We start from the raw sequence: 246,098 nt of genomic DNA on the forward strand, positions 1-246,098 counted from the left end.
ATAACCTTTTCACAAACATATAAATAAAATAATATTGTCTAAGAAATTACATTAGGAATGGCAAAAGGTCATAACTATAAAAAATCAAAATGTATTCGAGAACCTCATTGAAATGTTTATACAAATACATAAGCAAATCTAGAGGAAAAGAGTAATTTTTAAGAAAATATACATGTCAAAAATAAAAACTGGGATATTTTTTCATAAAAATCAGACTGGAATAAGATTCATGTAACAACTGTAAGAAAGGATTAACAGGGTAGTTATGTGCTTAATTCCTATAAATCAGTAACAATGATGATTTCTTTTTAATTATTTTATTTATTTTATTTATTTATTTTTGGCTGTGTTGGGTCTTCGTTGCTGTGCGTGGGTTTTCTCTAGCTGCAGCGAGCGGGGGCTACTCTTCGTTTTGGTGCGTGGGCTTCTCATTGAGGTGGCTTCTCTTGCTGCGGAGCACAGGCTCTAGGCACATGGGCTTAAGTAGTTGTCACTCGCAGGCTCTAGAGCGCAGGCTCAGTAGTTGTGGCGCACAAGCTTAGCTGCTCCATGGCATGTGGGATCTTCCCGGAGCAGGGCTCGAACCCGTGTACCCCTGCATTAGCAGGCGGATTCTTAACCACTGCGCCACCAGGGAAGTCCCAATGATGATATTTATAACTAACATTTATCAAGCACTGAGCACGTACCAGGCTCTTTTTATACTTTTTTTTTTCCACAGAAGAAAAAGACAATGGAATAAAAAGCAAAGGATAAGAGTAGGCAAGGATAGATATCCAAAGAGACTCACCTTCCATAATAATGAGGGAAGTAAAACTTCAAACAAAAATGGGATGCCATGTTTACCCATAAGATTGGCAAAACTTAAAAAACCAATAATAGTGAGTAAGACTATGGGGAAATATTTTTGTTCTCCACTAGAGGGAATGTTAAATTGGTGTGATCTTTGAGGGAACAATTTGAAAATACTTACTAAAAATGTAAATGCTGGGGCTTCTCTGGTGGCACAGTGGTTGAGAATCCGCCTGCCAATGCAGGGGCCACGGGTTCGAGCCCTGGTCCGGGAAGATCCCACATGCCATGGAGCAACTAAGCCCGTGTGCCACAACTACTGAACCTGCGCTCTAGAGCCCACGAGCCACAACTACTGAGCCCACACGCCTAGAGTCCATGCTCCGCAACAAGAGAAGCCACTGCAATGAGAAGCCCGCTCACCACAACGAAGAGTAAGTAGCCCCCACTCGCTGCAACTAGAGAAAGCCCATGCGCAGCAACGAAAACCCAATGCAGCCAAAAGTAAATAAAATAAATAAAAATTTTTTTTTTTAATGTAAATGTTCATACCTTTGAACTCCAGAAACTCCATCTGTCTCTGTCCTGGAGAGAATGTATTCAGTCACAATACTAGTCTTCTATGGCTGCATAACAAATTATCACAAACTTAGCCCCTTAAAACAACACAAAATTGTTATCTCACAGTTTCTGAGGGTCAAGAGTCAAGCACATTTTAGTTGGGTCCTCTATCCAGCATCTCCCAAGACTGAAGGCAAGATGGGGACACCCGTGCATTTTCACCTGGAGGCCCAAGTTCCCTGGGGTAGTTGGCAAAATGCACTTCCTTGCAGTTGTAGGAGGGAAGGTCCTGTTCTGCTGGCTGTCACTCTCAGCAACTAGAGGTCACCCTCAGCCCCTCCAGCCCCTCACTCTTCAAATCTCTCCTTTAAGGGATCCCTGTTTACACAGGCGCACCCAGCATAATCCAAGTCCATTAAGCCAATCGCAGGAGTTCCATCTCATTTTATGCATGGGTTTTGCCCACACTCAAGAGGAGGGGATTACACAGGCGAGAGAAACAGGAGTGGGTATCTTAGGGCAATCTCGGAATGCCACCTGCCACACCCATGGTCAAGGGTGTTTCTGCCAATAGAGTTTGTAAAAATAAAAAATTAGAAGCAACTGAGAAATAAGTAAACTACGAATGGTTACAAAGGCTGTACATCAACACTACAGAAAATTGGGCAGCATTGTTCAGTTGAATGAGATAGATCAATGTGACAAAATAACTTTAAAAAAGGCTAGTTACAGAACAATACATACAATAGGATCCCATTATGTATAAATAAATACTGACTTCCTGCCTCTACTCTTGTTTTCTGTAATTCTCTATTCTGCTGCCAGAAGCCTTTTCAAAATTCAAATCTGATCCTGTCACCAGCCCTGCACCCACTCTGCCCCCCAGCCAAAAACCCAACCTTGGATTCCCATTATTCTCAGGAAAAAGCCTAAACACATCCTTAGACTGCTCCAGTCACAGCTCCCTGGGTGTAGGGCTCTCCCTCCACCACTGAGCCCTCACCAGCACCATCCCTCTGTCTGAAAGGCTCCCAGTGGCCCTCTTCACCTGGCTAACTTCAGGTTCATTCTTCAAATCTCAATTCAAATGACACTCTGCTTTCCCTAATCCCTCCCCGTCCCCCAGACCAGCCAGGGCCCCTCTCACAAACTCTCCCCACTTTCCCTCACCCTTCCCACCACTTGTAAGTATCCATTTATCTTTGTGCTTCTTGATCGATATTTGTCTCTCCCAATAGACACTAAGTTCCACAAAGGCAGGACCTAATCCAGTTTTGCTTATCATTGCATCCTCTGGTGCCAGCTACACTGCCTGGCACAAAGTAGGGGCCAAATCAACACTTGCTTCATGAAATAACAAACAAATTCCCTTCCGCAAGTCCTCCAGATTCCCCTTCTCATGGAAGCTTCGCCTTTCTGTATCTGTCCATCAGGCATCCCCTCAACCATGTGTACCTGTCTCCCAGCTCTCAGCGTCCTGTACCAGAGCCTTTGCCCACAGACCAAGCTTCCCTCCCAGACCGTGAGGCTTCCCCATGGCAACCGGTCTGCACTGAGCCCAGAGAAGAGCTCAGGGACTGGGCGATGGGTGAACTAATGGACTACAGATCTGCCTCTCCTCTATCTCCATTACCTCCGCAGGTGTCCTGTTTGGGGGTGGCCTTGGGCCCATGAGGCTCACTGCAGCGGGCGGGCACTCTTCCCACGGGGCTCTGCGAGAGCCAGACCCCTGAGAGGCAGGGAGGGAGGGAGTCCCTCTCTAGAGGAAGAAGATGGTCAGTGGCAAGTGTGGCAACAGGCAATGGGAAGTCCAGCATTGAGGAGGCCCAATGCCAAGGGCAGGGCATCTCACCGAGAGGAGACCCTGTTCTGAGTAAGAGATCAGGGAGGGGTCCCATGGGACTTGTCCCAAGACAGGACCCTGCACTGCTGCCCGCCTGGATCACAGGCCATATTCCAATCCCCTCCCCACCTTGGCAAATATTGTCTCTGCAGCTAAAATGGCACTCCACATACCCAAATGGGTGACTTGAGGAAGGCGTTCTGAGGCCAAGTCCAACCGAGGAGTCTTAGTTTCCCAAGACGGTCCAGAGAGAAGAGGAGCCTGAGCCAGCTGGAGAGAGGACCAAGGTCAGTGCCCACATCTGAGTGACCCGTCCCAAAGGCCAGGCTGGGATGCTGAGAGCTGAGAGCAAGAAATCAGCTGGAGCAGGCAGCTCCGAAGGAAGCGTGTGGACACGGCCATGATGCTGGAGTTCTCCTATTACGTGACCCTGATGCTCAGAGGGGTGGCCGCTTGAGGGCCTGGTGGCACGTTGGGCTCAGTTAAGCCTTCCCCAGTCCTCAGCTGGAAACATCCCCCTGCTCTTTCCAACCATCAGGTCGAACCTTATGAAACCGCTCACATTCCGCTATGTTTGTGCTACAAGATTTCATATGGTTCAGTCAAATAAACCAAGAGCTTTTGACGGCAAAGACATCTGTTATTGTCATCTGTTTCTCTGCAAGCCTTACAATGTAGTAGATGAAATACATACAAACCAAAGAAGTTGTTGGTTTTATGAATTTAATTTTACCTTGCCAAGTAATTCAGTAAGTCATTTCCTAGAGAGTAATTCAAAAGCCCCAAAATAAAGCTCATGGTGCATTGTTGGGGGTGGTGGCGCAGGGAGGGTTAGAGGGGACACCTGCCATCCAGGTGCAATAAATACAAAGAGAAAGGGAACTGAGGTCAGCTAAGAATTATTGGGGCCACTGACGACTTTTAGTCACTCTTTCGTTGACTCACAGTGACAATCTGGAAAGGAAGATATTGTTGGTCCCTTTTCAAAAACTAGGGAAGGTGCCTTATAGGACAATCTTAAATATAATAAACCACACTTTCCAGTTTTAAAACAATTAGGGAACTGAAGTTCCCAGATGTCAAGAAATATATTACGCATCACACAGCTAGCAAAAATGCCAATTCTAATTCAGGTCTATATGGTTCTAAGGCCAGTGATCTTTCAATCCCGCCAGTAAGGAGATTCTCTTATAAAGCATTTCATTCATACCTAGTGAATGAACACACCCTGCAAAAGATGTTTGCCCAGAGGAAAATAAACACACAAACACAAAGCTTTCAAAGAAGAAATCACTGAAAAGTAACAAAATGCCTCTTTAAAGATTCTGATAGTGTTATGTAGTTTTTTTTGCTCTTGTGAGAATGGTCCATTCCAGTATAAAATGTGCATGACTCCTGTGACCCTATGTTGGGGTGTCATTGCTCCGTATCTGTTCTGTGTGTTCCAATTCCATTTTGTGTGGTTTTCCTCCTCATTTTCTGGTACTTGGGAATTACAGGCTCGGCCTGTGTTTCTGGAAAGGAGGCATCAGGAGATATACTCTAAGCTGCCATGTACATGGAGGTGCTTTGAACAATATCGATGAGTTTATACACCAGGGCCTCGCTTCTGAGGCAGTCCACATTTTGGAACATATTAATGTTGAAAAAATATCCCCCTTGCAGCAAGCAGCTCTCTTGAGCTCAGTATCGCCTGTCTGTGAAAGACAAGAAGTGAAACCTTGACCCTGAATTCGAAGCCCTCTCGGCCAATGTTTTCTGAGCAGTTTCCCCTGCCCCCTCCTGGCTCTGTATCCTCTTCCTCCTTGGCTGCCGGAATCTGAGAAATGAAGAGCTGCAGGATGGGGCAGGATGTAAAAGGAAATGATCAAGTTCAGAGAGGAAAACCAAGAAATGAAAAGGTGCCCTGAGAACTGGAGAGATTGGCCCCCTCCAGTAAGGAGAGGCGGTCAGAGGCACACAGGCAGGAGTTCAGGGTCATCACTACACCCACACGATTATTGGGTGCCACGCATGCGCGTGTGAGGGCCCCCAGCCCAAATCGTGGGCCCTGGATTGCGCTGTTCCTCTCCACTGTGATGTGATGTGACGAACTCAGGTCCATCTGACTTCTGGAATCTAGACCCAGAACTTACAAAACGAAAGGAAGGCAAAAACTAGGAAAACACAACAAAAGTTATACAGCAGAAATCTCAACATAAAATCTCCTCCCGAACAAGTGCGTTAGAGTTTTCAGGAACATCAGCCCTTGCCTTTACTGCCTTTGTGGCTCAGAAGGGAGTGTGCAGCACCCACCCGGAGGCATCGCAAGCAGCAAAAGAAAAGTCACTGCCCAGCGATAAAGAGGAAGGAGAGGGGAAAAGAGCCTTTCAGCACTTTAAAAGCAGACAAATAAATCACTATCCCCACCCTCCTTGCCACCATCTCTAAATTTCCTTAGTAAAATAAAGTTGGAATTAGGGTTAAGTAAAGCCATCCGAGTTCCTTCCCTTGGTCGGTCTATGGCACAAATAACCCATTTGTTGCCTGGGACCGTATCTGAAGTTTCTGTCTTAAGTTTTCTGCATGGGGATAAGAGAATCGAAGGAAATTTAAGGTCTATGTGGAAGTTACTGGAGTTACGTAGGAAGCTGGACTTCATTCCTGCAAAATGAAGTAGCTATTTTATTTTCTAATGAAAAGACAAATTCCTTTTGGAAGAATTAAAAGAAAAAAAAAAAACACCAATGCTTGGGAAAATAATGAAGCATGAGAAAGAGCTTCAGGAGGGCAATGTAGCAGGTGAGCTGGTATGGGAGCGAACTTCAGTCACACCTGGTACAACACCTGGGGGAGAAGGTACCCAAGATTCCTAGGCCTCATCTGAATAAATCTCATGATTTCCATCATCATCTTTGGGACCTGTAATGTAGTTCTATCCTCGAATAAAATTTTCCTTAATTGGCTTCAATTATAGAAAAATATTGGCAGAGGTGGAGTCATTAATAAAACAGAAAGCAACGTGACCACAAACTTCCCCCAAATTGGGAATTGTTGCCTTATTTTGTGACTTCTTCCTCAGGTGCTGATACCCACCGAAGAAAATTCCCTTCTGTCTTTCCTTATCCAAATAGTTCAGGAGAACATGCCCCATCCTTTCACCTTTCACTCTCCATGACTCATGCAACAAATATCCAATCTCGGTCCAAGCCTAAGTTTTTGCCAGGGTCAGGCAAAATCTTAAAGACTCTCTCTCTCTCTCCCAGAGAGACTCCAATCACTTGATCTAACGGAAGTAGTTCCACCAACACAATGGCATAACCAAAAGCTGAACGTAAGAACCTTTCTGCAAAATATCAAGAAAATAGAGCGCGAGCACGCACATGCAAACACACACACACACACACACACACACCCCACCTTAATCAAACTGTCAGACTGCTCCTATCAAGCTTTCTACTTCAGAGAAACAAATATATATGTATATATATGTTTTTATATCTTATTATATTTATATATTATATTATTATATATTATTATTAAATATATATACACATATATATGTATTTAATCATTTGGGGCTGCTGATTTAGGATATACAGATGAGGAAATGTAGATCTTCAGCCAACGTGAGTAATAAGGAATCTTTTCAATTTGCCTAAAGTAAAATATAGGCCAGGATGGTATAATAACAGCTAATATTTACTGAGCACTTGTCATATGCCAAGTTCCCGATGGATTATCTCATTTAGGCCTCACGACAATCCCATGAGGTAGGTGCCATTATTATTCCCATTTTACAGATGACCAACTGAGACCTAAAACATCTGGGAGGGGGGAAGCCACCAGCGCTTCCCTGGTGGCTCAGTGGTTAAGAATCCACCTGCCAATGCAGGGGACACGGGTTCAAGCCCTGGTCCGGGAAGATCCCACATGCCGCGGAGCAACTAAGCCCATGCACCACAACTACTGAGCCTGCGCTCTAGAGCCCGTGAGCCACAACTGCTGAAGCCCGAGTGCCTGGAGCCCGTGCTCCGCAACAAGAGAAGCCACTGCAATGAGAAGCCCGCACACCGCAAGGAAGAGTAGCCCCCGCTCACCGCAACTAGAGAAAGCCTACGCGCAGCAGCAACGAAGACCCAACACAGCCGTAAATAAATAAGTAAATAAATAATTTAAAATAAAATAAAATAAAACATCTAGGCAGTAGCAGCACAGAGCTGTGCACCCAGACGGTCCTCCTGCGGAGCCCATGTCCCTAAGCTCCCAGCCTCCCTGTTGAGTAGAGGGACAGAGCCCAGGGTAGAAGTCAGGAGCCTGCCCTGGCCCCAAGTCCTGTTCTGTTACTCGTCACCACCTTGCTCTAAGACACTGAGTAAAATGGAGGACGATCTGAAGATGTTTGACCAAACAATGTTCTTCCACCATTTTGTAGCTCTTCCATTCTGATTTTCCAGAAACCTCTGACTTCCCTGAGTCTTAGGGATTGCTGGCGAAGCAAACAAGGCAATCTGTGCAAAGGGACATTGCAAAGTAGAAAGGGCTGTGCCAGAGGCTGGCAACCTATCAAAAGTGAAGTCAAGGTTGTGACATTTGACTCGGGGCCTGAGGGACAGGACCAGGGGCAGGAAGAGGGCCACGGTGGTTCTCCAACTCCCCCAGCCGTGACAGCAGCACCAGTTCCTGTGCTGTGTAAACTGAAGCGACTATTAAGTGCATAGGCTCATACATGGCACATTGACCTACACAGTCTGTTAACATTTATTCAGCGCCCAATGTGTAAGAGGCTCTGCGCTAAACGTGATCCATCTCAGCTCTGTCTTCCAGGAGCCAATGATCTGAGGAGATACGAGACAGATCATCGTGAAAAGGACTCCAAAATACACATCAGAAAATAAAAACAAGAATGGACTGTTATTAAAAGCTCAGGGGGTTTGGGAGAGAAAGAAATAATGGAGCTGGGTGGAGTTAGATCAGGGCAGCAATGACAGGGCTCCCAGGGTAGCATGGCCCCTTGGTCTTTGTCGCACACATATTTGAGAGATGAAGCTTCAGTGCCACTTCTGCTGTGCGTTTCCCACTCTCCCAGGGGGATGTTCAACCTTCTTCTCCAGAGGAAGTAATGCAGTAGGGGATGCTCAGTGAATATCTGGCTCAATCAATGAATGGGGGAGTCTGGTATTGGTGCATTTATTCAAAATCTTTTCATTTATTCAACAAGTCCCAGTAAAAATAGGTCCACAAATTCTTTGATAGTCTTCGCTTCAAAGAGTGGAGGCTAATTTTCCTCCCGTCACATGTGACTGTATTTAGTCACTTTTAATGTATACAATGTGGCCAGCATGGCTGAAATCGTGGTCCATCTGAGATTAGGACACACAGGGCATCCGGTTTCCTTGCTCTTTCTCTCAAAACACTCCCTCTGGGGGAAATCACTGCCACGTCATGAGGGCCTTCAGACAGGCATTTGGAGAAGCTCATGTGGGGGGGTGAGCACTGGAGGCCCCCTGCCAGCAGCCACGGGATGGAGCCCTCCTGGAGGAAGAGCTCCAGCCTTGTCAAGTCTTCAGATGACTGGTGACATCATGACTGCAGCCTCCAGAGGGAACCAGCCAGCAAAGCTGCTCCCGAATTCTCAACCCGCAAAAACTGTAACATAATAAATGTTCGTTGTCTTAAGGCAGTAAGTTGTGGGGTCATTTGTTATGCAGCAGTAAATACCTGATACAGGCCTCTCTCCTATCATTTGCAAAGATCTGGAGATACAATGGTATGTAAGATAATTCTCTGCTGGCCCTCGCAGGGCTCAGGCTAATTAGCAGCACAGACAAAAAAAAAAAAAAAAAAACAACTAATTGAGAGCGGCCTGTGCTCTAATAGAAAGAATGAGGCACCAATGAGGGGGAGGTGCAGGGGAGCACAGAAGAGGCTGACCTGGCCATTCTAGGAGGTCAAAGCCAAGTGATAACTAGGTTCACATCTAAAAGATAAGCAGGAATTAATTATCCAGGTGTGTTAGTGTGCTGGGGCTTCTGTAACAAAGGACTATAGACTGGGGGGCTTAAAAAACAGAAATTTACTATTTCTCAGTTCTGGAGGCTGGAAGTCTAAGATCAAGGTGTCCACAGGGCTGGTTCCATCTGAGCTGGTGATGGAAGGATCTGGTCCAGACTTCTCTCCTTGGCTTATAGACAGCCATCTTCTCCCTGTGTGTCTTCACATCGTCTTCTCTCTATGCGTTATCTCTGTATCCAAATTTCCCCCTTTTATAAGGACACAAGTCATATTGGATTAGGGCCCACCCAACTGACCTCACTTTAATTTGATTACCTCTGTAAAGATCCTATCTCCAAATAAGGTCACACTCTGAGTTACTGAGGATTAGGACTTCAACATACGAATTGGAGGTGGGGGGGGAGATGGAGGACACAATTCAGCCCATAAGACCAGGTGAAGCCATATGAGGAGAGGGGAGAATAGTCCAGGCGGATGGATTAGCACATACGAAAGACTATACAGGCAAGATGGAGCTTGTTAAATTGGAGAATTATGAGTGTGAAGTGAGGGAATATAGCAAAAGCTGGGGCCAGCTCACATAGGGTCTTATCAGCCCTGTTAAAGCATTTACATTTGATCCTCAGAGCAGCAGCAACCATTGGAGAGCTTTAAGTAGGGGAGTCACATCATGAGATTTGCATTTTGGAAATTTCACTTTAGCTGCCCGGCTGAGAGTAGATTAGCAGGAGGAGGAATTCACGCAGGCAAGACCATTAGAAGGTGAGCCGCCAAATGATGACGGTGCATGAGCTAAGGTGGTTGCGATGGGACGGTGGAAAGCACAAGATTGGAGTGATTACAGAGTAAGAAGCAACAGAACTTGTTGCAGGAAGAGCTCTTGTGGAGAGAGGGAAAGGGAAGACTCAAAGATGGCGCCGAGTTCCTTAGCTCAGACAAACGGGTGACCAGTGGTACCCGTTCCAGAGGGAGGATGCAAGAAGACCATTTGGGGTAAAGAGGACAAGCTTGGTGTTGGGCCTTCTGAGCTGGAAGTTACTGTGAGCCACATAAACTTGATGGGTATATGTTCCACACCTTAGAAAAAAGATCCAATCTGGAGATAAGAGGCCTGGAAGCCATTCCCATCAAGCTGGTTGCCAAGGCCCTGTTAATAAATGAGCTCTGAAAACCACAGTGCCCTGGACCAGAGAGCGTGTCTTCGGACAGCACCAACACTGAAGAGGCAAACAAACTGCCCTGAGAGAGAGGAAGAGGACCAGGAAATCAAGAGAATAGACTCATTCAGAGGATGGCAGTCAGGGGGCTTCCCTGGTGGCGCAGTGGTTGAGAATCTGCCTGCCAATGCAGGGAACACGGGTTCGAGCCCTGGTCTGGGAAGATCCCACATGCCACGGAGCAACTAGGCCCGTGAGCCATAATTGCTGAGCCTGCACATCTGGAGCCTGTGCTCCGCAACAAGAGAGGCCGCGATATGTGAGAGGCCCGCGCACCGCGATGAAGAGTGGCCCCCGCTTGCCGCAGCTAGAGAAAGCCCTCGCACAGAAACGAAGACCCAACACAGCCATAAATAAATAAATAGATAAATAAAATTAAAAAAAAAAAAAAAGATGGCAGTCAGCAGCAAATTATGCTGCAGGTCAAATAAGAACCGTGATATGCCCTTGAATATAGTGACAAGGACAGGGTTGATGACCTTGGCAAGCACATCAGCGTCAGGGATGCTCATCTGGGGTGTAGGTACACAGTAATCTTAATACTCCTAAGTATATTAGAAAGACTTTTTTTTTAATAAATAGATAAAGGGGGAGTACTCAGCCGCTGGTATCACCCCAAAAGTCCCTTTGTAAGCAGGTACCCCTTATTGGATTGACAGAACTGCCCAAAGTTTTCCCTAAGTCCAACAAGAGCTCTCTGAGGCGTTCCTGAGTTAGCAGGGTCTCAGAGGGGCCTAGTACCGAAGGCATCGATGTGCTTCAAAACACAGCATCTCCACCCAACATCCTCCCAGAACACGAGAAACAGGTTCTTTCCAGGGAGACTCAGGGGAGAGGACTTCATCTCTAGTGCTGTCCCAGGTACAAGCAGGGCCCGGACCAAAAGGGCCCCTAGCAAGCTTTACTTTCTCTGCACAGCCCAGCCTCACTGCCTAAATTTGAAATTAGCTAGCAACCCTGCACTCCGGACTTAGCCTCCCAGGTCTCTACTCCCTCATCTGGAAAATTAGGATGAGGATACAACTTAGCACGAAGGGTTGAGTGAGGATTAAATGAGATGACCTAGCACAGAGCTCGGCACATGGTAAGCACCCAGGGAAATATTTTTGTTATAATAAATAATGCTATCATGCTATCGATATGACAAATATTATAAGTACTAATTCCCAGGCCCCTTCAGAAATCTTTCTCCTCGCCCTGTCACTTATGAGTCTGTGGGTTCTTCTCAACCCTCCCCATCACCACCTGCACCTCCACCCCCCTGCCATGCCCCCAACCCTGCTCCCAGAGAGCCGAACTCAGTCTTAATTCCTATCACACACCCAGCGTCTAGGGTGCCTGGCACATGGTGGTAAGTAAATAAAGCTTGGGGAATGAGTTAATAAATTCCAAGTGTATCTACCAACATGTACTTATGAGAGCAGAGAAACTACGACAAACCACAGAAAGGTTGGTACATCTGAAGAGGAAAAAAACCTGAGGTTTGCACCCTGTTCTTGATGGGAGGCTTGGAGAGCGGCTCGTCAATGAAGTTTGGAAAATGAGCAAAGCAGCAGAGCAGCCTGACCTCACAGCAAGAAGAAAAGATAACAGCTGTGTGGGGTTTTGTTGGTCTTTTGCCCTTGCAGGGGGACTCCCTTTATAGGCACCAGATCCAGGGGAGCAGTAACGACAAAGGCATATCTCTTGGTAAATGCTGAAGGCTGCGAATTTCTCTCACATCATTCGTCAGGAGGGAGAATTGGCGAGGGTGCTGGGGACCAGTGACAATTTGGGAACACCAGCCAACAAACAAACCCCCAACCTAATCCAGCAAAACCCAACAAATTACATGACATTTCAGACCCAGCAGGAGACAAAACACAGACCCCCCAAAGAGGAAGTGATGTATTCACCCTAGCCAAACAATGAAGTCAACGCTTTGAAAGGGGAAAAGAAAATCAAGTACGAAGGGACAACCAAAACTCCTTAAAAGAACATGGAGGGTTGTGTCTGAATGAGGTGCCCTTAGCAGCAACCCAGCCCTTTCCTCCAAAGCCTCTCTCTCTGTCTCTCATCTGCACTTACGGGCTACGAGGTTCTGGAACAAGCAAAGAAAAATTAAAGTCTCCTTCCTTTTAGAAACAACTCTTCCTGCAAATGACATAACTCGAGGTCAATGTGGAAAAGGAGGGGGAGGGGATGTCATGAAGTAGATAGGTGGAGAGTCAGGAAGGTGACCCCTAAGACTGAATGCCATTTATTCGGTGTATGCCTAGAGTTGACCATAAAGATGTAATCTTCCAAGTAACTGCAGTCCTAGGACCTCTTAATCCCAGTTATCTCGAAGAAACATAAACATGAATTAGGTGTTCCCAATGCCTCTAGGGGAATTCCATTTCCATCCTTCATTTAACTGAGAAACTGAGGTACAGAGAAATGAAGGAAATGGCCTCAAAGGTGACAGTGTGAGTCAGCAGCCGGACCAGGAAGCCAGGGCTGTGACTCCCCACTTCCTGGTTTCCTCTATAAATATTAGAGTACATTCTCACCAAGAGGCCGCTTTCCAGGAGAGCAGGCGTGGAGATTCAGGTCTTTCTGGGAAGGGGCGAGATACCTGACATCGGGCCCCCGGGGTCAGCAGATACTGAAGTTTCTTTTGAGATGGAGCTTTCCCCTTCCTTCACCAGCGTCACTCAGCCTGGAAAATCAATGTACTGAGATGCCCTGACTTCCTGCTCCTTAAATGAGTGTCCTCCCCCATCACTATTCTAAAGCAGCGTCTGCACAAATTAGCCACATTCTTCGTCCCTCGAGCTCGGGAACCCGATGGTGCCCCAGTGCGTGCCAACGGCTTCCTCTGTGTGCCGCGCATCGTAAAACGCTGGCACGTGCTTCGGCAAAGAATTGTGTCCTTCTTAACGGCCACCAGAAAGTTTGTTTGGCGATCTGTCCCTCTAAAGCAAAAAAGGAAAAGAAAGAAAAGCACAGGCTGCAAACTGCTTATTATCAGCTTCCAAGGCTGAGTGGAAGTTTAACCAACTTCAAGGAAAGTACACACACACTAAGCCCCAAACTGTTTTGAGGACTTTCCACTTTTTAAGGTGCTGGAGCTGGATTCTGGAGCAAAGGGCAGCAGTGGTTATTCTAGAAGTTATGTCATAGATGGTGTAACATTACCTCTGCCCACTGGGATCTTATCAGCCATGTGTGTCTGCTCTATTTTGAGACCCATCAGAGCCTGCTACCTCGGACACTGGTAGTATTAACAAGTCAACATACAGCCTACAAGGGTTTAACCTGCTTCCTCTGGGCAAGAGCCACAGCCAGAGCAAACTGTCTCTCAGCAGCTGAATTCGTGGTTCGAAATACTGCTTTTTCTTCAACATGAAATGTGCAGGCACAGTGTAAAATGCAACTGTAAACCAACCGACAAGCGGGAAACACACACACACACAGACACACCTTTTGACTTGGATCCATCTCTTTGTTATTCGGGCAACAGGACAAACAGTATTAAAAAGTTGCACTCGTTCCACAAGGCAGGGCTGAGAGCTGGAATCCCGGGCAGGCAGGCAGGCATGTTAGGCCCCAGGCGTGCAGAAACCCAGTTTGCTGTCTTGGTGTCCTGTATGGGAGACCCTGGCTTCTCTCTCTGCCACTGGCAGGCGGCCAGTTCTCAGGGCCTAACCTCACGCTGTATTTTCAGCTGTTTCCATAAAGCAGGCAGCCCTTCAGCTCACTGAGGGATGGTAGCTGCTTTGAGAGGCGGGGTTCTGCTCTTGCCATTGTTCAGCCTGCCCCACCACACACCGCCCCCCCAGGACCAGAGCAGGGCTTGCTATCTGACACCTAGCACTTGCTCTCCGCAGGGCTGCTCCCTCAGACCCAGAAACCGCTGTTTCTGGCCTTGCTGAGACACGCCCCTTCCTCCCAACTCCCAAACGTAAGTGGCTTCCTCTTATTTCTGTACCAGGGGAGTGCCGAAGATGTATGCCGTGCATGGGAAGCATTATAAGATGCCAGCCCGTCCTCCTGCCTACATTTGGTCTTTGTCTTCCTAGTAAGAGAAGGGGAAGAGTTTATTTCTGGTAGACAATCCTATTGGATTTAAAGTAGGGGTGGTGGGACTTCCCTGGCGGTCCAGTGGCTAAGACTCTGCACTCCCAATGCAGGGGGCCCGGGTTCGATCCCTGGTCAGGGAACTAGATCCCTCATGCCACGACTAAAGTTCCCACATGCCGCAACGAAGATCCCAAGAGCTGCAACTAAGGCCCGGCACAGCCAAATAAATAAATAAATATTAAAAGAAAAACAATAAAGTAGGGGTGTTTAGAAAGGCTTCGCCTCCATCTATCTCAAAATAAGAGGTACACTGAAAAAGACGATCAGATACAGTCCTCAGCCAATGGTAAAACGACCTGAAACTCCTGAGAAGAGTTTAGAAGGCGAGAGAGTGAGTTCCATGTCCAGACACACAAGAGAGGCTAGGGATGAATTACGACCAAGAAGATGGCCCATTTTTTTTTAGCCACCATATGTGTCGAAAAGTGGGACCATTCAGCTTCCACAGGCCATTACTGACTTAATAGCTTTTGTGTGCAAATCCTCTTAATTAACTTCTACTTAGACAAATAATAAATAATCTCCCCTTCTGCAGGAAATCGAGGACTCATTTGCCTCGAAAATAATTTCCCTCTCCTTTAAGGTAGTAAGACCTAAATAAGTCTTTCAAAATCTCCCCCCTTTTTAATGACTATTTCTAGAAGTGAAAAGTTAGAAAGGCCAGAATAATTAGGTTAAGTCATAACTAGCCCAGTGCCATCTGTGCATAGAATGTGCAGATGATCTTGGTAACAGTTAAGCCACTTACTAACCTACTATTAGGGAAGGGATGAAGGAAGAAGTGACTAATGATGGATGGTCCAAGGGAAACAGCTGTCGTTATTTTGGTTCAGTTTACAGCAATTCTTGCCTTTCTAAAGATAAGAAGAGGCAGGTGCTTAAGGGTTTAGACCCAAGAGCTGGTGAGGAGGCCCCACAAGAGTTTAAACTCCTCTCTGAGGAGGAAAGTGAGTCGTCTGTGCTGGTTAAGGGTTTGGAGTCATAGACCTAGGTTCAAATCTTAATTCCGTCACTTAAATAAAGTAACCTCTGTAAGTGTCAAATTCCTCATCTTCAAAATGAAAGAATAAGAGTATTCGCTGGGTAGGGTTGTTGTGAAGATTAGCCTAACAGGCCAGGTGCAGAGTAAGGGCTTAGTAAGTGGCAAATAATTATGGGAGAGTAAATGAAATGAGGAGGATTTGTTAATAAATAAGACTCTTCCAACTAATCCCACCTCCAATTATGATTTGGGAGCTCAGTGCATCATCCTTCACCCTGGAACCCCACTCAGCAATGATGCCACCTGCTTGCTTGCTATAATAATCCAAGACTAAAGTCCAAGAAAGAAAGAAAGGGAGGGAAAGTGATAAAGAGCAAGTACAGAAACGTAGAACATAAAAATTTACTCTGTATTAAGAGCCTTCCAAGACATTCTGAGCAACATTTGTGTTTCTGACAAGAACCACCCAATTTGCAGTTTCCATTACTGTAAAAAGTTCCTGCAGAGAGCTATATCCTGGGTAATTCAGGTCCCGTGGTGTGCACAGATTGTGAAAACTTTTCTTGGCTTTGGACACAAAAGTGAGTTTATTAGGTAAGTATACAAACGTGGCAAAGAAGGTATGCCTAGAACTTCCAGTTCTGATACCAAATGATAAAACAAATCGGATGAGTGCATTGAATCATCCTGGGTGCCATTTCCTCTCTTGTGTCATATACTATATAATTAAACAACAACAAAAAAAGTATTATGTGTTACACAGAGAAAGGCTAGAGGGAGAATTTGCTTTACCAAACTGACAAAGAGCCTCTCACCTAGAGAGCTGGTTCTCCTTTTTAGCCCCCTTCCAAATATAAGATAGTAGTTGTACTTCTATTACTCGTTAATTTAAAAGATACATAAGAACGAGGTGATACTGTAAATTTAGAAAAGCTTTTAAAATAAATTTGTAGTTTATTAATGACAAGCACGTACATTTGGACAGAGTACTTTTCTATGCCAATCATTTTCTTATTCAGTCTATGGAAAACATCTAACGCATATAAAGCATCCCTTGCAATAATTCAGTATCCCCGAGGGCATATTCAGCCACCAACTGGTAACCACTGACTTAGAGCCGAGAGCAGGACGGGATGCTCAGTACCTCCTTAGAGTGTTTTTGGAATTTAAGCAAGATGAGATGAAACTACTTTCCCCTAAACATCTGAGCACATGAAGTTTGTCTCATCCTGAGATTAGTTTCATTTCGATGTGCTTGGAAATCCCACCCATGTTACAGTTTTTCAGCTCTCTACAAAACAAGAAGTATTGCCAATAAATATTTATTGAATGACAGTGATCTTGCTTATAACCTCCATGGTGTCCACCCCCTTTAATTAACCACATTTGTTGTATTGTCTTCGTGATATTTTGATAGTTTCCAGATACAGATATTCCTTATTGAATAGAACGGGGACAGAACCCAAAGCCACTCAAAATAGAACCAAAACTGCAGTTACCACACATGTTTTAAGTATATTACCCATACAATTAAGAATCGAGTATTATAAACCAGCTCTATAAATCTTATAGTAACACGCTCCTAGCCACAGAGAGGCCCTTCATAATACTATAGATTCCATGGTGATGTGGCTTTGGGATTGACTTAATATTCCCTAGGAAGAACGTTAACTGACTGAAATACATCGGAGCACATCCCCTTCTGTGTACCTAAAATGAAAAGGAGAAGAGTCTTCTTGCCAGGCAGAAGCAGCTCAGCATGTGCCTGGCTTCAGTGTTCCTGGAAATCCTTCGAATTTTTACTACCATTTACAAATGTTAAGAAAATTTCATTTTCAGACAGGGCTTCAGGCATTGTTCTGAGGAGAACAGAGTTGAGATCCTCTGCCTTTCAACTTCAGGCCTAAACTAATCATGAATGTGAGGGAAGATCTGTGTAGATGTAAATCATTTGTAAACTATAAGGTGCTAGCCTATGCAAATGTCAGCAATTAAAACTACTGATCATGTTTCTCCCTAACCTTGACTCAATTGTTAGGAAAAATAACTGTGAAACTTACAACAGGAAGGTATTTCAACATTAGGAGGAGATTTTTTTCTTGGGGGTGGAGGTTGGGGGAGGAGGACTAACAAATTTTTCTTTTGTAGAGACCAAAATATCTTTTTATTTTGGAAAATTTTGAAGATACACAAAAGTGGAGATAATAGTAATATAAACTCTCACATATATACTTCCTAGTTTCAGCATATGGATTTAGAGTTTTCATTTACTCTCCGCCCCTACCCCCAAAACACTGGATTATTTTAATCCCAGACATCATATAATTTCAGTGCAAATATTTCACAATATACAACTAAGACACGAGAACTCCTTTTTTGAAATAGCACAATCACAAATCCACTCATGGTTAAACCAGTGACAATAATCCCTTGAGATTCTCTAATACGTAGTCAGCCAGTGTTCAAATTTCCCCAAATGTCCCATATTTACTTTTTATCAAATACATCTTCAACTTTTAAGGATCGTGGCTGTTTTTAAGGAACTCACATAGCTGAAATCCCCTTGCAGTTCCTCCGAGAAGTATTTCTTTAAATAAGTGCTTAGCCATGGGGTATTTTATCACAGATTCAACAATCAATCACCCTGGGACTTTATTGAGATGGGCCCACACACTGTTCAACAGTGTAGACAGGCTCTACTAAGACTTGTCTTGCCACCTCTTACTGGAGAGCAACACCTTATAGTGCAAAGACCTGGGAGTCAGAAAACCTTGATTGTAGTCTTAATTCGGTCATTACATAACTATACAACCTTGAGCAAATCCATTGTCTTCTCTGTCTCAGTTTCCAAGTCTGTGGAATGAGTGGGTTAGCCTACGTAATCCCTACATTTCTTTCTGGCTCTTAAGGTTGAACATATTTGATTTGATGTTTAATTCATTTCAAATACTCTAACTTCATGATGTTGTTTGCAAGGATGAGAGCACGTCTATTACAGGAGAGAGCATGAAATCATAAGACCACTCAAGTCCTGACCTTAGTTTCCTTGGGTAAGTCATTAACCTAGTTTCTAAGCCTCAATGCTATACTGTATTACAATTATTTATTTTACTTATTCATCTCTTCTACCAGACGTAAACTTCCACAGAGTGGAAATTTCTCATATTCATCTTTCTATCATCAAAGCCTAGTGTCTAGAACCTGGTAGGAACTTGATAGACACTTGTCACATAAATGAATGTTTGGGTTTGCAATCTGAGGGTAAGTGATTGCTCCATCTACCTTGCAGGATTATTGTATGGCGAATGCGTTAGAATATGAAAATGTTCCTTTTATATTACATACTGAAAAATATTCAGTGTTATTATTTGTATTTGAAACATTCCAAGTAGAATATTTTATTCACTTATGAAAGTCCAACCTTGCCTCTAACCTTTGTTAAGGGATGAACGATAGGCATGTTTTTTCTTTCCTATGCTAAATTTCCTCTCTTTGGAAATTTTTATATGCCTTTCTTTCCTTCTTCTTCTTTTTTTTTTTTAATTAAAATTACACTTCTAGGTACCCATCACCATTTTTAATTTTTTCAGTAATGATATTTTAGGGGAATTTTTTGGAGTAGTTGGTTAGTAGCTTAGTGCCAGTCTAATTTAAATAAGCCATCTTTATTAACTTCCAAAAATCAAAATATTGCAGGAGGTAGTGTAACAGCAACTGTATGTATCAGATACATAAATTTTCTGATGAACTAAATGTCCCCTGAATTAGATGAAAAGATGCTCCTGATTCAGTTTCTACTACAGCTGAATGGGAACAGTTCTGCCTATGATTTCCTTAAATGGGCTCTTTCTTTTTTGTTATGTCACTAAGTTTAGTTTATCATTTAAAGATTCCAGATTATCCTCAGGCACAGTTTTGAAATGTGAACATTTCCCTTCACTGTGTTCCAATCTGGGACAACCCCTAGAGCAGCATTTCCTGAAAGGAATATGAGTCCTCAGCAATGATGCTCACAAAACCAGTGACTGGACAGATACATTTAGGAAAGTCTGCATAACCTCTTCTTGGTGATTCACAAACACCTTAGCACACAGAAGACTCTGAAAGGCCTTGCTATAAAGCTATTTGTTGCATTTCTTGGTTGTACAACAAATATAGTTGTTTAACTCAGCATTTCTCAAACTTCCTAATTTCACGTCCCACTAAAAAAACAGTTCCAGTTAAACTAGGACTCAGTGATGCTACCAAATAGGACATTAGAGATGTCAAAATTTGAAAATATGTGCATCTTGGAATAGATGAAATGCGAACCTTTTTTCAAACATCACCTATGGACATACTGAGGATCTAGTGTTCTATGGAACACTCTGGAAGCTATGCTTTAGCCTAGAGCTTTTACAATTATTCCAGAGGAAGACAGTAAAAGATTTTTTTCCCATTAAGAAGTAAAAGAACTAAAAATTTTAAAGTTAAAAAAAAGATAATTGGCCCTCCCTGTAACCTTTGGAGTCAACCAACCTCGAATAGAAAATACTTGAAAAAAAAAATTCCAGAAAGTTCCAAAAAGCAAAATTTGAATTTGCTGAAGGCCAACAACTATCTACAGAACATTTATTTTATTTATAATTATATTACATTAGGTATTATAAGTAATCCGGAGGTGATCTGAAGTATAGGGGAGGATGTGCATCCGTTATATGCAAATATCACACCATTTTACATGAGTCTTGAGGATCCCTGGATTTTGGTATTGGCGGGGGTTCCTGGAACCAATACCCCTGATACCAAGGGACCACTGTACTGCTCACTCGTTTTTGGTGCAAAAGAGACCTTGTTCAGTTAAAAAGTAACTTCCAGGTTCACATCAGAATCTAACTGTCCAGCTGTCCTCAATGAGCTTGTAAAGTTCTTTAAATTAAGAAGTCATGTAATTAAATCATCCCGCGGGGTGACAGGTAGCTGACTTTCACCCGAAGCCACCCCTTTGCCTCTCAAGAGCCCCACACCCTGGGGCTTCCCCGGCGGTCCAGGGGCTAAGACTCCGCGCTCCCAATGCAGGGGACCCCCGGGTTCCATCCCTGGTCAGGGAACAAATCCCACATGCAGCAACTAAGACTCGGCACAGCCAAAAAAAAAAAAAAAAAAAAGAAGAGCCCCACACCCTGAAGTGACTCAATTTCCTAACCCACGATTAAAATCCCTAGCACTTCCCAAGCAATAGGTTTGGGCGTAAAGCATCAGTAACTCCACAGTGAGTCAGATGAAGTTTGTGAGTGCTGGGGGGAGGCTGGAAGATTCGTAAATCGGCTTCCAGAGAAAGGGGGAGGCGCCGGGCCGGGCTCTGCAGGCTCCCAGTGCAGGAGTGCAAGGGCCCGACACAAGTCAGCCCGTTTCCACCCTTCCCCATCTTGCCAATCCGCCTCCGGAGGGGGTGCGGGCAGGGCTTCGGGGCCGGGGTGTCCCACCCCAGGCTGGCCCAGGCGCTCCATCTTCCCCTGATGCCCAAGTTCAGCCCCTCCGAATGCCTGAACCGGACGAGTCCATCTTTCTGGACACGAAGTTGGGGCTTTCCCCAGGCCTCCGGGCTGGCAGGACCGGCAGGGGCCTCGCGCCGTCCTTCGGGACCGGAACAAACAGCCGCTGACCCCGGGAGGCCCGGGTCACCTTCACCCTCGCCTTGCCCTCCACCTCGCAGCCCTCTCCCCTCCGGGGGCCGGTCTCCACCGCTGTCCTCCCTCCGGGCGGGAGGGACACTTGTGCGAGCTCGGCCGCGCTTCCCGGGGCGCCGCATCCGCCGCCGAGATGCTGGCAGCCCGGGACGGCCCCGCGCGGCCCTCTCCTTATTTATCCACCCGGCAGTTTCCATGGCTCCGCCGCCATCCTCCGCCCCCTTCCCGGCGCACAGTCCGGCGGCGGGCGCGACGGGCCCGGTGGGGGCGGCGGGGGGCGTGCGCGGCGCCGGGACCGGGCGGCGCTCCCCAGTCTTACCCCCGCGGCGGCCGGGCCACTTCTGCAGCCCGGGCCCGGCCCCCGGCCCGCTCGCCTGCACCCCGATCTGCTCCCCGCCGGGCCCGTCGCCGGGGCCCCAGGCGCGGCGCAGCCCCCGGCCCGGCCGGCGGCGCGGGGGAGGGGCGCGGCGCAGGCAAAGTTGCTGAGTTGCTTTGCACGCTCAGAAGTTGCAGCTGAGACGGCAGCTTCCCGCCCCCTTCCTGGACTCGGCGACTCGAAACACACACCCCACCCGTCACCACCCGCTACCTGCCCTCGCCCCCGCCGCCCCGGCCCGGACTCGGCAGCATCCCCGCCCGGCGCCCGCCAGGAGCCCAGGTTTCCAGCGGAGTCGGGCTGGGGGCGGGCGCACCCCACCTCCCCGCTCCGTCCGAGGGAGGGGGAAGCGGGGGGGGTGGTGGGCGGGTAGGAGCCCCTCCAGCCGATCGCCGCGCGGCGAGGGCGCTTTCGCACTTTGCAAAGCTGAGCAGCTGGGTAGAGGTCGCCCACCGACCCCCGCGCCCTCCCCGGGCGAAGCGGGGTTTGCAGAGCGAGAACTGGGCAGTGTTCCCATCGCCTCCCGCGGGGGTTTTCGCCAGGCAGGCGGGAGGGGCTCCGCTAGGGGCTGAGGTCGCCAACAGGTGCTCGCGAGCCCATGTGACGGGGGAGGGGCCGCGCAGGGGAAGCCGGGGTGGGGGTGGGGGTGGGGGTGGGGGTGGGGGTGGGGGTGGGGGTGGGGGTGGGGGTGGGGGCGGGTTCCCGGGGGGCGGGTTCCCTCGGGCGGGCTCCCTCCCTCCCTTCTCCCCCTCCCTCCCTCCCTTCTCCCCCTCCCTCCCTCCCTTCTCCCCCTCCCTCCCGGTCCCCCGCGGAGCCCGACGCCGCGTGCACCCCGCCCGCGGCGGCCTAGGGAGAGCTCCCGGGTGGCTCTCCGGGGCGCTGGTGCCCTCACGGCCTGCCCGGGAGGAGGAGGAAGAGGAGGGGGAGGGAGGGGATGCGAAAGTGGGTCAGGAATGTAACTGGACGCTGCGCACCCGCACGCACCTCCTCCCCCGCCCCCATGCCGGCAGCGGCGGCCCGCGCAAGCCTTGGAAAGCGAGTCTTGCCGTTGTGGTTCCCCAGCATTATCGGTGGACGGTTACCAGGGGATCCCGAGGGGTGTGTTTCCCTGTGACCCTTTGGGAAGAAAAACTTAGTTGCCTCAGTAACCGAGCTTGGCTTGGATGCGAGGATGCAGTGAATGTTCTAGGTGAGCCTGGCGGTGCGGAGGCTGCAGTTGCACTAGGGAGTGGATTAACTTTTCTTATTACTGAACCAAGACGTGAAAGGAAAGCTGGAGAGGAGGTGGGATTTTGCCCGGCTTCGTGTTTGTTTGTTTGTTTTTCTACCGTCTCAGAGAACATAAATTCAACGTTTTTGCGTTAGAGTTTGGGTCTCCCAAATGCAGGCCCGGGCTGCCATAAGTTTACCGAAGTTCTTAACAAACGCTCACTTTGAAGTTGGTATCTTCGAGTCGGAAGAAGCAGGGGACAGGGGCAGTGACAGTTTTGTATTTGAGGAAGGCCTGAGAAACAAACATGGAAAGGCCTTTATTAAAAGGAGAAGAAAATCAGCGCAGAGCCCCCCAAACTCAGCCCTCCTCAAAGCAGGAGAAGTGAGAGCAGTCCAGTTTTCCCTCCGGAGCCCAGTGGCACCTCACACCCCAAGCATGTGATTAGGAGAGGGAGGATCCAGATTTTAAAGCGATGGGCTTTGGGTTTGGATGCTGGTGACAGGAGCAGAGTCAAGGAAAAAATAACAGTAAACAATGAGACTGCGAAACATTGCAGCCCAAACCCTTCTTGAGCACCCTTCCAGAGAGTTGTCGCATTTTTCCTTCTGCTGGTTTTGTCCAGGAGACCTCAGTTACAGAGTGCAGGGTAGGGCTGCGGAACCAAGGCCCAGAAAGCCATGAAGCTTCAGGCTCCGAAGAAACTGCTGGAGTTTTACTCAAGAAGCCAGAAGGGGTGTGTTATCCTCTAGAGAGATCCTAAGAGTTAGCCGAAAAGCTAGCTGACTTAGCAGTTCATGTCAATTTCTGTTTCCAAAGCAACCCTAGATAAAGAAAACTAAATTGAGATGCATTTTGCATTAAGGAGTCTATATTCATAGGAAGCAAAAACTGGTGCGTTGAATTTCGGTAAATTGAATCATAGTCTACATTTATATATAAAAGAGGGGGTTATTTTGTGATGAAAACTTTTGTGGAGATCTCACCATCCCTAGTCTATTTTTATTTTATTTTTTAACTTTGCTGTGTTTTCTCAGTAACGTGGGAATAAGAATAATAATGCTTGATCTGCTTTGGGGTAGTAGACTGGACTTTTTCTATTACTTTCTAGATAGAGGATCTTCAGTTCAACTGGCAAAAGTCTTTATTTTCGCTTATGGTGTTTTCCTGAACTGTACAACAGCTGAAGCTGGAAACGGACCAATTCCATACGCTGGATAGTCTTGCATTTGAATGAAAATGGCAGAGTTATGCAGAACTTTTCTGGAAACTTGAAAAAAAATGAAGACGTTCATGATCTTAGATTTGGTCACCCTGTTAGGGAGCATGATTTCCTTCTGTGTGAGATAATGAGACTTTCAAATCTTGGTTCAAACCAGCATTGTTGCTATAGAAATGAATTGAAAATTTAAGTAGAGAATGAAGTGGCAGACTTCCTTTTTCCTCCCATCCCTTCTCCCCACGCCTCAATTTCTTCTGCGTTCATGAAACATTTCTGTATAGGGTGATCTTCATTTTAGTTATAAATCAGATTTATAAAGCAAGTTAAATTAAGGAATAAATATCTGTTAAGAAAGGATTAACAGTAGAGTCCTTAATATTGTGTTCTTGTATATTTAAAACATGTGTTACATAATTTGGGGGGCACTTTTCAAGAAATCGCCTATGTGTAGCAGGTTTTCACATAGATTATTTTGGACCATGCATTTGTAACCGTTTACTCACTGCTACCCCCAAAATATTTTTTTCAGTGAACATGTGCTTTAAACATTTTAGCCACCTATTTTGTCTAGAACCGTGCTAAGCACTGTGGAGATTACACAGTGGAGAGAGGCATGTTCATGTTCCTAAAAAGACTGAGTCTAATATGTTTTAGTTGGGGGTGGTTACAGCTAGATGATAAATATAAGAAGTTTAACAGTTTAAGAGTTAAATTAAGACACCAGGAAAAAATATGTGCCTATATGCATAAGAAGAGATGATGGATTCATAGATGAAAGTTAAAATGAGTTGAGAAGTAGAATGAGAGATTAAAAACATTCTTTTCCTTCTATTTATTCTCTAAAATATTAGCAGTGAACCTGTATTGCTTCTGTGTAAGAATGAGGGTTTGCTCTTTTTTAGGGAGATGTTGCCAGACAGCTAGTGTACAATTGACTATCAATGAAAAGTCAGTTGCTAAGTGCTCAGGAACTTCCAGGGAGGGGCAGAGGGCAGAGGGTGAAAGGGAAGGTAAAAGCAAACCCTTACTTAGCAAAGGCTCAGATGTGGCAGTGCTGGGCGTGTCCTGGGAGGGTAGCTGTGAGGTGGCAGCCATCAGGAAGTGCTCCCGAGGGAGTTGGTAGAACTTGAACTTAGGCGGTACAGGGTGTACACGATTTTAATAGCTAGAGAAAGAAAGACATTCCTAGTGGTAGAAGGAAGATAAGCCACGAGGCAGGAAGTTGCAGGGTACATTTGGGGAATTTGAATGGATCAGCTTTGCTACTGGAGATGGATCAAGTATGAAATTTGTCATTTGAATGATAGGTTTAGGGACAGACCAGTTAGGGACCTTGAATGCCTGGGCCTGGACAAGGGTTGTATCAGTGGGACTTGGTTGGAAGGCGATGCTTGGAGAGTTATTTATTTTCTTTTAAACATTTATTTATCTTATTTATTTATTTTTGGCTGCATGGGGTCTTCGTTGCTGTGCGCGGGCTTTCTCTAGTTGCGGCGAGCGGGGTCTACTCTTTATTGCGGTGCCTGGGCTTCTCATGGCAGTGGCTTCTCTTGTTGTGGAGCACGGGCTCTAGGCGCGTGGGCTTCAGTAGTTGTGACATGCGGGCTCAGTAGTTGTGGCTCACGGGCTCTAGAGCACAGGCTCGGTAGTTGTGGTGCCCGGGCTTAGTTGCTCTGAGGCATGTGGGATCTTCCCAGACCAGGGCTCGAACCCGTGTCCCCTGCATTGGCAGGCGCATTCTTAACCACTGCGCCACCAGGGAAGTCCCGTGAGTTGTTATAAACGGAAAATTGACAGTACTTTATAGTGTTTGGATGTGGACCTGAAGCATCCAAGATGACTGAGGATTTAAATCTAGATGCCTTGGCAGGTGCTACTATCAACAGAAATTGGAGCAGGAAGCCAGTGTTTAAGGTAAATTGAAGGGCTGATTTCAGAAGTGGAATTGGAAGCCGTGATTGGCAGCTGGGTTTAGGTGATTTAGGGAAGATGGATGGGTCTTGGCTGAAAGTAGAGATGTGAGTCATCTACATAGAAGTAAGTGATTATTGGTCCTAAATTTGAACTTGGTGGCAAAGGACAAATTTTAGGGTACATTCATGATTAGAATTTATATATATACCTATATACATATGTATACATTTCAAAATTCTCCTGGGAATTCCCTGGTGGTCCAGTGGTCAGGACTCTGTGCTTCCACTACAGGGGGTACAAGTTCAATCCCTGGTGGGGGAACTAAGATCCCTCAAGCCGTGCAGCAAAAAAAAAAAAAAAAAAAAAAAAAGATTCTCCTCCTTCTTTGTAAAGCACAAGAAGGTAGTCATTCCTGAGGCTTTAGTTAGAGCCAATCTACTGAATCAGCATTGTGGTAACCCAAGTACTTTACCCAGTAGCTCCCAAACCCGGCTCAACAGATTAAGGGGTCCCTCCCCATAGGCACTGAATCAGAATCTCCTGGGCTGGCAGGCTGTGTGTTATATAAGCGTTACAGGCCACTCTGATACAGATTCCTCTTGGGGAACCAGTGCCTCCGTCAGTTTGTTCTACAATCTGAGACCTCCCCGGAGCCTCCCCTCTCTGAGACCTCCCCAGAGCCTCCCGTCTCTCCCCAGGAGAGCAAGAGTTCTTCCTTTTCACGTGTTGGTTTCAACCTGTTCTTGTGCTTTTGTATCTGATGGACAGCCATTGATAGGCAATGCTGGAAGTTGTTTTTATATCCAGAGGACCTGCTGCTTTCCAAATTTAGCACGGGTTTGGAAGCCTGGATGGATGTGTCAGAAGAACTCTGCCCTGCTAGGTAGGAAGGAGGTTTGGGGTTGAAGCGCTGTGTTCGGGGCTGACTCACACTCCGTCCATCGGAGTGTGTCGAGATGATGCAATAAACCGGGCCCTGGGCAGACCCCTTCCTGTACCTTTGGATATGCAGACCCCGGGCATGGTATTTGGCAGTATTCTCGGGAGGAGACTATTTGGCTGATCTTCTTCAAGGGAGCTGAGTAGTCAGAGGTAAGGCAGGGCAAGCTGTAAGCTCTAAACAGCAGTCTAGAGTTTAGAGAGAACCAGTCCAGTTTAGAGAGAATGGATAGTCAGAAATACAGGGTTGGATTTCTAAAAGATGATGACCGTTCACACCTATTTCAAGGAATACTTGTCTATCTGTGTATCTCATTGCTTTATTGTCACAAAAAACAAATGTCTGTCCTTTGCAGCAGCAGCAAACATTTTGTCACTTTCAGTTAACCAGATGCTGATTATCCGGCTGCAAGTTGTCATTTGCTCTTTTTTTTCCTTTCCTGTTGATAAGCTATAAAGAGACAAATTCTCATGTCCGTATTATTACATGTCTGGTGGGCTAGCAGGCAGACACTAATGATTAAAATTGATGGTGGAGGTTGGAGGGGCAGCATCCTCTCCCTGCAGAAGGCAATGGTGGGGTTTTTTTCTCGTTGACCTTTTACTTTACCCCTACCAAACAACAGTAGAAAATGATGGTATCAGGGTTGTTTTTTTTTTTAAATTGTGGTAAAGTACATATCACATAAAATGGACCATCTTCAGCAATTTTAAGTGTGCAGTTCAGTACTGTTAAGTACATTCACGTTGTTATGCAATGGAATCTAGGCCTTGAACTTCATTTAGAATATAAGGGAGTATTCTAAAAATATCAGAAAATGAAACCCAAGGTACCCAAGAAACTGTGAGTGAGAGAGGATGGTCTAAAATGCAGACCCTTAGAGCACTCATGTGAGAGGTGAGAGATGGCAGGTAGATGGATGGCCGGTCTGCGGGATGGGCTTGCCCGAGAACATCCTTTTCAGCAGCTATTTGTGAAGTTAGAGTACAGGGGGAAAAAGGCAATTTTGTGCTTGAGTTTCTTTAAGAAGCCAGAAATTGGGCTAGCATCTTTTTTTTTTTTTAATTTTTAAAAATTTTATTGAAATATAGTTGATGTACAATGTTGTATTAATTTCTTCTGTATAGCAAAGTGACTCAGATATACATATATGTATATATTTTTTTCATGTTCTTTTCCATTATGGCTAGCATCTTGATACACAGATTTTAAAGTCTTCTTGAAGCTCTGAGTGTAAAATGAAAGAGCTCAAATGAGAATTTACAGAATCTAATTTACACAATTTCCTAGGGTCTCCAGAGTTTGTTTTGTGTACTCTGTGGCACGTATAGAGTTTTGTACACGTTTTGCATTCTCTTGATGCACACTGAGGGGTAGGTAATATTTACTGCTGTTGTCCTAGTTTTCCTAGTGACATGTGTCTTATTATTATTTATGAAAATATGGGTATTAACAGCCAAAAAACTTCTACATGAGCAAGAACCTCTAAATTTATCAGCATGTCAATGATCACGTGGTTAAATAGAACGATTTTAAGGTTAAATAGGTAAGAGAAGCTGTGGGTTCGTATTTTACCAAAGGAGAGATGCTTTCATTTCTCTCTCACAGCTTTGGGAATTTATGGCTTGTTTAACAACCCTCCATTTAAAAAGTGCTGCTGAATTTGAGAAAACTTACAGAATGGCTCTGAGTTTATCTTATTCCAAACTGCTTTAGTAAACTTTTGCTTATCAGTCCTGTGAAGATGTGTTAAAAACCAGCTTGGCAACTTTTTTTTCATATAGCATGCTAGAGGGCCTTGAGAAAAGAGTTTTGAAACAATACCAGCATTGGAACTAAAACGGAACGCTTTTAAACAAGAATCCTCATATGTTTCTCTGCGTTTGGAGGACTCATCTTTTAAAAGCCAAGATTTCATAGTAGGACTGAATTACCAGTGGAAGGTTTTCCTACGGTAGCAATAACAGGCAAAGGCAATTAGAATTTCACGAAGAACTTGGAAGATGGTTTCTTTTGTATGGATACCTACATATTCACAATCCTGCACCCACGCATGACACCAGTATAATTTACTGAATTCTGTTTAGAAGCAGTTTTGTTTTTTTTTTTAAATATTTATTTATTTTTGGCTGCATTGGGTTTTCGTTGCTGCGCGCAGGCTTTTCTCTAGCTGCGGCGAGGGGGGTTTACTCTTTGTTGCGGTGCGCGGGCTTCTCATTGCGGTGGCTTCTCTTGTTGCGGAGCACGGGCTCCAGGCGTGTGGGCTTCAGTAGTTGTGGCTCGCGGGCTCTAGAGCGCAGGCTCAGTAGTTGTGGCGCACGGGCTGAGTTGCTCCGCGGCATGTGGGATCTTCCCGGACCAGAGATCGAACCTGTGTTCCCTGACAATGCAGGCGGATTCTTAACCACTGCGCCACCAGGGAAGTCCTAGAAGCAGTCTTTATGTAGCTTTTTGAATACTTTGCACTCTGATGGTATTGAAATACAGATTTCAGACGAGAGCTCTTTCTAAAGGATTACTTTGAGAGTCACGGAGCTATTTTTTATAAGGTACAGTCACTCGAGAGATTTGAAGGATATGAATCAACAGTTTTGTATTGCAGTTTTAGAGCATGTTTGTCCTTGAAGCCATGAGCTTCAGCTGATTTGCCAAAGGAAAGCAGCAGTTAATTCATGTTGCTCCGTCATTAATCTACAGAAAATGAAAGTTCAGATGGTCCTGGGAGTCTAACATATCTCAATTTTGAGTTTTCTTTTAAAGCTGAGTTCTTACATTTTACTAGAAAAATAGTCCAGCTTTTAAAGTAAACAATCCAACAATCGACAGGTGCCTATCTTACGGTGAAACCCTGTGATGCTGAATGTAGGACATTTCTGTGCTGTGTGTTAGCGCAGAACCATATTGCTCCATCACCGTGCCCTTCACGTTGTCATTTCTGTGTTGAACAGGGCCTTCAGCCTCCTGAAATGTCAGCCGAGGCCTCAAACTCGTGTGTGTTTTCCTTTTGATTACCTTGGTTCTGGGCCAGCCTCGTATTTTGACACATCAGGCATAGGCAGTAGAGTTGCTTCTTGATGTTGAGCTGTTCATCTTTTTATTATTTCCTGTCACTTTTCCCCATAGTTGATCCTTTTGAGCCCAAGGGGGGGGGGAAGTGATGAAAATGACTTTGAAAACAGCTTTAAAAAGGAGTATTTTATATTGGACTTGGGTCTTACCTGAGACGGTAAAACAATGGAAAAAGCACAGTCTGCTTTGTAAGGCAGAACCTCAGCCCTCACACCGAGTGAGCTAGATTCGAATGGATGCTTTGCAGGAGAAGTGAAGAGGGTTTTCCTGGTGTTTTTGCAGTGACTCGGACGTGCAAGTGTGTGGAGTGAGGGAAGGCGAGAACTCACAGGTGGTCTGCATTTAGTTCTATGCAAAGGCTACAGAATGAGGTCCTCTTTCCTTTGGAATTAAAAATACAATTCTTTTTGAGCTGTAGGCTTTCTCGTATATTTTCTCCCCAATATTCCCTCTATCCCACATTCAATTCACTAATTCTTGCTTTGGCTTTGGAAGCTCTGCCTCTACCCAGCCCTGGAGCATGCCAGGTCACCCACTGGAATTTGAGAAGAAAATATTAGAACCTCAATTGTATTTTTAGCTTGTCCTTTTTTTTTTTAGTTTGCTAAAATTGTGGTAAAAAAGATATAACATAAGATTTGCTATCATGATCATTTTTAAGTGTACAGTTCAGTGGTATTAATTATATTCACAGTGTTGTGCAACCATCACCACTGTCTATTTCCAAAATTTGTCATCACCCCAAACAGAAACCTGCACCCATTAAGCAACAGCTCCCCACATCCATCTTGACTCTCTAATCTACTTTGTCTCGTATGCCTGTTCTAGATATTTCTTATGAGTGGAATCATACAATGTATGTCTTTTGGGGTCCGGCTTATTTTTTTGCAAAATATTTTCAGAGCTCATCTATGCTATATCATGTGTTAGTACTTCATTTCTTTTTATGGCTGAATACTATCCTGTTATATTGTCTGTGTATAGTACATTTTGTTTATCTGTTCATCAGTTGATGGACATTTGGGTTGTTTCCACACTGGCTATTTTGAATAATGCTGCTGTGAACATGGGTATAAAAGTGTCAGTGGAAATCCCTGTGTTCAGTTCTTTGGGGTATATGTTGAATATTTACCTAACACTGGAATTGCTGGGTCATGTGGTAGCTCCATGTTTAACGTTTTGAAGAACTGCCAAACTGTTCTCCCCAGTGGCTGTACCAATTTATATTCCCAATAGCAATATACGAGGGTTCCAATTTCTCCACATCTTTCCCAGCCCTTGTTATTTTCCATTTTTTTATTATAGCCACCCCATTGGATCTGAAGTGGTATCTTGTGGCTTTGATTTCCATTTCCCCAATGACTAATGATACTGAGCATCTTTTCATGTGCTTATTGGTCAGTAGTATGTTTTCTTTAGAGAAATGTCTATTAAGTCCTTTGCATTGTGCATTCTTGTATGTTTCATAATGCCTAAGAGTAGTATACAGTTTATAAATTAAAATATACATATGCTAGGATATATGCAAAGTGTTTTTTAAAAATGGGGGATGTACTTTTTGAAAGTCCATTATTATGGACTATAAAAATGATCTGTTTTATTTCTTAGTGCCTAACCTTAGCAGGAAAATACTGATGAAAATTCCTAAGCTTTCTGGGGGGGGGGCGGAATCTTATTTGGTCAAATGTAATGTGTTTACTGGAGCCTCCATATGAAACTAACCACAGGGTCCCAAGAATATCTTTTGGGATGTTTTCTTTCCGTACTTAAGAAAGTAAATCTCCTTGGATGGTTTTCAAGTTAGACTTGGCTATGCTGAATCCTATTTTGTGGTTAATAATGGCATTTCAGGGTTCTAGCGTATCTTATTAAGAGATGGAAATGGTTTTTCATGCCATGTCACATAGGGGAGCCAGAAGGCATAGAATGAATCTAAAGGAAGAGGCTTAGCTCTAAAATAATAATGATGATGATGATGATACGTATTATGTCATTTATAAAACTAATTTGATTGTATAAAGAGATTAGCTTTGGGGGGATTGAACTGGCCTATTTAATGACCCAGTAAAAGCATTTTAGGCCTTGGATTTTTTTAAAAAAACAGATTGGTTTTCCCATTGTTGTTCTATTCTCTGAAAGTAAACTTTGTGCAGTTACCCTAAAATGCCAACTTCTATCAAGGGCGTGACATCACCATCCTAGCACATCTTGGTGTATTTCTTGGAAAGTGTCCACACTGGCAGGCGTTTTCCAAATAAAACATTTGTTTCAGTAAACAAGTGTTTTACCCAGCAGCCCAAGTGGAGAATTTTAAAACCAGTGTTTGTTTTGCAAGCAAACATTTTGTTTCAATCCTTGCAGCTAAACAAGTGGGTAAGATTTAAGTGGGCTCCTGGTAAAAACAAATGCAGACCATTTTCAGAAAACTTCAGCTGAGCAGAAATCTATTTGCTGTTAGAGTGTGAGTTTAGACATTCAGGGAAATAATTGGTACTTTCTGTAGAGTTCTGTACTTAGTTTCAGTCAGAGTGGAAAGTCTTAGGTCTGGGTAAAGGCTCTGAATTTTTTTTTTTAAGGCGAAAGATGAAGAAATATAAAAGAATCATTAAAAGTATTAGTTTTGCATATTTAAATTTTATAGCTTGCCTTTGAAATGTGACTAAACCATCATCAGGTATTTGCTCTGAATTTGTTACCTCTTTTCTAATTATTTTGATGGTAATTCCTCCAATGTGTCATAGAATCCAACATCCACGTTAATTATCAGCCTTCATCTTTTGACTTTTATAAAAATGGTAGTATAATCAGACTTTGGTGAGATGTTATTACTTTTACTTAGGGTTCCTTGTAATTGAACATTCTTTCTGTCTTTGATGGACTATCTTTTGGAATACGTCTTTGAATTTTTTACATTTGAAAGTTTGCTTGTGATGTGCTTTTCTTTTTAAAAAGCAGGCGTCTTTCCTAATCAGGACATAGGCAGTGTTACACCTTCTTAAGCGGATAATCAGAAATTATGATATATAGCATATATGCAGAAGAGTATTAAAAATATATATATATACGTTTTAATTAGCAAGTGGACATGCATGTAACCCCCATCCAGAGTCAGCAATAGGACATGGCCTTAGAATGTTCTCCGCTTTAAAACCACCTCCCTCTTCCGTCCATAGGAAGTTTACAGCTATGTACGTATCCTTAAATGACATCATTTAGTTTTGCAAGTGTTTGGTGTATATTACATTTTACTTGTTTGTTTTCATCAATGATATAATCACAAGACTTAGCCACGCTGATGCCTGGACCTGTGGTTCAGTCGTTGTCATTGTTTGGGGTTCCTGTCCTGTTGATGGCCATTTGAACTTGTTTCCAGCTTTTGGCTCCTACGACAAAGGCTGTCAAGAACATTTATATATATATATATATATATATATATATATATATATATATATGGCTTCTAGTACAGTTGTGCAGAAGTTTTTCTAGGGTGCATGTGGTGTGGCGTGAGCGGTGGATTGTTGGGTCGCAGGGGATTTGCATTTTTAACTTTACTGTAACTCCAGCCTATTTTCCAAAGTGCTTGGTTCAGTTGTGCTCCTTCTAACAACGATCGGGAGTTCTTACTGCCGCACATCTTCACCAGAAGTTGGTATCGTTAGATTTTGTCATTTCTGCCGGTCTGATGAATATGAAATGATGTCGTATTGTGGTTTCAATTTTCTTTTCCCCGATTAATAATAAGGCTTATTGGCCATTTTGATACTCTTTTTTCTTAAGTGCTTTCCCATTTTTCTATGGATTGTCTTTTTCTTACTAACTTGTAGGCTTCCTTTATATATTTTGGAATGAGTCTCTAGTTGATTATACGTGTTGCAAATAACGTCTTCCACTTTGACTTGTCTTATTATTCCATTTACGATGCCTTTGGATGCTCACAAACTCTTAATTTTAATATTATTAGATTTATCAATTTTTTCCTTTATGGTCAGTACTTTTCTTTCTCTCTTTCTTCCTTCCTTCCTTCCTGCCTGCCTGCCTTCCTTTCTCTCTTTCTTTTTGGCTGCATTGGGTCTTCGTTGCTACACGCGGGCTTTCTCTAGTTGCGGTGAGCGGGGGCTACTCTTCGTTGCGGTGCGCGGGCTTCTCATTGCGGTGGCTTCTCTTGTTGCGGAGCACGGGCTCTAGGCGCGTGGGCTTCTGTAGTTGTGGCACACGGGCTCAGTAGTTGTGGCTCATGGGCTCTAGAGCGCAGGCTCAGTAGTTGTGGCGCACGGGTTTAGTTGCTCCGCGGCATGTGGGATCCTCCCGGACCAGGGCTCAAACCCGTGTCCCCTGTGTTGGCAGGCAGACTCCTGACCACTGTGCCACCAGGGAAGCCCCTTCTATCTTGTTTAAGAAATTCTTCCCTCTCCCAGGTTCATGAAGCTATTCTCCTGTATTCTTTAGAGTTGTGCCTTTCACATGTGATTTTATTGTATTTTATTTATCTGAAACTGATTTTTGTGAATGTTCTAAGGTAGGAGACTATTTTCATTTTTTGTCTATTTAGGCACCGTTTGTCTATTTATTTATGTGTCCACATAACCTGGAATACTTACCACCTGTGTCATCAACCACGTGGCCATTTGTGCTATGTCTCTTTCCGTGCTCTCTACTCAATTCCACTGGTCTCTTTGTCGATCCCTTAATTATCACAGCCTCACAGTGAGTCCTGATGCCTTGGAGGGCATGTGCTTCCATTAAGCATGTCTTGGTGTTCTTGGCTTTTTGCCCTTCTATATAAATTTTAGAAACAGAACAAATTCCCTAACAGAACCTGTTGGAGTTATTATTAGGACTGCACTGAATTTGTAGGCCTGACGTGTTCACCACATCGAAAGGCGGGGTGTAGTCTTTAAAGAATGGTGCCCAAAATAACAAACCATTAAAAAAAAAAAATGGCGCCCAACTTCCTGTGTTCAGATCCCCACCCCACTCTCCACTGGCCACGTGGCCCTGCAGAAGCTCCGTGAACCTCAGTTTCCTTATTTGTAAAACAGGGATCGTAATAGTACCTACCTTACAGGATAATTGAGAGGATTAAATGACTAAATGTGTTGCATATAGTATGTGGAGGGAGCTTAAAATACTGTCTGGCACATAGTCAGTACATGTTATGTAAGTGTTATACATGAACACTGATTTCTTCATGCTTATTTATATCATTTTCACTGTCCCAAGAAAGTTTTATAATTTTCTGTATAAAACCATATATAATATATAAAAAATACATTGCTACATATACATATAACATACAGAGATATGTGTAATAATATTCCTGGGAACCTTAACCATTTTGATGCTATTGTAAATGGTATTTTAAAAGTTTTTTGGGGGGTGTACCGTACTATTGTGTTTTTCTTTAGTATGTTTTGTGAGCTGATTATGGTTATCTTTGATGAAGGATTATTAAGTGCTCGTGTTGCATAAGATACTTCTTGGAGCAGACAAGAAATGTGGACGCTTCCATCTGGGTGATTGCCCATCACACTTGGTTTCATGGGATTGAACATTTTCCCATTTTGCGTAATTTTAAACGGTTGTATCCTATTGACATCTGTTGTGGAAACCCATGTGAGAGTTTTGGCAGCCTGGTTCATTTTATCTTGCATATCAGGCTGCTTTCAGTTCGTTATTTCTTTTCAATTTATGAACTCATTCTAGTTCCATACTTGATCGCGCGCTTGAGATCGCGCGCTTGAGATCGCGCGTTTTATTTCCAATGCTCTTCCTTTCCCCGAAATTCTGTCCTAAAGATGCCACACCCTTTGAGAGTGGAGTCACAGCTTCACACCTCGACTTGCATCCACTATAAGTGACAGTCCTCTGGGTGAAAGCTCACATTGTTCCTTTGCCGTTCGTTTGTCACACGTGTCACACACGTCTCTGAGGAGTTATTTTTTAAAGAAGAAAGGAAAGGGAAAAGAATATGCATATGTATATGTATCTCTCTCTGTGTTTAGGTTCCCCTCAACTTGTCTGCCTCTGGTTTCAGTTCTCACCCCTCTGGTCACGTGGCAGTTCTGCCCCACGTGGGAGGTGAAGCCCCAAGCTCTGTATGATTTCATTTTGTGTCGCAGAAGGCAGAAACTCAAAGTGAAACCAACGAGAAAACCAATGTGTTCTTAATGGTTTTTACCCAAACCATAAATCCGTTTCTTGGAGGGAGAGGGGAATCACCCAACGTCTGATCCAGTTTCTCTAGCGTGTTCCAGGCAGTGTCTGTCGCTTCAGTGATTATCTGCTGGGACTCAGGGGGTTCATTGAAAATGCAGGTTCCTGGGCCTGATCTAGACCAAGGGAAGAAGACAAGCGGGGGAAAAGAGGAGGCAGGGATTTGCATATTTTTAACGATTCCCTGGTGGTACTGACAGGCAGACGGGACCTAGTAACAATGCTGATGGTGTGGTAGGCTCAGATTTTCATCGATCATCTACCATTTAATGGACAATTTCAGAGAGGTTTAATATAGGATCGCTGACACCTCTTAGGTGCCATGCGTCAGGCCCTTTATGTTTAAACCTATGAGTAGACCACTATTATTAGCTCCATTTTACAGAAGAGGAAACGGAGACACAGAGAGGTTAAATAACTTGCCCAGAGTCAAATATCTGATGCGGAACTGTCATTTTCTTTGTGGATCCTCAAAGCAAAATCCTGCCCTTTGTTAATTACAAAATAAGCTGGACACTAGCAGAAATGGACCTAAAGGGTCTATTTGGATCTGAATTGTGCCTTGGTATTGTGTCCTGTGCCTTATAAATTATTCATTCCTCTAGCAAGGCCTTAGGAGCATTTAGAATCCCTGTGGCTTAGGTAGGGATTCCACAAAAGGAAGGCTTATACAGGAAATGAGAGTGTATCAGACAAACTCGTAACTTCTTAGCAGGTGCCCGAGGATAGATGAGAGGATGGTGGGGTGGAATAGAGGGGCTTCTGTCCATTGTTAACCTGTGCCAGGCTCTGTGCTGAGTGTTTACAGGTAATTTTTCATTTATCCCTCACAAGAACCCTGTTCATTGGCTTCTGTTGATCATTGACTGAACACACTTAGAGACACAAAGAAGCTCGCCCGTGGTCATACAGCGTCCAGGTTGTGATAGGAAGACGATGCCTGCCTCTCTCCAGAACCCGGCTTTGAGCCACTGTATGTTCTGCTTTTGACTATGCAATCAAATAGGATTTTCTGTTTTCTGGAGGAGAATTGCTATCCACCTGATAGTGACCCAGACAGTCTAGTCACTAAGATCACTCTGAGGTTTAAAGAGATCTTCTCAATGGCTTATGATGTCATTCATCATTTACTTGGCATCCCCACTTTGCCCCCTGGTTCTGTTGCCCCTGCCTGGCCCGCCAGGTAAGAATCCTTCAGAGCTCATATGACAATGGCCAGGTTCATGGCCAATAACAAGATTGACGGATGTCTAGGGACTGGAGGAGGCCCAGAACTGTTTTGTTTGTTTGTTTGTTTGTTTAATTAATTAATTTATTTATGGCTGCGTTGGGTCTTCGTTGCTGTACGCGGGCTTTCTCTAGTTGAGGCGAGCGGGGGCTACTCTTTGTTGCGGTGCGCGGGCTTCTCATTGTGGTGGCTTCTCTTGTTGCCGAGCACGGGCTCTAGGCGCGTGGGCTCAGTAGTTGTGGCGCATGGCCTTAGTTCCTCTGTGGCAGGTGGGATCTTCCCGGACCAGGGATCGAACCCGTGTCCCCTGCATTGGCAAGCAGATTCTTAACCACTGTGCCACGAGGGAAGTCCCCCAGAACTGGTTTTTGAAGGAACATACTAGCTTTGCCCATAAGTACACCATTTGCTTACCACTGTGCAGAGGCGGGTTGGCCTTCTGTGCTCTAAGCAGGCTCCTTAATTTTCATGAGCGGATGTTCAGTGTCTGGTATTGTGCCATATGCAGGTGAACCTATTTGTAGGGCAGGAATAGAGATGTAGTTGTAGAGAACGGACATGTGGACACAGGGGGAAAGGGAGGGTGAGACGAATTGGGAGATTAGGTTTGACATAAATACACTACCATGTGTAAAATAGAGAGCTAGTGGGAACCTGCTGTATAGCACGGGGAGCTCAGCTTGGTGCTCTGTGACGACCTAGATGGGTGGGATGGGGGAGGTGTGAGGGAGGTCCAAGAGGGTATACATATAGCTGATTCACTTCATTGTACAGCAGAAACTAACACCACATTGTAAAGCAATTTTATCCAATTAAAAAAAAAAGAGAGAGAGAGGGAATTCAATATGATTATTTTTGAGCCACTTCAGAATTGTAGATTGTTTGGTCATGAAGAAACCTTAGAAATCATCCAGCTCAGTTTCTCCGTCTTACTGAAAAGGGAAGGAAAAACCTGCACGTTAAGAGATTTGTTCCAGATATCTGGTTAGTGGCAAGTCTAGAACACAGTTACCGGCACCCAGCACAGTACCTTCCTTCCACCTCTTTGATCTGATTTTATGGCGGCGCTGCCCTCATCAAGCCGAATCATGTCGTGAATAAGCCCTAAGAATTTCAGAATTTCAACTTCAAAATGTTTCATGTGGTAGGGCTTTCTGAGCACACGGGCTCAGTATTTGTGGCACGCGGGCTCAGTAGTTGCGGCGCGCGGGCTCAGTAGTTGAGCATGTGGCCACAGTAGTTGCAGCACACGGGACCCTAGAGCGTGCGGGCTTCAGTAGTTGCGGCGCGCGGGCTCAGTAGTTGTGGCTTGCAGGCTTAGTTGCTCCACAGCCTGTGGGATCTTCCCAGACCAGGGGTCAAACCCGCGTTGGCAGGCGGATTCTTAACCATTGCGCCACCAGGGAAGTCCCAGTAGGGCTTTCTTTTTAAAGGCAGATTTACCTTCCTTATTATGTGTTATTTAGGCTAGTGATAAAATTATTTTATGTTTCTAAATGTACAATGGTGGATGATGAGAGAGACTCTTCTGAACTATTACCAGGCCTGCTGGAGAGCTTCACATCCAGCAAAGTGGAAAATCTCCTTATGGATGTTCCATTTGCTTATACAGGTTTTCAATGGCGAGGAAGAAAACCTAACAAAAAGATAATAAAAGGAAGAGGTACATATCGTTGTGAACGTCTTTATCACTTTTTAATGTTCCAGGCCCCCGACCTTATTATCGAGGCCTCAGACACACAGATGTGGGTTGTACCCTCTGACCCAGTGTCCTTGGAGAATGGGCATGTGAGTGGAGGAGACCTAAGAAAGAATCTGTTCATTAAGTTTACTGTTTCATTCATTAAAAATAATCCCACGAGTGTGGACCAGTTAAGGCAGTAACATCAGGGCCCATGCTGTGACTCCTTGCTTTGTCTTCTGCTCTACTCCATACGAATTTTGTCACATTGTCATTGTCACATTGACTTCACACTGAGATACAGAAGAGCCCATGGCCTTTTTCTTTTCTTTTAAACATTTTGTTGAAGTGTAACGTGCTCACAGAAAAGTACACATAGTATAAAGGGACAGCTCCCTGAATTTTCACCGGATGAACCCACCCCCGAGAGCTTTTGAGTACCACAGGGCTGGTTTCATAATCTGGTGTCACCATTTACCATCTGTGTCACCTTGGGCAAATTATGGGACCTTTGTGCATCTTAGTTTTCTCACCTGGCGATTGCTTTTCATAGGTATTTGTGGAGAGTAAAGATAATACAGGTAACTTACCCAGGGTTGTTCTTCCTTCCCTCTAATCCGAGGAGAGCCTCTGCAAACTAACACCCTCAAAGTGGGTTACGTGTGTGGTAGTTGGAAGTGTGTAATGTTAAGTAACCACTCACATGTATCCAGAAATGTAGTTGACAATATGGATCATAGAAAACAAATGGCTGTGACTGATTTTGGCCCAATCTCTTCGAGGGCTCATTGGAGAAGCTTGGTTTGAAGTAGGTTAAAGTTTTACCCAGTTTACTTATTCATATATACCCCGCTTCATTCCAAAAAGGGATCATAGAAATATGCATAGTACAACAGTATTTAAAATAAATGAGGGAAAAATTAAAAAGAGGGGAAAAATAATTTAAAAACAAAAAGAAAATATAAATGAATGAATGAATGAGTGAGTGAATAAACAAGGAAATGAATCAAGGCTAAAGTAGAAATGTAAGCTAAAGCCTGGGGTGAGGTTGATACACAAAATAATGTCACGAAATCCAGATCATTTGCTAGACGTGGGCCTCAGAGCTGGCTTTGGTCTGCTTAGCACAAAGCAAATAGGGGAAATGATTAATAATAAGACTCATAGGGCCCTTGTGATATGAAAACAAACCAGTTGTGCAGGAGAAACACGATTTTTTCCTTGGCACCAAGACCTTCCTTCTATGGGTCTTCACAAAGAGAATTTGATGCAAAGTGGAGAGATGCCCTGTAATTGATCAAATCATCTGCTTTGTAATGCTGTGTCTTAGCCTCTGCCTCTCTGTATACAGGTGGCACAAAGCCAACGCCTAATTTAATAGAAACAGTTTTATAAATGACCATAAACTGATGAAATTCTATTCTCCAATTTATTTCAATGATACAATGAAAAATCATACAGGCTGGTTACACGTAACAGAGAAATCCACTTGTGAAGTTTCTAAACCTACCAAGCAGCAGTGTGGTTTAAGCTGGATGAGACAAGAAGAAGTTTCGACTATTCTTCTAAAGAAGACTCTGAGGAGGAAGCATGATTTTTAGGATGTGCCTGGGAAAAAGGGACTAAGAGAAACTGAAGTGAAGGGGGCTTTCTCGGTGTGAGCTGCGGTCTGAGAGCCAGTACAGGCCTGGGCCTGCAGGACTTGACTTTGGGGAGAGGAAAAATATGCTTCATTGAAAAAATTATAGTTCCTCACCACTGAGGAGCAGGTCTGGGGGAAGGATAAAGAGGTCAGTTTGGGGTAGGTCGGGTTTGCAGCACCCCTCCTTGGGAAGTTATATTTTACAGACACACACGCACACTCAGATATATATCCTTGTCATTATGTTAAGTAGAGTATCTGGCAGATTCCAGCCGAATGAGGGCATATACACAGAGGCAAATGATGAAAAATTGGGTTTAGTTTTGAAATTTGAAATTCAGATGTTTGTCAAATAAAACCACCCTTAATAGTAGCAGCAAGTAGGGTGTTTTCTTGCCATCACTGGTAAAACAGTGGGTCTCAAAGTCTAGTTTGGAACCTTAGGAATCCCTGATGTCCTCTCCATGGGTCCATGAGGTCAAAACTATTTTTATAACAATAATAAGTTTGACTTTTTTCACTCTTTTTCTCTCTGGACTTAGCCAGAGGACACGTGATGTGTGATATCACAACAGACCGCAGAGGAACTTCCCTGGTGGCACAGTGGTTAAGATTCCACACTCCCAATGCAGGGGGCCTGGGTTCGATCCCTGGTCAGGAAGCTAGATCCCACATGCATGCCGCAACTAAGAGTTCACATGCTGCAACCAAGGAGCCCGCCTGCCGCGACTAAGACCCAGTGCAACCAAATAAATAAATAAATAAATAAATAAATAAATATTTTAAAAACCAAAAAAACAAAAAACAGACTGCAGAGAACCCCAGCACCTTCTAAATCCAGGCATTAAAAGAGATTTGCAAAAATGTAAAGCTATGTATTCTTCTCATTAAATTTTTTTTTGGAACACAGTTATTTTTCATAAAAATATGGTATTTATACTGATGTGATGGGTTTATCATTATTTTAGATAATAAATTTATGCTCGGTTTTAATTTCTAACATGGAAAATACTGACAGCTGTAAACCTACATAAACAAAAGCTCTTTGGTTAAAATTTAAAATCAATAATTTTAAGACCAAAAAGTTTGAGAACCCCTGTATTAGGAGTATTTTTACCATAGACATTTTTTTTTTTTTTTTACCGTGCCGTGCAGCATGCGGGATCTTAGTTTCCCAACCAGGGATCAAACCCATGCCTCCTGCATTGGGAGCGCAGAGTGTTAACCGCTGGACGGCCAGGGAAGTCCCTACCATAGACTTTTGATAGCAGGCACTAATAATGGTACACAAAGACGTGTATACCTCACTGCCTGGACACAAACCTGCAAGTAAATACACAGAATTGTTCCAAATAGTGTTGGCATCTCCGCTTTATCAGCGTGTTCCTACCACAGAAATTTAGTTAGCACTGGGATTATGGCAATTAATAAAATAAACAAGGTCTCTACCTTCATGGAACTGATTTTTAATAAAAGTGTGTCGAGAAATCAGAATCGTTAAGGATTTGCAGCATACCAGAGGTCAGTGTATACTGCCACTCTGGAATTGGTAGAAAATGAACCTCTGAGGGAAGGAATATCACCGCTGTGGGCAAGGCCCTGTGCTGTGTGCTTGTGTGTTACTTAACTTTACCGCAGTCTTATATGGTACATATCATCATATGTCTTTATGAGTGCAGACACTGAAACTCAGAGAGGTTAGATCATTTGTCTACGTTGTCAGTTGATAAGAGATAGAACCAGGGTTTGTGCATTTTTGTAGCACCTTTGCTTTAGGTAGTCTTTCTCTTTTAAGGAAACAGTAGATTTGCCCTTTCTCTCTCCCCACATCCACGTTGGAGGAAGGGCCTGGCCTTGCCATACTCTTGCAGTGCGTCTCGTGTACCACGTTCTCGCACAGATGCGGAGAGTAGTGGTGAGGAAACCTTCACATCCAGGTTGGGAATCTTCCACTGCGGTAGCATCCAGGTGCATCGGGCTGACATTATCTACGAAGGGGTTTCAGACAGTGTGGAACCTGTTTAACTGGCCAAGCCCACCCAGAGGGTACTAGACACCAATACAGTAACCACGGCAAGACCTGTTTCCTAGTACCCTCTTTCTGCACAGCCAGTTAAGATTTCAAATCACTTCTTTCTTTGCCAGGACAGATTATTGCTTAAGTGTCTCCTAGAGGTGGCCTTTCTGGGCCAGTAAATGGTTTAATTTGGACCCTGGTAGGTGTGCTGGGCCAAATCTAGGGGGCACCTTTGGATTCAAAGCCAGTTTCGGCCACTTGGGTTTTCGTGGCAGCCGCCATGGTAGGTATTTCTGGTCCCAGAGGAGCTTCCTCTGACCTATGTGATGTACCACCCCACTCCCCCTTCTACCCTCCCAGAGAACCTTCTCCATCAACTGCCAGAAAGGCCTGTGACCTGTGGTCAGAGCCCAGCATAGTGACTGCTTGGTGTATCAGCCTCTCTGGAAAGCAGTCTAAAAACCTGCGCACGATTCTGGAATCTTTCAGATGCCTCAGGGACTGGAAATAAGTCTCTTCTAAATGGAGAGCACACTTGCATACACACCCACAAATACTCTTCAATCAGGATGGAATCAGGGCCTCTGCTGGCCAGATTTTTGAGCTGCATTTTAACTCCGCTCATGTCGCGCTATAATTTGAAACACCCATTGTCCATGCGGCCGACGAAGCCTGCAGAGGTAGCGGGTCGCGGCAGGCTGTGCGTGGGAAACAACGTTGATCATCTATCTGAATTCAAAACATGCATTTTGACCAGTTTCCTCTGGGTGGTTTCTTCTCTTGAAAAACGACTTGCTTTAGTTAGCTGGCCGGCGAAGCCCTCTCACTGTGCAAGGACTTCTCACATTCCTCTCTTTCCCGGGGCTGCTTCTCTCAGCGTTGCAGAGCCTCAGCCATCTCGGCCTCCACCTCTTGCCCAGCTTATCAGCCGTCCTTAACCTTTGTCCTGTTATCTTGGTGGAGCTGTGGTGCACTCGTGGTGCAGCAGGAAAACAGTACCTCTGTGCTCAGAACAGTGGTCCTCCAACCCGCTGGTAACTCTTTGCACCGTGGTTTAAATCAGGGCCCATGGGACTTCCCTGGAGGTCCAGTGGTTAAAGACTCCGCGCTTCCAGCGCAGGGGGTGCGGGTTCGATCCCTGATCGGGGAACTAGGATCCCACATGCTGCACAGTGCGGCCAAAAAATAAAAAATCTAAAAAAAGAAAAAGAAAGGAAGGAAGGAAGGGGAGAAAGAAAAAAGAAAGAAAGGAAGGAAGGAAGGAAAGAGAAAGAAATCAGGGCCCTTCCCCAGCTTTCTCAATGTCTTGGTTTGCCTTTGGGGAAAGAAGGAAGGGCCATTCCAGTTGGGTCTTTACAGCTGAGGGTGTTTTCAGCTGGCATCTTGGAAGATGGTTTGCCAGCTTCTCCCTGGCAACACCTGGCATTTCTTAGTACTGTTACTTCCCATCCTCAAGGCAAGGCACGCAGGCAGGGCGAGTGGCCTTCAGCAGATCGGGACAGTTCAGAGTTGTCTGAACACAGCGACTTTGATTTGTTGGTCTGTTTTAACTTCAGCCCCTTTAAGGAGAGTCCGAATCCTTATTTCAAGTAGAGCCAAGCCAGTCAGAGGGACCCCACCGGTGTGATTTCGGGACCAGCAGTGATAAAGCGGGGACTTTGGGGTGAGACAGGCTCACTGAGACCTTGGGAGAGTCAAGCCCTGCTAACCCTCCCTTCTGCAAAATGGGGGCAGGTGTCTGCCTCCGGGGTGGTGGCAAACGTTAGATGCGATCCTGTAGGCAAACCACGTGGCTCAAGATGGAGTGAAGGCTCTCGGGACACATTAACTTTGGTTTGTTTCCAGCTTCATGATCCAGACCTGTTTCCAGTGCAAGCTTTTGTAGCTGTGAAGCTCACTACAAACAGCATTAAAGCAGTAAAGCTAAGCAGAGCCTGTCTGGGGGGGTATCCTCAGCTGCTGGGGAAATGGAAGGGAAGAGAACAGAGGCAAGGACAAGCCATGCTTCCAGCAACTTGAGTCACGAGGAGAACTTTGAGAGGCTGGAGCCAGAGGGGAAGCAGGGGGAGGCTGGGGAGTGTCTGCATGTGTCTGCACTCCTGCCTGTGACCGCTGAGGTGCTTTCTCCTCTTTCCCCGCTGTCTTCTACCACTGGACAGGCTGCCGTCAGGCCGCTGGGCAATCTGCATCCGGGCCCTACCTCCCGATGATGCAGCAGCTTCTGGTGGTGCCTGCACGGCCACGTGGCCTTGTCAAGTGCCTTCTGGCTGCTGTGAGCACCCGGGAGGGCTTTCAGATTTCAAGAAGTGAGAATACTCAGCTCTGGGAGCCGGTGGGGGGATGGGGCCTGAATGCCAGTCCCGGTTTCATGTAGCTTTGGACCTTCAGCCAGTCACTCTCTGACCCCAGTCTCCTCACATGCACGAGGATTGTGAGTTATGTGTGCACATGCATAGACCAGACCCTCCAGGCCCTGAGATCCTCCCCACGGGGACTGAATGCACTTGAAACCAGCTCTCCAGGCCTCCTCCTCGGAGGTAGTACCACCTGCCAGGATTAGCACCTGGGGCGCGGTCCCTAACTACCAGCACCTCTCCAGCCCCCATGCAGCTTTGAGAAATCATCATTTGGGGACCGTGTTCCGCATACCCGTGACCAAGTTTGCTGGAACAACTAAGCAGTTCCCAGCACAGCCCAGTGACCCCACTGCTTCCCACGCAGCCCAGCCTTTCTCAGCCTCCACCTTGAACCTGCTTCTCTTCTGCGACACTGTCTGAGAGCTAGAAACTCATCAATGAATCTTTCATTTTCAGTGTGCTCTTCCTGAATGAGTCGTCACTTGGGTTTTTTTCTAACTTTGCTCTCTGATCTCAAGGGCCACATCTGACAGAATGCTTGTGTTTAAAAAAAGGAGGGGGGGTGTTTTTTTTTTTCAACATCTTTCTCTATTAATCAAACGACTCTGGTTTACCCTAAATGCCTTACACAGGACTCATTTAGAAGGCAAGATGCTGTTCGTGAGAAAGTGAAAGTATCTGATAATCCTTTTTTTATATGTGAAAAAACTGACAAGCCATTTAAACCTTTTTCCTCCTGGTAACTTAGAACAAAATCAGCCAAGGGACTTGAATTTTTGTCACTTTCGATTTTTCCCTCCTTGTGCCCAGGATAACGATGTCATAGGAGCTTTTAGGTACCACACTCCTGCTCAACTCTTTAGGTAAGAGGAATAATTGGCTTTCTCCTTGAAAGGAGGGCAGTACGGGCTGTGTCTGAGCTATTCTCTTGCAAATCCCCCTGGGTACTTAACGGTAAAGTCTGACTAGCTTCTAGTCTTCGACTCTTCTCGCTTTCCTTTGAACAAGGGCAGTGAGTTGCTCTTTTTCTGCCCAGCCCTCACGCTGAAAAAATCCAGTAGGTGGCCAAAGAGTCTTTAGAAGACTGAAGACAGAGCCATTGGACCAGGTTTTAAAAAGAAAAGTGTGCTTGGAGCTTTGTCCAGAGAACAATGCAGGAGGAGCTGAATGCGACCCCGGCCTGGGGACAGGTGACTTAAATTAGGCAAGTTACAAATTGACATGTCTGACTATGGCTAAATGAAGTTCTCAAAATAATCCCCAAACCTGGCACTCGGATGGTTGAAGCAGGTCCTCAGACCAGAGCTCTCGGCCAGCCTTGTTTCAGCCTCTAATTTATGATGTGGTGGCATCCCCTGCAGCCCCACCCGGGAGCCCCTCCGGAAGGCTTGCTCTGCGGGACATGGACGGACTCTGCCAGCACCCAGGGAGCCCAACCCCGGGAGCCCCGTGGGTTGAGAACTTTGCCCTTTGTAAACGCCTTTTGTAAAAAATTCTGAGTTGCGGAGATGGCGATAAGGAAATTGCTCTGCAGTTTTATGGTGCCAGCACTCGGTTTCCTGTGGTTTCCCATGTGCCGCTTTGATTCGAGTCCTGCAAGGCCTGAGAAGCGAGTGTGACCCCACCCTCTGTCACCTGTCCTGGGTCTGGCTCGTGTACGTCCCGTTTCCCCAGCCACAGGTGTGTGCTGTGTCCCGGGGGACGTTCCCAGGAGCAATCTGCATCTTCGAATAAAAGATTCACTGAAAGTGACTGGTGCCTTTAGCATTTGTGTGGCGATCGTCTTTATAGATATAGTGGTAAAACAGACGTTACATATAATTTACCATTTTAACTGTTTTTGAGTGTACAGTTCAGCGGCATTACGTACATTCACACTGTTGTGCAAACATCACCTCCATCCTCTCCAGAACTTTTTCAGCTTCCCAAACAGGAACTCTGTACCCATTAAACACCAACCCCCCCTCCCCCTCCCTGGTAACCCCTGTTCTACTTTCTGCCTCTATGGATTTGTCTCTGTAGGGACATCACGTAAGTAGAGTCATCCAGTATTTGTCCTTGTGTGACTGGCTTATCTCACTCAGCATAATGTTTTCAAGGTTCACCTATGCTGTAGCCTGTGTCAGTACTTCATTCCTTTTTAAGACTGAATGACATTGTACATACGGACCACATTTTGTTTATCCATTCATCATCTGTGAACACTTGGGTTGCTTCCACTTGTTGGCTATTGTGAATAACGGGTGTCCAAATATGTTTGAGATTCTGCTTTCAACTCTTTAGGGTATAGATGCAGAAGTGGAATTGCTGGATCATAGGGGTAATTCTATTTTTAATTTTTTGAGGAACTGCCATACTGTTTTTCCATAGAGGCTCTTCTATTTTGCATTCCCACCAGCAGCGCACAAGGGTTCCATTTTCTCCACACCCTTGCTGACTGTTGTTGTTTTCTGGCTTTTTGGTACTAGGCCTCCTAATGGGTGTGGGGTGGTGTCCCATGGTGGTTTGGGACAGTGGTGGTTTTAGTATTGGTGTTTGGTGGCGTGCAGAGCTGAACACCCCCCCCTGCTGTGTTTCTGTGCAATGGAACAGACTCGAGGAGAAGGCCCCTTCCCCTTCCCGGTTGCCTGGGGTCTAGATCTGAGCCCTTGCTCTGGTCTGCTCTAGCTAAGCCCTGCGGCTCTTCGGGCAACTGCAGATAAGAGACACGTGATCTGGGCCGCTCTTAGCTCCATCCTGGAGAAAGGAGTTGTAGCAGCTTGGGGTGGGTTGGGATTCCTTGAAGATCTTTCTTCCAAGCACCTGGGCAGGAGCAGAGGCACTTACTTTGATCAGTTTGCTGGGGGCGGGTGTGCTTTCACTGGAAGGCAAACTCACCACTGACACATCTTTTAGTTTTACAGAGATATCCTGCTCCTCCCACAGCTTTTGAAAAAGACGCTCACCTACCACAAAAGCATTAGTTTTCCAGGGTAAATGCAAAAAAGGCAAGACCTGTTTATTGCAGGTTTATGTTTCCAGTGGAATGATTGCTTTTTAGATGATTTTGAAAATTGTGGCTCCGATCCCAGATTTCTGGTTTTATAAAATGCTTTGAGATTCTGTAATATGAGGAGATAACACATAAAGTTCATATGGGTAAGAATAAGTCTAATTAAATTAGTACAATAATAAAGTAAGGCAATTACATAAAATTTGGGAAATAGAAAAAATATAACCCATTCCCATCACTCTAACATTATTTCTTTATCATTTTGGTACATTTCTTTCCAGTCTTTTTTACTTACTTAAAAGAAAAACATGATTGTAATAATATGTACATAAAGTGTGTAAATAAAGCTTTCCACAAGGTTTTGCCCAGTTTGCTGATGCCATTAGCAATTCAGCATGTGAAACATCTACTCATTTCATTATATCCTGGTGGACTTTGGGCATTTTTTTCCCCCTAATTTAATAGAAAAAAAAAAATGTTTAACTACTTGGCTTAATTTATATTTCTTTTGTAAAAGACGAATGATGTTTTTCCTGGTTTGTTTTTTGCTTTTTTAATTTGTCATAGAGAAGGTTCATATTTCTATGTGGTCAGGTTATCTATGGTCTTTTTTTTAATGTCCCTTTTATTTCTAATTTTATATTTGTCTATTCCTTATTTGCATTCGAGTTTTAAAACTTCTTCCCCCTCCAGTGGTATGATACATTTTTTTCTCTCTGGGAATATGACCAATTTTGTTTTTATTTTATTTTTCAGTTTTAAAACTACATCCCTATTTAACTAGTTAATCCACAAGGAATTTATTTGGGTGTATGGTTTGAGGTAAGAATTTACCTTGATATTTTCCCCCATATTGCTAACCAAGTATTCCAACAATTATTAGTTACTGAATAATTCTGTCCTTCTCTGATGATTACTGGTGCCTCCTGTATCATAAACTGACTTTTAATAAGTGTATCAGACAGATCTATTCCTAGTTTATCTACTCTGTTCTGTTAATTAGTTTTTTCTTGCACAGTCCCCATGCTTTAATTATAGACTGATAATTGTTTAAATATCTAATACGCCTTCTTCCTGTAGTTGTGTAGCAAAATTTTCTTTACTATTCTCATCTGTTTGTTTCTTTTAGGCTCACATGGGAACTGTTTTGTTATGTTTCTTTGTATAAAATGTTTTATCCAGTTGGGGTTTTGATCAGAATTGCAGTTAACATATAAGTTAATTTAGAATATACATTTTAAAAATAAAATTTTAGCCTTCCTATCTAAATCTTGCTTATCTCTCTTTATTTTTTGTTATATCTATGTCTAGGTTATGTCTAGGTGGGTTTTTGTTGTTTTTTTTTTTGCTTTTATTGATTACACACAAACTGTTGAATTTGTTGATTTGTGAATGGGGTTTTTTTAATTGTACTTTTTCTTTTAATTGTACTTTTTGATGGTTATTGCTTTCATATAGGAAGTGTGTGTGTGTGTGTGTGTGTGTGTGTGTGTGTGTACTTGCATATGTTATAGCTATTCACTTACAGAGCAAAGCAATAACATATTGAAGAGAACACAGTTGTTGGAGCGTTTGGAATGGATCAGACTTGATCCATTGGATCAGCTCTACTACTTACTAGATGCCGGACTCTGCGAATATAGCACTGCAGTGTTGATCATATAGGATTTCAATAAATGATAGCTACTTTGATTAGATTTCTCTTGAATATAGTTTTCTATTTATTTCTTTGGGTTTTCTATTTACACAATGATATCTACAATTAATGATAATGTGAACTTTTTCTTTCCAGTATTTAAATCTCTTTATCTGTTTCATGTCTTGTTGCATTGGCCAGAAAAACTTGCTGAACAATACTAAATAATTTTTTTCTGTCCTGGAGATTTTTGTTCTTACTTTTAAAGAAGTTCCTCTAGCTTCTCATTGTGAAGTATAATTTCCCTATGAAGTATATTAGTTGGCTGTGGTTTGAAATGGATACTCTTTATATGTTGGAGAAGTATATTTCAGTTCTTGCTGTTTAAGTGTTTTTAAATTAAAAATCAATTATCTTGGGGACCACCATGGTGTCCAGTGGTTAAGGCTCCACGCTTCCAATGCAAGGGGCACAGTTTCGATCCCTGGTCGGGGAACGAAGATCCCACATGTTGCATGGCGCGGCCAAGAAAATATTTAATATATATATATATATATATATATATACTGGTTATCTTGGAAGATTCATACAATTTGAACAACTTTATTTACAAATTACAATATTAATATTACCTAAGAGGAAAGATAGAAATTAAGGATCACTCCTATCTTGAACATACACGTTATTATTTCCTGTAAAAATACCTGTCTCTGTATGAGGTATTTATGAGTCCTCTTATGGATTTGAATACTGAAGAGCAGTTAACCTCCTTGGGGATGGGGTGGGGTCGGGGAGGGCATCTTCCCTTTAGTGGCCTAACCACCAGTTTCTTCATATATAGAAATCTGTACCTTGCTTTTATATCTGGTTGGGGTTCCACAGGAACCTTTTTATCTTTGATTCTTACTTTGAATTCCCATGTATACCAAAACTTGGAACATACAAGTTTTAAGTAGAAATCATATTTAAACTTTGTAATCTTAAACTAGGTATTCTTCTGGTTCAGGTTTATTGGTGTTTTAATAATAATTGTTTTCCTGATGTAAAAGTAATATATATTCATTCTGGAAAATTTGAAAAATGTGGACAACCACAAAAACAAAAATTAAAAATAACACATACCGCTTTATAATTTTTTCATTTACTGTATTTTGAACATTTTCCAACCTTAAGTAAACTTACACTTCATGATTGCTAATGGTAGCCTGTTATTCTATCATATGATCTTTTACCATTTATGTACTAAAGCCCTATTAGTGGACATTTAGCTTGTTTCCAGTTTTTCATGATGGCAAGTGATCTAATAACAACCATCTTTATACGAATATCTTTGTATATATCTCTTTAGAAAAGCTTCTAGAATTCTTTTTTTTTTTTTTTTTTTGGAAGTGGAGTGGCTGGCTGAAAGAAGTACACATTTTCAAGGATGTAAATTTTCAAATTTCTGTTCAAGATAATTGAAACAATATCATTGCCACAACGGTGTATATCTATTTTCCTCAGCTTTGCCCAAATTAGATGTTGAAATTTTAAAATATTTTTTGCCAGTATGATAGGGGAAAAAAATTTTAACGGCAAGCTTTGATTTGCATTTCTTTCATTACTACAGATGCTGGACATTAAAAATGTGTTTATTAAGTATTTATATGTTTGCTTTTGTGAATTGCTTTTTCATATCCTTTGTCCATTTTGCAGTTGAGGTGCTCTTTTTATATTGACTTGTAAGAGTCGGTAGAGCATAAAAATTAAGAGGAAAAGCATGAAACTCAGAAAGAGGTCTACATTCATGTCTCTGTTCTGATGCTTATTAGCTCTGAGACCGGGGCTGTGTTACTTCTTAGCTACTCACTGTCTCCACTTCTCTATTTTAAAAGTGGAACTAACTGTATCTCCCTTATAAGATTATGATGAGATATTGTGTGCAAAGCTAACACATCTTATACACCTACTAAAGTGTAGCTTTTGTTATACTGAGGCTCGTTACCAACTCTGCCTGTAAATATGCTTTTTTCCTAGTTTGTCATTTCCCTTTCAATTTAGCCTGTAGATTTTTTTTTAATGTATTTAAATCTAAAATTGTTATGCAAATGGAAATGTGCATCTTTTCCTTTATGGTTTCTTCCTTTGGCCTAAAAACCCTTCAAACCTGCCCCCCCACCCCCACCCCCACCCCGCCCCCTGCCCGGCCAGAGACCAGGTAAATATTTACATATTTTTCTTCTGATTCTTCTATCCTTTTACATTTTACATTCAATTCTTTAATCTGTTTGGAATAGGTTTTAGCCTTTGGTGTAAAGTTAGTGTGAAGTTGGTATTTGGTGTGAAATTTTTTCCCTTTCAATTGTTCCAGTTCTGTTGACTCATCTATCCTTTTCCCCTTGCTGATTTGAAGTGCCACCTTTATCATATAGCAAATACTTCTAGGTTTCCTGTTTGATTCCATTGACCAGTCTAGCATTGCATTGGCACTATGGCATAGGATGGAACATATGTACATTATGTATATTCTAGCTGTATTGCATGCTTAATATCTACATGTACTTATCTCATCTCCCTCCTATTTTTTTTCTTCCCCAGAACTGAAAGTTTGTTTCTCTGTACAACTCTAGACTTACAGCCTGATCAGAACGTAAATTTTCCTGTCATCCTATAGAGTGCAATAGAAAGAACTTGGGCTATAGACTCAGAGGACTTGGATTCCAAACTTTGCTCCACTCACTAGCTGTTTAAGTCGCGCATATTATGTACTCTCTGTGTGCCTTGGGTTCTCTACTGAAGGAATCATGGGAAAATCAGCCCTTATCCCCAGTTCTTCTGAAATAACAGGACCAACTTGACCAATCAGAGAGTCACATCACTCAGGTCTATCTATTTCTATAAAATAAGCCATTGTTTTACTGACTGCAGAAAGTTTCTAACTCAGTATTTCGGTTATAACAATTTTGTCTTATCTGTTGTCATCATAATATAATTTCAGTAACATTAAACAGCTTTATAAGTACTTTTATGTATATACATGCTCACATATGTAAATCCAGCTATATAAACATACTCATATTGATAAATGGATGTTATCATGTAGCAGTCAAGAAATAATGAACTTGATGTGGACTCTTCTTTTTTTTTTTTTTTTAATAAAAGATTACATAGGGAACTTGATGTAACCTTAACAGTTTTATTGGATTGAGACGTACGTGTTTGCTGCAGCATGTAAATATTAAGCATCAAATTTTAAAATATACAATAAGAGCCACAGTTTACTGCATACATAACATGGGCCAGATGCCTTTTTTGAATGCTTCATGCATATCATCTCTTTTGATCCTCATTATTACATCCGTTTTTTTAAAATTTATTTGTTTATTTACTTGTCGGCGTTGGGTCTTCGTTGCAGTGCGCAGGCTTCTCGTCGCGGTGGCTTCTCTTGTTGTGGAGCGCAGGCTCTAGGCACACGGGCTTTAGTAGTTGTGGCACGCGGGCTTCAGTAGTTGTGGCACGCGGGCTCAGTAGCTGTGGCTCGCGGGCTCTAGAGCGCAGGCTCAGTAGTTGTGGCGCACGGGCTTAGTTGCTCCGCGGCATGTGGGATCTTCCCAGACCAGGGCTCGAACCCATGTCCCCTGCATTGGCAGGCGGATTCTTAACCACTGCGCCACCAAGGAAGTCCCTACATCCGTTTTATAGTTGAAGGAACTGAAGTTCTCCAGAGTTGGACACCTGTACTAGTGACAGCTGGTAAGTGATGGTGCCGGGATTGTACCCAGGGCTGTCTCACAGCCCAGGCCATGCTCCTTACACTGTAATGGGCCACTTCCAAGTATATTTGCAGTCCTTGTTTTGCTTTGTAAAGTCCAATTTCTGAGAAATTGGAGAAGAAAGAAAGTAGTTGAAGCCTGAAACTTCGGTTTCAATTTAGGAATAAAACATGATCTGATACACAATGGAAATGGCTGTAAGGCACAGGAAACATGAAGAACTCATACAACTATAGTGTAAAGATAAATCGTGGGGAAGAGGAACGGATCTGATGTGGAGAGAGCTCACATTTTAAAATTTGAATTACCTATATTGTCTGTCACATTCTGTAGATGATTGCTTCAGATCCTTGACTCTGATAGAGACGTTAAAGATAGGGACATTAAAACCTAACAACCCTTTAGGCTGTAAGACCCACTGGGACAGGGAACTTGTGCGCTTTATTGTACTCAGAGCCTGGAACATCATCAGTGCAACCAATCGCTGGTTGAATGAATGAGTAATGAATGTCAGGTTTCTTTAGTAACGTGAAGAAGTAACGTAGTCAGCCCACACGCTCTAAAATATCTCATTTTTTGAGCATGGACTCCATTACTTAGCTGAGGTGAGCATATGAAAAAGTGCCTGAAATTGCTAAGTCCATTGCCTTGTAGGAGTTAGAGGCAGTGGGTAGAATCATCCCCACGCCCTAGTCACTGGGGAATGACACCCAAGCACTAGATATGACTTTATTTCTTCCTGAGGGAAAGAAAGAGAGTCTTCTGTCTATTAGGATAGACACACTGTTTTCAGTGTTTGCAGTTGTCAGCATCTTTCATGGCTATCTAGTTGTGTAATTTACTGCAGCTTCTTGAACACTCTTTACAGTTGAAAACTCTGTTCTGATCCTTTGGCCTGGGAACATGTGGACTTAGTCTGTGAGCAGGAGGGCCAGTGGCCAGAGTTATTGGAAATACTACCGCACTGTCAGTAAGCTCGACTGACAAGTACCGTTTGGGGGTCGACTTAACTGAAACTGCAGAAATTTTACTTTGCTTCTGTCCACCCTCAGTTGAACCCACAAAGGTACAGATACTTACTACTTATTGAAGAAGTATTTATTTCATTTATTTGTACTCTGGTACGTGACAAAAGAGCGCTATCCGACAAAGAAACAAATGTTGAACTCTGAGTACATCTTTTAGGGAAAGAAAGAATCTGCATCCTGTGAGAATAGAGCAGTTTTTTTTTCTAATACCTGCCACGTTGTCTGAAGGCAGGAGGGATGACCGGCCCTTTCTGTGGAGGGGTGAAGTTAAATCATTTAAAAATTCCATAAGCAATAAACTTACATCATGGAGGAAAGGTTGACTTAGAAGAGTTATTTAACCTTCCCTGATATTCTGATATCTTTGAAACAACTTTAATAGTTTAGAAGTATGCTAACCATGCATCAACCTAAAACCCAACTGAGAATCAGGACATCAGCAACTTTTGGCTTCTGGGCAGCAAAAGGAGATGCTGGTCCTTACACTTACTTTTGACACATTTCTCACAATCTTGGTTATCCAGTTTCCTAACCACGTAGATGAGAAGCCATCAATTAGAAAGGGAAGAGGAGGTTGCTACTGGCAGGCACACTGAGTTCAGAAACAAGTGACAAGACACAGCCAGATAGTGAGGGAGGAAAAATAACTAAAAGCAGACAAAAAACTCCAGCTGGGATCTACTGCGGAGGCCTAGGGGATGCTAGCAAATAGCTAGTACCTACCTATTCAGATGAATAGTTTCTTGAAGAATGCGACCATCTTGTGGCCTAGTATAAATCTTGCTTGTAAAAAGTTATCTTTATTTGACAATCCAATAAAATATTTGAAGTTTATAATATCATTTTGTGCAGATATTAACTTTCTGACTTTTCAGAAAAGGGAGAAAATAGTGAGGCAGTGCGTAATACATTTTAGAAAACGATTCTGCTCCAAATGTTTAATCTTTAAAGGGAAAAACCGTCAAACACCAGAAATAATGCATTCCCCAAGGTATCTGGGTAGCTAAAGTAATAATGTATTGAGGGTAACAGAAGTTGTATGAAGGTAGCCTATGATGCTGCACGGCTTGTCTGAGAGGCAGCATCTAATTGGCTACGTTACGAAGGGGATTTGGACGTTTGAAATGACGTCTCACCACCGCCTCTCAAGCCTTCTGCTAGCCTTGCCCGTCCTAGGCAGACCTTCCTCCCACAATTGGAATTTCCCCTACGTTCCCCACTGTTTCCAGCCCATTTCCACCCCTCCTTCATGTCTATTCCACCTCTGCATACGGTGCAAACGTGTTCATCGAGAACCTGCGCTGTGCCAGCCCCTGGGCTGAGGGCTGGGATAGAGGAGTCATTAGCCAAGACAGGCCCCGACTTTCAAGCCGCCCCGTCCATTGAGACTGTGCACCCCTTGTCCTAAGAGACTCGAATTCCCGGGCTTCTCCACATTCCCTACTTCTGCACCCCGATGGAAACTTCATTTGTCCTTAGGGACACTTCCTCCCAAAGCCTTTCCTCAAGAAGACGGGTTCTCCCGGTTCACGGGGAGGCCGTGGGGTCTCTGGAGTGTTTTCTACTCGCCTTCCACGCCAGGCCCCCCCCCCCCCCCGTCGTCTTTTCTTGTATCAGTCAGCTCGGGCTGCTGTAACTAAGCCCCACAGGCTGGGGCGCTGGAACAGCAGCAACGTATTCTCTCACAGTTGAGGAGGCGGGAAGGCCGAGATCGAGGTGCTGGTGCGGTTGGTGCCTTCTGAGATCTCTCTCCTGGGCTGGGAGATGCCACCTTCTCCCTGTGTCCTCACCTGGTCGTCCCTCTGTGTGCGTCTGTGTCCTGATCTCCTCTTCTGAGAAGGACACCCGTCCTACTGGATTAGGGACCATCCCAATTACTTCATTTCACCTAATGACCTCTGTAAAGGCCATACCTCCGCATGCAGTTACACTCTGAGGGACTGGGGGCCAGGACTTCCGCGTACGAATTCGGCGGGACACGGCTTAGCCCGTGCTACCTCCTCTGACGCGGGTGTCACCTGTCAACGCCCGCCTCTTCTCATCTGCATCCCCGCCATCTACAGATCCTCCTGCACGAGAGCCTAAGTGACCAACTTCACATTCTTCCTCTCAGGCTCCTCCCTGTCCTCGTTCTCGGTCCCTCCGTGAATGGAGGACCCTCCGTGTCAAGCACTCGTGTCCTGTCCTTCCTGCATCGTTTCCTCAGCCCCACGAGTAGGGTTTCTCTCCAGCTCGCAAAAGTCATCTGCTCCGAGGTCTCCATCCCCGTTTCCCACCCTCAGACCCCCTTCTTCCCTCATCCCCCCTTCTTCCCCTCATCCCTTGCCTCACCCTCCTGGTCACTGAAACTGCCTTTCTTCCTCAGGGCCCTGGGCCACTCCCCATTCTCACAGCCTCTGGCCCTTTCTGGTGTCATCCCCCTTGTGATGGATTTTACTCATTTCAGCTTCCCACTGTCAGTAATCCCTACCATATGTTTTGTCCCCTCCAGTGGCTCTGTGGCATTGAAGCTAACACAGAGCTGAACTTTTCTACCACCAGTTCCTGACTTCTCGCTTCAAGCCTTAGCCCCCCTGCCGCTCTCCTTGCTCTGCGGCCCTGCTGCTGTCCGTAGTCAAAGCCATCGGATGGTAACTCCCACAACCTGATGTAGTAGTTAAGTTTCTACTATCTTTTCCCCTTCCCTCCTGTCACAGAATATTAATTATCCCTCTTTTTCCCCAAGGCTGATCTCCCTACCATTTCTCCTCTGCCATAGACAGGCAGGCAGGCAGACACACACATGCATACACACCTTCCTTCAAAAGCTGTGTTCTGTTTCATAGATCTGTATTCTCTCTCTCTCTCTGGATCTACATTCCTTTCCTGTTGACATAAATGTCTATGGAGAACAGAAAGGGGTTTGTACCCGAGGTTTATGTGCGGGAGGGATGGTTATGAAGCAAATTAGCAATACTGAAAGCTGGCCATTTGCTTATCTTTCCAATTAAATCCTTGTTAAGACGGCACAGACAATACTGGCCCTTCTGCCAAACTCTAGTCGAGAGTATTTTATTCAGATTAGTCAAGACAATCAAGTAGGCATTTTTTTGTTAGCAAACTATTTAATTCTCGATTGACTAACAGCAGCAGGGGTGATGACAACAAGGAAAGAGTGGGTCCCAGGGTGCAGCTCAGCTCTGCCAGGTCCCAGCCATCCCGGCCTGGGGACCTTGGGACTCCTCGGTTCCATCAGTTGTAGGATGGGGGTGATAAGGCACCTGCCAGGCTGGAGGACGGAGGGGATTAAGCAAGATGATTCACAGGGGGCCCTCAGAGCAGCGCCTGGCACATAGTAGGTGTTCAGTACATATTAGCTGCTATTATGTTGCCGTTGTTACTTTCCTTTCTCACCCCTCCTTTTATCACCTAACTTCTCAGCCTTCAGGCCTTCACTTCCTCTTCTGCCAGTCACTCCTTAACCCTTGCTTTCTGGCCTTTGCCTTTCTCTCTCAAATCAATTTACTTTCTCAGATCTCACCCCCTTTTCAGCTACTTGCTTTGACGTCTCTGTGACTTAACACCATTGACAACCTTTTTTTTTTTTTTTTTTAATGGCAGCACTCCCCGCCCCAGCTGTTCTGCTTCTTTAGAGGAAAGAGACCGAGAGCACTTGTCACCCCTCCTCTGCATCCAACTCATGGCAGGCATTTCCCTGGGGTTAGCCTCTAGCCTTTTCCTTCCCATTCTCTCTGGCCCTCAGATGTCTCTCCAGGCCTTTTTCCTGGGTCCAGCCTCCTCTCGTCTTTCACACACCACCCCCCACTCCTCCCCACCCCGCCATGATGCATGGACCCACCCCCCAACCCGGGTCCCAAACCAAGACCGGGGAAGCTGTCTTCTTCAAGTCCCTTCTTCTCCCTCCAAAGCAGTTGGGACCAAGCCCAGGGGATTCCATCTTCTTTACCACCTCCCACCTCTGGTCCCTCTGTCTGTCCCCCTTTTTAATTTAACCCCTGCTCTGTCATGTGTCACTCTACCGATGCTGGAGTGGTTTCCCTTCTTTTGATGCCACGCCCCATGGTCAGTGCTCCAGAGGGATTTTTTTTTCTTCTCTCCCATATCAAATTGGTCAAATCCTATTGCATCTGTGTCCTAATTATGTCTCAAACCAATCCATTCTTCTCCACCTTTATAGCCAGCAGCTGACAGGGTCCTTATTATTTCTTAGGTGGGCTCTTCTATTAACTCCTAACTAGCCTTCCAACCCCAAGTCTCCCAGACCCTTCTCCATGGTCCCACGAGGAAGGCTCTGTCTACCTCTTCCTTAAGCCCTTTCAGGGGCTCGGCATCAGATAAAGCATAGGTCAGCTCCACGGTGTGCCTGGAGCTCTCGGCCGTCTGGCCCACGGGCGATTTCTCCAGCTCCATCTCTGGCTGCGTCCCTTCCTCCCTCTGGTCCAGCCACAGAGTCAGGTATTTGCAGTTCCGTTAACTGACTTTGTTTTACGCCTCTGTGTCCTTGTGCTTGCTACTTACCGCTCCCTCTGTCTGGAGTGCCCTGCCCCCTCCTTTGGGTGGGGTTGGGACACCTACACGTCTCATGAGATTCAGCGGATTGTGTCACCTCATCCTAGGGGCCTTCTCCACCATCCACATCCTTTTTCTCCTCGATTCTCTTCCACGGCATAGCTCTATGGTTTCCGTTATTTCTACTTCCAGCTCAATGTCACCTGCTCTGTCACCTTCCACCTCCAATGGGCTCCTACCTCTGACTTTCTCATTAGTCATTCGTTCTCTCCATCACCAGGCTGGGACCCAGGCATCGTCTCGGCCCTCACTTCTTCACCCCCCATTCCCGGCTCACCAGCTGCTTTTCTATCAGTTCTTCCTCTGAAGTGGCTCCCGATCAGCTATTCTCTATCCCTTCCCTGCTCCACCCTAGTTCAGGCCCTCGTCCCTGAGGTTTTCCATGGATGGTGTTCAGGGTTTTCTGTGGGATAGCCTCAGCCTGTTGACTTTCGCTCTCATCGCCTGCTATTGCTGTATGGGTTATCATCCAGACACACTGGAATCCTTACTGGTCTCTGAACAGGGCTCATAACTTGCTGCCACTGTGCCTTTGCATCTGCTATTTCTAATCCCCATCTCCATATATGAAATTTCTAGCCACTCTCCATGGCTCAGCCCCATCGGTTTCTCTTCTGTGAAGCTTTCCCCAATGACTCTTATTTGAAGTGCTCTCTTTTCTTGGAACCTCTGAATTTTGTACCTATTTAATGGTTCTTATTAAATGTTGGCTTGCATTTCATGATTACTTCTTATGGATGCAGAGATTAGCCTATAAACTCTTTTAAGGCATGGATTATAAATTATCCATTTTTGTATCACTTCTCCACTACAGAGCCTAGCACAATTCTATATATATATAGATATATAGATATAGATATAGATAGATATATAGATATATATATACTCACAATTCCATATATATATATGGAATACATATATATCAGCTTTGTTGAGATATAACTTACAAAGAATGCAATTCACCCATTTAAAGCATACAGTTCAATGGTTTTAGTATATTCAGAGTTGTTCAACCATCACCACAATCAATTTTAAAACATTTTTATCACCCCCAAAAGAAATGTCGCACACATTAGCAGTCAATCCCTATTTCCCTCCAAACCCTCAGCCCTAGGTAACTGTTAATCTACTTTCTGTCTCCGAAGATTTGCCTATTCTGGACATTTCATATAAACAGAATCAGAACAATATTTGTCCTTTTGGGTCTGGCTTATTTCATTTAGTGTGTTTTCAAAATTGATCCGTGTTGTAGTATGTACTTCTTTCCTTTTTTATGGCTGAATAATATTCCATGTATGGATGTACCACATTTTGTTTATCCACTCATCAGTTGCTGGCTATTTGGGTTGTTTCTACTTTTTAGCTGTCGTGGATAATGCTGCTATGAACATTCTTGTACAAGTTCTTGTGTGGATGTATGTTTTCATTTGTTGTGTTATATACCTAGGAGTGGAGTGGCTAGGTCAGATGGTAACTCTATGCTTAACATTTTGAGGAACTGTCAAGCTGTTTTTTGAAGTGGCTGTAGCATTTTACATTTTCACCAGCAGTGTGCGAGAGTTCCATCTCTCCACTTCCCTGACAACACTTGTTATTATCTGTCTTTTTTATTACAGCCATCCTAGTGGGTGTGAAGTGGCAACGCATCATGGTTTTAATAGCATGACTCTTTTTACCTATTAGATGTTCAATAACTATTTGTTGGGTCAATGATATTTATATGTAGTATGAACAAACAGACCTTTGGACGGCTCGTTTGACTGCCAAGTTTATGAATTAGCTAGAAAAGATGAACACTAGAAAAGAGCTAGAAAAGAGCTCAGTATCATTAGAATTCAACTTTCAAAAGTTACTTTTAGACTGTTTTTTCAACTTAAAAGGTTGCCAGTATTACCTAGGTGATATTATCAAGGTCAGGAAAAATCATGTAGCTTTGCAGGTTTGCACGTATTTTACAGAATAAGCTAACTTACAAGCAAAATTCCAACTTTGATATGGCTCCTACTCAAAACCTACCCCTCAGTGGGGAGACCAGGAAAGGTAACTCCTGAATGGGGACATGGGGTTGGGGTGGAAGGGAGGCTTAGAAAAATGCAACTGCTAACGTTTCCCTGGGTTGAGTTTTCCTCAGTAAATAGTAGACCCTGGGAAACATAACAGGTTCTGAAAACTTAATTTTGATGACTCTGGACGTCAGAGAAACAGCCAGCTGAATCAGTTCCCTCTTGGGTGGCTGATTATCTCAAGTCATAGGTAATGGTCCAGCTGCTTCTGCTTGGTTCTAGAGAGTTCTGTGTTGGCCAGGACCCATCCATTTAGTCCATCCCTAGGTAGACACTTCTATCTGCAGCCCTGAACACCAGAGTTCCACTAAAGGCCTCAAATTAAAGGCCCGTGATTGGGCTTACAACTTTGTATGGTGTGCAAGGGTATTCAGAGGAGTTGGCATGTAAGAGGGTCAAAGGTCACAGCCAGTAGATAGTGGCCAGCTTTCTGTATGTATAACATCATCTTGCTTAACAAGCCTCAAACGCATGATTCTGCGGTAGCATTCTCTGCAACTAGACAAGAGGCCCCCCATCTTTAGAATTTGGGGAGCGGGTGGTGTTTGTTTTCTGCAACCACAATCACCCTTATCTGTCTGAAGATGTTTCCAAAGGCTGACAACAGGCCGCTTTCAGAAGCTCGGTAGGAAGAGTATTAACAGTTGGAAACATGTCAGCTGCCTTATGGAGGAAGCAAAGCCCAGGCCTGGTTTCTCTGGGCTCGGTGATAACTTGGGCCGCCGCAGCCTGGGCGAAGCTGGTGTTTGGAGCCGTGGAGACGGAGCGCGGCTCGGAGGAGGGCCCTTGCTTTTCAGAGTTGAAACAGGAGCCCTCTGAGAGAAAGAGATATTGCATGTGGCTTCCCTGATGCCTCGGAGGGCGACGTGGATGACACAGCATCAGCCGTGCCATCGCGGGGTGGGGACACAGTGGCGGCCCGTTGGGGGCAAGGCAGCCCCCGCTACAGCATCAGCTGTGGAGTGTGGGGAAGGGAAGGTGACAAAAGCCAAGTCAGCGTTGAATTTGTTGGATGGAGAATACGCTCCCGGGGCGGCAGCCCCAGAGCGAGAAGGACCGGCCCTGGGAGAGAAACAGCCCGAAGTTGGGGGCGGGGTGAAGCGCCAGTTCCTTAATCTCCCGCCCCATCGTCGGCTTGTCCCACCTGGATGCTGAGCGAGGACCGCGTGGAGAGGGAACCGCGCGGGTGGGGTTCACCCTCCCGTCTGCCTCTGAGAGCAAGAGGGGCGGCGCCGGGCCAGGCACCCCCGCCCCCCATGGCACCCCCTCCCGGCCTCCGAGGCGCCCCTCTCGCGCTTCCCAGGCATCGCTGCCTTTCCCCGTCCTCCGTTAAAATAGTGAAACAAACCACTGAGCGAAGTGATGGAAAGCCAGGGCCGGGGAGTCGCCCGCAGTGAGGGGCCGGAGGGGAGGGGGCGCGGTGGTCCAAGAGGGTGGCCGGCCGGCGATCGCTGTGCTGGTCGGACGGCGCTCAGCTGCGGCCGCCAAGACCCTTCCCCCGGGGCTGCCCGGCCCTCCCCTGGCCCGGGGCGCCTGCGGAGGGCGTGGGGCAAACCTGGGGCTGCGGTGGGGGTGGGGTGGGGGACTGCACCTCCATCCATCCCGGGATGGAAACTGCGGTCACCCCGCTAAAATAGGGCCCGGGGCTGCGGTGGGGACCGGCGGGTACCGCGGTCCCCCCCCACCCCCCAGCCCGAGCGCCGCCGCCGCCGCCGCTCAGTAACACGTCCCCAGGAGACTCGCAGGAACAACACGTGATGTGTCTACTTATCAGGGTGAGAGGGGGAGAGCGAGTCTCCGAGCGTGCGGGCGAGGAAGCGGGGCGGGGGGCCGAGGCGGGGGCCGGGACGACGGCTGGGGCGCCGGGGTCGCCTGCTCCTCGCCCACCTCCCTCCCTGTGGGAGAAGAGGAGGAGGGGAAGTGACTGCGGAGTTGATGAACTTTGCACATCCAGAAACGCCATTTTGATTCCTTTTCCGGAACAAGTTTGCATCTCTCCTCGTTCTCTCCCCGAAGCCCACCGGTCCCCACTGCATCATGCCTGGGAGCCAAGCGCCCTGCCCGGCCGTAAGTACGCGCCCGAGGTTCCGGCTCGCGGTCCTTGGGTGGCAGCGAGATGTCTGGGGCTGAGCGGGAGCGACCTTTTAAAGAACTTTTGGGGATGGGGAGGGTGAAGTCTGCAGAGCGCGTTGTACTTTTTAAACTCAGCGTTTCCCGGAGCCGAGGACCCGAGCGCCCCACGCCGCGCTACGTGCGCTCGGGGCGGTGGGGCCGGCCTGGGATGAGCTGGGCAGCCCTCTCCCCTCCGGCTGCGCGCCGGGCCGCTCCTCCTCCTCCTTCCCCCCCCCTCCTCCTCCTCCTCCTCCTCCTCCTCCTCCCCTTCCTCCGCTCCTTTTCCCCTTCCCGAGCTGCCGGCTCTGCCAACCAGCTCCCAGCGCGAGCCGCCGCGGCCGCTGCAGCGCCCCGCCGCCAGGACCTGATGCGCATCCATATTAGCCGTCCGAGCGCAGGAATCCGGCCCGACCCGCGCCGCCGCACCCGCCGCGGAATTTATTTTTAACCAGCACCGCCGGGACTCGGATGGTGCGCGCACCGCCGGCCAGAAACATCTTCCCAGCGCTGCTCTCCATCTTCCGCCCTCTCTCCCCCGACATCCTCCCCCCCATGTGGGAGGAGAAACTTTTCTCCTACATACTTTCGAGTCCCTCTTGGGCCGAGGAGCGCGGAGATGACGGCGCCCGCCCGCCGCCGCAAGGTATCCGGGGGTGCCCGCTCGGGGTGCCCGCCTGGGGTGCTGGCTCGGGGGTGCCCGCCGGGGCCGCGCGGTGGGAGCATCCGCCGCGCCCTGCTCTGCGGACTTTGATCCTCCCGGGCGGACGGCGCCGGCCGGGAGGGGGCCGCGGGCAGCCCAGCGCCCTCGCCGTTCCCGGCTCGTGGCTGGTGGTCACGCCGACCACCGCCCCCGGGTGACCGGGCAGGGGGGGCTCGCGTCCGCGCGTATTGTTCCCTTGCCCTTCCGTTGGCGGTGTACGTGTTTTCGTGGGAGCCATCGGTGTGGAGCGGAGCCTGCATCGCGGGGGCGGGGGGGGGGGAACCTCGGCGCCCGGCGCCGTCACGAGCACAGGAAGGAGGCCGGGAGCATCCGAGGCGGGGCTGGCCGCCGGGGCCCGCTTCGCCGCCCAGCTGTGGAGCGCGCTCGGAAACTTTTGTCCGCTGCCCGCTGGACCAATTTTTTTGCGAGTTGTGGGTCTTCCCTGTCTCCTCCCGTCCCGGCCCGCAGAGCCGAGCAGGGGCGGGGGGGGGGGCGGTGTCGAGGGGCTGAAGACCCAGTGAGCCCCCAGCCCCCCGCCTCGGCCCGGTCCCCCGCGCCCCCTCCCCGCTCGCGGTCTCTTAGGAAACTGCGACCTTAATGGTTGCTAAGGAGCAGGGGAGGTCCTTCCAGTCGCCAGCCCCCTCCCTGGAAGCGGCGTGTTTTCTGGACGGGGCCGAGGGTCGCGTCGAGGATGTGGGGACTCGCTCCCCGCCGCCCGCGGGGCCCGGGAGGCGCGTGAGTGAGGGGCGCGGCGGCCGAGCCCACTTCTCGGTGGGGTCACTTTTCTTTTCCGGCGGGGTTGGGGGGGGGCGGGCAGAGGAGGGGCACGGGGACCGGCCGGCGGGCGGGCGGGTTGACAGGCGCCGCGTGCAGCTCGCGTCCAGCGTCCGCGGTGCATCCGCGATGGGTTATAAAAGAGCAGGAAAGTATTTCTCCTTGCTCAGCAGATTTGCCCTCCCTCGCTCCTTACTGGTTAGAAGATAGAACGTGAGCCCAGATCCGGACGAGCAGTTCACATTCCATTACGAAATTCTACACGGCTTCAGAGCCAGCAGCAGGACACATTCGGGGCACTTTGGAGTTTTTTCGGCTTCTTTTTTGGGGATGGTGGTGGTGGAGAGAGATAGGAAGGTGAATAAAAAATATCACTTTGGGATACGCTGAAAAACCTGTCCGATGGTTTTCACCAGAAGAAAAATTCACCCCGTGCTTGTTTTAGCGTTTAGGTTTAAAAGCCAGTGGAAATAAAGTTTGCCCGTTGGATAGGGATGCTGGAAATAGCGAGGTATTTCTGTCTTGAAGAGGAGACTTGAGGTGATTTGTGCAAAGGCCGAGTTGTTCGCGTGCATCCCATATTTTTGAGGTCGTTTTCTTTTAGATAGGCGGTGGTGTGTGCGTGCGCGTGAGTGTATTCTGAAATAAATTTAATTGATGTGGAAAGTGGAGAAAAGGGAACTGCAAAGAAAAGAATGGTTTTTGTTTTGTTTTGGGTTTTTTTTTTTCTTCTCCCCATGGCCCTTAAAAGCATCCTCTAGGTCTGGTGCCTTTTCGAGTAGGCAGGTATGGGTCTAAGACATAATGTAACCCGGAAGTCTTAAGTTAGAGGCTGAAGTCTTGGCTGAAACTTCTTTTTTTCTCTCGCTTTCTTTTTTAAAACGTTTAGTTCTCCCTTCAAGAGTCACACAGAACTTTTGAAGGAATGGGTTCAAATTATTCTTCAAGCAATTTATGCAAAGGTGAGCCACTACCCTTGGGAGGGAGCTTCTGGGTACCGCTGATGGATCTTGCTTTGATGTGTTTTGAGCTTTGGTTACACTGATGAATTAAACATTTGAATGGCTTTTATCAAGTTTTAAATGTGTGAAAAAACACCTTCCTTCCCACTCCCCCCCACTTTTACAAAAGAAAGGGAGAGCCCTTTGATTTGGTTATTTGTTTACCTTGTGGTCCATTTTAGGTTGTTAATGAACTTGCACTGTTTTATAATTCTTAAAAATACTGCTAAACAGGTTGCATTTTAGGAGGTTTTGTTTTTAAAGAGGATTTGCTCGTTATGTGATACTCTTAAGAAATGCTGCTGACGTGTACTGTTCTATGGCATATCATTCTCTGCGTTTTTCTAGATACCACTTTATTTCTCATCAGAAATTCAGAGCCTCAGCCCTTATGGCAGACAAGTGTTTGTTGTGTGATGGGGAAGATGGGTCTGACTCAGCTGGCACAGGTGGGGCATCCATTCCTAACTATCTGCATCATCTAACAAATGACCTTTTGATGGAAGGGTCTTTTATTTTAGAAGGAGAAAAATAAACCTACCTAGTTTAGTCGGCATGCCATCAACAGTTATTGATTGGTTCCCTGCTGTGTGCCGGGCCCTACGTAGTTGCCATTATGTGGCTTGCATTTTTACTCAATTTTGAACTGCTGTGCTGGTCCACTTGCTAAGATCAGTTTGGAAGTTTTTGCTAGCTGTGTTATGCTCAGTTGTTAACATCATTTATTATCTTCAGTGAAGGAAATTTCCTGGTTAATGAAACTAAGAAAAAATTCTACCCTTCTAGGGTTTTGTATGGCATAATTAATATAAATTTTAACTCCTACAGAAATTGATTAAACGTGCTCACTGGAAGTAGTCAGAAGTGAATCCTTTTGATGTTTCTATTCATTATCCTTTTGAAAAGTAGGTGGTGCTTAAAAGGTCATAGGATAAGGGTTGCTAAGCAGCTAAACAGAAGGATGCTAAAATTAACCAAAGCATTTTTGAAAGGGAGTCCTTCCCTGTTTTACATTATTTAACTAGATTTAATTAATTTCTGAATTCTCCATGTCCTTTGACCTAGGAAAGTAGGATGTTAATTTTGTTTTGTTTTTGTTATCACATTTAAATAATCTCTCTTTTGTAAGTGTCTTAATTGAAGTTCATGCTCTCTGACCAACTCTGGTGTCAGATGGCAGCTTGTTTGGGTGGACTTCTTCCCTGCTACCTGTGTGTTCGGGTTAAATCCTCCCAAGGAAATGCATGTGTAACGTCACCTTATTTCATTTATTAATAACAGATTGTTTAGTTCGTTTTGGAAAACCTACCTAATCCATGAAGTGATGTCTTATTTTACTCTTTATTAAACAGGTTTGTATTCAAAAGATAGAAATGCAATAGAGTATCCATAGAACGAAGGCAATATAGTCTCCTGATCACAGGACAATGGTCTTCTTCCCCCTTTACTGAGATTAGATTAAGTTTTGATAGGGCTCCTCCTTTTCACTCCACCTCCCCATCTCAGTTTATTTCAGAACACTTCATAATACCTTTTTGAAAATAATTACATTAGGTGTAGAGTATCTTTGGAACCAAGTGTTCGAAAGCAACACTTGAAGGATCTTGGGGTATTTCAGTGAGATAAAAGGGTTGCAATCTAACCGAAGCCATGGTTAGTAATCATCCTCTCTTGGTTGAAAGGCAAGCTCACTCTAACTCAGAAGTTTCCCTTCCTCAAGATTACTTGTGTACATCTGACCTACTGAACAGGCAAAGTTGAGTAATGTTTTTTATAGCCAAATATAATTAAGAAATTAGATGGGTTTTTTTGGGGTGTGGGGGAAGGAGGCAGGGTAAGTGAGTTTTCTTTCTCTCTTTTAGACTTAGAAAGTGGTTTTTGAGTAGGAATAGCTATGGCTGTCTTCAAAAAGCAGGGGTCAGGCTGTGATTTCCACGCCCTTGGGGGCCTCCCCATAAATCAGCGGTAAAAGGTGTACCATCTGAAACGCAGAGGCAGGCATACGATGTGCTTTCTGAAATGCATCACTTATTTTTAATTTCCCCTGCTCCCATGGAAGGCAGAATACAGAGAGGAAAACCATCTGCGTTGTTTTCATGATGACCGAGGTGGGAGAGTGAGGAAGATGGGGCGCGAGGGTGACGGACTTTTTCCTTTTCTGTTAGTTGTCCTCTGGGACAGGGTCACCACTGTGCTGGTCTCTGCTTCCCTCGTCACCTTCCCTGGGTGTCCCTGTCCGAGTGTAGCTGGTGTTGGTTGGTGGAGATGGGGGGGGTGGTGGTGGGGGGAGCCTGGGAGGAGGGCGCAGGGAGCTCTCCCTTCCAGCTACTGGTGCATCTTGTTTCTGATGGTACTTCGGGCACAGGTGAGCCAGTCTGCCCATCAATAAAGGTGGCTGCCAGTGAATAGGTGCTTTAGACAAAAGAAGTGGGAGAGGGTGGAGACTGTTTGTTCAGTGTGATTCAAGCAAGCCGTGCTAATAGGACTTGAAAGCCTCTGTAAAGTCCCCGCGTCTGGGTACGGGCTACTCCTGCGGGCCTTTCAGACTCGGGGGAGGGCGGGTGGTCCCGATAGGGTGGAGAAAGCCCAGTCAAAAGCCCCACCACATTCTTTGTCAGCCAGCCAGACTGCAGAGAAAAAGTCTCAGTGGGGGTAATTAGATAAAGCTTTTAAATGGCTCTATTTGTTTTTCCCCTGGCTAGCTTGGTATCTCATCTCTTCTACCCCCTCTTTCAGAGACTGCGGGGTAAGATGGCTTTAAGAATGTTGGAGGCTTTTAGTGGTTTCACTACTTGTGAAATTTCATTTTTCATTAGGGCAGACTCTGGACAAAGTTAACTGCACCCTGCTTTTGTGAAGGCCTTGAACAAAGATTTGAGTTTGATCCTCAGAGCAGCATGGTGAGGGCTGGGTGGGTGTATTAACCCATTTTCCAGCTGTGCCAACTTCCACCCGGTGGCTGGTAATAAATCAGGCCCAGGACCCAGAACACCCAGCCCCAGCCTCAGTCCAAACAACACCTGCTTTTTCAAGTCAGCTTGGCCTCAGAAGACAGAGCATTAAATATACAGGGCCTGTTTATCTGTGTGTGTGCTTTTTAAATGAGACCAGATCCTTTCACAATAATGCTGTGGTTGAATTTGAAGATGTAAGGCAATTAGAAAAGAAACTTTTTAGCTTTTGCCAGCATTTCTCTTGATGAACGTGATTATAGGCACTCTTTTCAGTAGGTTTTATAGGCATTTTTTTTCAGTAGGTTTTCTACCTCGTGGGATCATCGTAAGGATAAAATAAATGTTCCAGAAAGTCAAAATCTATATATGGAAGAAAGCGGTGTATTTTAAGCTCAGGAAACTTTGTGGGTATCCACTCTGGATTTCCTTTCCAGAATTGTGCACAACTCCAGTACTCAGGCAGAGTTTATGTTTGCTTCGAGCGCCTAGAGACAAACAGGCTAGCAAATTCTTCTTCGTGGAGTTCACTTAGGGATGGATTTTAAGGGAAAGGCAGGTGGTAAGCTTTGGATGCCCCCTTTAAAGCAGTAGTTCTCAGCTTGGTGGTTCCCTGCCCCGGGGGCATCTGGCAAAGTCTGGAGACACGTTTGATTGCCTTGCTCGGGGGGAGGGGTGCGACTGGCCTTTAGTGGGTCGAGGCCAGGGGTGCTGCTGCCCATCCCACAATGCACCTGAAGGCCCCACAGCTAAAGGATTATCCGGTCCCAAATGTCAGTAGGTGGAGGGTAAGAAAGGCTGCTTTAAAGGTACAGGAGTCGAGGCCTGTGTCACGTGTGCAAGCAGCCTGGCGTTCTGACTCTACTGCACGTGGCACATTCGGGGATCTGGAATTTCGTAGAGCGAGTAAGCTCTCCTTACAGGCCTGTAAGGTGCTGTGGTTGGCGAGTTCAAGGTTTCACAGAAGACTGGGGGTTGGGGAAAACATTTAAGTGGAGTTACATATATTTAAAAACCCTGTAGTAAATAAAAGTTCCAGAACTTGTCTGCTTCTAAAACAAACCAGATACACTGGCGCTGGGGAGCTGCCCTGGTAGGTGGCACTGCTTCACTTATTTAGGTAACTAGCGCTGGCGCTGTCATCTGCCACTTCTCCCTCGTGTTTGAAGTTACATGGAGGGTACCCCCATACCCCCCTATTTTTTTGCTCAGTGTTTGAATTAGCCCTTACTTGCTTGACAGTTAATGTTTTTTGCCCTTGTAGTCTCCCTTATTTTGTTTTCTTAAGTTTTTGCAAAATTCTTACATAACTCTCCACCCTTTTTTAAAAAAATTATTTATTTATTTATTTTTGGCTGTGTTGGGTCTTTGTCGTACGCGCGGGCTTTCTCTAGTTGCGGCGAGCGGGGGCTCCTCTTCGTTGCGGTGCACGGGCTTCTCGCTGCAGTGGCTTCTCTTGTTGTGGAGCACGGGCTCTAGGTGTGTGGGCTCAGTAGTTGCGGCACGCGGGCTCAGTAGTTGTGGCTCGTGGGCTCTAGAGCGCAGGCTCAGTAGTTGCGGCGCATGGGCTTCGTTGCTCCGGGGCACGTGGGATCTTCCTGGCCCAGGGCTCGAACCCGTGTCCCCTGCATTGGCAGGCAGATTCTTAACCACAGCGCCACCAGGGAAGCCCTCTCCACCCTTTTTATAGGGCAGTGTTGGGAGCCCTGTCTTCTGTCCGTACATCTCCTCTTGAGCAGGTGGCTGGCAGGCTGCTGCTTTACCAGGGAACGTTGGAGAGGGATCAAGGGAAGAGACGGTGGTGATTTTATGTTTTGGGGACTTGCGGACCTCAGACGCACGGAAAGGTGGTTGATTGAAAGAAAAAAAAATGTGGTATACAAACATTAAACTGCATTTCCTCGGACCAGACATGCCTAGGACAGTGGCAGGAGCCATCTTTTAGCCACAGGTGCCACTTGCCTGACCCTTGTCCTGGTCCACCCCACCCCCCATCTTACAGGCAGGAGGCGAGGAGGAAGCTTTGGAGCAAGAAGAAAAGGCAGAGAGGGGGATGATTCCAGAATGGTCTGGGCTCCCACTTACCTAAGAGAAATGTTTAACGCTTACAGGCAGCTTTCTTTACATCCTAACCCGAGGACAGACTGTCAGGGTCCCGTTCACGTCCCTCCGGGCTGATGGTGTCAGTGACCTGCTTGGAAGCTGGCTTCGCCAGCCCACGCCTGGTGTAGTAAGAGCTGTGCTTCTGGTGCTTTGCTGCCCTCTCCTCCAACCTGTAAACTGGGCGGTCCCCAATCCCCCTCTCCATTTACGGCTTTTGCCAGGCTGGGGATCACCTGCAGGTGCGTTGGAGGGAAGTTGCAGGGAAAAAAGTCTCTCCCCCACTTCTAGAAGGTGAGCTGAAACTCACCATCCACCCAGCCTCCCAGGCCAGTCCCTGACTCTGGTCTCTCTCTCAGCTGCCAGCAGTCACCAGACCCTCCTCAAAACCCCGGTCCAGTCTGACTCTGGTGTTGCCTGCCCCACTGTCCTGACCTAGGCCCTCATCATGTCACAAGCGCCTCCCAAGTCAATTTCCTGCTCCCTTTGTCTCCCTCCTCCAGTCTGCCCTCCACTCGGCTTGGACACTATAGCTGCACATGGGGTTTGCCTGCTGCTGAAAAACATCTCATGGCCCCCTGTTGTCTGCAGGAAGAAATCCAAACTCCTCAACTTGGCACACGAGGACCTCCATCGGCAGCTCCCAGACTGTCTTCCTAGTTTTAGCCCTTCTCACTCTCCCTCCAGGCCACTGCCACACTGAAGGAGTTCGTCCTGCTTCTGCTTTTCTGTGGAGTGTTCGTTCTGTTTTGTCCCCATCCCCTTCTCCTTGCACACAACATTTCTCAACTCTTCTTTCAAGACCCATCTCAGATACCACCTCTTGCAGGGAGAATCAAGTCCTCCATCCAGAATAACCCTTACCCCATCTGGCCTGTCTGTCTGTTGTAATTTACCTGTTGGCATGTTTTCCCCACCTGGAGAATAGCCAGCAACTTCAAATCATATTTTTCCACCTTCTGTACCTAGCTCAAGGGTTGCACAGTTGATGCTTATTCAATAATTATTGTTGGATCCATTTTCGAATATAAAAAACCCAGAGTTTTTCTGAAGAGGTGCAGGTTATTTTTGGAGAAGAGCACGTATAATTTGGAAGCTAAGTCCTAAATATCAGTACAAATTAAGAGAAGGAAACAGAAGTAAACTATCGTTTTCCAGCAGACCCATCCTGCAGAAATTGGGTGCTAAGTGCACACTGGTGGGAAAGCATTTTGAATTACAGAAATTTTAAAATAAAAGTTTGCTCAGCTTAATTTACTCAAAATTAAAGAGGGAAAAAAAAAAGTTGTTAATACCTGATTGCACTAAAAGCTGTCACACTGGGGCCCTTACTAATTATAACCACTTTTCATGGCTCTTGGTTTGAAGTTTATATTAAATAGGAGAGATGGGCACACAGATCAAAGACCAAAATCATTTCTGAGCTCCAATGTGTGGACCCACTTTCTCTGCTTAGTTAGATTTTTGTTTCATTAGTGGTATGAGTTAATAGGAGTGTTGGTCCGTGTATAATTTAACTTTTCTTTTTTTCTGTAACTCCTTGGATTTAAAATAAAGTGCAAACCAGAAACCTACAGGGTACAGATCTTGCCTTATTTGTGTGTGTGCGCGCAATATATGTATGTACATGATGGAAGTTGATTATAGATCGTATTTACAGAAAGAATCATTTTCACTGTTTTAGGGGAGGTTCCTTTATGCTGAGACTTTATAGTTAAAAAAAACCCCGAATACACAAAATCATCTCAAAATCCTTTCTTAACTTTCTTCTAAAAGAGGTACCTATGTCTTCAGAAATAGGGGAGATACCATAAGGATGGGGTGAGAGAGAGGCGTTTTGCTTATGGATCCTTTTATACCTTTATGTTTGTAACTATGTGGATAGGTTTCCTTTTCGAATAAGGAATTACCATTTTTTTTCTTTTTAAATTGGAAGGTCTTGGTATCCTTTATATGAGATAAAATCCTAGTTGATTAAAAGTACATTATTGCTACCTTTAAATATTCCTTGATGTGCTTACCTGATAACTAGAGTTTAGGCTCAGATCTGGCAGATACATTCAAATATAATATTCCAACTTCATCTTATTTCTAAGGAGGCTTGTGTATGTTCCTCTCTGATGTGAAAAACCGATTTTTTTAAAAAGCCATTTTCTCTTCCACTTTAGGGCTTTTAATTGTTTTGAGGGATAATTATATAAAATTGGTTAGTAAGCATCTCAAACAGGTTTTCACGACTTGGTAAGTTAAACTTATATTGGATCAAACTGTCCTACTTAAAAATTTAAACCAAGTATAATTTAAAGGAGGCTCAACTTGCACGTCTCTAAATTAAGTTTGTTTTTAAATCATGAAAATAATGTTTCTGAAAACCATTTGTTGTTTGAGAGCTTAGTAAAGCTTTACAACCCCCTTCTTCTAAAATACTGTATCAAGTTGGATTCAGTATCAGATTCAGTCTCCTTTTGGAAAACAGGCACTTTTCCACCCCCAAATTTGAAAACCTCATAGTGCGTTTTTTTTTTTTTTTAAACCACTTATAGATCTTTATTTATAGATTTTTATTTATTCAACAAATTTGAATTTCAACGATGGGATGGCAGTCATAAACACCAAGGGTACTAGTATGAGAAAGAGAGACAGTTGCTAGCTTCCCAGACATGGAAAGAGACACAGGACCACTAAGTCGTTTCCATCTGGGCTGGGTGTTAAGTATGACAAGAGCATGTGACATGCACTGTGGGGGAGGGGAGGAGGATGCTGGGAGGCAGGTGGAGGGGGCATCCCCCCAGAGTGGCCCCTGAGCTACACCGTGAAGAGAAGGAGAGTTGCAGCAAAAGCAGCTGGTGCTGAGGCCCTGAGGTTGGAGAGGAGCAGCGCGGAGGAAGAACAGACCCAGGCGGGTGACACGCGTGGCAAGGTGGATGGGCTGCTTGTAGCTCACAGGTATTTGGAGTTTTCCCTTGAGAACTCTGGGAAGCCTTGCAGGGTGTTAGGCCAAGGACTGGCATGATGAGATTTGCATCTTTAAAGATTGCTCCTGCCCAGAGTGGAGAATAAACTAGAGTAGAAGGAAGTGACTGTTTTACCTTCTGTTTGCAAGATTCGTCGAGAAGGTTGGTTTTGCACAACTTTTGAAAAGCAGTGGTGGCTCAGAGTGGGTGGCAGTGGAGGTGGGGAGCCTGGGTGGGTTTGACAGAGATGGAGGCCGGAGGAAGGATTTGAGGCTGGCTGGGGGATGGGATGGAGGATGGGCCCGATGATTTCCAGGTCTCAGGCTTCCGAGGCTGGTGGCTGGCGGTGCCTTTCTCTGAGATCAGATCACGGGATAAAGCAAGGTTTATGAACCAGGTACGTTCCCTACCCTTCAAAGAAGTTATGTTTGTGAATTTTATCAGCATTTTCTCTACTTGTACTGCTTTCATTGGTCAAAACATACTATTCCTGGCATGGATAATGCATGGAAAGGACTTCTATAAAAGTGAGAAACAGAAGTTAGGTTCTTACTTATGGCTTCCTTCTCCCCTCCCCGCCCCTCCTCTTCCTTTCTTTCTCTCCTTTAAATTTCCTGAGGCCAAAAGGAACATGGAAGAGTTCTCCTCGATGGCCTGAGCTTCTGAATGGTTTTCAGATGAGGCATACAACTAAAACCTTAAGCGTATTTAAGTTTCTGTTTGTTTTAGTGATGCTTTATCTCTTTGACTTGTGAGCCTGGGGCTCAGGGGCAGAGGCTCCGGGGTAAGAACCAAGGTAGGACTCTCAAAATTGCCCCCGCCTTCTGCTTAAGAGGGTCAGAACTCCTCTCCTGACCTGATTTTCCAACTTATTTCTTAGTTTCTCAGTGTTCACTGATGCTCTGAATGTCTTAGAACGACAACAGTGTTTTGCTTGACCAGTAATCTGTGTGAAAACAAAGTTCCTTCAGTAAACAAAATGTGCTGTGTATCTCCTTTGGGTGCCAAAGGAAGAGATTTCATCCTTCCACGGGGATGGTCTCCACCGAGCCACGGTCCAGCCTGTGTTTGAACATCTCTGGTGATGGCCGACCTGCTCCCCATCGCCCCAAGGCAGTCCTTGGGTTTTTACTGCGTTAATTAACTTTTTTTTTTCTCAAGGCAAACAAAATCTTTGTGGAATGAGCTAGAAAGTGGCGTGTTTTCCGCTGAGTTGGTAAAAACTTGGAGCTGGAGCACAGGCCGGCTGCCTTGTGCAATCTGATCCCCAGAGAGTCCATTGGGGAGTGCCACCCTCCTTACTTCCTCCTGTACTGGAATTCCTGCTTCATGGAGGGGGTTGGAGAGGTCCTGCCTCGCTCGTCCTTGTGAGCTGGGACACCTTCCTTAAATCATCTTGCGAGAAGGCATTAGCGGTGCTCCCGGATTTAGGTAAAGCTTTTCTCTGACGTCATACAAATGACTCATCAAAACTTCAGGTGAGTCCCAGCCTGCTCCCCAGATGCTTCTCTTTTATATGGGATCAATCCAGACCCAGGTAAACCGACCACTGGCCCCCAGAGAGCGCTGCCCACCTTGGGGAGAGTATGATTTAACATCTTTTGTTGAAAAAGCACGGGTGTTCCCGCATCACCGCAGCCTCACATCCCATTTGTAACAGATGGCACGCTTTATTCCAGCCCTACATTTGATAAGGTGAGCTAATGGGGGGAGAAAAGCTCAGCAGGGGCCTTGCCCCTCTGCTTCTTTCTAGCTGAAACAGCTTGGTGAGGGGATGGTGGGAAGGGAACTTGAGAAACTGGGTTAACGCATCTTTTTGGAAAATTTAAACCTTAAGGTACAATGCACACAACGCAGTCCCTCACCTCACCGTGACCCAAGCAGAAGCGTGGACTTGGAGATCTAATACGTTTGTTGCAAAAATAGCTTACTAGGGATGGCCTTGTAGTGAGTGTCCGGAATTGGTGTGGGTAGTATGTTCAGTAGCCAGTTTCTGGTGACAAAGGTGTATATTATATAAGCTCACTTTAAGATAACCCACCCCTAACTGCTAGATAGTGGTGACAACTCACGCTATCTGTCGGGTAATTTTTTTCTTTAAACGGTTGTGTATTCAATCCCTGGTGTTGGTTCTTGAAGGGCTCGGGGGTGGTCAAATGATTACACTTAGAGAACGCAGCCAAAATGGCCTGGCAGCTTTATTTCACTGTTTTATCTCTATGGCAGATGGAATTCGGGGAGGGCTCCTTTGGTCGGCTTGTCTCTGGGAAGTCAGGTTGCTCCTGCTGCCACCTGTATCTGCAGAAAAGGGAAGACACAGAAATCCAGCCGCAAACAGCAGAAACTATGACCTGGTTATTCATATGATAAACGACTCTACCGAGAGTGCAATTAAATACGGTCAGCAGACCTTTGAATTACAGACTGCCCTTGATGAAAAGCATCACTAGTCAAAGCCCACCTGTATTCGCTTTATATCAGATAAACCAGATGTTGGCTTTTCAGTTTCTTTTCTGCCCGTGTTAGACTTCATCCATATATGACTCTAAGTCAAAAAATCTCAAGATATTGCCCCGTTTCACCCTCTTATGGTTGTTAGGCTTTTCATCTGGAAGAACTGTCTGCACGAGAGTGGTGGAGGAAGCAGTAATGTGAACTAAGGTTATCGAGCACGTACCAGTTATGTCCTTGTCCTGAATTCTGGACGTGGGTCATCTCATTCATTCCTCACAACAGCTCTCTGCCCCTGTGATGTAGGTTCAGTGATTATCCCCGTTATTCAGAGGAGGAAACTGAGACCCCGTGAGGCAGCCAGCTAGTAGGCATCAAGCAGTGCAGCCTGACCCCAGAGCCTGTGCTGGTGACCACTGCTCCACTTCCTTTCACAATGACATGACATAGTCACCAAATAAACATCCCCTGAAAACCTGCTGTGTGCAGAGCCCTGCGGTACACAGCAAGGGGAAAGACAGGGACACGCGTGCGACGGGGCCGCTGGCTTCTGGACGTAGATTAAAACTTAACCCGTGAAACAGGTCCTTCTATCTGGTATTTGATAAAGTGAGTTAGACCGTCATTTCTGTGGAAGATCAAGCGGGAGGGGAGGTACAGTTGGCTGACAAATCAGCCAGAGGGAGTGGCTGCCCCAGAGCACCCGGGGCCCGGGAGACCCTGCAGAGCGTCGGGGGAGGCCCTGAACATCCTGCTGGGGGACAGTTTTCCCTAAGTTCCCATGAGAGTCTCCAGGGAGCGGAGATGTTGGGCCGGCACTCGGGGCTTCTGCTCGTCTTCTGTGTGGTGGGTAGTGGGGCGCATGCCTGCCCCTTAACTTCTTTCTTGCGGACACCCACTGTTAACCTCACTAAAAGTGCTTGAGCTCCGTTTCAAAGTAAGGACGGTGTGTTGGCCACTTTGGAAAAGCCAGGACGCTGTAAGCTCTGAGCATCTGGGGGTGAGGGTTGCCTTGGGTTTCTGGAGGGCCAATGCCTTGAAAACAGGTCACTTGTTTGCTGTTATAATAGGCTATTATCATTTTATTTAATATATAAAATCAAGGTGTTGCCTCGGAGTTAGTACTGGGGGTCAGGATCAGCCATCTAAGAGGCCCAGTGGTCTGTGTTCCCAGGGCGGTAGGGGCAACAATTGAATTGATCTAATTACTAACCGAATGTTTGAAGTTGTCCATATTCAGGGGAGAGAGCCTCTAGGAAGTGTTTTGTTTGTTTGCTTTGCTTTTTAAGCAGTAGGAGCCACACGGACTGGAGGACAGTCCCTGTCTCCCATGGAACGTTTCTGGGGTGAGGGTGTCCAGTTGTGCACTCTTCCTACCCTTTTGTGGGAGCCCCCGAGCAAGTTGTGGAACCAGCAGGTCTTGAATTGCGTCGAGCGCCTGATGGTCTGTTTCCTGTTTCCGGTGGGTCTGTGGAGGAGGATTGTTTTGAAATTTAGTTACAAATAGAAAATTTCAGCCTTGTGTGCTACCAGCTCCTACCACCGTTATTAGTACCGTTGTTATTTTGCTTGTGGCAGTTTGATGGGTCCAGCAGAAGAGTAGTGAAAGAAGTCTGGGTTGGAGACCAGCATCCCGGGCTCTTTCTTTCTCGTGGCTGGAATCCCATCAGCTTTCCTGCATTGGAATGCTTCTTGATACCTCCCCCAGGCACTAGGCTCCAGGGAGGCAAGGATGCGTAAGACGTGGTCCAGCCCTGAAACTCACCAGTGCGTCACAACCGGCAGAGACACCAGGACACACTGAGGACCTGGCAGTGGGAAGCCGTCGGGAAAAGAGGTAGTGATGTTGTTCTCAGATGTGAAGGGCTGGCCACGTGGAGAAGCGTGTAGGAAAGGGAAAATGAACTTCTAGGTGCAGAGCAGTATAAGTACAGGCCCTGGGGGATGATAACACGAGGCTTCTTTGGAGACAGGATGGGTAAGCCGTGGGGTGAGACCAGAGAGTACGGTTGGGATGCTGTGCCGAGTTAGGGTGGAAGGGGTGTTGAGATGTGTCTCTGGCAGTGTAGATGGCCAGTTGTGGAGGCAGTTGTGGGCCAGGAAGTGCTTTGAAGCCGGGCTGTGATGTGAGCAGCTCTGCCCCGGAGAGAACGCTGCTAAACCTTTAGAAAAATCAGGCTACAGAGGAGACTTGTCCAGCAGAATGAACTTGGACGTTGATGCCACATGGAACCGAATATTTCTTCCCGTTTTTCCCAAGAGATTTTTTCAGCCCAGGACATGTGGGCTGCCGTCTGAAGTGGTGTTCAATGATCATTGAGAGGTGGGACCTTTATTTTCAGCAGATAGAATTCAGTTCAACAATGTTTAAACTTCCTTGGTTGTGTTTTACTCCTTGGTACTTAAGTTCATCAGCTAGGGAATTAGAGACAGACTCATTTCTGTACCCTCGAAAATATTGAGGATGGATGCTGGGAGTCGGGGGGAGCTACTTATTCAGTTTGTCAGCCGGGAGCGAATGCGGGCTGGGAGGGTGAGCTAGTGTGCAGTCTTGACGAGCCTGTGGATGAAGGTTTCTGGAAGCCGCGGGTGGGAGAAGAATCTGCTCACAAAGACGAAGTTGCCTTGAGTGGAGTGGATTTGTGCCTGTTCTGCTCACCCGGGTAGCATCTGCCCTCGCCCAGGTAATGCTCTATCTGCCCTCCCGTGTTCCCAGTCCTCTGCTGGGATTCCACCTCCTCCTACGGGTGAGGTCGGCCAGGAAAGGCGCGCTGTGCCCACAGAGATGCGGGGTGTGAAGGCAGATAGCGGGCCCCAGAGACGCTCGTGGTTTATTAATTATGGTGGAGGCACACACTGCCTTTTCCTCTGGGGAGGACAGATCCATTTTTAATATGTGTGACTTTATACATTTCAAGGCCTGTACTCAGGGACCGAGGGACCTGGCTGAGAGGGCTGTGAAAAACGTGGGAAGGCCCCTGCAGAGTGGGCAGGTTGGACGAAACACATACCTTAAAGTTAATAATTTCATCACCTAAAACTGATATTTATATGTTACGATTTTATGAACTGTTGGCAACCTCTCGTTTCGTTTTGTTTCTTACCGAGTTCTCTCACTGGAGCGGGAATCGTGCGGGAGGAGGTGGGATGCTATGAGCTGGGGTGGGGTTTTGAGGGGTGGGGTTGGGGGGGAGGGGAGGTGTCTCAAAGCGCTGAGTGGGTTCCTTCTGTCTGTGACCAGCCAGGGTGGACTCACTGGGGAAGGAAAGCCCCACTCGGGCCCAGGGCCTTGTGCGGAGTGCTTGCATGTGTTACCCCATGGATGGGGCATAAGTATCATCCTCCTCTTTTTAAAGACAGGAAACTGAGGCTTAGAGAAATTCACTTTTTCTGAGATCACACAGCCAGTGTCAGACTACCAGGAAGCTTTAGGCCATATCCACAGTCTGAAGGACGTTCTTTGGTTACGTGGGACCTCATGGGACCTCATGACACCGTGGTACCTGGAGAGTTCCCAGCCCAGCAGCTCTGAAGCTTGATTTCATTCGTCTTGATTCTTTAATAGTTGGCGCGGATTTGAGTATAACACATTACTTGAGTGCCTCTACGTTTAGGATACTAGGTTTAGTCATGGGGGAGCATGGTGGTTCTTGCCTTTGGGAGTTTACATCGTGAAAGGACACAGTGCAGTGTGGCCCCTGAGCCGTGCACCCATGGGAAGGCTGCGGTCCCAGCGGGAAGGGGCAGGCTGGGTTTGCAGGTGTAGTTTGGGGTTGAGGATCGCATACTGGAAGGTGCTGGCATTGCAGGGCTCCCTGGGGTGGGGTGGGGGTGGGGCACAATTGGAGCTGTCCTCCGTCCGTGAGAGGGAGTCCTAAGGTTTTGAGCAGAGAAGTGACAGGTGGCCTGATGAGGCTTTGGAAATGTCCTCGGGAGGGGCATCGAGGCCACGGTTGTACCTCGCGGGGCTGCTAGGGCTCCTTCACTGCTGATTTCTGGCCCGAGGCAGAGGGCGCACCCCCGTCAGCTGGTACAGGGTGAACCAAGCAGCACTCAGATCGCTGAATCGCCCAGAGCGCACTGAGTGATGTACACACACAGGAGGGGGGCTTTCTTTCTTTACAGCTATAGACTTCTTTGGGTTCAGACCTCTATGTTCTGGCTTATCTCTTTTGGGGACGTGTCCACTGGAATCCTGGATCATGTTTATAATGTCGGCATATTGGTTTATATGTTAACGCTGGTTTACTGAAACCAGGGTGGAAAGGCTTTCCTGGCGCGTGTGTGTCCTGAGATGGGAGTGAGCACGTGCCCTGGTCCAGGTGTTACAGCCGAGGGTGGGGCCTGAGCCCAGACTGCTGACCCTTCCCTCGCATCCACTTTTCCAAGTCTTTGGCTTTCCGTTGTGGTAACTGCCACAGCCCAAAAGGTGCCCTCGCCTGCCCTAATTTGGGGCAAGGGGAGGTCTGGGACATACTCAGCACCTGTGTTAGAAGCAAAACGCCCTTCTGAGGCTCCTAACCACCACCCCCCCCTCCCCCCGGTGTGCCCTCCCCCCAGCTCTTTTCTCTTGAGCTCTAGCCTGGCGATGCCATTGTGGCCACCTCCCCATTCATTGGTGTCACTGGCATTTTAAAGAAGCAAATACATACCATCACATGCGGTCTTTGTAAATGCTTTCCGTGCATTATTTTCATAGTCCTCACAACAAGCCCACCAAGCTAGTGTCGTCCACATTTTGCAGGTTTGGAAGATGCTCCTAATCATACCTGGTACCCTTAAAGTACAGGAGGCACTGTGCCCTCCACTTTTTGTACTTTGTCTCATTTCACCTTTGCATCGACCTTCTGAGGTCGCTGTTATCTCCATCTTACAGACGGGGAAGCTGAGGTTTAGAGAGTTTAAATAACTTGCCCGAGGCCACTCCAGTATAAGGACTTTGAGCCCAAGCTGGTATATTTGTTGATTAAGTAAAACTTTCTGGCTTGGGGCTGGCTGGCTTAGAGCTGATGGCTTCTGTTGGATTTGTTTTCTAATGCTTTTCCCATTTCTAAAGATGGGAGGGGGGAGCTAATGTTTATCAAGCACCCACTCTGATCTAGGCATTATGATCTGTTTTCCTCGTACCGGAGTGTAAGCTCCATGAGGGCTCTTTGCTCCTTTTCCCCTCTGTTCACGCAGGATCCCAGGCACCTAGCCCAGTGCCTGGCCCAGCCTGGGTGCTCAGTCAGTACTGAATAAAGGAATGACTGGAGTGAGAGGGTCATTTTGCCCCATCCTAGTGAAGGCAACTCCAACAGAGCAGTTGGGTGACTTGGCACACAGGCACAATACCTCACACCTCAGATCTCTGGTTTTTGCAGCAGACCTTTTTTTTTTTTTAATTTTAATTTTATTTTATTTTTGGCTGCGTTGGGTCTTCGTTGCGGTGCGCGGGCTTCTCATTGCGGTGGCTTCTCTTGTTGCAGACCACGGGCTCTAGGGTGCGCAGGCTTCAGTAGTTGTGGCTCGCGGGCTCAGTAGTTGTGGCTCGCGGGCTCTAGAACTCAGGTTCAGTAGTTGTGGCGCACGGGCTTAGTTGCTCCGCGGCATGTGGGATCTTCCCGGACCAGGGCTCGAACCCGTGTCCCCTGCATTGGCAGGCGGATTCTTATCCACTGCGCCACCAAGGAAGCCCTCAGCAGACTTTTTTCACACACGTAAAATTTCAGGAGTAATCAGATCTATGTCATGGGATTGGAGGACATGATATAAAACACTATAAATACTTACCAGTGTCTGGCACCGCGCCGGCATTCGATGAGTGGCATTGCCTTGGTGGTTTCAAGCCTCTTGTCTATGTTTGCCTTCCTTTGGGGCAGGGTTGCCATACCAATTAGCCCCGCCGAAAATGTGCTGGCCACTGAAACTTTTTAAAAGTGTTTTTTTATTCATCCAACATTGCTCTCTTGCCTGTGCTGTCTATGAAGCGTTTGAGGTTGGTAAAGTTGGTGAAATCAGTTTAAAGCTACCCTGGGCAAGTGGTGTCACGACTAGCAAGATTTTGATGAAGCTGTATGTGCATCTTCTTGGTTTCCAGTGAGAACATTGTACTGGAAGGGGCCTCGGAGTCCTCGTCCAGATTGTCTTTTTCCACCCCTTAGTTTACAGGTGAGGAACATCAGGCCTGGAGAGATGCAGGGGCAGGGCTGCGGGAACCTCCGTCTTACGTGGTCATTTCTCTTCAGTGTCAGCAACCCTGCCAAGCCCAGATGCCTGGAGTTTTGTATTGGGTGGGGTGGGGGGTTTCTGAACGTTTGTATTGTGGAGCCACCATTATTCTTTTGCCAAGGATGTTAGTAAGCGGATTATGTCAACAACCCTAAGTATTAAGAAAGGTTTTTCCCATTAGATTTTTTTTTTTTTTGCACATTTAACTCATATTCACTATAGAAAAATTCTAAAGGAAGAGAAAGCTAGTAAAGCACATAAGAAAGTAAAATTACTTACTTTCATGAGTCATAAATCACCTTGTTGTATATCTGCTTCCTCTGGATACATACGCTTATTACAAAAGATGAGATTTGTTACATTTGTAGACAATAAAAAGCCCATTTTTGTACATGCCTTTAAATTATACCGTATCTATTAAAAATTTAATGGGATAAGTATTTTCTGTTGTATTCAAATGTTCTTTGCCATGAAAATCACTTTATTTTGATGTGGCATAATTTGAGGAGGGGGGGTCAGAGGTTAATGTTTTAATTATTTTGCGTTCCCTGGGCACTTACTGGTCCTATGTTAAATGAAGCCAATCTAAGGTTAAAATTTTTACTGTAAATTATGAATAGGTAATCGGAAATTGACTTGTTCAAAAGAGGAAAATGCTGAACTGACAAAACGTATTTATTTTTTGATTAGCCTGTGATCTGCCATCCTATTGCTCCAAACAAACAAGAATCACTGGTGAAAAGCAAGCTGAGCAGTTCAAAGAGTCCTTCTAAAAGGTCAAGTTCTCTTGAGAAGGAGGTGTTTTCCATCTTGTATAGGACACCGGGGTGAATGTTAACGGCTGATGGGATATGTTACGTACCTGTAGTTTTATTTTTAATTGGATATTTTGCTTCAATCAGTGTCATGTAATTTGGGCGTTTTAGTGCAGTTATTCCCAGTCTTTTCTAATATAAGGACCTCTTTTTTTTTTTTTTTAACATCTTTATTGGAGTATAATTGCTTTACAATGGTGTGTTAATTTCTGCTTTATAACAAAGTGAATCAGTTATACATATACATATGTTTCTGGGGCAAACATAATTTTAGGTATACTTTTAGACTCTGTTGGGAAGCTCTAACAAAAAGTTCTTAAAAATAACACTTTTAGTGGAATTTTTCTGTATTCATTACAACAGCATCTTCATACACTTGCCCAATAATAGTACATATATGTGTATGATTTACGAGACTTGTCGATGCTTGATGGGCCTATGAATAAGCGGAGCCTCTGAAATAGCCCCTAGGAGGCCCCTGCCCTCAGGAAGATAGAGCCTGCCTGTGAATCACTCTAAGGTCTAACGTGAGGAAGACAACAATCAGACCCCTTCTGAAGGGCGAGTGGGATCCTCTAACTCCAGGGACAGCTGTGTAGGCGGAGGGTCCGAGGGCTATTAAATGACAAGTTAGGAAGGTACAGTTTGTTCCCAACTGCTCACTGCTGACGTTTCCAGAGGGGCCCACCCCACCTCACTTTCCTCATCATTTCAGAGGAAGGAATGTTGTTGGAGAAGCGAATTGAGTCAGGAACATTTCAACACACCTGATGAACCATCTCCCTTGGTCCTTTTCAAGAATTTCATATGATCTGCTACAGAGAGGGCTGGATTTGTCAGCTAGGAGGATTTGTCAGCTAGGAGACTAAGGTCCCAAACCCAAGCCCAACCCTGATTATGGTTCATGGAAAGACGTTACACCTTGTGCCTCGGGTTTTTCCATCTGTAAAATGGGAAGTATCTTTTTTATAATATTCTTGGGAGGTGACATAATGATACCCCCAGGCTGCATTTTCTTTCTTTTTAATCAGTGAAAGCAAACAGAAAAATCTTTGTGAGGCTAGAAGCTATTGTCTTTTTATATAAAGGAAAAGTACCATAAAACTAGAGAAATTCTAAGCATCCTAAAAGCTTCTTTATGGCAAGGCAGCAGCCAAAAGACCTGCCAGTGGAGTGTGACCTTACTCAAAAACCTTATCTTCATTCTCCTATAGTCCTGGTTTTTTCTCATAGTAATTGTTATTCAACAGTGATGCCTCATATAACACTAGTCTTGGGCTGTGAGAAAAAAGTTCTTGCACTGCTTAGTCCCCCAAGATATGGGTGGCAGAAGAAGCCGCCTCATTTCTGATGTCTCTGTATTATCTGATGAAGGACAGTCATCCCAGTGTTCACCTTTTTTAAGGAGTCAGGGCTGGGAGCAGGTATTCTGCTTAAGTTTTATGTGGTGTCTGCGTATTTTCAAAAAATGTTGAATGTTACCTTTATTTCAAGCTTCTATAGCCTTTCCAAGTTGCTTTAGAAAATCTTCAACAGTTTCTTAGCAAAACAGGGTGCACAGTAAGCCCATATCAGCTGGGCCTGATGTGGAAGAATTACTTCCATGAAGTGGACCTGGTGAGAGTGTGATTACAGTCAGCTGACCTCAGTTCCAGGGCTGTGGCCATCCGTACAGTGGGACCAGCACTCAACCACGATGAGTCTCCCAAGTATCCACGGAGGGCGATGGTCACTTTTGATGGATGATGACCTCACAAAGGTTTCCAGGGGCAAAAACCCTCCAAACATCATTTCAAGAATTCCAAAGCAGTTTCACAATTCTGATTCTAAGAGAGGTTTGATTTGAAAGGGGAGTCCATCAGCGCCTTCTCTTGCCTTTGTTTTATAGAAGTTAGTAATTATCTTTCTGAAATCTTGCCTTTGTTTTATAGAAGTTAGTAATTATCTTTTTGAAAAAAAAAGAAGTGAGTTATAAATTCTTTCTTAAGGATTTTAGTTTAGTTTATCTTGAAGAATTTTTTAATCAGCTGGGGTTTTCCCCCTTCAGTGGCTGGTCCCAGTGACTAGGCAACATGGAGATAATAGTAAATAACCAAGTTTTTTGTAAGAGATGTTATTTGAGGAGGGGGTTATGAGTACATACTAAACTTAGGAATACGTAAGTAAAGTTTTCTCTGAACTTACCTTCCTTTTTGAACAGGAGAAAAGATGATTTTTAGGCATAATGGTGCACAAAGTAATGACTAACACTCTCTAAGGGTATTTAAATCTATTAAAGCGTAAATATCTTAGTTCAAAATGGATTGAGTTCTGAACCTTGATGCTTTCAAGAGTGCTTTATTATCAGGTGGCTTGTAAAAAGCACATTGTTAATCAGATCTGTTGTGTTTCCCACAGAATTTCATTAAAAGGTGTGCATCACTTCACCTACTCTTTAGGAGAGGGGACAGTGAAACAGAAACTTAATAGAAATACTGAGGAGGGGAGAAGGTAAAGCCACCCTGGCACCTGGGCCTCCTTCTTTTTCTTCCTAACTCCGCCTCTTTGAGATGTTCTTTGAGAACGTGGAGGAAGCTGCGTGTGGCCAGGGTCATCGCCCTGGGTCTCCCTGCGCCTCTGGATCTGGGGACAGGAGTGGCTTGGCACTGGGAGTCCTTCCCCAAAGCTCTGGGCTGACTCGTCCTGTCCCTGGCTTTCCAGAGAAGGCCTGGGAGGCGGCCGGAACAGGGGGGTGCTGAGAGACTGCCTCCCCTGTCCCCTGGGCCCCAGGGGAAGGAGCCGCCTTCTGGAATGGGGTGCAGGGAGGGGGAATCCAGAGCAGAGGGTGGAAAGGTGGACGGCAGTCACTGCCATTGTTTCGGTTCAGACCAGGCTGTGGTTCGGAAGTTGTTGTCTGGCTGTTGGCTTTTCCTCTTCAGAGGCTGGCATTCATGCGATACATTTATGGTTTGCTAACATGAGTATGACACGCATGCACATTTTTAGAGTATTGAATAGGCAGTAAAACGAAGGCAGCTAAAGCTGAGCAGCCAAATGCTAAGTTAGTTGTTTTCCTGATAAATTGAAACTAGCCTGAACTGGCCAAAGTGTAGGACTGGTTTACCCAAGCTACTCTAGGTAGTACTTTTTGTTTGGTCTACTAAAAAACGACCAATGATTTGGAAAGGTGCAGTATCAGAGAAGGGAGTGCAAGGCTCCAGTTCTGCTCTCTGTGGTCCTGGAAGGAAAGGATGGGCGAAGACTCCTCCTCTTCCTCTCCCAGCCCTGGAGCCGCAGCTCCAGTTTTCAGAGGATGGCCTGGTGCTACGCCCAGTGGTGGTATTTTAAAGTATTTCTCAGTCGTTTTTTAGGATTATCAGTCATCCCTCGCAGGGTTCCTTTTCATTTTCAAGGGCATCCAGTCTAACCGTTCAGCTCCCTTTCAAAAGGCTCCCTCCCTCCCTCAGGCCCAGTCAGAAAGATTAATAATGTTAACTGATTTACTGTCGCTGCAAAAAAAGCATTATTAGTTAATTAGACTTTTACACCTCAGTCAGATGGCATTGTGCACTTTAACTCAAGGATGTTAAAGACCTAAATCTGAGAAAAAAGAAAAGAAAGAAAAAGGACAGGCACTTTTCCAGTATAAGCTGCATGTTGGTCCATGTTAATTAGGCATTTGTCCCTCAGTCTGGAGGTGACAGAAAATGCCAGTTACTGTGGTATTTAACTGACATCAAACTCCTGTCCAAATAATTCAGTTGGGCCCAGCCTTCTCTTTTAATTGGTGGGAAGGAAAACTTCGGCACACACCCAGAATAAGGAGGAAATTGTTAAATTACATTTAACATTTAAAATTTTCATTCTGAAGGATCTGAAGAACACTTGTGTGTGTTCTTTTAAATTAACCATCCAGTTGAGCTTTTTAAAAACGATAACAACAGAATCTCCTCTCACACTTGAGCTACCCCAAGTGATTAGCCCTTGTAAGTCTTTAATAAATGACAGTTTAGTAATTGTTGTTATCCAAGGTCAAAAAGTGGTGTGTTATTATCTAGGGCCCTTATAGATTCATGTATGTTTGGCACTGTTTAAAAAATTGATAATTAATTTTCTAGCTTAAAGTCAGATTTCTTTATCAGTACTAGAAATTCATGAGGGTTTAGGTGCCAAGCAATATACATGTTTTAGGAACCAGTATTTAGTGGCATATTTTTAAAAATGACATGATGGTTTTGTAAGAGTAATTAGATAAAACATGCTTTTTTTTTTTTTTTTTTTAAGATTTTAAGCAACTTCTTCCTAGTTGCCAGAGAAGGTAATTCTCAGTGACAAGAGTGTAATTTACCTTATTCATGAGGTATGTAAAAACAATTCCAAAAATAATGAAAAGATTTTCTTCTGACTATGGGTAGCCTTATTGGACTTTTCAACCTCCCTGGCTTTGACTGTGGTTTCTAGCCAAAGGTTCACACGTTTGAGAGGTTCAAACGCTTCATTTTCAGTACTGAACTACTTTTTCGTGCACTGAATGAATGCAATATGTTAACACTCCTGTATGGCCCAGAATTGCTAGGCTGCCCCTTGGCCTGCCTGCCTGGTACTGGCTGAAAAGGTACCATTGTTTGTTCTGCAAACACTGGGTGATGTTTGTTTCCAAGGTGACTGGTTCTATTGCTGCCCTTTAAGCAAGGGGGGATGGGGAGAGAGAAAGTTGGCTTTAAACACCTGAGAGCATCCTGTTCAGGATACAGTCTGTGTGTGTGTATGTGTGTAAGCTGAAATATTATTTTAACTGAGGTAATGGGAGAAAAAGGGATAGTGTGGAAACGGGAGGAAAAGATAGATTATCAGTAAGTTAAAAATATCAGTAAGTTCCGATCCACAACGATATACTTAGAGTGAAGGTAATGGTATAAGAAATGTTAGACTTAAAGATCTGATCAGACTGAAATTAACTGTTTTTACATTTGAAAAAGTAAAAAGTCAAGGGAAGAAAAAATATTTTAGATGATATCCATTGAAATGTTAAACTTATTTTTGCATGAACTCCAGTTCTTTAGCTGTAACTTGTAAGCAGCTATTCAAATGAATAAAGTTTGAGAGTAGTATCATTAAAACTGGTTACTGATCATGTACCTGGGCCTTCCAAAAAAGACAGAGAACAAGAGATATAAAGATTGGTTTCAGTCTTAAGGTCTATAAAGAAAAATTAAGAAAAATCTTAAATGATCGAACTATATTTGTGTTGAAAATTTTCCAGAAAGATAACAACAAAGATAAAAAGCCTCTTTGGGGGATGTATAATTGATGTATTCATCAGTGAGAGATTTTTAAGTTCAAATTAGAAAGAAAAAAAAGATTCCTCTTTTCCTGGTCCTCCACCCCCTCTTTTTTAATTAAAAAAAAATTTTTTTTATTGTGCATGGATGCTGTTAACAGAACTTTGCCTTTTCACTCCTATCAGGTTTAGTACAGTTCATGCCCAGGTTTCAGTAAACATTAACTACTTTTATCAGGGCTTGCAGTGTGCTGAATGGCTAGCAAAGAGAGTGTACTGCAAGAGACAGATGAAAATGAGAGAGTCCAAGGTCACATGGATGTTGAATTTTTTTAAATTATTGAGAATTTAGGGTCAAGTTTCACACTTTCAATATCCTCTCTTCGGTTTTGTGGGCCTAAGACAAGGCCACTTGGTCTGGCCTTTCTCTGTCCTGGGGTTAAAAGAGATTTCTTCAGATGCTCCGAATGGCAAGACAAGTGATTTTAAAACACTTTTTTCTTGCCTTTCCTTAAGAAAAATTTTTTTCAGGACTGCCTTCTAGGATGAAAGGTTCTCAAGGTCCCAGCAAAGAAGTACTATAACATATATCGTGATAATTCTGACGACCTGATATTATAGGGATTTCCTTTTATTTTCGTTTCTCAGAGATTGTTTGGGATTGCCCTCTGAGCACTAATTTCATTTCCGGAGTTAGCACAGTGAAGTCTGCTAGATGAAATATCGCCAAATATAGAGTAAACGTGCTCGTCTCGGAAATCATGTAATATTCTAAAACTTTCGCCTGTGTCTTCTTTCCGAAAATAGGAATGTGACTTGTGCTTCTTTTCAGTGAAAAGGATCTGCACGTTTTAAAAACTACAGAGACAGTAAGAACTACCCTCTTCCTGCCCTTCATTGCAGGCTGCCCCCTAGGCATCCGTGGCAGACACGGAGGGTGGGGCTGCGGAGCGCGCCCGAGGGTCGTGTCTCCTTCCCGGAGGGAGGCACCGACCGAATCGAGGCTGTCTGGATGGATTTCGGTTCTGGGCTCCAGGCGGCCGGGCCGGGGAGGGGCCTGGGAGGACGCGGCGGAAGGCGGCCGGGCCGCCGGGCAGCCGGCCCTCCTCGGGCCGCGGAGCCTTCGTGCACTGGGACCGTCTAAGCTGAAGTGCGTTCGCACAGCAGAGCGCGCGGCGGCCGTCGTCCCGGGACTCGCCCGTGCCCGTCCCGCCGCGGCGGCCAGTGGGGAGCGGGCGGTCGACGGCCGGACGGCGGGGTCGCGGGGCGCTGGTCCAGCCCGGGCCTCCGCGCCGTCCGCCCACCTCGGCGCCCGCGCGGGGCCGCCCCGTGAGCGGGCGGCGGGGCCGTCAGTCAGGGCGGTGGGCGCCGATTGGCCGGCCGGCCGGCGGGGGCGGGACGGGGGGGCGGGGCTCGGCCGCCTTCCCGTGGGCCGCGCCGGCGTCGCTTCCACGAAGACCTTGACGCGCTTTCCTCGGGCCGCGGCGGCCGGGCGGCAACCTCGAGGGCGGCCGGAGGCCGTCGAAGAGCCCGTCTAGTAATTGAGTTCGTTTTTTAGAAATGGGTTCCTCTCAGGTAGAGATTTGAACACATGTGCGCCCCGAAGGAAGTGCTCCCTCTTTTTTTTCCCCCTGGTGTTCGCTTGAGGCCATTTAGCCGTGACCACTTAAGTTTCCCGAAGTTTTGCATGGGCGTGAGCGTGCCCACTCGCGTCTGGTAGTTGTTGCCCAGAAGGAGTCCACGTTAAAAGGTTTGGCTTACCTGATGGCCGTTTTAATGAGAACAGCATGTGGCTGAAAAAATGTCCGCAGAGCCTGTTGGAGGAGGAGGCCGAGGAGGAGGATGGAGGCCGAGGGGGAGGCGGCCGGGGAAGAAGAGGAGGAGGAGGAGGGGACGCAGCCCGGTTGGGGGAAGGCATGAGTGGAGGAGGAAGGACAGGGGCAGCTTCTGTGTGACGGGGCGCCCGGGGCAGCGCGGCGCCTGGTCCTTTCTGTCCTCTTCCGCAGTGTTGGGCGGCTGTTGCCTCTTTCCCATGTGAGCCGCGTTCTGCGGATGGAGGCCGAGGGGCACCACGGAACCAAACAAGCCACCGTGGCCTCAGGTTTTAAATCCGCCCCCCAACTCCCAGCAGTGGCGGCGGCGGCAGACCGCGGGCCTCTGTCCCCGGGCCCCTCCGTGGTCCACGTGGTCGTAGTAGCGATGAGCCCATTGCGCCGGGCTCCGGCTCCACGTGCTGCGCTTCAGGCCCCCCCCCCGCCCCCGACCCGGTGGGGGGACGGCAGGGCCTGTGGGAGCGCTGGGCCTCGCTCCTGGGGCCTGAAGGCCGCCTGCCACCAGGGCCCTGCCGAGTGTGCCCTGTGTCCCCGCAGGCCTGCCCCGAGCTAGCACCGGGGCGTGCGGGTGGTCCCTGCCTGCACCCCTGTGCCATCATGAGGCTGGTTCACCCACCCGGGGCCCTCGTCCGTCCCCATGAGCAGCTCAGTACCCAGAGCACTTCCGGTGAGCCCTGCGCCCTGTGACTTGTCTCTTTTTTGGTGTGCCTTCTTGGGTGATCACTCTTCGCTGGGCTGCAGCATCCAGTGATTCTTAAGACCAGGGGATTCAGGTTCAGTAGGTCCGTTGTGAGGCTGGGGCTTGTCCGTTCGAAAAAGCTTCCAGGGTGATTTTAATGAACACCCCATATAATCAGCTTTCAAAATTGTATTTATAAACAGGTTACTTGTACATTTATGTCTGATGAGACAAATGAATACGTTTGAGCCACTGGGATTTTTTTTTTTTCTTAGAGTTAGGAAATGGCACATAAACCTTGAAATTCTCCTATCCGATGCTTGTCTGTTGCAACCCTGAGTTTCCTGTTAAGCGAGATAGTGTGGTACCTGTGCTAGACCCCTGATAGGCCGTCTGCTCTGGCAGGTGTAAATGCCACTAATTAATTTTTTAAGAAATTGGCGCTTTGACAGAATTATCAGGGATGCCGAATAATTGGGACCAGATGTTTCTTTTGTTAAGGCTGCGGAGAGGTAATGTCACACACAGGTAATAAAGCTACTGACGTTTAATCCCTTGGTCGGAGGCTGTGGATTTAGGGATGCTGAATAATTTCTTTAGAAAGGGCGGGAGAAGATGTCCGTTCTGGTTTCTGCCGGGCCTCCGCCACCCCCCACCGCTCTTGCCGTGTTATCTTCTGTAGAGGTGTTTACTCAGTTATCATCGGGCCCAGCTCTTGTTAGAAGAGGGTAAATGGTACTTGGGCCTCTTTATCTAGACCCTCTTGCTCACCATTTTGCCGCAGCTGAGGGGACAGCCTGTGCCTCTAACTGAATCCATCTTTTTTTGCACTCCTTGACTGTGAAACAACAGGAGAGGCGGCCGCTCATCGTTTCGAGCGCAGACTTTACAGCCTCTGAACAGCCTCTGCTGTCGCAGCTTATGAATGCACCATTTGTCGTCCCGTGCACAACTGTTAGATACAACTGGCCTTGCAGCCCACTCTGCCTGCGACCAGAGTGCATCACTGCGGCCTTTTTTTTCCCTTTTCCTTTTTTTTTTTTCTTCTTCTTTGCTTCTGCATAGGCCAGATTTTTGCTTTAAATACCACCATTTTGTCCACACTAGTTTCTTTGACCCAGCTTACATTTTTCAAATATAAGTTTCAGAAATAAGGCTTAATTTGCTTCAACTGTTAGTATAGAGGTTCTGAATAAGTGCAAGTATTTTACTTTATTAAAGGAGGAGATTAGTTTTGTGGCTTGGTTTTTGCATATGTGCTTTCTCTCTCTCTCTCTTTTTTTTTTACAATATTGTAGAACCATGTGCCTTTGAAATTTTATTTTAAACTGGGTCGAAGTTAGAAAGTTGGGTTTTTTCCTAGATCATTACATCTCCTCAGCTTTACACAAAATCTCTTTGTCATCCAGTATCTTCTTCAGTTTAGATTTTAAGGGAAGCCGTTAAAAGTACAATGTGGTTTTCTAGAATATTTGAATATTATCATTAGAAATGACTGTTTATCATTGTTTCTTGAAACAGGGTTCCATCCCCAAATGATACCAGTAGTGTTCAGAATTTCACTTCTGTTTTGTTTCTCTCATTCTTTGGTCTTGTAATTATTTATGTGTTATGTATGCATGCATTGGCATTATTCCTCCTTTACGTTTTATTTAATTGCATTTTAGGTGAAAGAATGTATTAACATATTTTTCTACTGTGCTTTACATATTCAACAACTGGACCAAATTGTTAGTTCCAATTGCTTTTAGGCCTTGCTCTGGCTAAGGAGACACATTTCTGTTAAAACAGCAGTAAACATCCTACAGCAACCAACTCTACAAACCCTGGCATCCTGGAGCTTCCAAAAATGAAACAGCCATTTGCTGAAACTGAAGAAGCTCTCTGTAGTTGAATTTTAAAGTAGATATTTAGGTTTCAAGGATTGTATTCGCTCGTCTTTCAAAGAAGATAGGGAGGCCCCGGGTTGCACTTGCATTTTGAGACATACAGGTATGTTTAAGGAAGAAAGTGTAATCGTTTGTGAGATTCATGCTTTCCTTTTCATCTCACCATTCAGAGGGGGAAAATCTGTCTTTTTGTGAGGATTGTGTCCCACTACCTGAAGAGTCCTTGAGTTCGACGTAAAGACTAAGCAGCAGCTGCAAACAAGTTAGGGGGCAAGTGAGCCCCGGTTTCAGGGTTTCCAAGAGCAGTTTTCTACCGTGGAGTCTGCTGTTAACTTGTAGAGCATGTTTTCCTTACTAGGTCCAGCGTTTTCATGCTTGGTTTTGATCTGCCCCTTTAAGCTGGGTAAACTCTCTTTGGAGTTTTTCTCCCTTTAACCATGGTTTCTTTACTGCCCTTCTCATGTGATTAATATGTGTGTTGCTTAAAATGGCAACTGAAACATCACCAGGTATTTTCACCAGGTAGAAACTGCTTTTCCTGTGTCAAAACAACCAGTGTGGCTTAGTTGATGCTTCTGTTGCTAAGCAGGTAAATTTCTGGTCTGCAGGCTGTCTGTTAACCCCGTAAATGCCTAATATCAAGCAAAAAACAGCAAGAAGAAAAACCACCTTTTGCTTCCTTCTCCCGTAGTGCTTTGTTCCGGAGGGTAAAAACTGGGCCTCCCTCACCCTCACCTCCACTTAGCTGTGTTCAGGACCCAACCTCGATTTCCATATTTCCGAGGGGAGGAGGAGAGTTAGGAGATGGAGAGGGCTGGGAAGTTGGTGGAGAAGACGCCCTGGGAGCTGGCAGCGAAGGTCTCCTGCTGCAGGATACAAATTATGGGTTTGAGTCCAGTCAGGAATGGGTTTAGCCTTTTTCTTTGGGACTTTTCTCTGCAAGTCTGCCTTCAGTTGCAGCCTGGCTGTGGGGGAAAGACGAAGAAAGAAAGGGCTGCTGTGCGCATCCATTTGCCAGAAAGGAGTTAACAGAGCGCACCGCAGAACAGGTTGGGCAAGACTGTTAAACCAGTGATGAAGCCTCCCCCTTCTCCTCCTCTCCTTCTCTCTCTCTCTCCCTCTCCCTCTCTCTCTCTCTCCCTCTCTCTCTCCCTCTCTCCCTCTCTCTGTCCCTCTCCTCTCTCCCTCTCCCTCTCCCTCTGTCCCTCTCCTCTGTCCCTCTCCCTCTCTCTGTCCCTCCCGCTCTCTCCCTCTGACCTCCTCTGTTCCCCCGCTCCTCTCCCAGGACTTTCAAACATCTTCACATTATCCCCTGCTCCCCCGCCCCCTCCCCACTTCAGTGTCTGGCTTTCCCTCTCTCTGGCAGGACATTTGATGTGATGAAAATACTTTGTGGCAATGAGGAGCCTGTGCAAGAGGCCTCAGCCTCGCCAGCTGTTTCTGGAGAAATCCATGTCTGTGCCCTTAGTCATGTAACATAGGCCCCATTCAACAGAGACATTCTTGAGTGTGCATTGATGCCTCTGCGGGACTGCAGGGTGGACGGCCTGCATGGGGGGGGCGGGGGGGAGGTGGACGGTGGGGAGAGGAGGAGGCGAGGTCGGGATGGGGATGTGGAGGGCAGCGAGGGGGAGTCCCTGCGCTCCGAGTGCCCGTAAGTCATGAGATGTTGCTTTGTAAAGCATCTGCAGTTTGCTCGGACGTAGGGATGTCTTGTGGCCCTCAACTCGGAGAAACTGAGCTCTTTAAAAGCCAGCTCTGGTCTGACGTAAGTTCTGCGTGGTGTTTGTGTCTAATCCCTCCGTAAACATACCATATATAGTCATGCTGGAGCTCACTGTAACACACACTGCAGGGGAGCCTCTCCTGATGCACAGAGCCCCGTGCTTAGAAGCAGGCTCAGGCTATTTCTGGTGTGTCGCTGCTTGCTTTTTTCTTTTTTGGAGGGAGGAGGCAGGAGGCTTTTTTTCTTTCCATCTTTACACTGTTTGAAGCATGTTTCTGATCCTAGTGTGTCTGGCACTGTGAAAACTCAAGAAACTGTATCCTCACGTGAGGAGAGACCGAATTCTCTTTGTACATCTGTTTTAGAATAGAACCCTTGTTTTTCTTAGTATCTCTCACACCACACGCCTTTCGCATTTTATGGTCCCCGGGGTTCTCAACTGCTTGTTTGGGAGCATCTTTTAACCCTGTGAGGGTGAGCGCTCCCCCGTAGCCTGTGCTGTCGGTGGCTGGTGGAGAAGTTGCTTTCGCGTTTCCTCCGCTGCATCCTCCCTGAGCTGTCCTCGTGCGTTTACAACACTTCACCTTCGCCTTGCCAAGGCAGAGCATCAGCTCGGAGTCCGCGGGGCTGAGCGCAGCCGCTTTCCCCTGGGCAGGGCTGGGTCTGTGGAGCGGAGACGAGACTGTACTGAGAAAGAAATGCAGTTGTTTTTTGTTTTTTTTTCTTTTTCCCCTGGAATACCTAGGATACAGCACCTCAGCTTGGAGTGAGTGAGCAGCGGGGGGCATTTGTGGTGCAGATAAGCGACTTCTTCCTTTTCCTTCTCTTATTTTCTTGTCCTTCCTTCCCCCCCTCCCTCCAAAGGCTATTGCTTTTCTTCTCAGGCCACATGTATGGATAACCCTTAAAGAAAAGGTGGTTTGCCACGCTGGGGTGTTTGGGTATTATGTAAAGAGACAAGATGGGGACCTTCACTGCCTTGTTGTCTCTCATTGGCCTCGTCAGAGTGAATTATATCTGACCGTGTGACAGTTAATTGTACCATCCTTCCCGTTTCTTAAGCTGATAAGCCCCTTTCTGTCTGCCTCCATCAAGCCTCTTTGTTTGAGAAGTTCCTAATGCAGTAGAAGAACAAAGTGACAGTTTTCTTATTTACTGAAGTCTCTGAAACACATTCATTATGCTCTGTATCGTATCTTTTTTAGAACTTTATTCCTTTAACTTATATAATTGAATTGTTCCAAGTAGTACAAAGTTAAAACTTCTTTAAAAATATCAGTGAGGCCAGCAAAAAAAGATTGAAATTTTTTTTAGGCTCTGTGTTTTCATTTCAGGCTATTAACAGTGCTTGGTAGATAATGTTCAGGGTAAGACACTGGGTACTGCCAGAGTACCAATTACCAGTTATGGAAGCAGCAGTTGCTTAGCTAGTATTCAGTTGACTCAAAAGTAATATATCACTTCTGTGGAGGTCACTTATTTGGCATTCTGAGGTCCAGAATCTTTAGCCTGGGAGTGAGGGAGAATCACCGGGGTGGCAGAGGGGGAATGCAAAAAAATAAAGCTTTTGGAAGCCGGGCAGGTGGAGGAAGTCGCGGTGCTAACAGTCTTACCCTTGATTCATGATGGTCCTTGGGCCCACACTTTAGCACTATTTATTCTCACTGTAGATACGGCCCTGACCACCTCGTCTCCCATTTTCCAGTCCACAAGAAATTAGAGGCCAACGCTGGTGGTTGAGGGTGGAGAAAAGCCATCAGAAGGAGATGCTCTGAGAGCAGCAAGAAGGGATGTCCGGGGATGAGACAGGAGAACGCAAACAGCCTGAACAGAGGGGCCGTCTGTGTTGTTTCTTACAACTGCATGTATATCCACATGCTCTCAGTGCGTCTCTGGAATAAAAATTTAAGCTAAAAAAAAAGCATGGCTGACTGAGGCCCGTGTGGCATAGGAGCAAAACTGAAGGGGGAGGGTTATGACACTAGTTTCCGAAGGCACCTTGTGTAATAGTTGTTCACTGTAGTGATCCTGAGTCATCGCCCAAAAAGGTTAGATTAATCATATGTTGATTCACGATGCTCTGCTTAAGGAGATGGGCAAGTTAGAAAGATACTTCATAGTGATTTACGCCCAGGAGTTTTATAACGTCTCGATACGCCCCCCTCAGCTCTCCTCAGGGATGTGCAGCTGCTTTATGAGCTGACGTGAAGCATTAGAATCAAACTTCCAGTGGATCCAGATACATACCAAAATATTATGTATTTTGACCAGATTTGCAGGAAAAGAAAGTGATGCATTAACAGGTTCAAATGGTGTCCAAATACCATCACGAGGGTACGAGGGTCGTTTTTCTGTATTCCTAATGTGAATTGTTCTTTCAGATTTTTAATTGAAATAACACACACAATGTCATGGAGGTTTTTTTGGCTGCGTTGGGTCTTCGTTGCTGCGCGCGGGCTTTCTCTAGTTGCGGCAAGCGGGGGCTACTCTTTGCTGCGGCGCGCGGGCTTCTCATTGCGGTGGCTTCCCTTGTTGCGGAGCACGGGCTCTAGGCGCGTGGGCTTCAGTAGTTGTGGCTCGCAGGCTCAGTAGTTGCCACACACAGGCTCTAGAGCGCAGGCTCAGTAGTTGGGGCGCACGGGCTTAGTTGCTCCGCGGCATGTGGGATCTTCCCGGACGAGGGATCGAACCCGTGTCCCCTGCATTAGCAGGCGGATTCTTAACCACGGTGCCACCAGGGAAGTCCTGTCATGGAGTTTTTAAAGCAGGGGCTAGAGAAGACCCTTTATCTGGTGGGTACCATAGAAGTCATAGATACCCTGGTAGACGGAGTCTCTGTAGAAAAGGAGTTCTGAGTGTAAGGGAGGCCTCAGAAAACTTAATATTAAAAAAATTTAATCGTAGGCCATCAAATGACAAATGGAAGGAAGGAGTGGTTTTTTCCCCCCCCTCATCCCAACTATAGGCTCATTCTAAGAACCATAGGATTTAGAGTTGGAAGGGACTTCAGAGGTCACTTGGCCTGTTTTTATGAGTTTGCCTTTGTTTTAGTCTGTATTCTTCCACAGTTCATGTCTGTGCACAGAATTGAACATGTCACCTGGAGGAGCGTCTGTGTGGCTTCTTTGGCAGGAGGGCTCATCCTAACTTGAAAAATTAAATGTGCTCACTTGGCAGAGATGATTATATATTTTTAGGTTTCTTGTTAATTGTATTCTCAGTAGCTCCATTTTACAGATGGAGACCCCTGCGGCACTCTGTGGTGGTACACCAAAAATCTCCCTTGGCATCAGTAACTACTTTCGGACATTTTCATGGAAATCCCAGAGTTGCAGACTTCCCAGGGTAGCTAACACATACTAGTAGTTCTCAAGCTGCTAAAACTCGCAAGCTGTAAAATTTTAATTTCATCTGCTTAAGCATATAGAGCATTGCTAGGCCTAAGTTTTAATAATCATACTCATACACGTATTTTAAATACATACTAGCTTCTGATAGTATTAAATTTAAGGTTTTTGTGCGCTTAGATTTGCTGTAATGCATAGTTAACAAATAAAATGGTTGGTATAGATTTTCCTGCTCCTGAATCGAATAGGTTTTGTGTTTTGGTTTTGTTTGTTTGTTTGTTTGTTTTTTACTAAGAGAAATTGTTCCTTTTGAAAATGTAATTAGTTTTGAAATTTGGTCTTCTGGGTATCCATGGAAACCATATACCTCCTGATTGCCATGCTGAAGGTGGAAAGCATTCTCTTATGGTTAGATGTTTGTGACTCTGTCAGGGAAGGGAAATCTATATGAATTGCATGTGAGAAATAAGAATTAGTTCTCTGGATGTTAGACGCTCACAGCAGATGGAAAAGTAATAAAACCTACTACTTCCCAGGAAGCAAGGAGCGGGTCTCGTGCTGGCTTTTTGGAGTGTGGACAGCGCAGAGAGGGCTTGCTGGAGGGAAGGGGCATGGTGGAGGGTGGAAGGGCTTGGTCTCCTTCTGTGTCATGGCCTGTGAGGACCTGCAGCTCCTTGCTCGGCTCGGTCGAGATGATGTGCTTATGGCATCCACCAGTGGGCTGGCCTCAGGGACACCTGTTGAGAGGTTGGGATGTTGGGGCTGGAGGAGTAGGGAGGGAAGCATCCAGGCCTGGGTTTGAGCAGCTGCTGGCTGCCCGGAGCTCAGCCTCCATGAGTCATCTGTGGGTCTGGAGGCCAGCCGTGAAGAAGGAAGGGAGCGTTCAGTTAATGCTCTGACACCCCCAGAGCACTCTAAAGGCACCACAGAAATTGTGGGGCAGTTATTAGCAGCTCCGTCCATAACGTTCATTGTTTGTTTAAATGCTTTCCCCCAATCACGTAATCCTAACCTTTTATTTAAAGTAAGTGCTGTGGGTCTGCTTTAAAAGCTGACGAAAATGGCTTTTATTGGACGTCGTCGCTTTATTTGTAAAGGGGGGAGTTGAGACCCAAAGAGAAGAATTTGGTCAGTTGATTTAAGGTTGTTGGAGGATTGAAGTGTTACTTGATTGCTGGTCTTATCCAGGATTTTGAGATTTCAAGGAAAAGTGGACAATGCCTGCTTGTGTCCGAGCGATTCCGGCTGTCGTGTGGTCTGCAGGCCAGCCCCCGAGCAGCAGCGCGGGCAGAGTCTCTGTGCTGAGGACTCCACGGGGGGAGCTAGCTGCTGAGTGCGTGGGATGTGCCGGCTCGGGAGTCATGTAGCCAAGAGCTGGTTTTGGTTGTAGCCTGAGGTCTGCGTAAAAGTTGCACGCCACGGGGACGTGACATTTGCATGGCCTGAGATTTAATACTTGGCGCAAGTTGGAGGAGGTGGCAGGAGTGAGTGCGCTGCAGTCTTGTGCCTACACGGTGGCCGTGGGGCTGCCGGGTGGAGAGAACCATCCTGTGACGCTCTCCCGTGAGTCCAGGACACGTGGACAGTGGGTAGAAAGAAGTCACCACCACTGTGGTGGTCTGTTTCACCACAGACCTCTTTGGGTATAAGCAATGGAAAGGGCCTTTTGGCTGTATAAAAAGCATCATGATTATAAACTCCTAGGACTTTACTTATAGCTTGATTCTCTCATTAGGAACATGATTATGGAAGAAATAAACTGAGCAAGTTAGACTGCAAAAATCACATGAGATTGCTTTTTCTATGGCTTTCATCTTCTAAATGTGGACGTTCCTATTATGTCTCTCTTGCAGATGTACACACAGCGACTCCGGTGTGCAGATACATTGTGAGCCAGCTCTAATGTGTGCATTCCCTAACTGGCTGAACAGTAGGGAGTTTTCAGGGGCCTTGCAGGAGGGTACTAGCGGGGTGCCCTGCCAGCTTTCTTTAGCTCTGTGATTAGTAATGGATCCACCTATTGTCTGATTGCACATTATTCCTGTTACCCTACGAGAAGGTTCCCCAGGGTTAGCTCCTTAATGAACAGTAGAGAAGTAACCCTGTCTTAGGGTATGCATGGAGACTTTATTGTTCTCCCCAGTGTCTTCAAAGTAGTATGGCATGAGATTTTTTTAAAAAATAGAGATGTTTAAATTTTCAGGTTTTCTTTTTTTTTTATAATGACTTTTTCATGTCTCCTGAAAGAAATGAAAAAAGAAAAAAAAAAGCTACTCACCAATAAAACCCAGCAGTTGCCAAATAGCTATAAAACATATTAGAGAAATTAGTGTTGGGGCCTTTTTAATTAGTTTAACTCTGGTTTTACAGCTGAATTATAATATGTGACCAAATGCATTACCTGAGTGTTTACCTTTTTTTTTTTATCTTTTTGGCCACGTGGAAGTACCTCAAGGGGTGGAATGTGACACACCCAGAGAATGAGGCGCTCAAGGGCCTAGGAACTTGAGAAGGCCAGGGCAGCAGGGCCCTTCATCTCCAGCTTAGCTCTGCCGGTGCTAATTGGGGAGCAAAGAGCCACTGAGCTTCTTCGGAGATGAGTTTTAAAATGTGTGTGTGTGTGTGTGTGTGTGTTCACAAGGGGTTTGTTCTCCTGCCCTCTGTAGAAAGGGCTAGGGAGAATTCTAGCAAGAAATTCCCCCACCTTTGAGAGACGTTGTAGATCCCACTCAATTGAAGTCCTTCTCACAAAGAGGGCCCTCCTGAGAAGTGCTGTTTGCTCCATAGACCAAAAGGACCTATGTGATTCTATTACATATTTTTAAATACTCTCTCCCCAATTCTTTTTTTAATTAATTAATTTATTTATTTATTTATTTTTGGCGGCATTGGGTCTTTGTTGCAGCGCACAGGCTTTCTCTAGTTGCGGCGAGCGGGGGCTACTCATCGTTGCGGTGTGCAGGCTTCTCACTGCGGTGGCTTCTCTTGTTGCGGAGCACGGGCTTTAGGCGCGTGGGCTTCAGTAGTTGTGGCTCGCGGGCTCTAGCGCGCAGGCTCAGTAGTTGTGGCTCGCGGGCTCTAGTGCGCAGGCTTCAGTAGTTGTGGCACACGGGCTTCAGTAGTTGTGTCTTGCGGGCTCTAGCGCGCAGGCTCAGTAATTGTGGCGTGCAGGCTCAGTAGTTGTGGCGCACGGGCTCAGTTGCTCTGCGGCATGTGGGATCTTCCCGGACCAGGGCTTGAACCCGTGTCCCCTGCATTGTCAGGTGGATTCTTAACCACTGCACCACCAGGGAAGCCCTCCCAATTCTTTTCATTTTGTTTATTTCATGAATTTTCTAGTTCAAGTTGAGGAGTTGTTCTAGGTTACGTTTTATTTGGGCCGTGTGTGTGGGGTTAGTGGTAATTTTTATAACAGAAGAATCTTTATCATGTTTTATTCCACATAATCTGGAACGTAATATACTGTGAACAGTTCATTACCTGCATGTCAAGTTGCAAATGTTCCTAGGTTAACTAGAAATTACGATTTTTTTCTTTTAAGAGCAGTTTTGTGGTTAAATGGTGATGCTTTTACCTTAAAGAGATCACCTTCTCCTATTTGGGCAAAGTACGATATCAGTTTGCACATGATTTAGTAAATAAAACGGAAACCCTTTCCTTCTGGCCTGTCTTTTAGAGTCAAGGGATTCTGGGTGGGGGTGTGTGTGTGTGCGCGTGTGCACGCGCGTGCACAGTTTTTTTCACGGGACTTTTGACCCGAGTCCTTCAGTGTATTTATTTTTCACATTTTCAATACTTCTTAGCATATTCAGCTTTCTAAATTATTGGCAACTGTTACACAATCATGTTGCAGTGAAGAATTTTTATATCTGGTGAAAAACAGACCCAAAATGGGAGGATTAAAAAAAAAACAAACTCATCTATTTGATGAACTGAAGTGAACGAGAATAGGGTAGAAACCCTCGCTAACTGATTGTGTTATAAAATACGTCACACCTGTGTCCGTAGGTTGGACTTAAGACTGATGCGAAGGCCCTTTTTATAGCGGTGACAGGAAGTGTTTTAGTGGGCTTAAGCTAAGCTGTCAAACAAACTTTAAAATCTGAGTGGCTCAACGCACAAAATGTCATTGCTTTTCATGTGAAATCTGCTGCAGGCCAGCAGCTCTCTACAGTAGCTCCCTTCCCAGCAGTGACCCAGGGTCCAGGCTGCTGTCGTCCTGTAGCCCCCTGCCCGCCACTGCGCATGCTTCCAGGTTGCCACAGTAAGGAGAGAGCCAGCAGGCCACACATCAGCTTTTAAAACCTTCAGCCTGGAAGTGATGTGTGTCATCTTTGCCCACAGCCCATTGGCCGGAACTTGTCGAGCGATCCGCCGCATGCAGAGGTGCAGGGGTGCTCGGCAGTGTGGAAGAACACTTGGATATTCTCTGAGCAGTGAACTGCTTTGCCGCTCTCCTCACTTTCTCTCATTCAGGCTCACCGTGCCGATAAATAAACCAGGTAAGGCTTAGGCCCGAAGCATAGAACACAGGAGCTAACCGGTGCGTAGAGCGGTGGTTCTCAGAGTGTGAGCCTCAGACCAGCAGCCCTCAGCATCACCTGGGAACTTGCTAGAAACACACATTCTTAGGCCCCGCCCTAGACCTTCTGAGTCAGAAATCTGTTACAGTACGCTCTCGGGATGCTTGCTGAAGTCTGGGCACCACGGCCCTGGGTGAAGAGAATATCTGTAGCGCCCGCTGGACCGATAATTAGCGAATCAGCGCTGAAGTGCTGGTACGCGTGCGGGCAGTTTGTGCTCTCCGCCCCAGACCGTGTTTAAGCACTTTGCACACATCACTCCCGTGTCCCACAGCAGCTGCGTGAAGTAGTGTTACCGTTGTCTCCCCCTTGCGGCTGAGGAAACTGAGGCAGAGAAAGGTTCTGTAACTAAGGGTGTGCCGCCACAGCTGGCAAGTGGAAGAGGCAGGATTTGAACCCCGGCGACGTGGCTCCCGAGTCCACTCCTCAGCTGCTGTGCCGTCCTGCTCGCTGGCCCTGCGGTGGCCACCCTGCGGTCGTTTTCGCTTTTTCTTGAATGGAGATGGTCTGGCGGAACGAGCAGGAAGTGTGGTGTGTCGGTGGCATTCACGTTGCGAGCTGAGCCCCTCACCACAGCTCCGTTCGTTGGTGGTTTACGTGTGTGGCGGGCTGCCGGCGGCCGTCATCTGAGCCGGAGCGGCTCGCAGCCTGGGGCTCGTAGGGGCAGCAGGAGTTGCTAGTGGGACGCGTTTGCTCAGAGTGAGGCGGCGCAGTCACGCCGGAGAGCGTTTTCCTCGGCCTGTGTGTCAGCTTCGAGCTGTGAGCGAAGCCCCGTTCTCGTCCCCTTGCCTCCCGATTCTTCTGGAGTCGGTCATTTTCCATCACCTGCCCTCTCTGAGATGCGCGTCTGGGGCCTGATTCCATGAGGTGGTCTAAAGACGCTTTCTGAGTTTGAGTAGAGAAATGTGTTTTCTCTTCCAAGAAAATTGATTAAAGGGTTCTCCTTCCACTTGGGAGATTCAGGTCAAGTTAGATGTGATCTAACCTTTTGAATTTTGACCTGATTGAAACAGATTTTCCAAATGGCAGTGAGAACAGCTTTTCAAGCAGTTCCGTTTCCTTGCATCCTTTTCAAATTTTTAATGATTAACTGCATTTTCTTTCTTCCCGGTGGCTCTGTTGTGTGTTGTTGCTTAGGTGTGCTCTGCTGGCCCCTGTGTTCCTTTGCCTTCTTTGTCTCTTGTGCTCAGCAGCCTAGAACTGAGCCGGCTCCTGGGCAGCCCGGCCCAGGATGGTACCAGCTTTGCCTGTAGGTAGAGGATAAAGATAGCATCACCCCTTTCAGTTTTCATGTTGGCTGGGAACAGCTGCGATGCTTCGTATAGCTCTGAACATAACATTTCATTCCAGGGTTGCTGAAATTTTTAGTTTTCTGCAAGCCAGGGCTTAACCACGGGGTTTTCACATTCAGACTTGGGAGTCTCGCATTTTCCTGTGAGAAACAGTTGCTTGTCTACTTGAGTAATTTAAGAGAACAGAGATGGTGGAGGGGGAGGGAGGAGACCATTTGTGTGTTTTTTTAAAGATCCGGGTTCTTCCTTTCCTTTCCCTTCATCCCTTCCTTTGCCTTCATCACTTTCAACAGTTTAATTTGTTTAGGTGCTCTAACAGAGGTGTAGATAATTGAAGTAAATCTTGAGTCAGATCTAAACAAAAGAAGAAAGAACTGACCTAAAAAAGAGCAACTGAGCTCACACTAATTGCATCAGCGGGCCCTGCGTACAGATTTGCCGGGACCAGCCGACCCCGAGAACTCGGGAGGCCCCAGCCCACGCCCGGGGTGGGCCGAGTGCCTCTTAAGAACAACTCCTGGGTCCTGAGCAGGTTCCCAGCTGCATTCCGCACCAAGGTGCATCTGATGGGTTTAGAGTTGCAAAGTTCAGCCTGGTGAGAAAAACACGGTGAAAGCCATTTGGGGTGGGTTGGGCGTTTGGAAAAGGTTTTCCCTCCCCTCGCAGACCTGGTGTCCTTGCTGTTGGTAGATAGAATCCACTTGTTTACTGTTGAGGAAAGCAGCTACGTGTGTGACTCGGGCATCTGTTGAAAGAAACGTACCAGACTTGCCTCAAATAGTAGGAATAAGAGATGCAACCATTTGAAATAACACGGTTTTCCTCCCTTCTCCTCAGCCAGCCATCCAGAGTAGGAGACAGGATGCCAGACTTACCCTGAGTAGGAAGAGGGGGTTCCAAAGGGCCTCCTGGCTCCTCCCCTGGGCCCATTCTTGTTCCCCAGCACCTTGAGGTCATGTGATTGTAAAGACCTAAGCTAAGAGCACCCCTCTCCCCGCCCAACCCCCGTTCAGCCACTGCGTTCCCTCCCGCCAGCTCCCTGGGGTCTTTTGCTCCTGAAGCCATCAGTTCCCCTTTTCTCTTCCTCCTACTCACAGCATCTGACCCGCTGCCTACTTTCTTGAGATTACTAATCCGCAGACGGGGTGCCTACTGTGTGCTCAAGATGAGGACCATCCAACTGTGAACTTCCTTCAGCTCCCCCTTATGTTCGCTTTACTCTTGCAACTTTCGGACTCAGAGGGGTTTTATGCCCCTTCGTTGCTAGTGCTTTCCCATTTATTTGGACACCACATTCTCCTCCTTCCTGGGGACCTCATTCCTACCAGCCCTTGTTCCTATGTCTGTGGCTCAGAATGGGTGTTCTTCATGCTCCATACTGGACCCTCTCATCTCTGAGTCTCCACTCAGCCAGTACAGGCCTCCCCTCTCTGTGGAGGGGTCGATTCCCCCCTGCACTCATGAGTGCCAGTATCTCACCGAGGTACCAAGACCTTCCTTTCTCATCCACTCCATTTCTTCACTTGGCAAGTGTCTAAAAAAGTAATGGAGCCCAACCCCCTTAACAGTGGAAAACTTCTTCCCAGGAAATGGAGCCTGTGGCAGGAGCCACTTCCTGCTCAGCTCCCTCCAGGTCTCTGCAGTTCTGTGAAAGGCATTCAGGTTTATCTTTCCCTCTCTATTCCCTTTGTTCCCATTGCAGTCTGGTCTCCCTCCCCCGCGGTCCCATACCTTGTTCAAACAGGTTTCCTTAAAACTCTGACATCATCCTCTGGTGCTGCCCCGAGCCGAGCCGACACCCCCTGCTGCCCGGACACCCCCTGCTGCCCCGGCCCAGCTTTCTCAGCTCCCCGCGACTGCCCCACACGCCCTCGGCAAGCAGGACCTGGCTCCGGGGCTTCTCGTGGTCCTCCCTGGGTATCAGCTCCTCCAGGCTCTCTTCCACCTCGGACACCCCTCCACTTACATGCCAGTGGTTTTTCTGGACTTAAAATTAGTACTGCATACACAACACTAAATTCTCTTACCTTCTCATGGTTTCTTCTTTTCTCACCTAGGTGGTGAGCTCCTGGAACATCTCTTCTCCCCCTCCCCTGACTCCCACCATCCCCTGCCCTGCCCAGTCTTGAGGTAGATGGATAGTTACTAATTGAGGTAACAATCATCAGGAAATATTTAAGGGCCTTAGGTGGGGCATTTCCCCCCCCCCCCCCACCTTTTGAAGGGAGATTGCAGGTCTCATTTGTTTATTTTTTCAGACGGAGTTTTTTTTTAATCCTCTGACAGCTTGAAGGCCAGAAAAAATTGGTTAGTTTTCACCTTCAAAGGACACATGAGAAAACAAGGACCAAGCTAGCCCGCCACCAGCCCAACACCTTCTAACCTCAGTCACCACAGTCACTCTTCCCACTCCCCTGGTTGTGACTCTTGAATTTTACAGTTGATAATAATCCTCCCTTTTACAGCCAATGTATTTTATTTATGCGTTGCAATTTAAGTAAGGACTGCATAGAGGGAATCAGTTTAAATTCTTGGTTCCTATTTAAAAGGCTCACTAACTCCCCCATTACCTTTTGTTAGTTAAAAAACAAACATCCTCCCCAAGACTACCCTCTATTCTAGGACTCCTTTGAGATTCCCAGGAATTGCTAGTGCTTGGGCCACATTTATACCTGTTATGTGGATCTTAGAGGAAACCTCCTCAGTGCCTTTGATGGCCTAGAGATGGTGATAATATGCACTGTTTTAACCTAATATCATCAAGAAACTAACTTGGTTCCATCAGTTATTTCTGGAATAATGGGAACAGAACAAAACCATGTAAATCCAGTGACATAGATGGGGGGCTCACGATGATCTCTCTGTAGGATGAATTCTGTCCTAAAATTATACCTCTTTATAGCAGGCATTGGGAGCTTGTTGGGGGAATTGATGTCACTAACTTTTATTGAGTTATTGCCATGTATCAGACACTATTTGAAGTGAATTACATGGTTAATCTCATCTTCATAAGAAAAAGGAAGGTTTGAAAATCTGATCAAATTTATGGACTCCCCCCCCCCCCAAAAAAATGATACCACATAAATTTTACATAGTTTCAAGGGTATGAATTTTGCGCTTGTCTGTAGAGCAGGGCTTATCAACCTGAGCATATCACCCCTAGTAGGTGGCCCAGATTTGTAGGATGAACTATATAAAAACCTACTGTGTGCCGGGCACTGGGCTGTGACTAAAGAAAGGTAAGGTCAGAAAGGAGAGAAGGAAGGAGGGAACAGTTTAACAGCTTAAAAAGGAATGCAGTTTGATTACTTTCTTGTATCTTTTTAAAAAAATAACTTTAAATTACAAACATCAAGTTTACAGTGACATTAAATTATACTTTTATTTTTAAAGGAGCACTGTAGTCCCATGATGCGTATCTCATTTCAGGTGGCCTCTGCCAGACTTATCCATGAATACGTTGTAACATAGAATGCCTATAAATGTACTAGATTGCTTTCTCACCTTGGTCTAACTTACATTTTCCCATGTTTTCACACATTGACCTTCACGAGTGAGGTGGGACAAGGCCTGAGCAGGTTTTGGGTAGACGGGGCAGGGAGCTGATGACTCACCTAGAAGAAGCGAGCCTAGCTTAGGAGATGTCCCTCTGTTGTTGGTTTCATGGGTTATTTCCCTTTGTACATTGAAACTCTGATAAACCCTGGGAAGAATAAAGAATCATAGCAAAGTAAGTTACTTCTGGGGTCAGCTCACTGCCGTCCCATGCCTTCCAGTTAAAACTACACTAGATCATCTTTATTCCTGCTTTAGGGCTTGAAAACCCTGGGAAGCAAACGAATGAATTAAGGACCACCATCTAGTAACTCAAGATAACCGGAGAAAAAAAATACCATAGACCTACACTGTCCAGTACAACAGCCGGCTAGCCACATGTGGCTGTTTAACTGAAATGAAAATTTTAAATTTAGTCCCTTAGCCACATTAGCCTCATGTCAGGTGCTCAGCGGCCACGCGTGGCTCGAGACTGCCAGACTGGACAGCGCAGAGATTCTTTTCGTCTTTGGACAGCGCCGCTCTAGACCGTATCGATTCAATAAAATGTTTTACCCAGCAACTAACGTGTTCGTTTTATAGGCTAGGCTCTTTGAAAGGGAGAGCAGGATGGATTTTGGTTTTGTCTTGTTTTGTATTTGGTACAGTTTTGTGTGGACTTGTAACCTGTAAGTTAAGGCTGTTTAAGCACTTTCCCCCCACGTCAGCAGCCCATTTGACGATGAATACGTGCATTTATATGTCTGCATATGTTATGTATTCCGTTCAACCGCGAGTGTTTCATCTTCCTGTGCCTGACAGCCCCCCGGCCCTCCTTTCCCACCTCCTCCAGAACCTTCTCCTTTTCCCCATCTGCTCCTTTCTGGCTAGGGACAGTCTTTGGATTTCTGTTAAACAGAACTCCTTGCTTAATCCTGCTACTCAGTAACCCGTCCCTTCCTGCTGTATTCTCTTTGTTCTCTCCTGTACTGGGAATTTTTCCTGCATCGAAGTTAACTGCCTTGTGGCCCAGTCTGTTGCCAGCGCAGGAAGCCCAGCGCCTCCCTGACCTTCGCCCTCACTCCTGGCAGCCTGGTCGGTCCCTCGGTGATGTTCTCCTGACCCCGTGCTCCTCATGTCTGCCCCTTAGACTGCATTGCAGTAACCTCCTATCTGGGTTATGTGCTTCTAATCGTCAAATTTTTAAACTGCTGCCAAGAGTTTTTGAAAATATGGTTACGATTATTTCATCCCAGAGGTTTTCTTCCAAAAGAGTGGTGGGGTCTTCAGTGGGTTCCCACAGCCACAGGATAAAGTTCACCCCTCTGAGGTGGAGCCTTGACCTCAGCATCGTTTTGCCAGCCCCATCTTTGCCGTTTCCCCCACTCCACTCTTCCTCCTTTTGCACAGTGGGCTGGTGTAGTCTGATGGCTCCCAAGGGTTTTGTTTGCATGGGCCAGAGACTGAAGGCAAAGCTCTGGCAGTTACACAGGGGATTGCCATTTTTTTCTTTTGCCAAGTAGGGGCGTTAAAAAACAGTCCCAACCATCTACTGTCTTTATCATTTCCTCTTTTTTAAAAAAAAAATAAATTCATTTATTCATTTATTTAATTTTTGGCTGCATTGGGTCTTCGCTGCTGCGTGCGGGTTTTCTCTAGTTGTGGCAAGCGGGGGCTACTCTGTTGCGGTGCGCGGGCTTCTCTTGTTGCGGAGCACGGGCTCTAGGCGCGCGGGCTCAGTAGTTGTGGCTCGCGGGCTTAGTTGCTCCGCGACATGTGGGATCTTCCTGGACCAGGGCTCGAACCCGTGTCCCCTGCATTGGCAGGCGGATTCTTAACTGCTGCGCCACCAGGGAAACCCATCATTTCCTCTTAAAAGGGGGCATTTTAACCTGAAAAAACGAATGCATTCAGCATTGTGAGAATCTCAGTAAGTCCTCATTTCGCTGGAGAAGGGTGAAAATGTAGGCTTTTAGGAGCTAGTGCTCTCATGGCACGGTGTCCCATCCGGATGTACCTCTAGGGTCTCCATGCTTTTCCCTCGTGCATTTCCTTCTGACTGGAATGCCCTGTCTTCTGAAAGCCGGATCTTTCCTCAAAGCTCAGGTTTGCTTTTGCCCCACTTCCCTCACGCTTGATGACTTACCTCTGGGGAGCCCTGCAGCCTTTCAAGCTTGTGGCTCATAATCCATTTTCCCTTGGATTGGAATTTATCTCTTTGTGTCCTGTCTACTCTATCTCCCCAGCCTGAGTATCAGCCTTTGAGGCCGGGGGCTCTATCTTCCAGCTCTTGGTGGTTCTAACATCTGGAACTTGAAGTAGACTAATGTCTGAGAGTGAGCATCATCCCATTTCGGGGTTTCACAATGATACCAAATCTTGCCCTCCATCTAGGGTACAAACGTAGTATAGAACCTCTTAACTCATTTTAACCCCTGCAGAGAATGCGCATTTTCTGTGCACTCACCCAGGCTTTGGCTCTAGCACACTGAAAGCAGCAAGGATGGGCCTGGAACTCAAACTGCAGGAAACTAAAGACACTCATTTTTTTAAATGAAAGCTGTTTGGTGGCTGAAGCCGTCGAAATGATAAGTGAGAAGCTGTGAAAGTTTTAGGGCCTGGCAACTTTGATGGATTATAATGTGTCCCTTTGTTTTCCCTTTCTTCAAGCTAAAAAAATTAAAACAGCATTTGCCTAATGTTGTGAATGCGAATAATAACGTCTGACTGTAAATTTGGGTTGTACAGAATATGTGACTGGCACCGATTGCATGGTACTTTCAAAATCTCCACATAAGGCCAGCGGAACTAGGAATTACTTTGCACATCCGTCTTCCAAACTGTGATCCCATTAAATGAATCTTGGCTGATAGGGTAAAAAAAGTCATCCCCACAATTAGTAGTTTCTTGGTGGTGAAGCCCTGAGAGGGTTATTCTTGCCTTGGCTACGGCATTGTATTAGGGGTTAACTACAAGGAATAAAGAGACGGTGAGGTTTTTTTTCCCCTCACATCCCCATCTAAACAGCATTTTCACTGTGGCTAGGTAGCAGATTGTATAATCTGTTAGACCTTTATTTTTTCCCCCTTAGGCAAATTCTGTTTCCAGATTGGAAACCTGCCAGGATGTCCCTGGCCTCTCATATAGTTTTGGAAAAGTGTCAGTTATAATTCCGATCTGTTAAGTAACCAGGGCCACTCTCTCGAGTTATATTTTGACTTCTGCATTTTCGTCGTGGGGCCGGCAGAGCATGAAATTGGGTTTGTGTGAACATGTGCGTGCCTGGGTGCAGTGGACTGCGTTTTCTTTCCAGAATTGTAATGAAGCATCTTAAAGGGCTTTGAAAAAGTTTCCTCGGGCATATTCAGGGAGCACGGTAGATGCCGTTGTTTCGCAAGTTTTCTGTTTTCTTTGTCTGTACAGGTTGTTCCTGACTTCATGGCTGGGAGGAAGTTGAGGACGTGGAGCACTTGCCGTTTGGCCGGTGGGGCTGAACCGGTTAGCTGGCTCCTGTTCTCAGATGGGCCAGTGACACAGCCCAGTCCCGTGGCGACAGGAGAGGGGCCGTACAGGAGGCGGCGTGCTTGGTGTTGCACGGGGCAGCGTGGCCGCTCTGGGCTGTGCACACTCTTTTTTACTCTGGTATCTCGCCTCATAAAAAAAGATCCTAAAAGTACCGGCTCCATTTTGGAGTGTTGGCACAGGAATTGTTGTGGGTTTAATGCGTAACCTGGCTTCTGTCACTCATTTGCCCCCATTTTCTCCACTGCCTTGCGTATGTCACCACTCCATCACCTCTCTCCCGCCCCTCCCTCTTGCCTCTGAGATTGTGAGGGGTTAGGGGACGTGTGTTTAGGCCAGGAAGTTTTTTCTTTTCGTTAATTGGCTTTGGAAAGATTCCTTATACCCCAGAAAGGAACTCTGGGGGACTGTTTCAAACATCTGATCTTATCATCCTCGGAACCTATTAACTTCACATGTGCTGGTGTGATGCCAAGAAAATGGAAGTCCTGGCCTTGAACACGGGGAGTCAGGGACCTCTGTGCTCTGGTGTGTGGATGCCCTCTGGTCGTCCCACCCAGTAAGTGGCACACAGCCCCACATCTGCCTTGATTCCTTAAGAGTGGAGTTTGGCCCTGGATATTCACGGGAACGCTCGTAGCGTGAGGCGGGTGGAGGTCTTCAGAGACCAGGCCTGAGAGCACCCAGGCATCCCGGCAGAGCTGAGTCTCACGCGAGAGTTAGGCCTGGGAAGGGCGTCAGAGGTCACGGCCTGTCCTCACTCTGCAGACGAGGGGTCCGCTGTATCTCAGGCTGCTTGCTTATTATACAGGGAAGCACGTGGTGTGCTCCCTGCGTTCCAGTGGTTAAGGATGTTATTAAACGCTACCGAATTACTTTAATAATAGCAGTATAAACTCAGACTTCAACTGGAGCTACCGTAACTAACGTCTAGGGTTTTCTGGACTTTGATGAAGAGAGCTCTTAGGTTTGCTGCGGACAGAAAGCAGGTACGTGCGTGAGCCCAGAAAGCAAGCTCTCCTTGGAAGCAGTGAGCCTCTACCACACGGAGGCGCGGGGGTGGGGTTGGGAGGGCGCTGGTCCACTGCACCTGGAGGCTTTTAAAGCCGGAGCTGAAATGGATGCTGGGTGGGTGTTGCTCGGCATCGTTCCAAGGTTTTGGAGGCCAGTCATATTTTAAACGAGTCAAACAGCCCCTCTGGGCGAGCTGCAGGAAACCCAGCCCCTGGCTTCGTGTTGTTGCGTGGTCAGGTCAGCGGGAGATAAAAGGCCAGGACTGTTGGAGGCGAGGCCCCTTCTATCACTGGATGGCAAACTGTTAAGGGAAGATAAAAGGGAAGAGCAGGGATGTTCTTTTTGAACAACACGAGGGGGCCTTTATCGCAGGCATTCGAGTCGAGTGAAGGGGGTGAGCGGGAGAACCTCAGCTTCATGGTCACAAGCGTGTTAGAGGACTCTGCTGGAGAAGCACGGCGTGGTTTCCCGAATGCACAAGATCAGTTCTGTACCATGGAAATATTGGTAGAGGCCAGTCTTTTTCAACCACAGCGGTCCATGCGACTAGGAATGTCTGTAATGTTGGTAGTGTAATGTCAGCTTAAGTTAAATGGGCATTAGCTTGGGTTTCCAGATCTTCGTGCCCCAGAGGTTTCCCTGTGGAGGTGTGTGACCCTCGGGACCGGGAGGAAGTGTCAGGCTGGCCTAGCCAGCGGGGAGCGCAGGAGGCCGGCTCCCTTTCCTTGATTTCTCAGTGGCGTGTGCTCTCCTCTCAGGTTCCCTCCGCCGCTGGCTGGGTTCTCGCTTAGGCCTGAGAGCCTAAGGGAGGGGATCTGTCCGACTGGTGCGGATCTCCCCTTTTGGAATTTCCTTCCTGTTCTTTGTCACTTTAGGGGGAGTTTAATGGCTTGCGAAGGGGTAATCGCTTTCTCAGGGTGGGGCTTGTAAAATGTGACCCCACCTTGAAGAGCCTGGGCCTGGTCAGGGCCGCTGCGTGAGCTCAGGCAGATGCAGACAGCAGACGTGCTTTGGGCACAGTGTACTTGTTTCAGACCCGCCGGGCTGGGGCTTCGGCCCTTGGTTCAGCGAGACACCCCACACCCTCCTGGCTGTTGGGGAGAAACAGAGCCCAGGCTTCCTCCAAGACCCGCTGGTCCACTACCGCCTTCCTCCCCAGGTGCCTCTGCCTGGCAGCTCTTTACAGCTGGGGGAGGGGGACCTCGGCCGCACGCGCCCCCCTTCCCTCCCAGCGCCCCGTCCTGCCCGTAGCAGCTTTGGGCTTGTGCTCAGTTTGCTTTAAGAAACACCATTTGCTTGCTAGTGTTTTTGGTTGGTTGGCTTGTGATAAACACTTATCAACGTCTTGTATCTCAAGAGTATTTGTTTTTCTTCGTAGATAGAGTGGTGAATAATTTTCTTAGAGGCAAAATAGAGGGGAAAATGGTCACCCGTTAGGAGGCATAGCGGGCAGCCCTTGGAGCCCCTGGTTGTTGGGCCCAGCAAACTCAGAGTCATTCTCAGCTGACAGTTCGTAATGTCTGCTCACCCACTGAAATTTTGACCCCAGCTGACCGCCTTTCCGATGCGCTGGGTGAGGAAAGATGTGATCTCCTCCTTCCACTGAGCTAGAAGCATTTCCAACAATACTTTTATCTTCCACAGAGTCATTTTGGTTTTATAAGGGGCGTCGTGCTGAGCCCGCCCTGAATTCTGGGAATGCGCAGCCCAGGTGCTAGGGTAACCACCTGTCCTGGGGGTGCTCAGCTTGCACCCAGCACCTCCTCAAGGGAAAAGTAGAGAATCCTGTTTCTGCAGCCTGACCCTTTACCGAGCCTATTGGAGAGAAGAGACCAGCCCCATGACCTCGGGGCCTGTGAAAGAGTTGCAGGATATTGCCTAAAACTCTCTGCAAACTGCTACTGAACTTTACCCCAGCTTCCTCCCCAGGCTCTAAATGTGCCTGCAGGCGCTGAGGCCCACGTCAGAGGAGTGTCCAGAGCAAACCCAATCACTATAGTCCAGCTGCTGAGAGGCCGGGGCAGCTTGCGGGGTGCCAGCTGCACCGTGCTCGGGTTCTAGAGCTGGGAGGGGAGAGATGCAGGGGAGGGTGGGGCAGAGCCCTCGGGTCCTGTGGGAGCCCGCGGTGCAGACTTCCTTGATTAAGCACATGTGAGGCTGACCAGGATTTGTTTCAGCGGTGACCTGAAGCCGGAGGCGTTTTATTTCCTGCTGGCCATACAGCCCTGCGAGCTGGCAGCAGCTGTTTTACTCCTAATTGTCGATGGGATTGCATTTGTGATAAGCTAAATTATATTTATATTTCATTGTTAAACTTGGGGGCTGGAGCAGAATTTTTTTTTAAGATCAGCAAACTGGGCCCTGCCCTCCAAGAGGCAGGGCAATCCAAGAGGGGACGCCGCAGGCGGATGGAGGGGTTGGGGGAGGGCCAGCCGAGGGCCCAGCTAACCTGGAGCGTCCGGAGGCGAATAGCGTGGCATCAGTAGCTCATACTGGGGGTGCCGTGCCGTTTGTAAAGTGTTTTAGTTAACGTTCCTTTGATTGATTTCTGTACTGTAAAGTATGGAGGGCTGGTATTACTAGCTTCATTTTCCGGATGAGGGAGCTGAGGCTCGGAGACTTAAGTCGCTCCACTGGTGGCAAGCTGAGTTTCCAGTCCAAGACAGAAGACTCCACATCGTGTGCTCTTTAGGCTGTGCTGCTGTGGTGTGTTCTCCTGGTGCATCCTTCTGAATCTTACAGCAGGACGAGAAAGGGGCTGTCCTGTTAGAAGTACTGACTCTGGAAGTCAGAAGGCTGATCTGACTTGGTCTCCCACCCACTGCAGGACCGGGTTGTGGTTACCCACCCTCTGCTGGAACACTTCCAGAGACAGCGAGCTCGTTACTTCACGGGGCCGCATGCCTTCTGTGGGCAGCTCTAGTCGTTCACAGCTCTGGTATAAAGAATTCTGGGGCCGCAGACCAGTTTCTTTGTGCCTCCTGCCCAAACCCCGTTCCCGTCATGGTGGACACGGGGGAAGAGTGTGCCCTCTCTTCCACGCGCCAGGCCTGCAGGTGTCTCCAGTTCCTTCAGCCATTTCTTGTTTTCCCCCGACTTGGTTTCCCAGTCCTCTAGCTTGCTAATCGCCCCTCTCTGAATGTTTTTTCCATGATCCTTTTTGTGGCATCGGAAAGTGCAAGAATTTCGGAGTCAGACAACCTGGGCTAGAATCCTGGCTCTGCCCCTGCAGAGCTGTGTTAATAGCCAGCAGATAAACTAATCATTACCTGATACGATTTGGGGGAGGAGTAAATATATGTAAAGTGCCTAACACATTTTCTGGCCCAGAGTTTATGCCCCAGTAGATAATACCCCGTAGTTATTAGAGAAGGGATACTCTGAAAGATGCGTAAATGGATAAACACTAGACTTGTGACATACCCTGACTAAGATCCTGTTTTCTCTTTTAGCAATAGCTTTCTTTTCTATTTAAAAATTCTTCAGCCAAGGTAAGATGTGGAGGCCTCTCCCCACCCTTCCCGATAAGCCAGCAGAGCAGATCTAAGGGTGGGGCGGGGCCCCTAACCCTTATCCCCGCAGGGTGCTCTTGTGAGACATCTCCTGCCTTAGGGAAGGCCCCGCCCTGCTCCGGGGGTAGGTGAGGGTGCCCTGGGTCCTCTGCCCCTCTGCTCAGCCTGAGGGCTCCCGCACCCCCTTTCTCACCAACTTCCTTGCAGAGTAGAGAACCATACAGGTTTCTGCCAAGTTGGGCAAGAAGGTGATGAAATACCAGATCCTGGTGGCCGGGAAAAGATTGGCTCACCTGGGGAGAGGGACAGGGCTGCGCCCATGGGCCGCCAGGCCCCTCCCTGAAGAGAGGCCACTGAGAACAAATGGTTGCCGTGCGGCAGCTGCAGAAGCCCTGGCTCCAAGTCTGGCAGCAGTGAGATGAGATCCCGGTGGGGCGGGGTAGGGGTGGGGGGCAGAGCTGCAGGGGTGGAGTCAGCTCTTCGCAGGAAAGCATGTAATTGGGACCTGGCCCCGTTTCCTCCCTCCAGAGAAGCCAAGAGCCCTCGCAGAGGGATGCAGGAAGGAGAGTGAGGGCCGCAGGACGGTTTCGTCCAGCGTGTACCAGGAGATCTCCCCACCTTTCCAGCAGTTCCTATTTTAAGTAGTGAATTTACCCTGACTCACGTAGATAGGCCTGGTGAGCAAGAACTCTGTCTTCCCGGTCGGCACTCGCCTCCCTGCTGAGGTTGTAGGAAATGGAGCAATTAAAACGTCCAAGTGGTTTTTTATTTTTAAAAGAGAGACTGTCCCTCTCCCTTAAGGCACCCCTTCCCCACACACTTTACTGAATATTAGAGTGTTCCTTTACGTGAAGACACTGGACGTTCCTTTTGAAAGGTAGCATCAGCAGCCTGTGTTATTCCTGGTACCCGCTGGGGCCCCTGAAGCCTGAGCAGGAAGGGGCAGCTGCTCTAGGCTGTAGGAACAGTCTCCGTTCCATTTTTCTCCCTCCACCGTGGGTCGCATTAAGAGAGAAACCGCGCAGTAGACGGTGAGCTAGTTCTGAGGCTGGGGGAGCTCTGGGGTTGCCTTCCCACCCCTGCAGCGCATTTACTGCCAGGAGCAGCAGAGAAGGGGAGGGACCTGGGGGGACCGTGAGGGTGTCCAGGGCCACCGGAGATCCCGGCTGAAGGCCTCAACTTTGGAGACCATCCCTCAGCACCCTGGAAGGAGCTTTTCTGTGAGTGACACAGGTTTGGTGAATGCTGGAGAGGGGGCTTTGAGGATCCAGAGCTGCCTGGGGGGGGCCCAGGCTGAGTGGTTCTGCTTTCTGTGCACTGCAGGCTGTCTATGCCCTGTCTGAAGCTCACGTCCCACACGTGCCCGCTCCTGAGGAAGCTAAAATAGCCCCACATAGATTTATCCCTCTCCCTCCGCCCTTATTGTTTTAATTTTTTTTTTTTTAATTTCTTTGTGGTAAATAAAGCTAAAGTTAGAACTGGGGTCTGAGTCTCTGCTCCAGTGCCTTGATTTTTGCTCCTGGGAGTATGATAAGCCAGCGGCTTCTTCCAAATCCTCATAGAAGGAACGTTTTTCAGGGAGATCCTTGGTTTTGTGTCACCCTTCTTCCAGAATTCTATGTAAAGCACTGGTCCTCAAAGCTGGATCTAATCCCCTGAGAGCCAATAAGCAGACTCCAGGGCCCGCCCCCAGGGGAGTTTCTGATGCAGCAGTTCTGGGTGGCACCCGAGAACCTGCATTTCTTCTTTCTCTCAGTTTAATCGAGATATAATTGACGTACAGCACTGTGTTGGTTTAAGGTGTACAGCGTCATGACTGACTCACATTTATTGAGACTGCATTTCTAAAGCAAGGTCTGTGATGCCGCTGGACGGGACGACTCTGGGGTGGCCGTGCTGGAGCGAGGGTCAGTAGTAGTTAACCTCTCACTGAGTAGATGAGACTGTAAGGTTTCCTTCTGACGCTGAGCAGGGCCCTGTGGGGCTCCCCGGCATGGAGACCTTTTTGTCCCCCATTTCTTGTAGGCAAGACTCCAACCTTCGCATGGTGTTTGCTTAATTTTGATCTGTGCAGTTCTGCGACTCACTCTCCACCATCTGTGCTCCCCATCTCCTGCCCCCCAGTACTTCCTACACACGCGTCTCCTCCACACCCCAGGAGAGGACCCCAGAGCGTGGACTCCAGGTCTGCGATCGATGCGTGTGGAAGCGGAAGGGCCCGGAGGACTCAGGTCACTTCTGAGCTCGAGTTCCTGTCAGTGGGTCAGTGGGATCCAGCCTCTCCGACAGGATTGGGGTGTTTGGGATTTCAGGAGCCTGGTGGCTTCCTTCCAGTTGCCTGCTTGGAGAACCGCAGGGGGTAGAACGTGGACCCCCATCCCTTTTCACAGCAGGGGCCGTGCGTGGACGCAGACTCCGTGCAGTGAACTTGTTAGTCTGGGGTGGGAGTCCAGTCCTGCTCCTGCCAGAGGTGAAGGTGGGAGCGGAGAGCACCTTCTTCCTGCCTAGAAACAGGCGGAAATGGGAAGCCGCGCGCTGGAGGGGCAGAGGTGACTCAGAGAAGACCATCGTTAGAAGTCCGAGAATGTGACTGAGGGAGTGCGTCTGTTCTCTCAAGCCCTGCGCTAGGAGTTGGGAATGTCCAACAGAAACTGAACAGAGTTTAGAATCTGGATTCGCTTTGCTCTCCCACCATGGTCTTGGGGGCTCTGCAGTGGGACTAACCCTCACAGGGTTGTTGTTACAGGGATCGAGTAAGATGATGCACTTAGCTTGTGGCAGACGGTGTTCAGAAAGTGTTAGCCGCTCTCATCATTAGTCTTCATTCTAGTCTTTCAGTGCGAGTGTTGCAGAGGTAGAGTTTGGAACAGAGAGCCTTCGACTGGTGGGAATCTGGGAGGCTTCATGTGAACAGTGGCCCCTGAGGGATGGGATCAGGGGAGGGGTGCAGGTGTATGTTCTGGGGGAAGAAACTGAACAGAGAGTGTGAGGGCCGGTGGGCAAGAAGGCCAGAGGAAAACTGAGGCCAGAGCACGGAGCACTGTGAACGTGGGTCAGCAAGTCCTCCGTCCAGAGGGGGCATGTTGTGGAGGCATGAGCCCAGAAGACCACCCAGGGGCCACACACACGGCCGTGGGACCCAGGGTTGCTGCCCTCCCCGCACCTCCCGGCTCTGCTCTCTTGCACGTGGCCGGTGCCGAGGGGTGCATCCGCACTCCCCCTGTGGGTAGGATCCAGGGCTGGCTGGAGCAGCTCACGGTGCCCTGCTGTACCGCTCGAATGCTCTACGTGACACTCCAAGGCTCCCTTTGAGCAAAGCCCGTGCCAGCGAGGGGGAAGGGGCCGTGCATGGGTTGCCGCCCTACCCAAGGCATAGACTGAACTCTCAGCCAAGAAACACATCAACTTCCTGGAACTCAGAGCCGTCGTCATAGCTGTCAGCCTTCAGAGCACACGCGAGGCCATCCTGGTTAGAGGAGACAGTTTTGCCCCGAGCTTTGCAGGCATGGCCATGGTGCACACTAGCCTGCTTGGGTTTCATCCCCAGCCTAGCCAAGACTTCCTGCATCAGTCAGCCCATCCTAAGAGATGTCCTTGCTGCTTGTTAAGCCCCCGAGTAGCCCAGAACATTTTAGTATCTGAACTCCTCTAAACTCACACTCTGTTAGCCAGTCCTGGGTTGGCCCTAACCGGCTGTTCCAATCAGGGGATCAACCATCCCAAGTATTTGTGGACATCTGTGTAGGCTCCGCACCGTCTCTGTCCTGGTTCGGTGTTGTAAAGCTCCACACCGTCTGGTTTGTGGGCTTCTCCTGTCATCCTAGGCATCCAGGCTTTTTCCTGGGGGCCTTAGGACAGATTTTAGATTTCACTTCAAGAACGCTGCAGGTTTTCACAAGCTGGGAAGCTTTGTTTCTAGACCATCTTCCCTTTTATCTTTCATCTCTTCTGTGCTATCTCATTGACCTGGAGACAGGATCCTTAATCTTTTCTTTCTGGCTTTGCATAGCATTGTCCCTTATCTCCTCTGGGGCTGGGGCTGGCCTGCCCTCCCCATCATCCTCACAGAGGGACCTCTGCCCTCTTCAGGCCATCCTGCTTCCATCAGATCTGGGCAAAGCCTGTGTGGGAATGAAAATCCAGAAATGCAGTAGCCTCCCTCAGGAGCCCAGGACCCACCCCCCGCTCCAGCTTCCTGGAGGTTCTGTCTCCAGGGTACAGCCTCTCTTCATGGGTCCTTTTCCCTTCTCTTCTCTCTTTTTTTGAGGTGGTGGTGATAGAGCTAAGGGGTATCTTGAATTTTCTTCCAAGAACTGTCCTGTACTTTTCCACTCTCGGGTTGTGTGAATCCCTCAGGCCTGGTGGAACCCAAAACAAACAGGGTAGTGACTCCTGTTACTCAGCTTAATCGCAAGACATTCTTGATATTCAGATCATTTACATCCAAGATCAGAGGATGGAAGTTTCAGGGTCAAGTCTGTCAGGTTGGCCCTCTCCTCTCCTTGGTTCCCCTTGTGGATCGAGGAGGTTACTCGGTGGACTTTTTTTTTTTTTTTTTTTTTAATTTATTTATGGCTGTGTTGGGTCTTCGTTTCTGAGCGAGGGCTTTCTCTAGTTGCGGCAAGTGGGGGCCACTCTTCATCGTGGTGCGCAGGCCTCTCACTATCGCGGCCTCTCGTTGCGGAGCACAGGCTCCAGACGCGCAGGCTCAGTAATTGAGGCTCACGGGCTCAGCTGCTCCGCGGCACGTGGGATCTTCCCAGACCAGGGCTCGAACCCGTGTCCCCTGCATTGGCAGCAGATTCTCAACCACTGCGCCACCAGAGAAGCCCCGAATAGCTTTTTAAAGTATCTTTTTTAAGTGAGGGGAGGGAGTGGGTCCATATTTTAATGAGAGTCTTAGTTATATACTGGAAAATCTTAATTCCAGAGACTTGTCTCTCTGATTGTGTTTTTTTTTATTCATTATGTATAGAACTATAGTTCACTTTGCTTATTTGTAGATCTTGGCAGTTTCTAGGAAAAAACCATGGAGTTATTCTTCTCTGGACTTTCTTCTTAATATTTGCCATTAAGATAAAAATGAATAACAACATAGGGAAACTTTGCTTGCTTTTTTTTTTTTTAAACAGTATACAATTTCACCTTAGGCGTCTTTAAATTTAGATGGGTGGGAATGATCTGAAAGGATGTTTTCTTTGTGTGTTTCTGAAACCTCATGGGAATTTTAGTAAAATGGTCTTGATTCACAGTTTCAAGGAAGGTGGGTTATATATCAAGTAAAACCGGGATTCTTATCCTACTTATCCTGGATGAGTTTCTGGGGCCCCTGACCCCCTTGATACTGAAGGAAAATGTTGGGTGTAGAGTATGTCCTTTTATCTGTGGGAGGGTCCATAATTTTCATCAGATCCTCAAGGAGGGTCTTGCCCACAAAAAACATCGGGAATTGCTGGGCTAGTAATAAGGGTTCCTCCAAGTTAAAGGCGGGGGGTGGTGGTGATGTCTCTGGCCTTTCTGGGGCTGTCCCTATGAGTTATTCCTTGCTTCTTGATACTTTGTTCAAAATCCAAAGAACTTTTCAAAAGAGAAAGACACAAAGAAAGGAAGGAGAACTGAAGCAGTGAGGTGTGAAGAGAGAGAAGCTGCTGGGGTGTCCGAAATCACTGAGGAGCTGCTTCTGACAGGAAGGGCCGGCGCAGCTTTCTCAGCCCCAGCAGACCCGACCCGGGGGGAGCCTGCCCGCCTTAGGTGCTCGGTACCTGTGTGGACAGAGTAAGATTCAGGATGGTAACTGGGCGTGGGACGTATCGGGCAGCTTTTCTGCACACATTCCAAAAGGGACAAGTTTTTGTCCGTGTGGCAGTCACTTTACTTCTTTACTCTCTCCAGGTTTGCACTCTTCGGAGGCTGTTTCAGAGACAGAATGGGCTGGAGGTGTAGTTCTGAATTTTTGAATTTTATTTTATTTTTTTATATAGCAGGTTCTTATTAGTTATCTATTTTATGCATATTAGTGTATATATGTCAATCCCAATCTCCAAACTCATCCCACCACCACCACCCCTCCCCCTCGCCACTTTCCCCCCTTGGTGTCCATACGTTTGTTCTCTACATCTGTGTCTCTATTTCTGCCCTGCAAACCGGTTCATCTGTACCATTTTTCTGGGTTCCACATATATGCGTTAATATACGATATTTGTTTTTCTCTTTCTGACTTAACTTCACTCTGTATGACAGTCTCTAGATCCATCCACGTCTCTACAAATGACCTAATTTCGTTCCTTTTTATGGCTGAGTAATATTCCATTGTATATATGTACCACATCTTCTTTATCCATTCGTCTGTCGATGGGCATTTAGGTTGCTTGCATGACCTGGCTATTGTAAATAGTGCTGCAATGAACATTGGGGTGCATGTGTCTTTTTTTTTTTTTTTAACAACTTTATTGGAGTATAATTGCTTTACAATGGTGTGTTAGTTTCTGCTTTATAACAAAGTGAATCAGCTATACATATACATGTATCCCCATATCTCTTCCCTCTTACGTCTCCCTCCCTCCCCCCCTCCCTATCCCACCCCTCTAGGTGGACACAAAGCACCGAGCTGATCTCCCTGTGCTATGTGGCTGCTTCCCACTAGCTATCTATTTTACATTTAGTAGTGTATATATATGTCCATGCCACTCTCTCACTTCATCCCAGCTTCCCCTTCCCCCTCCCCGTGTCCTCAAGTCCATTCTCTACGCCTGCATCTTTATTCCTGTCCTGCCCCTAGGTTCTTCAGAACCATTTTTTTTTTTTTTTTAGATTCCATATATATGTGTTAGCGTACGGTATTTGTTTTTCTCTTTCTGACTTACTTCACTCTGTATGACAGACTCCAAGTCCATCCATGTCTCAACAAATAACTCAATTTCGTTTCTTTTTATGGCTGAGTAATATTCCATTGTATATATGTGCCACATCTTCTTTACCCATTCATCTGTCGATGGACACTTAGGTTGCTTCCACGTCCTGGCTATTGTAAATAGAGCTGCAATGAACACTGTGGTACATGACTCTTTGAATTACGGTTTTCTCAGGGTATATGCCCAGTAGTGGATTGCTGGGTCGTGTGGTAGTTCTATTTTTAGTTTTTTAAGGAACCTCCGTACTGTTCTCCATAGTGGCTGTATCAATTTACATTCCCACCAACAGTGCAGGAGGGTTCCCTTTTCTCCACACCCTCTCCAGCATTTGTTGTTTGTAGATTTTCTTATGATGCCCATTCTCACTGGTGTGAGGTGATAGCTCATTGTAGTTTTGATTTGCATTTCTCTAATAATCAGGGATGTTGCAGTGCTTTTCATGTGCTTCTTGGCCATCTGTATGTCTTCTTTGGAGAAATGTCTGTTTAGGTCTTCTGCCCATTTTTTGATTGGGTTGTTTGTTTTTTTAATATTGAGCTGCATGAGCTGTTTATATATTTTGGAGATTAATCCTTTGTCCGTTGATTTGTTTGCAAATATTTTCTCCCATTCTGAGGGCTGTCTTTTCGTCTTGTTTGTAGTTCCCTTTGCTTTGCAAAAGCTTTTAAGTTTCATTAGGTCCCATTTGTTTATTTTTGTTTTTATTTTCATTACTCTGGGAGGTGGATCAAAAAAGATCTTGCTGTGATTTATGTCAAAGAGTGTTCTTCCTGTGTTTTCCTCTAAGAGTTTTGTAGTGTCCGGTCTTTCATTTAGGTCTCTAATCCATTTTGAGTTTATTTTTGTGTATGGTGTTAGGGAGTGTTCTAATTTCATTCTTTTACATGTAGCTGTCCAGCTTTCCCAGCAACACTTATTGAAGACACTGTCTTTTCTCCATTGTATATCCTTGCCTCCTTTGTCATAGATTAGTTGACCATAGGTCCGTGGGTTTATCTCTGGGCTTTCTAGCCTGTTCCATTGATCTATATTTCTGTTTTTGTGCCAGTATCATATTGTCTTGATTACTGTAGCTTTGTAGTATAGTCTGAAGTCAGGGAGTCTGATTCCTCCAGCCCTGTTTTTTTCCCTCAAGACTGCTTTGGCTCTTCTGGGTCTTTTGTGTCTCCATACAAACTTTAAGATTTTTTGTTCTGGTTCTGTAAAAAATGCCACTGGTAATTTGATAGGGATTGCGTTGAATCTGTAGATTGCTTTGGGTAGTATAGTCACCTTCACAATATTGATTCTTCCAATTCAAGAACATGGTATATCTCTCCATCTGTGTCATCTTTGATTTCTTTCATCAGTGTCTTACAGTTTTCTGAGTACAGGTCTTTTACCTCCTTAGGTAGGTTTATTCCTAGGTATTTTATTCTTTTTGTTGCAATGGTGAATGGGATTCTTTCCTTAATTTCTCTTTCTGATCTTCCGTTGTTAGTGTATAGGAATGCAGGAGATCTCTGAGCGTTAATTTTGTATCCTGCAACTTCACCAAGTTCATTGATTAGCTCCAGTAGTTTTCTGGTGGAATCTTTAGGATTCTCTATGTATAGTATCATGTCATCTGCAAACAGTGACAGTTTTACTTCTTTTCCAATTTGGATTCCTTTTATTTCTTTTTCTTCTCTGATTGCTGTGGCTAGGAATTCCAAAACTATGTTGAATAATAGTGGTGAGAGTGGACATCCTTGTCTTGTTCCTGATGTTAGAGGAAATGTTTTCAGTTTTTCACCATTGAGAATGATGTTTGCTGTGGGTTTGTTGTATATGGCCTTTATTATGTTGAGGTAGGTTCCCTCTATGCCCACTTTCTGGAGAGTTTCTATCATAAATGGGTGTTGAATTTTGTCAAAAGCTTTTTCTGCATCTATTGAGATCATCATATGGTTCTTCTTCTTCAATTTGTTAATATGGTGTATCACATTGATTGATTTGCGTATATTGAAGAATCCTTGCATCCCTGGGATAAATCCCACTTGATCATGGTGTATGATCCTTTTAATGTGTTGTTGGATTCTGTTTGCTAGTATTTTGTTGAGGATTTTTGCATCTATATTCATCAGTGATATTGGTCTGTAATTTTCTTTTTTTGTAGTATCTTTGTCTGGTTTTGGTATCAGGGTAATGCTGGCCTCATAGAATGAGTTTGGGAGTGTTCCTTCCTCCGCAATTTTTTGGAAGAGTTTGAGAAGGATGGGTGTTAGCTCTTCTTTAAATGTTTGATGGAATTCACCTGTGAAGCCATCTGGTCCTGGACTTTTGTTTGTTGGAAGATTTTTTTTAATATAAATTTATTTATTTTATTGATTTATTTTTGGCTGTGTTGGGTCTTTGTTGCTGTGCGCGGGCTTTCGCTAGTTGCGGTGAGCAGGGGCTACTCTTCATTGGGGTGCGTGGCCTTCTCATTGCAGTGGCTTCTCTTGTTGCGGAGCATGGGCTCTAGGCGCACGGGCTTCAGTAGTTGTGGCTCGTGGGCTCTAGAGCACAGGCTCAGTAGTTGTGGAGCACAGGCTTAGTTGCTCCGCGGCATGTGGGATCTGCCCAGACCAGGGCTCGAACCCGTGTCCCCTGCATTGGCAGGCAGATTCTTAACCACTGCGCCACCAGGAAAGCCCTGTTGGAAGATTTTTAATCACAGTTTCAATTTCATTATTTGTGATTGCTCTGTTCGTATTTTCTATTTCTTCCTGGTTCAGCCTTGGAAGGTTATACCTTTCTAAGAATTTGTCCATTTGTCCATTTTATTGGCATAGAGTTGCTTGTAGTAGTCTCTTAGGATGCTTTGTATTTCTGCGGTGTCCGTTGTAACTTCTCCTTTTTCATTTCTAATTTTATTGATTTGCGTCCTCTCCCTCTTTTTCTTGATGAGTTTGGCTAAAGGTTTATCAATTTTGTTTATCTTCTCAAAGAACTAGCTTTTAGTTTTAATCATCTTTGCTATTGTTTTCTTTGTTTCTTTTTCATTTATTTCTGCTCTGATCTTTATGATTTCTTTCCTTCTACTAACTTTGGGTTTTGTTTGTTCTTTCTCTAGTTCCTTTAGGTATCAGGTTCGATTCTTTATTTGAGATTTTTCTTGTTTCTTGAGGTAGGCTTCTATTGCTATAAACTTCCCCCTTAGAACTGCTTTTGCTGCATCCCATAGGTTTGGGATTGTCATGTTTTCATTGTAATTTGTCTCTAGCTATTTTTTGATTTCCTGTTTGATTTCTTCAGTGATCTCTTGGTTATTTAGTAACGTATTGTTTAGTCTCCATGTGTTTGTGTTTTTTACGTTTTTTTCCCTGTAATTGATTTCTAATCTCATAGCATTGCGGTCGGAAAAGATGCTTGATATGATTTCAGTTTTGCTTAAATTTACTGAGGCTTGATTTGTGACCCAAGATGTGATCTATCCTGGAGAATGTTCCCTGTGCACTCGAGAAGAAAGTGTAATCTGCTGTTTTGGGATGGAATGTCCTATAAATATCAATTAAATCTATCTGGTCTATTTTGTCATTTAAAGCTTGTGTTTCCTTATTAATTTTCTGTCTGGATGATCTGTCCATTGGTGTAAGTGAGGTGTTAGAGTCCCCCACTAGTATTGTGTTACTGTCGATTTCCTCTTTTATAGCTGTTAGCAGTTGCCTTATGTATTGAGGTGCTCCTATGTTGGGTGCATATATATTAATAATTGTTATATCTTCTTCTTGGATTGATCCCTTGATCTTTATGTAGTGTCCTTCCTTGTCTCTTGTAACATTCTTTATTTTAAAATCTATTTTATCTGATATGAGTATTGCTACTCCAGCTTTCTTTTGACTTCCATTTGCATGGAATATCTTTTTCCATCCCCTCACTTTCCGTCTCAATGTGTCCCTAGGTCTGAAGTGGGTCTCTTGTAGACAGCATATATATGGGTCTTATTTTTGTCTCCATTCAGCAAGCCTGTGTCTTTTGGTTGGAGCATTTAATCCATTTACATTTAAGGTAATTATCGATATGTATGTTCCTATTACCATTTTCTTAATTGTTATGGGTTTGTTTTTGTAGGTCCTTTTCTTCTCTTGTGTTTCCCACTTAGAGAAGTTCCTTTAGCATTTGTTGTAGAGCTGGTTTGGTGGTGCTGAATTCTCTTAGCTTTTGCTTGTCTGTAAAGCTTTTGATTTCTCCATGGAATCTGAATGAGATCCTTGACAGGTAGAGTAATCTTGGTTGTAGGTTCTTCCCTTTCATTACTTTAGATATATCGTGCCATTCCCTTCTGGCTTGTAGAGTTTCTGCTGAGAAATCGGCTCTTAACCTTATGGGAGTTCCCTTGTATGTGATTTGTCGTTTTTCTCTTGTTTCTTTAATTTATGTCAATTTGATTACTATGTGTCTCGGCATGTTTCTCCTTGGGTTTATCCTGCCTAGGACTCTCTGTGCTTCCTGGACTTGGGTAGCTATTTCCTTTCCCATGTTAGGGAAGTTTTCGACTGTAATCTCTTCAAATATTTTCTCAGGTCCTTTCTCTCTCTCTTCTCCTTCTGGGACCCCTATAATGCGAATGTTGTTGCGTTTAATGTTGTCCCAGAGGGCTCTTAGGTTGTTTTCATTTCTTTTCATTCTTTTTTCTTTATTCTGTTCCGTGGCAGTGAATTCCACCCTTCTGTCTTCCAGGTCACTTATCTGTTTTTCTGCCTCAGTTATTCTGCTGTTGATTCCTTCCAGTGCAGTTTTCATTTCAGTTATTGTATTGTTCATCTCTGTTGGTTTGTTCTTTAATTCTTCTAGGTTTTTGTTAAACATTTCTTGCATTTTCTCTGGACGTGTAGTTCTGGGAAATGCTGTGTTGTAGGTCTCTCGAAGTTTGCAGAGGACCAGACGCAGCTTTCTCTCAGGTCGGGGGTTTGAGGCCCCTGGCACCCCAGAGCAGACTTTCTCAAACTCTCGAAGGGCATGTGTAATTTGAGGAGTTTTCTGTATCTTCCCTACAGAAAGGAAAAGATACACCTTTGGTCCTATTTGCACTGTTGTGGACATTTTCCCCATCACTCAGGAAAAGGCGTAATAGTCACTGCTTTACTTAAGGGGCTGTTGAGTTCCATATGTTTTACTTTCAACTCTCTTCTTTTCTCCTTCTGTTTCTGATAGCACTTAGTGTGGTCTTTTCTTCTCTTCCTTTTAAAGTGACGGTCCATCATTATCTTCTGCCAGCATGCCATTCAGATGCTCAAAGCTTCCCTTGGAGCCATTGGTCTCGGCCACTTGCACGTGATGACGCCCTCGATGATGCTTTGGGGCTTCCTTCCGTCCATGTCACACTCGATTGCAGTTGCTCTTGCTCGGGTGGAATTGACCTCGTTGCTGGAAGCTTGCTTATACGTGCAGGCAGGGGATAGGAAATGCTGTTGTCTTTAATTTGTGGCTCCCAGTGGTATAAGTGGAGAAAATGATACAGAGACAGGATCCTGTCTGGTTTGGACTCCCTCTTAATGTCACCTTTTCTTGTTTTTGTAGGTTGCTCCAGTCTGTCCCAGAGGTGGTGGCTTTGAGGTGTGACCCTGCCCACGCTTGGGCCCAGCCAGCACCAGCTCCTCAGTAAGGAGAGCCAGCTTGATAAGACGAAGATAAACTGGTCAGTTAAACTTTATTGACACTCCTTGAGTCACAGTAACTTTGAATGTTGTCTTCCCTCCCCTCCCCGTGTCCCCATTGAGCGGTCCACCCTCTGCTTGGGGTCCTCCTGAGGTTTTGATACAAAACCAAGGTGAAACTCTCACTGTGAACTGCTAGTTATTCCGCACCTAAGAGCCGGGGGTGTGGGATGAGAAGTCTTGGAAAGCGTGCCGAGAGCCTGGCTCACAGGAAGCAACGCTGCAGGCACCCCCGTTCCCTGCTTCTTCCTTCCCACCCGCAGATTTGAACTCTTTGTGTTCAAAACTGGAACACCAGGCCAGTCCACTTGGCCATGTCAATGGAGATGACGATTTCCTTTCATGTCTGTGATTTGGGGGCCTCATCTGGGTTCCCACTCCTCTCTGGTTGCAGCTGGAGGAGATTGTACTAGAATGGGGCCAGTGATTTTTATTTTTATTTTGTTTATTAGGGTTATTATTATTATTTTTTAATTTGCAGTGATGGAGCTGATGTGTAGGATGGTGTCAGGGAGCAGAGGAGAGAATGAAAATATACGGACTATAAGTATTTGTAAAGAAAGTGTGCTTTGTAAATGGACCTTAAACTGTTAAACCTGTCTTTCAGCCCCTGAGATTGAGTATCAGAAGGCTTAGGTTGGTCAGTTTGGATTACTGCTCTAGTGTGGTCCACGGTCGGGCGTGGGGTAGGTAGAACTGACTAATTCTGGCTGCTGGCTTCTGGTTAAATTAGTGCATAAATGCACCTTAACGTTAAGGTGGATTTGTGTTTTCTGACCGGGAACAATGGGCTACATTGTTTTACACCAGGTCCCTTCCCTTCTTCCTGCTCCATCCTCCCTAAAGGAGAGCTCACGCATAACACACAAGCACAAACTGGAGGAAAATCTTAGAATAGGTCTGAGAGGCTGGTTTGGGTTGCTTCTGAAACAGCTTTTCAGTGACTGTTCTTCTTGTCAGACAGTGTAACTGGGAGTTTCATTTTGTTAATTGCACTTTCTGATCAAAGATGAAAAGAGTCTGTATTTTTTTAAAAATATTACTATTTACTTACATTTTAACAAGGAAAAGGAAGTGAATGTAGGTGATCTTGGTGTCCTCAGTGGGTAGTGTTACACTTCACATTTTATCCCAAAGGGGAAATAAATTTAGCAAATGTCTTCCTGTCCAGACAAAATGGGAAACAGCAAGTTTGCATGACTTTTCTCCTTTTCCAGTTGGGATATAAGCCCCTGCAACTTTCATCCCTTAGGTTGATTAACTGTTGTGACTATTGCTGGGTTTTCTATATTTAGGACATTTAGGTAGTTTGCAAGAATGTATATTTGATGTTATAATGATTGTGACAAAAATTCTTACTGGCACTTTGGCTCTTTTTGATGAATATATTTTTTGTTAATTTTCATATTGACTATTTCCCTTTTCTCCATTTTCTTTCCCTACTCAGTGAAAGAATTAGAATATGTTTTCTGTAACTTATAATTTTATATTTATCTAAAAGGTGTTTTCTCTAATCTATTCCTGGTCTGAAAAACTCTACCACACTTTTCTTCTCTAAGTGTAGTAACAGGACAAAAGCAAGATCATCTAAACTCCCACTATAAATTAGTGGAAAGGGTAACTTTATTTTTACTGACATAATGTAATTACAATAAAGATTTCTAGTCATTTATTTTATAATTTGATGTACGTTAAAACTATGGGGGAATATATATTTAAAAGAATGAGATGGTTTTGGTATAGAAGGTGTCCCCTTACTTGAATCAAGGAACTAATCATATACTGATTGATGACAACAATTCTGGGGAACTGATGATACTTTTGTTAGAAATCCTTTAAGAAAGAAAATGAGGTGTGTGTATACTTCCGTATGTGTGTACTCGTGTTGAATGTTTTTTCCTAGAGAGGAATCTCCCAAATAAACTTTCAAAGACAGTCAAAATGGGAAGTTTTAAAGCATAATTTTTAATAAGTTTAAATGGTCTTCCATATATGGAGGAAACTTCATGGAAAGACAACAGCTTTGGGGTTTGGGGGGGGGTTGTTTGTTGTTTTTTTGTTTGTTTTAATTTTGGACCAAGGTTTCCTTTTTTTTTTTTTTTTAATTTAATGTGTATTTTTATTTATTTATTTTTAATTTATTATTTATTTGGTTGCACCAGGTCTTAGTTGCACAGGCGGCTCGCCAGCTCAGGGTTTCCTCTTTTAATGGGAAAGATGTGAAGGGTGAGGTTGGATCAGTGGTCTTAAGTTGTATGTTTGGTAGTTAGTCCTCTTACTTACCATTTGGAAAAGTATTAGAGTCATATCTTCAAAATGTCTACTAAAAGGAAGGCACATTTTGTCTCTTGACAAGGAAAGTACTGTTCCTGAGGTTCACTTTGGCTCTTGGGTAAGGTTTTAGCTCAGGACTTCTCAGCTGATGGCAGCATCACTTAATAAAGTTATGTCCCGAGGCTTTCCTCCTCTGCTGCTGGACACGTTTGCAGCTGCTCTGGGTGTTACCGTTTGTCACATCCTAGGTCACTTCTCCTAGAGTTGGAGGAGGGACCACAAGACATCACATTCTTTCTGGTGTTGTTCCTAAGTATCCACTTTGCTCCTGAGATAATTAGCTTGATCTCTGAGGCAGCTGTGGACTTGCAGAATTTAATGCACACTGGAACATAACAGGATACGTGGCTAGAGAATATCTTCCCAGATAAAATAAGGGAAACAGTTGACCTGGAGACTTATTTCTGTCCATACCTATAGCCATAGTACTTCTATGGAAGAAGCATAACTAGAAAAGGCCTGGAGAAGTAAGGTTTGATGTGTACATGGGCTGTAGTTTTCCCTTCAGTCAACCTATTTGTATTACCAAGTTTCTTTAAGGTCTGACCTAATCCCTCCTAGACTCTGAGCCTTTAGAGGCTTTAGCCTTCAGACTCTGACTCCTTTACTGCCTTATCTTTGGTCAGTTTTAGGGGGAGGCGGGAGATGGTCAAGTGGGAGTCTTGAGAGTCCTTGTGGGAGACAGGAGTAGGGTATGAGAGAAAGTTTGCTGTATGGATATAAATATGAGCTTCAGAAAATAAAATACCACAGAATCGTTTTGGCTGTTGGGAGTGAGGGTGACAGCACTGTAGGGAACCTCAGTCAAGGGTGAAAACCAACCACAGAATGTGGTTTGGGAAGAAGAAGAAGAAGACTTGGGCGTCTCCTCTCACACTGCCCCCTGTAGTCTTGTGAATATAGTGGTCTGAGATCATGGTAAACAAATGGTTTCTGTTTTTTCTTCACTGAACCTTTTTGCCTTTGCTTCCTTTCCAGTGTCAACGAGTGATACCAGAGAAGAAAAAAAAAGAAGTGAACCCAGCCTCATTTCCTCCTCCACGTGGGCAATCGCTACAGCAGGGGAAGGTCTCACAGTATATCAGTTGGGGCAGAGAATGGAGGTGATTGGCAGTGAGGGCTGGGTTTTCTTCTGTCCATTTTCTGGGGTACAGCTATATTATGTACTTGCATGTTTTAAGAAACAGTCTTTTTTATGCTGATTTGAAATTTGGTTATAGTGTTGGGTGATAGTGTTGGCTTCTCAGTTGTCTTAACAGTTCGGGCTCCACATTAAAATCACGGTATTGTAGCCTGGAGTTTAAGTGAAAGCTGAGGTTTCTCATCCTTAGTTGTTAGGTCTAGAACATGCACATAGTAGTAAGTGAGTTAGACTGTTAGATGGGTGCTGGCCAGATGGCAGCTCCCAGGCTTCCTAATTGTTGTAGCCTTCCCCACTCTGCCTAATGAAAGCTTAGGAAAGGCAGAAAGACCTGCCTCGGGCAGCTTCGTCGGTGGCACATGCTCAGAAAGGAAGCAAGGTTATCGGTTTGGTATGACAGCACTTGGTTTAGATGAAAGCTTAAGTCATAGGAGTCATATGAGTGTCAGCTTGAATTGAAGAAGGAGTTTTAACCCGACTGCAGCGGTGGCAGCCATGACCACTGCCACCTGGTTGTGACAGAAGCCTAAACTTCCCAGTGATCACATCAGCAATTTCTGATTTTCAGTTCTGTGGCCGAGGCTTCCTAGAAGCTTAAACCTTTGTCCCAATGACGTCAAGTTCGCCCGTTGGCTTGGAAGGTTCAGATTTGTCTTCCATCAACACCATGATGTCAGCGGTAATGAGCGTAGGGAAGGTTGCCGAGAATGGTGGGAGCCCCCAGAGCATCAGGTCCCCCACGAAGCCTCCGGGACCAAATCGGATTGGCCGAAGGAACCAGGTAAGCGTTAGTGTGCCCGGCTGTGGCGTCCATGAGATTGTTGGGAGAAGGATGTCCCCTTGAGCCCCAGCTTCCTAAGCCAGAAACTCGGATGTGGTCAGAACTGAATGGACATACCCAGAGGCCATAATCCTTTTTCAAGAGCTAACTTCTCATAGCTTATGTCAGTTTCCCTTCGTAGAGAAAATTTTCCATGCTGTGGTGTCAGTATCGGTGAAAGCGCCCTTATTCTCTGCCGTGTGATTTGATTTGAACGCGAGCTTTCTCCACGGGACAGGCGAGGCAGAGAACTCGACTTATTCCTCTCCTGTGGCATGATTTGTTTCCTCGTTTGTGCAGCTGGTTAATTGGGTTTCTGATGCCACCTCCTTGATTTTTTTTTAAGTGTCTCCAGATTAGGTAGTGATGAGTCCTGGCTCTGCTGGAGCTGCTCTTCAGCTTCCATCCTTGACAAAGCACACAATGGGGCTCCCGAGAATTCCGCTCAAGATGCCATTTATTCCTCTTGACTTTTCAGAGATCAGGAGGGGTGGAGAAGAGCACATGGGAGGGCAGGGATGTTATGAAAGGCCATGTCTCCTCCCTTGGGAAATAAGATGAGTCTTTTAATTAATGTACAAACGGGGCACTTGAGAAGGTGTTGCTGTCCTGCAGCAGCATGCTCGACGGTGCATGAAGCTCAAGGAGTGAGGTGAGCCATTGCCCTTTCCACTCTGCGTCCACGTGATGTGAACGTTCCGTGTTTGGCTTCACTGATTTAATGGGGTCCCACCAAACCCTCGGGAGAAGGCAGTCTTCTGAGTTTGTCCAGGGACCGGGGGTGGACGGGAAGGTAAACCTGTTGGGCTTTTGTGAGTTAATTTTCTTTTTTTGTTAACAATCCCACAGTGACTGTCCTTATACAGAATTGTCTGAGCATAGTGTGATGGTTTTCTATAAATCTGTAGACGTACAACATGAATTACGGCTTTTGATACCATGTGCCCTCCAGGAAAAGCTGTCCCTGCCTAAAATCCCTCCAGCAGCACAGGAGTGTCCGTTTCTCCACCTCTTTCTCAAGGCTGAAGACTTGGCAGAGTTAAATGATGCTTTAGGGTTGGGGCATTGATACTTTTTCTCTCTTTTTTCCCTTGTCTCCGCGTGCCTCTCTTCCTATGGGTACCTGAGAAAATTCTCAGCCCGTTTGACTGTGGCCTGAGCCGAGAAGGAGTGCTAGCTCTGGGAAGAAAAGGTTTATTTCCACTCTCATGTGACTGTCCATCCATCCATCTATCTGTCCATCCCTCCATCCATCCCCCTATTTCACAATATACAGCCCCCTCCTCCTTCCAACCAGGTGTACTGCGCCAGGTGCCGAGCTCTTCCTTAGAGCCCAGCATCGCCCCAGCACAGGCAGACCTGGCCCAAGTCCAGGCTCTGGTCCCTTCCCAGTGATTCAGAGACAGTAGGTAGAGCCATAGAGGGGGCCCACGGCACCTCCATCCCTTCATGGTAAGTGGAGCTGACTCCACAGAGGTGCCTGGGCCATTTTCCACCCACTTCCTGTGTCCTCTGGGGTTCCTTAGGGCACTGGCTGAGTTTTTGAAAGGAGGTCTGGGCTGGAGGTAGGATGGGAAAGACAGTGCATTAAAAAAACCAAGCGCGGTGCGGGAGAGAGAGTGCAGAGTGCGTCGTCCTTACCTGGGACGGACGGGAGGGCTGGGAGGGAGGGGAGCCCTGGGGAGCAGCCCAGCAGCTAGCAGAGTTCCAGGGCAGATTAGCCACAGCCGGAAGCCAACAAGGGTGCCAGATAGTTTCATTATGGAATGGTTAGTTATCACATTAGCTGCTAATTTCATCTGTCAGCTCAGGAAGCCTGCTCCTTCCACCAGCACGGCCACAGCCATTGGATTCAGCACTCTCCAGTAGGGCCTCTTCCAGCATCACGATGCTGCCTTCTCTGTTTGATTTATTTTTAAAAATTAAATCTGAGTCTGGAGACTTCCTTCTCCCAGACCATCGTGGATGTCCTGGACCTGTGCTATGGTCTGCGGCGTGCCGCTGCCCGCCTCTGAGAATGGTGAGGCTCCAGTTCACCGTAAACCCAGCATCATTCCCATTAGCCCCAGGGGCCACTCAGCGTGTCTGGAATCTGCCTCAGGGGAACGCAAGATGATCTTTTTGAAAAGAATTTAAAAATCCTCAAGAAGCTGGCTACTTGGAGGCCTGACTTTTTAACATATATTTCCAGCCTACCGATGAATCTCTTTTCTTTAAAAAAAAAAAAACACTTTTTAATATATATTATCACTAACCTAATAATTTAACAAAAATACCCCAAAGACCGAGTTTGGGCCCAGCTGTGAGGCATCCCTCATTATTATACGAGTGCTCTCACTTGGTTGTTACTACTTTTGGTTTTGGTTTCTCTGCCCGATGGTTCTTGGCCAGCTCCTTTCTGACTGTCGTAGAGTGGGGCTGAGAAGGTCTGACACCCTCCTCCCCGCAGACGCACACGTTCTGCCTCGGGGAGGAGTGGAAGTGTATGATGACTGGGCGAGGGTGCAGGGTTTTTTTGTGTTTCATTTTTTAAATTGTCTCTGGGTTAATCACCTTCCTTAGAATTCATGTCTGTGATTTGTTTTTAATTTGAGAGTGAAAAAACGTGCAGCATACCTATTTCTCAGACCCAAGGCCACAGACTGGGAGCAGGTGTATATTGCTTAAAATGAGGCTTGTTAGTCTCTGAAGAGTGAGAGGGGCCCACTGTAGGAGCCGCGTACTAGACCCCATCATGCGTTCACTCCACCCCGTCTGGTGCCATTTGTTTTTATGGTCTTCAGGGTGACTTTTATTTTCGTCATCTCTCATGAGCCAACCACAAGGGTGTTTCCTTTCTGTGCCTTGGGGTTAATCCTTTTTGGGTCAGACTTATACAGCCTAGCGGTTTAGGGCATGGGCTGTGGAGCAGCTGGCCTGAGTTTTAATCCTGGCTCTGCTACTTAATAGTTCTTTGATTTGGGGGCAGGTTACTTGCCTCTCTGTACCCGTTTCCTCATCCCGAAAATGGGATCCATAATAGTGGCGGTTTCTCACGGTTGTGTGAAAAAACACTATTCTGTATGTGCAGAGTTTAGCACATAGTAAGTGTTCAGTAATTGGTATTATTTCAGGAAACAGAAATGCATTCAAATGAGTACAAGTAAAAAGAGGTCTATTGAAAGATGCCCGAGGGTCCAGCCCTCCCTCCTGTCACCTCCCAGCGACTGCACCCTCCCTCACTCTTTTTTATTATTTATAAGCAGTGGTAAGCAGGTGCTCGCAGCGAGTAAAAGGATCCCATTGATGTCCGATGGGCATACTGGTGGGTACAGGGGCCTTCCACCCTCGGGAGGGTGGGTTTTTGACGTGAGAACTCAGTTCCCTCTCGTGTGTCTTGGTGGACTCAAGACCAGGTAGAAACTAGTGACTGGAGCCTGGGTCAGAATTGAGGAGAAATACATCCCTTTTCTAGCTCAGCTGTGACTTGATGCTTAATTTTTCGCCATCACTGATGATTAACTAAATGGGGTCTAACAAGAACACTAGTATTTATTGAGCACTTAGCCTGTACGGGGCACTGTTCTGGTGCCTGCTATGTGCTGATTGATCTAATCCTCATCACCGCGTGATGCAGTAGATGCTATTATTTTCCCCATTTTACAAATGAGGAAACTGAGGGCAGACAGGACGGCCACTCTCCCAAGCTCATACCCAGCCAGGCTCCAGGGCCTATGCTCTCAGCTGCTCTGTTGCTACAGCTCGTCAGACACAGATATTTATAACACAGATGAGAGGCACTAGTTCACTGTGAGCTGAAACGGATTCTCCCTTTTATTCTCTTTTCAGGAAACAAAAGAGGAGAAGTCTTCCTATAACTGTCCCCTGTGTGAGAAGATTTGCACTACACAGCATCAGTTAACTATGCACATTCGCCAGGTTTGCTGCTGCTTTTGTATTTTCTTTGTTAAGAGAAGGGATGGGATTTTATCTTAACGGATGAATTGTGGCTGTTTAATTTAGAGTTAATATTCTTAATTTTGAGGGGCAGTCATGAAATAATTTTTGTGTGTCCGTGTTATTGTGACAGAGTCCCAGGTCAACACAGAATATCTTTTTGGAATTTAGCAAACATCTAATTAACTAACCACATATAACAGAAGACTTTTCATCATCTGTGACTTGTCATTGTGAACCAGATCTCCTCACAGTACAGTGAGATTATAGATGTAGACCCTAATTCTATATATTGCTATAAACTTACATCATGTAGCAGGGAATTTCCTTGATTTGGGATCTCTTTTGGCTTTTCTTCTTTATTGTAAGATTTATCCTTCTCCCTTGCCTGCTGTGGCTGGTTCATGACAAGTATTGAATCTAGAACAGTGAAGGACTGACAATATTCAAATCATAACATGGTACTGAATAGTAGCATCATTTAGTAACTTGGGTTTGATAGAACAGAATATTTATTTGCCTATGGTCTCAATAGATTTTGATGTTCGGGACGATATTTTAAATGAAAAAGAAAAAAATGGCTGAGAAGTGTTAGTTTTTTTTTAATAAAGCTCTGAACGTGCATTTCATAATCACCTCGTTTTGACCCGTCTTCCTAAGTGACCACTGCGATCATTGCTTTCTGCAGCACAACACAGACACTGGAGGGGCCGACCATTCATGCAGCATTTGCGGGAAGTCGCTGAGCTCGGCCAGCTCCCTGGACCGCCACATGCTGGTGCACTCTGGGGAGAGGCCTTACAAGTGCGCTGTGTGTGGCCAGTCTTTTACCACCAACGGGAACATGCACAGGTGGGTGAGGGCAGCGTTTGCCTGCTGGCTGGAGCCTGGAGGCTGACAGAAAGCAAAGTGGCCTTCCATCCATCTTACCTAAAGGCGCAAAGAGTTCTGCTCACTGTATGGAAAAGCCAGAGATGGTTTTGTTTGCCTGCCGTGTACAGTCTCCAGTGTGTCAGAGGTGTCTGCTCAAGGAAACGGAAGTACCTGGGCTAGGTCTTTGGCCGATGGGGGAATCTTCAGGGTGACCCTTTGCCAATTGGCGTTTCTTTGCCTAGGTGCCAGAGGTGGGCAGCTTATCAGACACAGAGGAACGCTAGAGGATTAGCAGAGTAACCCTTGCCTTTTTAAAACTATTTGCATATGCCTACCAGATACCCTGCAGGGCGAAGAATTTCTGGAGCAGTTGAATAAATAGTTAAGTGGGCTGGTCCTAGAGCTTCAGGATAAGATAGGATAAAATGAGAAAGAAAATCTGATACATGTCAGGAATCTACTTCCTGAGGGAGAAAGAGGCTCACTCAGAAGTGGGAGGGAGCTCAGTGGTGGGTATATTAAAATGTGGGAGGAACCAATGGAAAATGCATTTTACAGAACGATTACTTATGTTTTAAGGGTTAGAACAGACTTTTTTTTAATGCTTTTCTTTTTTTACACACACATTTAGGAACATTGGAAATCCAGGAAAACATTTTAAAGGGACTCAGAATTTCACCTTCTCAAAAAATCAGGCTGTTTTTATTTTTCCATATTCCCTTTTAGGCGTTATGTTGATTTCTTTTAAAGAGTTGACTAACATTGTTTTTTACATATTTATTCAAAAGAAGACTTTATATAGTTGTGAAATTGATATTTTATCATATATAAATACTCAAACGAGATGGTCCAGTTTATTCCAACTGAAATCATTTTATGATCCACTGATGGTGTACTTGGGACATACTGGTATACTGGTAAATTTCTGGATTTTTGGAATTAGGCTCCTGATTTCAAATCTCAGCTCTGCTACTTGTAAACTTTCCATCCTTGAGCAAGTTGCATAACCTTGGTACCTCACTTTCCTTCTCTTTAAAATGAGATTTTTAATGAGGATTTGGAGATAATGAGTTTAGCCCATGGCAGGCACTCAACTAGTGCTATTTATTATTTTTATTTGCATTTCTGAGTAATGCTGCCGTAACTTGAATCCTGTGGATTTCTCAGTCTGAGCTCCTAGAAGTAGGGTAGAGTATGACATTATGAAAGGTATCACTATTTTAAAGAATTTTGATGAAGTGTTTTTTTTTTTTTCCATATAAGTTCCAATCCCCTTTGCCCACTCATCTCCTCCTAGGAGTGTTTTTGAGTACAAAGCAGGAAGTGAGTACTGTCATCGTTTTTTGATATATTTTACATTTTAGCTTTTTACTTTTTTACCTCCACATCAGCCTGTTAGTATCATTTTGCCTTCTGTTTGCCATTCGTTTTGTTTTGCCTTCTCCTTTTATCCCACCTGCAAAAAAAAAAAAAAAAGTCCTTTGTCGCTTGTGTATTTGACCCCTCAAAATCCGGTCCTAGAGGTATTGCCTGCTCCCTTCTTGGGGGTTTCCCCGCTTTCTCCTAACCAATTTTAGAACATTTTCATTACCCCCAAAAGAAACCCCATACCCATTATCAGTCACTTCTCATTACTACCCACCCTCCAGGCCTAGGAGGACACTCATCTACTTTCCCTCTGTTGATTCACCTATTCTGGACTTTTCATATAGCATGCGGTCTTTTGTGACCAGCTTCTTTCACTTAGCATTAATGTTTTCAAGATTCATCTGTGTTGTAGCATCTACCAGTATTTTATTATTTTTTATTGTCATATAACAGTCCATTGTATGGACATACCACATTTTATTCACCTCTTCATCAATTGGTGGACATTTGAGTCATTTTCACTCTTTGGCTATTATGAATAATGCTGTTGTGAACATTGTTGTACAAGTTTTGTGTGGACATGTGTTTCCACTTCTCTTGGGTAGATACTTAGGAGGGGAATTGCTGAGTCATGTGGTAACTCCATGTTTTAACATTTTGAGGAAGAGCAAAGCTGTTTTCCAGAGCAGCTCCATCATTTTACACTCCCACCAGCAGTGTGTGAGGGTTGCAGCTTTACACATCCTTGCCAACACTTGTCTTTTTCATCACAGCCACCCCAGTAGGTGTGAAGTGAAATCCCCATGCGTTCATAATTTTAGTTTTCACATTTAAGTCTACAATTCATTTTAAGTTGATATTTGTGTATAGTATAAGGAAGGAATCCAAGTTCAGTCTTCTGTACTATTTGTTTAAAAACTTTTCTTTCCTCATTGAATTATCTTACCACCTTTATCAAATTTCAGTTAACCATAAATGTAAGGATTTATTTCTGTACTCTCAATTCTGTTCCATTGATACGTATGTCTGTCCTGAGGCCTAACACTGTATTGATTACTGTAGCTTTTGGTAAGTTTTGAAATTGGTAGGTGTGACTCTTCAAACTTAGATCTTTTCCTAGATTGTTTTGGCTATTCTGGGTTGCTTGCATTTCTGTGTGAACTTTAGGGTCAGCTTATCCATTTCTGCAGAAAAAAGCAGCTGGGAACATTATAGGGATTTCAAAATGTGTAGGTCGGTTTGGGGGCATCGCCATCTAACAATATTAAATCTTTGAGCACGGGATATTGTCCATTTATTTAAGTCTTAATAGATTTCTTTCCACTATGTTTTATCGTTTTTAAGAGTGCAAGTTTTATATTTATTTATAAATAAATATATTTATTTATAAATTTATTTATTTATTTATTTATAAATATATTTATTTATATTTATTTTAAATTTATTCCAAAGTGTTTTATTCTTTTTAGTGGTATTGTGAATGGAATTGTTTTCTACTTTTGTTTTTTGACTGTTGGTTGCTAATGTATAAAAATAACAATTCAAATTTTATATTGGTTTTGTTTCCTGCAACCCTTCTGATCTTGTTTATTCATTCTAATAGTTATTTGGTGGATTCCTTAGGATTTTCTATATCTAAGATCATGTCATCTGCAAGTAGAGAGAGTTTTCCTTTTTCCTTTGAAACCTTTTATTTATTTTTCTTGCCTGCTAGCCTGGGCTAGACCCGCCAGTGTGATGTTCAATGGAAGTGAAAAGAATGGACATCCTTCTCTTATTTCTGATCTTATGGAGGAAAGATTCAGTCTTTTCCCATTAAATATGCTGTTAGTTGTAGGTTTTTCATAAATGCCCTTTACCAGTTTGAAGAAGTTCCTTTCTATTCCTAGTTTGCTTGGTGTTTTTATCATGAAAAGGTGTTAGATTTTGTCAAAGGCTTTTTCTACATCTATCAAGATGGTCACGTTGTTTTTGTCCTTTATTCTGTTTTGGATGTTAAATTAACCTTATTCCTGAGCTAAATCCCACTTGGGCACGATGTATAGTCGTTTTGTCATATGTTGATAGATTGGGTTTGCTAGTGTTTTGTTAAAAGATTTTTGCCTATATTTATAGGCAAAGAGATATTGGTCTGTAGTTTTCTTGTGATGTCCTTTGCTGGTTTTTATATCAGGGTAGTATTAGCCTCAGAGAGTGAATTTGGAAATATTCTCTCCTCCTCTGGTTTTTGGAAGAGTTTGTGAAGAGTTGGTATTAATTCTTTTTAATTAGATATGTGGTAGAATTCATCAGTGAAGCCATCTGGGCTTTTCTTTCTGAGAAGTTTTTAAATTACTAATTCAGTCTCTTTACTTGTGATAGGTCTGTTCACATTTTCTGTTTCTTCTTGAGTCAGTTTCAGTAATTAATGTCTTTTCTAGAAATTTAGCCATTTTGTCTAAGTTATCTAATTGGTTGCCATACAGTTGTTCATAGTGTCCCTTTACAATCCTCTTTATTCTGTAAGGTCAATAGTAATGTCTCCTCTTTCATTCCTGATTTTAATAATTTAAGCCTTTTCAATTTTTTTCCTTAGTCAATTCAATCCAGCTGAACATTTGACGATTTTATTGGTCTTTTCAAAGAACTTTTGATTTTGTTGATTTTTCCTCTGTTGCTTTTCTGTTCTCTCCTTCATTAATTTTCTACTCTAAACATGATTTTTTCCCTCCTGCTTGCTTTAGGTTTAGCTTGCTCTTCTCTTTCTGGTGTTTTAAGGTAGAAGATGAGACTATTCGAGAACTTTTTTTAGTAGAGGCACTTACAGCTATAAATTTCCCTTTAAGCATTGCTTTCATCACATCCCATAAATATTTGTATGTTGTGTCTTCTTTTTCATTCATCTCAAAGTATTTTCTAATTTCCCTGTGATCTCCTCTTTGGTTATTTAGGAGTATGTTCAATTTCCACATATTTACAACTTCTCAAATTTATTTCTATTATTAATGTCTAATTTCATTCCATTGTAGTTGGAGAACATACTTTCTATGATTTCAATTTTTTTTTAATTTACTGAGGCTGGTTTTATGGCCTAGCATATGGTCTGTCCTGGAGAACATCCCGCGTCTGTTTGAGAAGAGCATGTATCCTGCTGTTGTTGGGTGGAGTGTTTTCTCGACGTACTGTCAGTTCCAGCTGGTTTATACACTGTTTAAGTCTTCTGTTTCCTCACTGATTTGCATTTATCTTTATGTGCTCTACATGTAAGGTTTGTACAGTTACCATCCAATTTTGCAGATAAGGAAACTTGCTTAAGATCAAAGTCAGTGCCGAGGTTTGAACATAGGCTGTCAGGCTTAGAGGCCATGAGGAATAATTGATACAGCTTTCGTGTCACTTTGCGTATTAGAAAAAAAGCACTCTTTCAAGCTTTACCCTCTTTAGGAATAATTTCATGTTGTTGTAGAGCATTATTTTCAATGTCAAACTATTTGAGCCATTCTACTAGCATAGTACACTCTATTTCATGAGCATGGAATCGCTTTTTATTGATTTTTTTTTAACAGAGTGTTGTTTGTGAATTATATTGAATTTTTTATAGCCCAACCCTTGATATTACCCTAAGATGCATTCCTCATTTATGCACAATGCATACTGGAGTTGTTTGTGAATTACTGTTTATAAGTATTTTTTTAAAGCGGGCCTTAGGGATGTTTGTGCTAATTTTGGATTTTGTGCTGATTTTATTGTGAGTCATCTTGATTTGGAGGAGAGGACTAATTGTTGGGGGCTGAGTTCTAGTCCTAATTCTGCAGAACGTTTCAGAAATCTCTCGATTTTTCTATACTTTACCAAAATGGCATGGTAAAACCTCACTTAGAACTTGTATTCAAATGCAGTGTTTGTGAAAGCATTGTGAAGGCTTACCGTGTACTAGGGAAATGTCCTGGGTGAGGGGTGTTCCTGAGTTTGTATTTTCAGAGCTGAAGGCACCCTTGTGATAATCTTTGAGAGGTATGCACTCCTAGCTGTGTGACGCTAGCAGGTTAATTAGCCTCTCTGTGTCTCGGTTACTTCATCTGTAGAAGGCAGGGATATCTGTACCAATGGGAGCATTGTGGGGATTCATGAATTAACACATGCAAAGCACTTAAGATAATGTTAGTTAATCACTACTTATAAATAAATTTAAGTAAGTGGTCACTAGTATTGTGATGGTGGTGGTGCCACTGAAGGGAGGTATGGCGACTGACTATGCATATGATGCCAGAACATAAATGAAAGGTTGTCTTTTCTCTCGCCTTTTGCTATACTAACCCTGTAATTTAAATACCAAAAAATTTATTTAGAATATTTGAGTTTATCACACTGCATTTATTTTTGTCTTCCCTGTAGAAAATTGCAAACAATGAGTTAAAAGAACATTTGGTGTTCGGTAATCAGTCATAGTCATGACCACCTTCACTTGTTGGTGAATCTGTACTTTTGAAAATGAAAAATTATAAAAATGTGAAAACACTGACAAAAATGTGCCAGAAAGAGTAGAGTTAGATTTATTGGTCCTGGTGGATCTGTTCCAGAATCTGATACTCGAACAGTGAGCTGTGATCTCTCCTGAGCACATACCTGTGTTACATTAAGCAGGGGCCGGAGCTGCCCTGGGATGTGTGTGCAGGGATTAAAAAAGAAGAGTGAAAACCCAAGTTGTGCTTAGCTGCATCCTTGCTTGACTTCCGAAGCCTGGAAGGAGGTCCGTGGACTGACTGTGCGCGTGTGGCGCTCGAGACCAAAGTTCTGTTTCTCATTTTTCTTCGGCTGCTGCTGCTTCTCAAGGTCTGCAGCCGCCGCCGCCGCCATCAGTAGAGCCAGGAGCTCACAGGTCGGGGCTCTGGAGCCCATGCTAAGCCCGGGCCGGTGCACCCACCCCCGAGTCCCTGTTCTGCCTTGTTTCTAACCTGCCCTGGGCCTCCTTTCCTGTGTCAGTTTCGTGTGACACGGCTCTGGGCTCTGGTTTTCAGTACACCCCCTTCGGGGGTGCGGATTCAGTAAGGCCCCTGCCGTGACATGAGTCCCTGTGATGCAGATTTCTAGATCTGATTCTCCAAGGCCCGATTCCACAAGGCTGGTCTGAGGACTCCTGGTGCCCCTTCCCTTGGCCTCCTGCCCACCTGCTCCAAAGGTCATCTGCACACGCATGCATGCTGCACACCTCCGTGTGCACATTCTCTTGGGTAAGCCCCACCTTCCCCAGGTTTATCGCTGAGCACCACATGTAGGAGGCAGATCTGGGTTCCAGCCCAGATTTTTGTTGCTTCAGCACCCAGAGGGCCTCATTATACGTTTCACAACATGGACCCCCAGAACTATGTCCTTTTCCATTTCAGGTTATTCCTAGCTGATAGTGAGGTACTCTTTGCAGTCACCCACTTTGTAAAGCAACTCACTGTATCTCCTTTGGCCACTAGTCATTTTATAAGTGTGTTTGTTATCTTTGTTTATTAGGCTAATTGGCCTTTTTGTAGAGTTTCCTTCACCTTAGTTTCATGAGAGGACCATCAGCACATAATCAACCCAGTAGAATTATCATATTAGTAAAAGAAAAATAAACTTCACAGAACCAGAGAGCAGATTAAATTGTTATGTGCTGTCATGTTGATAGTTGCACTGTAGCTCTGATGCAGCCCATAACTTATTATAATTTAATTCCAGTAAATACATTTAAATGATATTTAAAACTGATTGTATATTTGGTAACTAGGGACACTAGAGTGATGCAAATTCCAGCTCATTTTGAAAAAGGTTGGGGGAGAGACCGTCTCAATTTATTACCGTATCTGGTACAGTTTTTCAAGTTACCACTTCCCTGACTGCGGATTCTCATGTTTTTGAGGTTTGAAAATCCTTTATCCCAAACCTTTCTAACCACAGCTTAGTTCCTGAGCAGAATAACAGGCTGCCATCACAGTGCAAAACATGTATCACGGAAACATCACTGTGGCTCCAGCTTTTAACTTCCCAGAACTCTTTATCAGTTGCTCCCATGTTGAAAATTTGGATTGAGCAGTGCTTGTCTTCCAAAACAAACTTGGGAAACTGAGCCAGAGCACGCCCTCTGGGAGAGCTCAGTGTAGGAAAAAGGGCACTGAGCTTTGCAATTTGCTAAACTTTCCAAAAAGTGCTGGACGGCAGAGCTATGAAGAAGTGATGATACTTGAGAGGGTTGCAATGGATCTCATTTGGAAAGAATCAGACCTCTGAAATGGGTATTTTTCTTTTGCCTTGGAAAATAGGAAATTAATTTCCACTTTGCCTTGGAAAATAAGAAATTAATTTCCACTTTGCTCCTCATCTTACAAACTCTAGACTTTTAAGCTGTAAAGAGAGTCATGGAATCATGTTGAGGACACACAGGAGAGAGACCCTGACCAGAGCAAGCTTTCCTAACTTCTCCATTCTTTGGAAGATATATCCTTTGGAGGATAACACATCCTCCAGAGAGCAGGGATGTATTATCATTTCAGCTGTGTGTTTAGAAGGTGAGGCAGGGACATCTCTGGAGTGTCACCTGCTTGTTTTGCTTTCCTCCTGCAATGGTCATGCCTTTGTCCATTGCTAAGTACAGGAGACACAAGCCCTGAGGATGCCGCTGGATAATGGACAGTCTTCAGGAACAGAGGCTTATGTGTTCCTATTATGCTGGAAAAAAACATTCGCTGCACAGAAATGTGACCTATTCCATGACGAATGAGACCGCGGAGGCTCTGAATTTAGCACACTACTCTCAGATGCTTAAGCACAGCCAGCCCTTGGCATGTACAGCTGAACTTGGGTATCTGAACAGGTGGCCGGCATTGAAGGACAGAAGGAGCAGACGTAGGACAGTGTTTCGGGAGGGTCACTTCTTTACCCTCCAAGCCCAGCAGGAGGAAGGGCCTTGTGAAAATCAGTCGTGGTGATAATCGAGTTTCTGAGGGCACCCTCTCACTAGTTTTGTACCTGCTACTTCTCAAGAGTGGAGGTGCACACGCAGAGGCTCAGCTAGTCCCATCTTGAAATGAGTCTTAATCACAGTTGCCTGCTTCCTGACATATTCCCTGGAGGGAAGGAAGGGATTGGGTCAGCTCACATGCAAAGAAATTATTTTAGGATAAAAATCTGTGGGTCACCCTACCCAGGACTGAAAATTTTGTTTCCTTGGAAATATTTCTATAAAAAAGAAGGGGAAAATGATTATGTAATAACACTTTTCTTATCTATAACTAAGTATCTGTTCCTGAGGGGGGAAGACAAATCAGAAGAAAATACCTTTCTGGGACGCTCAGAGGTCTTTACACATTCAGGTCCACTTAGGAGATGATAAACATCGCAGCCCTCTAAAGATTGTTGAGGGGCTTGTGTGAATGAGATTTTAATGTCGTACACACGGTCAGCACAGCTGTGTGAACTGTGCTGGACATGTGACCCTCACATCTGGCGGGTGTCCGGTGACTATATGGTAGTTTCATGATAGCAGTTGGGTATCAAGGCAGTTTCGGTATATTTAGTACTCTGTACTGAAATAGACATATTTCGGGTACGGTTTGGAAAGCCTTTTCTATTACAAGGGATGAAACGTTTTTTCTTTTTAACCAGAAAAAAGAAAGTCGTTAAAGTATAATACCCTATTCCCTGATCATTCCACTTAATATGCTTTTCACTGTCTTGAGAGTCTACATTATTAAAAGGCTGAGAATTTTCCCCTCGAGAGTAAACATTTGTAAATCTATTTATCACAGTAAAATGTCTAAGTTACCGCTTTCCCCCAGTAGCATTATTAATTTTTCACCAAATGAGTTTATTGTTTGACTATATTTAAACGTTTTTAGCCTTTCTTCACATCTCATTGGCTGGAATTGAAATTTGTATGCATTTATTTTAACTTAATAGTTGTTCAAATAAAGGCGGCCTCTCTGTGGGTCCTCTGAGAGCTCTTCCTTCCTCTCCGACTATGGCTGATAAAGGATGCTCCACGGAATGGGGAAGAGGGCCTCCGTTTCTTCATCTATAATGGGGGTGACGTTTTGCTCACAGAAGTTGTCGTTATGAGGATTAAATGCTATATAATATATACCCAAGCCTCTGGCTTACATAAGATATTTGACAAATTATAGTTCCCTTCCTTTCTTTTCTCCCTGAGGAAAGTTTAACCCACTAGTCACTCCTCCGTGCCAGTAAGCATGAGTATTTACAAAACCAAGAAAATAGACTCTGTGCCCTTCGACCATGAGGATTTCAGGCTGCATCCTAAGTTCGTGACGGTGTGAGAGCAGGGTTTTGTGTGCCATACACCTTTTCTGAATTGTGCACATCCTCATTATTATTTGAACACTTCTGTTTTTTTTGGATTTCTTGTTCTGTGGTGTTTTTACATTTTTTTGTGTGGATTTGCACTTACACTATTAGATGAGAGTCTGTGGTCCTTTTCAGAATTCTTACTTTACATTTTAGAAATCTGCACGTAGTAGAAAGCTACCACTCTTCTCTGAGAAAAAGAACAGGTCAGAGTGATTTGTCACAGAATTTTATTCTTCACATGAGATACAAAGTGTAAGAAAATAGCAAAGCTGGAAGTTTACCCATTTCAGTTGACACTCTCTTGTGCAGCCTGTTTTGTGTTTGCTAGACTGACATCCTCCAAAATATTTTTCCTTCTACTTTGTGTTTTCTCTATTCTAATACCCCTTTAACCCCTTCAGCAGAGCTTTTTTTTTTTTTAATTATTTATTTTTGGCTGCGTTGGGTCTTTGTTGCTGCGTGCGGGCTTTCTCTAGTTGCGGCGAGCAGGGGCTACTCTTCGTTGCGGTGCGCGGGCTTCTCATTGCGGTGGCTTCTCTTGTTGCGGAGCACGGGCTCTAGGCGTGCGGGCTTCACTAGTTGTGGCTCGCAGGCTCTAGAGCGCAGGCTCAGTAGTTGTGGCTCACGGGCTTAGTTGCTCCGCAGCATGTGGGATCTTCCCGGACCAGGGCTCGAACCCATGTCCCCTGCATTGGCAGGCAGATTCTTAACCACTGCGCCACCAGGGACACCCCAGCACAGCTTATTTTATTTTATCTTTTTTGAAAGGCTAATTGAAAAATGTCCTTGTGCTGTGTCTCACTTTTGATTCTGCGTTTTCCTCTGAAGGACCAGTTCAAGTTCACTTATGCTGGAGAGAGTTTATTCATAGGACCGTCGGAGCGCAGGGAGGTGGTAAACACCAGCCAGGCGTTTTTCCTTGTATCGCTGTTTCTCACATTTACGATCTGCTTCCTAATTAAATCGTTTCTTACCATTTGGCCACCTGGATGCTGAGGTTTACGACTTAGCTTTTCTTCTGTTTTGGCAGAGGTGGTGTTTGTCTATTAGTTTGTTTTTGGAGATTAAGCAAACGCAAAAGAAATGTTGGGTGCGGGTGATTTGGTATTTTTGACCTACCTTGTCAAACTATTTCGAAAGCTCAGTTGCACCAGGTAAAACTGGTAAATGGCATCAAAATCTGGAGCATCCTTGCTTGCCCACACTTGAGCAACCTGGCAGTTGTGCACGCTGGAAATCAGGTCATGGGAGGCAAGGTGTGTGTTTGCTGGGGTGGGATGCGGCCCGGGGAGCTGGCCTCTGCCCTCTTCTCTGCACACTCCCCTCGTCTGATGGCCCGAGAACTTTGAGCAGATCATGAGTGTGGGTCCCATTTAGTTTTATAATGTGAAAGTAGCAGGGTCCGAGGAGGAAGGCGGGAGAGGGCGAGTCTGACTGCCAGCGTTAGATCACAAACTTAAACCTGCAGGGTGCTGGCTGCAGGCCACGCGGTACGTCCTGCTTTATACCTTGCATTTTTCCGCCTTTGTTTAAATATTCAACCCGTCCAACCTGTTTGGGCTGAACAAGCTGGTGCTAGCAAACATCGAAACTGTCAACGTTTTCCTGATTTGTTAAGGAAGGTGATTAGCAGCAAATTCTGCACCCCACGCCCCCCCCCCCCAAAAAAAAAGTGAACAAGTAGCACAAAAATCTTAGCACGTGTACTTACCACACTGGATACCCACTCTCTCCCTTGGGGTATATGTGTGTGCTGGTGGCCTTTCTCCTCTGCTTCCTTCAGGGCTCTGGGTTGACGGAAAGCTTGTTGGCCTTCAGTGGGGAGAGAGTTTGTGTTTCCTTAAACCGGAGACGCAGTTGCATAAAGGGTTCACTGGGATGCCGTGACTGCGCTCCAGTCTCACTCTCTGAGCTTATATAACCCAGCGCCCTCGGGAGGCTGTGCCGGCTTTGCAGGTGAGAAGACTGAGGTCTGCAATGGCACGGAGTTTAGCCAAGGTCCAAGCACATCTTGGACCCTCCTTCCCGGGCTCCTTCCCCCACAGCACATCATGTGGTCCTGTGTGTCACCCCTGGCCAGCCTTTATCCCACTTAGATAGCAGGGACTGCAGTCACAGACAGGGGCCCTGTGATCTAGTTCGTTTCGCAGGTGAAGTTTGTCTTTGGAGCCCTGTTCATTTTCTCTCTGTCTCTCGCTGGCCCCTGAGGCGTAGAGGATGGTGTCCCCGCAGTGGTGGTGATCTCCTGCACGCACGCCCACACCTGCCTTCTCCCTGCGGTGCGTGGCAGGCCGTCTCAAATGGCCCGGCGCAGGCACTGCTTGTTCCTCTTTTGGAAAAGGCTGGGGGGCACCAAACGGTGCCGTGGCACCCCCTTATTACCAGGTAGTCCTCTCTTCCTCCTTGCCCAGAAAGGATGTGAATAACTGGGCTCTGCGGAAAGGTCTGGGTGCCTTGCGCATTTCCATTCTACCGTGAAGTGTTGGTTTGGGAATTCGCTTGACTGGCTTTTTAGCTGTTTGCCACCGAAGGGCCTTCTTGGGGGGCGGTGGCAGGTGCTTCCCTCGGAGGTGATGGCTCCCAGCGGAGGGCCCCCATCACCCAAGACCATAGATACGAGTCACTCTTGGGACAGGGCCAGCTCTGAGTGTGGGGCGGCCCCCGCGCTGTATGGGAAGGTTGAAGAAATGGAGGAGTCTAGCCCAGGGAAGGGAAGAGTCCGCACAACATGACGGCCGCCCGGAGATACCTAGGGGCTGTCAAGGGGGAAAGCGGTCATTCTCGTTCTCTGGATTAACACAGGATGGGCCCGGCAGGCAGGCTGGTTCAGCTCTGCGTGAATGAGAGAGTTCTCTTTGCATGCGAGAGCAGTCAGCTCATCCAGCCTCTGGGGTCTTTAGTTTTTTTTTTTTCAGAATCTTTCATTTTACATGGAAATAGGTACTCAGTGTCTTTGTGGGTATTATAAACAAAGGAGCCAAATAATGCATGGAGAGTGTTATAACAAATGAAAGATTATTTTAGCAAAACAAGGGCAGACAAAGGGGAAAAGTACAAGAGGGTTCAGGGTATTCGGATTCAAAGGCATGGCTGTTAGGAACAAGGTCTAGAATAAAGATTTTTTTACAAGTTGATATTTATTGACGTGGGCCGACTGCCAAGCTCCCTGCACTGGATTTGAAAGTCAGGAGAGGAGGACGGGGCTTGAGAGTGAGCGGCACGGGCCCTCTGTTGTCTAAGTAGACGGTCGATAACAAGAGAGCGTGTCCCTCGATTCTGCTCTGAAGTCAGTGGCTCCCAGTGTCAACATGAAAGTAGGGAAGGAACGCAGCAGCCAAAGGTGGCCTTACTCCTGCCTGAAGGATGGCCGGGAGAGCGAGAACGGGAGGGGAAATATTCTTCAGGCGTCGTGACCCCAGCCCTGTCCGTCAGTGAGGAAGTGTTTGTACCAGGGTCTCCCACGAGACTAAGATGGAGAAGGAACCCAGAGACAGGGGAGCAGAAATCAGGTCCAGCCAGAGCTGGAGCCCTGAGTCGGGCTGGAGAGCCTCTCTGGGCTGGGGAGCTCTGGAGGGGGAGAGTGCAGAGGCATTTATTTGTTAATGAGAAACGTGGACCTGACCCCCGGATACATCCTGCCTCGAATTAAGATTCCCTAACTTCTCCCATAGTTTCAAACCACCCTCGCAGTGGCAGCAGCAGAGCGCAAGGCTGCGGTCGGCACGAGGAGAGAGATGCTCTGCTTTGGGATGCGTCTCCCTAGAGTCAGGGGGAGAGGAGCTGTGGGGAAAGGCTGACGTGCCATGCTCTGCCCCTGAGTGGAGGCAGGGGCAGGAGGAGGAAACCTCCTTTGTCGCAGCCTCCACCAGCCACGTGGCAGAGGCCCGGGGGCGGGCTGCAGCCTCCAGGCATTTTGTCCAGGGCAGCCACCAGGAGCTCCTGGCAGAGGATTCCCGCAGCCAGCCTGCGGACAGTGGGGGGCGCCTCCCTGAGGTCTGCGCCTCTCTCAGGCCTGACTTCTAGACGTTCCCGAGGGTGCTGTCTCTTCAGTCTGCAAGGCTGCTTACACCACCATCAAACCTTCCTCCACACCCTGGCACAGCTGGCGTGACCTGCCTTCTGGATAAGCATGACTGAACCTGAGCAACACCCGAATCATCGGAAGGTGCCTTTGGGCTCACAGGTGGAGCCACACGGGGAAGAGCTCCCCCGCCGGCCCCTTGTCCACTTCTGTCTTCACTCCCCCCCACCCCGTCGTTTGCCAGCACAGGGCATGATTGACTTACAGGCGTCACTCTCGGCTCCGCACCCTGAAACTCCTCCCCTAAACATCTGTTAGGGAAACGCACACAAATCTTTCTGGAGACTTACTTTGCTTTGGCCCAAAAAATAGGTTGTAGAGGCGCGATGCCTCTTAATCTCGTTCATTCCCTCTTTGGTTATCACAAGGCTTTGTTGTAAAAGCAAAGCTAGCATGGGGTATGGACGGGGAGGTGTCTATAATCAGGCTGTAAAAACCTGTGCGAACCTGTTGACTTCAGTCTGGCGGGGCCCTGAGCCATGCTGGGTGCTGGTTTTGTGTACGGTTTGTGTCCTGTTTAGTGACCTTCCTTATGATGCCATTCACTCAGAGGATTCAGCCCCTAGATCAGTAAAACCTATGTGGAAACTCAGGCTGAGAAGTGAGCAGACACTAGAAGTGTCTAGATGTTGCCTGAACTTTGACCTTCACTCATAAATTAGACACGGGAAAGCTTGAAGAAGGTTTGAGACCTGCCATGGAGACACCTTCTACTAGGTGGTCCTTTAAACTTGTTGAAAGTTTTTCAAGGGATTTTACCCCCAAGATAAGAAGGTTAAATTTCCCCGTTTTTGTTACGTATTCATACCTGGTAAACTTGTGCAGATAAGCTGCAGAGTGAACCTGGGAGAGGTTTAATGCTTATATCCAAAAAATGTCAACATCGTAGTCCGATAGTTAACTGACCTGTGAACAGTGTGAACGGTTAAAGAAGGTAACTGGGATCCAGTGGTTGTCACGCTTGAGCAGGCATGGGTACCAGTGGAGTGAAACCCAGGGTACCGAGCCCTGGCCCAGAGTCTCTGAGTCTGCAGGTCTTCAGCCAGGCCTGAATTTACATCTGTAACAAGCTCCTGGGTAAATGCCAGTGCTTCTGGTTGGAGGACCACAGTTTGCAAACCAGTGCTCTGTAAGACTGGCAGTATTATCCCCATTTTATAGGTGCGGAATCTGAAGCTAACATACCTAAGTAACTAGTGGGGTCTCCGTGGTTACTAGATGGTTATTAGGTGGTATCATCTAAAACGTCTCGATGCTCTGAGACCACCCCAAGGCTTCATTGCCGTCACATGGTCTCTCCACCTACTACACCGTCTTCCCACCTGAATTTGCTTTTTCACCTACTAAGTTCCTGCTTCGTTCTCAGAGCAAGCCAATGCTTGAATGGTTAAGGGTTTATCTCCATTTCCAAATCACACCTAAGAAAGGTCAGTAGAAAATTCTTGTATTTGGAACTGGAAGTGAGGAAGTTGGGGGAGATGGGAGGGATGTGCTTTAGGAATTGGTCTGTCTGCTCTGAGTTACTAGACTGGCATTCAGGTCTTGTACAGGTGTAGTTGTTTTAGCTGTGATGTATTCAGTATTCTTACAGACATCCCACCCTAGCTAAAATGGATCTTTTCACATTTTAGAAGTTAAATAATAACATTTACAGGAGGGAAACTTTGAGCTGAAAATATACATCCACCCCAGAATTCAAAGTGGGCTCCTAAAAAATACTCAGATTTAGATTTTTTTTCCCCTTGTTTTAAAAACATCTGCAATATTTGTCATTATTCATTACTGGAAGAGTCCCCCCACCTCCCAGGAGGGGGCCGGGAGTGCAGTGTTAGGAATGGGAGAAAATTTCCCTTGACTCCTGAAAGAGTTCTGGTAAAATGCCTTCCTTAGACCGCAATGTGGCAGGATTTCTACAGTCGATGTGGCATGCCTCCAAAGGAAATTTCTAGGATTATATGCAGAAAACAGATGTTTACTTTGATTTTACATCAGCTTCTCTCTACTGTGGATGTAGGTGTAGTTTTGAATGCATAAATACAGATGAATTCCAATAAGAGAAAAAACTACCCCATGTCCTCAGTGTTGATCTTTGGGGTGTTCTTCATCGAGGTCCCTTCACTGTGACACTGTTTTCTATACCATCTCATATCAAGTTTGTGCACATTAAATCCTAGTACGGTGAGTGAGAAGTTATCTTGGAACCTGAAGACGTATGTGGTAGTGATGCTGCAAGTGTAGCAGGTTTTCTGCATACATGTCATCCATCCATCCATTCCCTCCATCCATCCATCCATTCAGCAGTTATTGATTCATTCGCCTACTCATCCATCCAGCCATTTGACCGCTATTTATTAACCACTCACTGTGCACCACCAGGGGCGAGTGCAGAGAACAGGAGAGACAAGATTATAATGAAACTTTTTTTCAGTCTGAGCCGAGGAGACAGTCACACGAGTAAATACCCGGTATTTCCAGTTACTGGTATGTGCTGTGAAGAAAGTAAAACTGGGTCGAAGGCTGGAGAGCATCTATGTTGAGTGGACTGGGGCACTTGCTGTGACGGCAGGCACCAGCCCTGGAAGGCCGGGGGCGGAGCAGCCTGGGTAGAGGGCGTGCAGCAAGTGCACCAGCCCTGGGGTCAGACTGGTTGGATGCCTTTGAGGGACCTGGAGAGAGCACTACGTCTGAAAGCACCTTGGATCGGGGTAGGGTGCCGACAAAGGAGGCCCAAGAAGTAGGCAGATCTAAGTAAGGGGGGACCATCAGAGGCATTTACGTGGAGGAGTGTCTGATTTGATCCATGTTTTAGAAGTTCACTCTGGCTGCCTTGTAGAGAACGAACAACAGGAGGGCAAGAGGGAAAGCAGGGTGGCCAGTGTAAAATGTTACGACCAGCCCGTCAAGGATCCTGTGGTGGTGGTTTTTGCGGTATATCTATCTGTGGGTATAATGGTACATCAATCCCTGTGCGTAGATCTTTGCACTTTTGTCCAATTATTAGTTTTCGAGACAGATTTCTAGAAGTGGAATCACTGGAGTAAATGGCATGTGTATTTAAAATTCAGATCCCTCTCACTCAGCTACTTTGCAGAAAGGTTGTTACCAGTGTTCAGTACCATCCACAGTGTTGAGAGCCAGCTTTGTGTACCACAGCACTGCTGCATGTTTCTCGTCCTTGCCCGCCTGGAAAGTGAACAGCTGTTCAGTGTTCAGGTGCAGGATGGAGGGCGCAGGGCTTGACAGCAGTTTGAACAAAGGAATCACGGGGGTCTGAGCACGAGCTGAGGGTGTAACGCTGCTGTTAAACACACAGGGTGGGGGACTTGCCTGGGGTCCAGTGGTTAAGACTCTGAGCTTCCACTGCAGGGGGTTCGATCCCTGGTCAGGGAACTGAGGTCCCGCATGCTGTGCAGTGCGGCCAAAAAGTAAAACAAAACAAAACAAGACCCACACACCCGGGAACCCCAGCTCCGTTTACACAACCTCAGGACGTGGTCGTCTCAGCCCTCTGTGTGCCCTGCACTCAGACCACATCCAAATTGATGCTCACTTCTGATCCAACATTTCATGAAGGATATTCGCAAACTGGAGAGTATTCCAAGATGAGTAGCGACCAGCAGACTGGAGCGCAGAGCTGGAGGGCGCTGGCTGAAGGAGCCAGAGTTGTTCAGTTTGGGGAAGAGAAACTTCGGAGAGACGCAGACCTCACCTTGAACTATCTGAAGGGCTGCCCTGCAGAAGAGAAGGTGGACTGACTCTGTGTCGCCCCTGAGGACAGACAGACGTTTAAAGGAAGGATGGAAGTTTTGACTCGACATGGGGAAGATGGTTTTAACAACTGGCCTTGTTGAAAATGGAGATGTCCTCGTTGCTGGAAGCATTCAATCCAAACTGAATGACGTTGTTTCCAGTGCACGCTGCTGAGGGACGTTCTGTGCTGCGTGGGTGGTGGGATAGCATCTCACCTCCCTTCCAGTCCTGAGGCTCTTTGTAATTTGTTGATTCTTAGGGTACATGGAAATTAGGTGAATTAGCCCTTGAAATAAAACCTGAAAGAAAAACAGACCCAGGTCTTCTAAAGAAGAGAAATTGGATTGTCTCCTCCCTGCCCACCCTCCTCTCTGTTTTTGGCCACACTCTGCAAGGAAGAGGCCATTAGTGGCTCATCTTGGTGACTCGCCACGCTTCCTGTGAGCATCGGGGAGGAAACTGACACTCCTGTGGCCGCTCCTGCTATTGGAGGGAAGACGAGAAGGGGTCAGGGTAGGGAGTGTCTTTAACTGCAGATCACATCCAAATTCAGAAATGCCCGGAGATCCCAGCGCCTGGCAGCTCAATTATTGACTGAATCAAGTTCTTAAACAAGCCTCCAGAAGTTGGCCATCCCATAGGTGGAAGGACAGACTGGGAACCCCCTGTGTCTTGGCCAAAAAGCACGATTTAACCCTAGAATGGAGCATTGCTTGAGCTTTGAACTGAGGCTCCAGCTGGGCTCAGTGGGGGAGCCGGAGTGGCTGGTATGTTCAGAAGCCTCATGCTTGCCACCAAGCCCCAGAGACGGCCTTGACCTGGTCTCATCCCCCTGCTGTTAGCGGTGACACGGGACTGGAGGTGGGAGCATCCAGGCCTGACCTGTGGGCCCTTCAATCTCCTGTTGAATGTAGATTAGAGTTTGGTACGAACTGCAAGACTGTGGGCCACAGGCACTCAGAGAAGAAGTGTCCAGGGTTCAGGGAATAACCTTGAGTGTCCAGCCCGTGATCCGTGATCTAGAACAGAGATGCAAAGGCTCGGCCTTTAAAGGCAATTTGGGGGAAAAGCACAGACCTTGGAGTTGGCACACCTGGGTCCATCCTAGCTGTGAGGCCCTGGCATGTCAGCCTCTCCACACCTCAACGGCCTCATCTGCAAAATGGAAATCATAATCTGGGTGAAGTTCCCAGCAGATCCTCACTGCGTGCTCGCTCAGTCCCCCCTCTTCTCTGCTCTGTGAAAACAGCTTCTGTCATAAATCCCAGGAGCTAGAAAATAAAGCATCAGTCTTGTGACTGTTAGTGTCATATTGACAGGAAAGATGTGCTGATGGCTTGAAATGCACTAGTGGACTGCTTACAGTTGTCAGTCTCCGATTTCCAGTATCCTCGTGGGTTATCGTAGCCTCATGTTTATCTGCACAAGTAGCGTCTTGGCTGTAGAAAAGGATATTCGTTTTTAAAATTCATTTTGAGTGATTTCTTGAAAGGATGGGTTTGGTACTAATTTACATCCCATAGTATTATCATACTTCCTCAATTCTTAGATGCCTAAAAACTTTTTTTACATTTCTAAAATTGGAATGTGCCATACAATAAATGTCGAAAGAAACTTACCAGCCTTTCTTTTTTTCTCCAAACACTGATATTAAGTGATGGTCTCCTTAACTCCCAATCGCCTTGAAATAGAGGGGGTACGTAGAACAAGGCTGTTTGTCTCCATTAACTTTCTCAAGGCTTTAGGTGACCAAGAACTAATAATAAAGCATCCTCCCCTAATAATCTAAGCAAGGAATTATGTGGATGTGGGCGTGATGGTTGTCTGTGATTCTTTTCCATTTTCTCCCACTAGATCTTTCTGACTCACCACACTGATTCCCCCTAAGAGAACAGAGGGCTGGCCTGAGCCTCCTTCCTTGAATGCCATTTCTCAGAGGTTAGGCCACATCTCGCCTACTGGTGGATGACTGGGCTGGTGCTCTTCGGGCAGAGGCTAGTGTGGTCAGGGGCTGACGTGGGGACCCCCTCCACCTTCTAGAGTATGTCTGTAGGGCCAGAACCAGGGAAATCCTAGCTCTTACCTCCACACACGCATAGAAGGAGGACTCACGGGTGTCTGGGGGCAGAGGTGGTGTGTGGGAAGGGTGTTGCCTAGCCGTCTCATTGAGTCATTGGCCTGAGAGCCTGAATTGTTGCTGCTTGTGGTTCATGAGCTTCTCAGCCCTTTTATCCCCAGCCTGTCTCCTGTACCGAAGGTGCAGCAAAATGTGAGCTTGAGCTGAGCAGAACGTCTTTGTAGAAGTCTGACAGGATTGTTTATGAAAACTTGCTGTCTTTTCCCATTCCTGAGAACGTCTCCAGTAAGATAATCCCATCAGAGGGTTATTTATAAAAAGCTGTGGCTACATTCCCACATCTGGCACAGTTTAACCCCGGTCAGAGATGATGATGCCGATGATGATTGTCATTAGGAAAAGTAAACCTTTAATGTCACAAAGCAAGGAAATTGAGACTTTCTTTTTGTAATGCCATTCTGTCTTTCCCTATAGCTCTTGGGACCTGGTACCTAGAATGTTTGTTTTAGAACTTGATAATGTAAGGTCACTTAAGTCAGGTCACCCATAAAACTCTCTTTTTGGAACAGACATATGCATACTAATATAATACTTTCTTGTATGTGTATTCCTAGTCCTATAGATGTCAGAGTTGCAACACGTAACTTATCCCATTGTGCCAGCTACTCTCATGATCTGCAAATCCATGTAAGACCTTGGAGAGCATGGGCAGGCTTTCAGGTCTCAGGCACTTCAGACATGTGCTCGGCCAGCACTTCTCAAATTTGACCCCCAACATGCTTCCAGAGGCAGAAGAGAGAGAACACATTCTACTGGTAGACGGGGGGGTGGTTCTGGGACCACAGAGTGGTTTCTTGGTTTATGAACTAGTGGTACCTGGGACTTCTTTTGTCTATAGAATTATGTGCCCTAAAATAGTACAGCTTGCCTGAATAAGTAGAACAGATCATCAAATAGTTTGTTTTTATCTCATTAGTGCCAGTGAAGTTCATGAATATCTTCCAACAGACAGCAAGGCACTGAGCCACGTTTTTGGATAGCACTTCGTTGTGAGAGCTTCACGAGGGGTTCAAGGAGATTATAAGGTTTTTAAAAAGAAGTCACTGTATAAATTATACCCCGTATCTCTTAACTAAGGAAAATTTAACTACCAGTGCCCAAATAGAAAATATGAAACATTTTAAATAAACCAACTCAGTTTTTGCTAAATCACATTGTCTGTGTGTGTGTTCTTTCCAGACATATGAAGATTCATGAGAAGGACCCCAGCAGCGCTACGGCTGCAGCCCCTCCGTCCCCACTGAAGCGCAGGCGGCTGTCCTCCAAAAGGAAACTGAGTCACGATACAGAGTCAGAGAAGGAAGACCCAGCGCCTGCTAAAAAGGTCCTCTCTGCCCCCAGCACAGATGTGCCTGCCCCAGGGACTCTTGGCAGAAATCCCTCCAGCCTTTATTTTCGCAGTCTGGGGGCTTGGTGGACACCCGTCCCAAGCTTCTAATCTCTGTTTCCCTGCACTGTTTCATAAGGTCTCTGGAGAAAAGAGTGCCTGGTTGCTCTTCCTTTGTGGACGGAAGAGCCCCCCGCTGAGCCCACTGATGATTTGAGGGGCTTGTTTCATTGTTCCCAGGCTTTTGTTTCTCCAGCTAGAATGGAAGGTTCCTGAGTATTAGGGACTCTTTTGTCCTCGCTCGTGTATTCCCAGTGCCTGGCAGGTCCTAGGTGCTCCGTGAATATCTGTTGAATGGATGAGTGGGTTGAGGGTGGGTGGGTGGGTGCTGCTGTTCGGTGAGGTTTTGTTACATGAAGCGTTGGTCAGTAGCATCCTTAATGCCTAGGAGGGAGGCATCCTTTTCCTTTCAGATTCTGGATTTAGTGTCAGCTTCTCTGAAACAAACCACGTGGGAGCCCTCCCTTGTGACCTAATGTTTTTTCTTTCCCCTAAGATGGTAGAGGACAGGCAGTCGGGTGACATGGAGAAGAAAGCTGATGAAGTGTTTCACTGCCCACTGTGTTTCAAGGAGTTCGTGTGCAAGTACGGGCTGGAGACCCACATGGAGACCCACTCAGATAACCCGCTAAGGTAGGAGAGAGGCTGGGGCAGGCCTGTGCTCTGGGGGCTCCTCCTTGCGATGTGTGATGCAACCTACCTCCTGTGACTCCAGCCTGGGCTGTGAGGCCATTAGTGAGGCCGATCAGAGTGCTTGCGGGGGTGGAAGTGGGGCTGAGAGGGGTCAGAGCAGGTGGCTGCAGCCCCGGGAGGATTCACCGGGGTCACGGCGCTTCCTGCGCTCCTGGCGGGGCCCCCGGGCGATCCCCATGAGCCCCCGCCCACGGGTAGCCTCCTAGCACCGGGCTTTGGGCAGCAGGCACATTTTCTTCACGCAAGGTGTTGCAGCCCAAATGGTCGTTAGCTGCGCCCGTGTGTGTGATAAGGACGGGGAGGGCAGATCAGGTGCTCGTGGGTGTCTGGAATGGGCTGGTAGCACAGAAACCTAGGAAAGCATTTGGGGGCAAGACAGAGTTCTGTCGTGCAGGACACGGGACCTGAATGAAGCCCGTCGCAGTAACAGCAAAGGTGATGGTTCCGCTGGTCCAGGCTCCACATAGCTTCTCTGATTCTCAGTGGTCCCAGGCGGACCTCCGGCAGAATTTGGGGCGGGGGTCGGGGGAGCTCGGCTTGCCTCCCCCACCTTCTTCCCTACGTTTTTATCAGGCAGAAAGCCCTTTGTTCCTGCTGAGCAGGTACCCTCTTCCTCTCTGAAACTGCTACTGTATCATTTTTGAGGCGCTGTAGGGGAGCCTCTGGTATTGTGAGACTTGAAAGTAGCACGTCCTGAGAGGCACAGCTGAAGGTTCCCAGAGCAGAGGCCAGTGCGTACGTGGTTGCAGCTTTGGGTTTCAGAAGACAGCTTGGGAGTGTAGAAATCTGGACATCTGTTTGTCTGACTCACCAATACATGGACCACATTTCCTTCCTGGGGGCACATGTTTGGTTGTGACTTAGGAGTGAAAAGGTCTGAGGCAGCTAAACATGTTTGTGTTGGGGGAAAAGCCTAATTGTCCAGTAACATAAAGTCGTGTCAAATAATCATTATCCTTAATCACGTTAGCGTGACATTTTTCCATTAGAGAGAAAAAAGAATTTATGGAGAGATTAAACTCTGAGCAGTGGAAGTGCTAGAACACGTCTTCAGGTGACTGCCCCGTCTTGGGAGACTCCTGGATGTGACGGGCAGGCACGGACTGGTGGCCAGGCCCCTGGGTCCCTGTCCCGCCTCTGCCCGCATGGGGCCTGGGCCAGCTGCATCTGAGCCTTGAAGGAGAGCTGGACCAGATCGTCCTTGTGTTCCCTTTCAGGCCTGAAATTCTGTGACTCTGAAACCTGCCTCTTAGCAGTTGTTCTTCTGTCTACCAAGAAAAAGCACTTGGCTCTTCCTTTTGTAGGCCCTGTCGTTCTGAGAGATTCAGGAACTTGACTTCATGGTTTCATTAACGTCCACAGCATCCCAGGATGCGGGCTGGTGGTGGGTGGTAACTATTGGAATAGTTCTCTAGGTGCAGGACCTGAGCAAGTGGAGGTGAAGTTACCAGACAAACCTCACGTGGTGAGTCGTGGGCAGAGGCAGGAATAGCAGCTGCGACCCCCGACCCTCCGCCGCCCGTCAGTGCTTCGGACCCGGCGCTGCAGGGTGCCTCAGGCCACACACTGCTCCTCTCTGGGTTCCTCCCGAGGTTTTCTTTCACTTTGTGTTGTATTCTGTGACCAGATACCATCTTAGGAGCTACCCATCTACCCTCTTCTAGGTGATTCTGTCCGACAGGGAAAATGACTCTCAAGAGAGATTTCTGGGCGGCTGGAGCCTGCACAGCACAGCGTATAGCGATGATAGAGGCAGATCGGGCGTCCCCTTCTTTAGTGCTGGCCGGCACCGGGGCGTGGGTGCGCCTGGAGTGGGGCCTTCTGGACCGGCACCTAATCTGGGGACAGGCTGCGCTGGCTGCTTGGAGCACACGGAGACGGGAAGCGCCGTGGACCCTGGTTCGCTGTTTCACACGACTTGGTGCGTAATTCACTTGCCGTGACGCCAAGGCTGTGAAGTTAAGCCTCAGGTCCTCCCTGCCCACTGGGTGATAGCATCCTTTGTTTGGGGAGGGCGGACTGGAGGAGTTCTGAGCCTGGTGGGGGGCTCGGCCCCTCCCGGCAGTGGCGTGAGAAGAGGTTGCCTTGCATCCATGGTGGGGGCAAGCATGCCATCCCCTGTCTGGCGGCTGTTGCTGTGTGGGTGGGTCTTGTGTCTGGGAACCAAAGGAGTTAATTACAGAACGTAGTTAATTTCCCTTCTCTCCCCTCTGCTCTGCCCTCCACGTAATGGCCTGCTATCAGAGGATGCCATGGGGACGGGCATGAGCCGGCAGGGCCCAGCCAGGCAGCGAACCGTGACAGTAGCTGGTGGGAGAGACTGCTCGTTAACCCAGAGCTAAAATAGGCACCAGCTCCATTTGCAAACCCCAGAGGCAGCAGAACCACAGTGGGATGCTACCAGATTAGACAGAAAGTTTATAACTCGAAACAGCTGTTGGCTTCTTTCTCTCCCTCTCCTGCCCTTACCGCCCACCCCCAAAGCTGGCAAGGTGCCCGTTGTTCCTTAATAAAAAGCACTGGAAATCCAAACTCATGTAAACGCCGAGGCCATTCTCCTGCAGTGCCTTGTGTTTCAAGTTAACGAAGTGTAAGCGTAGAGCAAAAGGAAGACACAAACCACTGTAGTGGTTCTGGCTCCGAGTGTCGGGTTTGTTTTTGCCCTGGCGTGACCAGACCCGCGGCGACTTGGCCCTTCTGTACAGCCCCCCAGACAGGAGAAGCAGAGGCTTTGTGGGAGCTGGCACTTGGGACTGGAGGTGACAGAGTAGAGTGTTCACTGAGCAGGTGGGTGCAGAGAGGACATCCCTGTGTGAGGGTGTCTGGGTGTTGAATATCGTGCCTGGTTATAAGAATAGAACAGAGTAACAGGCCGTCCGCTGCCCTGAGTAAAGTTAGCTGGGAGGGAAGTCCAGGTCAGCACCCACCAGTGCGAACAGGAGGAGAGCCACAAGGGCCACCTTAAGTTTTCTAGTAGCCACATTCTAAAACAGGAAGAAGAAATGGCGAAATTGGTCATGCTTTGCTGAAATTGATCATGCTTTGCTGGTATACTAATACATCCAAAATATAATGTCAGTACAGAAATCGTCAGTGATGTGATTTACATTCTCATTCTCATACAGTCTTTGCCATCTGGTGTGTGGGGCATGATCGCAGCCCATTTCAATTGGAAGAGGCACATTCCAAGCCCCCAGCAGCCCATGTATAGGTGCGAGCCTAGGACAAGCCCACCTGTAGCTGGGAGGGCTTTGTCTCAGACCCCGCCCCCCTCCCCATTTTGTGTCTGAATGACTAGTCTCTGGCTAATGGGGGCTGGGCTGGGCCGGGGTGGGGGGACCTCTGGGTAGTCACGGTGGCACTGTGGCTGCAGCTGGGGGCGAAATTTGGCAAAAGTTATTGTATAATCTTATGTGGCTTCTTGATTAAAGGAGATCGGGTAATAAATAATTTTTAAATTAGTTCAGCTAAAATGTATCCGGCAAATGAATGAGTGCTTGTTGTGTGCCAGGCCCTTGACCAGACTTAAGAAAAAAGCGGTGACAGTGGAGACAGGGCCCCTCGAGGGCTGTCAGCAAAGAGTAAGAGCGATTATAGCAGAGTGAAGTGGGTCAGTTCAGGGCCAGACAGGCCAGCAGCCTGTTGTCCAAGCAGAGGGAGCCAGGGAGCCGGACAGGTTGGCGGAAAGCTTCCCACGGCATTGTACACTGGATGCTGGGGCGCTTGCCCGGGGCAGGCCCTCCTCAGTCCAGTCTAGTTACCGATCCTGGTCATCTGTGAGGAAAATGTTATGGTGATGCCCTTAAATCTACATGGGGGGTTGGAAGGTGGGGACCCGAGTGGGCTCTGCGGGCACGCGGCGGCACGGAGGGGTGGGCAGGTGCCCACAGGCATGGAGGGCGGGCTGCCAGAGGTGGGGAGAGTCACCAGGACCTTCTTCTTCTGGATTCTCAAGTGTTCCAAGGAACGTTCGACTGCCTGCCCTGCACCCCGTCCCCCCTCTACACACTCCCGTCACCTGCAGGGAGACCCTAAGACTGACTGACATGGCGCTGGTCCCACACTTGTTAAATGTCATCCTAAAAATAGGGAGAGGGTATAACAAAATACTCTTCAGCATCTCGTATAAGAGCCCCAGGGGTCTGAGGCTCAGCCAGGTGGAGGGCAGATTTAAAACGTTGCTGGGGGCTGAGGGAGGAGAAGATCCGCCCCCTGACTGGCCGGAAGCTGGAGGCCTCTGTCCGGGCGGCCCCTCCCCACCCTGCCCAGGGGCCTCTCAGCCGTGCGGAGTGGGGACTGCCGTCCCGCCGGCTTCTGGGCTCACCCCAGCCGCCCGTTGAGCAGTCCCTGGACCTGCCCGGCTTCCCGCTGCGTTGCTTCGGGTCGAACAGACCTAGCAGGGCGTCAGGACGCAGTGTGCAGCCCGGCGGATTCCTGGGCGTGGGGAGGGCAGGCTGCCCCTGGCCAGGGCCCTCTCACAGGCCGTCACTGTTGCTCCCAGCAACTGGGAGAGATTAGTGCAGCTGTTGGCTGTCAGCTCTGCGGCTGGGAAGCGGGGGAGGGCAGGGAGGGTGGGCACCAGGGGAGAGGAGTGTCTGAACCGGGCGGGGCTCTGCCGAGAAGCTGTTTGTACTCGCCCCTCTTGCCTCCGTAGACAGAGCAGAGAAAATGAAGCATGGAATCCCTTTAAAAAGGAATGTCAGTCCCTCGATTAAAACACTGTAATGAGCAAGAAATTCAGTATCTCAAGGAAGCAGCCAGGGTGACTGCCGCTTTCTCAGCAAGGTATTTCACGGGTTCTGACGACAGGGCCGGGCCTGCTGCCGCTCGGGGAGTGTCGGGAAGACTCCCAGTCGAGCCGCTGTCCGGGGCCCAGGCGTTAAGGACGCGACGTGGGTTGTAGAAGGAGCTGGGACACCTGCAGTAACCATCCTCTGAACACACAGCGCAGCAGCTGCAGCAGGGGGGTGGTGAGGGAGCCGGCTGCAGCCTGACCGGGGCCTGGCATCTCCGTGACCTTGGGCTCAGTCTCCCCGTCTGGAAAATGGACTTAGGGCCCGTGTGAGGATGAAGGGAGCATCCACAGTCCCCAGACTGTAACAAACAATCAATGAACATTTACTTCTGATACTATTATTTAGAACATGTGTTGTTTTTAATATTTTAACCCTTGCGACACTTACAGTTATGGGTTCATGTCACTCTCTGGGAATCCCATTCCAGTAAAATAGAGAAGGAAGCAAATGCCGGGGCTTCTCCAGGTACCATTTCCGTGACAGAGAACATGAAAGCAGTTTGGCCTTTAGTCTTTCTCGTTGTAAATAGCCACTTGTATCTGATTTTGCTTTTGTAAAGATTGGTTGACTGAACGGCTGTTTACATTTGGTGTGAGTCCTGCCTCCCAAGTGTTGTGATCCGGCTGTACAGAAACCCAGACGACTGGAAGCTGGGAAGGTCCTGATACCTTTGAATTATAGAACCGCACACCATTTCCCTTAGATTGTTGGGGAAACCTGAGATTCTAAAGAAATGTGTTTCCTGATGTTTGAAATTTGCCAAAGCAGTCTTTCAAAAATATGTTTAGCATAGTGAAAAAAAATTTTTTAACCCTTTCTTGTGGCAGTGGGGGTCATCTGTCTGTCCCTTAACTGGGAGACATGATAGAACAATGTGGAAGTAAGGGGTCACCAGAGGATACAGTATTACTGTAGCAAACCCTGGGAGGAGTTAGTCCCAGAATTGCTTAGCCACAAGGCTTAAAAAAAATTTCTTTAAAGCTTTTTGGTGGCCTTGTTTTCCATTTCTGTAGATGCTTTTGCTGGTGATTTTGCCTCCACATTTACCTTGGTTTGACTCAATCTTCTGTGTGTGTGTGCGAGCTCCTCTCCATTGTAGATCCTTCAGGAAGGTTAGTTGGGAAACCCACTCTGGTTAGTGGTTACACGTTCCTTGTTTCATGGCTGATGCCTTTAATTGTGAGAGTTAGTCCTGCTAAGTCACTGTCAGCCCTACTGTGAGCTGCTCTGTTGACAGCTTCTTCCTGTACCCCTACTTCCTGCACAGTGCCCACGCAGTTACAGCACGTGTATCATAGCACATTCCTACCCCAGCCCAGAATTCTGCAGTTTTCTTCTAAAAAATAAGTAAGAAGGAAGGGCATGTGTTGTAAAGAACAGCTTCCGTGGTGCCCTGCCCCCATTGGGTGTGCCGTGGTACGTGTCAGTCCTCGATTCAGTGACTTTAAGATCCTGACGTTTGTTTTTTTGAGACTAGTCCTGGATCTGGGCATGAACAAGAACATCATTCATTTGCATTGAAGCCCTCTGAGAACTGAAAGGACAAAGCCCCAGCTAACAAAGGAGAGTACTTCCTGGACCTCCCGGAGCTGCCTGGCCCATCCCTGGCCTGAGCTGTGGCTGGCAGGGTAGCTTCCAGATCAGTGCAGTTTGCCACTCTCACGGAAGTCAGCCTTCTCTGACCACGTTCACAGTGTACTCTTCTCGGCGAGGCCGACGTCGAGGCCAGAGCCCGTGTGCTGAGAGACTGTGTGAGTTTGTTTGATTTCCGAAGGAGAAGGGACAGGACAGGCTGCAGATCAAGCGCGTGGTGGAGGTGCTCTGGGATCACAGTGCCTCCCTCCAGCCCCAGCGCTGGCAGCCCCCAGTCCTGCCATCTGTTCCTTTGTGTACCGGGGGCCACAGTGGAAACTTGGCTCACTCCCCTGCCTGCTGCTGGGGGGCATTTCCCTCCCCTGGGACCCCCAGCCCAGCCCCTCCTGTCTCTGCTTCACACCTCCCCAAACCCCCTCAGTGACACCGCAGGTGCTGCCACAGCAGGCAGAGCAGATAAGCTGCAGACAGCTGCTTTTCCCCTCTGCTTCCAGAAGTTCCAACCCTGCACGGCCCCAAGCCTCAGCTCTTCCCTTACCACCCACCCCGAGTAAACTGAAGTGCTGGAGCCCCTGCCCCGGGAGTAGAGCCGCCCTGAGGGAGGTGGAACCCTGCAGTTGGGGGAGCAGGACGCTCTCCCAGCACTCTGAACTGAACGTGCTTCCTTTCTCAGAGAAGCATTTGCTAACACGTGCTGGGATTCAGGTGTTTTCTGGGTGAAGTGGGCTCTGGTGAACTGCCTTGGGTACAGAAACACTGTTTCTGTGAGCAGACGATTTGGGGCTCACGTATAGGTGATCATCCTTCCGTAAGCCAAGAGCAGGCAGGATGTCCATATTGGCATTCGTCCCTGTGTTTCGTAAGTAAGCTCACCTTTACTTAAATTGTCCTTTAGAGTTTTTTCAAATGATGAATTTTTGTTTTCTTTACGGTAATCTATTTGAGTATGTGATTTAAAAAGAAAAAAAGTTTTGTTCTTAGAAGAGTGGGTGGAATGTTATTAGCTTCTTTAAACCCTACAGCTAGATACACTTTCCCCCATTAAATGCATTTATCTTACTGACAGCGAAAGTTAGTCTCCATTTGGAAAAGTTACCCTCAGTTTGCAACTTAAGGCCATCTCCGTTGCCAGAAAATCCGAAAGCAGCCTCTCGGATCTGTAAAATTTCCCTCTGGCACGTCGTCAGATCACTTGCAAAATGACATCATCCTCCAGTCGCTCTGCTGTGACTCTACGTACAGTTCCACTCCATCTAAATATTTTACAGTGTGCTGTTCACGAGTTCCTGGCAGGGTTGAAAGATCCCCCAAACCGGGGTCGAGGGGAAGAGTGGGGGGGACCACCCGATCAGTGGCTGTGGCCTAATGAAGGGGACAGACCGAAGCGAGGTTAGCAGATAGCCCCAGATCAGTGCCTGCAGCCAGCTCAGCAGCCAGCAGCATCACCTGCAGATTTGCAGTGACCTCCACTGGGCCTCAGGAGGAACCGAGTGTCTCTGCCTGACAAAGGCAATCTAAACGTCTCGGGGTGACGGTTTTCCATAATGGTTTCATTTAAAGTCTGTCCGCAGATAGAGGTCCAAGTGTGAGATGGGGGGCAGTGTTTTTTCCCACGAGGGTTCTTTCCTTCTTTTTAACCAGCCTCTTGATGTGCTTCTGATTTCAAGGCAGATTTTTATTTTCTCTGCCACTTTTCAAGAAGTTTGTTTGTAAGATAGTCTGCATCCTTTCAGAAGTGAAATAGGAGCACCTTGATTGAAATCCTGTGGAAACAGAGGTGTGATGTGGTGGATGGAGGGCTCGTTTCACGGCATTAGGAGGCTCTTGAGTGCATTTGCGTGCAGGCTGTGGCTCCAGAAGGGAACGGGGGTGATGAGGAAGCAGGGGGTGCAGGGCAGAGGCAGGACTAGAAAGAACACACGTTTCCCCCAGTGAGTCTCCAGATTAAACAGCAGCAGTGGAGAAGTTCTGCTGTTCTGTGAAGTTCTCGAGAGCGAAAGGAGAGAATACATCCTTTGGAAATTAAAATTCCATTTTTTCTGCGTTTTTGTGTTTGCTGTAATTGCCAGGAAATGGGTTATTCCTGATTTTTTTTTTGTACCTAGCGCTATAAAATAATGGTTAAATTTGGTCTAGCACCTTGCAGTTCTCCGAGCATTTGGTTACCTGTTATTCACAGTAACTCTAAAGATCCCCACATACAGATGAGAAAGAAAACGGAGACTCATAGCAGGAAGGGAATGAGCGCTCCCAGGCTTGTAGCTTAAGTTGTTCATAAATTCGAGATGCTCTTGCTTAATTCTCACTAATTTATTTTCCACACTTGTCTGATGTAAGAGGCGCCTGGTGTGCTTGCACATATACAGATTCCTGGGTTCCTCCTCCAGTTACTCTGATGCCGGTCCATCGGCAGTGGCCCCAGGAATCTGGTTTTTAACAAGGTCACGAGGGGATTCTTATCTCAGGCACGTTTGGGAAATTTTACACAGCAGGCAGCTGAAATACAGATGAAACAAGTTGTCCAAGGTCACACACTCTGACTCCCCATTCCCAGCTGGGACTCCCTGGTCCCTGCGCCCATCCCCCCACTGCTCCACACCTGCCTTCCTCGGAGGACACAGCCTGTGGTTGGTGCTAGGTAATTCTGCCACGTGTGTATGGAGCGCAAACTCGGTACCAGATACCAGAAATGGGAAGGGTTTGAAGGTGAATAAGAGAATGAAGGAGGAGATGGATATGTCTAGATAAATGGTGCAAACTCAGCGTTACTGAAAATTCACGGCTACGGTAGAAGGGCAGTAATCCTTATCGCCACCTTCCGAGACACCCTCCATTCCCTTGTACAACCCACGGGTGATGCCCTCACGTGGAATACTCATGGCCAGTAGACTCTGCACTGATGCCGTAGTCTCAAAAGAGGGGGGTGTTCAGAAAGATCTCTGGGGCACAAAGGCAAAATAATAGGACTTTTCTTCACTCATCCTTTAAAATTGTCTATTTTTATATTTTATAATGTACCTGGTACATTATATATGTATGCATATAAATGCATAAAGATACATAACACACACACATTTCTCCAACAGCAAGCAGATACGGGATAAATGCTCAAAAACGTTTTAACTCTAAAGTTAGAAGCTCAAGGTTAAAAGCTCAAGAAGCGTGCAGCCCCCTGCTCAGGCCCACCTGCTCACCTTCTGCAGTTGACATGCAGGCTGCCGAGGGTCAGTATTATTTCTCCCCAACCTGTTTATGTCAGTAATACTTGTAATTATTTGCTGTAATTCAATTAAATTTTCTGTAAGCCAGCGAAATATTGTTGTTTTTTTTTTTAAAGAATAGTCTGAAAACTAAGTTGGGCATACTTGCACATAATCCAGATTGGACAGGTTTTTGTTGTTGCTGTTGTTTGTTTGTTTTGCTGTCAAATTTCGGGTGGGCAAGACAGCTGTGAACAGTTGAGAGAAACAATCCTACGAACCTAGGATGCTGCTTTAGTTTGGTTTGCAAAAATCTAAGTTCTTGCTCTACCTGAAAGCATCTAAAACCAGAAATCAAAGATGCTGTGTTATGAGTGTGACTCACACAGTGATGACGACATGGATCTTCACTCAGTGAAACTAGACTCAAACCTAAGTCCTTGGCCCCCATAAAAGATGGGCGAGATGAACGTGCAGTGGAGTCTTGTTACACAGTAGGTACGTTCCGTGAAGTCCCCACAGACAGAGAGTTAGTGGGCGCTGAACCATTGTTCCTGGAGGAAACACAGGGTTAGTTTCCTGCAAGCCTCTGGTCACATTTTCATCAACTAATTGATACATAACCTTGTTGTATTAAGTGTGTTTCTGTTTAAAGACACTCTATGTAGTATATACTGTTGACTCATCAACACCGAACTCACAGCCGACAGCACTCCAGCTCACGCCTGAACGGAGCTCATCTAACACGCGTATTTTCTCCACAAAGCACGTCACAGCCTTCTTGCTCTTGGCGACACTGGGCGGCACTTCAGCATTACGCTTGGGGACCATTTTATTTTATTTTTAAAATTTATTTATTTTATTTATTTATTTTTGGCTGCGTTGGGTCTTCGTTGCTGCGCGGGCTTTTCTCTAGTGGCGGGGAGCGGGGGCTACGCTTCGTTGCGGTGCGCACAGGCTTCTCACTGCGGTGGCTTCTCTTGTTGTGGAGCACGGGCTCTAGGCACGCGGGCTCAGTAGTTGTGGCTCCTGGGCTCTAGAGCGCAGGCTCAGTAGTTGTGGCGCACGGGCTTAGCTGCTCCGCGGCATGTGGGATCTTCCCGACCCAGGGCTCGAACCCGTGTCGCCTGCATTGGCAAGCAGATTCTTAACCACTGCGCCACCAGGGAAGCCCTTGGGGACCATTTTAAATAGCAGACTCATCAAGAAGAAGCACTAAAACGCTAGAAATGTGGCAGCACTAAAGAGACAGCGAAAAGGACACTTGTTTACAGTAGGAGCTGAAACGAGAGGGCAGAGCGTCTCCTTGTCCAACCCCAGCAGGGAACGTGTGCGTCAGGCAACTCAGATTCTTCCCACTCTGTTCTCTGTTGCGTTGCCTGTCCAAGAACACACCGCGAGTATTGACTTGGGTTTACAAATAAATTTTGGCAAGTAGGCAAATTCACACACACAGAATCCGCAAATAATGAGGATCAACTGAATATGTTTTAGGTTGAGTAAAATATTAAATGTGCGTGATTTTTTTTTTTAATGAGGGCCCCCCCCCACCCCACCCCTTTACCCAACTTTGATGAACGACCCTTTCTCTGCCAGGCGGAGTGAGCCCTGCTGTCTTCTGAGGGCGAGCGAGAACCAGGCCTCCGCTTCCATTGTGATGGGATGATCACACACTGGCTGGGTTGCTAGGATGAATTGAGCTTACGTATTTGTTGCAATGTCCCAGCGCTGGTAAAAATTAATTATAAACACTTTGCAAATATTCTACACAAAATATATGTCGTCAGTGCTAATTGTTAACTCGGGAAGAGTGAGTCATCGTGGACGTCAGGTGGAAGATGCCTGAGGGCCCACTGGGTGGCAGCTCCCTGCTGCCTTTGCACTTGTCCTTTCTTTCTTAACCTCCTCTTAGTCTCACCTTTCAGGGAAGGCACAGACCAGCTTCCAGACAGTTCCCCGAACTTCACCTGCTTATGGCCCAGACAGGACAGAGGGGAGGAGGAAGAGGTGCAGGGAGAGAAAATCTGAACAGTGCAAGGGATTGCGGGAAGCAGGGCCGGGGAGAGACGGAAGCTGCGCTGTGCCGGCCCACGGCGTGAGAACTTTCCATACCTATAGGCGTCTGGGTTCTCTGCGGCCATCCCTGCCCAGAGCCTTTATCACAGTCGGTGAGCTTAACCAGAAGTCCCTCAAAAGGGGCTTGTGTTTTGAGTGGCTCGTGGGAACCCAGCATGTTAAATTTAATTGAATGATGACAGGAATCTCGGTGGCGAGATGCGGGCGCGTCAGCATGGGGAGGGGGGTGTCGAGGAGGTGGGGACACAGGAGCGCGCCGCTGTGCCAGCCACGGCCCGGCACTGGGAGCGGAGCTGCACATACTTGGCACTGGTCTTTCGGCGCTACACGTGAAGCCCAGCTGCTTCATGGGTGATGCCGTTATCTCTTTGATTTCCAGAGAAGAATTTCAAAGCAAAAAAAGTTTCCATTAAGGTGTGCACAGTGTAAGCTCAATCAGGTCGCTGTACCCCTCTGTGCCCCACATTCCTCCTCTGTGAGACAGGGATAAGACCTGCCGTAGAGCTTTTGTGAGGGGCAGATGTGTTTGTATGCGTAAGTAGTTGGAAAGAGGCGCTGTCCAGTGGGATTTCCTGCGATCCTGGGAGTGAGCCAGGCCTGCACTGCCTGACGCGGCTGGGCTCCTGTGACTGAGGACGTGTTAATTCATTTAAATAGGGCTTTCATGGCCGCTGTATTCAGTGCAGGTCTGAAGGATGCGGGTGATGTCCTAATGATTGTTGGTTTTTTAAGATGGCTCTCAGTGAAGACCTAGAAGGCGGCACTGGTGTGAAACATGGAGAAAACGGAGCCACCGTTAGGAAGTGGTGTTGGGTACACGTCCATGTGGCCCAGGACGGGTCAGGTGTATGCAGTCATCTCTGAAGTGAAGCGTGATAGATAGTCTTTCATCTTTCCGTGGACCGCATCTGTAAGAGTCTTTCTAGGATAGGGAGATGGCTTCATGGTAGGTGAGGGTGGGAGTATGAACAGGGCTCACATTTTGTCTTTGCTTCGTCCTGGCTGTGTGACCTCCACCATGTTGCTGAACATTTTCGAGCCTCGGTGTTTTCCTCTGGAAGATGAAGATGAGAATGCCCACCCACCTGCCGGGTCGTGCGCTACCCCTGTGGGGTGCCCTCGCACTTAGCGTGGGCTCAGCGTTCGGGAGCTATGGTTATTTCTGAGACAGGTGGTAGTAGTAGCAGAACTGAATACATAATCGCCGTCACGTGCTCCCCGTTCAGTTGGAGGCTCTGATTATCCGTGTATCCCAGTCACATATCAGGGATGCTGACGTGACTGCTCCAGCTGCCGTGGAAATTTGTGCTTTTTGGCTTCTAAACGTTTTTGATCATCAGAATCCGTGGAGCTGGGGGAGGGAAGTGTTCCCTCCACATCGTGTAACGCAGGTAAGAGCAAGTGGCCTCAGGTTCCCACCTCTCTGCTCTGTTCACACTTGTGCCGTCTGCAAAGACTGGGTATCCAGAGGCTGGTAGGACATAAATTTTTTTTGAAAGGGAGAGTCTTTTGTTGCTCACCATGAGGTGGCTGGCTTCTTGATGTCACATCCTTTTTGTTTTGCTCCCTTGAAATGAAGCAACAGAAAACACAATACGGCTAGCGGACAGGTGGACGCCCCGGCGTGGCCGCCTCCTTACGTCCTGTGTCTTCTTCCCGCAGATGTGACATTTGCTGCGTCACCTTCCGCACACACCGAGGACTGCTGCGCCACAACGCGCTGGTCCACAAGCAGCTTCCCAGGGACGCAGTGGGAAGGCCCTTCATCCAGCACAACCCCTCCATCCCTGCCGGCTTCCACGACTTAGGCTTCACCGACTTCTCCTGTAGGAAGTTTCCTCGCATTTCTCAGGTATTCCGATTGGCCCATGACTGGCAGCCACCTCCATGGTCCACACAGCTGGACTGAATTTCCTCACCTGAGGCTTCCTTTCCTTAAAATGCTGTCATTTGGTTTTTTTCTGTTTAGTAGTACCTTTCTCTTGAAATTCAGCTTGGCCCTTCCCGTTTCATTGAGTTGTTGAGTTGACGAGGGCTGGCGGCCTTCTATTTTGCATGCTGGATTTCATGCTAACTGGCATATGAGTGTAGCTCATCGGTACTTTGCCCATTTGGGGGGCATTTGGGTTTAAAGTTGTGAATTGTTCACTACCCCACACAGCCCTAGGTGAATTGAATTTGTATTTTTTTAATATTTCTTTAATATCGATACCACAGCTAAATATTTTTAGTGTTGTAGCTTCTATTCAAATATTTTGGGTCAGTGTTAGCCTGAGCTGTATTTGTGTTCTGCTTATAAAACACCTGCTAAAACTACCTTGGAACCCATTTTTTTCCAATTAAAAAAAAATTGAGGTAGAAGGTATCAACAGTGAAATCCTTCCATCACAGTAGCCCCAGACTCAGTGACTTATTCCACGTGTACATGACCATGTGCATACGTCCATGTGTGCACACGCATATGCATATGTCCATGTGTGTACGTACCCACGTGTGTACGCTCATGTAGCCCCCTCCCCCATGGTGCCCCTTCCCAGGCAGCCTCCTCCCCCGCAGTCACAGAGGAAGCCAGTTCTTCACTGATGGTGGTAGTTGCCATCAGTTAGGCTTGCAAGGCCCCCATTTTTAAAGAGAGAATTAATCCTACCTCTGTGGTGTTATTACCTAACCGTGCTTCAGTGCTGCTCTGCCGAGACATCCTGGGGATTGGCGTCATTCATCAAGCAGATAGGATTCGTAAGATGCTTAGTTGGTTTCCTTACTCAGTCCGGGAGTTAGCGAGCAGGGGAAGGTGGGCACCCTACGTGCCGTGGAGAAGGGCCGGATGCCGGGGCAGCTGTGCAGCTTGGCGATCATTTCTAAATGCTCCTCTCTGTTCCCCTGCTTTCGCCCGCCCGGCTTCCATGCAGGCCTGGTGTGAAACGAACCTGCGCAGGTGCATCAGTGAGCAGCACCGCTTCGTCTGCGACACGTGTGACAAGGCCTTCCCCATGCTCTCCTCGCTCACCCTGCACAAGCAGACCCATGTCACTGCCGACCAGGGACGGGAACAGCTGCAGGCCAGGGCCCTGCCTGGCGACGCCCCCGACCAGAAGGTCTTCCTGGCCATGCTGGGCCTGCAGCACATCGAAGACGCCAGGCCTGCACCGGCCGAGGAGCCACTGCCGGATGACAACCGAGCAATACAGCTCCAGGCACTCAAGTGTCAGCTACCTCAGGACCCTGGCTGCACCAGCTTGCTGAGTCTGTCTCCTTTCGAAGCTGCTTCCCTGGGCGGGTCTCTCACCGTCCTCCCGGCCACCAAGGAGAGCATGAAGCAGCTATCCCTGCAGCCCTTCCAGAAGGGCTTCATCATCCAGCCTGACAGCAGTATTGTGGTCAAGCCCATCTCTGGGGAGTCGGCCATCGAGCTGGCGGACATCCAGCAGATCCTGAAGATGGCAGCCTCGGCCCCCCCTCAGATCAGTCTTCCGCCTCTGTCCAAGGCCCCCGCTGCCCCTCTACAGGCCATTTTCAAACACATGCCCCCTCTGAAGCCAAAGCCCCTGGTCACACCGCGGACGGTGGTGGCCACCTCCACGCCTCCGCCCCTCGTCAACGCGCAGCAGGCCTCCCCGGGCTGCATCAGCCCTAGCCTGCCCCCGCCGCCGCTGAAGCTCCTCAAGGGCTCCGTGGAGGCGGCCTCCGACACCCACCTGCTGCAGTCCCAGTCGGGGGCGCAGCCAAACACAGCCGCACAGCGCTTCCTGCAGCAGCCGCGCCTCCAGCTGCCGGGCCAGGCGGAGATGAAGGCGCAGCTGGAGCAGGACAGCATCATCGAGGCCCTCCTGCCCCTGAGCGTGGAGGCCAAGATCAAGCAGGAGATCACGGAGGGGGACCTCAAGGCCATCATGACGGCCCCCAGCGGCAAGAAGGCGCCGGCCATGCGCAAGGTGCTCTACCCCTGCCGCTTCTGCAACCAGGTGTTCGCCTTCTCGGGGGTGCTGCGCGCGCACGTGCGCTCCCACCTGGGCATCTCGCCCTATCAGTGCAACATCTGCGACTACATCGCCGCCGACAAGGCCGCGCTCATCCGCCACCTGCGCACACACAGCGGCGAGCGGCCCTACATCTGCAAGATCTGCCATTACCCCTTCACGGTCAAGGCCAACTGCGAGCGGCACCTACGCAAGAAGCACCTCAAGGCCACACGCAAGGACATCGAGAAGAACATCGAGTACGTGACCAGCAGCGCGGCCGAGATGGTGGACGCCTTCTGCTCGCCAGACACGGTGTGCCGGCTGTGCGGCGAGGACCTCAAGCACTACCGCGCCCTCCGCATCCACATGCGCACGCACTGCGGCCGCGGCCTGGGCGGCTGCCCCAAGGCCCGCAAGCCCTTCGAGTGCAAGGAGTGCAGCGCCGCCTTCTCGGCCAAGCGCAACTGCATCCACCACGTCCTCAAACAGCACCTGCACGTGCCCGAGCGTGACATCGAGAGCTACGTCCTGGCGGCCGACGGCCTGGGCCCCGCCGACGCGCCCGCCGAGGCCCCGGGCAGGGTGGAGGAGGGCGGCGCGGCCCTGGGGGAGCGCAAGCCCCTGGCCGCCTTCCTGGAGCCCCAGAACGGCTTTCGTCACGGGGCCCCCGCCCAGCCGCTGCCCCCGCACGTCGCGGTCAAAGTGGAGCCCGCCAGCAACTTCGCAGGGGACTTCAACGAGCCCCTGGACTTCTCCCAGAAGGGCCTGGCCCTGGTCCAAGTGAAGCAGGAGAACTCGGCCTCCTTCCTGAGCCCTTCCGCCTCGGCCCCGTACGACTGCTCCATGGAGCCCATCGATCTGTCCATCCCCAAGAACCTCAGGAGAGGAGACGAGGACGCGGCCGCTCCCGGGGAAGCCAAGAAGCCTGAGCAGGAACCCGCGAGCAGTGAGCAGGCCTCTCCCTGTCCACCAGCCTGCCCCGCCCTGCCGGTGACCTTGGGCCCCAGCGGGGTCCTGGAAAAGCCCGTGGCCCCTGTAGCGGCGGCCTCTGCCGCCAGCACTCTGGAAGCCCCGGCTCCGCCCCTGCAGGGCTCCGTGCAACTCGCTGTGCCCATCTACTCCTCAGCCCTGGTCAACAGCTCCCCGCTCTTGGGCAACTCCACCCTCATAAGCAGCCCAGCCTTGCTGCGGCCGCTGCGCCCCAAGCCCCCCCTGCTTTTGCCAAAGCCCCCCGTGACAGAAGAGCTGCCCCCGCTGGCCTCCATTGCCCAGATCATCTCATCCGTGTCCTCAGCCCCCACCTTGCTGAAAACCAAGGTGGCCGACCCGGGGCCCGCGAGCACCGGCAGTGACGCTGCAGCTGCGGACGTTGTAGGGGGCGCCGTCTCCAAAGCCACCACCGAAGTCGCCGGCGGGAAGGGATCCAGTGACTCCCCCCCTGCTGCCACCAGCCCAGAGGCAGCCTCGCCCACGGAGCCGGGACCAGCTGGCTTGTCAAAGAAGAGGGGCCGGAAAAAGGGGACGAGGAGCCGGCTGCGCACCAGCGGCGGGGCGGACCTGGACTCCAGCGGGGAGTTCGCCAGCATCGAGAAGATGCTGGCGACGACGGACACCAACAAGTTCAGTCCGTTCCTGCAGAGCGCGGAGGACGACGCTCAGGACGAGGTGGCCGCGGACCACAGCGGGCCCAGCGATGAGGAGCAGGGCAGCCCCCCGGAGGACAAGCTGCTGAGGGCAAAGCGCAACTCCTATGCCAGCTGCCTGCAGAAGATCAACTGCCCCCACTGCCCCCGGGTCTTCCCCTGGGCCAGCTCCCTGCAGAGGCACATGCTCACGCACACTGGTAAGAGGGCCGGGCAGGCTGTGGCCCAGCCGCCGGGCTGAGGGGCAGCGAGGGGTGGGGTCGAAGGAGGGGCCCTCTTCCCGCCTCCCCATTCCTAGCTTCTCTTCTTCCTCAGTCTCAGAAGCAGGGGCTTGCCTGATGGGGCCGAGAGTTTTTCCCTGTGTGCTCGTATAACCAGAACGGCCTGTTTGCGTTGGCTGGGCCTCCGAGGGCTGCTGGTGAAGGGAAGGGTCAGGCAGGGTGTTTTTAGGTGAGATGGTCTTGGGCCATCGCATCCCTCACGTGGTCGAGGCATCATCTGCGTGGTCAAGGCGTTGTCTACTTGGTTACGCACAGGAGGCAGCTAGGGGGACGGGGACTTTGGCAGAAGAACTTGCATTCAAGGCAGCTGTTAAAATTGCAGACATTCTGTGAAGTTCTTTGGACTGCTGTGTATTCGTAAAGGGAAATATTGCAAATTTTGCAGTTACCTTTCAGTTCACTAAGGCGATTACATCTTCCCCTGTTCATCGTGAACGTCAGTGACAGAGTAGCTTTAGAATTTAAAAAATTTTGTATCTGTACTAAAGTTGTTGGCTGTTGCAGCGAGAAACACGCAAATATAAATATTATTCTAAGTAACAGACTTAAGTTGCCAAAAAGATATCCCAAAAGTATTTTTCAAATGTTTTCGTGTATTGATTTTTAAAGAGAAGTTTGAGATAAGAAATACACTTTAAATAATTTTATACCAAGTAGTTAGTAGTCAGATGACCCTACAACTTAGGGCCATCTTAAGGTCATCTTAATTATGAGTTACTGAATACTCAAGCTGAGTATTCAAAATTTACATCTTTGAACTAAGGACAAATTGGGTGAGATCCTTAACCTTTTGGAGATCACCACCCAAATATTAACTGATAGGACCTAAAACAGAATAAAGAATTGTATGGTACAGGATTGCCCGATAAAATACAGGATGCCAGTTAAATTTTGAATTTCAAATAAGCAACAAATAATTTTTAGTATAAATATCTTCCATGCACTATTTGGGATGTACTAAAAACTTATTTGTTGTGTACCTGAAATTCAGGTTTAACTGGGCATCCTGTATTTTTAGTTGCTGAATCTGGCAGCCCCAGGTAGTGCAGAGGCTCATGACGGTGTGGAGAGGGGAAGATGGCGGGGGCTGGGTGGGAGCCACGCTCTGTATCCAGGTGGAAAGGCTTCACGCAGGGTGGATCCTCCGTGGAAGGCTGTTTCTCCTAACACGTTGGGACATCGGGAGGGGATGGCAGAGCTGTCCTGGGCAATGAGAGTGCAGAGGAGACGGGCAGGGCAGGGGAGGGGAGGGGAGGGTGCGCTGCAGGGTCTGTCTGAGGCTGGCTGCCACGTGGGCACGGCGTCTCTTTCCGGCGTGGTGGGGCCTCAAACCCAGGCATCAGTTAGGAGTGTCTGCCCACGGAGGACTCATGTAACAGGAACCAGAATTCCTAGATTTGTAGAGTCTGTGCTGCATTTTCAGGCTGTCATTTTCTCTCCGTTTGAAATCATTTAAGCCTGACAAAGTAAGGGAACAGTTCTAAGGAAGAAAGCAGTTCAGAAAGAAGATGCTTCTTAGAGAGAAGGTGCCCCGCACAGCAGTCTCTCTTGCCGCCCTTTTTGGGTGGCACCTGTTTGTCGCCTGCAGAGTCTCTGGAGAAGTGAGTATTCCCGTTACCGCCTTTGAGCAAGCAGATGGTCTGGGTGTGATGAGGCGCGCTCTCCCCTGCCAGCACCGCCTCCCCACCTCCTCCTCCAGCCGCGAGCCCTGTGCTTGGCGGGTACCACTGGTTCTCGGGCGCTCTGTTCTCGTCCCTGCACGCCAGCGGTCTCCCTGAGAGGACTGAGCCGCCGGTACTTCCTCTCAAGGGTCGTGCCGTGTCTTCCCAGGTGCCTGATAGAAGCTCCTTTTGAACGCCGAAGTGTCCTCGTTGGTTTAAAATTTGGTGGCGTCGGAACGGAGCAGAGGAGATGGGAGTTAGTCTGAGACGGGGGCGGGGGGGGTGGGCGGGGGCAGGTGTAGGTGTGAACATGTTCTGCCGCTTCTCCCCCCACAGTCACTGCCCCCTGACGGCCGTGTCTGCTTCCACCCCGTCCCTCACATCCTGTGTTCTTGCCGTGGGGTCGCGGGCTTTGTCTCTCGAGGGGCGCATTCAGGCGGGTAGAGAACCCTTCCAGGGCTAGTGTTGGTGACCGGGCCACAGGGGCCATGTCATCCCCATCTTGCCATGACGAAGTTGAGGTTTAGGGAGGCTTGAGTAATTTGCCTGCAGGCATTCGGGGGACGCGCAGTAGTGCTGGGGGTGGGAGCCAGGGTCAGGTTCCGTCTGAGGATGCAGGGGGCATGCCTCTTCTGCCCCGCTGTATCCTGACACATCCCAACGCAGAAGATTGGGAAGTGGTTTGAGACAAGGTGGAACACGGCTGTGGACCACGAGCTGTTGACCAGAGGCTTTGTGGCCGTGGGATGGTGCTAACCGCACGCTTAGACCTGGACGGAGGCTGGCGCCCATGGGGCTCAGTTAACGTCCTTTGCCCTTCCACAGCCTCAGCTTCCAGCAACAATCTCAGCATTAGCTCCATTTAGTAATTTTGTACGGCCCTCGGCTACGTCTGGTACAGTGCTGGAGTTGGACGGAGCCTGAGAAATCATGTGACCTGCCCACCCTTCCTGCACACTGAGGTTTTCCTGGTAGACGGCTCTGCTGTGGGATCTCCGAGTGCCCGGCTCCTGGCTTCCTGTGAGGTGCTCCCTCCACAATGCTGAAATTAGACTGAGGCTCACATGTAACAGAAACTAAACGTGGACTCTGAAATGACCCTGTAAAACCTCGTTACACAGGAAAGAGGCTTGGGGGGCCGGCGTGGTAGTGTTACAATCTAGCTGCATTCCAGCCAGAAGCTTTTGAGTGGTGTCCAGTTTTAAACGGGATTGAAGCAAACTGTGCATCTTGAGAGTCGGCCTTTTCCCAACCTCTCAGCGAATGCAAAGAATTCTAGCATCTGTACATCGTCTCACAGACATGTTTCCAGTGCACCTCGCCCCGTAAATAGGCAGCATTAAGTAGCCCAGGTGTTAAGTGTCCAGCCGGGGGTTCACTGTTGCTCAGGCAAGGGGCACGTGGTTTCAGCCCTTTCTCTGCGTGGCTCAGGTTCTAGGAATCGCCTCTTAGGAGGAAGCTGGCGTCTGCTGGCGTACTTCGTGAGATCCTGGCATGACCTCCACACACAGCTGAGTTTCCTCCTTCCCCTCCTCTGCTAGCCCATGGCGTCCTGTTGAGGAGGACCGTCCTGGGTCCTTTCCTTCTCAGCCTGAACAGTGCTGCCTCTTTAGGAGACGATGGCTCACTCTTCCTGCCTTTCCCCCTCGTGAGCGTCCCGTGTGTTTTGAGGCCACAAGTAGAGGAGAGAGTGCCAGAAAACGGTCCATTTCAGCCCCTTCCTCATCTTCCTCCTCGTGGAACGGAGGGGCCGGCACCTGTGATGCTGAGGAGCCCCCCCGCTCTGACATCCCTGGCCCCCTGCCTTGCTCACTCTCTCGTGGTTGGCTTCGCTGCCCTTTTTTGCCAGCCTGGGGCCCGCCCCACCCACCTCTCCCACCCGCTGTTCACAGGCAACCAGCGTCGGAGCTGAGAGCAGTGAGATGTACACACCTTAGTGTGGAAGCACTTCTGACACCAGCCGTGTTTGGCTGCTTCCAGCTTTCTTAAGGGGCAGCTCTGAAAGCGTTTACCTGGCCGGCCCTGCGTCTGCCAAATCCTGAAAGAAAGACAGACAGACAGAGAGAGGCCTGTGCCCCGGGCTGGGGCGGGGTGGGGGGGTACGGAGAGACAGAGAGGCGTCTGAGGGTGTGAGGCCGGGCCATCGGACTTGCTCTGGTTGTTCGTCCTTTATTCCTTCCTGCCCAGTGCCTGCCAGACGGCGTCGTCTCCTGAAGAATTTCTCTCTTCGTTTCTTGACTGTTCTGTGAGAGTGAAAACCGCTGGCTGACACTGCGGGGTGGGGTGGAAGGACGTCATGGGCCTTTGGTGCAGAGGTAGCTCCTTGTTACAGGTGCGTTTAGAAACACCCCTGCTGAAACAGTCTTCTGTGGCTGCTACCAAATGAATAAAATCATTGGATACTTTCCACATAGATTACGAGTCAGCAAGGTTTTTCTGAAACCTGTATGATCATAAAATAGTAAAAGCGCTCTTGTTTTCCCCTGTGCATGCAGTCTGGAGAGCACGCTGCTGTGTGACATGTGCAGCTTATGCAGTGAAATGGGAACTTTTAAAGACTCCTGTTAGTTGTCACTTTGGGAATCTTCCTAACTGGATACAGTACTTTCAGGTCATGGAATCGTTTTCTACATTTAACCTTAACATGACTCTTCATCATCATGGGACATCAGCCTGGCTATTCAAACCAGCTGTAAAAGTGAAGCATTGACCAGTGTGAAAATTACAGAGTAAATCATGTAAGAGGAAGAAGCAAGAAACTAACTGCGTTCTTTGAAATCAAGAACCAGATCGCGGTTCATAGTCACAGCTCCTGACTTGTTTTCTTCTCGAGCCTGGTTCTCTTGTTTTTCAAACTGGCCTGACTCAGGGAAGCTGTGATGTTGCCTTTCGACGATAAAATGTTAAAGGAAAAGTATTTTCTTCTTACTTAACACAGCCTGAATAATTATTAAACATTACGTTCAACTTTTAGTGAAAAGCAAGAAGGGTGCACAAAAAAAAACATTAAAATACTTTACAACTAGTCTTCACGCAAAAAGCGTGATTTTTTTTTTTTTTTTTTTTTTTAATGTGAGCATTTTTATAAATTTAGCACAAAACACCTACAAGCTTTGTGAAGCAGTCGGGTTCTCCAGTTCACCCTCTCAGGCCCAAGTGGAGCTCCTTAGAGGTGCACGGGCCCGGTTTCTGAGTGTCTGATTCCACCTTGCCAGGCTTCTAATTCCGTGGTCTTTGACGGTTCTAGGCATCTGTGTTCTTAAAAACCTCTACCCGTGATTGGGCGCCATGGCTCGGGCGGAAGTGGGTGTCCCCTTTCTTTGGTTACTGCGGATGCCCACACTTGGAGTGCGGGGATTCCGGGTCACCGCGGCGTGCTCCGTGCGAGCGGCGCCCCAGAGCTGTGCGGCTGGCAGTGCCAGCCCTTCCTGGCCTGAGAACTCTGGGCTCCAGGCCCACGCTGCTCACTCCCTGGTGCCTGGACTTGTGCGCCTGCGCTGGGTCTGGGGTCCGTTAATGCTCGTCTAAACCTGAGTGGAAGGCTGAAGCCCAGCCCCACACCCCCCTTAGTGTTTCCAGGGAACCGCGCTGATTGACTTGCCTGTCATGTCTTGATGTGTGTGTGATCGTGGCAGCCCTGGGGTTATGAGACAGCCGTGCTGGCTGCAGCTCTGTGAGTCCTGTTTGTTGGTGCACGAAACCTTTTCCCTGTAAAATCAGAGACCGGGACCTTAGAATGTGGCACTCGGGGGAAAACAGAAGAATCCAGTGATGCAGTAGCTGGTAACCACACCTCCTCTGTCCTGGTGCCCGCCCACTCCCTTCCCTGGTCCCTCCTCTTTCCTTCTCTTTGTCCTCGTGGTCTGCCCTGGCTTCGCCCCCTCGTCCGTCCATGCAGACACGGGACCGGGTGCTGAGGAGCCTGCAAAAGGAATCCAAATGGAAGAAGGGGAGAGGCCGGTCAAAGCAGCTAATGGCCGGGGAGGGACAGGCAGCTGGCCCTCTCGTGGGGCTGGTGGGGTTGGGGGCTGCTCAGTGACTCAGCTTCGCACGCGGGCTGCTGAGTGGAGCCCGCGACTCTGATCAGACTCGGGACCTTGGTCACTGATCCACCACCAGCAAGAGCTTAGAGCAGGTGGACAGAGAACCTTCGCGCACCAAGCCGACCTCCCCTGTCTTGCCAGCTAGGACCACAGTGACCTTGGGCAGAGGTCAGACAGGAGGCATCCCGGGAAGTCAGAACCCAGCACTCCCAGTCCAGGTGGGAGGGCCGGACCCCAGAGACAGCCAGAGGGTTCAGGGTTCCTCCAGGAGGCCCGGGCGTTGCCCTTCATCCCATTCGATGCCCCACGCCCACGGTACTTGCCAGGCTGGAAACTGTCACAGGCGTCTTCTCTCTGTGATGGACACGGGTGTTCTCCTGCTGTGCTCAAACCCCTTCGCTCACCTTTGTGGTTGTAGTTATTACGTAAGATTTGTAATTGTAATACTGCTGTTTTACTTCAAATACGTATCTTGGTTTCATTGTTAACTTTTAGTATTTTGAAGACAAATCTTTCATCCCACTCAGGATAAGGGAAGGTGATCATTTGAGTTGCTGCTGTTCTCAGTGTTTGTTTGTTTTTTTTTAATGTATTTTGTTTATTTTCTTAGAAGAAAGGGGTTCGGTGGGGGGGTGGACAAATGCCAACGATCCCAGGAGAATGAATGGAAAGCGATTTTTCTTTTTCGTTGCAGTAGAAAGCCAGATAAACATGTATTTTTTTTCCCGCTTCAGGTCAGAAACCCTTCCCTTGTCAAAAATGCGGTGCCTTCTTTTCCACCAAATCTAACTGTGAACGCCACCAGTTGCGCAAACACGGAGTTACCGCCTGTTCCCTGAGAAGAAACGGGCTTATCCCCCAGTCAAAAGAGAGTGATGTTGGAGCCCATGATAGCACAGGTAGTGCGTCCAAGTGATGGACAGGAGGGCGCCCCAGGAGCCCGTTAGCCGCGCCCCGGCCTCCGCGCTGCGGCTGGCGGCCTCCCCTTCTCTGCAGGACCCTGAGGCATCCTGCTGGCATCCCAGCAGCAGGACGGGTATGGGGGCCACGGTAGCGCCCCCAGGCTGCTTCTCTGAGCTGCTAGGGAAGATCTGTTCCCCACCCCCCCACCCCAGACGCCTGTTCCTGCCCTTTGCCCCGTGGAGCTGGGCTGTGCAGGAGGGTGCACAGCCCAGCTCTGCATAGGAACACGTCTAAAAGGGATGTGAAACTCCTCGGGTGTTGCTTTCTCAAACCCCAGCGTCTGCCGCATCCTACAGAGCAGGGGTGGGCCGCTCGGGTGTCAGGGTGTTGCAGGGGCTAGTGATGCTCCGCCCTCAACAGGAGGGGCCAGGCTGGGTGGGGCGTTCTTCTTTTCAGTAACTCTTTTTCCCAGTAAAAAAAAAAAACTTTGTCTTGTTTGAAAAAGCACTCTGCATGTCCTTTCTTTAATCACATCTCTGCTTGACCCGAATCCGGGTATTCTTCTCATGTGCTGATATGTGCTTCCTTCCTCCGGCCCCTATAGAGCAATTAACAGCTGCCCCGTGTGTCTCCTGCCACCTTTTTTTTCCTTACAGCTTCTGTATTTACTCGTGTCCTCTATTCAATATATTCCATTATCTCCAACTGCTGGGGTTTTGTGTCCCTCACCCCCCAAAACAAATAAAACAGAAAATCAGCTGCTGCAGGTTCCTCAGACACAGGGCTGGTTGGCCAGTGCTGAATAACTATTGCAGGTATGGGTTCAGTCTGGCAAATCTTGAAAGCTTGACGTTACCCGCTTTTCTGAATCCGAGGCGGTTCCCCGCAAATGTGCTTTTCTAGGGTTGTGACTGTGTCCGGGCCTCTCTCCCGCACACTTGGGTGGGTTGGGGGCTGTGTCGTCTGTGAGTGAGTGTGGACTGCAGGGTCGGGCTCCAGCCCCAGCCCCGGCCCCCCTCGTCCTTGTCCCAGTTACCGGGGAGAGGGGCGCGGTGAACGGGCAGCCTCTCCAGGAAGAGGGGCTGGTGCCGAGCCCTCCGCTCTTTCCCCACACCTCCCACCGAGCCCAGTGAAACAAGCCCTTGAGCGGCCAGGCCCTCGGTCGAGGTGCGCCCAGACCCTCTCAAGGTATAACAGTATAGGCCGGTGTGCCACCCCCCCTCCAGCGTCCAGGTCCACGTGGCTTGCCAGGATCTGTGAGTGGAGAAACGCACGGGCCCCACGGACTCCTGCCGCGGCTCGGGCGCCCTCGAGCCCAAGGTTGCTGGGTGATCTGCTGTCCAGCCCCAGGGGACTGGCAACGGGGCTGGCAGAGCACACCCTCACTGGGATGACCCCTCTCAGTGTCTGAGTGTCAGCTGCCACACCACGGTCTACCCAGCCCATTTTCTCACAGCCCATCGCGCGCGGTCCCAAAGGAGGGAAAGCAGCTGATAGTCGAGGTGGCCGCGGGGAGCCCTTGGTTTCCCACGCTGGCAGACAAGTCTTAAAGTGTAACAGCCACGTGCTGGATGCATACTTTGGGTTCAGCATCTTGATCTGTGTGATCAAGGAACACCAAAACCAGGGCTCCTGCAGGCGCAAAGCTAATCGGAACTTATATCTTAGCTTCGGTGCAGCCCACATCTTCATGGTGGGTGAATTTATTTTTTAAATTGCAGTTATGAGTTTTGTTTTTCCAAGTCCCATCAGCGCCCTCCTTGCCCCGACCCTGCCCGGAGGTTGTGTAGGTTTCCTTTAAGGGACAAAGCCTCTGGAAAAAGAAAGTTCAGTGAGAGTTGTAACGTGAAACCAGCAAAGAGAAAAATATGGGTTTGGTTTAATTGTGGTCACAATCCGTGGTGAGAAAGAGGGCTGAGAGGTAAGATGGGGAGAAGGAGGGTCAGGGAGGTGGATTTCAGTGATTTCAAGGGGAGTTTTTTTAAACCAGGTGAGCATCATGGAGGGAGTGAAGGTTTCTTTCCGGCTCCCTCCCGTGAAGTTAAAAGTGAGGCTTTGGAGAAAGACCGTAAAAACACAAAGGCAGGAAATGACCAAGGCAGTTCTTGAGGGATTTCTAGGTTTATATGCCTAGGTTGCATTTTCTTAAAATCCCAGGACATGTTTTGCAACATAGGTCTGACTTTTTCGATCACATAAGGTCTCACAAAAATGCGCCCTAGATTTTCCCCCAAAGGCATGCTGAAGATGCTCCGATGGGGGCAGTTTTAGCTGAAAGGGACATATTGATAGTTCAAAGCTAGGCTGAAACTTTGATTCACTTTCTTGCGGGCAGAGGTGCCCTGGCCCACTTTGTCCTCAGGGGATGCTCCTGGTTCTTCCTCTAGATGATGCCTGTAGGAGCCTTCCTATTTGTGGGCACCTGCATGTGACTTTTCAAATCAGTGTAAACATGGACTTTTTTTTTTTGGCCTCGCCGCACGGCTTTTGGGATCTTACTTCCCCAACCAGGGATTGAACCCGGGCCCACAGCAGTCAAAGCGCCGAGTCCCAACCACTGGAGCGCCAGGGAATTAATTCCCCAGCGTGGACACTTGAAGATTGCCCCTCAGTGGTGGCCCCCCTGCCAGCCCAGAAGGCCACGTACGGGCATGGACTGCACCACGGGGAGTGCTGGTCTAGATAAAGTGGAGGCTGTGCCCCTGCCCAGCCAGGTAGGCGTTGAGGTCAGTACATTGTCACCTCAGTTGGGTGACGCGAAATTTCTAGGAAGCAGTAGATACTTAATTGTTGCGCTAACATGGAAGTCTCCACACTCCGCATCGCATCGGAGGAGCTTTGGGCTTCTTACCTACTAGTGCCTTCAGATTCTGTCTGCTTCCTCTAGCAGTTTTCTTAGATTAGCATCACGAATGAGGGACTGGCCCCCCTCCCCCCCCCTCCCCCCCTCCCCCCTCCCCCCTCCCCTTTTTCTTTTCTTTTCTTTTCTTCTCTTTTCTTTTCTTTTTTTGGCTGCACCTCACAGCTTGCGGGATCTTAGTTCCCCGACCAGGGATCGAACCCAGGCCCCCTGCAGTGGAAGCGCAGAGTCCTAACCACTGGACTGCCAGGGAAGTCCCCAAATCAACACATTTTTAAAGCCGCATTGCTTACAGAAGTCATCAGCTCTGCCACCTGCGCTTGGAAGGGTGAGCGGCTGCGGAGGACGAGGTCAAGATAGGACCTGGCGCTGTAAGGCGGGTGTTCACGAGACAGAGGGGGCTAAGTGCATTGTTCCCAAGAATTGCTGAGAAGAGCCCTTGGTGCTGCTGGGAACTTGAAGGGCACCGGCTGCCCTGCTAAAACACGCCCCCAAGTGGACGTTGGGTAGAACGCAGCAAGTCCTCTCCACTCCTCGGAGGAAGCGAGTTGGCCTCCCATTGCCTTTAGGGTGAGCTCTCCATTATCCACACTTAGGGAGGGCCCAGGAGTCAGAACGATCTGATCTTAGTGTATTATCTTAGTATTTTTACTTGGGTTTGATTTCAGAATTCACTGTGAATTTTTCCCCCAAAGTTTATCATCTTAAATATATGCTACTACAGTTGAAATTTTAAATAATCCATGTTCTTTGGTGGAAAAAAATTAATAATTAAGTGAAACAGCCTAGAATATACTGGGACAAATAGGGAGTAACCAGAGATCAACCCTCCCCTCGCGTTTTTTTTTTTTTTCTTTCTTTTTTTTTGGCTTTAATGTAACTACCCACGGAACCAACAAATAGGAAACCAAGCATTCTGTATTTTTTTTTTATTGTGGAGTTTATACCAAAAGCCATTTAATAGGTGCTCTCCATTTACGTGATTCAAGAAAATGAGCAGCTGGTTCTTCCCCTGGAACATGGCCTCGCTGTTGGTGTGCATGTCTCAGGGGTCATCTTCTTTCATCTTTTGGATAATTGTCAGAAATCATTTAAATTGTCAAAATTTCATTCAGAAATTTTATATTCACCCCACAATTACTTGTTTCCTTCTGAAACCTTTTAAGATACTCAAACAGTGGTTGCCAAAAAGTAGTCAGAATAAAACCAGGGAAGAGAAGTAAAGTGGGAGAGCCGCGTAGACTGCTGTAGGTGAGCCGAGAGCCCCAGGCAGTGTGACCATGGCAGGGCTGGTGCAGCTCCTTCGCCCCCAGCCCAGGGCTGCGTTGGTGGCGAGTCGTGGAGCCTGTGACTCAGAGCCACGGGCCTGGGTCGGTGTGGCGGTGGTCTGCTCTCATCAGGTGAGGCTTCAGGTGAGGCTTCAGGTTAGATGTGTGAACTTGTCATCGGAGACCTGGCATGATGAGGGAGGTGCATGTCACGTATGTGCCATGAAATAACAAATTTTATCAGGCTGATGCCACAGTAGTCCGTTGGCCATTGCATCTGTAGTTAATAGTCGGGCTCAGCAAGCTTTAGCTTCACTGTCAGAGCACATAATAAAATACTGGCTAAGACCTTGTTCAACCAGAATAGAGAGGAGATGGTGCTTTTGATAAATACCGTCATCTCTTTGGTGTCGATACTGTTACCACCAGGCCAGCCCTTAAGAAGGCTGATAGAAACTGGTGGCCTGTCCACATCTGGTTTTGCTGTGGAGACTGGACAGGTAGGAACCCCTTGAGAGACAGGAAATGTTTCCACTCCCTACATGGGGTCCTGACAGCTGCCAGGGGGGCCTGCAGGTGTGCATACAGATGTGCATGCGTCTCCTGTTGCCTGGGACCTCTACTGGAAACCAGCCGTCAGGCGGGAACATGAGCACCACATACACAGAATACTTGCTTTGGGCCACTTCCTGTGAGGTGCTCCCAGATACCGTGTTTGGGGGGTGGTCCTGTGTAGGCTGCATGTGTATACAACCTCTTTGCACTGGAAAATAACTTCTACGGCTCAGCTTCCTCAACCTCCCTCGTGCTGCGAGTCTCTGGAATGTGCCAGCTGTCCTCTCTCGCCGTGGCTCTGTCTGGCTGCCCCTGGGGGCCCCGAGCATCCCTGTGTGTGCCCGTGGAGGGGGCTGGCTCGGCGTGGGGGGTGAAGGGAGGCCGGGAGCTGCAGGCGCAGCGACCCTGTGACCCCGGCCTGTGTGCGCCCATGTGCGGCTGCTCCTTCTGCCTTTTGAAAATTAACCCCCGATTCGTCTTGGCCCTTGAGGGACATAAGGGGTGAGGGGGATTTGGGTGAGAGAGGTCCTGGCGGGGGTTGGGAGACAGGCCCCCGGGGGGGGGGGTCACGAGCGAGCCCTCGGAAGGGGCGTGTCTGGTGGCCCGGGTCTCAGCCTGCCCCGTGCTTGCTCCGCAGACAGCCAGTCGGACGCTGAGGCATCGGCGGGAGGCGAAGTGCTGGACCTCACCTCCCGGGAGAGGGAGCCGCCGACACCGGAAGGAGCAGCCGAGCCCAGCCCGGTCCCGGACGAGTCGCCGGCGGAGGAGGCGAAGCCGGCGGCAGCCACGCCGTTGGCCGGGGAGGAGAGGGTCGCCGAGGAGGACGCGGAGCCCGAGGACGAGCGCGCGGAGGAGGAGTGGGACGAGGACGCAGACAGCCCCGAGGAGGACACGGTCAGCAACAAGAGCCTGGACCTCAACCTCGCCAGCAAGCTGATGGGCTTCAAGCTGGCCGAGGGCGAGGCCGGCGCGGGGGGCGGCGGGGACCCGGCTGCGCAGGACCGCCGGCACGCCCGCCACGCCTGCCACGTCTGCGGCAAGAGCTTCAAGTTCCTCGGGACCCTCAACCGCCACCGCAAGGCCCACGGCCGCGAGGAGCCCGGGGACAAGAGCGCGGCCCCCCGGGAGCCCGAAGGGCCACCGCCCACTGCCCCCGAGCTTCCGCCGAGGCCCGCCGAGCCCCCCGCCGCCGAGCCCCCCGCCCAGGCGGAGGCCGTGTCCGAAGCCCCCGCGGAGAAGCAGAGCGAGGAGGCCGAGGGCCCCTCGGACGGGGATGGGGAGGGCCTGGCCGAGCAGAAGCCCTCGGAGAAGAGTGAGGACGACAGGAAGCCAAAGACAGCCTCCCCCAGGAGTGCGGCCAGCAAGGCGGACAAGAGGAAGAAGGTGTGCAGCGTGTGCAGCAAGAGGTTCTGGTCGCTGCAGGACCTGACGCGGCACATGAGGTCGCACACAGGTGAGGCGGCGGGGGCGGAGGGAGGGCTGCTGGCGGAGGTTGGGGGCGGGGGGCGAGGGGGCGGCGAGCCAGCCGGGTTCCCGTCCTCCAGCCGCCGCGGGCAGCGGGGCGCCCTTGCCGAGCGGGGAGAGAGCCCGGGTGAGCTAGGAATTCTAAGGGCTTGTCCGGCTCTTAGCACTGGAGGGCACGGGCTGGTGCAGTGGACGGCGGAGTGGTGGTGGCCAGCGCGTTTTGATCGGCCTCTTAGTCCTCTGAGCCTCCGTCGTCCTGTCTCTAGAATGGGGATGATGGCTGCCCTGTCTGGTAGCAGCATCTAGAAGAATGTGGGTTTGGCCGGGGGATGGGGGGGATGGGGGTGTGGCCGGCGCTGCGGCTGGGCTCCGTGGGGCTGGCGGCCCGGGGCCTGTGTGGGGAGGCACCCGGGATTCGTCGTCAGCCAGCAGGTGTTAGGTGGGCTGTGCAGCGAGAACCTTGTCTGTTCTTGGCTTCGCAGCAGCGGGGCTGATGGGGCTGAACGGGGCGGTCACCTGGCTGCTGCCTGGGCACGTCCTTGCTCCTCCTGGAACCCACCGCCTCTGGGCTTGAGGCTGCAAACCCCAAAGCAGGGGCTGCTGTTTTGGTAGAAAGGCCGCCTGGATGTCCTCATGAAGCCAGAAGATACAAGTGATTCTTCCCCCACCAAACAGAAAAGCTCCCCTGTGTCTTGGTTTCAGCTCCCCTCTCCTCCCAGCGGCCAAGGTGCACACGTGCTCCCCACACATACCCACGGCCCTGTGCTGGGACTTGAGGGCACCGGAGCTTGGCTCCCAGCAGAGAGAGATTCTCAGGCTACTGGCAGGTGGTGCTCTCAGCTGCTCTCAGCTCCGTGTTTGCAAGCGAGAGGGGAAGCCCCAGCTGCTCTGCGTCAGAGCACAGCATATCTGCAGCTTTGACTTGGGAGGTGCCGCCCTGCAGGGTCCCTGGCGACGGTGCCCGACCCTGGGAAGGACACCGCTGCTGTCCTTCCACGGGGTCCTTTCAGGCCGGTCTGGTTGTCCCTGAGGTTCTGCTTCTGGAATTCTGGTTCCTGGATCGGGTGTGCGAAGCCTGGGCTGAAGGACGAGGAGACAGGGCTGTGTGGGCCTCCACTCTCCTCCTTCCCCATTTTGCCAGTTCAGACGGATAAGGTTTCCTGCGAGCGGGAGGGAGGCCCGGCCCGGCCCGGCCCGGCCCCGCCGCCCTTCCCCTGGGGCCTTCGCTTGCTTTCATGCGGCGCAGGGAGGTGGGTGCCGGTGGCCTTGCTGACAGCCGTGAATCTCTCTCCATCCCCCAGGAGAGAGGCCGTACAAATGCCAGACCTGCGAGCGAACCTTCACCTTGAAGCACAGCCTGGTGCGCCACCAGCGGGTCCACCAGAAGGCCCGGCAGCCCAGGCACCCCGGGAAGGACAGCGACAAGGAGGAGCGGGGCGAGGAGGACAGCGAGAGCGAGTCCGCCCACAGCGGCAACAACCCCGCGTCGGAGGGCGAGGCGGACCCGGCCCTGCCCGCCGGCAGCCACGTGGCCGGCACCCGCAGCCGGAAGGAGAGTCTGGCCCCCAAGGACGCCGGCCGGACGGCGGGTGCCGGCCAAGCTGAGGCCGGCAGGAGTGCCCCCAGGGCCGCTGCCGCGGGCAGCCCCAAGGAGCAGGCGTCCCCGGGTGACCCTGAGCGGGAGATCCCGGCGGCCCTCGTGCAGGACCTGCTGGAGCTGCCCGGCAGGAGGCCCGCCCACCCGCTCCTGGCCGCTGCCGACAGCGCCTCGCTCCTGGGCCTGGAATGACAGCGCGTCCTGCCCCCCAGCACACAGACGAAAGCCAGCAGAGCAAAATGTCCTGAGTCTATATTTCCCCAGGTTTCCTCAGTGCCCTTCAGCTCTCGGGGTGGGGGAGGGAGGGGGAGGGGGGTGGAGAGAGAGGCGGGCGCCTCGCTCAGTGCCATAGCCTTACAGACCCATGCGGAGATGCAGCACGTGCGACTCGAGTGCCTTAACTACTTACCAGCCCTTTGGTGTCGTCTTGGGTGTTGTGTTTTCCCAAAATGACTTTTTAAAAAACAAAGCAAATATTTTAATGAATTATTTGGAGAGGACCTTTTCATTTAAGCATTAACGTTACCTTCTGTTTTGGTGTGTGTTAACTTGTTTTTGCAATTCTGTGATAGTAACGTTTGTTCTGTGAGCTGGAAACAGAAGGAAAAAAAAAAAAACATGCCCTTGGATACCCGTGGCCAATAACTGGAAGAAAGTGATGTGAATTTCATGTAAATTCCCAGAGGAAATGTGGAGAAGATGCTCATTTCTCAACTAGACTTTTTTTTTTTTTTTTTCTGTTTGCTACATGGTGGAGCTGTAATTTGGTCCTCGATATATTGCAGGATGTGGTTGATGAAGGTTTCCAGTTTGGTTCAAGCCAAAACCAGGAAAGATTCTAGCTTCGACCTCGTACATGTTTCCACACTCTCAGCGTTAGATATGCCATTACTGTTCAAGTTTCAAGACAGAGAAGAGTTCCCCTGGCAACTGAACTGATGGAAAACATGCATAGGTGTCATGTATCTGATTTCCCCCCCCCTTTCGGTATATGTATTAATAATATTATTATTATTATTATTATTATTTGTAGTTCATCAGTTTGCTGGTCTCTGCAGTCAGCAGAAACAAATGGGCAATATTTGTCCTGGGAGACCTGGGCCGCCCCCAGGTCCCCGTGTGAGCGTCTGCCCGCAGCTGTCCTTGGCTCCCCGGGCAGTGGCTCTTCTACTGTACTTAGACAAGCCTTTCTTCCGTGACTGCAGAACCCAGCAGGGGCCATGTGGTCCTCCCGCCCGCCCGCGGGGCCGAGGGGCAGCCGGGGAGGGGAGAGGAGGTGAGGTGCATGCCTGGGCTTCCGGGAAAGCCAGGCAGCAAGACCTGTCACTCGCGGTCTTCCTGCCAAACCCAGCCCAAGCCTCACCCGCCTGTGCTCCTGTCCTTTGCAGAGCGATGAAATACTACTACTGGTAATAAAACTGCACATGCGAGATTGAAGAGGAAAAATAGGTGTATGTTTACCTTCCTGTGATTTGGGGTTGGTGCTCGAAGATAAACATGTTGTGTCTAGTTTCTGAATCGCCTGAACCCCTGGGTGCACAGAGGCGGGATTTTCTTGCGTGAGCATCGTTTGCAGGCAATAGACCCCCTCACTGTAGCTGCCAGCAGTGAAAAGAAACAGATCCTACTGTAGATGGGCTGTGCTCAGCATCCTGTCCTCCCGCCAGACGCCTGGGACGCCCCAGCCTCAGTGCCTCAGGCCTCCCGTGCCACCCCTCCCGGGACCCTCGCCCTTTCTGGCCCCCAGGGCTCCTCTGCCCTTACACCTGTGTCCACCACAGGGACCCCCTTCCTCTCCACTTCCTCACCAACTCCTGGTAGCCAAAAGCCAACCACCGGGGCTTCAAAGGAAGCTATGTGTTCTTGACATGATGAAAAAGTGATCTCTTTGCATGTGAAAGGAAAAAGGTTGAGGTATATATGACTTTTAACTGTATTAGGGATGTGTGAACCAGTTTCAAAAGGAGGTTTTCTTCACTCTCTGTGAGCACGAATCAGAACCAATGATTCCCCCACCCAGTATCACTTCCTACCAAGCGTGGTGTGCTTAGTTAAAACCAGTTCATTCATCCCTTAATTTCTTATGACAACTGTTGTTATTTTTGTTGTTATTATTTGGGGTTGCTTGTGTTTTGTTTTTCTTCGCAGCTCTCCACACTAAAACTCGGAACGCTGTGGGGAGCAGCCATGACTTAACTCTACGCTGGGGTGAGACGGAGCAGGAGCCAGGCCGGCAGCACAGCCGGGGCTGCCGCTCTCAGTGATCACGATCGACTGAAAGCTTTATTTAGCCTTGTCTGCACCCTCGTAGTCGATAAGGTCTTGCCACATTTTACTAGTGAGGTTGAGAGATGTATCATTTCTTTGTTGTTCTGTCCCCTCCCCCAATATTAAACTGTGAAATTTGTGATTTGTTTAAACTCTGGGTGAATCATAGCTTAGTTTGCATGTCCAGCTAATTTGTTTCTATACATTTGTTTGATTCTCTTTCTCCTTCTCTCAGGGCTTTTACAAAAATATATATATATATGGATCTTCTGAAAAGTTTTTTGAGGTGCAAGTTTCTCTCTTTTGTTTTTCTCTTTGATTTATGGACACGATGCTGAGATTCAATCACTACATGAAACTCCCGGCTGTGAAAACAAAACAAAAAACCCAAAGGGCTGTTTTTTCCACCAGCCCTAGGGAAGCTATGTGACAGTCGGATGCCAGTTTCAGGAAGTTTCACCGTTCTTTCCACCCTCTGTTCCTCTCTTTCCTCCAGAAGGAAGTTGATCCTAGTGATTTCAGCCCATGCATTAAACAGGAAACAATAATAAATGTGTAGAATTCATATTTTTCTAAAGGGAACTTAAAAACTGCTGCTACATGTTATGTACAAAACTGGTTTATGCCACATGAACAGAGAATCACAAATTTGGTTTTGGTACTTTTCGCTCCTCTTTGTATTCAGTTGTATAGTACTTCCAAATTCAGAATGAGAAGAAAAGCTGTTCTGTATCAAACCATCTAAGCAATAAATGTTATATTTTAAAAACGGCAGGTTGCCGGTCACATGGCCCGTCCTCTGATTTGCTGTGATCCTGTCAGCTTGTCCCACCCCCAGGCCGCAGCCTGCTGGGGACGGGTCATCGGTGTCCATGGCCATCGGTGGGGGGGGAACCTCAGGCCTGCTCTCCGCCAGCGTGGCACCCATGAGAGCCGTCACCCAGGTGGCATCTCTCAAAAGCTGCCTCGTGCCCTCATCTTGGCTCGCCCAGGGTGGTCTCTTCCGGGGCCGCGGCAGCAGCAGCTCGGTCCTTGCTCACGACCACTGACGCCAGGGGCTGTGTTTCTGGCCAGCGGCTCCTGGGATCCACTTTGTCTTTCCTCCTCCTCCAACCTGGTTACACGAGATTGAGTTGTCCCCGGGCAGAGAACTGCTGTAACTCAGAGGAGTCCTGAGTTAGTCTGGACAGGGGAGTAGCCTGGACAGGATGATGACCCCAGGGCCTGGGGGACAGAGCAGGTCAGAACCCATGTTTGGGGATCTGCCATCATAAAGCAGCAAAAGGGCAAAGTCCCGAATCCTCTAAGCTGGGAGTGGATCTCAAAGCAGCCCTGGAGGAAGCTGGGTTCAGGGGAGCTGATTGCAGAAAATGCTTCCAGCGAGTTGACCCTGTTACAGTTCTGAGAGCCAGGGCCCAGCAGGACAAGAGTTGATTGCTCTGGCCCTTAAGGCCTCCGGGCCCCCCATACACACACCAGCTCCAGGAGACAGACTGGCTTTGGTGAGGTCCAGCGAGGGGTCCTGACCGGTGTTAATGAAACAGCCAAATAACTCAGGAATGGTTGTAACATAAACAAGCAGCTCACAGGAGACAAGCCCTCGTGGGTGCGGGGTTGCCGCTGGCCACCGAGGAGCCACACTTAACGGCCCCTCCCCAGGAATGGGGTCGTTCCTGGCTGGGAACTGGGAATGCGTGTGGTCAGTGTGAAGGGCAAAGGGGCAGCCCCTGTGGAATAGGATGCAAAAGACGCAGGGTGCAGACCCCAGGGAAATGCCCCTCCGCCCACCGATGTCTGCGTGTGTTGGGTACAACCCCTGGGGGTCTGGGTGATGCTGAAAGAAGCATATAGGAGGTGAAAGATGGAATTTATCAAAAGAGTAATAAGCCTGTTACTTAGGAAGAGGAGAGGAAGTTCATCTGCCCTGTCACCTCCCGTGCTTGGAGTTGTCAGCCATCCGGGGCCCCCTGCCCCTGGGGAATGAGCTGCGGGCACTTCCTCCCAGGCCACCTCACCCCCAGGCTGCCACCTCCGCCCCGGGCTGAGTCTCCCGTGCTGCCGACCCTGGGCAGACGGGGAGGACGCTCAGGCTGGCTGGCATCCGCTCGCCCAGGCAGCTGTCCTGGAAGAGGGAGGCCGTGGGCACATGCAGAGTGGACGTTCCTGGCAGAGTGTATATTTTGGCTCTGATGGCGAGTTACACGAGGAGCCTTAGCATCAAGAATGATGGGCGGGGGTGGGGCGGGTTTTCCTTTTTTGTTGTTTTTTAAGATTTTTTTTTTGATGTGGACCACTTTTAAAGTCTTTATTGAATTTGTTACAATATTGCTTCTGTTTTAGGTTTTGGTCTTTTTGGCCATGAGGCATGTGGGATCTTAGCTCCCCGACCAAGGATCGAACCTGCACCCCCTGCAGTGGAAGGCGACGTCTTAACCGCTGGACCGCCAGGGAAGTCCCAAGAGTGGTGCGTTTATTAGGTAAACACGTGGGCTTGGGTTTTCCCTTCTGTTGTCTCTTCAAAGAATCCCAGTCAAGCACAGGTGACCCCAGAGAACCAAGGGCCATCTCCCCTGAGGCCCTGCTTCCCCTTCTGCTTGCTCCCGTTAGAAACCCCCTTCGTGATTTACCATCCCTATTAGAAGATGGGGAAATGAAAGGAGTTTATGTTTAAAAATCAGTTTTACTTTTGTAGCTGTCAAAACATGGATAAGGCCTTGAACTGGATGGAGCTTTGGGGGTGTTTTGCTTGTTTTTTCCCAGGATCCAGTTACCCTGACGGTGCCTTTATTCAACAAGGTGTAGCCTGGGCCGCTGCTGTGCACCTGGCACTGTCGTCAGCATCGAGAACACAGTGAGGAGAAAGAAGACTCCTTTCCCTGCGGAACGAAGGTTGTAACAGTGGGAGACAAACGGACTAGACCAGGAAGATACGGAATCAAGGCAAGTCCAAGGGAAGAGGAGCCACGAGGGGGCGGGCACAGTGACCTGACGGGTCTCAGGACATCCAGCACTAAGAAAGTCACTCTCCCAGACCTGCTGAGCCGACACCTGCGTGGGAGGGTGTGAGGGTCTGGTCCCCATCTCAGCGGGAGGGAGGCGGAGCCCAGGCCAGGTGTTGGACTGTGTGGATTCTGGGCCCTTCTGGCGTCTCCTCCCACCAGGCGCTGCTCCAGCCACAGCCTGAGCACAAGCCACCCAGAAATCTTGCTTGAGTTTCTACATTGGTGCCCGACTCTCAGATTCCAAAGGCTCCTTGAAGCGGCCGAGGAGCGAGAAGGGCCCTCCAGCGCACCGCCCCGCCGCCAGCTCCCCGCCCGGGTGCCAGGCCTCCTGGGCCCCCTTTCCACCACCAGCTCCCGGGGAGGCTGGGACCCGGGGAGAGGACCGGGTTTATTTTAAACTTGAAATTGAAGGTTACCTCTTTAACAATGACAAAACAGGCCCCTCCAATTCTCGGCTGCCAAATCAGTGTCCTAAATAAGAAACCAGCGGGCACTCCTTTCCCGTTTTGCTTTTTGGGGAAGGAAGCCACAGCCCAAGGAGGGAGGGAGGTACGTGCCTGGCTGCTGGCAGCCTCCACCTCGCCCGCAAGAGTCAGGGAGGCCAGCGAGGCTGCAGCCGCTCCCCAGCCCGCCTTCTTCCAGGGACGGGGGCAGCTCTTTTAAGTAAAAGTTTGGAAAATTTGGGAGCTGCAGGAAAATATGGAGAAAAAAGTTAAAGCGGTCATCTTGCCTCTCAACGCTGTTTTTATTTATTGAATACTGCTGTTTTAGTTGGGCCCGACTTCCATTCCTTCCTCACTCTCGGACATGTTTATATAGCACGTTGCACATTGCAGCTTGTTTTCCCATGGGTTTTGTCTCTCATCTTCACCCACGTCCAGTGAACTGGGAAGGAAAAAAAATCCTTATCGCCTTGGAGCAGAGACGAGGGTGAAATGACGTGCCCAGGTCAGCTGGCTAATGGGTGGCCTTGTTAGGATGAAATTGCCCACCAGAAAAATGCTAAAACGGAAGGTGGGTGCCGTGGGGGTCTGTGATGCTGTGTGGTGTCCACTGAAGCAGCAGTTACAGAAAACTGGGAGCACCTGCTTCTCAGACGTGGCTGCTGCCCATGTGTTCCCAAGGTTACTCAGTGCATTCCTGACTGTTCCAGCTTCTTCGCTGCAAAGCAAGTGACACCAGAACTTAGGGGCCGGATTCCGTGGGTGGCAGGGCTCTGCAGGGCTGGCTCATCTCTGCTCCACAAGGCGTCTGCCGGGGCAGAACCTCCAAGACGGGAGGCCCTTCAGCTCCTCGGTGTGGACAACCCACGCACACTAGAGAGAGTTCCTGGGTTGCTCGTTAAAAATTCCGGACCTACTGATTCAGGAATTTTTCTCAGGAGGGAATTAGCAAATTCCCAGAGAATTCTGAAGCCCAGGAAGGTTCGAAAACCACTGTCCCAGAAATTACAGACAGTTCCGGGCTCCTGCCGGTCGGCTGTGCCGCCAGCTGCCGTCAGGAACACCGAGGCCGTCGTCTGGGCTGGAATAACTCTGAAATCTAGGAAATGCGCCAGGACCTTCCTTCCAACACCCCGCCTGCCCTCTTCTCCAGCCCGTGTACCCACCCACCTGTAGCAGCACAGGGACCCCACCGCACCCCGGAACCGGGCCCCGGCCCAGGAAGCGAAGCTGCGTGAGTGCTGCATGAGCCCGACCTCAGCCCTGAGTTCTAGGAGCAGGTGCCTCCGCCTGCCTGACCCTGACCCTGACCCTGACCCTGACCCTAACCCTAACCCTAACCCTAGTCTCCCTCCTGGACCTCTGGGCCCCCCGTCTTCTGATACCTGCTTGTCCCTTCGCCAGAGCTGGCCGGCAATTGCGGGACCCGGAGCAAAACGAAAACGGGGGGGCCCTTGTTCGAAACGCAGGGAAAGCCTTTCTCCTTCCCTCTCTCTCTCCTCCCCACCCCCATGGTGTTGCTTGTTTGCTGTTTAAGATCGGCTCCCTCGGGCACGGGGACCCTGGCGGGGGGTAGGTGGGCCCAGGCGCCCGGGGCCTCACCGCAGCCCCTGTGCGGACCGTACGCACACCCCGCGTCCCAACCAGGCCTCCCCCAGGACCAAGGGGCCGCGGTGTCCGGGGGAGGGTGGGAGGCCGGCGGCCACCGGGACGGCGGGAGATGGCTAGAGGCAGGTGGCCCTGGAGCCAGCGCACTGGCCCCAGCGCGTCCTCCAAGTCCCAACGCCTTCGCCGGCAGAACCCAGCTCACGGACAGGATCGTGAGGACTCCGGAGGGGGCCCTGCCCCGGCCCGGCGCCCCTCCCCAGTGCTGCCTAGACCCGCTGCCCTAAAGCGACGCCTGCCTAAGCACCCCCCACCCCTCCTCAGGGGCCCAGAACCCAGGGCTGTGTGTCAGCCGACTGGCCGCGGGTCATGCCCCCCAGCCTCAAGCGCCCGCTTATTCCTCCCCGGGCTCTGCACAGTCGCAGTGGCCGTGTCCTCCACAGCCCAGCCCAGCCCCTGGTGACAGCTGGCCTCTGCCCCGGGGGGCCTGTGCCCTGTCGCCCGGGACGCCGTCCTCCCAGCTCTGGGCCTCGGGGCCCTACCAGGCAGCAGCAGGGTCGGCGGCCTGGCCCACGTCCTTCTGGAATCTTCCAGATCATTGCCACCTGCTTTCCCTCCCCGCTCACCAACACCAGGGCCCAGCCCTACGCCCCCTGAGGTTAAGTGCTGACTCTCCAGGGTTTGGATCCTGCCGGAGAAGGTGGGGCTAAAGGTGCCCACATGGTGACCCTGAGTGAAGGGACGAGGGCCCGTCCGTCAGCCTCAGTGGGCAGAGGTGGGTGGAGGCGTGGCGTGAACACGAAAGGAGGGAAGCACCTCATCTTTACTGAAACTGAGCTGCACCCGAGCCAGTTTTTCCTGTTATGTATTGTCTTTTTTTTTTTTTCTTAAGACTAGTTTTAGGTTCACAGCAAAACGGAGAGGAAGGTTTTACTCTCTGTCCCCAGCGGCCCCATCCTCACACCCCGGCACGCCGGGGCGGGGGGCGTCTACTACAACGCATGAGCCTGCACGGGCCCTGTCCCTGTCCCTGTCCCCCGGAGTCCGCGGTTGGCACGAGGGCTCGCTCGGTGGCGGACGTCCTGTGGGTTTGGACAGACGTCCACGACGTGGATCCGCCATCACAGCAGGGGACAGACTAGTTTCACTCCCCCCAAGTCCTTGGTGCTCCACCTTGTCACCCCCCCCATACCGCTGGTTTTTTTAAAGTTTTTGTTTAATTGGGGGAGAAAGAAAGGAGCCAGAAAAGCGTGCGGATTGGCTTCCAGGAGGTGAGTTTCCCAACGATGTCACGCTGATCTCCAGCCCCGGAGGGAGGCTGGAGGCGGGGAGGGGCGGGAGGGAGGGGCGGGGCGGGGCGGGGCGGGGCGGGCGAGGAGGGGCGGGGCGGGGCGGGGCGGGGCGGGGAGGGGCGGGCGAGGAGGGGAGGGGAGGGGAGGGGCGGGGCGGGCGTGGAGGGGAGGGGCGAGGAGGGGCGGGGCCGGCGGGGCGGGCATGGGAGGCACGTGGTGGGTGGGTCCCTCCTTCCTTCGTTCTGGGATCACCTGCGGGCGCCCGGGGCCTGCGGAGCCAGGTAGGAAACCCCAGGGTGAGAGAGGCGCAGACTCCGCTGCCCCGGGGTCTGGGGGGCCCGGGGTGGGGGGCGGAGGCGCAGGCCAGTCGCCCTCGGAGGGGACGACGCCGTTGAGTGGCCCGGGCTGGGGCGCTGGCGGGGACAGCGAGAAGCGCACGTGAGCCCGGGGATTAGAGCTGTGGTCGAGAGCGCGGTTCCGGCGTCAGGAGGGGGTCGATGAAGGTCGATTGTCGGATCAGAGCTGGTTCTAGAAACATCCCGCGGCGGAGCGCAGGGCGGAGCGGAGCCGGGAGGCCCAGGGAGGAAATGGCTGTAGTCGTCCGGGCCCAGGTGAGGGGGTTGGAGGGGGATGGAGGGGGCGGCCGGGGTGCAGCGGGGCGCGGGCGACGCGGGGGGACGAGGCGCCGGCGTGCGGGTCGGAGCGGCGGACGCGGGCGGCGCTGCCACCAGGGCAGCCGGGGGGCCGGCCAGGAGCTGGTCGCTGGGCCTGGAGGCCGTGGGCTCACCTTGTTCGAGGAGCCTTTGATGGCAAAAAGGGACAAAAGCCCGCTCGGACCGGCTCATGCAGACATGGGACAGTGTTAGTGGCTGCACCGGGAGGGGACCTGGCGCTCGGCGGGTGCAGGCACCCCGGGGCCGGTGCTAGAGCCGCCTTCTCCCTGCTCGGCCTCCCCGGCAGCTAACCCTCCTGTTCCCCAGCCCAGCCACTTCGCTGCCGCTTCTCACCAGCGACCCGGGAGTGACCCGTTCTGGCCGGAGCCTCGTGCCCACCTCTGGGTCACATGCCAGTCTTGGAGCAGAGGGCCAATCGGCTGTCCCTGAACTGCCCGGGTGGAAAGTTCCGCAGAGGAGGACTTAGGGGTGGGACTGTCGCCAGGAGGAGGGGGAGTTTGCGGGGCCCGCTGCGGCGTCCAGTGGGCAGGCATCCAGGTGGGGCGTCTGCAGCTCAGGGGACAGGTGAGGGCTGCAGCCGGATTTGAGTTGTGTAGGAGCTGAAGCTCTGGGGATCACTGAGGTCATGGGGGTGGGGAGGGGGAGAGAGAGAAGAAAGGGGGTTCCCAGCAGCTTTATGGGGTTACCCCTGGGGCAAAGAAACCACGCTCCCTATGCCTGCAGAGCCGCCTGTAGCAGCAGGAAACGGCACCCTCTCTACCCCTGCAAAAAGGTTAACCTACTTCGCGCTGAAGCCTGGGTTGGGGGGGGGGGTGCACACGTGTGTGCGATCAGGCAGGGCTCACAATCACTCATCTCTCGATAGCAAACACCTGTGTCTTCCTCCCTGTGCCCACCGTCGCTCGGGCCCACACACCCGATGGGGCACCCCCAGTTGGGCACTTGTTTGGTTCTTTTCATATGGTGGAGTGTATTTGTCCTTTTTCCCCGTTTCTTTTGCTTAGCTGAGCTGTGTCTCCTCAGCTAGACTGGAGGACGCGCGGGGCAGTTATCCTGTGCCCCCTCCAAACCTCAGCCCGGCGCCTGCACGTTGCAGTGATGCAGTGACTCGGGGTGTGCGTTTTGCAGACGGGGACAGAGCCCAGCTGGGCGGGCCCTGCGGGCCGTGTGGTCTGGGCAGCGGGGCGGGGACACAGTTTTGGGTCTCATCCGTCAAGCAGGTCAGCGCCAGGACTGGGGCTTCTGCCCAGGCCGCGTGGACATGCGAGTTCTCAGTGAATGAGTCCACCCACTGGCAGGGGGCAGGGGGCATATGCTGTGGCTCCGACCTTCACAGGTGCTGCGCGTGGCAGGCGGGGCTTCTCCCTGGGCGGCTCATTACGGTCACCTGGGGACTGTTCCCATCCGGTGATGGGGCCTCACCTGAGGCCCATTAAACGGTCTCTGGGGTGGGGCTCCACGCCGAGGGTTTTTAAAGCTCCCCGGAGCTTCCTACTGTGCAAAAGGCTGGGCCTGCCCAGCCTAGGGTGTCCTGAGGGCGACACAGGGACAGCTGATGGGATTCGGAGCCAGACAGACCTGGGTTCAAATCCCAGCCCCATGGTGACTCGGCTCCTCTGGATTTGATGTCTTCATCTCCAGAATGGGTGTTAAGTGCCCATTTCCCAGAACATCAGGTACATACAGAGCTTCAAGTACATCAAAGCCGCCTAAAATAATAGTCCTCAGGCCTCCCTGAGACCTGAGGCCTTCACCGAGTAGACCCTCAGCTTCTGTTCCAGGAACATGTGGGGAGAGGGAGGCCCCTTCAAGGGTGCCATGACCGGGACGGTGGCAGCCGTAGTCACACGGAGCTGGGGACGGAAAAGCCTTCCTTCTCCTTCTGATTATAGAGGAAAGGATTCATAGTCTCCCTGACGTGACCTCTGTGAGTGCTTCCACACCTTACACAAAATTGTCATCTATTATCTATTCGTTTGGAGACTTTCCGTTTTCTGAAAGGCAGCGGGGACCCTGAGTCGGGGAGGGGGCATCGTAGCTGGGACTGTTGCTGCCAAGCCTGCGTCGCGTCCCTCCCTCCAACGGTGGCTCCCCACCCGAGCCCTGGCCTGGCGGGGCCTGGGCTCCTCAGCGGTCCACGAGGAGCCATCCGAGGGAGGCGGGAGGCGCCAGAGGCCCGGTGCGTGGGTGAGGAAGGTTTGCTGCTGAGGGTCCTGCTTTGCCTTTGGAGTCCCCGGGTTGCTGGGCAAGGCCCTCTGCATTATGTCACACTGCAAGGTTGGCGTCGGCTGGGAAGCACTGGGCCCAGGGTTGAATTTTGTGTTGATACTAGAGATAGAGGCTCACCAAAAAGCTGCTTAGAAATCTAAAAATTTCTAGAGTTTGGAGGCTGCAAATGTTACATGTTTATCTGAAGATAAAGCTAACTGGACCACGAGGTAAGCAAGGGCAGCTTCAACTTGAGAGATGGTACTTAGACGATCAAAGCCCTTAACCACGTATATGATCAAGGTCATAGCTAAGGAAATACTGCCTGTTATGGGCTGAATTGTGTCCCCCCAGATTCAACCCCCAGCACCTCAGAGTGTGAGTGTATTTGGAGAGGGGCCTTTCAAAGGGTGATTAAGTTAGGGTGACCCTAATCCGATCTGACTGGTCTTATAAGAAGGGGGAGTTTGGACCCAGACACCAGGGATGTGTGTGCATGGTCCGTGTGAGGACACGGGGAGAAGATGCCCATCTACACGCCAAGGAGGGGGAGGCCTCAGGAGGAACCAACCCTGCCGACGCCTGGATCTCAGACCTCCAGCCTGCCCGGCCGGGACCCCTGGGCAGCGTGGCTCGGGTGCCTCACTTTCAGATCCGGGAGCGCCAGGCATTTCGTGATTGTATTAAGCACCACGCTCCTGGGCCTGAAACCTAGGAGGGGTGTGGAGAGAAGGAAGGTGCATCTGGTCAGATCTGAGTGCCCCAAAGATCACGACCGTCTGCCCACCAGGGCCTGAGAAGAGCCGTGGGGCTTCCTTTGCTCTGGCTGGAATCTTCCAAACCTCAGATCGGCGCCTCCTCAGAGGTGCCCGTGTCCCAGCTGCAGCCTCACCCACCGGGGAGCTCATCAGCAAAGCAAACACCTAGAATCCAGGGCGGAGCGCGGGGTGGGAGAGAGTTAGCAGCCTCTCAGGGGGCTGATGTGCTCTGAAGTGTCTCTTGGCTCAGGAATGACCCCGACGTACCCACCCCCTGAAAAGCGCTGCCTGGCCCCCTGTCACCCCCTCCCCTCAGTGAGTCTCAAACTTCGAATCCACCTGTAGAGTTTGTTTGAAACTGCAGATTCCTGGGCCAGCTCCCCGAGACTCTGCTGTAGGTCTGGGGGATGTTCCAGGTGATTCCACACGTGGGGTTCACGGGCCACCCCTGAGGCGCGCTTCCCCCGGGCGAGTGTGTCTCTGCACCTGTGTCCATATCACCCACCGGCCGGATCCCCTTCCTCGCCATCTCTTCTGTTCCTCAGCTCCTGCCTCCCCCCCTGCTCTGCACTTGCAGGCTCAGCTCAGAGCACCTCCCCCGACAATCCGACGCCTCTCGTGCCCCCCTCCCAGCCCGCCCCCGGCCCGGCCCGCTCTTGCCGCACAGTTACGGCCTGGCCGGTGCAAAGACAGGGACCAGGGACGGTCCTGTGCATCCCTGACCGCCGAGGCATGGCACTCAGCAAGAGGTGGACGCTTGTCGGTAGCCTTTCGGTTCAATTTATTTCCGTCCAATCCGATTCAGTGCAGTTCAACTCAATTCACGTCAGCATAATAAGAGCCTGTCGTGAGCCCAGCACACAGACGCGGGCCTCCGCCTGGGGGAAGGGCCCGTCACCTGGACGCGTGCCCACACGAAGAAGCATCCCTCATCTCGGCACCAAGCCCTCCCCGCCCGGCTCGTCTCTGAACGTCCCCTACGTCGACACCGGCAGCCGCTAAGATGTGTGTTCCAGCCACCACGTCGCGGGCTGGCATCCCGCCCGGGTCGCCGTCCCCGTGACGGGGAAGCGCGGGCCAGACGGAGCAGCCGGCGGCATGGGGCCCCGGGTCCACGCGTCCTCCCGCGGGCGGAGGACACATCGCACAGCAGCTGCGCCACAGAGGCCACTGAGCCCTGCCACACAGCCAGCGCGGCGGTGGCTCCTCCGCAGAGCCCGCCGAGGGTCCCGCCGAGGGGCCGGCGCCGTCCCGAGTTTCACAAGGAGCAGAGAGGCCGGCGTCCTTCTGCAGCAAGCAGCCTTGGTGGCGGGGCCCGGCCCGCATGGCGAGGGATGGCGGCGCTGCGGGAGGGCCGGTGACATCAGTGCGCCTCCCCCCTCCTGCGTCTGAAACAACAAAGGGAGACGGTCAGCTCCTGGGCGGCCTCCCTGCGGGGTCGGCGCGCGGGGCGGCCGGCGAGGCCGGGCCGAATGACGCTTCGTGCAGCTCTTTCGGGTCCAGATGCCTCTCAAGACAAAAGCCCCGGAGAATCCCCTTCCTCCCACCCCGCCCCCCATGAAGAAACAAATGGAAAAGTCTCGGATTGGGGGCCAGTTTCTAAAATGAGTCTATTCTGCGACTTCCAGAAGAAATCTTTATTGGGATTAGTCAGACTTTCATGCTCGGAGTGAGAATCTGGCATGAAAAGAAGCCCAAAGCGTAGCCACGCTCCAGGCGTAAAGCAAAAACCCACCCAGGCTCGTCCGGAGAGATCTGGAGGGCTCGGCTCTGTAACTAGAGCGGCGCCCAGAGTCTCACTCATTCTTGCATTCACTCAGCAGACATTTGTCGAGCACCCGCTCCGTGCCAGGTCTGGACTGGGGCCTGCGGGAGGGCAGGGCGGCCTGGGTCCCCTGAGGCCGGTGCCCGGGGCGTGGCGGGCCTAAGGAAGCTTCCCTCGAGGAGGAGGAGGAGCCGGGAGACCACGCAGGGCCCCACCTTTGCCCGCGGTCCGCGCCCACGTCACAGGGACCGACAGGAAGGGCCGGGCGCCCTGCCGCGTGGCTCCTGCCGAAAGGGCGCGACCTGAGCCCAGTCACGAGGACGCAGCACACAAGGCCCGGCCGGGGACACGCGGAGCTACCGGCCCGCACTCCCTCAAGGCGCCCGTGTCCCGAAAGGCCGAGGAATCGTCCAGACCCAAGGGGCCCACGGACACGTGACAAGTGCACGGACCGCGTGAACCCGGACCGGCCCCCGAAGCAGGAGGACGGGCCGGGGGCGGTGCTGGGCCAGGTGGCGAGCGCTGGCCGTGGCCTGTGGCCTGGCAGTCACCGCACCGGTGTGGCACGTCCCCTGGTCAGAGAGCGTGCCCGTTCCCGGGAGGGGTCAGGGACGGTGCGGGTCTCGTGCAGGTCTGTCTGTAGCGAAGGTCAGCAGTTAAGGATCTGGGTGAAGGCGGAGGGTGTGGGAATTCCTTTGCAGTGTTTCGCAGCTTTTCTCCAAGGTCCAAACTGTATGAAAATTAAAGGCTGCTCCCAGACTCGGTGCGGCCGAGCGGGTGAGGGCAGGGCACCGGCGCCCCGTGTAGGCGGAGGGCGCGGAGGGCGCGGAGGGCGCGGAGGGCGCGGAGGGCGCGGAGGGCGCGGAGGGCGCGGAGGGCGGGCGGGCGTGCGAGGCTGGAGGCGGAGGGGGCTTGGGTTCAGAGGTCGCACGGAGACAGCAACAGAGGTTTGGGTCCGGCTCCTGCAGGCCGTGGGAGGGACCGGGCCGTGGCCGAGGGTCCCGGTGGCGCCTCGTGGCCGGGGTTGGGGGGACCGGACCGCGGTGGCACCGCAGGCACGGCCACCACGTGGGCGCCGCGTGTGTCCCCTGCTCACCGGCCAGGGGGGAGCCCACCCACTGGGGACCAGGGCCGCGTCCCAGGGGCTGTTAGCAGGTGACGTGCAGGGGGACCCGTCAGAAGGGGCTTTCCTGTGGCGGTGATGGCGCCACGGAGTCAGGACATCCCGAAGGAGGTGGTTCAGGGAAGGAGCCCCCCGTCCCGCGTTGAGCTTGAGGTGTCTGTGGGACACGGGGGTTTGGCGGGGCGGGTCCGGGTGCGGGGCAGAGCCGCCTGTGTCAGCTCCCGGGGGGCCTCGCCACCTCTCATGAGCCGGGTGGCCGCGGGCAAGTGGCTCTGTCCATGGACACCTTGGTCTACATGCCTCAGCAGTAACTGGTGATACTAGATCCTCAGACGGGGCTGGGGGCCCCGAGCATTGAGAGTCAACACGAGGGAGATGCTTAGAAGAGGCCCCGGGTCAGAGGAAGCGCTCACCACCTCCCCGGCGGCCACCACCATCCTCAGTTGGCCTCAGGCATCCAACACGAGGAGAGGAGACAACGGCGGGGGGCAGTGAAGCAGCCCCATTTCTGTACAAGGACAGGGGGGCCACTCAGGTCCAGGCTGACACCACTGGCTGCAGCGCGTGTGCTGTCCTGCCACAAGCTAGTCCAGGGCTTCCCGAGGGCAAGCAGGGCAGGCTGGCCCGCTGCTCTGCAGCCAGCAGGACCGCCAGGCGAGACCTAGACTCTCCTGGCGAATGTTTCGCAGTGCAGTTGTGGGAGCACCGGTGGCGGGCATTAAAATGCAGATTCCTGGGCGGAATTCGGCAGCTCTGGCCACGGCGCCCTAGGCAAACCTCCACTCCTCCACCCCCAATCTTACGGGCAGCAAGGTTGGTGAATGCCGCCTAAGAGCAAGAAATAATTGTTGAAGTGATTCGTTTGGAGGGAGAAGGAATGGCAATTATTTTCATCCTTTATCTCAAGCAATCATTTTGGACCCTTTAATTTCCATTATTCAATAAAACAGGTAAAGATTTAAGTGGGCAGACAATTCCCATCATTTTAATAAAGGCGCTGTTTCCTTGGGAAAAAATTAGGTTGAGGTAGTTATTATTACTTTTTACTTGAGCCTGGATAAAAGATTTTTGACAAAGGAAGGTGTGATAGAGGTCTTCACACACACACAAGACAGTTGTAAGGGAGAGAAAGCAGATTTTTTAAAGATGATCTGGAGGGCAGAACTAGGACACAGACCGCAAGGAAGTTGATCTGGGCTCCAGCAAGAACTGTCTACTAGCTGAGCTGTCCAAAGATGGGATAGGCCACCTGGCCAGGTGGCCAGAAAGCTGGCCTAGATGACTCTGTGGATTCTTTCCAGCTCTAATATTATATGAGGCTCTATTAAGTACAGAAAAAAATATAAGGACCACACCTTTTAAACAGAATTTCACCGTTTTAGGGAAAAAAAAGTTGATGATGATGGTTTTCAGTTGGCTGACAAATGAACATTGTTTATGGAATGAGGAAAAAATACATTCCTAGTAGTGAAAATGAGGTTACTCTGGGCCAGGCACTGGGATGGCTTGCTTTTCTCATGCAGTATCTTTAACAAATCCAACCAAACACGTGGCGTATAGTGAGGGCTGTACATTCATTGAACGTTAATAACTAATAATTTTAGTTACGATTATCCCCATTTTAGAGAAGAAGACACAGGTGGGACCGATTAGGTGACTTGTGTAAGATTGCTAAGTGGGTGAGTCTGGATTCAGACAAGGGCTGTTAACCATCATACTCATGTCCAAAGAGAGAAAGTACTTCACGAGTGCATCCGAAGTAAACACGTGTGTGTGGACGTGATGCAGGCAGAGCAGTGGCTTTGTCTGAGACCAAGTTTCTCTTGGGAGACAAGGCTCCAGAGAGCACGTGCTATGTGTGTTTGGCCAGCTCTCCAGGTGACATGATCACTCAATCCAAGTCACTTCATTGACGTCTTAGCAAAAGCAGTAATTTTCATTTTAGTCCCGTGTTTGGTTTGGGGTGGAGGTGGAGCACAGGATGCCCAGGCCGGTGGGTTGCAGAGTTTGGAGTAGGTGGCTTGCTTTCGGGGAGGACAACTCCTAACAGTCTTTCTGGCGATGCCTTGGGGCGGCCCTGGGAATGAACCGTCACGGCTGTACCACCCGTGAGCAGCAGAGGGCAGCAGAACACACCCGTGCAGACAGGTTTCAGGGGGCCTGGGAGTCAGGGTTCTGCTTCAAAATGTTTCCCTGTCATTTGGAGGATTCTTGCAGAGGAGGACTACTACTGATTTAAAGTTATGATGCAGGTAGTGAACTATTCCCTTCTGAGAAAGTTAGCAACTTTTTTTTAAGTCTTAATGACACAGCTAGCCTCCTGACTTGAAACTCTCCTTTTGGAGCTGTCACCTCTGATAGCTTATCTCATTGTCTCAACTTGATATAATTTGCCAAACTTGGATTATACGTTTAACGAAAACTATTTAAGGTTACAATTCACTCACGATTTGGGAACTTACTTGATTGTGTGAAGCTCGGCTGTGACACCCTATTGTTTCACTTCCTTTTCTGGAACTCACACACGGGATTTCACTTGAGCCACCTTCCCGGCAACTCCTGGGCACTCGCTTGCCAGTTTCCTTGGCTCTGTTTGGTAAATGCCTCCTGGTGGAGCTGCGGCCCCCGTCCCTCCCTAGAATCCTCACCGCGCAGATGAGGCCAGCAAGTCAACCTCCTTTCTCCTGGGTTTTCAGTGAATGGGGACCGTGTGGCCACCGGGAGAACCTCCGTATTACGAGGGAGGCAACAGAATTCTGTGAAGGCTCGGGACACAGACCAGCCCGCGTTCCAGTCTCAGCTTTGCCACTTCACAGTCAACCATGTCGTAGTACGTCACTGGACTCGTACATTCAGTTTCCTCATCTGCAAGACGGGGGTGTTACCTACTTCACTGCAGGGCTGTGAGGTTAATTCGTATTTATTAAACACCTACCACATGCCAGGTACCGTTCCAAGACTTGGGGACCCGGTAACTGGAAACTCTTGCTGTCACGAAGCTTAAAATTTGAAAAGGGGGTGACGGGCAGCGGAAGGGCCAGGGAGCGGTGAGGGACGAGGCCGACACCCAGGGTGGCGCGAGGCGTCGGGAGGGCAGGCGCCCTGGACGAGGGGAGGCTGCGGGGGGCGTCTGGGCAGAGGGAGTCACTGCCGCGGCAGGGGGTGGGGCCGTGTGGGCACCAGGGCTGGGAGGGCCGGCAGTGCCGAGCACGGGCTGGCACAGGCCCAGATGGAGATGCAGGTGGTTTATTAATGTGAAGGCGTAACAGATGAGAAGCAAGCCTGGGTGCTGTCCAAGGAAAACTCTTTTGAGGATTTTCTACCAATCCATCTTGATTTTCTCTGAGTATGTAAAGCGACAGAAACATCTAAGTTTTCGAATGGGCTCACTTTCTTTCTGGGCTACAGCCAAGCTGCCTACAACCATTGCGATTATTATACTCATCGTAGGAGGCTCAAATAAATTTAACACTTATGTTTATTTCTTCCATTCTAAAATATAAGCACATTACAAACACTTTGAAAAGGAAAAAAAAATCCACCACTCTACCACAAAAACTGCTTTAGCGTTTTGTGTATTTCTTTTCAGACTTTGGACTAATCTGAAATTTACTTAATACTGAGCGTTTCAAGCACTGTAGAGAAGAAATGAAAATGCTGGTTCTTACTGCCCTAATATTTTTTGATTCATTTCCTTTCAGCAGAAAAGACTAAAAATATTACATAGTTACAAAGACTAAATCGCCAGAGTATGCACAGCTTCTAATCAAAAGTTACTTTTTCTATGAAGAACACATTAATTCAGCTCTACCACTTACAACAAAATCATGAAAAGAAGGAAATTCTCGGTACTGACTCAGTGATATACTGATGAAGTTAAACCAAAGAGGCATCTCTGCTTACTTAAAAACGTTTAAATGGTCAGAGTATGTAGTCTCTAATTACTGGGAACCGAAACTTAATATGCGCACACACGTACATACGTACGCGCGTGTGTGTGTGTGTGTGTGTGTGTGTGTGTGTCGGGGGGAGGTGTCTTATAACCATCATTTGAAAAGTCAAAGAGCTCACAGCCAAACAGCACATGTAAAGCTCATCTTAAATCTTCTTCATTCTAAAACAAAACTTGTTACTTGAAATGTCTAAATTCTGTATGTTGAAAATATGTAAAGCTTTTTACAAATTCCAGAGAGAAATTAAGATCAAGGTCATAGCTTCCTTTCTTTGCTTAATATTTTAGATGCACTTTGTGCTCAAAGATGAAGACCTAGCAGTAAAACGCACTGGCACGTTACAAATCATTCTGTATTGAATGCAAATCCTTTCAAGATCAGCTTTAATTAGTGATATGCAAATAAAGAGATGCGTTTGAAGATGAGTTTAGGCAGTAGGTTGGACCAATGGAAATAACCAAGAAAAAAGGGTGTTCTTGGGTTTACCAAACTGGAAAAACTGTGATTTCCAAATACTCACTGAGCAGGAACTTTTCTCAAATGTTTCATTAACTAGTCAGTCCTAAAGGTGGCCAGATAACTTTCTCGCAGTCACCAGATAAAACCCACACTGCAGAAGAACGTTTTGTCATAAATAGCCTGATTAAAATACACTGCCCGCTAGAATTAAAATAGCAGACACCCAAGACCTCTTGCAGTGAAGTAGGAAATGTAAAAAAAAAGTATTTTGAACCAGAGGTATTTTTGCCTATACTGAATAGATTCGGATTTCTTTAAAGTTCTTAAGTTGTTAAGATTTTGAAATGGAGAGAACTGAAATCTAATTCATAGCAGAGGTAAATTAGTAAGAATGTATTAAATATTTAAGGGCAAATCACTGTACCTGGGCCTCTTTAAGATTTAATGTTTAATAAACATTAATAAACATTTAATAAACAGGAGTCATGTTACTGAAGAAGGACAGAGATTTATGGAGGGAAATACACATCGGTGACTCGTTGGTTTGGGGTTACAGTAAAACATTTACGTGAAAGTGAATCACGGGCAGTTAGAAGGGCAGGGGGAATCCAAGGGCCGGCGTCCAGGGTCTAGACGCACAGGTCAAGGCTGGCGAGGAGGGAGCGGAGATTCCAGGAGAGGTCTTTGGGGCAGAAGCTGGGTTGAAAAGAAGTTAGAAGACTGAAGGCCCAGTGAAGAAGGGGAAGCCCGAAGCCCAGGAGGACCGGGACCGGAACCGGAACAGCCAGAGGGGCAAGAGAACACGCCAGGCCAGGCCCGGAGAGAACTCTCCCGAGGATCTGGAGACGGGACTTGGTGCGAGGAACGGAGGCGCCTCGGGCAGGCGGCTGCGGGCGCGGGCAAGCCCTCGAGGCACAGACACGGCGGGGCGGCTACGGCCTCTCGCCGCTGGTCCCTGAAAGGAGAGTCTTCAGGCGCCACCAGGTGTGCTGTCCGGGAGGAATGCGACGAAGGCAGGTCCCCCACTGGAGCCACCCTCGCGCCACCGTGCGCCCTGCAGCTTCGGGACAGCAGCCTCAGCTGCTCCGGGTCACGCTTCCACTCCGTGGGGACAGAGGCCACCCCTCGCAGGGGCACATTTTAAAAACACGTGGCGGTATTTTAACTGTGAGACGGTCACTCGGTCGTGAACAGGATGAGAAAGTCACGCAAGACCGGAAAGTACTGCAAGTCTGACACTCAAGTGCCCGGCGTCGCAGGGGCCCCAAGCCTGCTGCCCGCTCGCCGGGGCGCCGAGGACCCCGCCCCGCGGGCGATGGCGGCGCGTCCCCGGGAGACCGGAGCCGGCGGCCGGGCGTTCACGTACGCTCGACAGGAACCCTGACTTACACCACAGAAGGGACCTACCTCGGAGAGAAACTGCCAAGCAAATCCTACGGGGCGCGACCAGAACGCGGTGCGGTGTCTCGCGCGTCAGCCGCAGCGCAGCACATCCGCAGGCGTCGGGGCGGAGCCGGCGGGCTGGGCGGATCAGCGAGACGGCGTGCGGGGCCGCGGCGACCTGACGCGCATCTGCGCCCCCCGAACGCTGCTCCCGACCAACACGTTTCTCACGCTCCTCTCTAACGTGCTTTTAGAGCTTGAGCACCTGTTTTGACAAATGTGACTCAGATGGATGATCGGACCAATGGATTTCTGAAAAAACGTTAAGACCGATGATCTTTGGGTGGCTCGGTCTGAGGCTGTAAGAAATTCTGAGAGGCGTTTCAGAAATGTTTTTTGAACGGCGGGCGACGGCATCACTGGAACGTGTGCAGCCTCCCCAAGTGTTCCGAGAGCTGCGTGTGCAGGCTCTTACACCCCGGGCAGCCCCGGAACGCTGGTTCATTAGTAGACCCATTATTAGAGCTGGCCCCCTTGCATGTCCATCTTAAGGCGTTTGCTCTTTCGTTAAAAACGAACACTGTTTCACTTTTCTATTCGGTAGAGTTTAACCATCACTCCACAACGAAGCCCAAAAAGCACTACCCGCACCTGCCTCGCGCACGCTTCACGGGCTGTTCCTGCAACACGGCGTTTGTGGCGGCACTCACCCACGTGCCGGGCCGTGTCCTCGGCACCTCATAACCCCGGGGGTCAGGCACCCCAGGCTGAAGCCCAGTGCCTCCAACTCAGAAGAGGGAGCCGGGATTTGAACCCAAGCAGACCGACGCGAGTCCATTCTATACCGCAGTCCTCTTTCTTTTTGCTAAAGTAGATTTAAGGAGAAAAAATCACTTGACGTTGTATTAGGCAAAGGTACGAATCAAACTGGGACTTCCAGGTGTTTCTCAATGTGAAAAACACACCGAGACGCCAGAGGTGAGCTGCCTTCTCACCGTCACCACTGGTTCCTGGCCAGGGCAGACTCCGTCCTAATCCCCAGGCCGGCACACCACGCGGCCCCACCTCTCTCTGTTCAGCCTCACAGAACTGCCAACAATAGATACTGGGTTATCAGCAGGACTCCTGAACACAGCCCTCTGGAAGACGGCCAGTAAACACTGGCCCCCGTTTCCTTGTCTTCTTCAAACCCTTGTGTTAGGTTTCCACGTGAGGGCTGTGAACTAGAAGCCGGGACAAAAGGCCAGCAAGACACGAAGATCACGGCCCAGCAGACAGGCCAATGAGACAGGATGAGGTGATCAGTCGTTCACAGGTACCGTAACAGAAAGCTACGTGAGGGGCGGGAGGGGATCAAGGAGGGCCTAGCCAAGTCATCTTCAGCTGTGGTTTCTGAACTTTAAATAAGGGCTGTCCTTCCTGTGTTCTCCAGGTGATGCTAGGTTTCCTTTTTAATGCTCCATTGTGCCCTACTGAGGGAAACCGCTGTCTGAACAGGAAGACACGACAGATGCCTAACCCGCTTCCCAGCTCCATCCCCGTGTGTGTAGCCCGAGAACAGGGAGATCATCACTCTCACCTCTAACACGAAGGTGAGTCTTTCAGTCCTTGAAAATTCAAACTAGAAAACCCACCTTGAAGAAAATGTTTTTAACCACGATTTTGAAATAACCATGAGGTTATTTGAACTTGCTAGTCGCTGGATTCCAGAAAACCAAGTATTTGTTTAAGCTGCCCGAATGCTTGGTTTTTATAAAGTCTCCATCTTAAACCTGGTACAGGGAAGAGAATATATAAGATCCAGAGTAAGACGGGTCTGAATCCAGAGTCAGTACAAAACCTCGCACAAGCTTCTTAAACTCGGAGGTTTCGGTTTTTCCCATGTGTATAAAATGAACAGTTATCACCTTCTTTCAGTGGGTTGTTGTGAAGGTTTATGAGATGATAAATGGAAAGGCCCAACGGAACACAGTACATGGCTGATGTTTAATAAATGAGCTCCTTTCCTACTGCCTTAAAAAAAAAAAAAAAGCAGCTAAATGGTACCCAAACCCTAATCATATTCCTGTATGATTCCAAAATCTAAAAGAAAAAAAAACTCTAAAACTTCAGATTATGTAATTAACTACTGTGTAAGTCCAGCCTTTTGTGGAAATGGAAAAGGAGTAAGAAAGAGTCCTGAAAAAATTATTTAGATGTTCACAAGTCAGTCCCCAAGTTTTGTTCTTCCCTCCTGTTCTCTTCTAAGGATGATGCTTACGAATACAGATCAGCCTGACAACAGAACCTACATTCCATTCACTTGAATAACCAGGGTCTTGTTTATGTGTCAAGTTGCTCTTCACTAAGCTGGAGATACTAGTTCAAAGAAAAGTAAGATTTTATTTAATAAAATTAGAGCAAATTTATTCATTTTACAGCTATAAATGATGCCGTCCAAAACTGTGGTAAATTACTTCAAGTGTATCTGGAAATGTCTTTAAATGCAAGGGTGTAACTTATCAAAATCTTGCAGAAATGATGTGTATTGCGCCAAGTTCATTGGTTAAAAAAAAAAAAAAAAGTTATTTAAATGCTCTAGCCAAATAAATTTTCCTTCATACCAAGGGTATGGATATCATTGTACCACAAAAAATGAATGCTATATAAGAGCCTCACATACTGTTACATTTATCTACTCCTGCACCTCCAAAATAGCACCAGTCATTAAGGAAAGGCTTCAATATCACATCACCACCGTTTGCTTCTTCCCAACAGAGCCAAAACACAATTCCAGGCTCATGAACTGCAAATACACCTTTAGGGCAGGGCAGTGGCTTTTAAAATTTTTTTTTTTTTAAAGACGTAAATTTGCCTTTTCCTCCTATGAAAGTCACTATTTTCTGAAGCTTATTTAAAATGAAAAACTTCACTAGAGTCAAGTCAATGATCCTTTCCCTCTGATTTCTCTTTTCCTCAGGCTTCTACCTTGGAGGTACCATTTCCCTCTTCAAGGGGGCAGGAACAGTCTTACAAGTCACTTACTATGTAAGACCATGAAATGAATGATGCAGCTGTACAACCAAGGTGAGATCCATGCTTTATGAACACATTATTCTCACACGTCCCAGTGACAGACTTAATACACAAGATTCTCAGTTCATTTTACAGACTCTGGAACCAAGTTGTTCAAAAGATGAATTCTGAAACCATGGTTGGTGTAGCAAATTAATATATCAAAACAAACAAAAACTTCAAATATTTACATTTAAAAAAGACATTTAAAAAACAGGCTACTTATTAAGTAAGTGTGCTTGAACAAACCATGTGTGGAATTGAATTCCATTCATTATGGAGTTAGTTTCTGTTAAACACTGACACTACAGAGACCCCGGGATCTGAGGACTTAAGAATTTAAGTGTTCCCAATCTATGCTAAAAAATAAAATATGACAGATGATTTCCGTGCGCTAAGTTGCACCTCAGATATGGAAGGTCTAATACATATGAGGCAGATTACTCAGGAGTCAGAAGGCCTGGCACTTGTAACTCAGCGTGGCTTTGCCATTGCCTAAGTATCACCAGGAATTCAATAAAATGCTCTGTAGAGGTCATTTAAATTTTTTGATTACACCTTGCTTCATTATGTCCTAGTAATTTCACAAATTTGGACATTCACAAAAATGTTTTGAAATATATCAATATTCCTTGAGAAGGTGGAGGGTCTCCTATATTACATCAAATAAAAACCATGCGGTTTCTTAGAGCTCACAGAGCTTTCCAAACTAAACTACTGATCATACAGCCCAATTAAAAACTCAAACACTTTATATTACAGGTATAGAAAGTTTATAGCTCAGCACTGCCAATATAGTTAATTTGACACCTCAGCCCTACTTGCAAAGCGGTTAACAGCTTTACAGTAACTTGTTTTATCGTCACTGTCTTTGGCTCAGATGTTTAAGGACTTAAGCAACTTGGAAAGGTTTTTCATTTGTGTTGTTTCGTTGTTTTTTGTGGGGGAACGGGTGCAGGTGGGGATTATAGTAAAGAGGGGTCAGTTCATTATAATGAAGACAGATCAGGAATTAAACAAACAGCTACTAAAATTTCATTTACCATTTCCTTACAAAATGTATGTGGGAGAATATGACTTGAAGACAGAGGGAAAAGCCTCGGCTGTGTTCATACTGTTTTACTCTGCTGCTTATCCAGCCTGACAATAACGCCAAACTTAATTTACTACCTAGGGCAAGGGCAACTAAGAGGGATTTTATGAAGCCCAATTAATTTTGGTTCTGATACCTCAAGTGCTTAAAATTTTGGAGTTCTTCAGATTAACTTGAAAAAAAAAAAAAATCAACAACCAAAATACCCCAAAGAAAGATTAGATAAAAAACAAACAATTGGTTAACCATTAAAAATTATCTAACAACTCTTTAACAGGTTAGGATTAGCTGGAATTTTGCTTAGTCTGTAGACCAAGGCAACTTTTCTTAAGCAAGATGCTTCTATTAAGGAGAGGAAAATGCTCTCTTAAAAAAACAAAACAGAGTGGTCTAAAAATCACCCCAGAGCTATCTCTTGGGTCAGAAATAGAACAGTGGACAACTCAGTTTCCACATACGTACCTTTTTTCTTTTAAAAAAAGAGAGTGAAGTTGGTTTTATGTATCAAAACCAGAATTTTCATGTTTCACAATTTTGGTGCTAGAGATCCCCAAATTCCTTGAACTTATTTGGGAAGGTTTCGGAAGGTGCGCATTATGGTAAACAGCAGCAAAATACCAAAACAGTTCTACTGCTAAAAAGCAGCTACGCCTGCTCGTGCCTTTAGAATACTAGTTGTAAAACAGCAACAACATACAAATTTGTGCCATCAAGCGGGATTTGCGCTATTCTAAAGAAGAAACATTGTTTTCTTTAAAAACAGTCCAAGGCAGGACATCTACAGTCATACCGGGCAAATGCTGAGTTTTGGGGGAAAATGTCAGAAAATGTCCAAAAGGAAGAGACAATAGCATTATATTTAGTATTCTAAAGGCATGCTTCAGATAGTTCAACAATGATTCTGGTAAGACCAACTGCTCACATACATACACACACACACACTCACATAGATTTTAATGGTTTTAAAAAAACCAAATTTGTTACTTTAGAAAAATAAATGCAGTGCATTTTCAGCAATGTTATCGCCACAGACTCTGATTGCTCAGTCCACACATTAAGTAGTAGTTGCCTTCTATGGTGATATGGCTTCTCTGCACTAATTCCCATCAGGCCGAAAAACATTAGGGCGGGTTAAGTAAAGACCGAATTGTTGCACAAAGAACATTTACTCATCAGATCCCACCGATCTCTTCTGTGCCCGTTTCCTGGGCAACCTTCTTGGTGAAGCTTTATCTGGAAGAAAAGAGAAAGTTCTGACTTGCCTGGCTATCGTGTATGTGTTCAATTCAAAAGCATTTTCCTTCAACTTTACCATTAAGTTAAGAAAACGACACACGTGCAAGAAGACCATCTAATAATAAATACCTCTTATCTAGCATAGGTTTTTTAACCTTTAAAATAATCCTTTAAGAGGTAACTCAAAATGAAACTCTACATACTTCTAAGTTGCTAAGTAAATCTTAAAAGTTCTCATCACACACAAAAAAATTTCTTTGGTAACTTTGCATGGTGACAGATGATGACTTACCGTGGTGACCACTTTCCAATGTGTACAAGTTATCTATCATTATGTTGTATACCTGGAACTAATATGTCATTCATTATATGTCAATTAAATCTTTTTGCAATTAGGGTGGGAAAAGATCTAATCTTGATCACTGTAATGTTGAAGCTACCATACAAAATCTTGAATTCTACAGCTCAGCATGTTTATACATGATACATGCATAAGTATACTCTTTACAAATAGCATAAAAATTTTATATTGGTTACAAATTAAAGACTTAATATTTATAAATGCAGCGCCATGCAGTTTGCATAATTTTTGGTAATTTCATAAATTTACCTGAAATGAGCAGCAGGTTAAAGGAAATTATACAGTACATCAATACTAAAAGCATCCTACACACATAAGCAGTATCTTTTTACTTTTTTCTCTTATGTGAGAGTCTTAGTGTGGTCTATTAAGCAAAAAATAAACTGGTGGTGAGTTTCTTCCACTTCTATCCAGTAAGGAGTCATCTAGAAGTTTCTTTAAAAAGTGAAAGACTGTCTTCTCTCTGACCATTGTCTTTTTCATATTTTCTAGGAGCACCTAACCTATTAGGAATGTACGTTCTTTGCGGAGTAAGTTACACATTACAATTATTTTTCCAGTTTAAAAAAATATACAGTAAATGTTTACAAAGAATATTTAGAAGCTAAAAATTCTTTTCAAAAAACTGCTTAAGAATTAATGACTGAAATATCACGTGAGAGCTGGCCTCAGTGCTTTATTGAGTAGGTTGGTAATGATGTGTTTCAGGGGCTCCAATGCCTAAAGCTGAGCACAGAAGCACTTTTCTGAAAGCCTACAACTTTCATCGTCTTCTACTCCTAAATAATTTTTAAATATAAGCAGCAGCTGAATTATCTTTTTTTTTTTTTCAAAAAATGCTTCAGAATCTAACAGCCACCTGTGTGGACACAGCTGTTACTATGGATTAAAATGGTCCTTACTGACTCCCAACAATGTCAACCCCCTGCAGCAGGGTTTTAAATACAGGAATACACAAAAAAGAGCCTCGGAGAACCTGCAAAGCCTGTTCGTCCAACACACATGAATTTCACTCCATCAGTAAGACAGCCGATCCAACTTACCTTAACAGTGAGTCTAAAACCTTCCCCTCCCACATGTCTAGCTCATCAGAGTTAAGCAGCAGACAAAAGAGACACACACAGAGCAGCCTGGAGTCATCCAGCTTTGGGGAAAATGGCTCCAAATGCCTCAACAGCCTAGAAAGTGGCATTTCATTTCAGCAAAGAACAATGAAATGTGTATAATGGTGCTTCTCAGTCATCAAAGGAAACCACCTCCTTCTTACCCCCCCCAAACCCCTAAAAAACTTAAAAAAAAAAAAAAAAAAAACAGAAAACCTTAAACATGATGTCTCATATTGAATAAATGGGGCAGATCCAAAAATGCCTCTCCTGCCCATTTAAAAAAAGACTAAATTGTAGTAAAATGGTAACTCACTCCAACTTTTTTCATTTTAGAAAAGAGAAAGGCAAGATGTTAGCAGAAAGTTAAAATGGTCCCTTTCCTCTTTCTGGGACTGCATAATCTAATTTCCTACCTCACCTGTGGGGAAATACTATATAAATAACTTTCAGATGGATTTTTGTTTTTATTAATGAGATACATGTCACAGTTTTCTAACAGATCCCTGAGTTAAAGTCACATTACACAGAAGACTTCATAGTTATAGCTTCTGATGAAGGTTTCCCTATGTACACATATGAAACAGCATTTAGCGAAGATCCTATAATTTTTCTATTAAAATCAGCTAACCTGTCACTTACAGTTCAAAGACCTCAGGGAAGTTGAAGCACCCTACTCTGAAATGCAAAACATACAAGAAAAAACTTCTTAGTAATGGGCTCAAATTGTTTCAAACCACCCTTCTTCCTTTACAGTCTGAACGAGACTCATCACCTGAGACACGTGATTATTCTCTCCTTCAACAAGACTTCCTTTGACTCTAAATATGATCCCCCTTTCCTAACTTTTAAGTTGTCTACATTATTCATTCTAGCATATAATCACATATTATTTCACATATATGCTTTATTTTCCTCAAGCAAAAATGTAAACTCCTGAAAAACAGTAATACGTATATTCTTACCTTCTTTTTAACATACCACTCAGAACCTAGCATATCATAGGATTATGGCACCGTAGATAATACTTACTGAATGAAAATACAGTTATACATGATTGGAATTTTGCTCTGTAATTGTAATAATTCTCAGCTTTTAAGTTCATGAATAACAAGTCAGGGAGAACGATACTATGAAACCAATCTCCCAGTCTACATAAGCAATCCTGCTGCACTATAGAGGCCATGGTCTACACTTCCACCCAATTCCACTTCCTCCTACACTGACTGCTGGATGATGTGGGAAATCTGTCCTTAAAGAGACCCTCAGCTGTCTCCTAGGCTCCACGTCCCAACGTCTCCAAGTCTTGATTCGCCTGAGCTCTACACACGCTTTCACAAGCTCACCGGAGTTGCACGGGCTCCTCACGCTCACAGATCCAACTCAGACCCATCCCTCCTTGTGCACAGACACTCCTCTTCCTAGAGTCCCTGCTGTTAATGGGACCATCTTCCATCCAGCTGCCCAAACTCAGAGCGCCCTGACTCCTCCCTTCCTGAAACTACCAAAAAGTCACTGAAAGCCTGACCGGCTCCACTTCTGAAATATCCTTCTCTTCCCTTTTATTCCCATTCGCTACTGCCTTAGCTTAGGCCCTAATGGTTCCTCGTACGCTTTGCTGAAATCACCTAACTGGTATCCCTGGGTCCAGTAGCTCCCACTTCTTAGCCAGCCTCCACAAAACTATCACATAATTTTTTTAAAAAAACATGAATTTGTTATTTCTCTGCTTTAAAGTATCTGATGGCTGCCATTTGGCTAGAAGGAAAGTCAGAAGGCCATAGCAGAGCATATAAAAAAGACTCCCCCTCACAGAACTCAAGAATTGGCCAATGTCAACCCCTTCTGTGAATGATCTCCCTACTCTCCTACCTGGAGAAGGCCCCTCCTATGCTCTTACTAAAGCGCCTACCAGACTGCATTTGCGTTTCAACATAGAAAGACAAGTCAATTTATAAACCTGGAAAGAATCTGAACAGCCAATTCACAGGAAAAGAAATACTAAGTAGCCAATAAATATGCATAAAGAAGCCAAACCTCATTCTTAACTGTAAATGAAAAATGAGATACCATTTTGTAACATACTGGCAGATTAAAACATTTTATTATACTTAACACTTGAGAATGATTAGTAAGAGGGGAGGAGAAACAGGCAATATTATACATTACTGAGAACATAAATTGGCACCACCTTTCGGGAAGGAAATGGAACACTTTCCATAAAAATTAAAATGTGCATAATCTTAGACCTAGCTATTCTACTTTTAAGAAATTATCCTGGGGACTTCCCTGGTGGCGCAGTGGTTAAGAATCCGCCTGCCAGTGCAGGGGATACGGTTTCCAGCCCTGGTCCAGGAAGATCCCACATGCCGTGGAGCAACTAAGCCTGTGGGCCACAACTACTGAGCCTGTGCTCTAGAGTCCGCGAGCCACAACTACTGAAGCCCGCGCGCCTAGAGCCCGTGCTCCGCAACAAGAGAAGCCACCGCAGTGAGAAGCCCGCGCACCGCAACGAAGAGTAGCCCCCGCTCGCCACAACTAGAGAAAGCCCGCGCGCAGCAACGAAGACCCAACGCAGCCAAAAATTAATTAATTAATTAATTTTAAAAAAATTATCCTGGGTAGGAGAGTGGGCAAAATAGGAGTAGGGGGTCAAAAGGTACAAACTTCTAGTTATAAGTCAAATATTTAATATACAACATGGTGATTATAGTTAACAACACTGTAGTGTATATCTGAAAGTTGCTAAGAGAATAGATCTTAAGAGCTCTCATCGCAAGAAAAATAAAATTTGTAACTGTGTGGGATGGTGTTGACTAGATGATGTGGCGATCATTTCACATTTTATACAAATATCAAATCATTATGTTGTACATGCAAAACTAATGTTATATGTCAATTACATCTTAATTTTTTAAATTATCCTGTAATTTTATATATTAAGAATATTCATTAGAGTATTAATTTTAAGAGTAAAAAACTGGAAATAACAAACATCCTTCAATATAGAACAGGCTTAATTCTGACACATTTATATAAAAGAATTGTAAAAGAATACTATGTAGTTATTAAAAAGAATAAGGTAAATATGTAAGTAATTATCAAAAAAAGACATCCAAGGCACAAGAACTCAGGTTGTAGAACTGTGTGCCACATGATGCCATCTGTGTAAACACACACACAGACACAACAGACATATAAGCTGGTACACGTGTAGAAAACACTTAGAGTAACACATAAGTACCAATTATTTATGGAAAATGGAACTAGGGGACCCAGGAGGTTATCTCTGAACTTTTTTTCTTTTCCACCCCAAAAAAAAAGGGCAGGACCTCCTGGTGGCGCAGTGGTTAAGAATGCACCTGCCAATGCAGGGGACACGGGTTCGAGCCCCAGTCCGGGAAGATCCCGCATGCTGCGGAGCAACTAAGCCCCTGGGGCAGAACTACTGAGCCCGTGTGCCTAGAGCCCGTGCTCCACAACAAGAGAAGCCACCGCAATGAGAAGGCCAAGCACCGCAACGAAGAGTAGCCCCCGCTTGCTGCAACTAGAGAAAGCCCACGCGCAGCAACAAAGACCCAACGCAACCAAAATAAATAAATAAATAAATAAATTTTAAAAAATTGTTTAAAAAAAGCAATGAAGCCATACTGCTTTTATGGCAAATGTTTTTAAAAAGTCCAATTACAACTGGAGAAAAAAAATCTATATTCTTCTATAAAGATTAATATTTAACTAACTGCATATATAATAGAAACTGAAACATACGTTAGGTAAACTATCAGGCAGTATTGTGGGTTTATTCTTTCAAAAATAGTGGGTAGTTGGCAGTTTTTCAAATAAATATGGTGATAGAAAACTGTTCCCTTATTCAGTACACTAACTGTAAAGTATTCACAAACTATACAACAGCTCCCAACACCACATCAAACACCATTAAAAAGATGAATTGCCTCACCTCTCCTACTCTGCACTGAAGCCACAGGAAAGAAGAGAGACAGAAAAAAGGTTAGGAATATAGAGAATTCACACATTTGTATACAAACTGCAGATGTGGAAGCATTTCTAAATTAAAGCATAAATATAGTGCACAGAATAAAAATGTGATGCATTCATTGCTCATATTAGATTCGTACAAGCCATGAAAAGATGAGTGTTAAGGAGCACTGACCAAGCATTTTTTTGCCAAATCTAAGATACTTAATTTCCATTTAAGAGAAAAGTTTCCCAGGCGAGTTTGTAGGAGTACTTACTGATCTGATTCAAAGTTTCCTGAGGAATCCAGCTCATGTCAACATCACTCTGACTCGAGGTACCCGTCTCTACCTTCTGTATGGGTCTCTTGCGCTAAAAGAACATAAAAACATTATTGTAAAGGAGTTCCATTATATTATTTACTATAATTTTAAAACCGCCCATCAAGCTACCCACTTAAATATAATAGATAAACATGTTCTCTTCTAGTCCTAAAACATATTCCTCAAATATTTTTTTAATGAGGCGGGAACATCATGTCTACACCAATATGAAGAATAAGGAATAAATCTGCACAATTAGTTATTTTCAGTCTTTAACGACCTTTTCCTCTGCTGTAAAGCTTCATATATTACACAATTGGTAGACCAAGTAAGAACTTCTATTTTTACAATGATTTTCTTTCATTTTGGGAATCAAATCTTAAAGAATAAACTTATTTCCACATTAAACAAAAGTTGGGATAATTACTGAAATGTTGCATGCAGGCAGATCCCTGCATTATTAGCTAAATACACTTAAACAGCTGGCATAAATAAAACAAAACAAAAACATATAATCCCATTTAAGCTAACAACCTCAAACTTTGTTCCTTGAGTATTTGCAGCAAAACTGCTAGAAAGTAAGAAAGTGATTCAATTCCACTCTTTGGTCCTATTTAAAAAAAAAAAAAAACAAAAAAAACCCCACCTAATTATTTACATAAGAAACAGAATATTAATTTTACAGTCCAAAAATTGGACTCTGAATACACAGAGATAACTGAAAAACTGGCTTATACCTAATACATAAACTTCTAGCAAAAATGCTGACTATTATGAAAACAAGGTAAAGAAAGTTATGAAAATTAACATTCAAGCACTAAGTATTTTTCTTTTAAAAAGTAAGGATTTATTAATAACATTTACTGCTAATTTTACATAGGTTTGATTGCCTGACTTACTGCTTAATAAAGATTAACCAAAATGTCTAGCAATTGTTTAGGGTCTAGTTCATATCAGTGTATTTGACACAAATCACGTTATACACTGAGAGGAACAGTATGGGTTATTTTGTTTTGGGGTTGGTTTTTTTTTTGGCAGGGTGAGGGAGAAGAGGGACATGAGGATACAGTGGCAGAATTAGCTACCATGTTCAGAGACAGGAAACCATGATTACACCAGGTGCTTCAATGCTGCCACTCTACTACTCTAACTCGAAACACAATTCTGACTTAAATACAGCCAAATTCATTCGTTCTTTTTCAAATGAAGACTTATTTAATTGCTAATCAGAAGTCAGCCTTATAGTCAAGAGTATTAAAGCAAATATATAAAAGCTGCATTACTTATAGATAAAATACATATCCATGAAAGAGTATGATAAACAGAAGAATGAAATCTTATGTCTGAGTTTTAGGAATAAAAATTCTAGCATAATACAGAGTTACGTAACAGTGAGAAGGTAAATATCATCCTGGAGAATGCAGACAAAGGACACCAACTGCACGTGGCAGTAGAGTCTAAACAAATCCAAATCATACACCCAAGGTCTCCACTTCAGGCTTTATTTTATTTATTTTTATTGTTATCATTATTTTTTTTAAATAGCTTTTCACTGGAGTGCAACCGCTTCACAACAGCGTGCTTGTTTCTGCTGCACAACAAAGAGAATCAGCCACATGCACACACAGCCCTGACCCCCCGGGCCCCCCACCCTCCAGGTCATCGCAAAGCATGGAGCCCATCTCCCTGGGCTATGCTGACGTCCCCCACCAGCCAACCACCCTGCGCTCGGTAGTGTATATATGTCCGTGCTACTCTCACTTCATTCAGGCTTTATTTTAAAAAGGCACAACAAACCTATCATCTACAAACCCACAGTGAGAGCAAGAAGCCACAAATAACTAGACTGTACTTAGTACTGTAACGACTTTTGAAGTATGGCTATAAGAGCCGTTTATCTATATTTACCTTTCTAGATTCTAGGAGTTGATGAAGGCCAACCACCACCAAAAGCCCAAGACCAGCAAGGAACATATACATAAAGATTCTGATATAAAAGGAGAAAATATAAACTGGCTTTAGTTCATAAGAAATACCACAGCTAATTAAAACTATAATTGTGCTTTAACTCCTAAGAGGTATGAGTTAATTACAACAATAATTCTAACAAAATATAATTTTTCCAAATAATTTGTGGGGAAAACGAACAAAATATTTTAAATTCAACATAGATCCAGGTAACAGTTTTATAAATTTACCTTTAACAACAGTCAGTCCCCACCCCCCAAAAAAGGCATATGATCTACAATGAATTACTTCATAATTTGTTATAGTCAAAGCTCAGTTAAAACAGCTGCATTAGGTGTTGTCTTCCTCAAATATTAGACTTTGCACAATTTTATTTAAAAGTTACTTTTAGTGAATTATATAAGTATACAGTGAAAAATGATTCATCATTCGCAAAGGACACATTTTTCAAGATAAAATCTTCTGGTTTATGTTTTCAATAGTAATTTTGGAGGCATGAAACTTAGATGAGGCTGATGACCAACTTAAGAGGACAGGGTGGAAAACAATTTAAAGACGGGAAGAACAAAAAGCAAACTATCTTTCTAAAACAGTTTTTTGTTAGTTTTAACTATCTTTCCTAACTTGGTATTAACAGTTGTAAGAATCATCTAAAGTATGAATTTAAGCAGTCAGGATTTCACCCAATCTACACCTAATCTTTCACCATTAAAAATACAGTGACGGAAGCAAGCCTCCCAGTCCTACCTTCTGAGGTCAAGACCTACGCACTGCGACTTTCACTTACGTTTCTCCATCTAGCCCGTCTTCTCTCTCAATAATTGTAACTGTTTGATTGAAGACAGCATCTTGGAAAACATTGCCCTGTTAAAAAAAATAAATCACAAAAATCTGAAATGTGTTGAAAGAATGAAAGCTTACAAGATTTCTTAAAACTTACCCTACAGATACCCTACCGATACCATACGCTTTCTCATCGCTTAGAAGGTCGGTAAGACTCAGCAGCGCCGCACGCACGTGCACCAATTCTACGTCAGGGACTCAGCGTTATGATGATACTGTCTCCTCAAAAATAAAAAAGGCCTCCAACTTTGCTAAAGTTGTCCCCACTTTCTTTGACGGGGATGGGAGAAGATGTGAGAAACCAGGGGAGTAAAGTAAAAACAGGATAACGTGCAGAAAGAAACAGAGCCCACAGAACACTCTTCAGCTAGAAGCCCTGGCTTCTGTTGTAGGTAATCCTCCAAACGAGAAAGGAAGAGCATGAACATGTACAGCAGGAGCTCCAGAAGAACATCATTTTAAGAACTAGCCTTGAACAAAAGTCAAATTCATGTTCTAAATTGACAATGGATTGGAAATCAGTTTATATTAAATGGGTTAATGACTTTCAGTATCAAAATCTTTTTCTGTGGTGGTCTCCAAATAATTCTGTCAGCTCAACACAATTTCAGTTTTAAATACATGAGAATCACTGGGACAACACACAGCTGTGTTCAGTGTTTTGTGTGAAGCATCGAGGTAGTACTTTTTCAAAACGGTCACTGCTTTTTGCTGAACTGTAACGATTTAAGTCTTATCCAAGATCGTTCTATTAGCATTCCTCTAGTGACAATTCCAAGATGAAACAAACATTCAAAATGGAACTGAAGCTACATATATGCTTGTTGGATTAAGTTTAATTCTGCTTGAAAACTTGATGAAATACACAGTCCTTCAAGCTACTAAACTATAAAGTTGAGGAAGCTTAATACATTGTTTTGAAAATAAGGATGGGGAATTCCCTGGTGAGCCAGTGGTTAGGACTTGGCGCTCTCACTGCAGGGGCCTGGGTTCAACCCCTGGTCGGGGAACTAAGATCCCGCAAGCAGTGCAGTATGGCCCCCCACCCCCCCCAAAAAAAGAAAAAAGATGAAAACTCTTTCCCACTTTCCACTAAGTAGTTTTAAAAAAAGACACAAAAGGAAAACTTAACTGCAGCATGAGAAATTTAACTCAGATGTAAATATGTTGACACTAGGGTGATGAAAAGGTTGAATAAGCTTCCAAGAGAGGATGAAATTTCCTTCTCAGAAAACTTTTTCAAAAGGGAATGGTTTAGATGTGCTTTCTATCTGAAGAAGGACGTGACAGTTGGCATCTAGAGGTCAACTCCCAGCAGTAAAATTCTAGTGGGCTTCTCTCATTCATTCATTGGATATATGTATACTATAGAAAGATAGTAAAATATCCTAAGAAAGACAACAGAGCTTATATTAGGCTATTTGGTTCTCATAAACCATAAGCCTTACTAACATCCTAAAAATATTTGATTACATTTTCTCTAAGAGTGTATAAAATGACAGAAAAATAGTCACAGAAAGTCCTTAAAACTTACCAACAGAAGCAGTAAAATGGGCAAAATGCAAGCAACAAAAGGAAGTACAAAAATTACTTAATATATATTAACATCTGAGAAGTAGCAGATTCCACTGTGTGGCTTACTGTTCCTTTTCCTTTTAAGATCCAGCTGGAGTCACTCACTTTCCTACCCCTACACGTACTTGTCTCTAGTATGTAAAAAAAAAAAAAAAAAGAAGAAGAAAAAGGTTTAGAGGGCCTTACGTTCAAATCTTTGTAGTTCAGATTGATGACTAGACCAAAGGGCCGTCCACCCATGGGCTCTGCAGGAATGAAGGAGTACTCAAAAGTTGCCTGTCTCTGGGGTGGCACTACAGTATTCAGAGGAAGAGCTGTGAAATTCTGGATATAAAACTGGTAGTCCTGAGGATAACGGAATGAGGCGTCCAGAGATTCAACAATAAAATCTTCTGTACCCTTGTTTGTAAAGCCTACCAGGAACTTCACAATGTTATTTGCTGGAAAATCTAAGAAACAAAAAAAGAGACAGGAAGATTAGAAAACATTCAGAGGGTACAAAGTAAGTAGACATTACAAATGGATTCTGGCACCCTTTCCTGCTATGTATGGACTCGCCATCCACTAACTAGCAACTTGGAGCTCGTGTGTGAGCCGAAACCCTCGTCCGCATGGCAGCACTCCGACTTAAGAGCTGAACTGAGCACCTCAACTTAAGACCAGATCACTTCCAAGTTGTATGTCTAAGAAGGAGTTGTATACTTTCAGCAGTAAGATTATCTTGCAGGGGGCTACATGTCTTGGTGAAGGCACCTTCATCTCCAACTCAGTATCTGCTCTCTGTGCAGATAATGGAGAGAAAAATGACAGAAAGGTAAAGTCTAAGAGGTTCACCTGAAAACTGTAATATCTATTAAAACATTAAAAAAAAAAATCAATCAGGCAATCCTTATTTGCAGTTAGTCAAAATGCAAACTAATGTGACCCAAGGAGGCAGCTACAAAAATAAATGGGAAAAACCACCAACAACAAAAAAAACCTCTCAAATTATACTTTCTGTAGGCACAGAGGTAGAATGTACGTGGGAATAAAACAGAAAGCTTGAGAAGACCAAGAAAATGAATAACCTCAAATAATAAGTCTTCGACAATTATCCTGTGGTCTACAGAGCTGCTTCATCCGTAAAGCACAGGTTCTGGGGTCGGACAGATCTGGGTCTGAATCCTGTCTTCAGAATCTGTTTACTAACTGAATAACCCTGTTCAAGTCGTAACCTCTCTAAACCTCAGTTCAACAACAATTAACTCTCCTCTTAGGGTTCCTATTAGGATTGAATAATACATGCAAAATATTGAAAACAGTGCCTGCCACATAGTTCTCAATAAATATAAGCCATTAGTTAATTTTCTTCTAATGCAACATAGGCTCTAGTCAAGGCCTAACTGTAAAGATTTAATATTTCATTAATGTTTACACTCAAAATATGAATGTTATTTTACTGTGGCAGTTTGAAAAAAGTTTATGAACAGTATCTTTCAAAGGGACATTTGATTTCTGGTTAAAATGGATAGTATTTATTTTTTCCTGGTAGTTTAAATGCCAGAAACGCTACCTTACAGATATGGGTATTCATACATGCAAGTGGGTTTCTCCCCACAATGTGTCTACACTATACTTTTAAAATAAAGACCTTAATCATTATTAATGCTTCCCCAAAAAGTGAGCTAGCCATTTAAAAAAATTCCTGTATTTGAATTACAACCAACATTCCCCTCGCACCTTCTCCTTTCACAAACAGGATGGTTGTATCTGCACTTGGTGAAGCTTCAGGTTCACCAGATACATCTTCTTCCTCTTTATCTTCAGCCTAAGAAAAATGTTAAAAGCAGATTACTATGGGGGAAAAACAACATCATTTAAGAATAATGACTTCACTAGATTTGGGACAATATATACATTGCTTCTCCCAGGCTGTGTTGGGATTAGTAGTGGAATGAATTTCACTGTAACTCTTCGGTGAAAATAACACTTCAAGAGCCGCGCATCTCAAAGAGTAACATGCATGCGGATCCCCTGGGGATTCTGCAGCTGTGACTCAGGTCAGGGTGAAGCCTGAGATTCTGTATGTATTTCTAACAAGCACCCAGGAAATGCCCATGAAGCTGGTACTTGGATCACACTTTGAACTGCGAGATTCTAGAGTGTGGGTTGGTAAATTTTCTGTAAAGTTTGAAAGAAGTTTAAAAACAGTATTTTTCAAAGGGACATTTAGTTTCTAGTTAAAATGGGTAGTACTTACTTTTCCCCTTAGTTTAAATGCCAGGAATACTACCTTCCGGGAAAAGAAGACGTCTCATACACACTCTTTGTGCCACCCCTCCCCCACAAAGGGCGAAGGGAAGGAGACTCCAAAGGAGGCGCTGGCCTGAGGACGCAGGTAGCAAGTGTCTTCCGCTTTGGGGACCACGAGGTCCCTGCTGCAACTATGCAACTGCAGGGGCAGCACGAAAGCAGCCAGGGACAACACGGGGCTGGGCAGAGCTGGCTCTGCCCCGCATCCACATTCTGCCGACCCGTGCTAGGGCCTGGTTATTGGTCTTTCCATCCCAATTAAGAATTTCCCTGTAAGAAGTCATCACAAAACTTGGAAGAAATGTTTTTTAAAAAAATGTGACCAGGGAAATACTGGGGTGGAGATGTCCTGAAACTCAAACTTGCACGACTTGGTACATTTACTATTAATCATTGAACTGTATGCTTTAAATGAGCAAGTATCATGATATGTAAATTACATTTCAATAAAATTGTTTAAAAATGTCAACAAATTTTAACTAAAAATTTTAAACCCCAGTGCAGCATTTCTCCAGGCATCAATGAGAATTACAGATACTCATATATTTGAAGTGTCCAGGCCCTTAATAAATCGAGATGCTTAAGGGCACCACTGTTTACTGGCATTTAACTTTTCATTTATGTAAATTCTCTCTCTCTCCCCATACAGACCTCTCAAGAGCAAAGCCTATCTTACATTTTTTAAAATTCTCCACACCCACCTCATATGCTTAAGGCACTCAAAACATTTCTTCAATAACTGTTGCACAATTCGTTCAATTGTATTGTAAGTTATATTTTAAGTATCTTTAATGATACCTTCATTTACTAAGACTTAGTGAATTTCTACTTTTGGGAAAAGAGACCCACAAGTAAGAAAAGAGACCAGAAACAGCTGTCAAATAAGGAGAAAAGGATATACTTGAGAAACAAGAGAAATCATCCCTAAGATTTGATTAACAGGTTGTGGAATAAAAAGAAATGAAAGCAACAAGGTAAAAGCTTGAAGCTCTGGAGCCTTATCAAAACAGAATCAATTTATGGAAGTAAGATGGATGGTAAATGCTGAATTCCATTTTGGACAGATAAAATTTGAGGTACTTATGGAACATCCAGATGTGCTATCCCACAAAGAGCTGGAAACAGAGGAATGGAGCTCGGTGAGGTAGGCGGCTAGAAACGAGGTCTGGAAGTCACCCACGTGAGGCGGTGGCTGCTGAAACCCCAGGCGTCATCAGCACTCAGGGAGTGAGCAGAGAGAGAGAAGGCGCTAGAGACCAGGGAGCAGCCGCTGAGCAGAGAAAACTGACGGAGCGCCACAGAGGCCAACGAGGGGACTCAAGGAAGGGGTGCGCAGGAAATGCTGAAGAGGTCCCACCGGGGAGGAACGGAACACAGGCCAGGAATTTGGCAGTTAGGTCACTGGTGACTTAGCAAGAACAGTTTTACTAGATACATGGGACCAGACCAACCACTGTTAGAGAACAAATGTGAAATGAGCAGAAGAGAAAGCGGTACAATTTCCTCTTTCAAGAACTGTGCTGGGGGCTTCCCTGGTGGCACAGTGGTTGAGAGTCTGCCTGCCAATGCAGGGGACACGGGTTCGAGCCCTGGTCTGGGAAAATCCCACATGCCACGGAGCAACTAAGCCTGTGCGCCACAACTACTGAGCCTGCGCGTCTGGAGCCTGTGCTCCGCAACGGGAGAGGCCGCAACAGTGAGAGGCCCGCGCACCACAATGAAGAGTGGCCCCCACTTGCCGCAACTAGAGAAAGCCCTCGCACAGAAACGAAGACCCAACACAGCCAAAAATAAATAGATAAATAAATAAATTTATAAAATAAAAAAAAAGAAAAAAAAAAGAACTGTGCTGGTAAAAAGAAAAGAAAACGTGTAAACTTCAGGTGGAGGAACACAAAGTGGAGGATGTGAGCACATCTGTAGCTTAACAGAATTAAGTCACGGAGAAGGATCAATGCTTAAAGTTACAGAAAGAAAGAGGATAATAAACAAGATCTCACAAGACCAGATGGGGAGAAGGTGGTAGGGCCGGCCTCAGAAGAGAGTAAAGACAACTCACTGTTAAAGGAGAGATGTAGAAAAGATAAGTGAATAATATATTCAGAAGTAGAATGTAGAAAATTTGACAGAGTCCACACTTGATGGCCTTCACCTTCTGACATCAAAGACAATATTGTTGCTAAGACTTCACAGAGGACTGATTTTGGAGTTTAAAAGTGGTTAAAAACCAATTCTATGTAGGATAAATTACAGTAGTCTAAGAGAGAAAATAAAATTAGCTAGAAGCATGCCACAATGATCTTGATTCTAGCCCAATATTCTTACTGTCATACTATAATTTTATAGTAAAAGTTTCAGCGTTAGACACCTTCTAAGAGATCTTCTCTAAGCCCTCCTTCTAGGCGGAATCTTCACAGAACACATTTTATATATTGTTTATTGTCTGCTCCTCACCCCCTGCCACCAAAATGCATACACACTGTCCCAAGAACATAAACTCCATGAGAGCAGAGAGAATCTCTGGTCTGTTCACCAGGAGAATCCAAAACAGTGCCTGGCACATAGCAGGAACTCAATAAATACTTGCTTATTGAGTGAAGCAAAGAAAGAAGAAAGAGGAAACTGACCCAGAAAGATAAGTTGCCCAAGACCAGAAAGCTAAATAGTATGTATCCCAAACCCAACAACAAATGGTCCAGTGGTCCTACTATAATGTTACCCTCATAGACTCAAATTCATATCACCTTGAACTGTTCTTTGTTTCACGTCTCCCTCCTTGTGCCAGAAAATACTTACGGATCATCCTCAATGACTGGCCCCATTCTCCCAAATTCAATCCACTTTGATCCCAGTAACAAACCTCTAAAAGCAAGAATTTTAATACCAAATTCGTCTATATAAGGGCTAAATACATGTATATAGATACACTATATATATGTATTAAATCAAATACAGCACTAACCAAATCTGTGGGTTCATCTTCTTCCACTTCTGCTTCATCATCTTCATCTTCAATTACAGAATCTTCCACCGTTTCTTCATCTTCTGTAAGATCTTGAGCCGCTGCCAATGAGCCTAACAATAAAATAAAGAACAAGCAGTTAACCTTTACCCTGGAATACCAATGTTTCTAAATCTCAGGTATATAGGCAACGAAAATTTTCCCTCAGAATAACTCAATCTCCCAGCTCACTCTAGTGATGCCAAATTACGACGTGTCTAAGAATATTCATATGATTTTATCTTACTGCTAGTCTTACCAACTGCACATTAATTTTAGTGGGAAATGTTGTTTAATTCTAAAAAGCAGCTGGAAAAATGAACTGCTAAAACTAAAGATACCTTAAAGCCCAAATAAATAAATTCAAGCAACTCTGTTAAGCATATTAAAGGAAGTAAGTTTGTTTTAAAAGTAAGAAACTCCAGAATTTAATCTATCATTAACCACATAAAACAAACCAAAAAAATCCAGGTCTAAAGGAAAATAGCAATCTAAATATCTAGGCAAGAAATCCTGTTATTAGAGTTGACTACAGCTCAAAACTCTTAGTACTCGATAGCATGTAATACCAAGGAACAAATATCTGTATGACATCCATAGTAAAAACTAGCTCTCATGAAACACATTTGGTTTAGTAAAAACTAGCTTGGTAATTTCAAGTTTGAGAGCTGAGAAAGCATGCATTTATTTTTGCATACAACTTCAAACATGTTTTAAGATACTTTTTATTTCTCCTACACTTAACATCATAGTGAAAGCAAGCATAACTATAACGCCAAGAAACTATACATCATAATTTTACAGGCAAAAGTACATGTCACATTAAATCTATTTCAGGCAAGACTCTCAAAAGAAATTTCAAAGTTCTAGTGACTCTTCCAACATTTCTCAGAAAGAATGATGATGTGGCAATTAAGTAGAGGGAAAAAAAATATGGGAAAGGAAGCATGTGCACATGCTGTAATACCCAGGAGAAACAGTATATACTAAGAGAACTGCATTTTAAGTCTTTCCCACTTCCTTGAGTTCTTACTGCCCGTTAAGACTTATGCCAAATATTAAAGAACACTGAACCACACTTTATGAACTGAAAATCAGCTTCTACTGCTTGCTGAACACACTAAACAGTGCATTCATAATTTACAAGTCATTTTGTAAAACCGGTAAGAATACCTACATCTGACATAATTAAGTGGTACTCAATTAAATTTCAAGACTTCTCAATATATACAATGGCTTTCACCCTACATTTATAAAACAATGTTTTAATGCTAACCAGTAACAATGTTGTGCCTAAAAAAAAAACTAACACTTTTACATTGGAAAAATTAAGAGAAAACATCTTTTGAAAGACAGGCCACTCTGCACAAAACGTGTTCAAAGATACCCAGTTAGATACTGATGTTTCTTAAGAAAAGAAAGCCTGAAAAAATATACTTTAGATTCTAGACAAGTACGATTACCAAATTTTCTTAAAGAAAATGAAAACATCGACCAGCAAGCAACTCCTAAAGGAAAAGCATTCCTATTTAAACCTGCAAATGAATTAACGGTTTTGGTTAATTCTCCCACTTGGTTTTCTATCCGTTAAATAGAAGCCAGTCAGTTCACTTTTCTTTGCAAAAGAACTCGTGGATACCTGTCACTATCGTTCACTTTGCCACACAGCTTGCTTAAAGTTACAGAATAAAAGGAACTCTAGCGATCATTTAGTCAGACTGAATTCCACAGAGGAGAAAATGGAAGTTCACGATAGAACCAGGGTAAGAAGCCAAGTTTCCACATTTCTGACTTCCTGCTACCTATTCTCACACCAGGTTAACTGTTGGAATAAACCTAGATAAAACACGTACAGCTCGAAGGAGACTACATTTTTTTCAGGACAATGCGATGCTTCCACAAAACAAAACGGAAAAAATAGTTACAAAAAAAGGAGAGCAAAAGGAGGGCTCAAGTACCGGACATGCCCAGGGATCCTTCAGCCCGCCTGGGAGCAGGGCTGGACAGGCGGGTGAGGATGGGGAGTTCTGGGGAAATCAAGACACCTGGGAGCACAGAGGGATGTGCTGATAATCGTGGAGAGGACCAGCAGCACGGCTCAGAATTCAGGCTAGCAGAAAACAAGGCTTTCAGCAAATGAATGGAGGACTCCTGGCGTGGACGCTAAAGACACGTCAGCCCAGAGCCGAGGGGCGGGGACGGGGTGGAGCGGCGGCCGCTGGAGCGTCAGGGGCCGCCGCGCGCTCGGGCACAGCCTGCCCGCCGCCCCTCGTCCCTCGCTCCGGCCGAGGCCGCGGCTGCAGGCGCGAGCCCGAGCCGCCCGCCGCCCCCGAGCAAGCTCGCCGGCAGCGCCCAGCGCTCGCGTGCAGGAGGAGGGGGCCAGGCAGGCTCTGGCGCGCGGGGGGCCGCCCTGCGAGCCGGGGGTCGGGGGCCGCGGAGAGGCCGGTGAGGGGGCCGCCGGACCAAGGAGGAGCCGCCGCCGCCGCCTCCAGCTTCAAACCTGCGGTCGCGGCGTCTCCCACCCACCCGCCACCCACTCCCCTCGCCTCACCTCCAGGGCGGCCTCGGAGCAAGAGAGTGGCGGGGAACACCAGCAGGAGAAGCAGCAGCAGGCGGGGGAGGGACTTCATGGCGCGGGCCCTCCGGCGTCCGGTCCCCGTCCGCGAGGGCTCTCGGCGGCTCCGGCGGTAATGGCGTTACTCTTCATCCGGGCTCCGGGCGGGGAGGGGCGGGGCACGTACCACGCACGGCCTTCGCCACGCCCACTCCCCTGGCCGAGAAACGCCGCCAGCGTGGCTGCTGGGCTCGGAGCCGGGGGAGCGCGGGCGGCCCCGGGAGTCACGTGGCCGGTTGCTAGGGCCTCTGAGATTCCCGCGAGAGTCCGCCTCCCGTTATAGTCGCGGGCTGGTGACCTTCGGTTTGCCGCTCGCCCCGCCCTCCATCCCTCCCTTCCAATTAATTAGCGTCGTTAGTGGTTACTTTATTTGAATGACGATCCGCCGGGTGACCGGCGCAATAAAGTCTTTATGTAATTTTAAATAGTGGTCTTATAAGGAGCATGAACTGCCAGTGTGTGGCACTGAAAAGCAAGCATATGTTTTGGAATATATATTATATAACAGTTAAAGAAAAAAAACCCCAAAGCATAAAAAATATACAGTGGAAACTCTTATCCCCCCTCTGCAGACACCCTCACCCACAGTTAAACAGTGACAGTTCTTAACTTCTTACCTGACATTCCAGAGCTATAAGTCACCTAGAACAGGGCCTGGAATAGAGTAAGCATTTAGGAAACACATAATGGGGGCGGCAATGGCTGGACACTTTCCTTCTCATCTAGTGTGCACTTCGGGTTGCTGCCAGTAATCTGGTATGTCATGCAATTAAACAATGTGAATTCCAGGTACTGTTGCGCTAGACCAGCGTGAGCTGTCATACGGATGATAAAACAAATAAGCTAACACATGGTGTGCTTACTATTGCCAATTCCTGTCATTTAATCTCTGAAAATCCTCATGAGCCGGGTATTATTTACTGGGAAGAAAACTGAGACACAGAAAGTTTTGTAACTTCCCCAAGGCTTAAAAGCTAGTCAATGGGGGCTTCCCTGGTGGCGCAGTGGTTGAGAATCTGCCTGCCAATGCAGGGGACACGGGTTCCAGCCCTGGTCTGGGAGGATCCCACATGCTGCGGAGCAACTAGGCCCGTGAGCCACAGCTACTGAGCCTGCGCGTCTGGAGCCTGTGCTCCGCAACGGGAGAGGCCGCGACAGTGAGAGGCCCGCGCACCGCGATGAAGAGTGGCCCCCCGCTCGCCGCAACTAGAGAAAGCCCTCGCACAGAAACGAAGACCCAACACAGCCATAAATAAATAAAAAAAAAAAAAAAAAAAAAAAACTAGTCAATGACAGATGCAAGATTTGAACCTGGCAGTCTGATTCCAGACTGCGTGCTCCACTGGCCTAGGACCTCTGCTGCTCTGCTCCTGCACTGGCTCTGCTCAAGGCCTCCTTGCCCTGGGGCCCCTGGAAAGGCAGCTTGTGGCTGCTGCAGGCACCATCTAATTCTGTCTGCTAAACCTGACAGCGCTGGGCTGAACCAACTCAGCTCCGCTCCACCAGGGCCGCCACCGCTGCTGCTCCTAAGGCACCTGGCAGAAGGGGAGGGGCTCCCTGAGAAGGCTCCTCCCACTTAGCTGCTGCCTCCACGCTTGCGCACGGCTACCAAAGCTGCCACTCTGTGCGAAAGACATCCCGACTGCGCACGCCAGTTTGATGTGGCTGAACCTTGCTGAGCTTTCTACAGGCGTGGGAAGACTCTCCCTCCCCAACTTTGAGGCACTTTCTTTTCCATGAGTTTCAAATCAGACCTGCTCTGAGCTCCTGATGCCTGACAGGTTTTTTTTGAAAAACACGTCCTACTATTTAACTTGCTGCTGTCTCCCAGCACCGGGAAGAATCTGCTGTGGACTGCAGTAGGAGATATACACATGTAATCATGCTGTATACTCAGAATCACCTCTTCTCTCTTTCACTGGACCAGGGCTGTCTCCCTGACTCTCTTTTCCCTTCAGAGGGCTGGTTTCTGGCAGAGAAGATTCTCATTCCTTATGTTAAAGAGATTCCTAGTAGGCCTGTCTCTTCAGTTCTCAGAACATGTTTAGATAGAGCCTGAACATATGAAGATAATCCAGTTTAGGCTTAAACTGGGACTTCCACTCCAGTTTTATTATTAAATGATTACTAATAGATTTTATTTGGGACTTGAATTTTAGACAGCCAGCCACTAAAGGGGCAACAGGGACAAAGTGTGCCTGCTCAGGACGGGACTGATGTGAAAATGAAAACGTACAAACAGAAAACAGAGAGAAACCTGTGTGACTGTCCAATTAGTACAAAAATCAAAAGCGGTAGCCCAGGGAAGTAAAATCCTTGCCCTGATCTTGGTGCCCACAAACTCTGCACTACTGTGATCTCCATTCTCCCTGTAATGAGCAGCGTTCCCTGGGTGCCCATCCAGAGCTCTCCCCTTTGCTGGGTGCCCCTCTCCATGTTTTTTCTTTCTCACCTCTGCACTTATCTCCTTGAAGATCTGTGTTTTCCAGAAATATACTACATCCTGGTTATTCTCATTCTTACAGCTCAGGCAAACCCACCCTTGACTCTCCACTTCTGTCATTTTACTTCCTTGGAATTTGTAAGAGCAGAGCTTTCTTTTCCTTTAATTTCTTAAGATTTCCCTCAGCATCATTAGCAAATGTGTCTGTTAAGCCCCAGTTTTTGTTCTGGGTGTTCCCCCAGGTAACCAAGTAGCTAAGGAACTTCCTCATGTCCTTAAACCTTTGCTCAACAGTCACCCCCTCAATGAGGCTCACCCTCACTCCAGGTTTAAAATTACAATCCCCAGCCCCTCCCTTGTACTCTCAATTTCTTCTCTCTATTCTCTTTTTTTTTATAGCACTTTTTATCTTCTAACACAATATATAGTTTATTACGTCTCCTGTCTGTCACACTTGAGTGATCTTTGTGCCTTTAGTCAATGTTATAGAACAGCGCCTGACACCAGTGGTAACTCAGAAAATATCTGTTGAATTTGTTTTATTATAAGTGACATCTTTCCCCACAAATCTGCAATCTAACTTCATTTGTAGACCTAATAAGAAATGAAAAACTGTCAAGCAAAAAAAAAAGTTGTGTTTATTATATGCCAGCAAAGACGTCTGTGTTCTTTCACCTAGCAAGGGCTAAAAAAAAGAGTTATGGTTTTTGTACTTTACTTCTGAAAGAAAAACATTCTTTTGTGATCTTTATGTAAAAGGAATACTATGGGGGGGGAGGGGAGACTGTCCCCAACCTGGTCCTCTTCCTTCACAACTCACAGACTCCCCTGCCCACGCTTGCTCAGCTCGTATTTCCTGGAAAAGAACAGACAAAATCACATTCACCGCTTTCCTCCAACTGTACACTCATGCTCTGCCCTCCTTTCTGTTCCAAGAAAAAACTTCTATGGGCCTGTCAAAGGTCGGCCATCATTTGTGGATTGGATCTCATTATCTGCTCAAAACCGTGAGATTTTGAAAATAGCCATCTCTCCTCTACCTCATAATAAATTTCTACTTCTCCAATTCATCGCTCCCGTCCACATACAAATATACTATAATATTGCCCATCTTAAAAAACAAAATTCTGGGACTTCCCTGGCGGTCCAGCGGTTAAGACTCAGCGCTCCCACTGCAGGGGGCGTGGGTTCAATTTCTGGTTGGGGAACTAAGATCCCACATGCTTCGCGGTGTGGCCAAAAAGTAAAAAAAAAAAAAAATTCTCCCGTGGGCGCTGGTACCCTCAGCAACAGCCTCGCTTCTCTGCCTCAGACACAGTAAAACTTCCCTATCTCACCTCTCGATTTTCTTCTCCATTTATTCCACTGGGCTGTTATTTTCACCACTGCACTAATATAGCTCATCTTGCTGAATCCGAAAGTCCTCATCTGAGCCCCCCTCCCCGCTTTTAAAAGTTTTGTTTTTTTTTTAACATTTATTTATTTATTTTGGCTGCATCGGGTCTTAGTTGCAGCATGCAGGATCTTAGTTGCGGTGTGCATGCGGGATCTAATTCCCCGACCAGGGATCGAACCTGGGCCCCCTGAATTGGGAGTGCAGAGTCTTACCCCCTAGACCACCAGGGAAGTCCCTCCACCCCCTTTTTTAACACCTGTTTCTCGAGGCTGGAGGATAACATACTCTCCTGGTTTTCCTTCCACCTCACTGCTTGGCTTAGAATTTTCATCCCCGCCCTCCATTCTCCAGAGAGGGTAGAGAGGCTGGAAATGAAGTTAATGCTTAATCATGATGATGTCAGGAAGCCTCCGTAGAAATTCTCAAAGTACAGAATTCAGGGAGCTTCTAGGTTGGTGAACAGATCCAAGTACTAGAAGGGGGACACACCCCAACTCCAGGGGGACAGAAGATCCTGTCCTCAGGACCCTCCCAGACCTCGCCTTATGTCTCTCTTTATCTGGCTGTTCATCTGTATCCTTTAATAAACTGTTAAACGTCTGTGTTTCCCTGAGCTCTGTGAGCTGCTCTAGCAAATTAATGGACTCGGAGGAAGGGGTCATGGGAACCTCTGACTTACAGCTGATCTATTAGAGGCACAGGCGACAACCAGGACTTGCCATTGGCATCTGAAGTGGGCGGGAGCAGTCTTGTGGGATCTGATGCTACCTTCAGGTGGTGTCCGGATTGAGTTAAATTGTGGGACCCCCAGCTGGTGTCGCAGAGAATAGCTTGTGGGGGAAAACCCAGCACGCACCCGCGTCAGAGGTGTTGTGAATGTGGTCGGGGAGTGAGAGTAGGGAGGAACACAGGAGGGAGAAAACGGAGTTTCCCGAAACACTATACTTCCAGCACCAAGGTCTTCAATTAGGGATGTTCAATTCCTCTAGTCCAAACTGAACTGGAACCCATCAGTGGGGTAGCTGTGATGCGAAATCTTGAAAATTCTCTTCTCCTAACATATTTGACCTTGGCCCTATAGGAATCCCCACCTGTGCTACGGAACTGTCGACTTTTCACCATAGGGTGCTGACTAGGATGTCTTACACGTGTATTCTAGTTGCTGCTGCAAGCTTGGGCTTCCAAAATACGGGACGATCCCTGTCCAGTGTCACAGCTTACCTCCCACTCGCTCGTCCCAAGAGTTATATTTACACAGGCAAATGTTACAGTCTTTTAACTATAGACATAATGTACAAAATACTGACATTTTGACATTGATTTTTGGCTGCGTTGGGTCTTCGTTGCTGCGCATGGGCTTTCTCTAGTTGCGGCGAGCGGGGGCTACTCTTCGTTGTGGTGCGTGGGCTTCTCATTGCAGTGGCTTCTGTTGTAGAGCACGGGCTCTAGGCGCACGGGCTTCAGTAGTTGTGGCATGTGGGCTTCAGTAGTTGTAGCACGCGGGCTCTAGAGCACGGGCTCTAGAGCGCATGCTCAGTTGTTGTGGTGCATAGGCCCAGTCGCTCCAAGGTATGTGTGATCTTCCCGGACCAGGGCTCACACCCGCGTCCCCTGCATTGGCAGGTGGTCTCAACCACTGAACCACCAGGGAAGCCCTGGAACCTAAGTCTTATGATTCCATGTCGAGTGCTCTTTGTGCTGCAGCCTGATATCACCCACGAGCTATAATTTAGGGAAGAACGTGCTAAGAACCCTTAGAAAGTCATAGATAGAAGAGATACGTATTACTTTCAGATAAGGATGAAGGTGACATTTCGATTAAGCCTTGAATGATGCACATGTTTCAAATATGAGGAGCTGGGTGGTGGAGGTGGAGAAGAGAGTTTACTTAGGGCAGGAAAGGGCATTCTAGGACAAGGAAACCACGTGGGCAAAGGCACACGCACGTAATTTGGGGCCAGAGCATGTAAGGCAGTGAGTTCTGGACTACCAGTAAGAACTGGAAACCCTGTCCACAAACTATAATTCAATAAGTTATTTCAATTATATATAATGAAATATCACGCAGCCTTTAAAAATGAGAGCAGCATGTTGAGACCAGCAATATGGAAAAATATTTATCAGAAACACTATGAATCACAGGACTTCCCTGGCGGTCCAGTGGTTGGGACTCACCTTCCAGTGCAGTGGGTGCCGGCTGGATCCCTGGTCGGGGAGCTAAGATCCCACAAGACTCTGGGCCAAAAAACCAAAACTTAAAACAGAAGCGATATTGTAACAAATTCAATAAGACTTGGTTAAGATAAGACGTGATAGCTTTAGAGGAAAAGAGGGTTGCAGGAAGGATTTTTTTAAGGCTAGGGTAAGAATTCAATAAAGAATTGTAAATTAAAGGTGTGAGAGAGTAAGAATGATCGATGAAGCAAGTCCTCAAGAAGATGTGATAGGTCACAGTCAGGGAAACAAGGAACAAGGGGGGAGCAGAAGAAAGTGGATAAAAATAGAGGAACGGTGAGGTGGAGAGGAAATTGCACCTCCTCCTCGTACCCCGTGGCGAGAGCCCGCGCTCTGCTCCCTGAGAGCAGGGGCTGCAGCTATTTCAGACCCTCGCCTCTCCCACCAGCCTCCTCCTGCAGGAAGAGGGCCAAGCTTTCCGCCAGGGTCTCCAACACCGTGCACAGCTCAGAGCTGCCTTCCTAACCTCCAGTCTCAGAGGGAGGGGTGTCTGAATCTACGCTGTTCTGGGGACCCGAGGCCCTCTTTCCGCCTCTCAGACCTCGGTCATCAATGACCCTTCTCTCCTCATTGTCTTCAGAACCTCCCTGACCACTGGATCCTTCTCAGCATATATTTAACTGCTTATTAAATATGTCCCGGGTGTTTCACAGCAACCTCGCCCTCATCCTATCTTTCCCGCAAACTAGTGGTCCCTCCTGTGTTCTTTACCTCTGTGAAGCCGACCACCCAGACCTGTGCCAGGCTTCCTAGACCCCTCCCCCTTCACTCCCAGACTCCTCGCCCTTCACTCCCATAGCTAACAATTACCTATCCTTTTCACTTTGCCTTTTTTTTTTTAATTTTTATTTATTATGTATTTATTATTTTATTTTTGGCTGTGTTGGGTCTTCGTTTCTGTGCGAGGGCTTTCTCTAGTTGAGGCAAGTGGGGGCCACTCTTCATCGCGATGCGCGGGCCTCTCACTATCGCGGCCTCTCTTGTTGCGGAGCACAGGCTCCAGACGCGCAGGCTCAGTAGTTGTGGCTCACGGGCCTAGTTGCTCCGTGGCATGTGGGATCTTCCCAGACCGGGGCACCAACCCATGTCCCCTGCATTGACAGGCAGATTCTCAACCACTGCGCCACCAGGGAAGCCCCGACTTTGCCTTTGAAATCACTTTGCATCCATAACCTCCTCATTATTTCCTCTGTCACTATTTCAGTTTCTGGCCTCGGTTTTTCTTGCATGGAGCACTGTAGCAGTATCTTATCTGGTACTTTTGATTCTAGCATCACCCACCATCAACCTACCCTTTATATCACTATTAGGGTGATCTTTCAAGACGCATACTTTTTTAAAAATTAATTAATTTATTTATTTTTGGCTGCATTGGGTCTTTGTTGCTGCACGCGGGCTTTCTCTAGTTGGGGCGAGTGGGGGCTACTCTTTGTTGTGGTATGGGCTTCTCATTGTGGTGGCTTCTCGTTGTGGAGCACGGGCTCTAGGTGCGTGGGCTTCAGTAGTTGTGGCACGCAGGCTCAGTAGTTGTGGCGCATGGGCTTAATTGCTCCACGGCATGTGGGATCTTCCTGGACCAGGGCTCGAACCCGTGTCCCCTGCATTGGCAGGCGGATTCTCTTTTTTTTAAATTTATTTTATTTATTTATTTTTGGCTGCATTGGGTCTTCATTGCTGCGCGCGGGCTTTTCTCTAGTTGTGGCGAGCCAGGGCTTCTCTTGTTGCAGCACACAGGCTCTAGGCGCGCGGGCTTCAGTAGTTGTAGCATGCGGGCTCAGTAGTTGTGGCTTGCAGGCTCTAGAGCACAGGCTCAGTAGTTGTGGCGCACGGGCTTAGTTGCTCCGCGGCATGTGGGATCTTCCCAGACCAGGGCTCGAACCTGTGTCCCCTGCATTGGCAGGCAGATTCTCAACCACTGTGCCACCAGGGAAGTCCCATAATTTTTTTTTTTTGGCCACGCAGCTTGCAGAATCTCAGTTCTCTGACCAGGGATGGAACCCAGGCCCCCGGCAGTGAAAGCTTGGAATCCTAACCACTGGACTGCCAGGGAATTCCCTCAAAATGCATAATGGGCCCCATCATTCCTCCACTTAAAAGCCTTCAGAGCTTCTCAGGACAAAGTTCACACTTCTTCACAAAGCACCTGAGACAATTCACGATCACCTTCCTCTCCTGCCATATGAAGGACATGGGTTTTAGATTTTACTTGTGGTTCAGAGAGTATCACAGGATACCTTAGGCCTCTGTGCTGTGTGGGAAGAGCTTCCTCTTCTATCTACCTGGGGAATACCTAGTCAGTGATGAAGATCTGGCTCAGGTGTCATTATTTCTGTAAAATCTGCCCTGAGGTTTTCTCACCTAGTCCAGGGCCATTTCATCTATGCTTCTAGAGCACCCCTGACAGTTAGACCCATGCACCAATCCAAGAAAGAGTCGTTTATCTATCTCCCCCACTAGATTACATGGTCCTTGGTGATCTCTGCCTGGTTTTTCGTTTTACCTTTGGCCTCTAACACAGAGGCTGTCACGTGGTTTATTGCACGTCACTAAATGTTTATTGCAAGAAGCACTGGCTTAGATGCTGCATCCTTGAGCCGTGCGCCAAAGGAGGTACGTTCACTGTGAGACAACCTTTTGGTAAAAGGTCATAAATGTCTAATAGCGCACACGGCAAACGTAGCACTTATGCACACAGCCCTGCTTGCGGACAAACTGTGTTAATCCTTCCAGTCCAACAATTTCACCATGTTCCAGATTCCACACGCTGCACTATCCATCTTTTTGTTTGTTTGTTTTTGGCGGGGGGGCTGTGTCAGGTCTTAGATGCGGCACGCAGGACCTTCATTGAGGTACGTGGGATCCTTCGTTGCGGTGCACAGGCTCTTCGTTGTGGTACGCGGTCTTCTCTCTAGTTGCGGCGCGTAGGCTTAGTTGCCCCGCGGCATGTGGGATCTTAGTTCCCCAACCAGGGATCGAACCCGCGTCCCCTGCATTGGACGGTGGATTTTTAACAACTGGAACACCAGGGAATTCCCCCCGCATTAGCCGTCTTAATGTTTGTCTTTCTCCTATCATATCTTAACTTTCCCTAGAGAATTCCATGAAACTAATAATAATGTCTCTTTTTAAAACCTGAATCACTTCCAAAGCTTTCAGGGCTTAATTTTTCAAATGAAACACTATTATAGCTGCAACTTACTGTGCATTTCTCATGGTTTGTCTTAAACCGTATCGCAACTCGTTGAATTTGAGAAATTAACAAATTTTGCTTCAAAATTCATAATAAAATGTATCTTATAGAATTCCTCAACAAAAATAACATCAATAGTAATAGCTTTTATTTATTCAGCACTTCCTTTGGGGCCAGATATAGATTCTCCAATATTTCCCTCTTGCACTTACCTAATTTAAGTGCAAAACCAGTTTCAGGGAGATAAAATAATTTCTTCCCTTCCATTCAAGGTATATCTTGATTCAATAATTATACTTTCATCCTGGCGCTGGGATTTATCAAAAGGATAATATGTTATGTACATTCGTTTTTCTGATACATCTTACAAAATTAGCTATCTCTGGTTCCTTTGTTTAAACTCAGAACTAATTCCTCAAAACTATGTTAAGGTGGAAGTTATAAGGGTGAAACCTCCTTTCACCTGGCTTTTAATTCCAAGGGATTTCAGTGTTAGTGTCTTTTTAAATTTGGTTGATAGTAGGAAGAACCTGCCTGCCCAGAGAGGAAAAAAAATTTGGGGTGAGACACAGGAAATTTTCATGTTACTAAATGCCTGGCGATACAGGAGTGGTGTTCTGTGAGAATGGAAATTGACAGATACTTGGAAAAGAAGCCACTGTATTCACTTGTTTATGTTATGTTAGAATACGTTTGATTGTTAACAGGAAGAAATTAGAAGAATAGTAATCACATTTTTTGGAATGTAAAATTTCACCACTTATACAGATTTTAATGTATCACTTGTATCTATGGATCTGGGTGCTATACTTAGTAATCACTCTCCTCCTGGAGTGGTTAACAAAAATGATTAATTGTTAATCTTCAGTCCTGTTAATCTAAATCATTTCTATTTCCTTCTAAGATATCTGGCATATAAAAATGAAAGGAAAAAATTGTTTCTTCAGTTTTCAGGATAGACATTCAGGGACAGAAGAGCTGACTCTTGATTACATATGGAATTCCTATTTCATAAGCAGCGAGTTCTCGATTACATATGGAAAAGGGGCACAAGGAAAACCTACAGATAGATAAACTCCACAGATAATACTAATACTATATTTTAATCAATATTTTTGTTTGTTTCAACCTTTTTCCTATTAAGGAATATGACAAGGAGCAAGGTTGGTTGAGTTTCATCTTCCTTGGTTTGGTTGCCAGCTGGCAGAATGAAGAAAAAGGAACAGAAGCAAGGACCTGAACAATTCATGAAATGACTCACCAGCACAGCATAACTAAGAATTGGTAGTATTAAGGTGTCCTCATAACTCAACTATTACAACAGCTGGGTCTCAGTGGGACAGATAGAGACAGGCCCTTTGACTGTACCCCCTCTTCTGCAAAGCTGTGTCACAAATGGGCCATGGTATTCATGAACCCATACCCATGGCCTGGCATGGGACAGGGCGGCAGCAGGTGTATCTTCTACTAGGAATTCCTCCAGCAAGTATAGCATTGGGCCTGGGTCCCGAGTCTGTCTAATATTTGACTCCTATTTAGTACCTATTATGGGATAGGTGCTTGGGGCATGCCAAAATGAATATGAGGATTCCTGCACTAGAAGAGTTCTAGTGAGGTCAGGGGATGTGCAAGCAGAGAACTGTGATGACGTAGCATAGGTGCTATTTTATCAGAGGGTACACTGAGGACACACGGGAGGAAGCAAGTCGGCTCTGCCTGCACTGAGGACACACGGGAGGAAGCAAGTCGGCTCTGCCTGGGTGGGAAAGGCCTCGAGGAGCAGATGCAGCCCCCGCTGGCAGGTGCCTGTGAGGCGGGAGCTGAAGTAACG

General features: G+C 47.5%; 2 protein-coding genes across 8 annotated transcripts; one reads left to right on the top strand and one right to left on the bottom strand.

The window, feature by feature from the left end:
* The first annotated feature begins 21,684 nt into the window (after positions 1-21,684).
* RREB1 (ras responsive element binding protein 1) lies at positions 21,685-190,915 on the top strand. 7 transcript variants are annotated; one of them, XM_061195692.1, is made up of 14 exons: positions 21,685-21,820; positions 102,217-102,374; positions 127,764-127,881; positions 131,213-131,337; positions 131,944-132,156; positions 136,024-136,113; positions 136,820-136,983; positions 157,833-157,977; positions 158,537-158,673; positions 172,061-172,250; positions 173,308-176,200; positions 182,720-182,884; positions 188,209-189,024; positions 190,337-190,915. In XM_061195692.1, the coding sequence occupies exons 5-14, from the start codon at positions 131,986-131,988 to the stop codon at positions 190,822-190,824; spliced, it is 5,259 nt and encodes a 1,752-aa protein (XP_061051675.1). In that variant the 5' UTR covers positions 21,685-21,820; positions 102,217-102,374; positions 127,764-127,881; positions 131,213-131,337; positions 131,944-131,985; the 3' UTR covers positions 190,825-190,915. The 7 variants fall into 7 exon arrangements, with proteins under 7 accessions (XP_061051675.1, XP_061051672.1, XP_061051671.1 ...); XM_061195689.1 differs by lacking the exon at positions 102,217-102,374; XM_061195688.1 differs by lacking the exons at positions 21,685-21,820; positions 102,217-102,374 and adding an exon at positions 62,923-63,138.
* A 25,635-nt stretch (positions 190,916-216,550) lies between these two features.
* SSR1 (signal sequence receptor subunit 1) lies at positions 216,551-235,127 on the bottom strand. The gene is made up of 8 exons (XM_061195695.1): positions 234,941-235,127; positions 232,351-232,463; positions 228,816-228,903; positions 227,283-227,545; positions 225,466-225,542; positions 224,619-224,697; positions 222,666-222,759; positions 216,551-216,945 (listed from the first exon to the last, which is right to left on the bottom strand). Exons 1-8 carry the CDS (start codon positions 235,017-235,019, stop codon positions 216,878-216,880), a joined length of 861 nt encoding a protein of 286 aa, XP_061051678.1. The 5' UTR covers positions 235,020-235,127; the 3' UTR covers positions 216,551-216,877.
* Positions 235,128-246,098: the final 10,971 nt, after the last annotated feature.

The sequence above is a fragment of the Eubalaena glacialis genome, chromosome 7, assembly GCF_028564815.1.
Source record: "Eubalaena glacialis isolate mEubGla1 chromosome 7, mEubGla1.1.hap2.+ XY, whole genome shotgun sequence".
NCBI lineage: Eukaryota > Metazoa > Chordata > Mammalia > Artiodactyla > Balaenidae > Eubalaena > Eubalaena glacialis.

Bases quoted from the DNA above. Each gene is read 5' to 3' on its own strand.
- SSR1 (XM_061195695.1), bottom strand. From the start codon at position 235,019: ATGAAGTCCCTCCCCCGCCTGCTGCTGCTTCTCCTGCTGGTGTTCCCC. The intron at 228,904-232,350 runs GTTAGTGCTGTA...CATTTTTCTTAG, and splicing joins AAGATGAACCCACAGATTTG to GCTGAAGATAAAGAGGAAGA. The intron at 222,760-224,618 runs GTAAATATAGAT...ATGTTCTTTTAG, and splicing joins AACTCCTAGAATCTAGAAAG to CGCAAGAGACCCATACAGAA.
- RREB1 (XM_061195692.1), top strand. From the start codon at position 131,986: ATGACGTCAAGTTCGCCCGTTGGCTTGGAAGGTTCAGATTTGTCTTCC. The intron at 132,157-136,023 runs GTAAGCGTTAGT...TTCTCTTTTCAG, and splicing joins GGATTGGCCGAAGGAACCAG to GAAACAAAAGAGGAGAAGTC. The intron at 157,978-158,536 runs GTCCTCTCTGCC...CTTTCCCCTAAG, and splicing joins ACCCAGCGCCTGCTAAAAAG to ATGGTAGAGGACAGGCAGTC.